Source organism: Vipera ursinii (genome assembly GCF_947247035.1).
Source record: "Vipera ursinii genome assembly, chromosome: 4".
Taxonomy (NCBI): Eukaryota; Metazoa; Chordata; class Lepidosauria; order Squamata; family Viperidae; genus Vipera; species Vipera ursinii.
Genome location: NC_139514.1, coordinates 17,567,468 through 17,855,056, shown reverse-complemented (window position 1 = coordinate 17,855,056; position 287,589 = coordinate 17,567,468). Strand labels below are relative to the sequence as shown.

Sequence of the window (287,589 nt, the reverse complement as noted above, 5' to 3'; positions counted from 1 at the left end):
AACAATGGATCAACAATCAGGAGGATCTGCACTTGTGGGGAAAACACTAGGAAGGAAAATTAATATTATTTGTTGATTGCATATTTCAAAGATAACATTTAAATATCATATCTCTGTATGTACAACAGTTGTTAATTCATATAGTCTGTATCAGCTTTGCCCATCTGCAAACTACCAGATATCGTAGGTTACTGTGCCAGGTATTTTTGATCATTATTAGAATTCCCAGTTAGATGGTGTCTGAAACTTACAATGGTATCTTGATACTCATTATTAATTGGTTCTGGAAGTTGGGATGAATACCACATCACATTTTTCCCATAAGTAATAATGTAGTTAGTCAAAAGTCAGTCAACACCAACATGTTATAGCTTGTGTGTTGAGTACTAAACAAACAATGAGTACTGGGGACAAAAAAAATGTTGCATCAAAATGCATCAAGTACCAAATTTGATGAGTTTCAAAGCAGTTGAGTACCAAGGTATCACTTTATACCGCAATGTGTTCCATGCTATCAGACTGGGAATGACTGAGATATAGATATCCTGATAATTAATTCCCAGGCCCTCAGTGTCAGGGTTTAAAGGATACATTTAGGCTTGAATAAAGTCCCATGTCCCTTAGCTTTCCTCTAGGGGGAAATTGTAACTCTTAACTAATATAATAAAAGTCAATGCCATACTTCTGTTTCCATCTCTATCAAATGAAAATAAAACTTGCTTTTATGTGCAATATCTCGGTCCTTCATTTTCAAAAGCTTATTTTCTGTTAAATTTCTTGGCCATACTAGAATCCCATCTGTTGTAGCTCCCTGTTTGGGTAGGTAAGTGATTCTTGGGCCAATCTCCCTAAGCAAACATGGTGTAGAGGTCTGTGGAGATGGTCTTGAAGAAAGAATACAGTTACCATTGTGTAAACCTCAACTTAGCATGGGTAGACAGAATGAGGGAATGAAAAAGCTGAGTTCCCTGGCCTTCATTTTCTTTGATGTAAGAAGGGAGAAAGAGAGAATTTCAGCAGTTTTCAAGATTCAAGGACACCTAAGAATGGTTCAGGTGACTCAGTTTCTTGACTGAGTCTATGCTGAAGGATTGACATCTAGCCCCTTATCACTCTACCTCCTTCCCCATACCCACTCACTTGCCCTTGAAGTAGAAGATGAATGGAGTTCTCCGTGTTTCTTTCTTGTTTTTATGATTGCTTTCCTGTTAGGAGAGAGCCAATAGCAATCCAAGCTATTGGATTGTAACAGACAGATCCTTATAGGATTGCTGGCAATGAAAGATACTCAGCAATAGACATTTAGATGCAGAACCTAGAACCAATAACTTATTTAGAAATTGGATTGCATATAGATGTATAGCTAATGGGGTTGTCTTCTGTTCTGTTTTCACTTTGGTTAGTATGAATAACAGTACCACTTGTGAATTGTCTCTAATTGTATGTGCATTTGGATCTAAGTCCAATGATACCATACAGGTACGGTTGACTCACAACCATTCATTTAGCGACTGTTCAAAGTTACAATGGCACTGAAAAAAGTGATCTACAACAAGTCCTCACACTTAAAATCATTGCAGCATTCTTATTTGGCTGCTTGGCAACTGGCACATATTTCCAATCGTTGCAGCATCTAGGTGTCATGTGATCACCATTTGTGACCTTCTGAGATGGCTTCCGACAAGCAAAGACAATGAGGGAAGCCAGATTTCCCCAAGGATGATTCATTTAATAAATGCTGCGATTCATTTAACAAATGTGACTAAAAAGGTTGTAAAATAGGGCAATATTCACTTAACAGCTGCGTTCTTTAGCAATGGATAATTGGTCCCAATTGTGATCATAAGCCAAAGACTATGTGTATTGTTCATAATAAATTTCTAGAGTTATGAGTTTACTTGACGAATTACATTGTTTTATTTATGAACAAGAACAGATTTTGTTTCTGCATTTTGCTTTCCACATATATATTTAGTTTTCAGTAGACTACACAAAGTAAACTTGAGTACAACCTGAACTATATTATAATTCTACTTCTTGCTTGATTGCACAAAGGACATGATCATGTGAAATTAAAAAGAAATTGAACCTGAAATGAGATTTTATTGGGCAGGAACTTTAATCTCCAGATATTAATAAGGTATGAGTAGTAGTTATTTCCTTTATGCCCTTGGCACTATTTAATTTGTTGGGAAGAATTTCATTATAATTCAGCAATAAATAATCTTAAATAAATTAATTCTAAGTTGTTAACACAAAGAACAAAACCTATCATACAAGCCGGAATGTTTACAAATAGTTTTTGCTATTACATTTATAAATTTTTACTTAAATCAAAACATTTTTATTAATTATAAGGTTTTAAAGTAAAAGGAAGAGTAAATATAAAAGGAAATTGCAATTTCTTTTTTAGGCCTGGAAAAGAGATACTGTGTTTCCCTGAAAATAATACCCAGTCTTATATTATTTTTGCCTCCAAAAGAGGCATCAGGTCTTATTTTCAGGTGATGTCTTACCTTAGGACCATCATAGCCAGGCCTCCCATGCTGCGACACATGTTGCGCACCACTGCTTGACTTCTTCAGCGGCTCCTTGTCACCACTTGTGGCCCAACGCCATGGGCCACATAGCACCAGTGCTGCCACTCGTGGCAAGAGGCTGCATGGTTCAGGCTGGTGCCACTACTTGTGGCAGGAGCTTGTGTGGCGTGTGGCACACATGAGCCGCAGCACTATCCCAAAGCAGCATATGGCCTCCTGCCATGAGCAGCGGTACTGGCGCGAATGGTGCGACAAGCCATGCAGCTACAAGTAGCCACAGAAGAACTTGGGCAGCAGCGCAACAGGTGTCGCGGCTTGGAAGGCCTGGTTGCGGTGGTCCTACTGGTAAGGTAAGCAGGTGTGGGGCTCTTGGGTCAGCTCCACCCCCCACCCTGCCCTTGATTGATTTTTAGGCTTATGCCTTGCTCCAAAACTAGACATTATTTTGGGGGTAGAGCTTATATTAGGCCCACTCCCAAAAATCAAGTTAGGGCTTATTTTCAGAGTAGGTCTTATTTTCGGGGAAACACGGTACGTACTAACAGGTAGTTGCCTTTTAAAAAAAGCAATAATCTTAAAATTTTACTTCATTTCCCTATATACAACAAGATCCTCATAGAATTTTAGAATCAGAAGGACCATTTAGCTAATCAAATCTATTTTTCTGCTCAACACATACATCCAATTACATTTTGTATCACTAATAATAATAATAATAATAATAATAATAATAATAATAATAATAATAATAATAATAATAATAATAAGAAGAAGAAGAAGAAGAAGAAGAAGAAGAAGAAGAAGAAGAAGAAGAAGAAGAAGAAGAAGAAGAATGTTGCTTCTAGGTTGCTTTGGAGAATAGCTTGACTCCCTCTTCTTTGTGGCAGCCCCTGAGATATTGGAACACTGCTATCATGTCACCCCTCGCCCTTCTCTTCATTAAACTACACATACCCAATTCCAGCATTCCTTATATGTTTTAGCTTCCAGTCCCCTAATCATCTTTGTTGCTCTTCTCTGTACTCTTTCTAGAGTCTCAACATCTTTTTTACATCATGGTGACCAAAACTGGATGCAGTATTCCAAGTGTGGCCTTACCAAGGCATTATAAATTGGTATTAATACTTCACGTGATCTTGATTCTATCCCTCTGTTAATGCAGCCTAGCACTGTGTTGGCTTTTTTGGCAGCTGCAGCACACTGCTGGCTCATATTGAAGTGATTGTCTACTAGGACTCCAAAATCCCTCTCACAGTTACTACTATTGAGCAAGGTACCACCTATACTATACCTGTGCATTTGGTTTTTCCTGCCTAAATGTAGAACCTTACTTTTTTCAACATTGAATTTCATTTTCTTAGATAGTGCCCAGTGTTCCAGTTTGTTCAGATCCTCCTGTATATTAAGCCTATCTTCTGGAGTATTGGCTATTTCTGCCAGCTTGGTGTCATCTGCAAATTTGATGAGTTCCCCATCTATCCTCTCATCCAAATCGTTGATGAAGATATTGAAGAGCACTGGGCCCAGAACAGAGCCCTGGGGCACCCCACTACACATTTCCTTCCATGTAGATGCGGTTCCACTGAGGACCACATGCTAAGTACGGCTGGTCAGCCAGTTACGAATCCATCTGGTAGTAATGCTGTCTAACCCACATTTTCCTATCTTATCAAGTAGTAGATTGTGATCTACTTTATCAAATGCCTTACTGAAGTCTAAGTAAATTATATCTACAGCATTGCTCTGGTCCACTAATTTTGTCACTTGGTCAAAGAATACAATAAGATTTGTCTGGCATGATCTGTTTTTGACAAACCAATGATGGCTTTTAGTGATGACTTTGTTTTCATCAAGGTGTTCACTGATTTGTTGTTTGATTATCTTTTCCAGAATCTTCCCAGGTATTGAGGTCAGGCTGATAGGTCTGTAGTTTCCTGGATCTATTTTTTTTTCCTTTTTTGAAGATGGGAACTACATCAGCTCTCTTCCAGTCCTCTAGTAGTTCCCCAGTGCTCCAGGATCTTTGAAAATATAGTTCAGTGGTTCTGAGATCACATCTGCCAGTTCCTTGAGAACCTTGGGGTGTAATCCATCTGGTCCTGGTGATTTGAACTCATCTAGGCTGGACAGGTGCTCACTTACCATTTTCTTGCCTATCTTAACTTGAGTTTCTATTCTGTATTTTATGGCACTGTTTTGGGTAGGTTGGACTGTTTTTCCCCCTTTGTGTAAAGACAGATGCAAAAAACGAGTTAAATAGTTCTGCTTTCTCCCTGTTGCTTGTCACCTTCTTGCCACTTTCCCCCACTAATGGACCAATCATTTCCTTAACTTTTTTCTTGTTTTTTCATGTTGAAAGAAGCTTTTTTTTGTTATTTTTGACTTTGGTCGCAAGCCTTAGTTCATTTTGAGCCTTAGCTTTCCTCACTTCATCTTTGCAGGCACGGGCTATTTGCTGATATTCTGCCTTAGTTATGTGCCCCTCTTTCCACTTTTTATACCTGTCCTTTTCAACTTTCAGTTTATCAGAGAGTTCTTTATGCAGCCATTCTGGTTTCTTTTGGGAGCTGTTATTTTTCTTCTTTGTTGTATTGTGCTAGACTGGGCTTTTATTATCTCAATTTTCAAAATTTCCCAAGCTTCTTGAGTTGTTTTCCCCTTGAGGATTCTCATCTATGGAATTCTTCCCAAGCTCTCTATACATTTATTGAAATTAGCTCTTTTAAAGTCCAAGATTCTAGTTTATGTTCTATTGCTTGTGCTTCCAGAATGTTGAATTCCAATATTTCATGATCACTTCCACCCAAGATTCCTGTGGCTTCAACACGTTCTATCATTTTATTTCTTTTAGTGAGGATTAGATTCAATATGGCTAATCCCCTAGTTCCCTTCTCTACTTTTTGGGAGACAAAATTCTCTGCTAGGTTTGTCAGGAATCTGTTTGATCTTCCACTTGGTGCAGAGTTTGTCTCCCAGTTGATGTCAGGGTAATTAAAGTCCCCCATTACTATTGTGATGTGTTTCCTACATACCTTAGTTAGCTGACTAGCAAAAAGTTCATCTATTTCCTCTGTTTGGTTGGGCAGCCTATAGTATACACCTATGGCAATGTCATTCCCCCCCTTTTATATTGACCCAAATGCAGTCAAGTTTTTAAAGAACTCCTCCTCATCTTGAGGATCTTATGATACTTCACAGCCAGTGGATTTTGATATTGATTTCAGGGAAGATGATGACAAAACTGGAGAGCCTAGGGTTGCTTAAGGACACCTAGTGATCCTAATGGCCTAGTGAGAATTTACAATACTCCATTTCTTTACACTGATTCCCTACAATGAATCCACCCACTGCAAATATGAGGAATAATCAAAGTAGCATTGGTCTCCTCTTGAGAACACTTTATTCCAAATATATTCAAGTGTTTTCCTTGATACTATAAGAACTGATACACCCTTGGGTCAAAGCTCATGAAATGCAGCATTCCAAGTCAATCAGCAGCCAATCAGATACAGTCAATATTCCATAAACAGGGACAGGGTTATTTAACATATGTTGGCTCTATCAACAAAGTCATTAGTAGCCCGCAAGCCTGATCAATATATTTCTAACATTGTAAAATGGAGAAAAAAAATCTTTTGAATCACATTTTGTTCAGCATGAATGTTTCCAGCTCAACAATATCCTTTTTCAAGTGTGATTTGATGACCTGAACTGTGCACTTCATTCCAAATGCTATTTTATCATAGATTTGTATAAGGGCATTTCTCCCCTCTTTTATTTACAGATCACTTCCTAAAGTACCCAAGCATGGAATTTGTCTTTTTTTTGCACTAGTTGCATACTGCGCTGACATTTTCATTGAATTAGCTACCAAGTCAATGATGCCTTTCTTGAACAATTACAGGCAGCTCATAACATATATATGAAGCTTGAGAGAAGGAAGATTATGAAAATATACATCACTTTGGGCTAGACTTAACCTGAATTCCGATTGCCATTTTGATGTTCATTCACCCAGCTTAGAGAGCCCTTTTTGAAGGTCTTTACCATCATTTTTTTGGTTTTACTATTTTGAACAATGTGATATTGTTCCCCTTTTTTTGTGCATCCCTTATACCAGAGGTCTATGCAGATTCTCAGGCATCCAGGTCATGGTTGTCCTAAAGGTGCTTTTTCAAAGGCAGCTGGACTTTTTTTTATTCCTTAAAGACATTGTGCTTCTCATCCAAGAAGCTTCTACCACCCCTGATTCTTGCCTTGCTTCTTTTTAATCCTTGCCTTCAGTGGTGGGACACACCATGTTTGACTTTTCTCCCTTTTCAATTCATTGGGTTTCTCCTATATCTCCTTAAAGCTGACAACCTCCCTTGATCCTTTTTCTTGGCCCACAGTCTGCTGGTGGTTTTGTAAGACAGAGTTTCCTTTGGCAACAACATCAGAAGTCTCACATAAGCCTGACTGTGGGGGAGTTGTTGGCTGCTGCCCAATTTTTGTCCTCTCACATGAGCAGTTTATGATGATAGAAGTGACTTTTCAATTCTTAAAAAAAATAAGCCCCCAAGGAGAGGGAGAAAAGGAAATAAACCAATCGAGAGAAGCAGCTGGTAGTGATTTTTTTTCATTCTATGCATGACATTTCTATTCCATCCACTTTTCACAGCAGGTTGGTAGGAAGGCCTTCACAATTATTTACAGATAAAGCCCTCACATGGAGGGTGCAATATGTTGCCTGGCTCTTACTTGGACCCCTGCTTTCCCTTACGGTTAGCAGGCATAAGGATGTGGGTTGCTTTACAAACAAAGTTCATTCTTAACATTAGAATGGATGACACTGGAGGGATGAACTCATTTAAGAAATGAATGTTTCAAACTGAAAACATGACACCTGCTAGAATATGGATGGCCACTCATAGGAGTTTGAGTTTCCTATTTCTCTCTGTTTCCATCTATAGGTCTTTGGATTTTGCATTCTAGCTATTGTAATTCTAATTTTGAAAAATCTATTTTGAAAGGGAAGATGAATTGAAAAGCTAACCGTAGTTTTCCTTGGCATGTCCAGGGGAAAATGTCCAGGGCAAAAAAACAAGATGGTAGGAGAGGGATCTTCATAAGATCTCCTATAAAATATATATACGATATAAAGGATTTAAAGTGTTTGATGAACCAAACAAGCGTGTTGTTTACTGATCCCTTTTTGGTTGCATTGTATTGCTCTGAATTAAATGATAACATCTTGTACTTCTTTAAAATTAATGTGTAACTTTTCTTAAAGTCACTTTTCTGCTTTTGTAAATAGAAAAGTACATTCTGAAACAAGTAATTGGCTCACATCCTGAACAAATGAGATACAAAGAAAGTACTTAGTAATTCTTCCTCAAAATAGGAAGGTATTTAGAATGTGATATTAACATCATGTACTAGGGAAGTATTAGGTAATCCTTTCCTAAATCAGGAAAGTATTTAAAATGTGATACTATCTGCATTGCATTAAAATATACTTTATGTATATGTTTGTGCATAATTTTAATTCCCATCTATGCGTGTTTGTATTTTTATGAATAGTAAGAACACGTGAAAGACCTCCTTTTAATTGTTCAATATGAACCTGATATTCTACTTGCTTTATGTTAGTATACTATTTATATGCAATTTTGTTAGTTGCTCCGTTTTATTGGGAAGATACTATCTTAACAACATAAAAAGGTTAATAAAATACCGCTTCATTAAAAGCTTTCAAAACCATTTCTGCCATACTTTACAATATTTACCTGTCATCATCCTTTTTCCATGCTATTTATGTCTACTCCGGAAATGGAGTTTTACTTGAACAAATGCTATTGCAAAATCCCATATGGCTGAAGGAAAACAATTAAATAACTTCAGGTATGCAGGCTGTCTTTGTCAATAGTCAGTTAATTTATCAATCTGATTGTTGGATCTAATATAACCATGGAATATAGGTTATTAATTTACAACCAAATTGAGCCCAACATTTCTGTTGCTAAGTGAGATCGTTGTTAAGTGAATTTTGCTCCATTTTATGACCTTTTTTGCCATGGTTGTTGAAGGAAGGAAGGAAGGAAGGAAGGAAGGAAGGAAGGAAGGAAGGAAGGTAGGAAGGAAGGAAGGAAGGAAGGAAGGAAGGAAGGTAGGAAGGAAGGAAGGAAGAGCTCTAGTTGATTAGAATCGTGAGTAGAAGGATGATATTAACCTCATGTTCAATTTATTTGTACCTCTTTAGGCATCTGATTAATTACTATGGAAACAGAACATTGGCTCAAATACATTGGTCTAATCCAGCAGTCTTTTCTTATCTGCACTGCCTGCATTTCTACTACAGTGCTTATTATTCAAGGATTAGGTAACATGATGTGTGTGTGTGTGTAAAATTAATTTCCATTAATTTTATTAATGTTACCTAATTAGATGTTACCTAATGCTTGAGTAATAAGCACTGCATTAGCAATGCAGGCACTGCAGATAATTAAAATTAAATGAATGGCACTTGGAAGAAGCAGGCAATGTCAGGAAACAGTGGTGGCTAAAAGTTGCCTCACTGGTGCAAGGAGTAAAGGAAAGCATGAATGACCCCAAATTTTAAAATCAAATGTAAAATGGCCAGTTGAACTGGAGAGATCAGTTGCTTCCCATCATTAGCAGATAATTGTAATGTGCCATTTGAAATATGCCCAGACAAAATTCATGCCAGATAAGAAAGAAAATGGTAGAACATAAAGTTCTTGGGTCCTGCACTATGTTATTTAAAATTATTCAGCTTCATAAAGCATAACATTAAGATCATGTATTACAAGATGCGGTTTCTTAAATCTCAGTATGAGCCTTCTGAGTGACCAGCTAACTATTTCTAGAGATAACAATCCCAAAGTAAGAAAGTACCATTCAATCACCAATACTAACCTCCCTCCCATGAATTAAAGAGTCCTTAAATTTCAGAAAAGATTAAAAGGATTAAATGTGTTGAATTTCAGTAAAGTATAAATGTGTTTTGGACTTATGATGATAACATTAGTTCAGCACCAACATTGTGCCCATTACAGTATTTGGTTAAGAGTACTCCTTGATAGTGTCTGTTCAAAACGGACTAAACTGGACAAATATAATGAGGCGCAAAGAGGAAAAAGTAGCAATAAAGAAATATAAACATAAATTAGCAGTAGTAGAATTTAGAGTAAAAATGGGAAGTATTAAAAACAAGAGTGAAAAAAGAAGTTTCAGGCTTTTAACAGTATGTGCCGAAAACCTTAATCTATTCTTGTTTACAGAAGAAAAAAGGTGTCTATTTGGTTAACTGGCCATCTCCCAGTTTCATCAATACTTGGAAATCCTTCTGAGGTGTATAATTGTGTCTTTTGAATGGTACATAAGTGTGGTTTGTGTGTCTATTGATGACTGATTTGTCTGAACGCCAAGTTTATGAGAATTCTCCAGTGTTTTTGAATTTAGCTTGGTTTAGGATACTTATGGTTTCCTAGCTGAAACTATGTTTGAGTCATGTTGTGAGATTAAGGAGTTTTCATTCTCTCTTCTGACTGCTAGTTGAAGACTGCAAGACTTCAAGACTGCACACTACTTTTCTTCTGCCTGTCTGTCCTACATAGTGGTTGTTTGTCATAGATGATTCCTGTTTAATTCTTCTGGGCTACTGGTTTTTTGTATCACTTAGGAAGTTTTGGAGAATTTTTGTTGGTTTTTGGGCTACAGTGATAGTCTGTTGCTTGTGTCAGAGATGCTTTTGATGTATGATGGTGTTATCCTCGTTTGTGTTATTTGTGCTGATTGAATCGTCAGACACTTTTTGAAAAAGTTATGTGGATATTCATTTTGTTAGAAGATACTGTATAGTTCTGGATTTCTGCAGTGCATTGATGCAGAGCTTCTACATTTCATTTAGCTCTGACTTTTTTGTTAGAATTTCTAAAGATCCAACCATCTGTGTATCTGCTTTTGTAGTGCTAATGTTGGTCTAAGATACTATATAATTTTACAAAAAATGATTAATTGATTAAGAATGGATTGAACATGATGACCACTAAAAGCAGCTTGGTTTAATCTAGATGTAAACTAGATTGTTTACTGTTAAAATTGTGAGATATTGGGTGAAACTGAAAAATATCTAATTGACGAATAAGATATAACATACATATGCAAAATACTTTATTTCGATGAATTTTGAATAATAGGTTTACTATTCCCCCTCTTTCTTTTTTTGATAATAGTTGTTGAAGGTACAGATCTAGTGGCATTGATTCTTTAGGACTTCATGATTTAAAGACCACAAGGATGTAGGTTAATACAGGTAGTTATCAGGTTGCAACCACTAGTTCAGTGACTGTCAAAAGTTACAATGGCACTGAACCAGTGGTAGTTATGACCAATCATCAAGGTTCTGACCATTGCAGTCCCCTCTGCAGTCTCATGATCACAGTTTGAATGCTTGGCAACTGGATCATGCTTATGAGGCTTGAAGAATCCAACAGTCATGTGATCATCATTTGCAACCTTCCCACAAGCAAAGTCAATGAGGAAGCATGAGTTGTTCCTATAATTGGTCTAATTGGTCTTTCTCCCAAATAGCTCCATTGTGGAGTGTGAGTTGCTCGGGATTGTACTCTATAGCACCCCTTGCCTATCTACACACCATTTCACCCATAGCATCCACAGCACCCATAGCGTTCATAGCATAGCATCCTCTGCCAGCCTGCCTGTTGCCTTTGCTGATCCACCTGTCTGCATCTGTCTATGACCACCACCCCCTCTGTGTCACTTCACACACCCATATGCTCTGTAGTAGCTGCTTGTGAAATCTACCACCATCTGCAGCAAACTTCCTTGTGCTCCTTGCTTGGGGCTCCTGGCTGTTCTTGCTTAATGATCTGTTTGGTTGTGGGTTAGGACAACCAGAACTGCTGGGATTGCCATTGCTAAGTGATGAGGCCACATGACATTGAGTTTTATGACCACATCATTTAGCAATGGAAATTCCAGTCCCAACTGCCATCTTAACAAGAGGACTACTGTAATAGGATTTATTCTGTATGTTTTTCTGCAAAGATATTTGTTTGATCTTGTCAAGTAATCTGAGGTATCTCCCTGCTGCTTTTCATCAAAGGTAGGAGCACACAGAGCCTCTATTTTCAGGCCTCTTTCTAGTAGGATACAACTACTACTAATGCATTTACTATAAATATCTTTAATTTCCATTATTGTTACAAAACCTGTATCACTAACATTGCTCAAATTATACTCTTGTTCTCAGGAGCACACTCTATCTTACACATAGAATTCTTCAAACTGCAAACTATTGAAATACGCTGAATTTCTGAATGTCTATAAGGCTGCATTTCCTTCTTCTGATGTTTAATAAGATGAATGAGATTACTGTGTGAAGTCTTTAGTAGCAATAATAAGCATTATATTGTTTTTGGTCAATTGAATTATTATGCTACTTCATATTTCCAATTATCAAACCATTTTGTATGAAACTGAGCATTCAAATGTGCATATGGGGAATTCCATTCCTCATATGCATGAATATAATGAAAGAGCACTACAGCTCAATACTTTTTGATTAACTGCAGTGATTTCACAAAATACGTGAATAGCATATTGATCTAAAACCTGCCAATTGCAAATATGATTGGTATAGTACCACAAATCCTAATGGAAAACTGTGAGATGAGAGACACAAACAAAGGAAAGAGCATTTTAAGGCATATATAGGTAAACTAGCACCATCTAGATGTTTTGGATCATCCTTTGTTGTTGTTGAGTTGCTAAATCGTGTCCAACTCTTCGCGACCCCATGGATCATCTATACCTTGACAATTCCTTGCATCATACAACATAGAGCATAGAACAGCAGCTCCCAAACTTTTCTATATCCCGCACTCCTAGAATGCTTCTGATATATTCTCACACCCTTTGCAAAAGTTCAAAATAGCGAATTATACATATACACTATAATTTTGAAACTTCTAAACCCACATGGAATATTGCACCCCTTGGAATATTGTCTCACATCTCCAGGGGGTGCGAGCACCCCCAGGTTGGGAACCCCTGGCATAAAATAATAGAGTTGGAGGGACCTTGGAGGTCTTCTAGTCAAACTCTTTGCTCGAACAGAAGACCTTCTAGCATTTCAGCCAAATGGTTGTCTAGTCTCTTTTTGAAAACCTCCAGTGATGCAGCACTGACAACTTCTGAGTTGTTCCATTGGTTGATTGCTCTCACTGTTAGGAATTTTCTGTAATTGTTTGCATCTTTGTGGAGATTTGCAGGATTGTGTGGTTAATGGATCTTCATTGCATTTTCTCTTTCCCACATTTCTGGAAAAAAGAAGCCACTTTTTTGATTGAGGTCAAAAGACAAAAATAACCATTCTTTTTAATAACCTAAATCACAGTCTGACAGATATGGCTGAGTAATGCTTGAGTAAGAAAAAGGACAAAATCTTGACTGTTATGAAAATAATAATGCTGTGATGAATAATGCATGAGTACTTAATGGAATCATTGGATTCATGTGATAGGAAATATGCATATGCTTAGCATATGACGGGGTCTCTCTATATCTTTGTGTGCACATGAATAAGAAAGATAACTGGAGATAAACAATCCTAACTACATTTTTGGTATTCCTTATATGTTCAAATTTCATTTTTCAAATGGTGACTTTGGTTTTTAATTTGAAAAGTGCACAGTGATTGGCATCAATGTTTGTACTGATTTCAAATATGGCCTCTTAGAAGATGCTGTCAGTCGAATATGGTTCAGAACTAAATTTCAGTGCATGTCATCCATTTTGATTCTAAATTATCATTACTTCTGAACAACCAGGTTCACTTATTTTTTAAGTACTGGAAACAAATCCAAAATCAGATTATAAAGTCAAGATTCCCTTCAGATGAATTTGGAAATGGTTTGTCTTTGTCTTTGTGTGTGTGTGTGCTGGATGATTCAACTTTCCAATTTAGCCTGTATCCTTGGATTTCATTGTATATACCCATTCAATTTCCAACCAGAAATGCTCTGCTTAGGTTTTTTTTAAGAATCAGCCAAGCTAGAGCACTGAGGGCCAAGTAGATATACAGGTTGGACCACAGGAAGTGCTCCACAATAGGAATCAGGAGGTAAAAGCATTGTTACCAAAGTAGGTAACATCATTGTGAGCACTGTTGATGTTACCAAGTTGGGTAATGAAATACTTGCAGGAAAACAACCAAGCTCAGAAACTACCAATGACTCCATAGTTCAACCGTGAGCTACAGATATTTTCTTCTTTTGGAACAAATAGGAATGGTTGGTTGTGGCAACCTGGAAGCTTATCTCTGCCTGGCAGCTCATCTCTGCATCTCTGTGGGTCTCCTGGAAAGCAAAGAAGGAGAATTGGGTACTGTACTTGATAAGGAGTAGGAAAGGGTGCAAGAAAAAAAAAGCTAGTAAGATCTCTTTGCTTAAAGGCAAGAGGAAAATGAGAAAAAGAGAAAAGGAAAGAATGTCTCTGCTCAGGAAATAAAAGAAAAAGAAAAGCAGAGTTTGGACTGCTCCAAGTGGGATGTGTTTCCTATATTATAACATCCTAGATACAGTGGTGGGATTCAAATATGTGAACAACCGATTCTCTGTGTGGATGCCACTTCTGGAAGTCCATTCTGGGCCTGGGCAACAAAAAATTAGCTACCGGTTCTGCCGAAGTGGTGTGAACTGGTTGAATCCCACCACTGCCTAGATATGATCTGGAACAAAAAAATTTGTATCAGACCTGTAATAAAAATGGATAGAAAAGGCTTTTGCCAATCTGAATTGGCAGCAAGCCCATAATCAGCAGTGCCTAACGTTAGGTTAATGACAACTAAACAGTGAATTATTGCCTTCACTTTAGATTAATGAAGAAATTCAGCCAATTCCTACTTTTAAAAAATCTGGTATCTAGGATAGAACAGATGTTTATTTAAAGACAGTTAGTAGACTCAGATCTCCATTTCTCTTTTTCTGCCTGTGGAGAATATAGTTTACAATGGTGAACCACTGGGATTAAGGGAGCAAAAGTTATTCTTCCCAGAGATCTTGTGACTGAATTGTCTTTAAAGGGAATTTCTTATTCTCTCTCTCATTGACACACTTTTCTGTCTTCATTCAGTCATTGTCCATCTTCGCAGAGCATGGTTACAGTATATGATTGCCTATATTTTTTTAAATCTATTTGCATATTTTTCTCACATGCTTATCCAGCAATCAACCTATTACAGTAATAAAAAGTTTACCATGATTTTTACATAGCAACCAAAGGAACAACTACTCTTCAAAAAATAGAGGGGACCAGGACAAAATAGAAATGGTTAAATGAAATTTGACAACATTAAAATTACATTAAAAGAGTTACGAAGAGATAATATGACTAATTTACCTTATTGAAGAGTTCTTTGCTTTGTGTAGTTAAATATTACTAATTACTTGGAACTTACAGGGGGCCATGTGCAGTCTAAGGATTTCAGCTTGTATATCTTTGCATTAAAGGATATGTGACAATGAGAAATTAGACTGATGCTGAGAAGAACGATGCACAAGTAATTTTTTCAATAGGAATGCTAAGGGGAGGCAGGAAAATCCTGTCAAAATGCTAGCATGTTGAATGCCATTTAGTCTTTTAAAAGTAGCAATAGTTTCTCATGAGCTGTGCCACGTTCAATGAACCCTTTTGGGGCAAGATGGCAGCTGTCACAACATTGAAATATACTGAAACTGTGTATCTGGTTAAAAGCTTTATAAAGATTTCCTTTTCTTTTCTTTAAAATTTGGCCAGTACTATGTGACAAAGAGAAGGGAATTTCAGTTCTTGGCAGAAACCACTTCTAAGATGCTGAGCTACAGACCAGAAGTGCCCTCTTGAATGCTACTGAAGTCCATCTCAATAGTGACAAATAGATGTTCTTGGGTATCTATCTATCTATCTATCTATCTATCTATCTATCTATCTATCTATCTATCTATCTATCATCTATCTATCTATCTATCTATCTATCTATCTATCTATCTATCTATCTATCTATCTATCTATCTATCTATCTATTATAAATACAATATTATATACAACCTGAGAGCTACAGTGGCCATCTCCCACCTTAGAGGAAGTCTTGTTGTGCCCACTCCTTAAACTACTATAGGATCCTGGACAGTTTTCATCTAACCTGCAACCTTCCTTTTTAGGGAGGTGAGAAAATGGGCAATAACTTCAGAGGATCCTGAAGGAAGTGTTTCCAAATCTGTTCCAATCAGTTTTCAGGCCTGTTTCAGACACGATTCAGGCATTCTGGCTATGGAGCTTGGACTGAGAGTACTGTGTAATATTGGCTCTCCCCTTTCTATGATCAGTTCCAGTCAATGTCAACAGGATGGAAGAGCTGAACTCACAGTCGCCTCCATTGGAGACTCAATGCTTTCACTCTTCTATTTACCATCTAGATGAAATTATGGAGGGAGGCCATTTAGTGATGAAGATGCAATATTCTGATGATATCCTAGAGACAGACTTGGACCCAGCCCTAATAAGACCAAATAGCCACTTGATCCAGGGGCAATTTAATCTCTAGTCTAGAATGGTCATGAAATGACTGGAAACCTGATTATTCTCCCAGTAGTTGGAATAAATGAGTGTCGAGCCCTTGTAGGATCTTTTTACTTGTCATGGATTGTTTTCCCCCCCAGACATCTATGATTTATGTTTTTTTCATTATTGCTTCTAGCTTTTAATATTGTAAGCCACCTAGAGTCTGGTGAAATTGTTTAGCCTTTAAATTAAATTCAATGACAGAAGGATCATTTTGGTTCATGCTTAGCATGAAAAATTCTTATCAAATGCATATCAGTCCTTGCCTTGACACCTCCTACCTTACCTTTAGAGACAGAAGCAAAACACTTAGTTTCTTATTAATTGTAAGTTCCTCCAAAATAATAACCAATGTCTGAGCTACCAGAAGCTGTTATTTAAACACAACACATTTAATGTTTTTAGGATTTTTACTTACCTTATCTGAGAAAAAGGGGAAGAAAAAGCTATATTGCTTCTCAACTTTTAAGAAATTACTTCCTAAATTATCTGGTATAAAGATATGCATTTGTATGTTGCTATTCATCCACTATTTCAAGACAAGTGCTTTAAAGTGCTATTTTGCACTGCTTTTTGTTAAATCTCACCTTTTTTCATTTCTTTTGTTCTACTCAGAAAAGCATCCATTTGAATGACAACCTGACAACTGATCCACCATTTCAATTGTCTTTCCTGTGCAATCCTCAACATGTGAATACTTTCTGTTCAAAAGTGTTATCTCTCAAATTGAACTGCACTCTAAGTAATTCAAGGGTTTTGCTCTGAGCCTTGAAGGCCTGAAACAAATTACTACTTTATTTTGTGGTCAAGCTTTCTGATGAATTTTGGCTTGGCTACTTCAGCTAGGAATTGATTGTTGTGGTTCCTTTTTTTGAAGGGTGACATTCCAGAGATCAGATACAAGGTGTCCTGAGGAGGTTCAATGTTCCTGTGTGGATTTGGGGCATTGTTGCTTCTGATATTAGAAGTGTATCAATTTATTACCCTGAAACAGCACATCCCTTGCTGCTTCCTAGGGATATGTCCTAAGCGCTGCTAATTACCAGTAAGGATGAATGCTTGCTTCCTGCTGAGTGAACAGGAGCTGTAAGAGGAATATAAGGCAACCTGATCCCTGGAAGAAAAGTCACTGAGTGAACATATGGGGAAAGCTGACCAGAGTTTCCCAAGAGATGTTTGGTGGGAGAGGAGCTTTTAAGGGTGTATGCCAACCACTTTTTCCTCCTAGTCAAGATTTTGTACTTAGCTAATGTGAGAAAGGGACGCGGTGGCTCAGTGGGTTAGGACTCTGAGCTTATCAATCAGAAGATCGGCAGTTTTGTGGGTCGAATCCCGAGTGCCGCGTAGCAGAGTGAGCGCCTGTTACTCGTCCCAGCTTCTGCCAACCTAGCAGTTCAAAAGCATGTAAAAATGCAAGTAGAAAAATAGGGACCACTATGGTGGGAAGGTAACACTGTTCTGTGCGCCTTTGGCATCTAGTCATGCCAGCCACATGACCACAGAGACGTCCTTGGACAAGTGCTGGCTCTTCGGCTTTGAAACGGAGATGAGCACCGGCCCCTAGAGTCGAAAACGACTAGCACGCATGTGCGGGGGAACCTTTACCTTTACCTTTAATGTGAGAAATGGAGAAAAGAACAAAGCCTTCTACTAGTTTTTTCCTTGAAAATATTTTGCTTCTCATCCAAGAAACCTCTTCAGTTATGAACTGAAGAAGTTTCTTATATGAGAAGTGAAACAGTTGCGAGGAAAAAAAAACCAAGAAAGTCCAGTTGCCTTTTCAAAAAGCACCTTTGGGACAGCCATGACCTTGATGATAGAGAATCTCCATAGACCTTCTAATAATGGCAGCATAAGAAAAAAAATGAATAGGACTCTGCAGTTGTCTTCTATAATATTTGTGGCTGTGTTTTCTTTATAGTGGGTAGTGTAGCAGCAATGCAAGGTATGGATTTCTCCAGCCATAGTCTGTCTTATCTAACTCTTAAGTAAATTAGGCAGGACAGAACCACTTTCTGGGTTTGTTAACCTGTTAATGAAATAAGATGTGGGAAAAGCATAAATTTAGGGGACAATAAGTTAAATGAGCTGCCTGGTTTTGTGTTTTTTACTTTGCCTTCATGTACCGTGAAGTAAAAAAGTGAGCAAAATTATCCTAATCCATACAAGGAAAAGAATAGGAGAATAGGTTGGAGAATAGGTTGATCTCTTCTTTGCAGCAGCCACTTAGATACTTTCGGCATCTTCTTTTCAGATTAGTTATTAAATTCTTGGCTCCAAATACCAGTGGCACAATATCTGCCTTATACAGATTATGTATGAAAGAATTCAGCCATGATTTTTGAAAACTATTTTTTCTACACCTTCATACATACCTAATGCCATACTTTGATTGGGATCTGGACTAGTGTACTAAGCACAGAATCTAGAGTGTGACAATTAAAACCGTCCTACTAACTCTTTATGGTTCCTCTCTGTTTGTAGCAAGTGACCTCTTTGAGTCCAAAGGGTGCAGAAGAATAATGAGTAATAATGCTCAATTTGGGTATCTCTTCAGATTTTTTTAAAGCTGAGATTGGATAAAGCTAACAAGGCTATAAGACAAAGACTATAAAATATGGACCTGCCAAATAATTTTGCAGCTGTACAAGGGTGTATTGACTATAAGGCAACAAAGGAACTGCAACCTACAAAAAGTTCCCTTGTTACCTCATTCCATGTATCTCTGTGAAGTCTTCTCTAGACTAGGCTTCAATGTCATTCCCTCTAGACTCATGGATGGTAGATATAATCAGACCCTCTTTTCACTCAGAAGATGCCCTTGTGCCTCTGATGAACTCAAAACATGTTTTAGAACACGTCTTCCTGACATGCAGATTCCATAAGGAATTGCACTCCCAATTAATTCAATCTTTAATAGGTGGACTTTAGAATTTTTTTTAAAAAAAGATAATCACTCTGAAATCACCTTCATAATTGTTAAATTCTGTGCCCCAGCCATAAATCTTCACTATGTTCTGGCCAGACCAATGGTGAATGATTTATTTAATTAATGAGATGATATTTTTATTCTCAAATACTATTTGGTTGGCTTAAGTTTTACGGTTATGCTATTGGACTGTAATAAAAATTTTATTTGCCTGGAAGTGAAGTTAGGGAACACTGACAGTATTTTAGAGGTTTGTACAGCAATGATAGTGATTTGCTGAAAGAAATGAAAATGGCTGCATTGAAGAGTGTGCTTCAACCCACTCAGGTGGAAGTGACAGTTTGGTATGTCAAGAAAAACATATTGTAAATTGAATAGCATGGATGTGTATGATAAAAGAAGAGATTAGGTCAAGAATGGATGAGTACTGAGTGAATACAAAAGGGAGTGACCAATATGAAAGAAATATACTGAAGTGATTTGCTCATATAGAGAAATTGAATAAAGACTGAATTGCAAAATACCGGTAGATAGAGGAAGGAATAGTGAATAGGTTGATAATAAATAGAAGACTGAAAAAGCTGTGGACTTGACATAATCCTCAAAATAGAGATTTAAGAAAACTAAGCAGTAAAAGGCAATTATGAAATTATATATGGGTATGCTGAAACAAAGATAGTTTGCAAGGATAGTAAAATATGGAGAGAGACATTTAAACTAGTTCCAGCTGTGGTTTCAGCTAGTTTTAGCTATGCTTCCTTTTCTCAATCTTGCTAGCTCTGCATATTTTTGCTTAGCCTTAAAGTGGTAAGTGTGCAAAATATTGATTTAGTTATATAGCCTTTGTTTCATTCACTAATGATTATTATTTACTCCTCTTAAATTTAAAATTGTTATATTCCCTTTTTATGGTTCTAACCAGATTGGCCCATGCATATCAACAACTATTGCTCTTATTTCTGTTCAGTGAATACAAGAATAGTCCTCCTTCAGATGCTCAAGGTAGAAGAATGAGTGAAAAGTAGGAGAAAGTGAGGACTGGGGGAATAAGATACCGTAGGTGGAAAATGATAACATGGATCATGATCAAGGCCTGCCATCCCCAGAAGAGAAACAGGAGTCATCTACAATATACAGTGTAAGGACTGCAATAGCTCCTATGTGGGACAAACAGGCAGAAGACTGGCAGGCTGCATCCATGAACACCAACTAGCAGTCAGATGACTTGATGAGAACTCTTCAACATACGGAAAGACTTAATCATAGTTTTAACTGGAAAACTGTAAGTATCCTAGACCAAATAAGTCCAAAAATGCCTGGCACTCAGATAAATCAGCCACCAACAGGCATATAGACATAAATAAATCTACATACCATGCAAAAGGGACGCAGTGGCTCAGTGGGCTAGGATGCTGAGCTTGTCGATCAGATGGTCGGCAGTTTGGAGGGTTGAATCCTGAGTGCTGCGTAACAGAGTGAGTGCCTGTTACTCGTGCCAGCTTCTGCCAGCCTAGCAGTTCGAAAGCACGCAAAAATGCAAGTAGAAAAATAGGGACCACTACGGTGGGAAGGTAACAGCATTCTGTGTGCCTTTGGCATCTAGTAATGCCGGCCACATGACCGTAGAGACGTCCTTGGACAAGCGCTGGCTCTTTGGTTTTGAAACGGAGATGAGCACCGGTCCCTAGAGTTGGAAATGACTAGCACGCGTGTGCGGGGGAACCTTTACCTTTTACCTATAAAAAAGCACAATCAAAAAGCCCAAAAGAAAACAAAAAGATGAAAATATGAGCAGCAATTAACACCAAGATTAACATTAGTCCAACAAGCAAGAAGCCAACAATACCCCAATCACGGAACTGCCAAACAAGCTAACAGTAAAAAAACCAACAACAGCCCAACCAAGGAACTGCCAAGACCAATCCCACCAACACTGACAGGGAAAGCCACTAGAATATTAAATGAGAGCAAACCCCACTATCCACTAGCACAGATGATATCATCCATCTTAGTAATGAAATGTCTGCAAGAAAACAACCACATTCAAAGAGCACCAAGGACCTCACATCATGATGTTCATTCATTCATTCAGGCACTCAAACACATTAATAAGATTGCTGTTACTATGTTAAATCAAAATAGGGCACTTTTATGTTCAGTGGTCTCTATGGGACAAGATATTGAAAAGCCAAGATGACAGTTGCTATATGGGTTGAATGCTTCAATATGTTTGTGAAGTCATATGTATGTACAATGAATGGGGGTTTTTTTGACAATTCCCCCATGGCCCCTGTTTTGGTGGATAGATAGACAGAAACAATTATTTGGAGGGAGGTGAAGGAGTGCATTATGACACATGGTAGGCAAGCCTAAAATGCATGGATGGATAAGGGATGGTTTGCTTTCTTCTAAGTTTTGGAGATAGAGTTTTGGAGCGCACAACTTGGGGGTCCTTCTAGATTCACAGCTCTCTTTAGAAGAACATATCGGAGCTGTGACTAGGGGGGCCTTTGCCCAGGTTCGCCTGGTGCGCCAGTTGCGACCCTATCTAGACCGGGATGCCTTGCGTACAGTCACTCATGCGCTCGTGACTTCTCGTCTAGACTACTGTAATGCTCTCTACATGGGGCTGCCCTTGAAGTCCACTCGGAGGCTCCAACTGGTGCAAAATGCAGCCGCGCGAGTTGTGCTGGGAGTCTCCCGATACTCCCATGCTACACCTTTGCTCCGCGAGCTGCATTGGCTGCCGGTTGCCCTCCGGGTGAGATTCAAGGTGTTAGTAATGACTTATAAAGCCCTATATGGCATGGGTCCGGATTACCTACGGCAACACCTGCGGCCGGCGTCAACTTCCCTCTGTCCAGTGCGCTCCCACAGAGAGGGCCTCCTCAGGGTGCCTCCGATCAAATAATGCCGATTGGTGGCCCCCAGGGGGAGAGCGTTCTCTGTGGGTGCGCCAGACCTATGGAACCGCTTGCCGGTTGAGCTCCGGACAGCCCCCGACCTCCGCTCCTTCCGGCGCGACTTAAAAACATATCTATTCGAGCAGTTCTGACCTGGTCTGATGGGTTAGGGTTGGGGTTTTAATATGTTTTAATATTGTTTTAAACTGGGCTAAATATTTAATCGTTTTTTAACTTTTGTATTCCGCTTTTTATATTTATTGCCCTGTACACCGCCCTGAGTCCTTCGGGAGAAGGGCGGTATAAAAATATAATTAAATAAATAAATAAATAAATCTTTCTGTTTCTAAATATCTGAAATCTATTTTAGAATTTATGCTACAGATTGAAATATTTGTTGTTGTTGTTGTTAGTTGCAAAGTCATGTATGACAGCTGGAATACTGTCACCTCCACTAGCTTTGTTGTTGCTCATCTTTTCTAAGGCCCACTTCACTTCACATTCTAGGATGTCTGGCTCGAGGTCAGTGACCACCTCATTGTGATTATCAGGGACATTAAGCTCATTCTTGTATAGTTCTTGTATAGTTCTTCTGTGTAATTTTGACACCTCTTCTTAATATCTTCTGCCTCTGTTAGGTCCCTGCCATTTTGGTCCTTTATCATGCCCATTTTTGCATGAAACGTTCCCTTCATCTCTCCAATTTTCTTGAAAAGATCTCTGGTCCTCCCTATTCTATTCTTTTCTTCTATTTCTTTGCACTGTTCATTTAAGAAGGCATTCTTATCTCTTCTAGCTATTCTCTGGAATTCTGCATTTAATTGGGCATATCTTTCTTTTTCTCCCTTGCCTTTCACTTCCCTCCTGTCCTCAGCTATTTGCAAAGCTTCCTCAGACAGCCATTTTGCTTTCTTGCATTTCTTTTTCTTTGGGATGGTTTTAGTTGCTACCTGTTGTACAATGTTGCGAACCTCTGTCCATAGTTCTTCAGGCGCTCTGTCTATCAGATCTAATTCCTTAAATCTATTTGTCACCTCTACTGTATATTCAACAGGGATATGATTTAATTCATACCTGAGTGGCCTAGTGCTTTTCCCTACTTTCTTCAGTTTAAGCCTAAACTTTGCAATGAGAAGCTCATGGTCTGAGCCACAGTCAGCTCCTGGTCTTGTTTTTACTGACTGTATAGAGCTTCTCCAACTTTGGCTGCAGAGCACATAGTCAATCTGATTTCTGTGTTGACCGTCTGGTGATGTCCATGTGTAGATCCATCTCTTGGGTTGTTGGAAAAGAGTGTTTGCTATGACCATCGTATTCTCTTGACAAAATTCTATCAGCCTGTGCCCTGCTTCATTTTGTACTCCAAGGCCAAACTTGCCTGTTATTCCGGTTATCTTTTGGCTTCCTACTTTAGCATTCCAATCCCCCATGATGATAAGGACATCATTTTTTGGTGTTAGTTCTATAAGGTGCTGTAGGGCTTCATAGAACCGGTCAATTTCATCCTCTTCAGCACCGGTGGTTGGGGCATAGACTTGGACTACTGTGATATTGAATGGTTTGCCTTGGATTCGAACTGAGATCATTCTGTCATTTTGAGGATTTTATCCCAGTATTGCTTTTCCTACTCTTTTATTGACAATGAAGGCTACTCCATTTCTTCTGAGGGATTCTTGCCCGCAATAGTATACCTGATGGTCATCTGAATTAAATTCACCCATTCCTGTCCATTTTAGTTCGCTGATACCTAAGATGTCGATGTTCAGTCTTGCCATCTCTTGTTTAACCACATCCAGCTTTCCTTGATTCATGGATCTGACATTCCAGGTTCCTATGGAGAAAAAATCTTTACAGCATCGGACTTTCCTTTCACCACCAGACACATCCACAGCTGAGCGTCCTTTCGGCTTTGGCCCAGTCGCTTCATTCTTTCTGGCATTACTAGTACTAGCCCTGTGCTCTTCCCTAGTAGCATATTGGACGCCTTCCGACCTGAGGGGCTCATCTTCCAGCATCATATCATTTTGCCTTTTGGTACTGTCCATAGGATTTTCATGGCAAAGATACTGGAGTGGGTTGCCATTTCCTTCTCCAGTGGATCACGTTTTGTCAGAACTCTCTGCTATGACCTTTCCATCTTGGGTGGCCCTGCACGGCATAGCTCATAGCTTCATTGAATTATGCAAGCCCCTTCACCACGACAAGGCAGTAATCCATGAAGGGGATTGAAATAGTAGAAATATACAAAAACTCTTGGCTTTTGGTGATTCTGTAAACACAACCATGTAGCTTTCTTAGCACCAATGAAAGAATAATTGCCTTTTTTGAGAATGTTGTATTCTACCTATAACCCTAGGACAGGGGTCAGCAACCTGAAACAGTGAAAGAGCCACTAGGAACTGGTTCCCTCACAAAAGGAAAAACTGGGAGCCACAAAAAATGTGTGCGCATGCACATACATGCGCGCATGCGCAGAACAGGGTTTGACTGAAGAGTGGAGCCAAGGCGAGATATGCACCTACCCTGCATATTTGAATTGATTGGCTGAACTTTTTTAGTCCCACTTTTTTTTTTGGACTGCACATGGCAGAGGACTGGGAGCCATGGGTTGCAGACCTGTGCCCTAGGATTTCTTAGACGTCTCCTATCCATATACTAACCAAGACTGCTTGGTTTCTTTAAAATAGTTAGGTCAAATTTAACAAGCTATGTTGCTAACATCTAGCTTGTTAGCCCTCATTATACCGACAACAATATTTTTGTGAACATTAATTTTGTTTCTAAGCTCTACAATGACTGCCACTGTCTATAAGGCATTTAATTTTTAAAAATACCATTTTGTGAGGAGGAAAAAAACCCTGATTCTTCAAGAATCATATTTTCCAACCTTTGCCTCTCCCTTTCTGGAACTCTACATTATTCTCCCAACATGCTAACTATTGTGGCAATAACCTCCCTTCATTAAAATTAATTAAGGGCATAGAGTTTCTCAGTTGTAACCTTTCAGTGAAGATATGAAGGTGGGAAACTAATTATCTTCCCATCCTTGAATTCTTGCATATATTTGCAGTCTCAAGGCAGCGTGTCTGATACATTCAAAAATGACATATTTGGGAGGTGCTTCACCTCCCCAGAGTGACTGTGTCACACTTACTTCTGTTAAACAGACATCACACACACACACACACACACACACACACACACGTACCCAGAGAAAGGGAGTGGTTTCTATGGAAACATAACTAAATCATGCTTCTGACATAATTCTGAAGATCTGTGCAGAACTGGGGAAGAGATTGTCAAACCATTTTTATCCTTTCACCAAGAGCATCACCACACCTGTTACTTAATAATTTTTGCCACACAGGATGACGTACGCAATGCAATCTATCTAAAATGGTAGCTTCTAAAATTGTACTTGCAACCGTTCTTTGGTCGCCAGGCATATCACATAACATATGTACAACTTTGAATAAATCACACCTATTAATTTACCAGAAAGGGAGTGTTACATCCCAAAGGAAAAATCAAGTGATTAAATGACAACCCTGAAACAATTTCGGCACTCCTCTGTGGGTAAAAACAGTCCCACAGCTATTAAAGATATATCCTTATTCTGGAATCTTATAGTTAGACAGGACACCAAAGTGATAGCAAATAATGTGAAGTACTATGTTTGTGCATGGTGGGAAATGTAATAATGTGTAGGAAAAGTAAAAGCCAACTAAAATGTCATTGAAGATGCTATAGCAGAAGTCCTAAGATCATTAGACATTAGAGTACCTAAATATATTCTAATCCAAGGCTCTCCAACCTTGGCAACTTTAATACTTGTGAACTTCAACTTGTGGCTGAGGAATTCTGGGAGTTGAAGTTCACAAGTATTAAAGTTGCCAAGGTTGAAGACCCTTGCCCTAATTAATTTGGACTATATTAGAAACTCTGTCTGTCAAACTAAATACATTATATGAAGCAGTGTAAATAATTAAAAACCATTGGAAAACTTGACAGAATAGGAATAGATCATTGTGGAGAAAATTCATGTGGTTACTAGAAATTGACATGATGACTCATAATCAATCAAACAAACAAACAATTAGAAAACAAATGATTATTTAACAAACTATAGAAGCTTGACCTGTGATTTATTTAAAATACAAAAACAAATTGGGAAGGCAAAGAAAGGGATTCCTTTTTAATGAAATAACTGTATTGATTTTGTGAGGTACTATACTGAGGTACTGATGCAGTGGGAAAGAGGTTTCCTTCTTTTCTATACCAGCACCAGTTCCATAGATTGTCTGAGATCCATTAGAGGTAGTCTTCAACTTACAACCATTCATTTAATGATGATTTGAAGTTACAATGGCAAGAAAAGAGTGATTTATGACCATTTTCCACCTAAACAGCCATTGCAGCATCCTCATTGTCACATGATCAAAATTCAGATACTTGGCACCTGAGATGATTATAACAGTTGTAGTCCTGGGGTCATGTGACCCCCTTTTGCAACCTGACAAGCAAAGTCAATGGGGAACCAGATTTCCCTTAACAACTGTGCTACTTACCTAAAGACAACAGCGAATTAACCACTATGACAAGAAAGGTTTTAAAATGGGCCAAAACTCACCTGACAAGTTCTGCTTAGCAGCAGAAATGTTGGGCTCAATTGTGATTGTAAGTCGAGGACAACCTCTAACGTGGCTGGCTGTTTCTTCACATATGCAATTGGCAGCACATTTTTCTCTCCCAAAGAAGGTTGTTCTCTTGCCTTGTTACTCTGGCAACTCTAATATTTTCCAAATATGCTTAACTTCAAGTTTACATGAAGGGTTTGCCCCTTCTTTGAAGATTATAACTTATTCCCTGAGTTGCTTAGGCTATGAATATTTCTTTTTCTTCTCTGCCTATTGGCACCTGCTGTGTACTTACAGGATTGTGATTAGAGGCTCTTGAGCCTCTGCTACTTAAATTTCACCTGCCATTCCCCTCTTTCAGATTATGTTATTTATTTCCTAGCTAATTAAGCAGGAAACTGAGTGAGTATCCCTTCCACCTGACGCCATCATTGGAATATAATTTGGAGTACTTGGACTGCTGGGAAAACACAGTATAAATCCTAAGTGTTACCGTATTTCAAAATTATTTTTTCCATCCAAATGATCAAGGGGTTGAAATACTTTCCAGATGGCAGAAAGCCTATGCATCAGGAATTTTCAAGGGGAGGGGGAGCCATAATGGTGGTGGTTGGGGCACTACATAATGGCATTTCATAAAACAATGTCCAATGTGAAGAAAGTTTAAAAAATGGCTCTCTTTTTCTCATAACATTAGAATTCCAATTGTCTCATATCATTAATGTGGCTCAGTTAGGCAGCATCATTATCATTAACTTTGGAATATATTCATTAAGTGTATAGCTCACCTTTCTGTTTGAAAAGAACACTCAAGATCTATACATAAAGATAAAACCAAAATACTTGCAATTTTGTCTCAAGAAAACTGCAAACTGATTTTTCCCCATCTCTATCATAGAGCTTTTAGTCATGATAATCAAATACAGTTTCTGTATTCCAGGACTGGGCAAGTCATAGACTGAAACCTTGATGTCAGGATAGCATTAACAGTTGTCCAGGACCCTCATTTGTTTTCACACCCAGATTCTAGGCCAAATGAAATGGGATACTCACTTGCTCTAAATAAGCGGCCCCCAACCTTTTGGATAACAGGGACCAGTTCCGTGGAGAGAGATTTTTCCGCTGACCAGATGGGGCATGGTTTCGCATGCTGCCTGCTTCCTGTGGAAGGGGCTTTGTTTATGTATGTGTCCCGGTTGCTGGCATGCCACGGACTGGTGCCGTGGCATGCCAGCAACTGGGTCCACAGACCAGGGGTTAGAGAACCCAGCTCTAAACCTTTTAATTCTACTGATATTGTTTTTGGAGTTAGTGTATCAGAATATCGGTATCCCATCTTTTCTGCCAAAGCTATATGATTTTTAGATCATTTGGTTGCATAAATCTTACATCATTAGTTTTATTCACTACCTTGGCAATAAGCTTTTTTTAAATCTAGGATGGTAATGATATCCCTCACCCCCTTCCCAAGCTGGGTGCCTATTTCTGAATAATTATTCTGGTTAATGTTTGTATATCAGTTGGAATCTGCAAATGCTTTTGTCAGAATTTTTAAGTGCCCACACTTACTTGCTTACATAGAACACACACGCACATATATTCCTGAATCATTCAGATTAAATCAACCCATTTATCTTATTAACTTTTACAAGCCTCTTTTTAACATTGCAAGAATTTGAAAGGGGTTACTTTCACCAAAGAGAATATTATCATGAAGATATCTACAAGAGAGGAATTAGCGAAGCAAACAATGCCTGGCCAATAAATGTATATCTTTTAATGAAGGATAAGCAAATCTTTAAAAAATGTAAAATGATCACAGCAGTGGATGTGTACAGAGCAAGTGATATTCACAAATTAGAATACCGGTAATCCTCGACTTACGACCACAACTGAATCCAAAATTCCTGTTGGTAAGCGAGTCAGTTCTTAAGTGAGTTTTGCCCTATTTTACAACCTTTTTGCCACAGTCGTTAAGTGAATACTGCAGTTGTTAAGTTAGTAACATGATTGTTAAGTGAATTATGACCTGGGACTCTACAAGTGTCATAAATAGGAATCAGTTGCCAAGAGTCTGAATTGATCACATGATCAAGAAGATGCTACAACAGTCTGTTGAAGGAAAAGTCTTCATCATGGTTCAGTCCAAGCTGGGGATAAACAACATGGCGGCTGCTTTAGAAAGAAGGTTGCAGTTTATTGAAGAGGAGAGCCTGACAGAAAGATGGCTCTGGAAAAAAGAGTGAGCACATGTAGGGAGTGAGTTTTTATTTACCCTCTGGGGCTCTTGAGGTTGTTTCCTGTTCCTGTTTGAGGCTTTTGATTTCCTGTGTCATGTATTTTGACCTGAGTTTGGGTGTGCCCTTCTGGTAGTCTGATGGTGGTGGGTTAATCCTATTATGTCCCAAGCGTCATATCCTGCTTCTCTGGGCTGTGGCTGATGACTCTTAGATTTTTGGTGTTGATTCTAGGGATCTTTCTTCCTAATCCCAGTTTCCTGACTTTCCCAGTCTTTCTGACAAGATTAACACATCTGTATTTCTGCAGACTTGCTTTCTGTTTGGGACAGAGAGTGGGGGAGGGGGGTTGGTTTCTGCCTTTAAATCATTTCAGGAAATATATTCTGTCTTTTAAATATTTCCAAAAATATTTCTTTCTCTTTGGGGGGGGCTGACTTCCCTCAAGTCATAAGTGTGAAAAACAATCATACGTCACTCTTCAGTGCTGTTGTAACTTGAAGCAGTCACTAAATGAACTGTAGTAAGTTGAGAACTATTTATACCTCCAAATGTCTTTAATGTTGATCCAGTTTACCATTCTGTTATTAGTTTTTACAGTAACAAAACTTACTATTAAAAACAGTACAATGAGGCAGTCTTACCTATATGTCAATGCAGACTCAATCATTCAGGCCAAAGGTATTTAAAAGCTTGAATCTTGGCCACTGGACCAAAAACTGTTAATCTAAGATGTTTTGCTTCCCATCCGGGAAGCTTCATCAGTCAAAATAAAAAATTCTATTCTATTCTATTCTATTCTATTCTATTCTATTCTATTCTATTCTATTCTATTCTATTCTATTCGGGTATAAGACACTTTGACGTCTGGATCTACAATTCCAAACCTGGATGCTGCAATTTAAAATAGATCACTTGAGAAAGTGAATTAAATAGCTTTGACATCTTAATGCAAGAGATATGGAAAAAACAAAAGAATCCTAATGTGAACCAGATTGCAATACAACTTTTTCCCAATCATGAAGGCCATGGGAAATTATTCCGATCTGGTACATCCTTCCAAGGGGAAATTAGCAGCAATAGTTAACATTCCAATTTAATGCCTGAGTTTGTTATTATTTGTCTGATTGACTAAGTGCCATCAAATCATGTTTTACTCCTAATGACCAGAAGATATTTTTCCATGACAATCTATCTCTAATCTGTCTTTCAGGTTTTCCAATGGCATGGAAATGGTGTAGGTTTTCTCCTGTAATTGAGTCCATATAACTTGATGCTTGCTGTCCTCTTCTTCTCTCTCGATCCATTTTCCCCAGCGTTAAAACCTTCTCCAAAGAGCTTGGTCTTCACACAATGTGTCTGAAGTAAAATAATTTGATCCTAAACATTTGTGCCTCAAGTGAAAACCCTGGGTGGTTTTGTTCAATGATCCATTAGTTTGTTTTCTTGATTGTCCACAGTATTGTCAGTAATCTTCTCCCACACCAAAGTTGGAAAGGTATCAATATTTTTCCTATCCTACTTCTTCAGAGTCCAACTTACAATTCTTAGAGTGCCACAGGGAATACCTTGGCTTGGTTAGCTTTAATCTTGGTAAATATTTGTATCTTAATGCAAAGGTCATTGCACAAACTGCATTCCATTGCAGTTTATGGTGCAATGTATTATACTATCTTCCCCTCCCTCCCCCCCAGGTATTTCAAAGTCCTGGTTTAGGAAGTTGTACAATTTGAGTTTCTATGTAGCACTGAAATGCAAATATGTGAAAATTTTGGATATTAAATCTGAGCGTAAACTGGAGTAGCCCATGAACTAAAAAAAAACCCCAAATAAAGCATAAATAAATTACGGAAACAATTACATAAATGCCAATGTGATAGCATTGCCATTATAGCTAAATTAAGTTCTCAGTTTAATGCATTTGAAGGGCAGGAAGGCCTAAGGAACAAAAGAAAGAAGCATATATGGCAATATGAGTGTGAGTGTGTGTAGCTTGAAAGTAAAATACAATCCCTGCCCACAAAGTTTCCCTGGTTGAATTTCCAACATCTTCCAAGAGGGTTTATAAAACCTCAGAAAATATCAGTCATACAGAAGTAGTTAAATCAATGGTTTGACTTGGAGTATGGCAGCTTGGCATGTTAAGTTACCTTGCACCTGAGGGCCTCCTGTAGGAACTACATATGGCTTTATGAAAGGTGATTCTGAAAAATAAACCCTCTTGCATGAATTAGATGCATTAACTTGTTTAGAGAAGTAGTATCATCCAACACACCAATATTTCACAGTTATAACATTAGTTTCATTGTTTTTGGACTAACAACACAAATCAGTCCTAGAAAAAGACTCATGATTATGTTAAGTAAACATTTTCTTCTTCACGTTAATGTCTTGGTGACAACATCATGGATACACACACATAGGCTTTCTATAACAATACAACAGTGCCTTCTACACTCTTTTTAAACTTCTTAATTTAACATAAAGTCCTAAGATTTCCAGTGGTGTCCTATTAAATTATGTATTAAAGGTAAAGTTTCCCCTGCACATGCGTGCTAGTCATTTCCAACTCTAGGGGCCGGTGCTCATCTCCGTTTCAAAGCCGAAGAGCCAGCGCTTGTCTGAGGACGTCTCCATGGTCATGTGGCCGGCATGACTAGACACGAAAGGCGCATGGAACGCTGTTACCTTCCCACCTTAGTGGTCCCTATTTTTCTACTTGCATTTTTATGTGCTTTCAAACTGCTAGGTTGGCAGAAGCTGGGACAAGTAACAGGCGCTCACTCTGTTACGCGGCACTTGGGATTCGACCCTCCAAACTGCCGACCTTCTGATCGACAAGCTCAGCGTCCTAACCCACTGAGCCACCGCGTCCCAAAATTATGTATTACAGTACATCTAACCCTTTTTTCCCCCTTGTGGAATAGTGAAGGATTGCTATTTGTTTCTACCTGCTGTTGAATGTATGCATTTTGGAACAGCAATTTCTGCTGATTCCAATACGCATTTATAAAAAGAAACCCCAAAAAATCACTTGGGTTTAGAAGATACACTAAGAAAAAACATATTTGCCTGACCACATCTCACAATAAGCGTCACTATCTGTAGCATGAGGAATGACATGTGCTCATAAACATGTGCATTAGATACCTCATTCATCTTCCTTCTACTACTACTCTGCTAGAGACTGTCAGAAAGCAAACAGGTTGCAAACACGTCTAGCAGTTCATGATAACTAAGCACCAGCAGGTAGCACAGTTAAGAAAATAGCAATATTCCAGCAGGGGCCAATACTGTATGCTAGTAATGAGATCCCCTCTGTACCAACCAATCACTTTTTATTTAAGTGGAATCAAAACAAATTATCTCTGTGGAATTGCAAAGACAGATGCACAGCCTTTTCTTTCAGGCTTATTATGCTAATGGTCAGTGTGAGAAGGTAAGATCTACCAATGGTACCCAACAGAGCAAATTACTATATACAGACAGAGAAAAAACCCTACACTCTTTAGCACCGATGATGTTACCTAGTCAGGTAATTAAACATCTGTAAACAAATTGCCAAATTCAGAGACCCCCCCCTCCCCAAGGATTCCACAGTTCAATCCTGAGCTACAAAGTTTCCCTTTTGTTGGTAACAAACATTATGCATTTCTTTAAAGTAAGTCTCCTTTGCATTACGCTTACATTGATGCATCACCTTGTACTTTGGGACAGTACTTCAGAAATGGGTCACTACTGATTGGTAAGACTGGCAAGAATGATAAATTATTAGCATAATAAACTACTATCAAGAGAAATCTGCAGACTGTCTTGGTGTCTACTAGGGTTTTGGAATTACAAATCTCAGAATTTCCAGAGTCTGGACCAAGGTGGATGAACATTTTGGACCATACCATCAAACCTTTCTGGCAGATTTACTTTCTACTTAAGGAAAGTTGTAGATAGGTTTAAGGAAAGTAGGATGCATTTAAGACGTTCATAAATATTTGCTGGACAATGTCTTATTGATTGGTGGTGGTCTATACACTTAAACCAACTATGGCTGAAAACTTAAAATCCCAAGGAGTAAGATACTCAGATGTTTTCTGAAAACAGACAGTGCTCAGTTCCAAAATATATTATTAGTTTAACTTATTTTTTCAGTTCAAGCCAATAAGAATTGTGTCTGCTACAAATTTTCACTTCGGTGATTTGATATATTTTCTTGTTCTACAAGAGGGTATAGAAAGGATCAATTTTCGGCCGGCGAATGAAATTAAAATTCACTTTTGTAAGTGGGGCTATTTGTTGAAGGCAAAAAGGAGAGAAACTTCGTTAGAGAGATAAAAGCTCTACATGGTTTTCATTCTCCTTTTCTTTCATTGTAAAATCATTGCACTTATTTATCTAGGTTAGATAAGAAAGCTACTTTCCACATACAAGGCTCATGATGCTTAATAGCACACAAAAAACATAACAACCTTATTGAGATTTATGATGGAATTTTAAATGAAAGTCTTATTATAAAATAGATTGAAATTATTATTTTCAAGTAGATGCTGAATTGGTTTAAAAGTGCTCTGAAATTGAGTCAATTTAATCCTTGGGGGAAAAAAAATACTTTGGCAATGTATTGATGCTCTGCTATGTTTTCCTGGCCTAGTTTTCTCCAGATGTGTCAAAATTCTAATTGTCCAGATTCTCAGCCAGAATGCTAGAATTCCAGTAATCATAATTCTAACCTCACCTGGATAGTACCAAGCAAAGGAAGGCTGGCAGCTGAAAAACAAATATATACCGTATATTTGTTTATATATTCAGTATGAAATATGAAGAGGTTGTAAATATCTAAAACTGGGTAGTTCAAAGCATAAATTTGTTTTATACTAAACAATCTGACATTTCCTTATCTAAACAGAAAACTAGAATGACCATGTGTGGGCAAAAAAACCCAACACTAGGAGTGGAAGTGATTTCCTTCCTTCCTTCCTTCCTTCCTTCCTTCCTTCCTTCCTTCCTTCCTTCCTTCCTTCCTTCCTTCCTTCCTTCTTTCCTTCCTTCCTTCCTTCCTTCCTTCCTTCCTTCCTTCCTTCCTTCCTTCCTTCCTTCCTTCCTTCCTTCCTTCCTTCCTTCCTGAAGTTGGGTGGGGGCATGTGTCAGGGAAGAAACACAATATGCAATACGAATCAGGAAGAGTGCACAGGGTGCAAGGGGGCGTGGGGCACATTGTGAGTGCACGGAGATACACGAGCATTTGGTTGTTGTCCTATGATGCACCATTTCGCCCATCTGAAGGTTACAAACATTTTATTACTATATAGATGAACAAAATATCAGGTGGTTAAAAAGCATATGAGATAGATAAATATATGATTAGACAAGGCAACTGTATCTTTAAGAAAGCCTGGGTTGAGTAGCAAGCAAATTCAAAATGAAAATAAAACCTATATTATTTTATTAGAATAGGGAGTAGTTCTGTCAGTATTACATGCTTAAATAATGTTGGCTACATTTCTTCAACATTTCTGTTTTTTACCATTATTCTTTCCGTTGTATTATCTCACTGGTACCTCTTGTGAAGATTGAGACAATTGAATGTTTTAAGAATGCTAATATAAACCAAAAATGCCCAATAAATTCACTTGTAAAATCAGTTTTTAAGAAAGTCTCCATTTCATGGTCAAATAAAGTTTCTTGGAAAACTCCCCCCCCCAAACTCAAGATAAATAGTGGATCTGAGCCCATGTTTGCCTTTAATCTTACTTGATTAATGTGTCCTTTGTATGATCATCTCTATGGCTTATCCAAAGCCATGAGAGTCTTAGTTAGTGCAGTGGATCCTTAGAGCTCAGCAAATGCACCAGGAACATCATTTTCAAGCTGTTTCACTTGTGATAGCCAAATAAAAGGAGGATTATTAATTAAATGCATTGTTTTCAAAGGAGGATTTAACAGTAAAGAGGCCAAATGAGCTGCTGTGGAGCATTCATACTGCAAAGGTATGACTATTGAATTACTGCAACAAAGCTCTGGAATGCCCTGATGAATGAACATCTGTGTGACATTATTCAGTTGGGTATTGTTTCAGCTCATTCCACAATCAGTGCTAGCAGCAAATGCTTCAAAAGCTCTGAGAAGACAAAACACTCACAGAATCTTCTCTTAATTCAAGAGTGCTCCCTACCAGCCTCTCTTGCCCCCATTGTCCAAGCCACGGAAAACCTGGAAAAGAGGCACATGCTGTACGTATACTCAGTGTGGTATATTGAATAAACCACTATTGGTTGGATTTGTTTTGTCTTTGGCCAAGACAAAACAAATTGTCCCATGGCCTAGTGAAACAGATAAATAAAATGATTGTGTTTGCAGATTGCTCCAAGTCACGATTTGTTTTACTGAACATCCTACAATTGATGATTTCACCAATGCCTCAACTGGAATCCATGGCTTATTTGCCACAATGGCTGAATTCACATAAATCACTGAGCCAAAGTCATACAAATCACATAATGCATCATGTGAAACTAACCAATGAGCAGATGGAAGATGACTTCAACTTTTCCTCCTCTGATTTCTCAGCATTATCTGAGTGCCACTTTTTGGTCATCCATGATTATTTCTTTCAGAGAAGAGAGCTGCTTGACCCCAGTAGTGGGTTGAGGATCCCAGGGCTTCATTCTGTTGAGTACATGATCCCCATCCATTAAATTGTTTCCTTCATGATGCAGAACTGAGATCACTTGGTGTCCTACTTTCCATCACTTTTCTGCGACTGTTACATACAGGGCTTTTTTTTCTCATAGAACGCTCAGAACGGAGTTCCGGCACCTTTTTTGGATGGAACCTTGTAGGTTAGGCAAGGCGGGTTGTATGACATGTGTGAGTTCCGGCACCTTTTTCTTTTACAAAAAAAGCACTGGTTACATATATATCAAAGGGGTAAAGCTGGAAGAATGAAGTCTCTTTGAAACCCTCCAAGCTAATTTCTCATAATATTGTTCCCAACAGCTCTGGAAAATTTGGTGCCATTGATTGACAGGTAATGTTGATTATTGCTATTAACTCTTCTGCCCTTTCGTCTCTTGTTTGTTGTTCACATCTCTTTCTCTCTCCCTACATGCTCTGCTTTTTGTTCCATTTTTGCCAGTTAACTGTTTTGGATGTTTGCTAAATAAATATCAAGCTATGTTTTTTCTGGCAGAACTAAGCAGTGTGCATGCTTGCTTGACCTGAATTTAGGGACTTGCTGGAAGCATGCTGGGTACAAACTAAACTTGAAATTACTCTTAGTAATTCTTGAATATAGGAAGGGGGAGTTTTCTGCCTATTGGCAGAGAAAAGAAGATCCTGATTTGCCAGGCTTCCTGGCACAGAGAGCTATACAGAACAATAGAAGTGTCCCTTTTATCTTTGAATTTCTGTTGTCCCACTTTGTTCCAGAGCAGGAGCGCCTGCTGAGTCAAAATAGCAGCTTTGGTAGCTTAGTTGTGACTTATTGTGACTTCCTTTTTTAAAAAGCTATCCTTCTTCCACACTTGTGATGACCCTAGCCTTGAATACTATGGAAGCTGGTAGCCCTTCGGGTATTTCTGCTGTCATAATTAAAGCAGCTTATAAGAGATTTGGACGTCACCTGCCTTGATATGTGTTTTTATAGTATGCTTTTAAATCTGCTTGCTTGTGCTAATAATATGGCTTAATATATCCCTTTGTACACAGGTGTTCATTGTCTCTGAATCCAAAAGAACCAATTGCCTGGGCACCTAAGCACTGCCCTGACACTTGGCAAACCAGCCTCAAGTGACCCTCCTCTTCCCCTCTGTCAAAATAGATGCAAAAAAGCAAAACAAAAAAAAACCCAGTTTGAAAAAAAAACACAAAACCCAGTTCCTAGTTCTTTAAGGTTTGGGAAAGCTTGTATCACACATTTTGAAAAAAGTGGGGGAGAACTTGACTAGATGATATTTTACAATCGGCACACTGAGTGTTAGACAACCAACCCTTCTATTTGCTTTTTAATGTTCCTGAGTTTATCTGCCCTCTCAGCTAGAGAATGGAACAATTCCAATAATTACAGAGAGAGACTGGATTTTGTTCCTTTACAGAGTGGAATAGAACAGAATGTCATATTACCAATCTGGGACATTTACTTTTACTTTATCTCTGCATTCATCTCAAGGCAAAATTACCACAATTATTTTCTCTCTTTTTTTTTTTAAAGGAATACTGCCCAATTGAGGAATGAAAGTTTTCCTCCTTCTCTTGCCAAAGACCCCTGGATACTCTTTAAAAGGTCTGCAGAAATCTTCAGTGCATAGGTGCTTTGAGGAAAGGAGCAGAATCATATTTAAGATGTATATTTAAACAAATAAGCCACTTTCTGCTGGGATTAGTGATTGCGGACCAAATTAAGTTTTCTGTGCTTGGAATTCTCTTCTTATTATCTGCACTACTGTAATTGTGATAGGCTCCTTGTATTGCCTCAAAGATGCTTTTTTACGAGGTAACTGGACTTTTGCCTTTTGGTGCTGTCCATAGTACTTTGGCCACCTAATGAGAAGGAAGGACTCACTGGAGAAGAGCCTAATGCTGGGAAAGGTTGAGGGTCAGAGAAGAAAGGAATGACAGAGAATGAGGTGGCTGGGTGGAGTCACTGAAGTAGTAGGCGTGAGCTTAAATGGACCCCAGAAGATAGTTGAGGACAGGAAGGCCTGGAGGAATGTTGTCCATAGGGTCGCGATGGGTCGGACACGACTTCGCAGCTAACAACAACAACAACAAACTGCACTTTCTTGTTTTTCTATGAAGATGTTTTGCGTCTCATCCAAGAATCTTCTTCAGCTCTGACTGGATGGTGGGGCATAGAAGGATTTATACTCCTTGCAGATAGCTGGAAAAGCAAAGGAAGTCCAGTTGCCTTGTGAAAAAGCATCTTTGGGATAACTATGACCTGGATGACTGAGAATCTCCATAGACACTCCCTGCTCTACATTTCAATTGTTGTTGTTGTTAGTTGCAAAGTCGTGTCCGACCCATCATGACCCCATGGACAACATTCCTCCAGGTCTTCCTGTCCTCTATCATCTTCTGGAGTCCATTTAAGCTCATGCCTACTGCTTCAGTGACTCTATCCAGCCACCTCATTCTCTGTCATTATGTTTCAATAGCAAAGGAATTTTATAATAAACATTAGTTTATGTAATAACAAGCACTCAATCTTGATGGTTGTTGAATAATCCTGCCCCCACCATGTTGAACTAACTTTTTATATCTAGTTCACATAGCCAAAATGTCTAGATTCACATGAACAAGGTGTGACAACTTCTAAATTGACTCCATTCTTAGAGGCATAAATAAATGGAATTTGCCCTTTGTTTCTAAAAAAGCCTTTCCCATTTAATCACATTTATACAACAGTAAAGCTAATACAAAATAAACTGCACTTTTATAATACACCAAGTTGATTAGGCCACCTAATGAGAAGGAAGGTTCTCATTAGGTACTTTGGCCACCTAATGAGAAGGAAGGACTCACTGGAGAAGAGCCTAATGCTGGGAAAGGTTGAGGGCAAGAGAAGAAAGGGACAACAGAGAATGAGGTGGCTAGATGGAGTCACTGAAGCAGTAGGCGTTAGCTTAAATGGACTCCAGAAGATGGTAGAGGACAGGAAGGCCTGGAGGAACGTTGTCCATGAGGTCACTATGGGTCGGACACGACCGCAGCTAACAACAACAAAGTTGATTAGGAAGGTTTATAATATAATTTTGAATTTTCTGGCTAGACTAGAACATATAGGCAAGTAAGTTCCCCAAAAGGCTGGCTTCCCCTTATCTTTTCTATTTTTAAAAAAATTGAGTGCAGCACTTAAAAAAAAAGATTGATTGATTGTTTTTAATTTATTAACGTTTGCATCCTGTAAGGTAATAATAATAATAATAATAAGTTGGAAGGGACCTTGGAGGTCATCTAGTCCAACCCCCTGCTAAGGCAGGAAACCCTATACCATTTCAGACAAATGGCTGTCCAGTCTCTTCTTAAAAACCTCCAGTGTTGGAGCATTCACCACTTCTGGAGGCAGGTTGTTCCACTGGTTAGTTGTTCTAACTGTCAGGAAGTTTCTCCTTAGTTCTAGGTTGCTTCTCTCCTTGACTAGTTTCCATCCATTGCTTCTTGTTCTGCTTTCAGGTGCTTTGGAGAATAGCTTGACTCCCTCTTCTTTGTGGAAGCCCCTGAGATATTGGAACACTGCTATCATGTCACCCCTCACCCTTCTCTTCATTAAACTACACATACCCAATTCCAGCAACCGTTCCCTATATGTTTTAGCCTCCAGTCCCCCAATCATCTTTGTTGCTCTTTCTAGAGTCTCGACATCTTTATTACATCGTGGTGACCAAAACTGGATGCAGTATTCCAGGTGTGGCCTTACCAAAGCATTGTAAAGTGGTATTAGTACTTCACGTATATCAATATGCATTTATTTGCTATTTATCAGTTACACAATAAAATAATTAAGTGACAGCAAGTCAGTGTCAGCTCTTAGTGACCACGTAGACTTTCTCTGGGAAATCTTAACTTTGATTACAGTCTCTTGCTACTGTAATTCAATCCATCCATTTTTCGTTATTCTCTTCTCTTTCATTCCATTTTCCCAGCACTATGGACTTCTCATGGGAGCTTAGTCTCTGCATAATGGGGCCAAGATATGATAGTTTCATATTTCTATGTTTTTACAGAAAGTTCTTTTCTCAGATTTTGTCTTTGTTGGCTTCGCTTCTCTTCTATTCTTGGCAATTTCCAGTTTGTTCTCACATCCAGTTTGCTTTCTTCATTTTTGGCAGTCTGTTTTTACATTCATGTTTAATGACTTCTTTAATCTCATTCCATAATTCCTCCGGTTCTCTATCTGTGAGGCTCAGGATTTCAAAGCAATTCCTGAAGTTCTCCTTGAAAATGTTAGGTGAATCTCCTCTTTGTCTGCACTAGTAGTAGGAGCATCAACATATATGAGGGTCATATTAAGGGGATGTCCACAAAGTTTAATTAATATTATTCATTGATTGTATTGTAGCCAATACTGTTCTTGCTATACCCTTCCTAACTACAAAATAAACACAATTTCTTTCCTATTTTTCTACATCCTGAGTAATAAACAGTGTTAGCTTCTAACTGAAAGTGTCCCATTTCATTCCGTCTCAATTTGCTGATGCCTAAGACATCAACGTGTAGTTGCTTCATTTCATCTTTCACTGAATTTTCCTGTGTTTATATTTCTAATATCTGCATTCCTACTATAATACCATCTTTGCAGCTTCAAAATTTCTTTTTCTGCATGGCAACATCAGCAATTTGCTGTCCCAAAGTTTCTAATCTAGCCATATCATAAATACCATTAATAGCCCTAAAGATCCTAATTTCTTCCTTAGTAGCACGTTGAGTGTCATCTGACCTGAGGAGCCCATCACTTGGTACTATATCATCAGTTGTGTCATGTTTTATACCATGCGGGTTTCTTGGTAAAAATACAGGGGTAGTTAACCATTGCCTTCTCCTGCACAGTGAATTGATGCCCATTCCATTGTTTCAAAGATGATCAGCTGCCTCCAGCATCTTCATATATTGCTGCCGCCGATATGGGTAGCTGTTTGTTTTAATTAGGCAACTGGAATGACCCTCACACCTTGGGTGACTCTGTTGGGACTATATATTCTGGTTATACACTTCCGACATTCTTCATTTATCTCTCCAAAGAACGCCACCATCATCCCTACCTTGATGAGGACTTAGCCTATTCCTTTTGGACTGAGATGTTAAACTGTGTTTGACTTGGGTTGGATGAGATACCACCAGGGTAGATGGAGAAACTGAACTGAAAAACATCCCAGAAGATAATAATAGTAAATCATTTCCATAATATTTACTAAGAAAATACCAGGTTATATCCAGTCATGACACATTGAACTATATGATGCATTTTTGCAGTGGTGGGATTCAGCCGGTTCGCACTACTTCGGCAGAACCGATAGCTATTTTTTTGTTGCCCAGGCCCAGAATGGATTTCCAGAAGTGGCATCCACACAGAGAACTAGTTGTTCACATATTTGAATCCCACCACTGCATCTTTGTTTCTACAGGATAATTTATAATGCAGAATTAGCTTGACTTTCAAATAGACATAGCTCACTGACTGAATGTAAGTTACCGTGTGGTATAATAATAATAATAATAATAATAATAATAATAATAATAATAATAATAATAATAATAATAATAATAATAATAATAATAATAATAATTTTATTTATATACCGCCCTTCTCCCGAAGGACTCAGGGCGGTGAACAGGGCAAACAATAATGATTCACCTAACAATAATAACAATAATGTTATTATTCTATTCTATTCTATTCTATTCTATTCTATTCTATTCTATTCTATTCTATTCTATTCTATTCTATTCTATTCTATTCTATTCATATGGTCTTGCTTAATGGTTGAATTCACATTTAGTTATGTTAAACATTGTTTTGTTTATTATATAAAAAAGCTTGTCTTTGGCTTAATACAATATGTAAATCTAGCAATTATCCAGTTTACATACTTTCAAACCTATTGTACAAATTTATATTTTAAAAACATATAAACAGCCAGTTTGGTGTAATTGTTAAGGTGCTGGCCTAGAAGCCAGGAGAATGTGAGTTCTAGTTCCACCTCTGGCACATAAGTTGGTTGGATAACTTTGGACAAGTCACTCTTTCAGCCCAACCCATCTTTTTAAGAGGAGGAAGGAGTATTGGTATGTTTCCACCTTGAATTGTATGTGAAAAAGAAGATATGATAAAAATCTAAACAAAAAATGTCCAGTTTTATACCATGGCTTATATCATATAACTAGTAATTCTGGTTTATTGAATAATCCAAGTTTAGTCCAATGTTTGAAAAAAACCAGCTGCATATTTCAGCCCATAATAAGCCCATATAAAGTGGAAGATTCAAATGAAATTCCATTTTCTTCTTGTGAAGACACAAGTCCAAGCTTGAAACAGGCAAGGTGACAGGTATACAAAATTCTAACTCATTCAACAAGACTGATTTTTTATTGCAATATATTCATTATTTTCCCCCCATTTCTCCAATTGCATGGAGGCATGACAGAAGCACTGATAATATTAGCAATGACAAACCTGGCAAGTTATTTTTCCTGTAAGAATCTACAGATGTTTTTCTTCACAGTGGGCAGCATTTATGCCGTGATCATGCAAAAAAGTTTGTAATTATCTTTATCTATTCATTGTCTTCCAATTTGGCATACCTAGATAACAATGATATCCCATGCTAATATTTTTTTAGTTTTTATAGGTCATATTCCAGGGAAGATGTACATGCAAACAGCATTTGAAACAATGGCCAGATCAAGTGTAGGATATTAATTATATTTTTTTTAAAAAAAGAGAAGTTGACTCTATTATCTTATGAGTTGAAGATCCTTGTGATCTTTGGACATAAGCTGATGTTCTGTCTAGAGAAATGTGGGGTTCTCTCTCTCTCTCTCTCTCTCTCTCTCTCTCTCTCTCTCTCTCTCTCTCTCTCTCTCTCTCTCTCTCTCTCTCTCTTGATTTATACAGGCAAAATTCTGGCCTATTAAAAAAGAAAAATATACAGATATAAAAGAAAAAGGTGCTATATTTCTTGTAACACCCTTAGATCATTCTCACTTTCTGAAGTCATAGCTAATCCTCAAGCTGTCCTGCCCTGAGACTAAAAACTTTCAGCAACATATTCTGGATGCAATCAAAAAGTGACAAGCTGTCATTTCTTATTATTTTTGTGTTAATATCCAGGGAAATTGCTCTCTCTATTTTTTGGTTCATATGTCAAAAATATATAAGGACAACTCTCCATAAGCGCTACTTTATTTAAAAAGGGTATCAAAATTGACAGCACTCATTTTATTAATTAAAACAACTATTCAGCGTATTTATGGCAAACAGAACTTAGGGCAATAAGCTCTGTCTTCAAAATCATAAATTAGTGATACATTCATATTCATGTGGACTAAAGCTTCATGAACTATTTCATGCACTAAATTATATAAATTGGCAGGTAAATATTCTTAAAACTAGATTCTGTACCTCTATCTCTATCGTGCTTTCAAGTTAATGTTGACTCCTGTTGATGGCTTCATCTAGTCACTGTGTTTTTCTTTACAAGATTTCAACAGTGGTTTGCCATTGCCTTCTTCCCAGGGCTGAGAGAGACTGACTGGCCCAAGGTCATTCATCTAGTCTCATGCCTAAAGTGGGACTGGAACTCACAATCACCCAGTTTCTAGCCAAATGTCTTAAACACCATACAAACTGTCTCTCTAATTTCCCATGTACCAATAAAAACATTAATGGAATTTAATGGAAACCAAGGTAAGTGTAATGTTTGAAATACTGACAAACATGAACACTACTCAAATTTAACACAAAGAATGGATCCAGTCACTGAAAAATCTGTGCCTAGGGCTCATAAAAAGTGTAAAACATTTTACCAAAAACATTAATATGTTCAGAATTGCAAATAATATAAAATATTATCCTGGACTAGGAAAAGTCTTTGGAGTCTTATCCTAAGCAGTGGCTATTGGTAATCTGGGATCAGTTCTCTATACTCCTACTGAGCAGAAATGTCATGCTTATATATTCTGCCTATTTGGTTTCTCTTTGTGAGTGTATTAGTAGGAGAAAGAGAGGAAAAGTAAAGTTTGTTCCTGAAAAGTGAATAATTGGAATAATCAATTAAGCTAAGCCTTATCTGGCTATGATTCTTCCCTGTTCTAAATCCAGCAGCGTGTGAATCATCATCTCATCTGGAGAATGGGGGAGGATGGGGCACCTTGAAGAAAGCTCTTTTCATTTTTTTAAAGGAACAATTAATCAGTGGAATGACTTGCCTCCAGAAGTTGTGGATGCTCCAATACTAGATGTCTTTAAGAAGATATTCGGGTAGGAAATATAGGAGTATAGCCAGCCTCACCAACAGGCTGAAAAACAGCTTCTATCCGTGGGCTGTTAGGCTTTTGAATGAGAAATAACTTTTGTGAATCTGATGCAGAATTGACTTGGGAGGCCGGTGTATGTTGTAGTTGGTTCACATGGTGTAGTAAGATGGAGGGTTTGTTGTCACTGTGTGTTGGGGGGTGGGAGCACAAAGAGAGGCTCAGCTAATCTCAATGTACACATAGTTGTACTTTGACAATAAAGGTTCATTTCATTTCACAACTGTTTGTCTGAAATGGTATAGGATTTCTTGCCTGAGCAGGGAGTTGGACTAGAAGAGCTGCAAAGTCTGTTCCGTTCCATTCCATTCCCTTCTTTTCAACTGATATCAACAAACCCATTATCTCCCCTCTGTCTTAACTCTTCCAGAAGTCCCCCTTCAACCTCTTATTTAATTCTCACCTCTTTCAATCATTAAATTCCTAAATTATCATTTTGTTTTGTTTGGGAGAAAGTTCCAGTGCTAGTTAAATGTTAGTCGGGGGAAACTCCAGTATTTCTGCCATTTCCAGAGCTGGGATAAGGAACACATTTCTATGCTGGTGCAGTAGGGATTTCAGCTAACCTTTCCTTTGCTCTAGGGCCTGACGGTAAGAGTTTGACTGAGACACGTGGACACGTTCACTGTACCAGGAAATAGCATACCGCTAGAGGGAACACACATCAGATGAGATGTCACACTTCTCAAAGAAGAGCAGAAGCATTAAGACAAGCCAAATCCTTGGCTGCTTAAATTTTCCTTCCCCAATCAGAGTAAGGCAGATTGGAGCAGAATGCGTAAAATGGCCAGGGGCTTAACAGGCACCTGTGGAGAAATGGGAAAGAGATGGAGTAAACCATGAAACCTAATTATTGTCATTTTAAATAATGTACCATGGCAAAATGGTAAATAAGACATGGGGGGGGAAGTGATTCTATTGTAACACAAGTATTCAAAAATCCATTTATTTCAAATATATATATATATATTCTAAAAGATCAACAGCAGCTAAAAAGTGGCATTAGTAAATATTTCAAGACTACCATTTTTAATCCAGTATGAGTTAAGTATTATTGAGTCTGGTAGGATTTATTTGCAAACCCAAGGTGAGCAATGCATTACAAAGGGGAAAAAAGAAACAAAAACGAAAGGAAAAAAGAACAAAAAGAAGTCTAAGACATAGCTACTCATTCAAAATATTGTGATGTTATGACTTGAAAATTCATTTTCTGGTCTGTAATTGCTTGATTTAGTCAATTAAAACATATACAATATTGTTAAAAACAATAAAATATTTTTATTATCTTGTGGGGCCACAGTCCAGGGCTGTGAGTTGGGCACGCCTAAATTAAAGCAAGCTCACAACTATCCCTGGGAGAGATATTTGGAATTACTCGTAGCAAAATGTCTTGAATATTGATATTACAAATTAAGATAATGAAGTTTGGAGAGAGGTTGTTCACTGCATACTTCAGTAGCAGCATGCCAAAGATACACAGGGTTGAAGGGTTTCTGTTTCTTTTTGTTTAAATGGAATCTCAACATTCACCAACAAGAAACAAATTTAAAGGGCAAACAATTACAGTTAAAGAATTGTACATTTGCTTTAAGAATGAGAATCAAACAGAAGATACAATTATCTTTTCCCAGATGCTTAAGCATGCTCATTGCGACAGTATGACTTTATTTTGTTGCGCTATTGTCTAAGAATTGGACATCAGAAAAACTTGCTCATTTAGTGCAAATTGGCCTGCCACAGTCAAGGCACACTCAAAACAAGCAGCCAATAATTAGATTAAAATTGCAAATAGGAATGCACAGAAGGAGTCAGAATTGGGCCAAAATTCATATATGAGATTCAAAGTAACAAATTAGATTCCAAACACCAGCACATTATTCCATACAGACAAAGAAATCAGCAACACAGCAATTTCAATAACTGATAGTAATAGATACTATTGATATATAAAGTCAGAACTGCTAAGATTCCCAGCCGATCGTGGTTTTTGAAGAATATCTTACTGTATTTATGAATAGGTTATTCCTCTTGTGAAGGAAACTGACTTTTTTTAAATGCAGACTCTGTTTTTGTCCCTGAATGTGTAAAGTATGAGAGCACTCTAAGAACTGGAAAGATTCCATCACTTTCTCAGATTCAGTTGAGGAATTTGGGCTGGTTTGGGCATTTCTTTTTCCAGCAATCTCATTCTATTGTGGCAGGGCTCTTAATACATTCAGTTGATCATCCTTGACTTCCAGAGGGTTTCTTCAGCAAAGACTTGAAACACACTTAGCTACAATGAGTGGGATCTTCTGCCTGACTTTCTAACTGTGACTGTTGCTATAAATCAGAGATGACCAACCTTGAGCCCAAGGCCACATGATGTGGCTACCAGACTGCTTCCAATTTATCAAATGAAACCTATCAGGAATAATTCTACTAGTTGTGTTTAATTAATTAAATTTAAGGTTTAATTTGGTATTTATTCTGGTGTGACACCCCCCAAATGTGGTACTTAGAGGTTTAAAAAAGCAAAGGTTAATTGGCACATGATTATACTCCATTACCCTATTTCTACCCACAAAGCATAATTCCTTTTAACACAAACTCTACAGTATTGATTGCTTGCAAGTACCATTGAAATTTATGAGCACTGCAAGCAAGCAGGTGATCAGACTTTTATGGGAGAATCATCCTGATGAAAAGATTTCCATTTCAGTGTTCCTGTTACCTTAGGGGTTTGATGGGGAATTGAATGTGGAAATGGCTGCAATGGGAATCTGAAACTACCCAAAGAATACAGTTCTACATAAAACACACAAATACACAATGAGGTGGAGGGCAAGATTACAAAACCATGCTAGCTATTTAAACAACCAAGAACCTTTCTCAAGTGAACATTTGCTTAAAAAATTAGGGCAATACCAGAATCACATTTTATTTTGGATAATCCTATGCTAAACATATCAGAGTTTTTCAAAGTTAGCATTGCAGTATTGCACATCTCACTAAGGATCTAATGACTGAGATAGATTCCTGAATTGACATCAACATAGATATCAGGCTTTTTACTCCCAGGAAACCCAGACAACTGGCCAATAAGGGAATCTGATTTCCAGAACACATAACAGACCATACATTTTCTAATCTGTTAATAGATAAAGTGTTATTGACTAGTTCATAAGCAATTTGTCTTTTGCTAAAGTCTAATGTTCATTATACATTCCAGATAGTTAATCCTAGTGTACAAAAGTGAGTCCTATCTATGTGCACTTTTGTTTAAGTTCAGTGTGTTCTACAACCTCAAAAATTGGGTTAGTTTGTTATACAAATAGTTTCCTATTTTCTTATTAGAAAAACCAGTCAACACGTTTTAATTACTTTGAAAAAATATTGGTAGTAGAAGAACAGCAGTCTAATTACAACTTGTTGCTAGGAGCCAAGGGCAAAAGAAAGCATACAGATGAGCAATTTGGAGATCTAACTTGCTGCTACCACTAAATTCCTCATGTCAAAATGTGAGACATATAAAAAAACCATGTAATCAAGAAACAGATTTGAGAAGTTGGCACAAGTTCATACAATGGAGGGAAGGCATCTCACAGGAATAAATTGAGACCAAAACATGAGTTCACAGAGGTTACAATAAGTGTGATGACTCCCCTGGATGCTTCCTCAGATACCTTTCCAGATGTTAGCTTGGAGGAGAATGAGCCAGTTCGGGGCACATCTGGAGGGGAGCTGGTCAATGGCTCCAAGCAGCTGTCTGAGAAGGATTTGGCTGAAGCACAGTAGCAGCAGGCAAGCTGGCTGAGGTATTCTGGGAGTTGAAGTCCACAAGTCATAAAAAGATCAAGTCTTCAAGACCCCTGGAATAATGTGTTCATTTCCTAGCTGTGTGTTTCCTGGTTGTTGGGATTCCTGCTTTGCTTTGGACTGACACCATGCCCTGACTTGGATCATGCCTTATGAACTCTGAACTTTTCTTGTCTCATGAACCCTCTTATATTGTGCATTTTATTTTTCCTACTGGGTTTCTACAGTGACTTGCATTTACCATGTCCAAAGTAAAAGAGTGGGTGTGTGAATTGGCAGTTATATATTTATTTATTTAATTAATTTAATTTAATTTGTATACCGCCCTTCTCCCAAAGGACTCAGGGCAGTGAACAGGGCCATAAATACCAAAATAACCAAAATACAAAATTAAAAACAAATTAAACCTATTGGGAAGAATTGCAGCAGTGAAAACGAATGTTTTGCCAAAATTTTTATTTTTATTTCAAATGATACCTATACTTAAAAAGGATTCAAACTTGGAGGAATGGCAAAAGGGTATTAATAAATTTGTCTGGGCAGGGAAAAGGCCACGAGTTAAATTTAAGATTATGCAGGATACGCGTGAGAGAGGTGGTCTTAAAATGCCTAATCTTAAACTATATTATGAAGCTGCTGCTTTGTCAGCGATAAGTGATTGGATTAATTTAACACAAGTGAGATTATTAAATCTTGAAGGCCATGATTTGTTATTTGGTTGGCATGCATATTTATTGTATGATAAGAAGGTGGATAATGTGTTCAAGGTACATATTTTAAGACATGCTCTGTTGCGAGTTTGGAAAAAGTATAGACATAAGTTAAATTACAAGATACCTATATGGGCAATACCGAAACATGCAATAGAAAATATAAGTGTTGGGTTTAAACATGGTGTGACTATATATAAGGAAATTTTAAGTTTGGAAAGGAATGTATGGCATTTAAAGCCGTATAATATTTTAAGAGAAGAAAAGATTGTACAAACTTGGTTTTAGTATGGGCACTTACAGGCCAGGTGGAAAGAAGACCAGAAAATGGGTTTTTCAATGACTGATGAAAATCTGGTAAAGCAAATTAGAGATCAAGGTCAAGCACATATTAAAAGGATATATCTTGCATTGATAGAAATTGATTCAGAGACAGAACTTGTTAAAGACTGTATGATAAAGTGGGCTCAGAATTTTCAAAAAGTCATTACAATGGATACTTGGGAAAAGAATTGGGTGAGAAATGTAAAATTTATGCAAGCTCAAAACTTAAGAGAGAACTTTTATAAAATGTTTTATAGGTGGCACTTAGATCCTAAAAAATTAGCAAGTATGTATCCAAACTGTCAGCCCAAATGTTGGAGGTGTGGTGGTGAAGATGCAACATATTTTCATATATGGTGGACCTGTAAAAAGGTTAAAGCTTTTTGGATTAAAATTTGGTGGAACATGCAAAAGATATTTAAGAAAAGGATAAAGTTTTGTCCGCAACTGTTTTTACTGGGCATTATTACTGATACTACTGTTGTGGACACTAAGCTGATGTTGAATTTAATTACGGCAGCGAGACTTTTAGTAGGGCAATATTGGAAGAAGGAAGAACTGCCGACTATAGAAGAATGGACTTTAAAAGTTTCCAACCTGGCGGAAATGGCAAAGATCTCAGCGTACTTGAAAGACCAGTCGCAGCAGAGATATATTGTGGAGTGGAGAAGATGGATTGATTATATCCAGAATAAATATGGGACTAAAAAGTTTCATCTAGCATTTGAATAAGTATTGATGTGATATTTATATTGCTTGTAGTTATTTTATAAGAGTTAAAGTGCGATAGATTTAATAGTTTATTGTTGTTTGCATAAGGTAGACTATGATTGCTTGTATTTTTATACCCTGTATTGAGCTCTGGGAAGTCAGGGAGGGGGAAGGGGGAAGGGAGGGAGGTGTTGGGGAGGGTTGGGGAGGGGGTTGGGAGGGGTTTTGTTTGGTTAAAAAAATGTATTGTAAAACTTTTCAATAAAAAAAACAAATTAAACCTTAGTGCCCAAATGTAAAAATAAATTATATTAAAACAATAATTAAAACCCAAACCCATCAGACCAGGCCGGCTTGTTCAAACAAATAGGTTTTTAGATCACATCGGAAGGAGCGAAGGTCGGGAGCCATCCGGAGCTCAACTGGTAAATGGTTCCAAAGGTCAGGCGCACCCACAGAGAACTTGCTGATGTGTGATACACTCTGCTTGTTCATTATATTTTAAAGTCATGCAATAAAGCCCTCTGAGCAACATATCAATTAAAAATCCTAAGTATAAAACAACTATACATATGTAGTTTTGCTTTTATTGCACTGAAAAATTTAGTGACCTAACCCAGAGAGCTTAGTCCTAACATCTTGATTCAGGTGGTAACTATCTTTGTGAATATAGTAGAATTGCATTAATGAAGTGAATATGTAGTTGCTTTCTGGCTCTTCCACTTCCATTGAGGGTGCTTGTTAAAAAGGTGTTTTTTTTAAAAAAAATTCAAAGAACTAGAAGGCAGTCCTTTATAAATTGTTGCCATGTGCCAATGCTCAGTGAATGTGGAAGGTATGCACAAGCAACAGAAAGGCAGAAGGCTTCACATAAACTGGATGTGATCAAGAGAAGACTTTTATCTTCCATGCTACAAGGTCAGAGGTGGCTACAGCAGAAGGCTGTCACTCAAGCAATATTGAGAATGTGTTCTTTCCATTTCTCACCCCAAAATATTACTATGAAGATGTGCCATCATCTATTGTTTTATCTCCTTCCTGGGTTGTAGTTTAGATATGATGAACAACTTCCTGGGCTAAAACTTTCTGCACCATTTTCATCACTTGTTCAGAGGAGGAGAATATCTGAAATTTAAAATTCATATTCATGAATTCATATTCATATTTTAAAGAGTGACATGCTGGGTTCTTGTACTAATCACAATCAAAATTTGGCCAGTAACAAAAGTAAAACTCTTGTTTCATATTGGCATGAATTTTCCAGCAGTCTGCACCTTTTGAGCATCCTATGTGTCAATTAGATCTTGAAAGAAGGCATGCAAGGGACTCATGGGGCTGTTTCAGATAGAGATGCTAGGGCAACCAGAATGATGAAAAGCTTGAGGAACAGAAATAAGCCAAAACCCCCAACTGCTGCTCTACTGATTTACAACAAAATAAGCACATCACATTTTTCTTTGAAAATGTGCTGAAAACCACTACGGAAATGTATACCATGTGAAAAAGGCCATCCAATGGTCAACTTGACTGAGGATTAATGTGGAAGGTGTGCATAAGGAACAGCAAAGCACAAGGCTTCAAATAAATTGAATGTGGTCAAGATTCATTCACCATGCTTTAAGGAGAGGGCTGTCTGAAGCAGAAGGCTGTCACTCAAGCCCATACCGTGGTGAAAAAGACAGCCTTTCATTAATTGAAGCTGTTCCGAGCAGCAGGGCAAAAACATTTATAATTTTTCTACTCATTACAGCTTACAGCTGCAACTGCTGGCAATGTTTCATGGTGCATGCTCACCTGCCTTCTGAATACTGCCAAATACTCTGGTGTTTGGAGAGGGAGCCACCAAGTGGATTGCCTGTGCAATTCCTGTATCTTCATTTATGGTACTATCTATGATTGCAGAGTTGCAAGTGTGAGGTTACAGAAACGTTTCCCACAAATGAGACTGCCTCTGAGTCGCCTACATTATGTTTTCAAAGCTTTATCCAAGGAAGGCCAGGGCACGCCACCTAGATTTTGGGGAAACACTTCTTTAGGGAAAGCAGAGTGATAGAGAAGCGTGTTTCCTGATACCATAAAATGTCACTGTTTAGGTGACAAGTCCCTGTCACATTCTGTCCATCTCTTTGTAAAAAAAACCTCTCCAAAAATTCAATAAAAAGAGACCAAAGGTGATGTTGGGGAAGGTGTCAGCAAAAGCCAGTTTGAAAATGAGAACGTACACCCCATCCTGGTTTCCCAGTGTTCGCTTGCACACAGTCATATGTTCACTGCTGACAAAGAAGCCTATAGAAGCCAGGAATGCTATCCCTACAATGTTTTTCTTGCATGATTAGGAATATTTGGTAATTTAAATGCCTTGCAGTGAATATAATAAAATCATTTCTTCAGTAGATGCTATGTTTGTTACATATCTACATTAGCTTTTAGAATGTTGTTGTTAGTTGCGAAGTCATGTCCCACCCATCATGACCACATGGACAATGTTTCTTCAGGCCTTCTTCTCCTCTACCATCTTCTGGAGTCCATTTAAGCTCATGCCTACTGCTTCAGTGACTCCATCCAGCCACCTCATTCTCTGTCATCCCCCTCTTCTCTTGCCCTTAATCTTTCCCAGCATTAGGCTCTTCTCCAGTGAGTCCTTCCTTCTCTTTAGGTGGCCAAAGTATTTGAGTTTCAACTTCAGGATCTGGCCTTCTAAAGAGCAGTCAGGGTTGTTCTCCTCTAGGATTGACCAGTTTGATCGCCTTGCAGTCCAGGGGACTCGCAGGAGTCTTCTCCAGCACCAGAGTTCAAAGGCCTCAATTTTTTGGCGTTCAGCCCTTCTTATGGTCCAACTTTCACTGCCATACATTTCAACTGGGAAAACCATGACCTTGACTATACGCACTTTTGTTGGCAGGGTGACATCTCTGCTTTTTAGTATGCTGTCTGCATTTGCCATAGCTTTTAGAATAGGTGTAGGCAATTCCACATGCCATTTTATTTGTAAACCCAGCACCAGATTGGTCATTTCACTTGGGAGTGAACTTAAGTCACAATTGCTTTTCCTTTGATTTAATCTGGAACTTTTCCCCCATGTTACATGGGAAACTTGAATTCAAATAATTTGCCTTCCACAGTCTTCCAATTCCATTCCTGCTAAATGTCTGTCTCTCTGTTTCTCCATCTATCTCTATCTATCTAGCCAAATATATTTAGATCATGCCTTTAATGATGTCACCAAGTCATTGGATATTTTTCATATTTTTAACTGGCTGACCAACTACACTTAACATGTAGTCCTCAATGAAACTGCATCTACATGGAGGAAAATATGCAGTGGGGTACTCCAAGGCTCTGTTTTAGGCCCAGTACTCTTCAACATCTTCACCACTGATTTGGTTGAGGTGATAAGATGGGGAACTCATCAAATTTGCAGATGACACCAAGCTGGCAGGAATAGCCAATGCTACAGAAGATAGGCTTAAGATACAGAAGGATCTTGACAGATCCTTGAACATTGGGTATGATCTAACAAAATAAAATTCAATGGGGAAAAAAGTGAGGTTCTACATTTAGACAAGAAAAACCAAATGCACAGGTACAGTATAGGTGTACCTCACTCAATAGTAGTAACTGCAAGAGGGATCTTGGAATCCTAGTAGACAATCACTTAAATATGAGCCAACAGTGTGCTGCAGTTGCCAAAAAAGCCAACACAGTGCTAGTGTCAGGACCCACCCCAATCCACGTCTTAGGAAAACAAAAAACTCTTTGAGTCAGTTCTAGTCCAAAAGCAATTTTTACTAGGACATGCTTGGTTGTGGAAATACAAGACAGGATTTGGTATTGTTTTACAGATTGAAACTTTATAAACAGTTCCTGGTTCAACCTCCCTTCCCTCAACCCCATTAGGTCAGCCCCCCCATCATTTTACTTCCTGTCATCCCTTTCGTGGGAAAAAGGGAACTTCAAATCTTTATGGTTATTGCCTTCTTCCTTTACAGATTCAAATGGAGACACAGGCCAGATGCCTTCTTCCCTAACCCTCCCCTTTGTTCCCCCAGTTCAAAAGGTTTCCCTTGGTCTTTGAAATAACCTAAGGCAGGCTGAATCCACATGTGCTCCTCCTTCCTCGGGAGATGGCAGAATCCATGGGGGGATAATGTTTTAAGCATACATTTATGAATGTGATATAAATGGATTCTGACAGCTAGGCTGCATTAACAGAGAGATAGAATCAAGATCACATGAAGTGTTAATGCCAATTTATAATGCCTTGGTAAGGCCACACTTGGAATATTGCATCCAGTTTTGGTCACCACAATGTACAAAAGATGTTGAGACTCTGGAAAGAGTGTAGAGAAGAGCAACAGAGATGATGAGGGGACTGGAGGCTAAAACATATAAAGAGCGGTTGCTAGAATTGGGCATGTCTAGTTTAATGAAAAGAAGGATTAGGAGTGATAGCAGTGTTCCAATATCTCAGGGGTTGCCACAAAGAAGAGGGAGTCAAGCTATTCTCAAAAACACTTGAAGGCAGGACAAAAGCAATGAATGGAAACTAATCAAGGAGAGAAGCAACCTAGAACAAAGAAGAAATTTCCTGACAGTTGGAACAACTTGCCTCCAGAAGTTGTGAATGCTCCAACACTGGAAGTTTTTAAGAAGAGACTGGATAACCTTTTGCTTAAAATGATACATGGTTTCCTGCCTGAGTGGGGGGTTGGACTAGAAGACCTCCAAGATGCTGTATTCCATTCCATTCCATTGTATTTTTCTGTGCTTTTGATAGGATAAGAAACTCAATTGTGGCCTCCAACTCCCAAGTACACCAACTTCCGCTTTAAGTTATTTTTTAAAAATGGAACTAATGTAGCAACTCTAGACATGGTTTGTAAGGTCCTCCAAGGAACTTTGAAGATGTCAATGTTGTTCTCTCAGATCCCTAAACATCTCAGGCAGAATCTCAAAATCTTGCAGGACATCAGCAGAGAACACCAAAACCTCAAGAGAATTTGGACAGGATAGCTCCAAAGTTTTGATTTGATCAAAAGATTTCAGAGAAAAACACACTAGGATCATGAAAATTTCAACCACTTGAAATTATTATTTTGGTGCTTGAACTATTACACAATCACACAATAATATAATGGCTACTATTATAGATTGTACCACAATTAAGGGCTCAAAATTACACCTACAATAAGCACTACCTATCCAGCGTTAAGCACTATTTTTTATATCAGTTTCTTTAAAAAAAATATCAAGCCCAGCTGTCTCTCAATACAACTATAACATGCTCAACTTTGACTTGATCATGTTTAGTATATATTAATTAGAAGGAATGAGTGAGTGAGTTAGTGAGTAATGTGCTAAACAGCTAAGAATATGTTTGACTAATTTTGAATTGCAGTTTTGGACATCATACTATTATATATTTTTTGTCCACCAAATTACTAAGACATCTCAGAAGTAAAACTTAGCAGATGTTCCAACTCTTTTCAGTCTACATTCATTGTTGTGCATAGTTTCAAGATGTGCATACTAAGTGTCTTATGCATATTAATCTGTTCATCCAGTCATAAATCTCCACAGTCTTCTTGTTATTACGCACTGTGAATATTTTGGCAAGTTTCATTAATGGCAGGTTCCAGAACTCTTTTCCTTACTAGCTAGACCATGTTATCTAAATAAAGGATAGATCAAAACGTACATGGATCCATTTTTGATTCTTTTTGGCTTGATTATTTAACAAATGCACTGAATTTTAAATTGAAGCTGTCTTCTTTATGTACCAGAATACAAGATATGCATGATTAATCAGAAGATTAAACAAACAAATATGTGAAAAGGTATATAGGTGAAATCCTTAAGTATCAATTTTCCTATATTGAGACTGGAACATATTAATTTTTATCAATTGCAAGTGAAACATATTTTACTTCTGGAATATAAAGCATAGGGGATCTGGCAACTTGTCCCTCTTCAAAGTATTGTGGGTACAGATGTGCTGGTTGCCTTACAGGCAGATTAAACACAAGGAGGACAATGTGCTCACAATTAAATCAGGAATGAAGAATGAGAAGTAATTGCAGATTGATCAAAGAATTTCATACAGTCTCAGCCATATAGGCATGACAGGAAGAAAATGGAGAATGGAATAGAAGGAAGAAATGGAGATGGTGATAAAGTGGGAATCCCATCTGCCATGTATGATGAAAATCTTTTGAAGCAAGAAAGAAAGAAGCAAGTTTTCATGAAGAGTGTATAGGATTGTTTTCCTATGTCAGGGGTCTTCAAACTTGGCCCTTTTATGACTTGTGGACTTCAAGTCCCAGAATTCTCCAGCCAGGCATGCTGACTGACAAATTCTGGGAGTTGAAGTCCACAAGTAATAAAAGGGTCAAGTTTGAAGACCCCTGTCCTATGTATTCCATCCATGAAATACACTATATCTAGGAAGGGATTTTATAAACTATTCTGCCTTACCAATTATCTTAGTATACAATAAGTATTTTGTTAAACATTAAAAAGTGACTTCCAATCTTTCTCATAATAAGTATAAACAAATTTGCTAGATCTTCATCCCTATAAAGTTACAAACAGATATAACTTCTTTCCAGAACCCATCCGTTATCTATAAGCAAAATCCATAAGACATCAACCCTTCAATCCTAGTGTCAGCACAAATTCTATAAAGGATTGGTAGACTTTCATTAAAACCTGTCTAATTTTAATCTTCATTTCATTTCATTTCATTTATTATATTTGTATACCGCCCTTCTCCCGAAGGACTCAGGGCGGTGAACAGGGCACATAAAAAATACAGAATGGGGGGAATGGGGGGGAGGGATAGGGAGGGTTAGGTAGGGGTGAGGGGAGGGGGGGATGGTTAAAGTTAAAATGTACTGTAAAACTTTTCAATAAAAAAAATACAGAATACAAAAATTTAAAAAAGAATTAAATAAGAGCCCGAGCTAAAAACAGTAGAATAATATAAAAATCCCCAATAAAAACTCCAGCACATCCCCCATCAGGCCAGGCCGGCTTGCTCAAATAGGTAGGTCTTCAGACCGCGTCGGAAGGAGCGAAGGTCAGGTGCCATCCGGAGCTCAACCGGCAGCTGATTCCATAAAGCCGGGGCGCTCACAGAGAAGGCCCTCCCCCTGGGGGCCACCAGCCGACATTCTCTGACCGGTGGCACCCGGAGGAGGCCCTCTCTGTGAGAACGCACAGGGCGGAGGGAAGTTGACGCCGGCAGCAGGTGATCCCTGAGGTACTCCGGACCCATGCCATGTAGGGCCTTAAAAACCATTACCAAGACCTTGAACCTCACCCGGAAGACAACTGCTAGCCAATGCAGCTCGCGGAGCAAAGGTGTAACATGGGAGTACCCGGAAACTCCCAAGACAACTCTCGCGGCTGCATTCTGTACCAGCTGGAGCCTCCGAGTGGTCTTCAAGGGAAGCCCCATGTAGAGAGTGTTGCAGTAGTCCAGACGAGAGGTCACGAGCGCATGAGTGACCATACACAGGGCATCCCGGTCTAGATACGGCCGCAACTGGCGCACCAGGCGAACCTCGGCGAAAGCCCCCCTAGTCACAGCCACTATATGATCTTCCAGAGTAAGCCGCGAATCTAGGAGGACTCCCATGTTGTGAGCCCTATCTACGGGGGGGGGGGGTAAAAACTCACCCCCCATGGAAAGAGGTGGAATATTCTGAATATCCCGGGATGCCGGTATGCACAGCCACTCAGTCTTGTCGGGGTTGAGTTGAAGTCTGTTCCTCCCCATCCAGACCCGAACCGCCTCCAGGCAACGGGACAATCAAATGATCAAATGAACCAATTTTATATTTCTTCTGTCTATCTTTGAAATTCTTAAGTGTTTAGTTCATTAAAATATTGCCATATGATTTATTTATTTCTTTAATTTTCATTTGTCCCATCACATTGACTTCTGTAAATCCAATTAAAAGATATTATCTAGGTCATTCTCTTGGATTATTATTTGCACTCCCCCCTTAATAATTAAACTTCAGTCAAGCTTCTTTCCTATATCCATATTCTTGACCTGTCATTTGTATTTCTACTTTAAATATTTTCTTGGTCTTGTAATCTACGCTAAATCCAATATTTTTAATTCCATTATTTCTGCATCAAGCAAGATTTGTTTCACTTCTGTTATTTCTTTATTAACAGCCTTTAAACATATTCTACTCATAGAAGTAAACATTGTTACTGTTATTATTGATATTGTGGGTACTATTTTTTGGCCTCATTCTTTGAAGATTTTCTTTAATGTTTCAAGTATTATAAAGTATTGTGTTATTTTAACAGAATAACAGAATTGGTAGGGACCTTGGAGATCTTCTAGTCCACCCTACACCTTCAAGCAGAAGACCCTATACCTTTTCAGACAAACGGCTGTCCAGTCTCTTCTTAAAAGCCTCCAGTGATGGAGTACCCACAATTTCTGAAGGAAAGCCATTCCACTGGTTTATCAAGAAATTTCTCCTTAGTTCTAGGTTGCTTCCCTTCTTGATTATTTTCTATCAATTGGTTCTTGTCTTGCCTTCTGGTCCTTTGGAAAATAGGTTGACCACCTCTTTGTGGTGGCCCTCCAAATATTGGAATACTGCTATCATGTTGCCCATAGTCACTAGACTACACATATCTAATCTCTGCAACCATTCTTCATGTTTTTGCCTCCAACCCCCTAATCATTTTCACGTTACTCTTCTCTACACTCTTTCCAGAGTATCAACATCGTTTTTATATGGTGATAACCAAAACTGGATGAAATCCTAATCCTAAACAAAACTAAATGCAGTTATTGTTGTGGGGTTTTTTTTTTGGGGGGGGAAGAGACTGGAGTGATTAGTCCTTTATAGTAAAAGGTAAAGGTTCCCCCGCACATACGTGCTAGTCGTTTCCAACTCTAGGGGCTGGTGCTCATCTCCGTTTCAAAGCCGAAGAGCCAGCGTTTGTCCGAGGACGTCTCCGTGGTCATGTGGCCAGCATGACTAGACGCCAAAGGTGCATGGAACACTGTTACCTTCCCACCGTAGTGGTCCCTATTTTTCTACTTGCATTTTTACGTGCTTTCAAACTGCTAGGTTGGCAGAAGCTGGGACAAGTAACAGGTGCTCACTCTGCTACGTGGCACTCGGGATTCGACCCGCCAAACTGCCGATCTTCTGATCGACAAGCTCAGCATCCTAACCCACTAAGCCACCACGTCCCTTCTTTCCTTTATAGAGTCCAACTTAAATAATGGCTCTAATATCTGTTATGACTTACAGTACAGGAAATAATTCTGGTTCCAACAAAAAGCTGTTATTTTATACAGTTTTTTCCTAAATCTTACAGTAAAAGTTTTAATGTTCCAGATTTGTCTGGATCTTTAATTTTTTTTATAACTTTCTTGTTTCAAAATCTTATTTAGCTTTTTGTTGTTTATTTCACATTCTTTAACTTCTTATAGTTTCTTTTGTACAGACTCAGCAGGTGGCTTTTCAAACTTCTCAGTCCATCTCATACCTTTAAGTTGGTTAGATAAGTGATTTCTAAAAGTGATTAGAAGTGAGGCTGCACTGTTGCTTTGAGCTGTATGATTGATTCCTTTGTCCTACAATCTCCTCACAAGCAAGAGGTGCCCAGAGCACACGTGGACAATCTCCTGTCCTCTCCTTGTCCAGAAAAGTTCTGAAAAACTGTTTCACTCACTAGTTCTTTGATCTTTGCTATAGCTGTCACCTCTGCTCTCCATGGATACATGTTCTGCTTCCCAAGACTTCACCAGAAGTCTCTAATTTGGCTTAACTTGAAAAAATGGCTTGCATATAAGAAGAGCACCAAGCTGAGATTCCTGATCACTGATGCAGGAAGATATTATCTAAGAGATAGTTCTGAGACTAAGAAAAAATCAGGAGCTATGATGTAAACAGATTTGTTATTTTGAAAAGGAAATAAAATCTCCTCCACTGTAATGTATATAAAATCAGTTGGTTCTCAATGAGAAATACTGTAGTTTTGTTGCTGGATTTCTTTAACTCTATTCTTTCCAATAACTCCTGCTAAAGAGACTCACTGAGAATTGTGGTTGGAGAGAATCACTTTACATTTTTTTGCAGCTGTCAAAGAGCGTGACAACTTCTCTATGTTTTCCTTTAAGTATGCAACTACACCACCTAATTTTACTTGCAATGTATGATCAACAAAGAATAAAAGTGAATGCCACATCTATTTAGATATTAGATACCTCTCTAAGCAGCAACAGCAGTTACAACCATCCTTCTTTCTACCCCCACTCTCCATCATAACTATCACTCTGCTTTATTACTTGCATTCATCTTGCTGAGTGTAGGATGAAAATGTGCCCTTGAGACGATAAACATGCAACGAAGTTTAACAGCCACCTGCTGACTAAACTATGGAGCTTTTTGTTGAGCTTTTCAAGCAGAGCTTGCTTAATAAAGCATTTAACAGCTAGCTCATATCTACCATAGGCTTCCAGTTGAGCATCACATGTTTCCTGCATTGTTACATAAATTGCAGGCTGACAATCTATGGGTGTTAAAAACTGATGTAAACAACCTCATCAATGTTAGCTGCCCCCTTGCAAATAACTTTCCCAAGCAAAATGGAAATTTTAAGGATGTTTACATAAGACAGGTCTAACTGACATGAAATCTGCAAGATGTACACATTAGTTAAGATTCCGAGGAGCTCTGCTGGGTATTAGTGATGCCCTGAATTTGAAATGTTTGAACTTGAAGTTCAGTGTTTTTTTTTTTTTTTTTTTTTATTGAAAAGTTTTACAATACAATTTTCCATTAAAAACCCCCATCCCCCTCCACCCTCCCCTCCCTACCTCCCCCCTACCTCTTCCCTCCCCCCTTCCCTCCCCCCTTCCCCCCTCCCTCTTCCCTCCCCTCCCTCCCCCCCACCCCCCTCCCCCCCCCCGGACTTCCCAGAGCTAAATACAAGGTATATATATATAAAAGCAATCATAAGCAACCATATACTAACAACCATAAATTCTAAAATCCATCACTCTCTAACTTATATAAGAACAAACAAAACTTAACATTATTAAATATATATAAAAAAAATAGGAAAAGAAAAGAAAAAACTCGAAAGAAGACTTATTCGAATGCTAAATAAAACTTCTTAACCCTATACTTATTCTGGATAAACTCAATCCACTTTCTCCATTCCAAAATATAACGTTCTTGCGAGTAATCTTTCAAATAAGCCGATATCTTCGCCATCTCTGCCAGGTCGGAAACCTTTAAAGTCCATTCTTCTATAGTCGGCAGCTCCTCTTTCTTCCAATATTGTCCTATCAAAAGTCTTGCTGCCGTGACTAAATTCAGCATCAACTTGGAGTCCACCACTGTAGCATCAACAATTATTCCCAACAAAAAAAATTGCGGACAAAACTTTATCCTCCTTTTAAAGATCTTCTGTATATTCCACCAAATTTTAATCCAAAAGGCCTTAACCTTTTTACATGTCCACCATATGTGAAAATATGTTGCATCTTCAGCCCCGCACCTCCAACACTTAGGCTGATAATTCGGGTACATACTTGCAAGCTTTTTAGGATCTAGATGCCATCTATAAAACATCTTATAAAAATTCTCTCTTAAATTTTGAGCTTGAGTAAATTTCACATTCCTCACCCAAATCTTCTCCCACATGTCCATTGTAATAACTTCCTGGATATTTTGGGCCCATTTTATCATACAGTCCTTAACAAGCTCTGTTTCTGAATCAATCTCTATCAATGCAAGATATATCCGTTTAATGTGTGCAGGTCCCTGATTTCTAATTTGCTTTATCAGATTTTCATCAATCGTTGCAAATCCAATTTTCTGGTCTTCTTTCCACCTGGCCCGTAACTGAGTATATTGAAACCATGTTTGAACAACCTTCTCTTCTCGCAAGAAGCTATATGATTTCAAGCACCAAACATTCCTTTCCAAACTTAAAATTTCCTTATAGGTAGTCTCATCGTGTTTGAAACCAGCATGTATATTTTCTATTGCGTGTTTTGGAATTGCCCACAATGGTATCTTACAACTTAGCTTATGTCTATACTTCTTCCAAACTCTCAGCAATGCCTGTCTTAAAATATGCGTCCTAAACACAGTACCTACCTTCTTATCATACAACAAATATGCATGCCAGCCAAACAACAAATCATGGCCCTCAAGATTTAATAACCTCGATTGCGTCAAATTGATCCAATCACTTATTCCTACTAATGCAGCAGCTTCATAATATAATTTAAAATTAGGCAATTTAAGGCCACCTCTCTCACGAATATCCTGCATAATCTTAAGTTTAACTCGTGGCTTTTTCCCTGCCCACACAAATTTATTGATACCACGCTGCCATTCCTCCAAATTAGAGTCTTTCTTAAGAATCGGTATCATTTGGAATAAAAATAAAAATTTGGGCAGGACATTCATTTTCACTGCTGCAATCCGTCCCAACAAAGTCAATTGCAATTTTTGCCAACTCTCCAATTCTTTTTGAATTTTCCCCCACAATTTTTCATAATTATTTTTGTATAGCTTTGTATTCGAGGGCGACAAAATTACCCCCAAATATTTAACCCTTTTAACAATCTCAAATCCAGTTAATCCTTCCAAGAAGGCCTTCTGTGAAACTGTCATGTTTCTAGCCAAAATTTTAGTTTTCTGTATGTTTACTTTAAATCCAGAAACCTTCCCATATTGTGTTATTATCTCTATCAGGTCCACAACAGAGTTCTCTGGCTGGGTCACTGTAACAACCAGATCATCTGCAAATGCTCTCAATCTATAGTCCTGGTCTCCAACTTGTATCCCCTTAATTTTTTCCGAATTCCGAATCTTGTTCAATAATATCTCTAAAGTTAATACAAATAACAAGGGCGATAACGGACATCCTTGCCTTGTGCCCTTCTCAATATTACATACTGCCGTCAGACTATTGTTAACTATGATTCGGGCAGTTTGCTTTTGATATAATGCCCTAATCGGCTGTAAGAAATTTTCCCCAAAATCCATTTTATCTAACATTCTCAACAGAAATTGCCAATTCAATTGATCAAAAGCCTTTTCAGCATCTAAAAAGATTAGCGCTGCAGAGATCTGGTTGTGCCTTTCCAAATACTCTAACACATCAACTATATGTCTAACATTATTTTTCATTTGCCTACCACTAATAAACCCCGTTTGATCCCCATGAATCACCTGTTGCAGAACCCTCATCAGTCTATTAGCCAAAACCTTAGCAAATATCTTATAATCTGTATTTAAAAGCGAAATCGGTCTATAATTTTTAACTTGAGTAGCATCCTGATCTTCCTTCGGAATCAATGAGATAAAAGCTGTTCTCCAAGACGGTGGCACCTTTCCCCCCCTCTGGATTGTCTGGAACAGTTCCTTTAACGGTTTTATCATCTCAAATTGTAAATTTTTATAAAAAGCCACAGACAAGCCATCTGTACCGGGCGCCTTATCAACCTTCAAATCCTTAATTGCTGTAAGGATTTCTTCTTCTGTGATCAGTTGATTAATCCCCTCTCTTTGTGCTTGCGTAAGGACCGGAATATTAGCATTCTCCAAATATTTATCAATGTCTTTTACCTCAATTTCCTCTTTGGTATATAATTTCGAGTAAAAATCCACAAAAGCATCCTTAATAAGATTCTGTTGAAACACGACCCTTCCTTTATATTCAATCTTGTCTATATTAGAGGCCCTTTGTTTCTTCCTCAGTCTATAGGCTAACCATCTGCCTGGTTTATTAGCGTTGCAAAAAGTATTATGCCTAGCAAACCGCAGATTGGTTGCCACTTGGTCTGCCATTAATTTAGTTCAGTGTTGAATCCATCTCAGTTTGCAGCAACTCTTCTGACCTTACCAGAATGACTACTCGTCCAATCATTTTGGAAGAGCATGAAAAAGCCCTGCCTTGAGCGTAACACACCTGTTTCAAACTCATGATAGGCTCTTAAAATGTTACAGGAACAGTCAGGACTGTATAAGAATAACTCCAATAAACTTAAAACAAGTTGCTGAGAGCCCTAGCATTATGACTCCCTACTGTGATATGTGAGGAGAGAGAAGATCTACCAGTATTAATGAAGCTGGAAAAACTAAGTAAGCAGTAAGTTGGATAGGATTTTTTTTCTCTGCTAAAATTTGTGCTGTGTCTAGGCTTCTAAAATTCCATTTTCTCATTAAATTGAAGCAAACTGTATACATCAAAATCCCCAGTCAGTCACTCTTGCCACTTAACAGCTAACATCTTGATTGTTTTAACCCCCTCTGGATATCCCTTTTGCTCAAGAAGGAAGAGAAAGAGGATCAATTCAAGTGGTCTTAAATAAAGGTGGTTCAATTCTCTTTACTTCCTCATTTATTCACTTGAATGTGTTAATGTTCAAAAGGCATGAAGAGGCTTACAAATAAGGATTTAAACTTGACACCTACATTCAAATAAGCAAACAAGCAAACAGTGTTATAAAATACAGCATAAGAGAAATGCCTGCTAGTGTCAAAGAACCCTGACAACCCGTTTAAAAACAAACAGAGAGAAGATGTTCTGCCACCATAAATTAAACACTGCTATTGCTGTATATCTATCAGATCATGCATGTCTCTCCTTGCCTTCCAGTATTTTTCATGTACTAACCATGCTGAAGTACTTGCCCCAAACCAAAATCTCTTGCTGCCCAATATGCTACATAGCATGAAAGGATCTAATGCTAATGCTGATACTAACCAGGATTAGAGATTTATGTTAGCTGATGTCAAGTGCCAGGAAAATCAGATGATCCAGGTGGTTCAAACGGGCATAAAGATTTATTGCAAGCTTAAGCTTTCTACAAGAATCCAAACTACTAACAATAAAGCAAATTGGTGGCAGATAAGAGTCAAAGGAATTCAAAGGGGACTGGACTTAGATCTCTTGTAGGCATAAAGGTACTCAGGACTGATGACCCATTTGACCCCTGCCTCAGGCTCAGCCTGGTCATCTCCTACAGCTGGTGATTTTTCTCTCCCCTCCCCTCCTACCTCATCAGTGAGCTTCCCAAACAGACCATCATTTTGTAACATCACAACAGAAATACCCAGATATCTTTTGATTTTCTTACATAATTTACACCTAGTCATAGCAGATGGCAGACTCCACTGACCTTAGCTGATCTTTAAAAAGTTAATCAGGGTTGAGATAGGTTATCCCTTTCATGACTAAAGACTAAATTGGAAAGGTGAATAAAACATCCTGGAAAAAGACAATGCCAAATAAGGTTTGCTTTGTTGTCTATTAAATTGATAGACTCCCCAGGAGTCGAGCTTGCCTGGAGGGGCTTTCTGTCTATTTCCCCAAGCTCCAGTTAGAGGAAAAGGTCTTTCAAGAATGGATCATTTTTGTCCATATTCCCTAAAAGATTTAGACAGAAGGTTCAGAAGCAAAAGCCCAAGATGTGGATGTACCATATTATTTGTGAAGGGTAGTGGCTTTGATAAAGAAGAAAGATGTGGATGGTTATAGATGTACTGTTTTCCCCTTAAATTGTTCACTTTGCCTCTATTTGTTACAAAACTGCTAATCTCAAGATCTTTTGCTGCCTTTGTTCTCATATATTTACTTAAGTACATGTAATTACTTAACCTGTTTCATCAATCCTTGCTCAAGCTACATTCATGTTGTTAGAAATGATCTTGGTTACATAAATTCTCATTCTCTAACACTATCTCCTTCTTCTCCAAGACTGTTTTGACTTCCTGGACAAGTTTCTGCAGCTTTCTTGGCAACAGTTTTGGAAATGGCTTGTTCTTGTCTTCTTCCTAGGCTTGAGACAAGTGATTGGACCAATGCCACCCTGCTGGCTGCATATCCAAGGCCAGAATAAAACTTAAGAGTCTCCTGTTTTCTGGCCCAGTGCTTTTAACCACTGCAGCAGTGTGCCTCTTTTGCAAAAATAAGTTAAGAGGTTGTATTTCATTTCACTTCTTAGACTGGACAAGGGTTCCAAACAGCCTCACTGAAGTGGCTGGAACAGACCACTCGAAGACAGCTGGTAACTTCAACAGATTTATTAAGACAGAGCGAACAATAACAGGAGCCTTTCGGCTTTTTATAGTCTGGCGCCGGTCGTCTGGTCCAATCGCCGGCCGGTCTTTTCCCCGCTTTGCTTCTGCTCCAATCAGCTCCGCGGAACGCCTGACAGTTCGGTTCCTCGTGCTGGCGGCATGTGTTGCTTTGACAGCTGAAAGCTGTCAACTAGTGCGCCTGCGTAAGTCGGGAGTTTTGACAGCTGTCAAAACTCCCTCGTGTTCGGCTGTCAAACACTTTACCTCATGTTCGGCTGTCAAACGTTTTTCCTTATGTTGCGAACCAATTGCGTTAACACATTAAATGAACTATATACATATAATACACCCCTTACCCTTCCCCTGGATCGTTTCCACCCCCGTGTGTTTGTTTGTTGCTCCCTGCCCATTCATAGTCCTGTAAGTAAGTCGGTGGTTTTCTCGATCGGCTGGACCGTCGTGGGGCAGCCTCATCTCCGAGTTCTCCTTCCTCCTGCGGTTGTTGTGGCTGTGCCTCTTCGGATGGCAGAATACTAGGTATGAAGGGGGTTAAAAGAGGTTGTTGAGATGGTAGGGGTGTGTTTTGTGGCTTGCGGATTCGTATTTGGTCTAGGTGTCGCCGTAGTTGGCCTTGTGTGTCAGAGTGGATTAAGTATGAGACAGGTCCGGTTTGCTTTATTATGACCCCTTGAATCCATTTTTGGTTGCCAGTGTAATTTCTTGCCCAGATAGTTTGGCCAGGGAAAAAGGTTCGTGGTGCGGATGTTGGAAGTTCTTGGTCATTAGGAGTTCTATCTGGGTGCAGTCTGTCTAATCTTGTTATTAGCCTCCTGCCCCATCGAAGCTCAGCTGGTGATTTTCCGGTGGTGGTGCCGGGTGTCGTGTGTTGGGCTAGGAGGAATTGGCTGAGGCGTCGGTGCCAGTTCCCTTTTATGAATTTATTAAGTGCCTCTTTTGTTGACCTCACCATTATTTCTGCCATGCCATTAGTCGACGGGTGGAAGGGTGCGGACGTCACCAGTCTAATACAGTTCCTCGAAGCGAACATCTGAAATTCACGAGAGGTGAATTGTGGGCCGTTATCCGAAACTATGACGTCTGGGAGGCCATGTGTTGCGAAAACTTTCCTAAGTGCTTGTATAGTGGAGTATGTTGTTATTTTATTTAGGGGTATCACCTCGAGCCATTTAGAAAAGCTATCAACAATTATTAAGAAATTCTGCCCTCGTATTGGTCCCGCAAAATCTAGGTGGATACGGGACCATGGGTTTTTTGTTGTTTCCCATTTATGGACTGGGGCATGGGGTGGTTCGCTTCTTGTTAGTTGGCAAGTATAACATCCCCCTACATGTTGTTCTATGTCCTTATCAATTCCTGGCCACCATGCATAACTCCTTGCAAGTAGCTTCATTTTTACCATCCCCGGGTGCCCTTCGTGTAAGGTTTTTAATGTTTGTTGTATATTTGTGTGTGGTATCACCACTCTATTTCCCCATAGTAGACAGCCTAAATGAGAGGTTAGTTCTGCTTGTCTGGTAAAAAAGGGGCGAAATGTTTCTGCTGGGCATTTGTGTGGCCATCCTGTCGTGACCCATTGCAGAACCCTGCTGAGAGTTGTATCCCTAGCGGTGTTGTCAGCAATGATTTTTGCTGTGAGGGGAAATTCTGGTAATTCATCGATAGCCAATATGTTGCCCGCGGGGGCTGGGTCTGGGTCGTGGCGACGTATGGGAAGTCTGCTTAGGCAGTCTGCATGCCCTAGTTCCCTGCCTGGCTTGTATACCAATTTGTAGGAGTATGCTGATAGAAAGGTTGACCAGCGTAGGATTCTAGGGGACAATATTTGTGGGGTCGTTTTGTCCCAGGTAAATATGCCTAATAGGGGTTTGTGGTCTGTGAAGATAGTGAAAGGTCTGCCATACAGATAGTCATGAAATTTTTTAACCCCGGCGACGATGGCCAGGGCCTCCCTGTCAATTTGAGCGTAATTTCTTTCTGTTTTAGTCAGAGTTCGAGAATAAAATGCAATGGGTCTTTGGGTGTCGTCCTGGTCCAGGTGACTCAAGACTGCCCCTATCCCGTATGGGGACGCATCGCAAGCGATGCAGACGGGGGTATCCTCCTGGAATAGGGTGATAGTGGAGCTTTTACAAATGATGCTCTTGAGTGACTGGAAACTATTTTCATGCACTCTTGTCCAGGTCCAGGGGTTGCCCTTGTCTAATAGCCTATGAAGTGGCTCTGCAATTGTAGCCTTGTGGGGGAGGAAGGCGTGGTAAAAATTTAATAGTCCCAAAAACGCCTGAAGTTCCTGTTTGTTTTTGGGGCTGGGGGCTGCTTGGATGGCTTTTAGTTTGTCATTTGTAGGGTGAATGCCCTGGGCATCAATCTTGTACCCGAGGAATTCCGTAGAGGGAACTCCTATAGAGCACTTTTCTCTTTTTAGTTTAAATCCGGCCGTTCGGAATCGCTCTAGCACAGCTGACAGCCTGTCAGCCAGAATGGCTTCTGTTTCTCCGGCGATAAGTACATCGTCGAAATAAGGGGAGACTCCGGGGATTCCTTTTAATGTTTTTTCCATAATGCTTTGGAAAATGCCTGGGGCGGTCGAAATGCCAAATTGTAGTCTTGTCACTTTAAATGCTCCGCGGTGTGTGACAATTGTCTGAGCGACCGCGGTGTCATCGGTCACAGGCAATTGCAAATACGCCTGCGTGAGATCTAATTTCGCAAAAATGGCGCCGGAGCGAATAGAAGCCAGGACGTCCCTTACTGCTGGAATGGGGTAAGAGTGGGCATTGAGTGCTAAGTTTAGCGTCCCCTTATAGTCTGCGCATATTCTAATTTGGCCATTAGGTTTCACAGGTGTTACGATGGGGGTTTCCCAACTGCCCCCGTCAGTAGGTTCTAAAACTCCTAGTTTGACAAGGCGTTCCAGTTCGTCCTCAATTTTTTGTTTGAGGGTGAAGGGGACCCGCCTGGCCCTGATTTTGATAGGTTGTATGGCGGGGTTTAAATTAAGGGTGATGGGAGGGCCTGTGTATTTGCCTAAGGAACCATCGAAGACGTCTGCATACTTTCTGCAGACGGTCTCAAGGTTTGACGTTTGTATGGCGTTGACGCCTGTAAGGGCAATTCCTAAGGGGCTAAACCAGTTTAACCCTATTAGATTAGTGTGATCCCCCTGGGTGACTATTACTTCTAGAGGTCCCTTGAACTTTTTGTACTCCACCCAGACCTTAGCCTTGCCCTTGAGTTGAATCGGTGTTTTCTGGTAGTCAGCTAATTGAACTTGTGGGCTTTCTAACGGTATTGTTTTTTTACTGCGCCTACAGATTTCCCTATACGTCTTTGACGAAATTAGGGTTACAGCAGAACCTGAATCCACCTCCATGTCGCAATAGACTCCCTGTAGTTTAGTTTTAATTTTTACCTTAGGGCTCAAACTGTGTACCCCCACCACTGTCTTCACTAACCCCTCTGAGGGCTTTCCCTTACTGGCTCGGTGGGTGATCGTACCTGGGGGGGTAGCCTCCACTTCATGCAGGTTGTCGCGGGGACGGCCTCGGCAGACGGGTTTAATGTGGCCGGTCTTGCCACAATTATGACATTTAGCGCTCCGGAAACGGCAATTTGCCCGGGCATGGTTGCCTCCGCAGCTGGCACAGGCGTTTCGTTGTTCTCTTTGGGCTGAGGTGAAGTTTCTTGGGTTGGGACGGTCGTTGTTGTCACTCCGTCTATTTTGCCTCCTCTCCATTCGGCGTTGTATCGCGTCGGTGTCTGTTAGATCGATGGACTCTTCGTCGCTGAGAGACGCTTCGTCCTGATGGACGCTGCTTTGGGGTTCCATTGCTGTTCGCTTGAGGGGCTTCTTGTGGTTATCTTCATACGCCAAAATCTCCCGGGAGACCTGGGCGAGTGTCATCTCGGGTTTTGACGTGATTTTTTTCTTGAGGCGTTCGTCTCTCAGCCCGATGACCACCTGGTCCCGAATCCGGTCTTCTAAGTCGGGGAAGTTGCAGCTCCGCGCAGCGTGCCGGACTCCCGCGATGAAGTCGTTTGCAGGTTCATCCGGCCACTGTCTTCGCTGGGCGAACTGTACCCGCCAGTACAGTTCTGAGCGGGCCGGCATGTAGTGCTTGCTGAGCCGGTCAATGAGTTCTGAATATGGAACCTCTGTGATTGGCACGGGGCTGAATAGTCCGACAGCAGCATCATAGACGGGTGGACCGCTGATGTAAAGAAGTGCTGCTGCCTTGGCTCTGTCATCTGTTATTTTGCTGACGAGGAGGAACCCCTCTACCTGCCCCAGATGCGACTCCCATCGCTCGGGGTGGCGAGTATCGAACTCCCTCACTCGTCCGAAATTTGCCATGCTGTCAGGGCTCGGTGGTCCGCTTCGCTGTGGGAGTTAAAACTCCCAGTGACTAGCTCTGCCGGCCGAGGACTCTTCCTGGCCGTGACTTCAGCTCTGGAAGCGGATCCCACCTTCGTCGCCAGTGAAGTGGCTGGAACAGACCACTCGAAGACAGCTGGTAACTTCAACAGATTTATTAAGACAGAGCGAACAATAACAGGAGCCTTTCGGCTTTTTATAGTCTGGCGCCGGTCGTCTGGTCCAATCGCCGGCCGGTCTTTTTCCCGCTTTGCTTCTGCTCCAATCAGCTCCGCGGAACGCCTGACAGTTCGGTTCCTCGTGCTGGCGGCATGTGTTGCTTTGACAGCTGAAAGCTGTCAACTAGTGCGCCTGCGTAAGTCGGGAGTTTTGACAGCTGTCAAAACTCCCTCGTGTTCGGCTGTCAAACACTTTACCTCATGTTCGGCTGTCAAACGTTTTTCCTTATGTTGCGAACCAATTGCGTTAACACATTAAATGAACTATATACATATAATACACTCACTACTAATAACAACCACAATAACAATAATGGGCTTTGTTTGTAGGAGTATTCATCTAACCAGAAAAGGACTCCCCTCCCATGTCATAATTCAAGATACCCTAAAACTGTACTAAATTCAAGTCAGCTAAAAGGATGGCAAGTGAGAGGTAAATTTATGCTTTGAGACTCACTTTGCCGTCTAGGAATCTGCTGAGTGAGAATAATGCAATATGCTCTCAGAATACGCTCAAAATGTTTAGGTTCTCTGGTTTATCACCAGGACAAGAAAACCTATATCTGGTTAAAATGCAAAAAAAGTGACCCTGTCTGGAGAATATCTTTTTTTTCAATAGGTCTGGCTGGTAAACCTGTTTTTTGTCTTGGTTTTTTCTAATACTGGATTATAGAACCTGTAGCTTGAAATCCCAGATATGCTTTTTCAAAAGGCAACTGGACTTTCTTTGCTTTTCATGAAGACATTTCATTTCTTGGTGGCGCAGTGGGCTAATGCCTCCATAAGTAACACCAGCTGCCTGCAATTAGAGCAGGTTCGCATCCCACCAGGCTCAAGGTTGACTCAGCCTTCCATCCTTCCGAGGTAGGTGAAATGAGGACCCAGATTGTTGGGGGCAATAAGCTGACTTTGTAATAATGCCACTTGGGGGGGGCCCAAAAGCCCTAATAAGCAGGCATATACATAGAATGAAGGCTATTGCTAAGCACATTTGATTTGTGCTTAAATTGTAAGCCGCCCTGAGTCTTCGGAGAAGGGCGGGATATAAATGGGATTAAAATTAAAAAAAATTAAAATTTCTCATCCAAGAAGCTTCTTCAGTTCTGACTCATAAGAAGCTTCTTGAATGAGAAGTGAAATGTCTTCAAGGAAAAACAAAGTCCAGTTGCCTTTTGAAAAAACACCTTTGGGACAACTATGACCTGGATGACTGAGAATCTCCCTAGAGTCTAGACATATAGCTTGAGATGTCATATCAAGCGATAGATAGATAGATAGATAGATAGATAGATAGATAGATAGATAGATGATAGATAGATGATAGATAGATAGATAAATAGATAGATAGACAGAGACATACACATATACTTACACACACATTAAAAAAGTACCAGAGAATCTATTTATGTGCACATGTATGAAAAGTATTTTTATTTTATCAAAAAAAAATTTCTTTCATCCTATACTGTATAGATTGTTGATTTTGGTCACTTTCACTTTGGTCCTAATGGATCTTAACTGTCAACCAAGTCTGAGTTAGAGGAGCTAAGTTGGGTCCGGCCAGCAGAGAATCCTAGGGCGGTATAGGCTAGAAGAGAAGTGAAAAAAGTAGCAATGAGCCACTTCTACAATGTTACACTAAGTGATCCTAATGTATCAGGAATGTAGAAACATTTGTAAAGTATGAAATGGATACCTGGGGATAGGGGTAGAGGAAGAGAGGGTGTTGGCTGTCTATTTTCTGGGCATCGATATTTAAAGTTCCATTCATCTTAGGTCCTAGCAATTGGAAAATAAAACTATTGTGTTATTGTGATAGAATAGAGTCCCTGAGGCTATGAAAAAATGGAATGGAATGGAATGGAATGGAATGGAATAGAATAGAATAGAATAGAATAGAATAGAATAGAATAGAATAGAATAGAATAGAATAGAATAGAATAGAATAGAATAGAATAGAATAGAATAGAATAGAATTCTTTATTGGCCAAGTGTGGAAATTTGTCTCTGGTGCATATGCTTTCAGTGTATACAAGCAACAAGTGATAAATCATGATCATAATCATAAAATTCAATAAATAAGATACACACTCAGTTATAGTCATAGGATATAATACGTAATCAACATACATCATAATAGGATATTAAATAAAAGCAATCAACATAAATTATAAGATACAAACAACAAAGTTATAATCATAAGAAGCTAAGGAAATAGGTAACAGGAAAAATGAAAAGTTTAATAATAATACAGCCCTAGTAGGTGGTTTGACATCCCAGGGCATAAGACAGTGTTGTGGGAATTAGTTGTTTAGCAGAGTGATGGCATGGGAAAAAAAATTGTCCTTCTGTCTAGCTGCTTTGGCGTGCAATGTCCTATGCATATATGCATATTTATATTGCATATAAAGTATGGCATATGAACATTTATGTCCCCAGAGCAATTCTCTTACTGCACCTCAGTAAGACTAATAGACTTCTTTGTAAGGATGGACCATGGTTACCTGCTGCTGATGCTCTCTGATCAGCAACAAGCAGGGAATCAATTCTTCTTCTCTACTTCCTGTTTTTCTCACAACCCAGTATGGCCCTTTGTGAATCTTCCTTTACCTTCATGCTTGAGATGGAGCTGGAGATGAGAAATAAACTCCATTGGGAACTTCTGGTAAAAGATAAATGGGCTGCCTCAGAGCTGGAGCAGACCCAGCTTTTTCTTTCCACCCCGAACCAACCGAGTGATGCCCTCGACGTGATGTCCCATTGCCTGGAAGCGGTCCGGGTTTGGATGGGGAGAAACAGGCTTTGTCTCAATCCTGCCAAGACTGAGTGGCTGTGTATAGCGGCATCTCAGACTAACCAATCTTTTCCATCCTTAACTATGGGGGGGTGAGGTGTTATCCCCCGTTGATAGGGCCCGCAACTTGGGTGTCCTCCTGGATTCACGGCTCAGTTTGGAAGATCATATAGGAGCCGTGGCCAGGGGAGCTTTTGCCCAGGTTCGCCTGGTGCGCCAGTTACGGCCCTATATGGACCGAGATGCCCTACGCACAGTCACCCATGCGCTCGTGACCTCCTGGCTAAACTACTGCAATGCTCTCTACATGGGGCTGCCCCTGAGGACCACTCGGAGGCTTCAACTGGTGCAGAATGCAGCTGCACGAGTTGTAATGGGAGTCTCCCGATACTCCCATGTAACACCTCTTCTCCGCGAGCTGCATTGGCTTCCAGTTGCCCTCCAGGTGAGATTCAAGGTGCTGGTGATGACCTATAAAGCCCTAAATGGCATGGGCCCGGATTATCTAAGGGAGCACCTGCTGCCAGCATCAATTTCCCATCGTCCTGTGTGCTCCCACAGGGAGGGCCTCCTCAGGGTACCGCCGGTCAAGGATTGCCGACGGGCGATCCACAGGGGGAGGGCGTTCTCTGTGGGTGCACCTGCCCTATGGAATCAACTGCCAACAGAACTCCGGACTGCCCCTGACCTTCATTCATTTCACCGGGACCTAAAAACCTGGCTCTTTGAGCTATCTGGTCTAGACTGAGGGGTTTAATGTTTTTAAATTGTGATTTAATTTTTGTGGCTAGACTTAATTTAATTTATTTTAATTTATTTTAATTTTATATTGGATTGTTTTTAAATTTTGCCTTGTAAACCGCCCTGAGTCCTTTGGGAGTAGGGCGGTATATAAACCGAATAAATAAATAAATAAATAAATAAATAAATAAATAAATAAATAATCACAGACTCATTAACAATGCATTATACTTTAAAGTGTTGTTTCTCAACCTCAGCAACTTTAAGATGTGTGGACTTCAACTCCTAGAATTCCCCAGTCAGCATTGGAAATTCTTCTATAGAAAAAGCCATTTATTTGGTGATGCAAAGTTTGCAATTACAAAACATGTTGCATACTCCAAAATTAGATTTCAAGCTAGTGGAGGCCTTGGGGGGTACTTGGTGCTCTCTGAGCTTGGTTGTTTTGTTGTAGACGTTTCATTACCCAAATTAGGTAACATCCTCAGTGCATGTAGTTTTTATTTCCTGATCAATATTTTCTTGTACGTTTACATCCTTTGAAGTACATCATCTTGAGACATAGGTTAGATGTTTAATATTTTTCTATATTCTATATATTATTATGCTATTACTGTATATATATATTACATAATGGCAAGATTTTAGTGCAAAGATGATCTTGTCCATCAAAGAGTTGCAAAGGAAAGGTTATAAAATAATAATCTAAGTAATCTAAGCTATATGTACAGAGGAGTAGCTTGGCTACTAGCGACCATAACTGATACACTAACTAAACTGGTAAAATAGATGGTTCTGTCAAGATATTTGGACCTTCAGAGACAATTGAAATTATGTGTGTCTTTCAGTACACAATGCAATCCCAATTTAAAATATAGTTTCACCAACTTTTATACCTGAGAACACTTGTCCATAATGTATCTTTTTATCAAGTTCTATCTGCTTATTGGCTCTCACCCATCCTCATCTGTATATCTCAACATTGGGATCAGAATATGCAGATATGAATATGCAGATTCAGATGTTACAGAGAAGTAATGCTGAGGATCACCAGCATAATGATGCCATCTTGTTCCTAAATTCTTGAGGGGCATTTCAGTCAGCTTCCACAAAAATTACTTTCTCAGACTGCGTAGGAATAAGACAGATGATCATGATGGGGATATACAAACAACATGTAGATGGATAAATATATCCTAAGTCCACAGCAGAGTAACAATATTGGGAAGAACCTCAGACAGACACCTTTCTAATTCACAGAAGTATTGTAGCCAATCTCAAGAAAATATTTTTAGCTTTTCTGTGGGATTGACAGACCATCCCTGCAAGTAGGAGTGGAACCGCTGTTTCCATAAACCCAAGTCACTAAGGTGATCCAGCAGACTATAGTATTCAATTAGCAAAAACTGTTGAGGGATTGAAGAGGATCCCTCTGTCTGTTTTCCAGTGCACATCATCCATCCGCATAACTAAGGCTGATTTGCTTCCCAAACCATGCCTGAATGCCAACTGAAAATGGCTTAGATATACTATTGACCAAGAACATTTATCATAAAAATGGTGCAATTCCCTGTGAAGTCAGAGGAATTCAGTCCATTCAGATGGATTGCTGAGAACAATATGAAATAATAATCCAGGAAAATTCAGCCAGAAAGAAAAAGACAAAATATAACTGGAAATAGGACTGAACAGTTAGGATCTATGCTAGCAAGAACTTTACATAACAACTGTGAGATGATAGATCTGTGTGATAATGTAGTACAAAAGGGAAAAAGGAGGTTTCAACTAGATACTGGTGTTTTAAATCATTTTATCTGGAAAATATAATTATAGCAAAGCATATAATTTGTCATAGTTGTTAATTATTGTTTTTGTTTATATGTTTGTTTATTTGTTTATATGTTTTATATAGTGATGTATGGCCACCATAAAGAAACCAATTTGCACTGAAAAGATTCAGTAACTTATGTTAGAAATGGAGATTGTATTACGATAATATCTGAATCTTACTCCATCCCCCAATTCTGCTTAGCAGTATAGGTGAACCATGCCACATTTATAACTAGGCCACTTTTTAAAAAAAGAGAATCTGTCTTAACATGATGTATGAATCCCATCAATATGAAGATACCATACGCAAAAAGACGGAGGAAGAACAGCTATAGTTAGGAACAGAATTAGCCTTTACAACTGAAGCTAGCAACCACAGATGGAATCCACTGTGAAAGCAGCTGTTTCTAGTGTCACAAAACTCACACTATGCTTCATAATTAACTGTGTGTTAGGTTTTGGTACATGATTATTTGTAATATACATTTTTCAGTTGTTTGCTGCTATGCTGCATTACAGTGTTGCTGAGCTATGAATTATATGGTCATTGAAATTCCATCTTCTAATTAGATGCTTTCAATATCTTTAATTCATTTCAGAATGGGTGCCAATTTTCTCTTTCCTCTTACAGAGTAATAGTTGCACTCAAACTCAAAAAGTTTGTTGCCTGCCAATTGGAATAGGCAAAAATGACTCAGGGCTCTGAATCAACAGTAAGGCTACAGTATTAACTCTGATAACCCCCAAATCAGGATTCTAAATGCATTTCTGTTGGTGGGACAATTGTTAAGTGAGTTTTGCCCCCTTTTACGATCTTTTTTGCCACAGTTGTTAAGTGAATCACTGCAGTTGTTAAGTTAGTAACATGGTTGTTAAGAGAATCTGGCTTCATCATTGACTTTGCTTGTCAGAAGTTTGCAAAAGGGGATCACATGACCCCAGGACACTGCAACTATCATAAATATGAACCAGTTGCTAAGCATCTGAATTTTGATTATGTGATCATGGGGGTGCTGTAACAGTTGTAAATATGAGAAACAGTCATAAATCACTTTTTTCCCAGTGCAATTGTAACTTTGAACAGTCTTTAAAAGAATGGTTGTAAGTTTGTTTTTTTTAAATTCCATTTATATCCCGCCCTTCTCCGAAGACTCAGGGCGGCTTACAAGTTTAGCAGTAGCCTTCATTCTATGTATATGCCTGCTTATTAGGGCTTTCACACACACACCCCAAGTGGCATTATTACAAAGTCAGCTTAATTGCCCCCAACAATCTGGGTCCTCATTTTACCTACCTCGGAAGGATGGAAGGCTGAGTCAACCTTGAGCCTGGTGGGACTCGAACCTGCACTAATTGCAGGCAGCTGGTGTTACTTGAGGACTACCTGTAATTTTCATACGTTGCTAGGCTCCAAACAAGTCATGTTCTCTGCCTTATACATTTCCACTCTGGAGAAAAATAAATCTGCTTTATTTAATTCATGGTTTGACATTAGGGAAATCTGTTGGGTGGCACCATTCTGTAGAATCTTTGGGGTTGATACTATAGCTGTAGACCACTAAGCAGAAACTGTGTGAGAATTTAACAGCAATCTTCTTTCTTTTTTTCCAGTTCAAGTATTTTTTATTAGTTTATCAAAATATAAAATACAGAATTATAAAGAAAAATCTTTCAACGGAAATGTAGCTAGAACAGCATTACAACCAGGGCCACTAACAAATGCTTATACAGTATAGTATTCAGTGAAGATTTTCCAATAGCAACATTATTTATCACTAGCAAAATGATGCCATTCGTTGTCATGGCTGGACTTAGTCCTGAGAGAAATCTGAAATACTTAAGATATAACCTAGCCTTCTCACAGAATGGAGTTTCAAGGTCTTCTGGTGCAAGCTTCTCCTCATGTTTATTTATTAAATTTCTATCACACCTTCCCTCCAGGAGTTTAAGGAAGATCTTTTATTTTTTAATTTTATCCACATAACAATGATTTTGTGAGAGAGGTAGGATCTAGACTTACGTCTAGGCGAGATGGGTGTGTTACATAAATCTAATAAATAAATAAGATAACAAGGAACTGATCCAAAAACTTTGCAGAGAAGAGCAGCAAAGATGATTAGGGGACTGGAGGCTAAAACATATGAGGAACGGTTGCTGGAATTGGGTATGTCTAGTTTAATAAAGAGTAGGATGAGCAATGTTCCAATATTTCATGGGCTGCCACAAAGAAGAAGAAGTCAAGCTATTCTCCAAAGCGCCTGAAGGCAGGACAAGAAGCAATGGATGGAAACTAACCAAAGAGAGAAGCAACCTAGAACTAAGGAGAAATTTCCTGACAGTTAGAACAATTAATCAGTGGAACAACCTGCCTCCAGAAGTTGTGAATGCTCCAACACTGGAAGTTTTTAAGAAGAGACTGGACAGCCATTTGTCTGAAATGGTATAGGGTTTCCTGCCTGAGCAGGGGGTTGGACTAGATGACCTCCAAGGTCCCTTCCAACTTATTATTATTACTTATAATAATAACAATAATAATAATAATTTTATTTGTATACCGCCCTTCTCCCGAAGGACTCAGGACGGTGAACAGGGCAAACATATAAAAGTACAAGAATACAAAAATTAAAAGAATTAAACAAAATGCCCAAGTTACAACAGTAGATTAAAATACATTTAAAACGACAATAAAACCCAAACCCATCCCCCATCAGGCCAGGCCGGCTTGTTCAAACAAATAAGTCTTCAGATCGCGTCGGAAGGAGTGAAGGTCGGGCGCCATCCGGAGCTCAACCGGCAAATGATTCCATAAATCCGGGGCACCCACAGAGAAGGACCTCCCCCTGGGGGCCACCAGACGACATTCTCTGACTGGTGGCACCCTGAGGAGGCCCTCTCTGTGGGAACGCACAAGGCGGAGGGAAGTTGACGCCGGCAGCAGGTGATCCCTAAGGTACTCTGGACCCATGCCATGTAGGGCTTTGAAAACCATTACCAGAACCTTGAATCTCACCCGGAAGACAACTGGGAGCCAATGCAGCTCACGGAGCAGAGGTGTAACATGGGAGTATCGGGAGACTCCCAACACAACTCTCATGTTTCTCTAGTCTCAGTTTAAGATTTATATTATACTGTACTTCATGGGCTCTGTGTAGTATATGTACTATTTTTATGTAATATAGAATGACCCAAAAGATATAGGAATTACTGTATCCTAGGTGTCTAGATATACTTCAGTGTGTGCTTCCAATGCAGTATTTGAAACAGACAGAGAACTGCAACATGTAAGAGAGAAAGAAATGATAACTGTTCTAGTTTTTGTTAATGCAACTTAAGAGTGCATAAACTTGTAAGAGCTACAGAGCAATTTATGTTCAATTTTTGATAAACTAAGATGCTGAGATTCTGTACACATGTTCTGTTGCTAAAAGAGGCCTCATTTATTTGGCCCATGCCATTTATTATATCTGTATACATTTACAGGAGCAGAAATGCAACCAAAGGGAGGGAAGGCAAAAGGAGTCCCTGCCGATTTTACTGCCAACTATAGGGGGTGGTGCTCATTTCCATTTCATGGCCGTTGAGCCAGCGCTGTTCAAAATCATTTCCGCACTCATGTAGCCAGCATGACATCTACTATTTATCTACTTGTATTTGCATGCTTTCAAACTGCTAGGTTGGAAGGAGCTTGGGTGAGGATGAAAGCTCACCCCGTCATGTGTGCTCAGGGTCTCATACCTTTCCTGCCAACAAGCCCAGCATCTTAACCAGCATGCGCCTCCCCCAAAGGAAGATTAAAGATACTTTATTTAAATATTATCATTAATATTTATTTATTATGACTTATGGATTTCTTGGCTTGGCTAACAGATCTGGGCTGGGAACAACTGGATTGTCACTAGGTCAAAAAAAGAGGACTTTTATAACTTCTTGCTGGCATCTAATGGTCATCCAGATGTTTGCAGCTCAGACCTAGTAGCTGTATCCTGGCAGGATCATTACAGAGAAACGTGCACAGCATTACTTGGAATAGAGGATAGTTCCATAGAAAAGAAGTAGCAAAAAAAAAAAATTGTATGCATAGAACGTGGGTTCATTGGTAGCACAGCCCTCATGGAAGCCCAAGAGACACTCATGATGGATCACATTCATTAACAGCAGTAGATGAACAACCTATGAATAATCTTTTCAACACACCCTGCTTAAAATTTTGTTAGTGAGTGCCTGCTGAATTATAATTTTATCAACTTCTATGTGGACTCTTTAAACCACAGTTACAGTTTTCCTTGCAATGTAGTTAGTCCCCAAACAATAGTAAGTTGTGTGCTGTACTTTAGCTTAGTTGCATGTTAAAGCATCCTATTCATCTTGAAATGCATTCCAAGATACGTTGGGTCTGCAGCTTCAGTTAACCTTGACTAAAAAGCAGTGCATGGTGAAGGTGGGGGTAAATTGACACTGCATTTGCTTGCTACAGGATTTCTCTGTTACAAGCAGTGCTTTTTTTCTAAAAAAAAAAATAGGTGCTGGAACTCAGAGGTGCTGTCACTGGGAGCGATGCTGGTGTCTTGCTACGGTGTCACCGCCCATCCTTTGCACCCTTGCCCCTGCGGCTCGGAGCCACATGCCGTGAGGATTCCCCTCCCCACAGCCGCCGTGGGGATTCCCCTCCCTGCAGTTGCCATGCCACGGCCCATGCTGAACCCCCACCCGGAGCTGCTCCAAACCCCGACCCAGAGCTGTGTTCCTCGTGGCAGTGGTCTCTGGCGCCAAACAGCCTCTTTCCAACCACATCCAGAAAAATTTGTAACAAACATTGCAATTCTCAAGGCCATGTTTGGTATTTCCCAGCAATCTGTTACTGGAAGAAAAAAGCAATTCCTGCTGCATTACAGATTCCAGAGAAGCATTTGCATGTATGCAGGTATGCAGGTAGAGGACAGGAAAGCCTGGAGGAACATTGTCCATAGGGTCGCGATGGGTCGGACACGACTTTGCAACTAACAACAACAACAACAAGGTATCCTTAGGGTGCCATAGTTATGGATGAGAAATATTGGTTGCAAAGTTGGCATTTCTGGATGTAATACGTATATTTTAGACTTATTTTTGTTTTTTTGCATGTTTGATATTTTTAAAAAGGCATATGCTACTGACTACACTTATGCACATATGTAACATCTTTTGCTAGGATACATGACCACTGCTTGTCCAGAATGTGAAAAGTGAAAGATTGTGACTAAATAAAATTTTAATGTACAGATAATACCACCAGAAATTATTTTAGCTTTTTTAATAAATGTTGTTATTGATGTTAAGCTCACCATGGAAAACACCATATATTGTTATGTATATACTAGGTTAATTATTTAAAGACTAAAGTGCAACATAACTTAAATAATCTATTTTTCAAAACACACAACACTCCAAACAGTAAAAGTAAAGTCCAAATTAAGAATATTTCATTCTTAAGAATTGTTTAATTTAAAGTGGTTTAGTTGTAATAGATGGTTATATCAAAATAGTTTTCAAGACTGTACAAAAGATACTATTTTTTCTAGCATCAGCTAAATTAGACATATTACATTGAGAAAAATGTTTCTCATTTCTTTCCTGTTACTTTTGATTTCATTGCAGAGATATTAACATAGGAAATAGATTATTTTGTTATCTAATTTTACCTTCCAAAAGACAGAGACAGATGAAAAATGTGAGGTTCTTTCCTATTGGCTTTTCTGAATTAGCTGTTTTAGATTCTAAAAGTTTAGTTCCTAAAGAAGTAACCTTGTAAATAATTTTAGTGTCCTCCTCTAGTGCAGGGTAGGCAACCTTGGCTCTTTTATGACTCAAGGACTTCAACTCCCAGAATTCCTGAGCCAGCATGGCTCAGCTTGGAAACCTCTCTCTTTCCCCTCAGCGTGGCTGGCTCAGGATTTCTGGGAGTTGAAGTCTACGAGTCATAAAAAAGAGCCAAGATTGCCTACTCCTAAAGCCAATAAAGGTAAAGGTAAAGGTTCCCCTGCACATGTGTGCTAGTCGTTTCCAACTCTAGGGGCCGGTGCTCATCTCCGTTTCAAAGCCGAAGAGCCAGCGCTTGTCCGAGGATGTCTCTGTGGTCATGTGGCCGGCATGACTAGATGCCAAAGGCACACGGAATGCTGTTACCTTCCCACCGTAGTGGTCCCTATTTTTCTACTTGCATTTTTATGTGCTTTCGAACTGCTAGGTTGGCAGAAGCTGGGATGAGTAACAGGCGCTCACTCTGTTACATGGCACTCAGGATTCAACCCACCAAACTGCCGACCTTCTGATCGACAAGCTCAACGTCCTAACCCACTGAGCCACCGTGTTAATAGAGGGAGCCCTTTTTTGCAAATAAAAAGGTGCTGGAACGCCATTCTGAGCGTTCTATGAGAAAAAAAGCCCTGGTTACAAGCATTTATATATTGACTTATCCCTAGACTTTAAGTGGACAGTAGTCATAGATTGTAGATGAGACTTCTATGTGAACATAGCTAGTGTGTTTACCTTCAGGACAACATGATAAAGAATCATAAACAAGGGAAAAGGTAACGATTGGGGAAAAGGAGCAATTTAATGGAGAAAAATCTCCTTTCTTTCTTTGTTCTCACTAGAATTCTCATTGCAGGTTGCTCCAGCTTTTAAGATTTTTTCAGTTTGAAAGAGTTCCTGGTAACCAATAGATTCTTTCTCTTAATATCTTCTTTTAAGAATAACCGTAAGAATAATAAATAGTTTCAACATTATCCCATATAATGCTCTGGGCAGAGTTATTCATAGAATAGCCAGCAGGAAATGGATTGATACAACATTATGAAGTTTGTTGTAGTGGCCAAGATACCAAGCTAGAAACTGGGAGACAGTGAGTTCTAGTCCAGCTCTAAGAATAAAGCCAGCTGGGTGACCTTGGGCCAGTCTCTCCCAAACCAGGAAGAGGGAAAGGCAAATTGATTCTGGAATCATGTTAAGAAAATTGCATACACTTGTCCAGGCAATTGCCAGGAAACAAGACTAGTGTGTGTGTGTGGGGGGGGGGGAACCAAGAAGAAAAAAAAAGGAAGGTTTGAGATATACTGTAGTGATAGCTGATAAATGAGTTTCATAAGGTTGAAGTGAACTACTTCACCCTTCATCAATAAAATTTTGATTTGCATGTATGCAAATACCCAATACATTAATATTTATTCTAATCTAAATAGCATTTTGCATTACTTAGGAAAATTAGCAACACTAGAGATCAAAAAACAGAAGAGTCATGCTGTTTTTTTCCAGAAATATCAAAGGTAGTTACTGAAATTGGTTGTACTAATAAGACAGTACAGAAATGGCCAGAGGCCACTTAATCTCTCAATAATAATAATAATAATAATAATAATAATAATAATAATAATAATAATAATAATAATAATAATAATAAGAAGAAGAAGAAGAAGAAGAAGAAGAAGAAGAAGAAGAAGAAGAAGAAGAAGAAGAAGAAGAAGAAGTTGGAAGGGACCCTGGAGGTCATCTAGTCCAACCCCCTGCTCAGGCAGGAAACCCTATACCATTTCAGGCAAATGGCTGTCCAGTCTCTTCTTAAAAACCTCCAGTGTTGGAGCATTCACCACCTCTGGAGGCAGGTTGTTCCACTGGTTAATTGTTCTAACTCTCTCTCTCTCTGTGTCTCCCTCTCTCTCTGTCTCTGTCTCTGTCTCTGTCTCTCTCTCTCTCTCTCTCTCTCTCTCTCTCACACACACACACACACACACACACACACACACACAAATAATTTATTCCAATGTAATAGGTGTCTGATGCTATAATAGTTAGGAGAGAAAGGACAGTTGGAAAGTTTTATATTTATATTTATTTTATTATAAAAGAAGACAAGGCTACTGTTTTCACTGGACAGACATGAACATGTAATTGCTTTGTTTTGAATTTCAAAAGACTATTCTTCAAACAGAAATGAAAAATAGGGAAGAAATATGAATTTATTTAGATTTCATCAGAATTTCATCTACATATTTGAATTTTTAATTGCCTTTTTTACCTCAGGAATATTTTACTTGTTTAAAATTTTTAAAATACTTTCCACACTTAAAATATTATAATATTTTCTTTTGATTACAAAATAGAAACCAGCCACTTACACTAGGAATTGGCCCCATAATACACATAAAATTTTAAACATGTTTGTCTGTGAGGAGGTGAATATCACAGAGATCAGCTATATTCAAAGAGGGAAAAAATTATTTTAAGAATGAAAAAATACTTCGTTAATTAACAATCCTTTTAATTTCTTTGGTCTACAATTCTTTTCTGGGAATTAGTAACAGATTGTAGGAGGTAGCCATAAAGTTCCATGGGTGTCTGTGAGACAATTTAAAATGAGAAACATTGCTTACTTTGTATTTAGGAACATAACTAGAAATTATGGAAGTATTCTGTTCTTTTAAACTTCTTAGTTCATTTTTTAAAAGCACTATCACCTTAACACCAGCATTTTCCTTCATAATGCAACTTTTTGTTCATTCACATGTAGTTTTCAGAAGCAACTTTTTTGGCCTACAATCTTTTCAGTCAATGAAAGTTATTTTTATATAATTTTAGTATATATATAATGGCACCTTAGCCATTCATGAATTATTTTCTAGATACTTCATGTTTTTTGCAATCCATTCCAATTTGCTAACAATGTCTTTGAAGTGTTTTGCCCAGAAATGAACATAGATATTGTTTTGACTGCATCATACAGAAATATAATGTCTGAGATTATTCTACTTAACTTCACAGATGCTAAATAAGAAAATTAAAATGTCACAATACAATACATTTTGTAGCACACAAGTAATTATGTTTTAGTGTTGGTTAGAGCTTTTTTCAATTCTGATGTTATATTTCTACTTCAGTTTTTGATAATATAATAATATTTAGTTACCATCAAACAACAATATCTACTTATCCCAGGTTCTTGGAAGGGACCTGATAGGTGGATAAGCATTTGGTTGACTGTGTGACCAACAACAACAATAATAATAATAATAATGCTATGGCATATAAAACCAGTAGAACATTTTAGTACTTTGCCTAAGATAAATATATAAAATGATTTATGTTTTAAATTTACTTTTGTGATGGCTTTATATGTTTGTTCTTGACATAAAAATTTCTTTGCTTAAGAATCTAATTATTACAGGATATTTGTTCTGGTTGTTTATTCATGTCTGTGCTAAAAGATAGATTTCTATCAATTGGCATTAAGGTCTGAGCAACTGCTTCAAACTACATGAAAACATTCTGTTTGACCATCTCATGGAGATTATTTTACTTCTTTAACTTTACTAATAGTGAGCAGGAGAAAGTATTTCATGCACTGCTTTCATGTTATAGGAAAAAGGCTCTATTTTTGTTGTTGTTATTTCTGGGCTGAATTTAAAAAGTTTGGCAAACTACCTTCCCTTATAGTATACGATAGTTAGGGGACTGGAGGTTAAAACATATGAAGAATGGTTGCAGAAATAGGATATGTCTAGTTTAATGAAAAGAAAGACTAGGGGTGATATAACAGCAGTGCTTCAATATCTAAAGGGCTTCCACAAAGAAGAGGGGGTCAGCCTATTCTCCAAAGCACCTGAAGGCAGGACAAGAAGCAACGGATGGAAGCTAATCAAGGAAAGAACCAACGTAGAACTAAGGAGAAATTTCCTGACAGTTAGGACAATTAATCGGTGGAGCAACTTACTTCCAGAAGTTGTGGCTGCTCCAAAACTGGAGGTTTTTAAGAAGAGATTGGGCAACAATTTGTCTGAAATGGTATAGGGCTTCCTGCTTGAGCAGAAGATTGGACTAGAAGACCTCCAAGAACCTCCAAGGACCCTTCTAACTCTGTTCTTCTGTATGTGCAAAGTCATCCTTACGAACAGATAGAATAAAATCTATTGCAAGTGTTAGATGAAGAAAAAAATAGCAAATTGTTTAAAATAAAATTGTAACATATTTCAACAACAACAACAACAACAATAATTTGGAAGGGACCTTGGAGATCATCTAGTCCAATCCCCTGCTCAGGCAGGAAACCTTATACCATTACAGACAAATGGCTGTCCAGTCTATTCTTAAAATTTTCCAGTGTTGGAGCATTCACAGCTTCTGGAGGCAGGTTGTTCCACTGATTAATTGTTCTAACTGTCAGGAAGTTTCTCCTTAGTTCTAGGTTGCTTTTCTCCTTGGTTAGTTTCCATCCGTTGCTTCTTGTCCTCCCTTCAGGCGCTTTGGAGAATAGCTTGACTCCCTCTTCTTTGTGGCAGCCCCTGAGATATTGGAACACTGCTATCATGTCACCCCTCACCCTTCTCTTCATTAAACTAAAGGTAAAGGTAAAGGTTCCCCTGCACATGCGTGCTAGTCATTTCCAACTCTAGGGGCCGGTGTTCATCTCCGTTTCAAAGCCAAAGAGCCAGCGCTTGTCCGAGGACGTCTCCGTGGTCATGTGGCCATTAAACTAGACATGCCCAATTCCAGCAGCTGTTCCTTATATGTTTTAGCCTCCAGTCCCCTAATCACCTTTGTTGCTCTTCTCTGTACTCTTTCCAGAGTCTCAACATCTTTTTTACATTGTGGTGACCAAAACTGGATGCAGTATTCCAAGTGTGGCCTTACCAAGTGTGGCATTGTAAAGTGGTATTAACACTTCATGCAATCTTGATTCTATCCCTCTGTTAATGCAGCCTAGCACTGTGTTGGCTTCTTTGGCAGCTGCAGCACACCGCTGGCTCATATTTAAGTGATTGTCTACTAGGACTCCAAGATCCCTCTCACAGTTGCTACTATACCTGTGCATTTGGTTTTTCTTGCCTAAATGTAGAACCTTACTTTTTCACTATTGAACTTTATTTTGTTAGTTAGCGCCCAATGTTCAAGTCTGTTAAGATCCTCCTCTATCTTAAGCCTATCTTCTGGAGCATTGGCTATTCCTGCCAGCTTGGTATCATTTTCAAATTTGATGAGTTCCCCATCTATCCCTTCATCCAAATTGTTGATGAAGAGGTTGAAGAGCACTGGACCCAGAACAGAGCCCTGGGTCACCCCACTACACAGATGAAAATGAAAAAATAAGGCTGAGTCAATCTTGAGTTGCTCAGAATCAAACTCCTGGAGTGAGCAGTGAGCTAGCCTGCAGTACTGCATTCTAACCACTGTGCCACATGCTACACTAAGGTAGTGTTTGACTTACAGCCATTTGTTTAGTGACCATTCGAAATTACAATGCACTGAAAAAGTTGACTTAAAACTAGTTCTCACACTTACATTGCATTGCAGCAAACCTTCGGTCATGTGATCAAAATTTGGGCATTTGGCTACCGTAATGTATTTATGATGGTTGCAGAATCCTGAGGTCATGTGATCACCATTTGTGATCATCCTCCTTCCAACAAGCAAAGCCAATGGAGAAAGCTGGATTTAACAACCGCATGATTCATTTAACAACTGCTTAACATCTGTGGCAAAAAAGGTCATAAAATTGGCATGAGTCATTTAACTGTCTTGCTTAGCAATGGAAATTCTGGCCCCAAATCTAGTCACAAGTCAAGAACTACCTATACTGCACTAAGCAATTGTTTGTTTACCTATTTTTTCTTTTTATGACCCTGTAATCTTAATTCAGGGTAGAGTTGCGATGGGTCTATGGCAATTCGCCATGACCAACTCGCCATGGCCAACTCACCACAGCCAACTCGCCATGGCCTATTCGTCAAGGCCAACTCACTGCGGGACAATTCGCCACAATCAACTTGCCACAGGACAACTCATTACTGGACAAAAGTTACACTAATAACAAAGAAATTGTGGAGTAGAATCATTAAAGAAAGGATGCAAAAGGAGGGACAGAATGAAATCTGAATGGCCAAAATTAAAATAACTTTTTATTTATTTTAAATAATTAAATAGAATTCTCAAATTGTTCTGCAGTGAGTTGTCCCATGGCAAGTTGGCTGTGCCACGTTGTCCCGTGGCAAGTTGGCCGTGGCGAGTTGTCCCATGGCAAGTTGGCTGCAGTGATTTGGCTGTGGCAAGTTGTCCCATTCCCATTGGGATAACTGAATGGAGCTGAGTGTTTGTCAGACGGATGCCCTTCCTGACACCTATGTGGAGTACACAGCAAATATTTTCTCTTTGTGCCGAGAGAAAAACATCTGCTGTTACCTCGAATTGAACTTTCAACTTTCCGAGTGGGAGGTGAGCATCTTCACCGCTAGGCTACCATACCGCTCTAATTGTTTCTTTACCCATGTTGGTTAAATATTTGTAACAGGCATGATTCAGATTCATGCAAAGCAATAGGCACATTTTAAGATCTCCAAGACTACAGAATCCCCCCTGAAACCTGCCATTTTTTCTAGATTTTTCTCCTTGAAGTCTGGAAACAGCTAATCAAAATAACAAGAATCCAAGAGCTTAATAATATTTACACTAGAATTCCAGCTGGTAGCCTGGTTTCAAATATATAGGCAGTGAAGGCAAGGAAACACTTATTCATTTTCTCCTGTTTTTTTTCTGTACAGGGGGCAAAATGCTTGTCTATTCTATGAAAGCTGGGCAATCTGTTTCAGCCATTGCAATCAGAGTGCAAAGAAACTCTTACAGCACTGAATTGTAATTATTATATAGAAAGGTAAAATTATTTTAAAACACATCTGACACAATATTTTGAAGTGAGTTAAACTGAGCTAAAATGTAATGTAATTTAGTTGTTCTCCTGGCTCCACCTACTTCTTCATCTTAACTCAACCTACTATCTGAGAAGCAATCTCTGACTCTCCTCCTTTCCAAAGTTCAACTGTGATCTTAGCCTAAAGGACTTTGTGCACTCCGTCTGTGGATAGTCTTGGTGAATTATACAGCCTCCAAAACTACTCTAGATCTATTCTATTTCCTTCTTGGTCGATCTCTTTCTTCAATTAAGGCTCATAGAGAAAGTTATCCTTGGAGAAACTCAGCACAGAACCTTTATGGAATGAAGTATTGTGGACTCACAAGTTTTGGGCAGAGTAACAAAAAGCAGGGTATACAGATAAAATGGGCTACCATTTTATCATCATGTTTTGCTTTGTCCCTCACCACAGCCCATCTTTAAATGCCTCAAACTGCTTCCAGGGACATTGCTAAGTGTGATGAAGAGCCCTGCTTATCACGTTGTTGTGTATAGTGGCAGAAAGCTTTGTTTCTCCTTGGCCCATTTCTTCCCTGGAAAAGCAAACAGGATCATTTAAATGTGCCACGTTGAACTGCTTTCTCCTTAATAGCAAGCATTCATCAAGCTTATCTCATTAGCAGCTTTGTTTAACCTAAGGATGGCTTTTTTCCCCTGAAAAAAAATAAACAGAAAGAATAGAATGGGAAGAACAAATAGAGCAGGGAACTACAAAGGGGAGAAAAAAAAGCTGCATCTACCAAGTCCAGACTTTAATTAGGATTCATTTTCAGCTTCTGGAATCTTATTCGGGGTTTTTTCAACGGCTCCAGGCAAAATCTAGATCAATCTGTTTTAGGTGTCTGTTTCATTGCTGTTGTTTGGCAGTCTAACATCAATGCAAGGACATCTGATTCTTGGGGAGGGACCGCACACCAGCTGTAAGATTTGTAATTCAGCCTCAGCGGATGGTGACACCACAGATGAGGAACACTAATAGAAGCATAATATATTCCTTGATCAATTGCACACCATTAACTCATTGCCTAGAGAAAGGACGGGAGTGGAGAAGGACGTTTCAACTTGGGCTTAATTTTGATGTTAATGTTTGTTACTCACAACAGGCTGGAATATTAGGAGAGAAAAGAGTGGAGACGAATCTTTTATTTTCTTCTTTTCCCTATGCCGATGCTTAAGAGTGGAACTCAACTTTCTCACAGAGCTTGAATCACGGTATGTGGGAATAAGTGCGAGACACGGAGCTGGTGGGGGGAAGAGCTGGAGTCAGGGCAATGATTGAATAACAGACAGATGACCATGCAGAAGGAATGGGGGGAATGGCAAACACTTGAGAAAGGACCCTCCCTACTTTCTTGGGCAGTAAAGGGGAGAAATGTACTTTCAGACTTGCGAGATTTTGTTAGTATAACTTTACAATAAAGTACAGTTAGTATTTCCAGGGCTCTTTCTTGCTTGGACTGCCTTGCATGACCGACATCAATCTTTGCTGTGCCCACATGGCATGGGGTAAGCCAGGTCTTTTCAACTTTTCACCCATTGTACCACTTTTAGGATATGGCAACATCCGAGTACCACCAGTCTGTTCTGTACCAGCCTGCTACCGGCCCTGCAGCAAAAGCAGGGACAACCCCTTTACAAACGGCAAGAGGCTGGAATAAAGCCTGCCATATTTATTCACATAAAACAGAGCAAGACAAGACACCAACCATAAAACACGAGCTAAGAAGCAGGAACAATCCAAGCGGTTGCCTTCAGCAAACCAGCCCTCCCACACATTCCCCTTAAATACAGTTAAGGGCATGGCCTCTCTGTGCCTCCTTCCGAGGTGCCCCATTGCCTTCCTCTGTTTACTCCTGACTGACTGCCTCCTGCGTCGGGCATCCTTGAACAGGGCCAGCTGTGGGTCATCTCCATCCACGCTGTCAGGCTCACACAGCTAGGTCTGCATCGTGACCAGATGAGAGGGGCCTGGCTGGGGGCTCTCATCAAGTTGTCCAATCCCCTCAGCAAGCTCTTCAACACCCCCCTCCTCCTCCTCTGAGTCGTCCGACCCAACTGCCGAACCCACAGGCTGACCCTGAATCACAACACAGTCGCCTAGCAAGGTGTCAAAAACTTGATGACCAAAAAAAAGGGAAAAAGTGATGAAGTACAGGTAGTCCTCGACTTACAACAGTTTGCTTAGTGACTGTTCTAAGTTACAATGGCACTGAAAAAAGTGCCCTCCAAGCCACAGCCAAGCAAAACACCTGCCTGCCCGCCCGGCAGTGCTCTTCCTCCTGTCTGAAGTTTTCATTGTTGTGAGCATTTCTGTTGAGGATTGGCAGCGGGGGTGGGGTGGGGTGAGTTTGGTTTTTATTCCCTCCCCATCTGCTGGGTGGTTGCAGCAGGTTTTGGTCACTTCACATGACCCTGGGACACTGTGACCATCATAAATATGAATCAGTTGCCGAGCATCTGAATGTAAATCACAAGACCCTGGAGATGCTGCAACATTCCAGCTGATCGGTGCTTCTTCTGGTCTCAGAAGCACCAGGATCAGCGCCGAGGTCCAACTGGAGCCTGGCGCTGATCCTGGTGCTTCCGCTGAGCCCTGACAGCCCTGCAGCTCCAGCCATCTCTCGCTCAGGCTTGTGCAGCACTGCCACTGGTTCAGCTCATTCCCCTCCCCCGCTACCACTTTTCTAGGTGCCAATGTACCACAGGTGTCACAATACATCACGTGACATCATGTGTTGTCGCGAGTTTGACATGCCTAGTCTATGACTACATTTTCAATAATTGCAATAGTATAAATAGATCTTGAGAATTCATCCATCCATCCATCCATCCATCCATCCATCCATCCATCCATCCATCCATGTATTCATTTTGTATGATCACCCTTCTCAGCAAGTGACTCTGGACAGTAAACAATCTTAAAATAAAGACAAATTGCCATTATCAATACAAAAATTAAAAGTATACAGCAGGCAAGGAGTGTGTCATAAGCAATGGCTGTTAAGACAACCAGGAGATGGAACCCTACACACACTCAGGGTCTCAGACCTGGCACATACCCGATCTTTAGGCACCAAGGCACAGAGCCTTGGTGGAGCAGTGGGCTAATGCCTCCTTAAGTAACACCAGCTGCCTGCAATTAGTGCAGGTTTGCATCCCACCAGGCTCAAGGTTGACTCAGCCTTCCATCCTTCCGAGGTAGGTAAAATGAGGACCCAGATTGTTGGGGGCAATAAGCTGACTTTGTAATAATGCCGCTTGGCGGGGGCCGAAAGCCCTAATAAGCAGGCATATACATAGAATGAAGGCTATTGCTAAGCACATTGGTTTGTGCTTAAATTGTAAGCCGCCCTGAGTCTTCGGAGAAGGGCGGGATATAAATGGGATTAAAATAAATAAATAAATAAATAAATAAATAAATAAATAAATAAATAAATAAATAAATTCAAAAGAAAAGCAGGGGCAATTCTTATCTCTGGAGTGAGAATGTTCCAGAGGACAGGTGCTATGACACACATCTTTGGCCCCACCAACTGGCATTCCTTGGCTGATGGGACCTGCAATTTCAAAGAATTGCTTTGACAGGCCTTCAAGATTCTGTTACATTACCCTACTAGCAACAAAGATCATTCCAGAAATCCAAGTCGTTTTAGTTCCTGAATTGATTGTGCTCGGTTTTCCGTCTCTTCTACCTCATACATTTTTTTGTCACTCAATTTCCCCTCTCTTCTACCTCATTTTGTCATTTCTTTCTTTCCCAGTCTTCCTCTGCCCACTTTCTTTTCCTCTTTCTCTGCCAACGAGACATCAGAGCCCCACTTTCATTGCTTCTTTTAAACTTTTTCTTAAAAAAAAATATGGGTATACTGCCTGCAGCGCTTTTCATTTCTGTAGCGTCCACAGGGTGCCAAAATACAATTCAATATTAAATTATTATTTCTAAGTGGCATCAATCTTGCACATCTCCTGGGTTCAGTTGACAAGATTGCTGCAATATTGTGACACTTGGTAATTTTAACTACAGGGGATTGTGAAGGAAGGGAGAATAATGGTAAAGATGGCCATGAGAAGCTACGGTGGGGGTTGGGGTGAGCTGTTCCAGGAAAACAGAGATTGGAAATCTATTACCAATTCCTACACCAAACACACCAATCTCTCCTTCTGAGGCTGGCATCCATATTCCTAGATGCCAATCTCAGCCTGATATAGCTAGGTCTGTCTGTAGCAAATCTAATCTCATCCATTATGATATTGTGGATAAGGGTGTAGACATGGCCTGTATCACCAAATCCTGCCTGAAATGGGAAGGCAGAATATCCCTCAATGAGATCTTTTCACCTGGGTTACAGGTAAGACCAAATGGCATGTAAGTTGTACATTGGGAGACGCTGACAGTAGCAAGGAGCAATGATTCACAATGGTAGGAAATGAGGTTGGACCACAAGAATGAGCTGTGGGTTCTGTTTTTGTGCTAACTTCCTATCTGCATAGCAGATCCTTTTCTGAGCTAGTTGCTCTCCTTGTGAGAACTGTTACAGATTCACCCAGATTATTCATCATTTTCATCTCCTCTTCCAGTAGTTCCATGACCTTTTCTCCAGGATCAGCAAGAGCCTGAAGTACATAATGGCCACACCTGGTGCCTAGAGGCAGGTGAGATATGTTCTGATTTTGGACCACATTTCCACCAGTTCCTTCTAATGGACAGATTGCTTCCTCATGACTATAGGGTTAATTGGTGTCAGCCCATTCTGGTTGTCTGCTCCAAACTCATCTCCCACTTGACAAATGGCCATTTGTTGAGAAACCTACTGTTCTGTCCCCCCCCCCGGGGTACAAACAGACAGACAAGCAGGCACAACTAGCAAGGGTTAATTCCTCAGGCTTTAGTAATTGCCTTCTGATAAGGCCTTGGCAGCAAAATACAAACAGTCAGCCAAACAATTACTCAAAATGAGTCCAAGCAAACAAGCAAACAGTCCAGAAACAAAAGTACAGAAGCATTGTCAAGAATTCAGGCTAGGGTTTCAAACAGGTAGTAAATCTAACAGAATTCCAAAGATGTGACCAGAAGTTGATTAAATTATTGTTCATCACAAAGTCCTGAGAGCAGCCACACCCCACTTTGTACCTTGTGGGGTGTGGCTCAGTGACTCAGCTAATCCCTGACCATCCTACTCTTCCTACACTGCTGTAAATGCTTGGCTCTGCGCCATTCTCGGGGATCTAGTCATGATTCATCTCCGCTACTCTCCATCTGCTGCAGCTGCTCTGGCTCACTCCCAGCCTGGCTAATCACAGGCTGCTCCTGTCGGCCTTCAGATGGAGACGGAGGCCTTGCCAGAGGGGAGGGTCCCGGAGAGGGAGGCCTTGCCCATTCCTCCCCATCATCCTCAGAGTCCTCTTCCTCAGGTAGGACAGGCTTGGGGGTCGGGGCCCCAACGCCTACTGTTTCTGGAATTGTACTACAGTACTTTGTCTCTTAATGGGGTAGCATGCCCCATAAACAACAGGACCACAATTTGATGTTCTTTGATGTTGAAGCAACTTATAAACCTCATAAATAAATACGATTTGACCATTTTTCTGATTGCATCCTTACCATCGTATGATGGTGTTCTGTCTGCCTCTACAAAGGTTCCCAAGAGTGTTCTTGAAAACTGGGGACAAGGAAAGATTACTGAATTAAAATAAAACATGACTTTGCTACCATCTAGTGGTTATTTTGATTTTTACAGTCCAGAAATGATCGTTCTAATCAAAATAGCCCTGAATTTCAGAGCCTCTTAGCAATGTAGAATGAACCTAGAATTATACAAAAGCTTCTGAGCCAATTATTTTTATTTATTGTAAGCATACTTCTATTTTTAGTAATCTGATCTGTAATGAAAATTATTAGAAAAATTTCTATAAGATCGTTTCACAACATCCCGAGTTACTATGTAGGGATTCTGGAAAATACCAGTTTGCTGTAGGCAATGCAGGAGTTGACCTTACAACGCTGACAGCATGTTTTTCCTGTCCTTTTCACAATTTTTTGCTGCATTTTTAACATATACCTAGCAAAACTGCATTAAAAATATTTTTCTGCTTTTTATCTTAATTTTTTATTGAAAAGTTTTTCAATACATTTTATCTTTAACAATCCCTCCCCCCCACCCCCCACCCAACCCTTCCTAACCCTCCCTAACCCTCCCCCCTCCCCTTCCCCCCTCCCCCTCCCCGACTTCCCAGAGCTAAATACAAGGTATAAAAGTAAAAACAATCATAAACAACCATATGCTAACAACAATAAGCTATTAAGTCTATCGCACTCTAGCTCATATAAAATGACTACAAGCAATACTAATATCACATCAAAACTTATACAAATGCTAAATGAAACTTTTTGGTCCCATATTTGTTCTGGATGTAATCAATCCACTTTTTCCACTCCATAATATAACGTTGTTGCGAATGGTCTTTCAAATAAGCCGATATCTTTGCCATTTCCGCCAGGTCAGAAACTTTTAAAGTCCATTCTTCTATAGTCGGCAGTTCCTCCTTCTTCCAATATTGACCTACTAAAAGTCTTGCTGCCGTAATTAAGTTCAACATCAACTTAGTGTCCACAACAGTAGTATCTGTAATTATGCCCAATAAGAACAATTGCGGACAAAACTTTATCCTTTGCTTAAATATCTTCTGCATATTCCACCAGATTTTAATCCAAAAAGCTTTAACCTTTTTACAGGTCCACCATATATGAAAGTACGTTGCGTCTTCGCCACCACACCTCCAACATTTAGGTTGATAGTTCGGATACATACTTGCAAGCTTTTTAGGATCTAAATACCACCTATAAAACATTTTATAAAAGTTCTCTCTTAAATTTTGGGCTTGCGTAAATTTTACGTTCCTCACCCAGATCTTTTCCCAAGTATCCATTGTGATAACTTCTTGGATATTCTGAGCCCACTTTATCATTTTCTGCTTTTTATCTTGACTCATAAAATACAATCTGCTGTTGTCACTTGAAGGGAAAATATGAATGTATCTTTAACAAAAACAACAAAAAGGCTAGTGAGAGAATTGAAAACTGTAGGGGTTTTGAGATTATATATCACAAATAAATTGAGATAACAGAGTCCCCAATTTATAACTCAAATGGAATACTTTATAGGATGGATGCTGTGTATAACATAGTGATAGCTGACAAAAGTAGTTCACCATATTTCAAACTTTTCCACCAGGCAACTTTGCTTGGTTTCCTACCTCCACTTTCCCACACAGTTTTGATATATGTTGTGACCGCTTTATCTAACTGCAGAGAACACACAAGTCAGAGTGCAGGTTGACAATGAGACCATTGAAATGGTAAAGGAGTTCATCTTCCTGGGTTCTGAAATGAATAGCACTTGGAAGAACTACAATGTCTGGCATGAATAACATCTTGAAGAGTAAAGACATCAGTCTCACAACAAAATGCAAATTACTTAATGCAACAATTTTTCCAATTACTACTTACAAAAATTGCACTCTGAAAATAGGAGAAGGGTGGACACCTCTGAACTGTGGTTCTGGAGGTGACCGTTACGCATCCCATGGACTGCAAAAATAACAAACAAAGAAGTCCTAGACTGAACCTCACTAAAATATCACTTTAAAAGAGAAATGAGCACACTTTGATTCCCACAATGGATGAATGGCTGCAAAAGTTGATGGAGTTAGCAGAGATGGCTAAATTGACTGCTTTGATTAAAGAAAAAAAGCCACAATTGCTTTTGTTTCTACTTGGAAACCGCTTCTGGGTTTTATGGTTGAGGTGGAAAAAAAATGAAACTTTGATTTTGGGTTTTACCAGTTAGATAGGTTTGATGTTATAGAAATGGCTAGTTTATATTACCATGTAAAAGTAAAAAGTTGAGGTTTGATTCTACTGCACAAAAGGGCATTGGAAGTCAACACCTTTTCTTTCTTTTTTCTTTTTGTCTTAGATTTTTCCCTTCCCTTTTCCCTCCTTTACTTTACCACTATTTTGTTTTGTATTTTATGTTATCAACTAATACAAAAATAAATAAAAGAGGAATGAGCAACAGAGATGTGCAGAGCATTTGAAACATCATTTTACAAAGTTGTGTTCAGTCTTCTCCTTGTGGCACTGTTGCAGCTCTACTTTCTGTTGCTTCATTGCTCCAAATACTTTCCCGAGTTATCTCTTCTGGTGGGCTCATGCAATGCCAGTTTACTGACCATCCCAGTGGAAATCTGTATACATGCATTTGCAGACATCTTGGGGAAACCATTGAAGAGGCTGCAGGGAACGTGTTAGCTTTCACTCTTCAAGAAATGCCATTTAATCTGCAGCAGAGTTCTCCATATGAATGTCCTATCTTTCACATTTTGAAGTGTTTTGAAGTGGGGGTTGGCATGTATGTTGCATCTACCAGTACCTCTTGGAAAAGGTCTTTTCCTAGCATACATGATAGGTGTGCGATCCCAGGAAAATATCCTTTAACTTAAGGGGTGTCAACAGCTCACTGTTACTCACACTGGATCCTCTTTTCAATTTCAGATCCTTAAACCTTTGTAAAATAACCTATCAAATGGCTTGCAGAACCTATATAACTTCCAAAATAATATTTTGGACTTGTTTGTATGTTTTGAATGGGTGATGAGGAAAAACATCAGTTTTTCCAGTAAAGAAATTGATCTTTTCAATTTTTTATGGAAAAATCACAAATTTCATATATTATTTGATTTATTTAAAAACAATGGGGTGGATACCATCTGGGTCAACTGATTTATTTTCTGCTTCTCAATAAACTCTACTATTTGTTATGACTATTTACTTCTGGTTCCTGCCTGAAAATGTGAATTCTGATGCTATCTGACCAAAATCATCTGCAGTAGAGCCCGACATCAGAAATCACTCCTTGTTTCTGACATCTTATCTTCCTTTCTCACTTTTTTGATCCCCTTATCACATAACTGTTGATCTGACTCCTTCTTTCCTTTCCAGCTTCTGATGCAGTTAAATAATTTCTGTGTGTATTATAGATGAATATGATCAAATAGGAAACAGTTCTCACATGGTGTCTATTCTGAGTAATATTATTCCTCTACAGAAAAAGCATAGTACAATATGCACCAACCATATTTACTAATTTTTAGTACTAATTACTGTTTTTTCTAGCATGTATTGAAAGCAACTTCATTTTGGCATTTGATCTGTGACCAATAACCACCACTGTTATTGCCTATGATATATTAATTATAGATACTTCAATTAATCAGTGGATTTGCCTCCAGAGGTTGTTGCTGCTCCAACATTGGAGATTTTTAAGAAGAGATTGGACAACCATTTGTCAGAAATGGTATAGGGCAGGGGTGTCAAACTCAATTTCATTGAGGGCCACATCAGCATTGCGGTTGCCCTCAAGGGGCCAGGTGGGTATGGCCAGGGTGGGCGTGGCCTACTGTGTGGGTGTGGCTAGAGTGCGTATGGCCTACTGGGTGGGCGTGGCCAGCTCTACATCATTCGCATCAAGGGTGCCTATGGGGGCCTGGGCAGGAGTGGGACAGATCTGAGGGTCTCTGGCAGAAGGAGGGTCTCTGGGCCAGGGCCAAGGCAGTGGGGGCCGCTCCCTCACTGTTTCCAGGATGGCTTCATGGGCCACATGAAACCACTTCGCGGGCTGGATCCGGCCCCCGGGCCTTGTGTTTGGCATGTCTGGTATAGGGTTTCCTGTCTGAGCAGGAGGTTGGACTAGAGGACCTCCAAGGTCCCTCTGTTATTCAGTTATTCAATGTCATCTACACACATAGAACTGCAGAACACCACAGCTAATATATACAGTGCTTATACTGAAATAAAATGAATAAATAAATAAGCAAACATTTAATAAATAAATCACACAACTGCAGTAATAATTTCTCCTTGCTATATAAAGTAGTTAGGAAACTGTTGTCTTTACTGCACATGAAAACAAACACTGCAGATAATTATGGAAAGCCTCTGTCAGCGTGAACTCAAGCTGCCAGCGTTTGGTTGGATTACTTTCCCATTGTCATTAAAAGCAACACTGCCCTGGAGTGTAAACTATAATGCTGACTAGTGAGTATGTAAAACCCTCAAGGAAAAACACCCACGGTTTGTAGTCTATTTTACACATTAACTTGATTCAGTTATGGGAGGATGACCTCAAAGAGTATTAAAGTAGAAGCATCAGGTCACTCTCCACTTTAATATAAAAAGAAAAAGAGAGAGTCCGAAAGTATGCTGTGAAAAGGTATAGTGAGGAGCAATTACACCTTCTAGGATTGTACGGAATGGAAAACAATTTTCTGTATAGTGATGGATTAGAGATAAAAATGGGTTATCACCTAAATAGGTTTCATTTATGAAAATATACGGTTTAAGCACAGAGATGACACATAAAATTAGACCACCTATTTTTTTTCTAATTACATCTACTTCTATACAGTGCTGACAGTGTGTGTGTGTGTGTGTGTGTGTGTGTGTGTGTGTGTGTGTATTGGCATGGAGAAAAAAAGCAGAGGGTTAGAAGTAGAATTTGTCACTCGACAGTGAAATGCCAGCATATGAATAAAATAAATAAATTTGGGAAGACAGCAGGGAAATTCTTTTGCTCATCTTGTATCTCACAGATTATCAGTACAAGGGACTGTAACAGTTACATGAGCATAGTACATAATTACTTTTACCAACCTGTTGATCTCCAAACCTCTGAAGATGTAACGTTCCCTCCTGCTTGCTTTATCTCTCTTTAAATCATACATTAGTTCAACCACTCCATGCATCCAATGAAATCAGCTACAATTTTGGACTTCCGGTGGCTGCGCGGCGCCGAAGACAGCCTCTCCGGGTTGCCCGCGGCTCAGCTGAGTTATTTTCGCCCGAAACAGCGCCGATCAGCTGTTTGGGCGAATTTGAAGCCCCCTCCTCAGGAGAAGAGGAGGGGGTGAGCTCCCAGGTAGGGGTAGAGTTCTCCAGGGCCGCCTGAGCTTATGGCTTGGGCGGCTGAAGGATTGAACTCCCCCGTAGCCTGGGCTGCTCCCAGCTGGCCAGCGCCTCTGCTCCTGATTTCTTGGAGCAGAGCCAGGCGTCTGCGACCACCCCTGCCTGAAGGAATGACTATGGATTAAAGGAGCAGGCAGAGCGATACAAGAGGAAAAGGTGAAGAGGATTATTATATTTTACTCTCCAGCTTGATGGACTTTTTTGGATTATAAATCTGAAGTGAAAGTGCGTCACAATTGGTAAAAGATGGCGGCTAAACCACCCCCTAAAACTCTTCGGAGTGCTGGAACTTCTCCGGTGCAACAATCATTACTGCAGGCGCTGCATCCTTCTGATGTATTGACATCAAAGGACTTACAAGATGCTCTTGAAAAACACACCCAGGTAATTTTGGAATCAATTAATGATAGATTTGCACAGATGGAGGAGAAATTGGAGAAATTGGAGGAGAGAATGGAGGAGAGGATGGAACAGAAGTTCAGAGTGATGAAGGTAGACATCTTGTCTTCAGTGTGTAAAGTGGCTCGTTGTGTGGAAGAATTGGAGGAAAAGCTAGAAGATTTGACTCAAAAGAATGCTATATTAGAAGCAAAAGTAATGGAGAATGAAGACAAAATGGAAAAGGAACTGAGTCTTGCTCAATATTACCAGATGCAGTTTGCTATTAGAATTAGAGGCTTAAAGGAGAATATTAAGGAAGATCTAAAGCAGCTGGTTTCTGAGGCTTTTGAAGTAGTATTGAAACAGCCAGCATCTGAAATAAAAGGAGGCATGGATAAAGTGTTTCGTGTGAATTCATGGATTGCTGGACAGAGAAAGTTGCCTAGAGATGTGGTGGTATATTTTGCAAAAAGGGAAACTAGAGATGAAGTTATACGAGCTGCTTATGATACTAAAGTTGTGATTGCTAATCAAGAAGTTTTGGTCTTAAAAGAAATTCCTCCAAAGATTCTAAGGAGAAGGAAAGATTTTACATTTCTAGTGCAAGAACTCAAGCAACGAGATATAAGGTTCAGATGGGAGATCCCAGTTGGGTTGATGGTGACGCACGAAGGTAAAAGGTACCGTCTGGTTACTGTGATGCAAGCGCGTGATTTCTACAATAATGTTTTAAATGCAACGCCATTAACACTTCTGGAAGCTGAAAAGGGATCTGGAGAAGGAGTGCATCAAGAGGCCGAAGATGGTCAGATAGAAGACAACGGTGTTGGAGGAGATCAAGATATAACTTCGTCGGATGATTCTATAGAACAGAGGGTGACGCGTGCTGCTGCAAAACGATCTAAGAAGAGAAAATAGCAGGATTTGCAGAAGTCTATGGAATTTCTACGACGTATTTATAGTCAAGTATGGGAGGTGGGAAAAGGTTTGGGTGTAGACGCAATATATTTTTATATGTGGTGGTTTTGTGGAAAGGGTGAGCTTTTTTGGATTAAAGTTTGGTGGAATATACAGAAGATTCTTAAATGGAGGTTAAAGTTTTGTTCGCAACCTTTTTTTTTGTTTGGAATAATTATAGATGTGGCACTGGAAGAGGAACGACCGATTATAGAAGAGTTGACTTTAAAGTTTTCTGATTTGGTTGAGGTGGCGAAGATTTTGGTTAATTTGAAAGATTATCTGTAAGAACGTTATATCATGGAATGGACAAAATGGATGGAGTCTATTTAGGATAAGTATAGGGTGGAGAAGTATTATGTAGTATTTGAATAACTCTTTTTTCCTTTTTTTTCTTTTTCTTTTTCTCTTTCTATCTTGGGGTTTTTTTTCTTTCTTTTTGTTTTTAATATATATTTAATACTATTAAGGTTTGTTTTATCCTATATAAGTTAGAGAGTGTTTCTTTTTTTATTTTAGTTTTTTATATATATTTAATATTGCTAAGGTTTGTTTTATCCTATATAAGCTAGAGAGTGATGGATTTTAGAATTTATAGTTGTTAGTATATGGTTGTTTATGTTTGCTTTTTTATATATATATACCTTGTATTTAGCTCTGGGAAGTCGGGGGGGGGAGGGGGGGAGGGGGGGAGGGAGGGGGGGAGGAGGGAGGGGGGGAGGCAAGGGGGGGAGGAGGGAGGGGGAAGGGGGGGTTTTTAAAGGAGAATTGTATCTTAAAACTTTTCAATTAAAAAAAAATCAGCTACAATTTCCATAATCTTATGTCTTTTAATAACATTTGTTTGCCTGAAAAATTGTTCTCAACTCCTTCTGATTTTTGTCTACCATAGATCAAAATGGCTGTCAATTAATTGGCCAATGCCAAAATTAAGCAGCTTTTTAAAATCTTGCAATAGATTTCCATACTTCTGAGTGAAATATAGGCTCTTGCTCACAATCATCGGATGGAATGGCTGAAATAGTAATTTTAAAAGATTGTTAAATGCTGATGTAGTCTTTGATCCATAGATAAACCAAAGGGGAAGAGCGTATATTCTTTAGATGATATCAGGAAACTGCCAGCTAGCTGGAAGGTGGGGGGGGGAGTGTCAATCGAGGGCTTAGCTTAGAGTCCTTGAGTAGCTGCAAGACATATACACTTAAGCCCCTCAAGATAAAGATAAAGCTTTATATGGGCTTTCCCAGGGGAAACAGGCACTCTGGGGAGATTCCTGTAACATAGAGAGTAATAAAGTTGCCTACTTAAGCTATTTACCGTATGACTCTAGCTGCTGCACCTGACAGATGTATTTGTTTGAGGCCTTTGCAAATCTGATAACTATTGGAACATACTGCACATTTCAAGCCAGAGGGCATAGGAAGGATAATGTGTACCACTCTGTATATGTCCTATCAATTTTTTTTCCTGAGGGAAGCAATTATGGTTCCTCTTCTGGAGTTGCTGAAGGAACAAAGCTACCCCCTAAGCAACATGTTTGCTCGGGCACACATAAATTAATGGAGAACTGTTTCATGTCAGCCTCTGTTCATCTAAATATTGGGTGGGCCAAATGAAACACCTTCTGAGAAGGGAAAAAAGAATGAGAAGGGACACCTTAGCTCCAGTCAGCATTGAACTGTTTCTCTGGGTGTGTCTTCTCTCTCCACTGAATCTTTAAATCAGAAACCAGGAAACACTGGATCCAAATGAAAATGTCCTGAACAAATTTCTTTCTGATTTAGGTTTTTTATTTCCTGACTTCATTCCTGATTCTCTCAAATGCTCACAGCCGCCTTATCAAAAATAGGCAGAATAGCTTCTGATGAGGCAAGTTAACATGTTTCCAAAGGATCAGGGACTTTCCTGTACTGACTTCAGTGGCCAGGAAAAGATTCTGTGCAGGCAAACTTCTCCAGATACAGGAGAGATTGTCAGATCATCCACTTGTACTCCAGATAGCTGCTCCTCATTTATATATTTCTTTTCCTTTTCATTGCTATATTCTTATTTTTTTCTTTCTTTTCCATTTTCCTCCCAATTATTATATTTTCCTTTTTTCTATACTTTTTCTTTTTCTTTGTAGCTTAGTTTTAATGTTTAACTATAATGTTCAGTAAAATTATTATCAAATAATAGAGGAAGAATGATTTGTCTTCTGTTTTTCCCTAGCCAAGGAGCTTCCTGTTTCAGTTGGATGGAAACACTGTTGACTTGAACAGCTGAAAATGCAGAGACTTTACAAATATTTATTTGGGATATCCTTTCAGCAGCTTAGAAAGAACCCTCGTTACCTATCAGTACCTGGTAAGACTTAATTTACACATCTGAAAGCTTTCTATTATAACTTTATCTAACAATGTAAATTGCTTCACATATGACTCCAAGAGCATCCAGTAACTGAGAAATCCACTAACAGATTTGTCCCTGTGATGCCCTGGGACGACTACAAGTAGAGCAGCATTTCTGAACCTGAAGCCTGTATCCAAAACTTCAGTTCCCACAATTCCTTGCCGATAGGACCTTGGGCTATTGTCTGAAGTGATTTTCTGTCCCAGTATGGACAATACGTAGGTGGAAATGCAACATGAGAGGAAACCTTTTCCAAGAGGTTCCCTATTGTAAAGTAATAAGTTAGGAGCAGAACTTTGTCGTAGTGGTTCTTCATTTTGGGAATTCGTTTCCCCAAAGAGCTTGTTCTGGCGCCAAATGTGTTGACTTTTCAGTAGTAGGTGAGATGTTTATATTCTCCCAGGCATCTTAATCCATGCCTTGATTTATAGCAACTTGTGTTTAGAAACATTTCATTCTAGCAGCTGCTTTCATTATTTTAATGCTGCATGTTTAATTGCTTATTTTAATTATTTTGTAATGTTGTACAGCTTTAGTTTGCTATGAGCTTCTGGGATGTTCTGGGAAAAGAACATTTAAAAACTGGCAGTTTCTTCGGCAGATTATTCCCCCTACTCTTTATTTTCTGCTCATGCTGATGCACTTTTTTTTTAACCAAGCGTCTTCCCAAAATGATGCAAAGAATCCCAGGCTTTCAGACTTTTATTTTTATTCCTGCCATAAACAAAATGCTTCATCTTCTCCACCCGCCACCTCTTCCCCTATCTTCCTCTGGCAACGCTAATTAAAACATTATATTAGCCAAAGGCGTTTTTAGGCCTGTGGGGGCTTTGATGGAATATGTGATTTTGTTGTTAGCACGGCTTCTATGAACTGTCAAACAGTTTGAAAAGGAAAGCGTGGGTGCAGTTGAAAAAAGAGAAGGTTTGAAGTTTTGGAAAGCTTGCCTTTCATTGTTTTTAAAAGTGTCATCCTTCTTCAAAGCATAACCTAGCTTTTCTGTTCTTGAACGTAATATTTCTGCCACACTGTCTGCTTATGGCCCTTTCTATTCACACCCACCCCCATCCCACTTTCCTATAGTAACTCATCCTTGAGGAAGACATACGTGTGTATATATACTGAGAGCAGTCAGTTCCTCTGACACAACACATGTTTTAATTGTAAATGAGAGGTTGGTTTTGGCGGTTTGTTTTAAAGTTGTTATTTTTTTAAATATGTTTCAGATTTCTAAGTGACATTTAGCAATGACATCTTACTTAAGTAGCAAAAACTTGCAAGGTTGCTATATAGGAAGAGGAAATGATTTCTATAGAAGTGGAGGAAGTAGAAAAACAGGTTGATCTTGCTTTCCCAAAATAAATAAAAAGGAGCTGTCCAACATTGTTTAGTTAAAGAGCGTCTGAATAGCTCTATGGTTAAATACATGACCTTCTTTAAATAAATCCCCCCTCCACCTATGATGGATTAATGTCATAGTTTATTGGTTTAATAAGCTTCACTTCTTCCTCCCTACATCATGATGGGAGAAAACGCCTATGGATAAAGACAGCCTGACTTATTTATTCTGAGAGAGCAGTTTTGAACATTTCTGGCACTTTTATCTGCTATTATTATGGTGTACAATGCTTAGTGGAGGACTTTGGTTCTGGAAAGATTGGTTCAAAGCAGCCCTTTGAAGCAAATTGATGGAGAGAAGCTTTTAAATCATAGAGTGGCCATAGTGATCCACTTTTCTACCATAGAGAAGAGGAGAGAAGGTCAGTCATCCCACTCTGTGCTCTAAAGGAAGAGCAGAGTGGTCTTGCTCTTTCCTCAGGGCAGAATATATTGTTTTGGTGTTGGAATGCATCATGCCAAAACAAGCACCTCTGCTTTGCACATGCCCAGTTAAGATGACTGTAACGGTTGTTCATATGTACTAAATTCTGGGCCCAAGAACTGGAGTCAAATTGCCAAACAAAGTCTAAGAGGTCTCCCCCTTAAGAAGTGAATCAATCAAAGGATTCCTTGTATATCAACGGTGGAATATTGAGTATAAGGAAAAGAAAGGAAACTGGAGTAGAATGTCATAAAGAGTAATGTGGCTGCTCCAAACACTACACAAATGTAAACTGGAGATGAATGTACACTATACTTTCCTCACCTGTTTCCATTTGTGGTGGTGCTTACATTTAATTTGTATATTTGGCATGTTAAAAGCAGAGCCCATTTCACAATCAATTAAAAAGATCCAGGTCAAGGATGGCCCATGAACCAACCCTGCATTAAAGCACCATAACCATTCTGCACCTATTCCTGGGAAATACTCAGATCTTCATGGCTTCCCAGGTCAGCAAAGTTAGTATAGGCTATATTGGTTTAGTGCTTGCTTCATTCTACAAGAGAAATCCTTACATACAAGCTTGCAAAATAAGTCATTTGAGTTATTTGTGCTTTGCAGATGTGATCAGGGGACGAAAGGGAAGGCATTGAGGCAGAGGCTGCAGCTTGCTTAAAACTAGCTAGTGGGCCTGTGGAGAAGACACGCAATGAACGGGGAGATTTATGGTTCCACATTCAGTTTCTTAGTCATGGCAGTATTCTTGCTCTGCTAATTAACTGACATTATTTCACTATAAATAGTAAGCAAATGTCTGCAGCCATTACCAGTGCAGCCTCATGTGAAATTGATTATTTGATTATCACTTTGTATGAGCTATGTGGATAAACCCCACTGGCATTCTTTGAGAAGATAGTTGCAGAAGTTGGTGAATGGGCTGCCTCTGAGGAACAGAAATCACACGCATATACTTGGCTGCCATCTTGATTTTACCTTATAGATATCTCTGCTTTTAAGAGATGAACAAGAATGCAAGATGATCCTTCCTGGATCAGATATTTGATGTAATATTAAAGGGGTCAACCAGGTGCTTCTGTGTTTCATCTCCAACAGCTATGAGTCGGGATCATTTTGTCTTTGATCTGATGGCTGCATCTGACTATCAGCTCTGTTAGTAGCCGTGGATACAGTTGACTTCCATTAATGTGTTTTCGTCCCTTTTAAAGCTATCTGAGTTGTGATCATTTTGGGACACCATATTTTCTAAATCATTCATGTCTTTTTCAAGGGATGTCTTCAAATTTTAGGCCTGTGACAGAAAATCACTTTTGTGTCCATTTTCCATGTTTCATGGATCCTTTGCACAATTGTATATATCTTCACTCCTGTAGCATTTAGCAATGTGTGAACTAACTCCATTGCCCAAATTGATTTTTTTTCCTGATAGTGTGACAGCTTACTTGTGTGACTTAATGGGACTATCAAGCATGCCAAATGTGAAATGATTTGAAAGAACATCATTCAAATGCAGACTGCGTCCCTCATGAGGAGGAAAGATTGGATGGTAGTTGATAGAGCAAGATCTCAGCCTAGTCAGAGCTAATTTACTGTAAGTCCCAATATTGTACAAACATGGCTTATAGACAGTATGTTTACTTTGTGATTATATATATTCTAGATCTCAAGCAGGACTGAGTAAACTATGTTTGAGTAAACATGACTTTGCTGTTTGACAGTAAGGATGAAGAACATACAGGAGTTATAAATTTATATTACACAAGAGGGCAGGACTATAACAAGTGGATTAAAATTATAAGAAAGAGGTTCGGGTTACAGATTAGGAGGAACTGCAGGCTGCACATGAAATAATGAGTATTCATTTCCTTAAAGTTTTTAAACAGAAGCTGTCAGACATCCTCAAGTACTATAGCGAGTGGGAGGGACAGTTGGCTGCTTCCAACACTATGATTAGCATCTTCTGTAGACCACTGCGGAAAGTTCAAATTCAAACGCACTTTGCGTTGATTAGCATTTGCAAGATATACATTCTATAAACTGCATCTTGATGATCCCAAATCAGCTAGCTTCCAGATCTTTTCTGACAACAGATAAAGTGGTGGTACTTCTGTATAAAGCCCCATTTCCAGATACACAATCATCAGAAGCGTTAGATAAAAAAAACAACACAGAACCGGGCTGATCTTGAAATGCTAAGCAGAATCAGAAGCAGCGCCGCCGCCGCCACGTTCTTTTCCTTCAAATCGCGTCGGGACTATTCAGACGTGCAAAAGCCTCGCTTGAGGTTGAAGTCTCCCGGGCGCTCAACGCGTGAACTAGCTTGCAGCTGACTCTTTGGCTGTCCCACCCCCACCCCCACCCCCACCCCCCGAGCGCAGAGCATCACCTCGGCTTCGCCCTGCTGCGCAGCCCAATTCTTGGCAAAGCCAGGCCGCGGGAGCCGGAGGAGCGACACGGGTCCCAACGCTTCTCTTTTAAATTTGGCGACAGGCGAGGCGCACCTTCCCGCGCCGAGCACGTGACGGCCGCGGAGGCGCGGGGAGGCGGGGCGAGCGACCCGGAGAGGCAGGCGGCGGCGGCGGCGGCGGCGGCAGCGGCAGCAGGGCCGGAGGAGGGAAGAAAGGGAGGCAGCGCCGGGCAGAAGGAGGGCAGCGGACGGAGGCGTCGCCTTTAAATGCTCTCGGCCGGGCGGTGGCGCGAAGGCAGCGCGTGTGGAGCCTGCGGGCGAGGGAAAAAGAAAGCGCTCCGATGCGTCCTGGACCATGAGCAGCCCAGCAGGCTCCGTCGCCCTGCGGGACTCCCTCGCCTCTCTCTGAAGCCCCTAGCCGTCTGATGCTTCCTCCCCGCCAGCATGTCCCGGCGAAAGATCTCCTCGGAATCCTTCAGCTCGCTCGGCTCGGACTACCTGGAGACCAGCCCGGAGGAGGAGAGCGAGTGCCCCTTGGCCAGGCTTCTTTGGAACGGCAGCCGGAGCCCCGCTGCCCAGTCCGGGGCTACCACTCCGGTGGCTACCGCTCCTCCTCCTCCTCTTCCTCCTCCGCCGCCGCCGCCGGAGGCTTTGGCGGCTTTGGCGGGTCCCCCTGGCTCGGCCCCCGCGGGCTCCCGGAGGGTTCCCCGCAGAAGGCGGGTCAACCTCGACTCCCTGGGCGAGAGCATCAGCCGCCTCGCCGCCCCCACGGTAAATGCGCCTTTTCGGGCCGCCGCGATCGCTGTGCGGGCCAGCCAGGTAGGCAGGCAGGCAGGCAGGCAGGCAGGCAGGCAAGGCAGACAGGCAGGCAGGCAGGTAGGCGAACCGGTTGGCGGGATGCCTACGCGCCCATCAGGAAGAGGAGGATGACCAGGACGAAAGGGAGGTCGGATCTCTCCACCCGGCGGGCTGTTTTGGCGCTGGGCGCTGGACACGCGCGGGTTCAAGAAGCTCTGTCGCCGTCGGAATCTTCCAACCTGGGCTCGCTTGCGGAAAAGGAGAGCTCGACCCGCCATAGAAATTCCGTAGCACCCCGCCCCCCCCATCTTTGCCCACTCTTCACGTTGCGGACTTTCAAAGCGCGGCCACAGGTTGTCCCTGGAGCAGGTGTCGCCTTACCCGCTCCCTTCGCTGCCCCCCCCCCCGCACCGCTGCCGACCCTCCCGAATCAGTTGAAGGGCTTCCTCTGGTTCCAGATGTTTGTTTGGGCATTACTCTTTCTACAGATTCCCACCAAAGTGGTCCGAAACATCAGGAATTTCCAGACCCTTCTAAGCGGGTTCATTCAGAATTTAGAGTCATTTCGGAGGATTCCCTTCTCATTTAAGCCTCTTGGTTTCTTAACGGAATTTTCCAAAGGTTGCCCCCCCCTCCCCCCCATAACCTCCTCTTTTTTCTGTTGCGTTTTCTTTGTTTCCCTCTAAAAATGCACACCGAGTTCCTTGTGGGAGAGAAAAAAAAAAGAGAGGGAATAAATGTCACCTTTAACTGACACCTTTTAATTTGCAGCATTAAGTCCCTCCAGAAGACACAGAAGGCTTGGGGAATGCAATTCTGCCTCTGTTGTTGTTGTTAGCTGCGAAGTCGTGTCCGACCCATCGCGACCCTATGGACAACATTCCTCCAGGCCTTCCTGTCCTCTACCATCTTCTGGAGTCCATTTAAGCTCACGCCTACTGCTTCAGTGACTCCATCCATCCACCTCATTCTCTGTCGTCCCCTTCTTCTATTGCCCTCGATCTTCCCCAGCATTAGGCTCTTCTCCAGGGAGTCCTTCCTTCTCATTAGGTGGCCAAAGTACTTGAGTTTTAGCTTCAGGATCTGGCCTTCTAAAGAGCAGTCAGGATTGATCTCCTCTAGGACTGACCGGTTTGATCGCCTTGCAGTCCAAGGGACTCGCAGGAGTCTTCTCCAGCACCACAGTTCAAAGGCCTCAATTCTTTGGCGCTCAGCCTTTCTTATGGTCCAACTTTCACTACCATACATTGCAACTGGAAAGACCATAGCCTTGACTATACGCACTTTTGTTGACAGGGTGATGTCTCTGCTTTTTAGTGTGCTGTCTAGATTTGCCATGGCTTTCCTCCCCAGGAGCAAGCGTCTTTTAATTTCTTGGCTACAGTCCCCATCTGCAGTGATCTTGGAGCCCAGGAAAATAAAATCTGTCACTACCTCCATTTCTTCCCCATCTATTTGCCAGGAATTGAGAGGGCCAGATGCCATGATCTTGGTTTTCTTAATGTTAAGTTTCAACCCAAGTTTTGCACTCTGCCTCTGTACTTATTCCAAAATATTTGGTTCTTGTATTGCTCCCCTACCATCCTGGTGGAATTATTCTCTTGAGAAATCTCCCACACAAGCCCTACGGTAAAAGAACAGAAAGAAAAGAAAGCCTACAAGTTCAGACAAGAGTTTTTTTTTTTACTGAATACTTGTGGCACAGGGGTATTACTGTTTCATAGCCTCCACCCCCCCACCCACCCCCCACGCTTCTATTCTGCACAGCAGCTTTCCAGAGAAATCTAGGTAATGAAAAGCAGTCTACAGAGCTTTGCCTTGGTCCTCCTTTGCTATTTGCAAGACTTGCGATGGCCTGTGAATGGTATTCCAACATTCCGTTCTTCTCTGATTCTGCTGTGACACATATCATCTGACTCAGACATTTGTGTTTATTTTCTTACCAGTGTTCACAAGAACACTGAGAGAACATGGCTTAGATGTTTACTTCCCATGAATCATCTTCCAATAGAACGTAGTCCTTCTTTTCCTGTTTCCAAAGTTTATTTTCACTTCTTTGGTCAAAGGGCTTGTTCCAGTTTCCCATGCTTCTTGTCAAAGGTAACTTAGGAATTTTCTCTACCCAACTTCATTCTGTATCCCATAATTGCTAGTTTCTGCGCATTTTCCCTTTCTCTCCAGTCTTGGCTGCTGCTAATCCTTTCATTTATTGGTACATCCCTTTTCCAACAGAGATCTTGGAAGTACTCTAATTCAGCTTGATCCTTTCCAGCTGTGGAGTCTTGTTGGGATGCGCTGGCTTCTACTCCTGACTGGAATTATGGTTTTTGTTCCCCCCTCACCATTAAAAAGTTTAAAGATGGAAAAGTAATTTCTTTCCCTTTATCTCTTGGCTATTCCGTATTGTTTCTTCCAAGCTGCTTTGAGTTCTGAACTTGTTTGTTTTTCCTAGGAAAAGAAATCGCCAAGTACAGCTTGGTTACGTACTGCTTTGCTTTATGTAATGCCGTCAGTTTAGCCTGTACTCCCTAGAGATGTTCATTAGTCTCCTGAGGAAAGTCCCATGCGTAAGAAACTGCTCTTTGCTCTTTTAATTGCCATAGATGACACTTGTTCATTGCAACTCTAGTAATTTTGCTTAACAATATGTGAGGGTTCCCACCATTTTAGCCCAGCTATTGGTTATTCTTGTGGCTGCGAGACCATGTTATAAAAAGCCAGTATGATGACTCTTAGAAGATACTGCTAGGAATCTCATCAAGATAGTAAAGAACCATAGGAAAGATTCTAGTTTCTAAGTGAGGCATTATCAAGAATGCAAAAAAGGAAGAATCTAAGAAGGAGATAAGGAAAGTCCTGATCTTATATTCCTAAAACGTGGAACTGAGGGGAATTCTGGAAGGAGTCATTATTTGGAATTAGTAAATATTTATGCTCCTTCCAACCAAATGCTGGAGTAAAGTGCCAGCCAGTCTCCCGCCCCCCACTTTTTCATACTCTATTTAAACCTCTCTCTCTCTCCCCCCCTTCCAATCCCTTTTACCAAAAGTTAGGTGGTTTTCTGAGTCTGCTGAATATGTTTTAATTCTCATTGAGTTCCTGTGGGGTTCTTCCTTGTGCTCTGTGTTTGGGTGTGCGTAGAATATACATATGTGTGCGTGTATGTGCATGTACTATATACTATATGTACTATATACACATTGTGTTCGTGTGTGTGTGTGTGTGTGTGTATGTGTAAACCCATGCATGCATGCATCCATCCATATCCATCCATCCAGGAGGAGGGCAGTTCTGAGTAGGGAACTGGGAAATGTTTCTGCACCATTTCTCCTAATAAGGACTATCATAAGAGCTAAAAAATAAAATAGTTACAATTATACGGCACCTATACATAGTTCCAGAATCTGTTTTCAGTTATATAATTCAGCTCTGGGATATGCCACTGCCTTCTTAGTAAAAGCCATTCTATGATTATTGTAAAGAGGCAGAACAAATGATAAAACTATGTGGATTAGTTTAATGCTTGATGCCTGTAGTCATCTGGGCAGGGACCAGATTAGCCCCAGTCTAATGTCTCTCTCCACCCCATAGTTGCCATGCCCTTTAATGGTATATTACTGAGAAATCCGCCTTTACTTGTAGTTGAGGAATATTCAACAGTTATTTTGGTTTGATAGGAAACTTGAAACCAATCATATTAGACCAATGGTATATATTTTGATGCTGTGACAATGAAAATAAAAACCTTTTTAGATAACTGCGCAAAAAGACTGGTCATCTTGGATAGCGATCCATAGAGCATCCATCACCTTCCATTTTATTTTGCGAAGCTTATTGCATACTATTTTATGAAGTGTGCAACATGTTAAAAGTGAAATTAGTACATGTGAAAACTTTGAATCAATCTCCGTTAGGATTAAGGTCTTTTTTTTAAAAAAAAATATCTATGCAATATCGATACACGTTGATCAATTGTGTCCAGAAGTGCAGATGTGACTTTCCCCTGTTGTGTTTGGATTTTCACTTTATTGACCAATGAATGGTCTTTCCATGACCAACAGATCATAGATATTTACTTTAAGAGGATCATTGATATTTCATTCTGTTTTAGAATAATTCATTTTGGAGGCAGTAAAATCAGGAGGGTGTCGAAATTTTTCTTTTGAACATGTACAGAAGCCATTATATATGCCTGCATGGGTCAGACGCTAACAGTAACAAAGTTGGTAGCTTAATTCTACTTTCTGACTTCAGGCAGACGTATAGTAAATTAGATTACGTTTACTCCCTTCCCTTCAAATATAATGGCATTTACACTGACGTTTATTTTTAATTTTGACTTTTAATGAAATGTTTTAGATGAGCTTTTAAAAAAAACTAGGCCACAAGGAAATTTTCATGCAGTGAAATTTGGATAGTCCCATGTGGAGAGGGATTTGGCAAAAAGATATTAGAAATATTTTTAATGCCAGATATTAGAACTATTAGAACTAACTAAAGGTGGGTGGAATGGATCCATGCATGCTATTTTTGCTAGAGCTAAGAGATTGCTGTATAAAAACAAGCTTATATACTATGGCCCAATTTATTTCCTGTAAGTGATAGGAATCTATATGATTTGTCAACTGTAACCAACCTCCCGATATTTTGAAAAGATTTTTATCTGAGCTTAGTTGCGTTGTTAGCCTATCAAAGCAAAAGGTTCCATTTTGCTTTTGACATTTTCGTTCATGATGACAAGTTTATATTCAATAGGGTACATCAGGAAAGATAAGGAGAATTACCAATGGGTTGAAGAGAGAGAAGATTTTCTTTATACGCCTGTTAGATAGTTCAGTATAAATAGAATTTCATTAATTTGTTCCCCTCTTTCTGCATAGGCAGAGATCCATAGCTGAAGAATCCCAACTGACCTTTGTCATATTTTTGAAAAATAATTAAATTGCTTAACAAAACAATGGCATAATTTCAGTGATTTTTGAACAATATATTTAAAGAGATCTGAAGAAACTTATTGTATTATTTCAGGTTCTCTAGCACTTCCAGATTTAGCAATTATATTTTCATACTTTGGGGGATCCTTAAACTAATTGTAACATGATGATTTTAGAGATAGATGTAGTTTTTCATATTCTGGGGAATATTTGTATTTTACTGGTAATCTAAAAAAACAAGCACAGATTAAGTCAGGAGCATTCCATTACTAGTTGTGGTCTCTTAGTCTTTTTCTTGTTCTACTTCTCAGATTATAAATTGATTTTTCACATTGAGACTGAAACCACAGACTCTTATAGCCTTTCTTTACAAGCCACTAATGTAAAAGATTAGCTATTGCAGCTTTCTGTCACTAGAAAGACTTTTTACTACAGTTTTCATTACATTGAATAATGATTTTTTTAGTTCTTTCATGTCTTAAAATTGCTTTATATGCTTACTGTAGTTGTGACTGCATAAACTAAGCCATTTTTAGTATTATTTGCCACCAATGTTAAAATATAAAGCATCAACGTGCTAGTTGTGATCCTGCTTTAAAGTGCAAACCTTAGCCTATTATGGAAAATGATGGTTTATAACAAAGAGAAGGTGGCTAATTTTGGACGGTGTGAAATGATGGAGAAATAGGAAGGAAAATTCAACTTGAGTTTGTTCGTGGCTTGATGCTATGTAGCAATTAAGCTAATATGTTTGCAACAGAGGTGTGATTTGAACTGAGCACTTCTTAGTAATTCAATTGTTTAGTAAGTACGTAAGTCCTATTGTCATAGGTAATGTGAAATCCTGGCTGATTTATGCTATGCACTGAAACTTCCCCTTTGGGTTTAAAAGCTCAACTCAGTGGAAATAACTTGTAAATGAATGTACTGAGGACTACATTTAATAGCTTTGGGAGTTAAATATTGGTTGAAGAGGACAGTCGGAAGATTGAACTGCCTCCTAAATATGTTGATGTGGTGTAACCTCTAATGTGTTTAATGTAGATTATTTCCAGATAAGCAAAAATAGAACAACACATAATTCTGTTTATAAAAGGAAAGTCTTTTAAATTCAGAAGACAGCAGATCTACTGTGAAGTGGATTCTGTTAACCACAATAGGATTTTCTTTTGAGTACATGTGTTTAGGGCTGGGTTCAAAGCTGCCTTGATGTACTAAGGACAAATAGATATTTTGTGGGTCTGGAGAACTTGGGTGTTAAATTTTTTGCATGGCTAATTCTGCGGGGTAGAACTATGAGAAAATTGTCCTGGATCCACAAATAAAGGAGACACAACCAAAGTATATCTTCAGTATTTGAAGTGATCAGAGAGACAATTTTCATTCATAGCAGCAAAACCACTTTAACAAATATTATCTTGGGTTTCCTGTATCTCAGTTACTGGCCATTGACTTCAGTGAACAGAACAACAATAGAAAAAAATTCATACTTGACCAGGGTAAGAAAACAGGATAGACAGCTTAAACATTCTGCCGTTGCTGGGTCTTCCAGATATCTGCCTTGATATAGACACGTAATGGGAAAATATTTATTTATTTATTTATTTATTTATTTATTTATTTATTTATTTATTTATTTATTTGTTTGTTTGTTTGTTTTTATAAACCGCCCTTCTCCCGAGGGACTCGGGGCGGTGTACAGAGTAAGGTAGGTATACAGATTGAACAATAGTGAAAAACAATAGTAAAAACAAACTGGGACCCCAATTAGAGCTATCAGGCCAGGCCGGACTGCTGGAATAGGTAAGTCTTTAAGTCGCGCCGGAAGGTGCGGAGGTCGGGGGCCATCCGGATTTCAGTTGGCAAGCAGTTCCAGAGGGCTGGCGCACCCACTGAGAATGCCCTCCCCCTGGGGGCCACCAGCCGACATTCCTTGAGCGGTGGCACCCTGAGGAGGCCCTCTCTGTGGGAGCGCACAGGGCGGTGGGTTGTTGACATTGGCAGAAGGTGCTCCCGTAGGTAGTCCGGACCCATGCCATGTAGTCCTCAGTAAATTCATTTACAAGTTATTTCCACTGAGTTGAGCTTTTAAACCCAAAGGGGAAGTTTCAGTGCATATGTTGGTGTAATGATCTTTCTAAGCATCATATTGCTTCACGGTGAGATCCGATAACATAAGTGTGCACATTTGATGTGGAATATCCCAGTTCCTGTGAGGCTGTCCCAGGTGGCCAGCGGCAGCATGAACAACAGTACGCTATGTGAGTTGCAGGGCAGGAAGTAACCTCTGTTTACACTTCTCAATGCACATAAAATTGTATTGAGGTTGGAAAACTCTAGATGACAATAAAGGATAAATGAATTTCTTTGTAGCTCAGATATGGTAACCAGTTATATCTATGAAGGTGAAGGTTCGTTCTCCGAGCTTGTGGGTTGTATCCAAACTTTTTGTTACCAGGCTAGGTAACAACTTCAGCGGAGTTTAGGGGATGTCAGTGTCAGTGTTCTGTTTATAAGGACTTTGTGTTGTATCTATGCTAGTACAGGTAGTCCCCAACTTACAAGTTCGTTTAGTGACCATTCAAAATTATGGCACTCGAAAAAGCAACTTCTGACCATTTTTTCACACTTGTGAATGTTGCAGCACCCCCACGGTTATGTGATTTACATTCTGACTCACATTTATGATGGTTGCAGTGTCCCAGAGTCATGTGATCACCTTTTGCAACCTTCTGACAAGCAAAAGAGTCTTCGGAGAAGGGCGGGATATAAATGGAATTAAAATAAAAAATAAAAAATAAAGTCAGTGGGGAAGTCAGATTTGCTTAACAGTCGTTGATTTTACTAGTTTTACAACTTCAGTGATTCACTTAACAGATGTGGCAAGAAAAGTCATAAAATGGGACAAAGCTCACTTAGCACATTTCTCACTTAGCAGCATAAATTTGGGCTCATTTGTGGTCATAAGTTGAGGACTACCTATATCTGAGGTTAAAGATGGACCACAAATAAAAACACAAATTAACACAAGTTAATACGTTTTGCTTTCATTTGCCCACCTTCCTTACATTGCACCCTTCAGATAGAAAGCAATGAGTTGTGTTAGTTTCAATTTAAATCATTCACATCTGGAATGTATATAAGCTACATTCAGACTTGTTGAAGCTGAAAAGAAATCTCTACTGTGGTCTTTTTTAAGTTAAGATTTTGTTGCCTTTGTTTCTGATCACTGCTTACTTTGTGGCAGCGCAGTATTATGTGGCAACTTGCCATTGGACTTCTCATTTAGGGCTTATGCATCATTCCAAACAAAGATTTTCAAACAAGTTGAATCCTGGTTTCGGGTACAAAACAACTCATGAAAGATCAAGAGATGATTGATGGTATGTGTGAACCAGTTTGAAACTGGGGACCAGTGCTTTCTGCCAGTTATGGTGGCAGTGCTCATGGAAAAGATTTGTTCTTGGCTGAATTTAGATTCTTTAGATTTTTCCACCTGCCATTGTCACTTAATTTGATGGAAAAGATACAATCCTTTTCACAGGAGAAATTCTCATGAGTGAATATTGGGTTCTTGTGCTGGATATAAACTGATTTAAGAGGTCATCTGGACTATCTGGGTTTGATTATGCAATATCTGATGCAATTATTTGTATCCTTCTGGTACAATTATTTGTGTCCTCCCCCCCCCCAAATATAGAATATTATGGAAAGGATAGAAAGAAATAATGAACCAACTTTTCTGATAACAGAGTAGACCTAACTAAATGTTGTTTACATTTAGATTTAAATACTGTAAATCCAGCTGTTATACTTCTGTACATTTCCATCCTGGCAAATAGAACATTCTTCTATTGATTGTCTATTGTTCTGCAAATTTCCATGTCGCCTGTTCTTTGTTCTTAAACCTTTCACTCTTTACAGGATCTTATCAACTGCATCCAACCATGACTTTCTCAGTCTTTCTTTTCATCGCAGCTCACTCATTCTTTCTTCATGTATTTGTTTTGTGATGCATTTCTCATTCATACTTCCTCTATGACCAAACCAGCTCACTGTACTGTACTTGTTTGTACTGGCCATACACTTCTGCATTCAATCTCCATTAATTCATTTACAGCAGTGCTTCCTAATCTTGGCAAATTGAAGGCGAGTGGACTTCCACTCCCAGATTCTCAGCAACGGCTATGGTGGCCGTGGAATTCAGAGAGTTGAAATCCATATACCTGGAAATGGCCAAGATTGAGAAATCCTGGTATATAGGTAGTTCTTGACTTATAACCACAATTGGAACCAGAATTTCCATTTCTAAGCAAGGCTGTTGTTAAGTGAGCTTTTATGCCAAGGTTGTTAAGTGAACCACTGCAGTTGTTAAATAAGATGTATGGTTGTTAAGTCCAGTTTGTCCCATTCACTTTGCTTGTTGGAAGCTAATTGGGAAGGTTGCAAATTGCGATCACATGACTCGGGGATGTTGCCACCATCATATATGCATGCCAGTTGGCAAACACCTAAAATTTGATCATGTAACATAGGAATACTGTGATTGTTGTAAATGTGAGGAGTGGTCATAAGTCACTTTTTTCAGTGCCAGCGTAACTTCAAATGAATGGTTTACGTCAAGAACTACCTTTATTTCAGTGCCTCCCAACCTTTTTTATACCCTGCACCTCTAGAATGCTTCTGATATTTTCTTGCTCGCCTTACAAAAGTTCAAAATAATGGCAATGAATTATATACACACAGTATAATTTTGAAAAGACAAGTTTTCGCACCCCTGGAATATCGTCTCACACTCCCAAGGGGAGTGAGCAACCCTGGTTGGGAACCCCTTCTTTATTCCTTGTGACAGACTACATGTTATCTTTTCCCCAGCACTTTTCTATATTAAAATATCTGCATCTATTTCCTCTTCTTTAATAAAACATTCTATCACAAATTCATCTATTTTTACTCTAGCTTTCCCCATTTATAAATCACTTGCAATTATCCACTTCATTTGCTCTGTCAAATCCGACCACATTGGCTTTTAATACATCAGTTTTTTTATCATATTCCTCATTGCAGATGCAAAGTGTTTGATTTCTTAGCCCAAAATGTATATTCTCTAAATACAAAAGTACATGCACATATACATCCCAACTAGTCCACTTCTAACATAATTACAAGTATTACTCAGTATTCATATAAATATTAAACCAAGGGGCCAATACACCTTGTTTTACTCTCTGCTTAGTGTTCAGCTATTTCTTAAGCAATTCATTTATTCTTGCATATGCTTTGCTTTCTTTTTTTAAAAAAAACCCCAACACTCTTACCATCTTTCGATAACATATTCATGTAAAACATTCCATAAATCAAGCATACTGTAAGTACTTTATTAAATAGTTCCTGGAAACAAACAAAAATATAATAGCATTTGTTTTGTCAAGTTTATGTGTTTTTTCAGGTATTATTTGCACAATTTCTGTCCAGATTAAAGCTGCACCGCAGCATCCCAATTTTGCTGATTGTCACCCTTTATAATTTTTTGGTGACATCTTTCTGGGCACATTTTAAAAACCGGATCCCCTTGTATTTTCTGCAGTCACTCTTTCTAGCGTTCCCTTTCTGCCGTACAAGAAAAAAATGTCATTCTTCTAATCCTCTGGAAAGAAACCTTCTTCACAATAGGTTGGACAACTGACACAGCTACTTGATAAGGAAACAGCCTCTCTATATTAAGATTTCTCCTGTTACAATTATCTACTTTGGCAACTTTATCATTTTCAACATGCTCTGATCATTTATGACTTTTCTCATTGATTTTTTTTTGAGGGGGGGGACATCAAAATTTGTAACATTTGATTCAATCATACTGTTTGACATATCGCTATTGGAATATCTTCTCCCAGCATTTCCTCACTTCCATGATATCCCAAATAACTTCATCCCTTTTAATTTTTACTTCTATTCTCCCAGCTTGAGGTTCCTAGTTTAGCTCCAGTCACTCACTTCCAAAAACAATTTTTCCCATTTCCATCAAAATTAAGCCCCATTTTCTCTGCCTCTTTTAATATCAACTGTTCCATGGTCTCCTTGACTACACTGTTCACAACTGTGTCTACAGTCATTATGTAATACCTTTCTCCCATCTCTCTTTGCAGCAAACCATGTCTTGTATTAATTTTTTTTCTCAATCACTACTTCTTTCATTTCTTCATTTGATCAAGCGTCCCTTTTCATACTTCTTACATGCTTAAGTGGCACTTTGAAACATACAGTGATTATTTTCATTCTGTTCCATTTCTACATCTTCTTTTCTTACATCCACACTCTGTTCATTCTTGGGGAGGTGAATCTATCTTCCAAATCATTTTTATATTCATTTCATTTCTTTCCCTTTTTGTGACAGACTACAGTAAGACAACAGTGTCCCACGAAGGAGGGGGACGCATTCCAAGGAGGGGAGGGGTTGAGACAGCACAGTTAAGAACTAGATTACAGGAAGGGAGATAAATCTAGGGTAGTCACTCACTAGAATATCCCAGGGTATATTCATTACTTTGGGGCAGTACGTACAGGTTTATTTTTGCAAGATTCTGTCTATACAGTGTAAGCAAATAGAGCTGGACTTTGGTTGGCTTGTTTTGTGTTGCTGTTGGGCTAGCTTGACAATTTCTTACCTTTCCTTCAAGGATCATTTTTTCCACCCAAGATAGCTTCTTGATACTTTTACTAATTGTCTCTTCCACATTTAGAACATCCCATCCTCCTTCTATTATTCACTAATTCTCTTAGTCTTTTATCTTAATGTGATCAAATGGTGATATTTTTAGAGTTATATCCTGGGTTTTTTTTCAGGATAGAGCTGGAAGGAACCTTGGAGGTTTTCTGTCGCAACCCCCTGCTCAATCAGGAGACCCTATACCAGTCTCTAAAAGGTTTGATGGCAAACCTTTTAGAGACTGAGTGCCCAGACTGCAACCCAAATCCCACTTCTGTATCATTGGGTGCCAGGTGGGCATGTCCCATTGGGTGGGCGTGGCCCATTGGGTGGGCGTGGCTGCAGTGGTAACGGCATACTGGGTGGGACTAAAAAGTTCAATCAGTCAATTCCAACTTTGCGAGATCCTTTTTTTCCCCGCAAGAAGTTGAAATTGATTGATTGAACCTTTTTTTTTTGTACACGGCGGTGGAGGCCTAAGTGAAAAGGTTTTATAAAACTCATCTGAAGTCCTAGGACTGGAGTGATGGTGCACATGCCCACAGAGAGGACTCTGCGTGCCACCTGTGGCACGCGTGCCATAGGTTCGCCACCACGGCCCTATACCATTTCAGACAGGTGACTTTCCAGTCTCTTCTTAAAATGCTCCAGTGACGAAGCACCCACCACTTCTAAAGGCAAGCTGTTCCACTGGTTAATTGTCCTCACTGTTAGGGCAATTTCTCCTTAACTCCAGGTTGCTTCCCTCCTTGATTAGTTTCCATCCATTGTTTCTTATCCTGCCCTCTGGTGCTTTGGAAAATAAGTTGACCCGCTCTTCTTTGTGGTGGCCCCTCAAATTCTGGAGTATTGCTATCATGTCAGCCCTAGTCCTTCTTTTCTTTAGACTAGTCATACCCAATTCCTGCAATCGTTCTTCATATGTTTTAGTCTCCAGGCCTTTAATCATCTTAGTTGTGGATCTTTGTACTTTTTTCAAAGTCTCAACATTTTTTTGTAATGTGGCCAAACCTGGATGCAGTATTCCAGGTGTGGCCTTACTAAAGCTTTATAAAGCGGTACTAATACTTCATTTGATTTTGATTCTATGCCTCTGTTTATACAACCAAGGATTGTATTAGCTGTTTTGGCTGCTGCAACACACTGCTGGCTCATATTTAAGTGATCGTGCACTAGGACTCCAAGGTCCCTCTCACTGTTACTGTTTCTGAGCCAGGTTTCACCTTCTCTGTACGTGTACCTTTGGTTTTTCCTGCCTAAGTGTAAAACCTTGTGTTTCTCCACATTAAATTTCATTTTGTTGGATAGGGCCCATTGTTCAAGTCTGTCAAGATCTGTTTCGATCCTGAGCTTGTCTTCTGGGGTGTTGGCTATTCCTGCCATCTTAGTGTCATCTGCAAATTTGATGAGTTCCCCCTTTTATTCCCTTATCTAAGTCATTTATGAAGGTATTGAAGAGTACTGAACCTAAGGTGAAACCTTTTGATACCCCACTACTTACTTCCCTCCATGTAGATTGTGCTGCCACCACGTGGCTGGGTGGAGAAAACACAGTGTGGGCAGTCAGACCCTCCTACTATATGATGTATTTCCTTTCCCCTCCCCTTTCTGGGATGGACTTCCTCCTCCTTCTGCCCTAGTGAGCCATGCTTCATTAGCAGAAAACATGGGATCCCAATATGCAGACCCTGGGAACATTATCATCTTCTAACCTTGGAGACACCTCGGGAATATCTTGGAAATGCTGTACAACGTCATCTGAATTGCAATAAAGGTATTTCTATATAAAAGGTGTTTCTACGAGTTTAAACTATCTGGAGAGACCTGTTAAAGTTAATTATATCTGCTTACACAGACCATAGAAGTCTTACAAGAGATTAATTAAAGCACAACACGTCGTTCCAGAATATAGATATAGTACCATTAAGAATGCCTCTTTAAGTATGGTTTCTTTTCTTTTCTCATTCCTTTTCCTTATCTTCCTCGAGGGAAACTGTAGTTCCTCCAGCCATAAAAAAGATGGCTACACGCTCCCTCCTCAAGGGGCTGTTGTTAAACCCAATAAAATAGATCAGCCCTGAATGACGTTAATTTAGCATCCAGACTTTTTTTTAAGGAAATTTGTTGAGAAGATAGTTGGGTAGCAGTCTCCAAAGTTTTTGGAGAAAATGGACTGTCTGTTAGGATCCAGACCAAGTTAGGATCCAGACCAAGGCAGAGTAGCGCATGGAGTCAACATAAATTAAATTTGTTGATGATCTTTGGTGGACTTAGTATGTATGTGATCCAGAGTCCAGCTTTGATTCTGCATGTGTGGTGGGCCTCAGGGCTTGATGCTCTCACCCTTCCCTCTTACCGTCTACATGTCAGTTCAGGATGTGGTAAAATTGCTATGCTGTTCATACCTAACTGTATGTCACAACCTTGGACTGTCCAAGTGATGCTGATGATGTTCTATTCTAGTGTCTCAAAGCTCTGCAAAGCTGGATGAGAAAGAACAGACTCAGGCTCAATTCTGACAAGATCAAATGGCTGTGGCTATTTAAAGTTTTTGTACCTGAAGACTTTCTGTATCTAGACTTGTATGGAGAACCACCTCTGCATTTGAGAGTGTTATGTGGTCTATAGATTTTCTCAGACTGACCCCACTTCCTCAAAGAACAGATGGCATTGTAGGCCAAGAGGGCTTTTGCACCAAGTCTTTAGTCATTTGAAGCTATCACATCATAAGTTCTTATACTTTCACATAGAAGGATAGAAAAAATGGAGATTCCTGTGATCTTTCTCCACATGCAACATTCCCTTTAATAGTAAAACCAACACTGGTCCTTTTTGGTATATTTAACTACAAACATAATAAAACCCCATTTCCCCCCCAAAAAAATTTATTCGATGCCAGCTAAAATATCTGCCTTCATTGCAATCAATATTCTGTTACCTGTGCTTCATCAGTTTGAACAAAATAGAATAACAGAATTGGAAGGGATCTTGGTGGACTGGAAAGTAATTCTAAATTACTGAGTGATTGATGAAGAAAAGCAGATATCTCTTTCATTATGGGAAGGGGGGAGCAAGCTTACTGGAAATTAGAAATCATATTTCACATTATTACTTTTGAGCAATGAAATTCACTATTTGTGAAAACCTGTAAATCACATGACTAAGCAGACAATTCTGCAAAGACAAGTATTAATTGGCAGTGAAAAATGGACTCTGCGCAAGTTGTGCCTTTACCATTACAAGTCCAAAATGGGTGAGAAGAATTCATCCCAAGTAGTAAAAAAAAGAAAAGAAAGAAAAAAGGATTGATCTTTTTAAAAAAAATTACACTGCGTGGACATTATTTAATTTGAATATCAACCAGAATCTGTAATGTAAACAAATAATTTGAATGCAAAATAGATTCAATCACAAAGATGCCATTTAACGTTAAAATCACAGTAAAAAAATTGCAAGGTGATTTTGCACAACCAACATGAACTTGTTTCTGATTATGGTCCGTAAATAATGCTAATTCATAGTGATGACATACAGTTTTGTTTGATTCACATTTCTAAATGCTTTGACTTAATGTGATGAAAAATGTGAATAGCACATTTCTCCAAATCATGGCATATACATGGAATTCAGATCCATACAAATCTGCAGATTTTAGAGAAAGGTTCAGTAGAGAAGTCTGTATATTAGAAAAGTTTGGATCTAAAACATCTTGGGAAGTATTGACTCTGCCTGCCTGCCTGCCTGCCTACTTATCTATCTATCTATCTATCTATCTATCTATCTATCTATCTATCTATCTATCTATCTATCTATCTATCTATCTATCTATCTATCATCTATCTTCCCTCCTTTATTATTTTTTACAAATAACGCAAAGTGATGAACATATCCAACTCACCTTTCTGCTCTTATTTTTCCCACAGCAGCAACCATGTGAGGTGGGTTGGACTGGGAGTGAGTGAGAGGGAGTGACCCGCCAAGGTCACCCCGATAGGTTTCATGACTAAGGAGGAATTAGAACTCATGGTCTCTTGCACTCTAGCCTGGTGTCTTAAGCACTAGAGCAAACTGGCTCTATTTATGAGTCTTTGAATTTATTGCAGGAGTTTTTATTTTGAAAGACTCATGTATTAAAGAGAATAAGTTTTGCTAGATATGTATGAAACTAAAATAGAATGGAAATAAATGAAGTCATCAGTCTCTACTAATTCATTATAAGAGCTGCTTTTAAAGTATCTTTTTAGTGTAGAAAATAAAATTTGAGTTGAAAAATAAACCTCAGCTTTGAACTGAAACTAAAGATTGATCATCTTGCATTAACATCTAATTAAATAACTGATTCTTTCATTATTCACGATGACTGGTCACTTCTGCATGTACTTCTTTGGTTTACATTATACAGAAAGCAGAAAACTGTGGTTACTAGGGAAAAAATTGTGAGCTCAGCCTACTTAGTTTTAGCAGTATACATCATATAATCTGAATTGTGTGTGTCACAATACATTTATCTTCCTGCAGGAAATTATTTCCCTTCCAACTACTTGTTTCACTAATTTTACCTTTGTCCTTTTGGTTATATTAGCCAAATTTAATTAAATTCTTGATTCCAGTATAAATCATGATGACAGCTCAGTGTTTGAAATTTACTTCTCTCTCTCTCTCTCTTATACACACCCACCCACCCACCCACCCACACCAAAATAGACAGATTTTTGAAATAAAGAAACCTGATACCTGGAATAGAGTGAAGATCAGTAAAAATCAAGAGTGGATCCAGAGATTGGTGTAATAATTTTGAACATACAGCTCATGATGGGAACAGCTTACTGGCCTGATCTTTTTTTTGAAAAAAATAACAACATTTAGGACCTAACCCTAAATGTGAACAGACCAACATATTCAACCTGCCAGATTTATTCAGCATTATTCATTCATTCTGTTTATCTCTATTTATGATATCATCAGTGAGCCTTTGACATAGAACATGTAGTAGTTTGATCAAGCCCCTTTGATGTAGGCTTGTTCAAGCTACTACAAGTCCTTTCAGAATGATTTTGTTTAGTTAACTCAAAATCCCTGCCATACAAAACTTGCTTTTAGGGCTGTGAGAATGCATTTGGAATTGTGATCATGTTGTGTACTGGGTTTTTTGCAGCAAGCAGGAGACGAGGCGAGAGAGTTCAGGCAGGAACATGCTTTATTGAATGCAGGAACTGAACTGTTAACCAAGGCTTCTACACAGCTATTTATACTGCTGGACAGTAGGCGGCAGGCAAGAGGTTTTATTGCTGCCCTAGAGCCAAGTAATGGTGGTCCTGGAGACTGCTTGTCTGAGGAGCCAGCAACTGTTACCCAACTCCCTAATTAAGCAATCTCAACCGCATACAAAACCACGTGGTACAGTTCAAGTAAAACAGGACCAATACATTACAGATCATATTGGTTTTTATTTTAAAAAAGGCATTGTATCTGTGGGCTGCCATGCCTAGATACTTTAAGACAATGTCAGAGATCTCCTCTCTCCTTTTATATTAACAATTTTTCTAGGAAGTAAGTCAAGGTGGAAGAGTAATTTGTTAACTCAACATTTATAGGTGAAAACCCTAGGGGTAGCATTAGCACATCTGACTAAGCTTGGTCAGGCGGCCATGATATTGTTAAAGTATTCTGTGCCTTGCAATATTGTGCAGGCTCACCTTATGTTTCAGGGCATTTTCCAAATCCAGAAAATGGGTTAATTCTGTAACCAGGTCTTGCAGTTATTAGCACAACATGCAGTTTTGAACAAGCATTTACCTGGGTAGAAAAATAATATTTTAACCATTACTGTATTGCAATCATATCCTTGATAGATTCTGGATTGTTAAAAATTGTTATACCTTCATCATTAATATAATAATATAATACAATATATAGTATAGTATAGTATAGTATAGTATAGTATAGTATAGTATAGTATAGTATAGTATAGTATATATAGTATAGTATAGTATAGTTAGTATAGTATAGTAATAATATAATATAATATAATATAATATAATATAATATAATATAATATAATATAATATAATATAATAATATAATATAATATAATATAATATAATATAATATAATATAATATAATAATATAATATAATATAATAAACATATATTATTTATGAAGTTATGGCAAAAATACACACCTTCCTTCTCCAATTTTCCCCACAACAGCTACTCTTTGAGCTGATATCAACTGAAAGAGAATGTCTGGCCCAAAGTTATAATAAAAATATAAGGAAAATCATGCTCTCTCTACTTTTCGGTAATGTATCATAATGAAAATAGCTGGATGAGGACAGAAATTTTTGGCAGGAAAGTGTCCCAAGTGGTTTTGTTCAGAAGAAGTTTTAACATGTTTTCAGAGTTTTGGTGCAAAGTATTGTGTTGACACCAATCATATAGTAGCTACTTTTTCTGCACAAAGTGAATTTTTAGATGAAAATTATCAAATCTATAAAAGTGAATTCACATAAATAATATTTACATAATACATAATATCTATGCATTTCATATACAGTGCATATTAATGCAGGCAATCCTCAGTTTATAACCATTTGCTTAGTGACTGCTCAAAGGTATAGTGACACTGAAAAAAGTGATTTATGACTGGTCCTCATAATTATGACTGTTTCTGTATTCCCATGGTCACATGATCAAAATTTGTCTGCTTGGCAACCAGGATGCATTTACAACGGGTTCTGAGGTTATGCGATTGTCATTTGTGACTTCCCAGCTGGCTTCCAAACATCAATGGGGGAAAGCCATTTTTGCTAAACAACTGTGTGATTCACTTAACAACTGCAGTGATATACTTAATAAGTAGGTCATAAAATCTGGCACGACTCACTGAACAACTGCTTAGCAATGGAAATTTTGGTCTCAGTTGTGGCCATATATCAAGGACTACCTGAATTGGGCACTCACTTGGTAGAATGTGTATGTTGCTTTGCTGTTTTAGAGCCAATTTGTGGGTTCGGGAGGTTGACCAGCTTCTATGAAAACTTGTTTTGATTAACTATATTTTAATCTTCTTGTCCTGTTTCCATTGGAGGCCCCATTTAAGGCAGAGGTCTCCAACCATTTGGGCATCAGGGACCGGTTCCGTGTGGAAAGGTTTTTCTGTGGACCCAAGAGTGTGTGGTTTTGTGTGCTGCCTGCATCCCACGGATGGGGCTTTGCTTGTTTGTGTGGCCTGGTTGCTGGCATGCTGCGGCCTGGTACAGGTCCACGGACTGGGGGTTGGGGACCCCTGATTTAAGGCACTATTTGGTTGAAATGATTAGCCAATGACATCACTGTTGCCTGGGGGACGCTGTGAGGGTTCCTTTCATGTCCCTGTCAGAGAGTTGGAACGAATGACAGCAGATCACCCCACCCCGCAGCAGCTCTTGGGTCTTGAACATGGGCTTGCTAACTTCCAACCGTGTCCTAACTGCATGAGCCACTCTGCTCCATTTTAAGCTTTATATCATGCTTTGTTTCTATCATGGAACTCAAGCAGTTTCATACAAAATGTCTCTTGTAGTCCCTCATTCCGGGCTGGTCTATTTTATTTCAGCAGAGGAATTCCTTCCTGTATCATGAGAACACCTGGTTCTCTGGAATTTGAAGTCCAACCAATGTTCTCCAAATCTCTTGGTGTGGATAGCCACAGATATGAGATTGGAGAAACTATGGGGCGACAGTTACAAGAATAGGTTTTAAGCCTGGGATGGAGGTAACATAGTAAGAAACTCTTTTAAGAGTCTGTTTCCTGACCTGGTCCACCTTGAAGGACTGATATTTGTACTACATTGGTGTAGCTATCAACTATGTTGGCATAACTGGGCTGATGATACTTGAATTTTAGAACATTCTGTATTTCTGCTCTGATCAGCTCAACCAGCATAACAAATAGTAAAACTAAAGAGCAGTTTGATTTTCCTCTTTTTAAAATGTCTTCTCTCATAATCCCAATGATGGTAGCAAAAAGTAACCTTTGTAGATGGCATTGCTAGGATCTTCAGTAATTCAACAGCTGGGGTGTCCTAAGTGCATGCCTGGACTAGACGCCAAAGGCGCATGGAACGCTGTTACCTTCCCACCGTAGTGGTCCCTATTTTTCTACTTGCATTTTTACGTGCTTTCGAACTGCTAGGTTGGCAGAAGCTGGGACGAGTAACAGGCGCTCACTCTGTTACGCGGCACTCGGGATTCTACCCGCCAAACTGCCGACCTTCTGATCAACAAGCTCAGCGTCCTAACCCACTGAGCCACCGCGTCCCTGAGCCACTTTAGCCTAATGACCATGTAATTTGGTGCATCAAACACAGCCACGTATCTTTTCAGACCTTGGGTCATGCAGGAAAACATCCAAGGCTAATTTATATAGTGGCAAAAAGGTTTTGTTTTATCTGTGCCCAGGATGAAGGGAAGCCATTTTGAAAACTATTTGCAGGTGGGCCTAATGGAAAAGTTTGAGGAAAGAGAGACTATTACTCTTTGTGATATAAAGGCAGGAGATGGGAACAGATAAGACATGTTAGGTCTTTTGTCTTTGTAGGTACTGATTTTTACCATTACTGGGATTAACTGCATCTGCTATTCTGTTCATGGCTTATTCTTGGCTCCTGTGAAAGCTGCAGTCTGAGGGATGAAAGTCTTTATTGCAGAGACTTGGGTGATTACCTGACATTTGTAATTCTGTGCTAGGCCTAAATGTCTCCCTCATAAAAATGAAGGAAACATACACTTTAGCTTTTTTCAGCCTGGCCCTCCAAGTCTATTTTACTCACATCTCTATAATCTCAGGCAAGCCTGATGAGGCCAAATCTGGTGCCTCCTAGATGTCAAATGCCCCAGTTTCATGATGTCTATAAATTACATTTGTATCTTATGGAAACTGAAGACCAATTAATTGGGAGAGCAGCACATTGGGGAAGTCTCTGTTAATCAAACAGGCAAAAAAATGTGGATAGTTTGATACCTTAAATATAGAAATCACGATTACATCCAAGCAGAAATAAAATTTCACTTTAGCTTCTGCCCATTACAGCCTTCTGCTTTTTATAATTGCAAAAATCTATGACTGGGAACCTGAAAATTCAGGGAATCCAAAAAGTAGATGGATGTAGATTAAAAAAAGTTATAGTGCTGGAAAGCAGGTAAAACACAGTCAGTGATTAAGGAAGAATTGTTTGTATTTTGTGGTGGTTAAATGAATGTTGCTTTTAAATCTTTTATTCTGATGGTGCAGAAGCTGGCAGCTGGTCAAACTGACCCTAGTTTTCAAGATGAAAGGCAGTTTATTGGTGGTTTAAATTTTAGAGATGAACTTCATGTTCTTTATCCATTCCTTTCTTCACAGTATGAATCAGCCTGTTGTGTTGCCACGAAATTGTCTTTTCTTTTAGCTGCATCCAAGGAGAATTTCTACCCTGTCAGGTCCTTTCGATTTAAACACCTGCCTCTCCAAATGGGAAAGTGTGGTTTCCTTGTGTGTGGCCTTATTTGGATGGAGCTTTTGTTAATTTCTTTTGTGAGAGCACATTGGATTCTTTTTAAAGATTTCCTGAGAGGGTAAATTTGGCTGCTACTGAGAGCAGGCGTAATTGCTTGATGCAGAATTTAAAAATGCAGCTTTTAAAAAGGCTTAAATCTATTTTCTCCCTTTATTTTTCAAGTGTAGCTAAACTGCCCATCACAATACAGGTAAATTGCTAACGTTGGCTTCTACTAATTGTGGACTCAGCGTAGGGATGATATCTGTCAGGCCCAAAAACCGAGATGACATGTGATTCTGCCAAGTTGAGTTCTTTTTGTTTCCTCACCTATAGACAGAATCTTGACAGACTGAGGACTCTATTATCTGTTTGTACCATATTCACTGGAAATTATTAAGTAGGGACTGTGTTCACCCTCTTCTCTCTCACAAAGTATCTGGACTGAGTTGCCTTTTACTCCTCTGGATGGCATACCCTCCCTTCTTGGAATTTATCTCCTTTCTACATTCCATCACATGTTGAGAAATCGTATGGATTGTCTGCTGTTGTTGAAGATAAATTGTGGTTGATCAATCCTGGGAGTTGAAGACCACACTGCTAATCATTACCATGGTTAAGAAACAGTATACCGTAATAGTAGAATACTGTAACAGACAGATTATAAAATGTCAGCAAATAGTCTGTGACTCTGGTGGTGGTGATGGCTCATCTAAATTTGCTTTTTGAAACTGGGTGTGTATTTTTTGTTTACTCAAGACTGATATGATCTTCAGGCACCAAGAAGGAAGAGAAGCAATCTTTACCTCTCCAAGTGCAGGAGTTGTTTTTCTTGTAATTTCCTTCTAAATATGCCTCTTCTTTAGAAGCAATGGAATGACAGCGGTATAGTGTTTCCATCCAACAACAATCATAGACATGCCTTCTGAATAGGGACTTGTGTCCTTTCGTTTCACTCACGTTCAAATCTATAGTGGATGAGGATTTATGTTTTGGAAATAGAGTGGTAATGCAAACTAATGAGGTTGTTTTGTGCAGATGAATAGGGTCTGGACCCCCCCTCCTCCTAAGATTTGTACTAGAGGTTTTGTGAATTTATTTCTCCAAAGCTATAAATTTCAGCAACTGTGCTGAAAAGAGGTTCCATTTGTCTCTGCAGACCCTGTGTTAGGAAGTTTCTGATGCTGGATAGGCAGATCATCTGTTGCTGGGAGAGTGACTAGTTTGCCTCATCGCAATAGTGCCTCAAGTCCCAACATTATACAATTTTGCTAAAGAAATGGTGGTTATTTACTGCTGGGGAGAAAACAAAGGGTTGTATTCGATTGGCATGACAAAATAACTTGCTTTTGTTGCCAAATTATTCCACGTTGAAAACTATTGAGATGGATTCCAATTTGTGTCTTATGAAGTTATCTGGGAGCTTCTATCTTACAGCGAGCATCCAGCCATACTTGGTTGACCTCAGAAGAAAAGCAGGGTTGGAGCGAGTTAGAAATTAGATAGAGACCTGCAGGAAATTTCATAGCTGAGCCTGGTTTAAAAAGCCATTTAAGAAGACAGTGGCAAACCATTTTATACTGTTGCCAATAAAATTACATGGACTTTCCTGAGAAATCAGCAGGAGTCAAGCTTGACTTGAGGGAATCTTTATCTTTTACATGAATGAATGAATGAACCTTTATTGTCAAAGTACAACCATGTATACATTGAGATTGGCTGAGCCTCCCTTCGTGCCCCTCCCCACAACTTACAGTGACAACAAACCCTCCATCGTATTACACCATGTGAACTAATTGCACAACACACCGGCCTCGCAAGTCAATCATACATAAAGTTTATAAAATTATTTCCCGTTCAAGAGCCTAACAGCCCATGGATAAAAGCTGTTCTTCAGCCTGTTGGTACGGCTGGCTATATTCCTATATCTCCTACCCGATGGTAGGAGAGTAAAGAGATACCGACCAGGGTGTGAGTCATCCCTGAGAATTTGGATAAGGTTATAATCTAAAAACCACAAGAAATGCTGCATGCAGATTTTCTTGTGAAAGAGGCTTCTAGATCTCTGTTTCATGTTAGGATTGTTTGGAATTTCTTTAGAATTCCTTTTTGATTTCAAGTGTTTGAGCTTACATAAGCAAAGACTCCTGGGGTCTCCATCATTTTTCACATCTTTCCTCATCGCCTCTGCTTCTGACTTGGATAGAAGTTCTCTTCTAAGAGGGTTTAACGGAAGCAAGGGTTAACCTTCCTTTCTGGGCAGATGGACATATTTGGAATTATGAGAGGATATTATGGACATTCACGCCAAATGGCCACCATTGCTGCCAGAGACAAGGTCATTATTACAACCTTCCAACTCCTTTCCCAGATGCTCAATTTCATCCCATCGTTTCCTTTTTTTCTGGGCAGGTTGGTAACACTTAAAAAGGCAAGAAGATTGGGCTGCAATCACCCTCGGTTTTTATTTTATTTTATTTATTGATATTATTTATTTGGAATGGTTGATGCAGAATTCCAAAAAAAAAAACAGTTTTATAAATGGAAGACTGCGATAGATACACTTTTCAGCACAGTAGATCTCGTTTCATTTATGCTTTAAACAAAAGAACCTTTGTAAAACAATTCAGATGCCAAAGGGAGCCCAGCAGGAAACCTTTGAGTTGAGTTCCACTGTCACCAAGTTGCCCACCTGTGAGTTGAAATGTGAAAAGTTACTGATTTTGCCAGTAAGAACATGGCAACCTTCCACCACTGTAAAACAATAGAAAGAAAAAAAACACGGTATAAGGTCACTGAAAATAATGCAGAAGAAACTTTCAGCACTGGGACTAGTCTTGAGAGACTTAGTTGAGAGCAAACCTGTGGTGAGATGTATAAGCTTGGCCCCAAGTGACTAGCATACTGTTCTGTACACATCATGTTTTCCTTTTGCAGCTTTTTGTATTTAGTTTAGTTTTAGTTTAGTTTTATTAAATTTTTATACCGCCCTTCTCCCAAGGGACTCAGGGCGGTGAACAGGGCATATGATAAAAATACAAAACTACAAAAGTTAAAATAGAATTAAATTAATGCCCACAATAAAACAATAAAATATAGCAATATTTAAAACCCAAATTAACTCCCCATCAGGCCAGGCCAGCTTGTTCAAATAGGTGGGTCTTTAACCCGCGCCGGAAGGAGCGGAGATCCGGTGCCATCCGGAGCTCCACCGGCAGCTGATTCCACAAAGCCGGGGCGCCCACAGAGAAGGCCCTCCCCCTGGGGGCCACCAGCCGGCATTCTCTGACCGGAGGCACCCTGAGGAGGCCCTCTCTGTGGGAACGCACTGGGCGGAGGGGAGTTGACGCCGGCAGCAGGTGATCCCCGAGGTATTCCGGACCCATGCCATGTAAGGACTTAAAAACCATCACTGGTTTTTGGTTACACTGATGCTAAAGAAACTGATTTAAGGGAGGACTAAAATATGAGGAAGAGTCTTGAAATATTGATGTGTTTGTTGAACAAAAACAGCTTGCTACTTCTGGGCAGCTTTCTTCACATTTCTCTGGAGGAGGCACAGCAGATGTGCAAGGGGAGGAAAAAATATGTAATTGGAAAAATATACATTAGATTAAGCAATAATATCAGTAGTCACCTCTGTTCAGACACCATGCTGAGAGCTAGGCTGACTGACAAACTGCTGATAATATTTTTATTATTATTTCTTTGTTTATTCTGTAGCCACAGACCATAAGGCAGACTCTCCAGAGGACGCTACAACATTATGAGCATCAAGTTATTGGGTAAGTAGAACCGATTTCTTCAAAACTCCAAAAGGAGTGTAGAGATAGATCAGTGAGTGGGTGGCAATAAAAAACTAATTGCTGATTGCCAAGATATTGCCTTATGGTAGCTTTACCAACCAGGTGCCCTTAAATTGAATTAGGAGTAGGAAATCTGCCAATTCAATTTAAAAAAAAAATCTGAATGAATTTCTGATTGGAGGAAGGTATAAATGAGATACGTTCATACAATGTACTTAAGAACCTACTGACTATTGCACAGGTTGTCAGGCTTGCCTGGTGATAACCCTTTTGAATTTTTTTGAGAGATGTAAATCCATCCAATTTAGTCAATTTATGGTTGAAACCATTTACATATCCAAAATGGATTCATACAGGAACCAAAGTTTGTGAGGCAAAGACAGTCATGATGTCCTAAGATGCAACACGTGAGTCATTTCACTGAAAGTTGTTGGTGCAAAAACAATATTTTGTTTATGTAGATTTTATTTATTTCAATAGCATGTGGGAAGTACATTTTTAATGTATCATTAACACATATTTCACTGACAATTTTTGTAATATCTTTCTTCAGTTCCAAATAGATCTGTCATACTCTTTTCCTATTCTCTGTTTTATAATTTTGTAGGGAAATAGGGAAAATATCTGAAACTAAGCAATTAAACTGTCTTAAACAATTAAAACCTGACCTTTTCCTTGATGCAATAAAACAAACATTTAAGGAGACTGCTGCCAACATACCTCATCTTCGTTTTTTGTTCCATTTTGTGCTCCTTTATAGTTCTTCTCTATGCAAGGAACTGTGCACTAAGACATCATGCCAAAAAGTTTGTACCACTTAGGTTCAAAATGCTTCAGGGAGGCTCATACAATGCCCTTTAAATACTTTTGTGAGTTGGATTTCATATATTATTCTAAACTTTCCCTTCAATCTTGCTGGAATTGTTGGACAGCAGTGGCTAGTAGAAAAATGAAGTAAAATGTCACACACATTTTCCTTTCTCATTCCAGGCCACAAGCAATGGGAGGGAATAATATTCACATTAAAGTAATCTTTGAAGAAAATTATCTTTCCTAGAACCTATTTACAATCTAGTTTAGGGGAAATTATCACCTGCTCTATTTTTTTTACAGTAACTTGCCAGGATTCTTCAATAAATGAACAACCAAAAAAGTTGCAGTAATACAGTATATTCAATAATTACAACTCATTCAATGGATACCTTGCCATAAATACTACTTTAACGAATATTACTATGAATAGAAATAACAATATTGACCCTTGGATAGTCCTATTGAGTCATGGGGTCAATATTAACCACTTCAGAGAACCCTATTTTAATTAAATGCAAATACCAATTAAGTGCAAATACCAATAGCTTCTTTAACAATATCCAGAATCAGTAATAAATTGGCAAGAAGTTGGATTTACTGTGGAAGTTTCTACTATTATATTTCACATCTCTACTGCAAAGATCACTGTAACAGTGTCCTATGATATCATCCAGCATTCTTTTGAGTCTGTGGAGTCTGAAGAGGTAGACCGGGTAGTGTGAGACAAGCAGCAGAGGCTGGATTCCCCACCTCTCTGACTTATTTGAGTTGCCCAGGAAAGAATAGATATTTGGATTCAAGGGATGGGGAATACTTCTTTAGAGGAGGAAGTTGCACTGACTGTCTTAAAGGCTATGTGCTCCCTCTGAAGATATCCTCCATTTAGAGGTTCTACAAACTCCCACCTGGTCTCTAACCTTCTGATCTGCAGGAGGGTTGTTGAAAAAGTGGTTTGGATTTGTCCATAGAAGAACTTGGAAGATGCAGATTAATTCCAATCCTTCCAGTTGATTTTCAGTCTTCAATCTTTAGTCTTCAGTTCCATTAGTTGCTTTGTAGATAAGCTGCACAGGACTTAAAAAGAAAAGACGGCAATCCTTATAGTCCTTCTAGTTCTCTAGCGGGACCAGAGCACATCTAGTAGAACTGGAGAGCATCCAGTACCATTAGATCATAGTATCCTGATCCAAATGGGAACGATTGGAGTGAGATTAAATTTTCCTCAGATGGAATAACTGCTGTCTAGACAGTGCTTAGACACAATAAAACTCCATTTTTAGTTCTTGGTAAGGTCTAGAATTTTTTTTCCTCCCATTGGACTTACAACTTTTACTGGAACAGCAGTTGTATATAACAGAGAAAGAGAGTCTTCAACTTGTATGCTAGAAGGTGCCATTTTTGCAACAGGAGTTTTGGCAAAGTCACTCATGCATTGCTTCTTGGTGGGTTGGCTGGGCTTTAGAACAACCTTCAAAGACTACCCAGAAATCACAGCTCACCTAAAACACAAATGTCCAATTGCTGACAAACCTGCCCCAGTTCAACAGAATCACACTCATCTTGTGATTCTGGTAGTAGGTTTCTGGATACAAATCAAAGTACTGGTTTATATAGCCCTTCTAGGTTAACAGTCCTCAGATTTTCAGGACAATCTCCTTAAGCAGAATCTTCCCATCCCATGATGCTATAAAGCATGATCTGTTGGTGAACTTGTCATCAATACACAGAGATTTTTTTTTGATCTTTTAGAATTTTAATTCTTTGGAATTTTGTTATAGAATTCCATTATTTTCTGTGTTTTTAAAATGAGGATACCTTCTTGCTGTTCTAAAAGCAGGTAAAAGACCATCATCTTTTACTGAACATCTAGAGCAGGGGTAGGCAACCTTGGCTCTTTTATGACTCATGGACTTCAACTCCCAGAATTCCTGAGCCAGCCATGCTGAGGGGAAAGGGAGAGGTTTACAAGCTGAGCCATGCTGGCTGAGGAATTCTGGGTGTTGAAGTCCAGGAGTCATGAAGGGGCCATAGTTCTTCTATGCTGGCTCAGGAATTCTGGGAGTTGAAGTCCATGAGTCATAAAAGAGCCTACCCCTGATCTAGAGGATAGGTTTAAAGGAATACTGACTGATAGTTTTCCCTGGAGGTGACAGTTTTATGGTTTTAGATGTTAAGTGACCACAGGATAAGTGAGCACATTTATGAATATTTTGTTGTTAGGAGATGTTAATGAAGCTTTGTTGATGGCATACAAATGATCCCCTCTCCCGTTAGTGCAGGAGGCACCATTTAAGGTGTTTCTGGGTTGAAGGATTAACCGGTGATATCACTGCTGCCTGGGGGATACCCATGAAGGCTCCTTTCATGTCCCCGTCAAAAGAGCTGGAGCAAATGAGGGCAGCTCATCCCACCATGCAGCAGCACTCGGGTCTTGAACACGGGCTTGCTAACCTCCAACCCAGCATCCTAACCACATGACCCACCGTGCTCTATACAAATGATAATAAATAATAAAATAAAATAAAGTGAAATAAAATAACCCTGAACTCCCAAGTGGGCTAAGGGCCTTGTTTCCTGGTTATGTTAATATCTATGGATTATACTTTTCTTACCTGCGCTAGAGAGAAAGAGAGAGATTGTGTTGTACCTGTAATCTGGCTTTATATGATTTTATGAATATATACATATGTCTTTTGATGCACTGTGTCGATCCAAATTGAGAAAGAGCCTGTGCCCTAGAGGTTAAAACAACTGCCTAATGTGCAAGCAGCCCAGGTTCCAATCTCAGAAGGATGTGGCTGGCTAAGCAGCTTGAAATAGCTATACCAGTCTCCCTTTAATTCTTTGTTAGCAATCCAAATTTTTACACACACACACACACACACACACACACACACACGAATGATTTGAGATGAGTGGCTAAATAAATTGGATAAGTAAAATAAAAATAAACAATATTAAACCAGTGTGTTGCAATTTTCTCTTTCCTATCTGTTTTGCAGTATATTTCCCACAGTTTTTTTTCTCTTGGCCATAGTCCTTGGGGCTATTATTTCCAAGATATCTATAGGGCAACAGATGGAGGTAGGCTACTAAATACTATAAACAGTTGCCTAATAAGGCACCAGGAGAATGGCTAAATGTGTCCAGTTATGTCCAAATAAGTTGTGACTAAAAACAGAAATGGGTCTTCTTTCATTACTGGCTGCTACCTAATCTTTCATTAATTAGAAATATAGGAATTGAACTTTGAATTTTGTGCATTGGGAGCCTTTGACGTAGTTATGAATTTGCTGAGTTGTGTCTTTATTTTGTTTTACAAGCAAAACTCAAGGCAGCATGGCATGGTGGTTAAGGTGTTGGAGTATAACTGGGGACACCCAGGTTCAAGTCACCTTTGCCATAGAAATTCACTGACTTTCAAACAAAGTCATAAAAGATTGATCACTCATATCAATATTTAGATTCAACTGAGTAACAGGCAGCTTCAATTTATATGATAAAGCAACAGATGCTTCATAAAACTAATTGGCACCATCTCACTGTATCTATTTTTGTGTTCCCTAGTCTGCATTGACTATTATTTGTTACTATTTTGCTCCCCAACTGAAGGTGCATGATAGGCGTGCTTGCCAAATTACTTTGTCTCACGAGGCAGAAAATTTCAGAGTACCAATCTCCATATACTACAGTATACTCACAATAATAATAAATCCTTGTTCTGAAAGATAACCAAACATCTGCAGCTGGAGGTGATTATTCCATTGCTTAATGGTAGAATTGGATCTAACAGCTACTGCTGGCTCTCATTGCAATATTGTATGGATGAGACACCTGCCAGAGCTGTATTGATTAAGCTGTGGAGTTATATTGATTAAGCAAATAATGCTTGTTGTTTCCAATTATGCCCTTGATTCTTTGGCATACTATTCAGGTTAGGTTACAAGCATGTGTTAAAATTCAGCACAAGCTTCTGAGGTTTCCCAAGTTTTAGATATTTATCCTTGTGGGCTTTTAGTCAAGCTATCCTTTCAACTCTTCTTAGTTAACAATTCAGACACGTCAGGAAAGTACCTCAGGCTACAATAGCAGAAGAAGCTGCTGCTTAGGGAATCACCTTTCAAACTTGCTCATAGTTTGATGCCAAGTATAGCACAGATATGGAAGAAAAGCAGTGGAAACTAGAGCAAAGTGTCCATTCTTCTTTTGAAATTCACATTCCTAGACCTCAAGGGTTAAGATGATACCTGTGTGTCTATTCCCTGTTTAGTTTTGTTTCTCCTTCTTTACTTTCTTCAGAATATCAACGAGGGCTATAAGCTTCCCTGTTAGATAACCTGCAAGCAAGTACTTGGAAACTACAGAGTTTTTTCTGTTTTAGGAAGGAGAAATATGTTATACATTTGTGGACAAATATGGATCTTCAGATTCCACTTTCTTGCTTGTTGCATTTGATTGCTGGTTCATTTCCATAAAAAAAGATGGAAGATCAGTCTTTCTCAGCCTTTGCAGCTTGAAGATATGTGGACTTCAACACTCTAGGAGTTGCTGATCACACATCTTCAAGCTGCCAAGGTTAAAAAATTGTGTATTAGATTATGTTTTCAAAAAGAATGATCTTTCTTCCTCAGAAAGACTTGTTTCAAATATTCAGATGGTCTTTGTTTTGCTACCATATACCATCAATTGTATGTTTCTTTCTAGTTATAGGGATGCTGAAAAGAATTTCCACAATATTTCCAACCGATGCTCCTACGCAGACCATTCTGGCAATGATGAAACTGAAGATGTCTCAGGAATTCTCCAACGTACCGCAAATATTCTTGGTACTCTATTGTTATTTTCCACTTTGACTTTTGTTTGGAAATGAATGTGTATCTAAGCAGAAGGTTGTTTCCATTCAGGTTAAGCAACTCAAGTGTAGGAATTCTGATTAGCAGGCTGTGTAAATTTGGGTTGGATGGACTTGCAACTAGGTGGCTACATAGCAGACTCAGAGATTGTACTTAATTCTTAACAAGTCCTCTTCAAATAAACTTAAAGACTATCAGTTGTGTGCTTGGTACTCTTTATTTTAATGATGACTTGGATGAGGAGGTGGAGACAAATACTTAATAAATTTGAAGATGACTGAAAAGTGTATAGCACGGATGAAAAGGATTCTGGATTGGTAAATAATGACAAATTGAACATGAATTTGCTATAAGCCACCCACAGTCTCTTCAAAATGAGATGGGCAGCATATAAATTTAATAAATAAAAAATAAACATACAAACCAATAAATAAATAATTTGTGGAATGACATGCCTGCAAAAAAGAAAAGTCAAGTAAATGGAATTTTAGGCTACAATAATAAAAGTATAGTTTCTAAAGATTCTTAATTCTAAGATCCACTTTACATTCTATGCTTAGTTCTGGGCACCATGTTTTGAAAAAGAGTGACAGAAATAACTCAAAATAACTAGAAACTAAATGATACAAAATATGTTAGACTTAAGAAAAGTTTGTTATTTATCAATCACATTTTTGACCCATCTCTCTGAGTTGGCTGGGAGAGGATCTGATGCATTTCTTAAATCAGTAGAATTCCATAACCAGTTCTTTATCATCCCAGAATTCAGGAAGTGGACATTTATTTTGAGTTTATAGGAAGGTAGATTCTTTTTGAATTGTCAGAGAAGGTTCAATAAGATGATAGCTGTTGAGAGTGAAATGCATAAAGGAGTGCTAAGATCTTTATTGTAAGGTTGCTTAATAGGGTTACTGTCCTATAAAGATAATTATTCTAGCTATCAATGTTCGTAAACTGATCTTCATCTTAACCTGAGATTGTGCAGTTGCTCTAAATACTCAAAGATCGTGTAGAAAGAAAAATCTTTTTTTCGAATCAGAGTTTTGACACCTTTCAATCCTTAGAGTAGGTATTTCTCTTTTTCCATCTTAAGAGGGAAGAGCATGCTCTCTTAAGCCCTGTGTGTTTCTCTTTTATAATAATTGAACCTCTTACTATAATCCTTTTTTCTTCCAAATGGCTTATTCTTCTGCCTTAGATTTCCTGTATTAGTATGAGCGATGTTTCCTTCAGACTTGCTTCCATATCAATTGGCAAATGTATGACAAATGATTCTTTTATGACAATAAAAGCAATACCACCAGAGCTTTACAAATGCTCATACTTTTGTAAGTCTTGATTTATGTCCTCTAGGTTGTTCATGTCATGCTTTCCTAGACATTTGCAAGTCACTAGAACATCAACAAGTAAACTGCTTTGTACTTTGTATACTTCATCTTTTTTTGAAATCTGTCCAAGGAAATTCTCATTGTCTGCAAACATTCTAGGAGCTTATTTGCCTCCTGCATTTGCATTTTGAAGTGAGTGAATTTTTGATCAAATAAGCTTTTCCCCCAGTAATGTTGCAAAGGAAATTGAATATTTCACTGATCAACTTAGTTTTTCTAGCCTCAGGAGTTGCACAAGCCCTGTTATAAATATGGGTAGAACTTTCATGTGTGAATAATTTCAAATTTTGCTGAAAAAGATTAGATTAGGTGCATTTGTGTGATGATATTGGATAAATCTTCCAGAACACACACACACACACACACACACACACACACTGAGGACTCTAGCAAACTTTATAAATTTATGAATCTTTACCTTACTAAAGCTTACTAAGGGACTGTACGATCTATATGTAGATGAAATACAGTTTAAAGGAAGCTATTTAGTATGTTAAATAGTAAAGTTAATAAACACCATGCTATTACCACTGGCCTGGTACATGTATCAAATCTTTTATTTGCAAAGGGGTTAATTTGTAGCTTGTAATTCAGAAACTGACCCCATAAAGCTCAATGTTGTTAACTATCATTTAATTTCATGTAGTTGCCAACATAAATTCTGTGGACATATACTAGATTGCTCTGTTAATGTGATGTTAATAATAATACAGTTTAGACTATATTTAGCCATAGTCTAAATTATGTACTGAAATGTATCTACTGGAATACTTGTGCATGGGAACTCAATGCCATATGCTTTTTAGCATTATTTTGATGGTGAGAAAAATGTTTACATTTCCCATTTTGAACATCTGGAGAACATGCATTTGGGATTTACCATTACCTCTAAGGTCTCTAATCTGCAATGGTCAAATTCATCTAACATTAGCTTTATTCATTATGTTAATAATTAATTTGTAATGTTTGTGTTTGTCTTAATGTTGATTTCTGCTTCTTGTCATTGAATATATCAGAGATAAGACTTTTTTAAGCTGCACATGATTGCTATCCATACTTTTTGCTATCTTCCACTCACAATAATTGCCTGCTTACCCTATTTTATTTATTCTGTGAGCTAGTGCCATCCAACCACACCTGTTTGGCGATTACAGGTCTTGTAATGGTTCTGGGTTCTGACTCATTTTAAGTGTCCCATTCTTTGATAAATTTCTCTACAGCTAGACTCTCCTCCCAAATGTCTATCACTAACTTACCAGGTTGATCTCTTTTCCCAAACGTTTGTCTCTCCTAGGATCATTATTTCCACTGTGATTTCATACTGACCTATGTCTATTCCAGGTTTAAAGTTTGAGGAGCTACAAGAGAAATTTGGGGCTGAATTCTTCAATATCTGCTTCAATGAGAATGAGAGAGTTCTTCGAGCTGTGGGTGGCACCTTGCAAGATTTTTTTAATGGCTTTGATGCTTTGCTGGAGCACATAAGGACTTCGTTTGGGAGGCAGGTCACTTCAGAATCCCCTTCTTTCCTATGCAAAGAGCTCCCTGAAGGCAACCTTATGCTTCACTACTTCCATCCCCATCAGATTGTTGGCTTTGCCATGATGGGCATGGTGAAGGCAGCAGCAAGGAAGATCTACCAACTGGATGTTGAAGTGGAACAGATTGTAAACGATAAAATATGTTCTGAGGACCTAAACCCAGGCAACTGCAGCTGTCTCACTTTTATTATCAAAGAGCGTGAACATGCAAATATCACAAAAGCGCTTCCTCTAGGGACATCCCAGTCCCCCTCAGATCTGAGGATAAGCATTAACACCTTCTGCCGTGCTTTTCCTTTCCATCTGATGTTTGATCCCAGCATGTTGGTACTACAGCTGGGTGAAGGACTCAGGAAGCAGCTCAAGTGTGAGGTTCATAAGACATTGAAATTCCAGGACTGCTTTGACATTGTTTCTCCAAAGATTGCAGCCATGTTTGAACGTGTCCTTCTGAGACTCTCCACCCCTTTTGTGATCCGAACCAAACTTGAAGCCTCTGGCTCTGAAAATAAAGACAAGGTAAGAATGCTGTTTTCTTCTTGGAGGAATATTGTTTTGGTAAATTGCAAAAAGGTCTAACAGTTTTAAAAATGATAACGGTGGAGTAAGAGCTAATAGTAAGATAAAGGATGAATGGAGTCTGGTCACAATGCCGAAGGTAGAGGGTGAATAGATTCTTTGTGCTGTCTTCTGAGTGCAACATTCACAGATTTGCAAATAGCAATAGCACTTAGACTTCCATATTGCCCCATAGTGCTTTAAAGCACCCTCTGAGCAGTTTGCAATATCAGCATATTGCCCCCAACAATCTGGGTCTTCATTTTACTGACCTCAGAAGGATGGAAGGCTGAGTCAACCTTGAACCCCATCAGGACTGAACTCCAGGCTATGGCCACCAGAGCACATCTCGGGACATGCTAGTTTCATCTTTAGAAAAATAAGAACCCAGGATATCTGCATATTTTATTGTAAGCTATAAACAGGAAGTGAAGACTGGGACACATACCTTTTCCTGCTTTCAAGACTGCTGATGCAACCACTGATCCAATCTGATTTTATACCGCTTTCAAGCTTGTTTTAGATAAATATTAAGCCCTATCTATGGGCCTATTTTGTGATTTTTTTTGTGCGTAGCTTCCTTCTTCATTGCTAGATATTAGATAATGAAATCCTAGTAGATGTGATCCTAAGGCAGTTTCATTTAGCCTCCAACTGATCAGTCATTGTGAGACTGTCAGACTTGAATAAAAAAGTGATTCTTTCCAAACACAAATCTCCTAAAATTCTCTTTAGCAAGCTTTATTTAGATGAAAGCATTATTGATATAAGGATTACGGCAAGTGAGTTATTTTCAATTTAGAATCAGTATTTCTGTGTTTGCATAAGGGGACAGACTTTCTAGTTATTCTTTTTCTCCTAGCTTTACAGGGGAGTTCTGCAACTGTAAATTCTTTACCCATAATTACTTGTTATCAGGCCAAGAAAAAAAACTCTTTCAATGAGTAGCATGATCAGATAGATTAAAAGCTGGTGAAACATACAGAAAATCAATAAGGCTGAATTTGCTCTCTTCTCCTTTGAGCATGATCAAATGCTTTTGCTGCTAAAACCAGGGTAGAGAGCAGGAGTAGATTTCCCATATTCAGAATCTGACATTATGGAGATCCAAGCTAACCATTTCCTTTTTTTGGGGGGGAAATTGTAAAACTGCTGGAAGGAAGGAAAGAAGGCTAGCTCTAGCTGCAAGAAGAGACAATAATTGTTTTGCAACAAAATAAAAAATCTGTTTCACCATATCTTACCTGTTATTCAACTGTGATATTTATAATGTTTTTTTTTTAAAAATCTTTCTTTAGATCAGGGCTTTTCAACCAGTGGTACGGGTACCACCTGTGGTACATTGGCACCTGGCAGGTGGTATGCGGCCATCCTATAGAGCCTTGGTGGAGCAGTGGGCTAATGCCTCCTTAGGTAACACCAGCTGCCTGCAATTAGTGCAGGTTCGAGTCCCACCAGGCTCAAGGTTGACTCAGCCTTCCATCCTTCCGAGGTAGGTAAAATGAGGACCCAGATTGTTGGGGGCAATTAAGCTGACTTTGTAATAATGCCGCTTGGGGGTGTGTGAAAGCCCTAATAAGCAGGCATATACATAGAAAGAAGGCTACTACTAAGCTTGTAAGCCGCCCTGAGTCTTCGGAGAAGGGCGGGATATAAATGGAATTAAAATAAAAAATAAATAAATCCTACAAAAGTGGTAGCAGGGGAGGGGAATGAGCTGAACTGGTGGCAGCACCGCACAAGCCTGAGCGAGAGATGGCTGGAGCTGCAGGGCTGCCAGGGCTCAGCAGAAGCGCCAGGATCAGTGCTGCTTTCCAGCTGATTAGTGCTTCTTCCGGGCTGTCAGGGCTCAGCGGAAGTGCCAGGATCAGCGCCAGGCTCCAGCTGGAGCTTGGTGCTGATCCCGGCGCTTCTGCTGAGCCCAGAAGAAGCACCGATCAGCTGGATTGTTGCAGCATCTCCAGGGTCTTGTGATTTACATTCAAATGCTTGGCAACTGATTCATATTTATGATGGTCACAGTGTCCCAGGGCCATGTGAAGTGACCAAAACCTGCAACCACCCAGCAGATGGGGGGGGGAATAAAAACCAAACACCCCCCACCCCACCCCCACTGCCAATCCTCATGCTCACAACAATGAAAACCTCGGACAGGAGGAAGAGCTCCACCAGGTGGGCAGGCAGGTATCTTTCTCGGCTGTGGCTTGGGGGGCACTTTTTTCAGTGCCATTGTAACTTCGAACAGTCACTAAGCAAACTGTTGTAAGTCGAGGACTACCTGTACTTTATCACTTTTTTCCTTTTTTTAATTTTATTTTTGGTCATGAAGTTTATGACACCTTGCTAGGCGACTGGTGGTTCTCGGATGTTGTCATATCCTAAAAGTGGTACAATGGGTGAAAAGGTTGAAAAGTCCTGCTGTAGATATACCTTTTCCAACTAAATCAGGCTGCAGATCCAGAACCTCAAAGTTTCCATTTGTTTTGTTTCCTTCATCTTTTTGCAGAAAGTCAAGCTTCTTTCTATTTTACCACCAAGCCCAGATTATGGTGTAAGAAAGCAGGATTTAGCTCTGGGATGTTCTGTCAATGATCTCTGCTTTCTGATGAGGATGTTTGAAGGAGTACCATCTCCCCACTTTACTTCCTCTCCCTCCCTTGCTCCATCTCTCTCTTTCTGTCTCTGTGTATATTCATATTCCTTCCCCAATGCATGAAATATGAAGAAAACTTTGTATTGACTTTACTATGCTCAAAAGCTTTATTTTTAATTTTTTTGTATTATTTATTTTATTTATTTTTATTTATTTTAATCCCATTTATATCCCGCCCTTCTCCGAAGACTCAGGGCGGCTTACAATTTAAAGCACAAACCAATGTGCTTAGCAATAGCCTTCATTCTATGTATATGCCTGCTTATTAAGGCTTTCGCCCCCCCCAAGCAGCATTATTACAAAGTCAGCTTATTGCCCCCAACAATCTGGGTCCTCATTTTACCTACCTCGGAAGGATGGAAGGCTGAGTCAACCTTGAGCCTGGTGGGACTCGAACCTGCACTAATTGCAGGCAGCTGGTGTTACTTAAGGAGGCATTAGCCCACTGCTCCACCAAGGCTCTTCAGGAAAGCTACAAGTGTGACCCTGCCAATTTTCTTTAAATACTTCAGTTCATTTTTACTGACCATTTTTTTTTGCTAGGGGTTGTCTTTCCTTAATTTCCTTTTAAAATTCAAGTGGAATTACTAAGGATGGGAGCTAAAAAAAAGTTCTGCTTCTTTTGTGAGTATAGTCTCACAAGGGTGAAAAAGCCCAGCAGAATCACATTTTTTCAGGTTTGTTCCATTCTTCTGTTAGTATTCCTCACTTTTGCTTGTCAGAATGTGTTAGGCTCTAATGATTTTCAAAACGAATTACATTGCTAATTTGACAGCTGGCAGTGGTTGTGAATGGAATAATGTAAAACAATAGATGACAATGTAGCTTAAAAATAGATCCTCTACCATGCTAATAGTTATGCTTCACTAAAGTTTAAAACTTTTTAGATAGCCGTATAACATTTTTAATTTAGGGATGTGCCAAGGCCTAATTTTAAAGACTATATGTTTTTGCCATAATGAAATCTCATAATGAAATGATTTTTTAAACGGTTTGCAAATCAGTGTGCATCCTAGCAGAATCTTTATTATCCTGGATGCCCTTGAGATAGGCAGGCCTATTTTTCAGCAATTTCTGAGAGTTTGGATGGCATACAAGGTGTGGGATGCTTATCCTAGTCTAAGATATTTATTCTCCATGCAGAGTGTAGATTGACCTTGTTTAGTTAATGTAGTTCAGACATGTCAAACACAAGGCCTGGGGGCCAGATCCGACCCGCGAAGTGGTTTCATGCGGCCTGCGAAGCCATGCTGGAAACAGTGAGGGAACGGCCCCCACTGCCTTGGCCCTGGCCCAGAGACCCTCCTCCTGCCAGAGACCCTCAGATCTGTCCCACTCCTGCCCAGGTCCCCATAGGCACCCTTGATGCGAACGATGTAGAGCTGGCCATGCCCACCCAGTAGGCCATACACACTTTAGCCATGCCCACACAGTAGGCCACGCCCACCCAGGCCACACCCACTCGGCCCCCTGAGGGCAACCACAATGCTGATGCAGCCCTCAATGAAATTGAGTTTGACACCCCCGATGTAGTTCTTCCATCATATCAAAAGGATTTTTCCAGGCTTTTATACCAGCGATTATTCAGTATCAAATCGTTGCATATCCTTTCCATTTTATATATTTAGAAAAAATCTGTTAAATACCTAGTGCAAATAAAGCATATTTTGGGGATTAGATCCAATAATTATACTAGTTTTTTTTAAAAAACAAAACAAAACCTGGCACCTATAATGAAGGATATGAATAATGATTAAAATAACATCTATTGAACAGACCAATCAGCTTGCCTACAGTACAACAGTGGTGAATATGGAAGAACTGAGTACTGAAATTAGAAAATCAAAATCAAAATCATATTCAATCCCTAGTGGAAGAGCAGATTGGAGGCCACAATAAAGAAATTAAGATCAGAAGCAAGTAATTTAAAAAATATGAAAGAGCAAAAATCGAAAAATGAAAGGATCAGGACAAGCCTAATAAAAAAATATTGGCTTAGCATCAGAAAATATAAAGAAGATTTGGAAATCGAAAACCAACAAGTACAAGCAATAGTTGGCAAAATCAAATGCTATGAGGAATGAATCATTAGTTTTAAGCAAAAGCAGCTATTTCATATAGACCAGAGGTAATTCTACCACAGTATAAATGATAGTAGAAATTCTGAAAATGGAATATCAAACAAAAAGGAAACAATCCAGTTTTGAAAAGATTTGTGGGAAACTCAAAAATACTATAATAAAAATACTGGGTGGATAAATGTCTATGGAGATTCTCAGTCATCCAGGTCATGGTTGTCCCAAAGGTGCTTTTTCAAGAAGCAACTGGACTTTCTTGTTTTTCTTTGAAAATGTTTTGCTTCTCACTGAAGAAGCTTCTTCAGCCCAGAGCTGAAGAATAATAACTTTAACATATATAAACGTCTCAACTCTTTAACTGTAGGCAAATCCACATTTAAAGTGACCTCAATATCCTAGTGATATTATGAACAAGTCTGAAATTTAATTTGACAAAAAGGGAGAATTTCTCCCTTAAAGAAAACACGTTCACAAATAACTCTTACTTTAAGTAGAAAGACAATTAAATACAACAATTAAATACAAGTTAAATGCTATCATCAGATTAGAATTAGAAGCTTGTACTTTGAAAAGCAGACACAGGCACAGATACACAATATTTTCTTGTGAGTATTTTAGACATTTTTCTTGCAATGAGTTTTGTATTAGGGAAATAGCCGTAACATTGCCAGTCAATCAACAATAAACAGTGAATCCATTGCTGTTTACTGTTGGTTAATCAACAGAAGCATGACAGGTAGTACCGTTTAATAGATAAGCGTGTTTAGTTAAGCACATGTTACTACACGGATAATTTATTATTGACAGGCTAGCTTTTTCTATAAGTGTGAAACAAACAAATAGGAATGTGATTAATGTCATTTTCCCAAACTGATAGTGTAAAAATATAACTAGAGATGGAAGTTTATGCCACTTAGACAGAAGTACGTATTGATTAAATTACTTAGGGATTTTTTTTTTAATGTCAGCATGATTTAGGGTCAAGATGTACGTTCAGGTGAGAAAACAAATTTGAGGTTTAGATGCAAAACAAACGAAAATACCCCAAAAGATCAATATGAAAGAGATTACATCTGGAGTTTCTTGACTGAAAAAATATGAACTATATCACATACATTGTTGTTATTTCATATAAAGAGAATGAATATAGAACTTAAGGTCTCCCCCAACAATAAAAAAAATACAGTAGATTGTAACACCTGAGGACCTCAAAACTTGGCCACTGAATGGAAATTTAATATGACAGAAAGGTTGATACACAGTAGGTAATACTGTTAACTGTATTTAACTCAAATCAAATTAAAGTTACTCTTAAACAAAAGTTTCTGCTCACTTGTTTTTCAAAAGATGCATTTAATAATTAATTAAGTAAGCATAAACCTTAGAGTTTTTATTTATTTAGTGTATGACTGCTCTTTAGAAGGCCAGATCCTGAAGTTGAAACTCAAATACTTTGGCCACCTAATGAGAAGGAAGGACTCACTGGAGAAGAGCCTAATGCTGGGAAAGGTTGAGGGCAAGAGAAGAAAGGGACGACACAGAATGAGGTGGCTGGATGGAGTCACTGAAGCAGTAGGCCTGAGCCTAAACAGACTCTAGAAGATGGTAAAGGACAGGAAGGCCTGGAGGAACATTGTCCATGGGGTCACGATTTGTCGGACACAACTTTGCAACTAACAACAACAACAATGGCATACAATGTCAGGGAAATCTACACATGCTAGACACAATGCAGTCCTGACAGCCTAGATTGCTAGTTCATTCTGTTTGATGCTTGTGCATCTATCCTTGGTGCACCATAGGGGGGAAACTAGCTTTACACAAATTAGCTAGCAGCGCTCGGAATTGCTGTCTCTTCCAGGTTCCTCCACTGGTTTCACCTCTTCTCGTGTTGCGAAGCCTCACATCCAACCAGATCCAGCCATACACAAAAGCAGCTGAGTTTTTCCAACCAAAGTTGTACCCCACTTATCTACTCACAATATTGCTTGCTTTCGAACTGTTTGGATGGACAGAAGCTAGGGATCGAGCGACAGGAGTTCACACCGTCTCATGGAGCTGGGCTTGAACTACTGGAGTGAAGACCATTTCTGAATGGCAGTTCCAGTGTCATTAAGCCACTGCACCACTGCATCACCTCCCTTAGACTGAAAGGGTCTATATGGAGATTTGTTAGTATTTCTTCATCATGGATTCTTCTCTGTAAATCATATCCTCCAAAACCAAATAATCAAGCATCAGCAAGTTGTTTGAACCCCATCAAGGGTTCCCTACCCTAAATTTAGTGTTGTTTTAAAATAAATATGGAATTTGGAACCTCTTTAGGCCTAATAATATTAATTTTACCAAAAGAGAATCAGCACTGGAGTCTAGCTCCAGTAACTTAATTGTATATGAGGTTGTTTTGTAATGAGGTGATTTATTGCTCATCAATGCTTGATACTTCTAATGAGTTGTTTTAATGAGGAAATTTAAAAACATTGCCTACTGCCTTGTATTCCTGAAGTTATAAATTCTGGAGGTAAGATGCAGTCTAATGGAGATGAGAGTTACTTCATCATGGATAACGTGAACAAGGGCTGAATAAAATTAGGTGTAAATCAGGGAGAAGTAATTACAATTAAAGCATCACAATTAAGAGTAGTTCTCTGACCTGAAACCATGATCCCATCTGCCTTATGCTCATGGAGGGATTAAAAAAAGATTGTTTTAACAATATCAGAAAATAGATATTGTATTTTTAGGTATGTTGAATTCTCTGTGTCATCATTTGGACCACCATTATTATTATTATTTTTTAAAAAAATCAGAGAGTGAAAAATGAGGCTTGTGTTAGGAAGAAGACTTAGAAAATCATACACTAATAACATGTCTGTAATAATTCAGTTGCAGTAAAAATTTGATGAGCAGGGATTACTTTTAATTTTTTGGGAGTGGGCTAAGAAATATAGGAGTAAGGCAAGGAAGCTGATAGCAGATTAGAATTTTCAATTTTTAAGGCTTTCACATTGTTATTTCAGTATATTTATTTTCAAATCCCAAATGACAAAAAAGTGAATATGGCAGATACAAAAGTTTGCACATTATTCCAGTACATTTATTTTATTTATTACAGTTATTTTTAACTGTAAAAGGATTGTTGCTAGGCCTATACCTTAGTCAGGCCAAGACAGCTCCACAGATGGACAAATACTAAGCTTCTTACAACAAGGACTGATTATTGTTCTGTTATCTTTGTACGACAGCAGTGAATGAAAGGCTATATGGGCAGAAGAAAGAAAGAAGGCATATCATACCCTAAAAGCTAATGTCCCACCAACAGTGGGGGAAAAAAGTGAAAATGCTTGCTGCATATTTCAGCAAGATAGGAAACTGAACCATAACTTCATACCAACCATGGGATATTTCAAGAAAGATAAAGGTTTTGGAATGGGCTTCAGGCTCTCCAGACTTGATGAAAATTCATTGGGAGATATGAAATAGGCATTGCATGCAGAGAAATCTGTTGAGAACTATTTTTGAGTTAGAAGAGAAAAAAGTAAAAAAAAAAGTTGAAAACAATGCCAAAAGCAAGAATAGAAAGGTTCTTAGCTGGTTACAGGAAACATTTGTTATTTCTGTCAAAGTGTTGCAAAGTACTGTCTAGAAGTTTGTCCAAACTTTTGCACTTGCTATGTTCATTATTTTATTTATTTTGATTCAGTAAGTGCAACTAGTAAATATGTATTCCAATTTTCTAAAATATTTTATGTTTTAACTTTGTACCATGTAGAGATTGAGTCAGCTTCTATTTAGGAATTAACTGGAACAAACAATTTGATTGGGGTGCCTAATTTTTTACATACAACTGCACAGATGTACTTTCCTGTTCTTTTATTCTAAACCTTCTGCAAATCTGATTTACTAGTGAACTATTTCTGTCAGTACACGATGTTGTTGAGGAAAATCAAACTATCATTGATTTGGCCCACATATTCAGTATCTCTGACAAAAACAATATTGCCTTGAGATGGAGTTGTTGGATAAATAAAAGACACGATCAAATATATTGTGGCAAGCTCGGGCTTCAGTACAAGATAATATTTCCATGATCAAAGCCATAAATGGATGTTTCTCAGTAACTCTGGTCCTCAGAGATTTTGTACCATATTCAAATCCAGTGAATGCCTTTGGAATGAAGTTTTCTTAGGATATCTTTTTCTACAGGGAAGCTAAACAAATAAAATTTATTTTTAAAAAGGCCAGAACTGAGTGCCTGAATACAGCAAATCTAAATCTGGGAGAAAGCACTTGGCTATTTACATGGAAGGTAGGAAATACAGTATGATTGAAGGTCATTTATATTAACATTAGTTTGCAAAAGGATATTTAGAAATTGGAGTGGCAAAGCCTGATGGAGCATGATTACTTTTATTGGAATAGAATCTTGCAAGTCTGAATGTGCTCCACTTCCTACTTTATCTTTGTATGAACCAGGGAGTGGCCTGCGATATTTACCTAAATTAGTTTCTTGGAACAGGCTCAAGTCCTCTTTTCTGACCATTGCCTTGATATTGGTTCTTATTGTTGTCCTTCAAGGCCATTGCCTATTCCCTCTGCACCAAGATAACCATCTTGGATTGTATCCAGGAGCCACTTCAACTGGTGAAACAATGGCTCAATCCCCAAATATCTAGATCAGACATGTCAAACACAAGGCCCGGGGGCCAGATCCGGCCCGCGAAGTGGTTTCATGTGGCCCGCGAAGCCATCCTGGAAACAGTGAGGGAATGGCCCCCACTGCCTTGGCCCTGGCCTAGAGACCCTCCGATCTGTCCCACACCTGCCCAGGCCCCCATAGGCACCCTTGATGCGAATGATGTAGAGCTGGCCATGCCCACCCAGTAGGCCATACGCACTCTAGCCACGCCCACCCAGTAGGCCACGCCCACCCTAGCCATACCCACCCGGCCCCCTGAGGGCAACCGCAATGCTGATGCGGCCCTCAATGAAATTGAGTTTGACACCCCTGATCTAGATCATTGTATTCTGGATTGGATATAGTTTCTGAGTTGTAGGCAAACAAAGCAGTGGTTGAAACAGGAGGTGATCAAGGCTTGAGTAACCATGAATCAGATCTCTCAATCCAAGAATGGTTACAGTTGGCACCCAAGATGGATTTCTGCAAATCACAGCCTTTCTGTGGTCCTTGAGCAGGAACTAATAGTCAAGAAGGATTCTCAAAATGCGCACATGTTCTGTCTAGGAAAGTGGTACCCCCAATCAGAATTCATTATGCAAAAATGCAGTCTAGGGCAGGAGTGTGAAACTGCCAGCCCGTGGGCTGGTTGCATCATACAGAGTCCGCGCCCACCCCAGCTCCAGCAATGCAAAAAAAGTTGTGATACGTCGCGACATGTCACTGACACAATGAGTTTGACACCCGTGGTCTAGGGGTTCCTAAAACATAGGCAGACTTGCAAGATTCTGCTACTGTAGTCTATCTTAATAAACTGTTCTAAAATTCAATGAAGAGTCATGGTGGTGCAGTGGTTAGAATGCAGTACTGCAGGCTAACTCACTGCTCACTCCAGGAATTCAATTCTGAACGGCTCAAGGTTGACCCATCCTTCCATCCTTCCAAGGTCGGTAAAGTGAAGACCCAAATTGTTGGAGGCAATATGCTGACTCTGTAAACCGCATAAAAAGGCTGTAAAGCACTATGAAATGGCATATAAGTCTATTGCTATTGCTATTCCTGTGAAGTCAGTTTTCTGATCTGGTCTACCTCCTATAGAGGTAGCATAAATATTTCAATTCTGCCTATGTTTTCATTTTCCTCCCTTCAGCCAGTCTCAGTCGGTCTGAATTTTTTTCTACTACTCCCCACCTGGGCTTAAAACATGGCCTATGGTATCTCCATGGCTCTGTATAAAACTCATTTATTAAAGAGGCAGCATTGACAGTACTTGCCAGAGCCAGGAGTGGGATGGTGCCCCTTTTGGATCTCTCAGAGTTTTTTGATATCATCAGTTGTAGTGTCTATCCCTTTAACATTTATCCAGTGCCGCCTTCTTGGTGGCACAAATCTAGGAGGCCAACTGCAATGATTTGCTTTAAACCGCTGTGGCAAAAAAGGTTGCAAAGCAGAGCAAAACTCACATAATAGCTGCCTTGCTTAGCAATGCAAATTTTGGGTTCAATTGTGATCATAAGTCGAGGACTACCTATACTAATCATGGATAGCATCACAACATAGATCTTTTCTTGCTCTGTGATACGGACCCCTTATGAAGGCAGTGACATGATCCCACTGCTCTGGCATGAGAATAGAGCATATCAACATATTGTGTGAATGTTTACTGAGTTGCTCACAATTATCTAAGGCAGACATGTCAAACACAAGGCCCGGGGTCCAGATCCGGCCCGCAAAGTGGTTTCATGTGGCCCGCGAAGCCATCCTGGAAACAGTGAGGGAACGGCCCCCACTGCCTTGGCCCTGGCCCAGAGATCCTCCTTCTGCCAGAGACCCTCAGATCTGTCCCACTCCTGCCGAGGCCCCCATAGACACCCTTGATGCGAACAATGTAGAGCTGGCCATGCCCACCCAGTAGGCCATACACACTTTAGCCACGCCCACCCAGTAGGCCACACCCACCCAGACCATACCCACCTGGCCCCCTGAGGGCAACCGCAATGCTGATGCGGCCCTCAATGAAATTGAGTTTGACACCTCTGATCTAAGGAGACATTGTAATTCATAGTCTGAAAACCACTAATTTAATATATTGTCCAATCTACCAGCTTGGTGTCATCTGCAGATTTGGTAAGCTTGCTTTCTGTTCTGCATTCTAGTCATGTATAATGGTGTTGAATAGTATTAGGCATGGGGTACTTCATTTGAAATCCCTACCATAGTATAATGCAAAAATCACTTTTTTGGTTTGTTATTCAAAGTTATTCAAGTAATTGCAAACCCAATCCACAAGATATCATGCTGTACTAGAATCAAATGCTAGGCTAAGATTTAAGTAAACTATGACCACAGCATTCATGTGGGCTACTAAAGCAATCATTATATTATAAAAAGAGACGAGGTTAGTTTGGCAAAGCTTGTTTTTGACATTCCTGTGTTGGCTTGTAATAATGATAGCATACAAGGAAATGCTGTTTGACAATATGTGCTTGTATCCTGCCAAGTACAGAACTGACCAGAAATTGGTCTGTATTTTATGTGATTCATCCCTTCCCCTTTTTTTTGTATTAGAACCATGTTTGCCAGATCTCGGGCAGTTTCAGAGATTACACTCATTTACGATGAGTTCACTTTGCTATAGCCAGCTTTGCTATACCTTAACATTCAGCTGGTCTTGGAGACTTGAAATCATTTAGGTTACCTAGGAGAGTGCTTTCTATGCCTTTATGAATACTAAGTTGGGTTTCCCCCTTTCATCAGTAATGATACAACAGGCTCACTCTCTTTTCAGAAAGAATTTCAGTACTATCACCTTCTGCCCTTTTCTCCTTTATGATTGTGTCATCTTTCTCTACAACAGAACAGCAACCATCTTAATATTTCTTTTCGCCACCTTCTTAAAATAGTTTAACATCCCCTTGGCAGCTTTATCTCATAATACTTTTTAGGATTCCTACCAGCTCCTGTTCCCCTCTTGTTATCAGCACCTCCTTGCACTTCTTATATAACTTCTTACTTGAGGGTGAGAGACAGGTATCTTGGTCTATATACCAAACGAATGACCCATTGGGATCCCCATATCAAAATAACTTACCTTATGTCTGGCCAGAATTTGAAAATAACATTTAACGTAGCACAGTACTTAAACAAAATGATCCGGTTGAGATCTGCATATGTGGGATTGATTGGGGTAGATTGCAAGGGCGACTCCGAAGTATAATGTTATCATATTTTATCTATATCTTAAATTACTGTACATTATTACAATTTCATTTTAGATTGTATTTTATTACTATTTCATCTTAAATTGTATTTTATTTTAAATCCATTTTAAATTGTATTTTATCAAATTCCATTTTAAATTGCCTATATCAAATTTTAGTAACAATTTGTTGCTGGAACTTTGCACTTTGATATGGCCCAAGGGCTAATCAATAAAGACTTATATAACTTCTTACTTCTGCATTTCAGCTTCCTCTTGAGTTGCTATTCATGCACGAGCCTCTTAAAGCTTTTTCCATTTTTTAATCTTCTAATGGGGATTGATTCTGCCTGGCTTTCCAATCACTTTCTTTTCAGATCTTCCCTCTTTGACTTGCTTGTTGGAAAGCTGCCTTTACCATCAGGCCTGCCTGATCAGATTAGAACAGGCTAGGGTTATAAAGCTGGTCTGCTACCCAAATCCACAGTTAGAAGAGTAAGGCCAATAAAATGGAAGATGCATCTCCATTTCTGGTACTTGAGAAATTCAAGGGCATTGTCAATGATAGCTAGTCCAGCTGATATTTTAAAGCAAACATCCATTTACCAATCTATACTAGGTTAACCTGGTAGATTATGATCCATAATCTGCAGTAGATTGATTCAGGCTAATACATAAATTATGATAATAGTAGTAATAATAATAATTTCTATTGAAATCAACCTTAAATAATCTAGTAATAATAGGATGTGTTTCTGTATATGTGTATGTATGGTTATGTGTATCAGGTCATTTATAAAACACATATTGCATGAAAATAATAAATACTTAGCGAGCTTTTCCTTTAACAATATAATTAACAAACATTTTTCACCAATCTTGTTTTAGAAAATATGATTGATGAAAAACATTCATGAATTATGTTGTTAACGGAAAGGTTCACTAAGTTATTTATTATTTTCATGCAATATGTGCTTGATAATTGACCTGATTAGCTCTGGAAAGTTTGCATTAAATTACAAGGGAATTTCTTATAGTTGATTTTAGACTTTTACTAGCTTACAGCCTAAAATTAATACCGTAATATAAAAATTACTAAAGTAGTTTTAAAAGTTATTTCCAGCAAGGATGGTGATAGGTAACTGTCAAGATGTTGTCAAACTTTAATTCCCATACACTTTAGCCAGTCAGTGGTGTTCTGCTAATTATTCATCACTAGCTTAGATAAGTTCAGCTAGTTCTAAGCAAAGAGTGTTTTTATGTAGCTTTAACCTGTTTGTGGATGGATTTATATTGTGAACCATTGACAGTTTGTAAGTGGTGAGCAGTCAGCATAAATGTGCTCAAGGTAAAAGACAGAAATTGTCTTCTATCTGGAGTCATGGAAGCTTCAACTGATGCAGAGTATATTACTTTTTTTGTCAGTGATTGTAATCAAAAAAACTTCCATTGCTTAGGTTATTCATGATGGATGACATTACAAAGAAGAAACAGGATGCATTAGTATTGTTGTGGGGATGAGCAAGCCAAAAATAACAGGTTGATTTTACTGTTTTTTGGATGCATTTATCAAATATTTTGTTTTATGTCACACCAACTATGGGTGCTTTAAACCCATCGAATAACTTAAGAAGTAAGTAAATAAAACCTGATTATATTTTCCTAGCATCCAATTATGCAAAGCAAAAATATAACCAATAAATAGGTCAAATCCCTGATGGGTGAAAATCCTAATTTCATTCTAGTTGTTTTTTAAAAGACATTTTGGAAAAGAATGAGTACAATTCAGTTAAAATTAGGCCACAGATTCACAAATACATTTTTACTTGCTGATTTCATTTGGTTTATATTTCTGTTCTAATGTTCTACAGCAGGGGTGTCAAACTGTGTGTGTGTATATATATATATATATATATATATATATATATATATATATATATACACACACACACACACACACACACACACACACACACATATGTATATGCATATGCATATGTATATGCATATATATATGTAAGGGACGCGGTGGCTCAGTGGGTTAGGACGCTGAGCTTGTCGATCAGAAGGTTGGCAGTTTGGCAGGCCGAATGCCGAGTGCCGCGTAGCAGAGTGAGCGCCTGATACTCGTCCCAGCTTCTGCCAACCTAGCAATTCGAAAGCACGTAAAAATGCAAGTAGAAAAATAGGTACCACTACAGTGGGAAGGTAACAGCATTACATGTGCCTTTGGCGTCTAGTCATGCCAGCCACATGACCACAGACCCAGAAGAAGGAAGCTAAAGCCACCAGCCTGATGATGACGGATGGGATTCCGTCGAAACGTTGCGCCTACACCTTTAGTTCTACGCGGGGAAAAACCCGAATAACCAAAGATCCATATATATGTGTATATGTGTATATATATATATATATATATATATATATATATATATATATATATATATATATATATATATATATATATATATATATATATTTCAAATGTTAACTATTTAGATTACCTTGCTAGGCCCCAAACATGGGGCAAATCTTTATTTCCTGTTTTCAGCCTATCTTGAAGGCTATCGAACAGGCAGTAGTCACACCGGACAATTCATATATTTGTGTAAATTACTAACAAAGAATTAAAGGGAAACTGAGATGCATTTCTGACTTGTTAGTCGTCATCAGCCAGCTATACCCATCTGAGATTCGAACCAGGGCTGATTGCATATGAGGCAGTGTTATTTGCCTCTAAGCCTCAAGGTCTCTCTCGCTCTGTTAGCTTTTTTTCTGCAAGGGAAGATATGTTTCAAATGTTAACTATTTAGATTACCTTGCTAGGCCCCAAACATGGGGCAAATCTTTATTTCCTGTTTTCAGCTAGGCTGAAAACAGGAAATAAAGATTTGCCCCATGTTTGGGGCCTAGCAAGGTAATCTAAATAGTTAACATTTGAAACATATCTTCCCTTGCAGAAAAAAAGCTAACAGAGCGAGAGAGACCTTGTGGCTTAGAGGCAAATAACACTGCCTCATATGCAATCAGCCCTGGTTCGAATCTCAGATGGGTATAGCTGGCTGATGACGACTAACAAGTCAGAAATGCATCTCAGTTTCCCTTTAATTCTTTGTTAGTAATTTACACAAATATATATATATATATATATATATATATATATATATATATATATATATATATATATATATATATATATATGTATGTATGTATGTATGTATCAATCACACCTTAAGAGTCTTAGACTTCACCAATGGACATGTAAACCTGATCAGGCGTATTCATCTTTACCTTCTTAACTCCACACTCATCGAAAGAATATTAAAAGGATTGTGTGTGTTATATTAAATCAAATTCTGCCTTGCCTTTCTCATTTTTCCCCATCCTCGGCAAACAAGAACTTTGACTTTCTTATTTACTTTCACTATGTTTGAGGATTTCTTTTGCATTTTTGCATGGTATTTTTGGGCTGTCTTTATTGTTGTCAGTGAAAGTGATAATATTTGTGTAAGCATTGTACATCTTTGTTTATCTCTAAGAATGAAAACTGCCTACACTTCTTAGTTAGAGAAAGCCCAGAGTGATTTAATGGAAATATGGATGCAGACCACATGGTTAAAAACAGTACAAAGAAAGACAAACATTCATATGCATTTCTTGACCACTTTTAGTTATTTAAGTGTAAGAACACCATACTCCATCTTTGAGAATTTCACTGAAATTCTTTTGTACTTTGAAATAAATTATAAACAAATTCTCTTTAATGAAACTTGAATGAGAACTGTTAGAAAAAAAATGGATTGGATCATGCCACAATGGTTTTAACCTTTAAAATAAATATAAAGTTATATTCATTTCATTGACTGTAAAACATTCTGTTTTGCAATCTCTTTAATTATAAAGCTTCCAAAGAACACATTTTGGGAGGATTCCATCCTTTATGAAGTATACAGAGATTAACTCGCTTCCCATTTATAAAAATCTGATTGGAAACGAACTTAGGAAAAATATTATTTTTAGAAACCATATATCACCCTGTGTATCTAAAATGAAAACAAGGCTATTCAATAGGAGCCTAGTGCAGCTATATTAACTAATATTTCATATTCTTCTTCAATATCCAGGCCTCTTTGTAAGATTACATGTATTTTAATTCTGCTTTTCCAGGCAGGTTTACTAATTCCTTTATTTCAGCTAATGAGGAAAACCTCACCTGTATCAGGCTGTGCATGGCAAGCAGACCATGCTTAGCTAGACAGGGTCCTTTAGTTTATTAATAGCACAATTTGCTACCAACATTAATGAAAACCTGGCATGCATGTGCAAATAACCTGTATAATAATTCTCTTTATAGAAAAGAATTAAGTAAAGAAGATTAATTCATTAGTAGTTGACCTTGTTTATTGATATTTGTGGAGTGTGTGTTGAGAATAGTTTATGTAGGTGTTTGCTCAGGCCAACTGAAAACCTGTTTAATTAAAAAAGTTTAATCAAGGCAAAATATTTGCCAGATGCTTCAAATTCCAAAGGTGAATGACAATGATACTGTATTTTCTGGCGTATAAGACTACTTTTTAACCCATGAAAATCTTCTCAAAAGTCAGGGGTCGTCTTATACGCCGGGTGCTGAAAATTTAGGGACAGGGCTGGCTGGAAAACCTGGAGCGGATCTCCCATTTAGTCTGCGCAGGGAAAGCAGGACCAATTGGAGAAGAAGCTGCAGTCTTTGATTTTTTACAGGGTTTATAGGGTTTCCTGCCTTAGCAGGGGGTTGGACTAGATGACCTCCAAGGTCCCCTCCAACTTCTTCTTCTTCTTCTTCTTCTTCTTCTTCTTCTTCTTCTTCTTCTTATTATTATTATTATTATTGTTGTTGTTGTTGTTGTTGTTGTTGTTGTTCTTGTTCTTGTTGTTGTTGTTGTTGTTGTTGTTTAATCCACTTGCACTGTTTTATGTTTACATGTTTGATGACAAACAGCCTTATGTTTATAAGTGACAGTTTTCCTACTAAGCACCTGCATGTCATAAGCATTTGAATTAAAATTACCATATTAAAATCAAATCTGATGTTTTTTAATTTTTATTTAGTGTGCGTTGGAAGAGGGGTAGTCTTATACGGCGAGTATAGCCCAAACCCTATAATTTAACAGGAAATGTAGGGGGTCGTCTTATACGCCCAGTCGTCTTATATGCCGGAAAATACGGTAGTTAAAATTTTCTCTCTTTTATGTTCCACAGCAAATGGATCTCAGTCTATTATAGCAATGCTTCTTATCATATACTTTGGTCCTTGGATTTTGGAATTTGCACTTATCTCATTTTGATTAAAAATGGCATCTGGGCCACGTTAGACTAGAATTGCTTTCCACACATATGAAATATGCTCAGGGATGTTCTTTCTTGTTGTCTTGGCTCCTTTGCCTTTTTCTTCATTGGAGAACTCTTTCACGAACCTTTCATGTAATTGAAATAGACTAAACTAACAATAAAAAACCCTTATGAATAGATCATATATCCTCTATTAAGCAGAAGAGGAAAGGAATATAGTAATAGAAAAGAGCAGTAAAACTTATTAAATATTCTCCAGATTCATATTCTTTACAAATTAGATGACATCCTGTTTAAGATATTTCCTCTTTCAAGGGTAGGGACCAAAATGCAGCATTAAATGTTATATGTAAATATTACCTTTTGAATCCTCCCCAACTACCAGAGGAAGCAGCATTGCATTAGATGAACTAATGGCTCGATCCAAAACAAAAAAAGGTTGGTTCATATATTCACATGCACATATAATTATTTTATTAGCAAAACTGTCATTTCCGCAATGTATTTTGGTTTATATAATGATAAACGTGCTCTGCTCCCATCTGTATCAGTAAGTACTGTTTAGGAGAACAGTTGAATAGATGGATTAGAAGTTAACACAACCCTTTTACTTATAGAAGTGGTTGCAAGTGATGGATGCTGATTTGAAATTGTGTGTTCTGATATTGTTTTGGTTTATTATTTACCTCTCACAGTAGCATATTCAAGAATTATTCACTAACTGCCTTATTCAGCAAAAGATAGTAAATAGACATTTTGGGCATTTAACATTGTTGCATTGATTGCTTTATTATTCAGAATGATGCGGCTTCCTACTTTTGAAATGCTTTCTGTTTTGAAATTAGTTAAATATGATGCTTCAGAATTTACAAAGAACAGTAATTTAGTATTCGATTTAAGTTTTAAGACTTAGAAATTGCAACCGAGTTGGTGAGTGTTACAGTTTGTAAAGCAGCCAATAAAAAATTATAATGTCTGTGGGTCGGCATTATCCTCACCGACTCTGTAGTCAGGTTTCTGTTCGGCTGTAAGAACATTTCAACCAGGTTACAGGATAGATTATTTCTTTGCAAAGATTCTTGCAAATGGGTTGGGATGCTGGTACTGGCTAAAAGCACTTTAATCATATGCCACATCAAATTATCTGAGCTCTAACAAAGTAAACGGTTGGCCTTTTAATATAATTATTGCTCCATGACTTGTTCTGATCCATCCTGTTGACACTAATAATATAATACAGCGCATCACATGGCTGTAAGCAGTAATATTCAGATGCACTATACTTGGCCCTTGTGTGCTTTCCTGGAATTAAAACATCCAGGTATATACCTGAGCTGTCCTTGCACGTGTAAGGAAAAATCCTTGAGTAAAAAGTATCATTAAGAACATTACTCCTGGTTTTTTGTCTCTTCCCATTTGATGCAGCAATGAGAATGGAAGCATTTGTTCCCAGCTAACTATGGATTCTCATTTCTCTTTTTATTCGAACAAGCCAGAAGAGGATGCTTAGATTTGATCTTTGCTAGTTCAGACAAACTATACAAAAGCTGGGCAAGCTATAACTTATAGACCTGATATGGATTTTTTTTACATAAAATTTGATTGTAAATAAATATTAGAGGCAAGACTTCTACTGATTTCTGAAAGAAAACAAAAATATGTCAAATGGAAATGGTACTAGTGACTTATGCATTTGATGACAGAAAGTGTAAAATGTGGCATTAAGGAATTATAATGTAATCTAGGGAGGACAGATAATTAATTTGTAATTGCTATAAATGAATGAACCTTTATTAACAAAGTACAACATGTGTACAGTGAGATTGGCTGAGTCTCCCTTCGTGCCCCCCCACAATTTACAGTGACAACAAACCCACCAGCTTGTTACACCATGTGAGCTAATTGCACAACACACCAGCCTCGCAAGTCAATCATACATAGAGTTATTTCCCGTTCAGGAGCCTGACAGCCCATGGACAGAAGCTGTTCTTCAGCCTGTTGGTACGGCTGGCTCTACTTCTGTATCTTCTACCCGATGGTAGGAGAGTAAAGAGATATCGACCAGGGTGTGAGTCGTCCCTGAGAATTTTCCTCACTCTTCCAAGGCAGTGAGCCCTGGCGATGTTATCCAGTGGTGTCAGGGGACAGCCCACGATGTTTTGTGCTGTGCTCACCAGCCTCTGTAAAATCTTCCTATCCGTGGCTGTCAGGCCAGCATACCAAACCACAATACAGTGCGAGAGGATGCTCTGTAGTAGACCAGTAAAATAAGGTCATTAGTCATTGTTCTACCCTGTTCTTCCGCAAGACCCTGAGGAAATAGAGTCTCTGTTGGGCCTTTCTGGCCACCTGGGTTGTATTACCTTTCTAGGTAAAATCTTTACAGAGGTAGACTGCCAGAAATTTAAAGGAGGAGACTCTCTCCACACAGACCCCCCGATGTAAAGTGGGGCAGATTCCTCTCTTTTCCTCCGAAAGTCTAGCACCATCTCCTTTTCTTGCCAATGTTCAGGTGCAAGTTGTTCTCTAAACACCATAAGGATAGTTTGTGTACCTCTCCCCTGTATGCTGTTTCATCTTCACCTATAATAAGACCCACTATGGTGGTATCATCTGTGAACTTAATAATCGCGGTGGATGGGTCAGATGATACACAATCGTATGTGTACAGTGAGTACAGGTAGGGGCTAAGCACGCAGCCCTGAGGCTAGCCCATGCAAAGCTTCAGGGGGGTGGATGAAACAGACCTGTCCCTCACTGTTTTGTAGCCGGTCCCTCAGAAAGTCTAATCCAATCACAGATGGAGGGGGGAAAATTCAAGTCGGTTAGCTTTTCAATAAGGATGCTTGGATGAAATAACTGACATAACTTTCTGGTTTCTCCAGATGGCTTGCTACAGAATGTAAGGCAGTAGCTATGGCATCGTCTGTCGACCTATTCCCTCTGTAGGCAAACTGATGTTTGTCGAAATATGGTGGGAGGCATGTTCTAAGATGTTGGAGAACCAGTCTTTTGAAGCATTTCATCACTACAGACTTTAATGCAATAGGTCTGTAGTCATTTAGGCACTCGATCGCTATTTTCTTCAGGACTGGGACAATGGTGGCTGCTTTCAAGCATGAAGGTACACAGGCTGTTTGCAAGGAGATGTTAAAGATCCTTGTCAGGACCCCTGCTAATTGATCGTCACAATTCTTAACCACTATCCCCAGCATCCCATCTGGGCCTGCAGCTTTCCTGGGATCCACAGTGTTCAGTACAGCTTTCACTTGATGTTCATACAGAGTGAGTGGCTGAGAATCAGGCCAGCCAGCAGAGGCTAAGGGGTCTGGTCTTTTCACCTCGTAGCGAGTGAAAAAGATATTCAGCTCCTCTGCCAACGAAGCATCGGTATTAACCGTGTTCCTCATGTTTCCCTTATGGTTGGTTAGGTGCTGCAGTCCCTGCCACACTTGCTTTGGATTGTTGTCTGCTAGTGGTTCTCCACCTTAAGTTTATATTGTTGTTTCACCATCCTAATGCCTCTTCTGAGATTTGCCCTGGCTTCTCTACGTGTGTCCCTGTCCCCTGCCTTAAAGGCAGAATCCCGGGCTCTCAGGAGAGTTCATACCTCTGCAGTCATCCAGGGTTTGCAATAAAGACAATTGGAAGCCAATTCTTTATTCCTTTCCTCCTTTCCTTTCCTTTCCTTTCCTTTCCTTTCCTTTCCTTTCCTTTCCTTTCCTTTCCTTTCCTTTCCTTTCCTTTCCTTTCCTTTCCTTTCCTTTCCTTTCCTTTCCTTTCCTTTCCTTTCCTTTCCTTATTTTTGTATTTACTTTCTGTTTTTTCACTTGTTCTATATTTCTTTATTCCTTTCCTTCAATTTCTATGTTTGTTATCATTACTGGATAAAATACTTTTATAATAAAAAAGAACAAAATATATCTTCACTATTAGGATAAACGCAGTGCATCTGAAACAGGAATTCTTAATCTGGGCCTCCATTATGCAGAGTCTCTAAACTTTCACCTATTCCAAGATCATTCTGTGAAAAAGCAAAGGGGGGAAAGAACTTAGGAATTATAATTATTTGTTCACATAAACATCTTGAGCTATTTTGAGAAGCAAAATATCGTATGTTACTTTTGGTGTGCTTTGAGAGAGCTTATGGAAAGCCCATTAATGTTTTTATTAGCTTTTTTTTTAAAAAAATCCTTCATTTCCCCCCCCCCCCCCGTCACTCATTCTTTATCTTGTAAAAAAACTAAATGTTTCTGCTGAGTTGTGTTTTTTGGTGTTATGCCAAAGCAACAATCTTTCAAAATTAACTTTTGTGCACTTTCATATTTTCTAATGGGGGAAGAGCATTGTTTTGTGTGGTTTAAAGAAGTTCCAGTGTTCCAATGACCGATGTTCCAATGAGGTGTTCAACTATGCATCCCTGATGAAGAAATGTGATTTTGAGTTGGAAGGGGGAAAAAGAACAGCCTTTAATGCAGGGGTCTTCAAACTTGGCCCTTTTATGACTTGTGGACGTCAACTCCCAGAATTCCTCAGCCAGCGTGCCTGGCTAAGGAATTCTGGGAGTTGACGTCCACAAGTCATAAAAGGGCCAAGTTTGAAGACCTCTACTTTATCGAGTACTAATAATTACTATTGGGGCTACACTGCGTTTATTATTGCTAGCATTGTGCTAGGTGCTGTATAAAACAAATGGTAAATGATGTTTGCTTGAAGGATTTTGCTTTTAATAGCCAGCAGTTGCTGGATTATAATCCTGTTTCTGTCCTTCATTTGGCTCAGATCATAAAGGACACGGTGGCTCAGTGGGTTAGGACGCTGAGCTTGTCGATCAGAAGATCGGCAGTTTGGCGGGTCGAATCCCGAGTGCCGCGTAGCAGAGTGAGCACCTGTTACTCGTCCCAGCTTCTGCCAACCTAGCAGTTTGAAAGCACGTAAAAATGCAAGTAGAAAAATAGGGACCACTACAGTGGGAAGGTAACAGCATTCCATGCGCTTTTGGCGTCTAGTCATGCCGGCCACATGACCATGGAGACGTCCTTGGACAAGCGCTGGCTCTTCGGCTTTGAAACGGAGATGAGCACCAGCCGCTAGAGTTGGAAAGGACTAGCACGCATGTGCGGGGGAACCTTTACCTTTACCTTTATAAAGGAGCTAAGTAGTAATTTATGAAACTTTCTGATACTTCTTTCAAGCTTGGTGGATAATAAGATTGAGTCTACTCATGCTTGGCTTTTCGAGACCCAGCTGGGTGGTTAAGAGTCTGCTTCCAACAAAGGTCAATAGGCATATCAATCGGGAACTGTCAATTGAATATTTAATTCTGAAAAAAAATGTATTTTCTTTGATGCTTCCACTGATATGTTCAAGACTAGTCTTCACTGGAAGCCTAATTTACAAAGGAGAAAAAATGAGCAGGGCAGAAGAAGAGAGGAATAAGGGTTAAATCAATGTGATTGACATAACAACTGATGCAAATGAACAAGGGAGAAATGGAATGGTTGCATGATAAGAATTAGCTACCATGGGCCTAGGGTTTCTGGGTATTTCTAGGAAATGGGAAGAGAAGACATAGTTTGTTAAACTGAAAGCAGAAATTGAAAGTACCACTGTGGAAGGCAGGAAATCACTTCTAAGTTGCACTTTTGAGAAGCGCATGTTAAAAACTCTGAGATATTTATTTTTATTTGCAGGTACTTCATATTCCTCCATCTTCCACATTTATCTTCTTGGCTATTATTACTAATTAGTAGCACAAATGGAAGACTGATCAGAGCTAATTTTCTTAGGGGCCCAGTGTTGCTGAAGGATGTGCCTCCCAACCATGCTGATAATCCTACTTGCATACTTTGAGTTAGTTTTTAGCCTTAAAAGAGCTTCTAACCGAAATTCCTAAATGGAACATCTTATTAAATTTGGGGTTTTTTAAATTCAGCTTTAATTTTATTTCTCGGATCAACCCAGAAGCTAAGACTTCATTCTGCCAATTAGACTAGATGCTGCTATTTGCACTAACTCTTTGGTGTGTTTTGCGGGTGACTTGCACAAAATTTTCATTTTGAGAATATTAATGATGATGAGAGAGGTGCTCAAAGATACCTGTAAGTATTTTGCAGTGTTCCAAAACTATTTGGTGATTTGATTCAATCCCTTTCCCATAATCCTGAAAATATATGTCTTTTCTCATGGCCTAAAGCACGGGTAGGCAACCTTGGCTCTTTTATGACTCATGGTCTTCAACTCCCTGAATTCCTGAGTCAGCTGACTCAGGAATTCTGGGAGTTGAGGTCCATGAGTCATAAAAGAGCCAAGGTTGCCTACCCCTGGCCTAAAGCTAGATTCTGTTGCCTGCTGCCAAAAAAGAGGTCCCAAGAATCTAATAAATTTTATCTATCCCTTCTAAAGGAATATAATACCCAATATTTGTCTCTCCAACTCTATTTTAGAAGTCAAATACAAAAAATATTTTAAAATGCATGCTTTATAATTTATAGAACAACTAAGCATGTTAGATCAGATTACAAACTTAGCCAAATGTCTTAACATACACTGAAATTCAATCTTCCCTGCAAAATATTGCATTTTTTCCCCAGAAGATACCAGGACTTAAGTCTCCAGGGATAGAAAATTCTATGTCAGCTGTGAAGGATACCCAAAACGTGATCTTGCATATTGTAAGCTTCTTTGTTAAATGCATCAAAATTTTATTTATTTATTTATTTAATAATATTTCTATACCGCCCTTCTCCCGAAGGACTCAGGGCGGTGAACAGGGCAAGAATAAAAATACAGAATTACAAAAATTAAAAAAGGATTAAATACATGCCCACTAAAAACAGTCAATACAATATTAAAACCCCAATAAAACAATAGTAAAAAACCCCACCAATCCCCCATCAGGCCAGGCCGGCTGGTACTTCATATTCCTCCAATAATGTGGCCTAAAGCATGTTCATGGACATTTTGATTAATCTAAGTATAGGTTAATAGAAAATGTTTTGGGAGTTGTAGAAAAAGCTCCAGGAGTTAGGAACTGAGAAATTTTAGCCCTTCGTGTGTCTGCTTGTTTGGAAATTAGCAATAGCAATACCCTTTAGACTTATATAGTATTCCATACTGCTTTATAGTACTCTCTGAGTGGTTTACAGTGTGTCAGCATATTCGCCCCTTCCCCCAACAATCTGGGTCCTCATTTTACAGATCTTAGAAGAATAGAACGCTGAGTCAACCTTGAGTTGGACAGGATCAAACTCCCGGTGGTGGGCATTAATGCTGCATTATAACCATTGCGCCACTAGGGGTCAAATTCTCACAGGGTCAGCTTTAAACATGTTTTGGGCAGAAAAGTGCTGTCTGCTGATGTTATACTTTGATTGGATAAGCTATTATCTTATCTGAGCAATAGATTCTCCTTGGATGTAGTGTGCCATGTGTTTCTTACTTTTGTTTGACTCAATTCCTGCTTCCTAATTTTTATGTTTGACAATTGCAGTACTTGTAATACCTTTGCTTGGGAGCTGATGTGTTTCTCATGTGCTATTTGCTTGTGCTTCACTTTGGATAAATTGTATTATTCAGAATGGGAAGAAATTATCAGCCAGATCAGATAGACATTTTGGCTGCAAATGGGCCATCCCAGTTTTAAATAATGTACTACTATAATGAAGTACAGGGGAAGAACAATGTTTTAATTAGAGTAATATGTTCATATCCTTTTCAAATTCTCTACCAGGTCTGTGGGCAGAGAGTAGAAACACAATTTTTCTGAGGGAAAGGAGAATTTTTTACACTCTCCAGGAAAGAACTTTCTCCTAGTGGTAATAACAGTGAGGGTCGGGTCTGCTTTGTCCACCCCCCTGAAGCTTTGCACCGGCATGCCACAGGGCTGTGTGCTTAGCCCCTACCTGTACTCTTTATACACTTATGATTGTGTATCATCTAACCCATCCACTGCAATAATCAAGTTCGCAGATGATACAACTGTGATGGGTCTTATTACAGGTGGGGATGAGACAGCATATAGAGCGGAGGTACAAAAACTATCCATATGGTGTAGTAACAACAACTTGCACCTAAACATCAGCAAGACGAAAGAGATGGTGTTAGACTTCCGGAGGAAAAAGGAGGAACCTGCCCCACTTTACATTGGGGAGGACTGTGTAGAGAGAGTTTCCTCCTTTAAATTTCTGGGAGTCTACCTCTGTGAAGATCTGACGTGGAAAGTTAACACAACCCAGGTGGCTAGAAAGGCCCAACAGAGGCTTCACTTTCTTAGGGTCTTGCGGAAAAACAGGATAGAACAACAGCTAATGACCCTCTTAGTGTCCTCTCGTATGGTATTGTGGTTTGGTATGCTGGTCTGATAGCCGCGGACAGGAAAGTATTACAGAGGGTAGTGAGCACAGCACAAGACATTGTGGGCTGTTCCCTGACACCACTGGATGACATTGCCAGGGCTCGTTGCCTTGGAAGAGTGAGGAAGATTCTCAGGGATGACTCACACCCTGGACGGTATCTCTTTACTTTCCTACCATCCGGTAGGAGATATAGGAATATAGCCAGCCGTACCAACAGGCTGAAAAATAGCTTTTATCCGTGGGCTGTTAGGCTTTTAAATGGGACATAATCTTATGCAGAATTGACTTGGGAGGCCGGTGTGTGGTGTAGTTGGTTCACATGGTGTGGTAGGATGGAGGGTTTGTTGTCACTGTGTGTTGGGGGGAGAGAGCACGGGGGGGGGGAGGCTCAGCTAATCTCAATGTACACATGTTGTACTTTGACAATAAAGTTTTTTTATTATTATTATTATTATTATTATTATTATTATTATTATTATTATTATTATTATTATTACATCAATAGTAACACTGAAAAAGGCCAGAGCAAGGAATTCCTTTGTGATGTCTGTACTATGGGTTTAATTAAAGTATCCACATACTTTAATACAGACTGTGGAAGAGATAACTGTACAGTGAGAGAGAGGCAATTCCCCTAAAAACCTGTCTAAAATTAAATAAATAAGGAACTAGTCGAACTTAATTTATAAACATTTCTACAATTTAAAGCTACCACAAAGAAATACTTCATGTTTCCATTCTTTTAGCCTCTGTTGTTGGTGGAACGGAGAGAAGACTCTCATATGAAGATATTATCAAGATCATGTGAAATATTGGTAGCACTTTATGTTGCACTGGTAAAAGCATTCTTGGAATGTTGCATCTACTTTTGGTCACCGCAATACAAAAAAGAAGTTCAGACTAAATATGGAGAAGAGCAATAAAGATAAGGGGTCTGGAGGCTAAACTATATGATAAACAGTTGTCAGAACTTTGTATGTCTAGTCTAATAAAGAGAAGGAGTAGAGGTGACATGATAGTAGTCTTCCAATATTTGAGGGGCTGTCACAGAGACGGAAGGCTAAACCTATTCTCCAAAGCACCTGAGGTCAGGACAAGGAGAAATGGGTGGAAGCTTGTTAAAGATAGATTCAACGTGGAACTGAGGATAAATTTCCTGTCAGTGAGAACAATCAGTGGAATGGCTTACCTCCGGAAGTTGTGGGTGCTCTTTAAGAAGAGATTGGACAGCCATTTGTGTATATAGTTTGCTTAGAGGAGGTTGGACTTAAAAGACCTCTGTAGTCCCTTCCAAGTCTGTTATTCTGTGTTCTGTATTCTATAAAGCAATTTCATTTTCAAGATTCTATTACTATACCTATTACAGTAAATGTAGTCCTGCTGACCCATATGGCATTGTTTTCTTAGTCTGGTTTACCTAGTACAGCTGATGGTAACTGGGAACTCTCCTTTGATACCTAGAACTTATCAACGGTGCTTACTTTAAACAGCGTTGCTGGACAACTTTCATGTAGAAGGAAAGTGACAATTGTCAAATAGAGTGTAATTAGTATTTGCTTCCATTTATTCTGAACAATGTGCTGTTTATGAAAATATTTTACTCTTGTTTTTTCTCTGACCTAAATCTGTCAGAATCGTAGCCAAATGGGAATTATAACCTGCATCTCCTTAGTCGTAGTTTGCTAATCTTTCAAGATTAATTCTTCACCCTAGACTAGCAATGCAGATACCTGACTAAAATCTTTGCAGTTTCCTAGATCTTGTTCAGTTGCATAGGATTGACACGAGTTTCAGAAATTCTAGGAGAAATTTCCCACCCTCATTTATGGAGTGTTAATTAAGTTCCTTTTCAGATGTTTCACTTTCCCTACCTGGCCTAAGTTGCCATTTATGAGATATGCTATCGTGTTTCCCCGAAAATAAGACCCAGTTTGTATTTTACTATTTTCCTCCGAAAGAGGCACCAGGTCTTATTTTCAGGGGGTGTCTTTTTCACTCATCTCGTGGTAGCAGCACCAACAGCCCCACTCAGCCAGCCCACTGCTTTTGCAGCCAAAGGAGTAGCTTCATTCTGCAGCTGAGAACAGACCTCCGGCCTGCATTTTGCAGTTAGAGGCCTTTCCGGAAGGCCTCTGCAGCCGAGAACCGAGCTACGGATTGAACCCATAGCTTGGTTCTCGGTTGCAGAGGCCTTCCAGAAAGGTCTGTGACTGCAAAATGCAGTCTGGAGCTCCGTTCTCAGCTGCAGAATGAAGCTGCTCCTTTGGCCGCAGAAGAAATGGGGCGGCAAGGCGAGGCAACTATTGATTCATGGGAGGCCTGGCTGCAATGGTAAGCTCCACCCCTCCGTAGCTTGATTTTTAGGCATGCGCCTCACCCCAAAACTAGGGGTTATTTTGGGAGTAGAGCTTATATTAGGCCCACCCCCCCCCCAAAATCAAGCTAAGGCTTGTTTTGGGGGTAGGTCTTACTTTCGGGGAAACATGGTGACAGCTGACTTGTTCTTTATCTCTTGATAGTTTACAGCTATTCCATTTCTTTCTGAGCTTTCCCCAGCAATAATTCAAAATTATTGTTAGCATCTTACTGACAAGAGCAAGTTCCTTTAAGGACTAAACTTTATATTAAAAGAATCACTCACCTTCATGACTCAGAGCACCTTTATGCCAATTTGTTTATGTTTATTTAAATAATGTTTCTCATCCTGAGATGAAAATGTTTTATTGAGATGTAATGAGTGCTGAGACTCCTGAATTTGCAGCCCCGATAAACACTCCACAGAGGAGCACTGGGAACATTAGATCTCTTTGTAATATTTAATTCACAAATGCCAAAGTGCCATTGCTCTACAAAAGTTCCTTCAGCTAATTTGGTTATAAAATTGAAAATGCACAAAATCTCTCTGCCTGAATATAAAGACGTAAATGTGCAAAAATTGGCTTTGTCATTTTGCTCATCTTTTTTAAACCTAATTATGTCTCAGAGTTGCATGTCACAAGCTGCTATGGTAAATAACTGAAATATATCCTTTCTGCTATTTTTCCTCATTGCCTCACTATTTAATGCTGGTTAATTCCATGATTTGTTCTTTCAATTTCATCTGCAGTGTTCTTCAGTCCTATATTGCTTGAAGATCCTCTTTCTAAAGATATGCCATATACTTATCACAATTTTAATGAGGCTCAAGTAGGATTGTTGTTTGTCGTAACTGACTTTTTCTAATGCAGTGGACATCATTTTGCCAGGATGTCCCAAACAAACTTTCTTTGTTTTTCCTTGAAGACATTTTGCTTCTTATGCAAGAAGTTTGTTCAGTTCTCATCAGCTTCAGCTTCTTGGAGGAGAAGAGAAACGTCCTCAGGAAAAAAAAAACAAAGTAGAGTTGCCTTTTGAAAAAGCCATGCCCTGGATGACTGAGAATCTTCATAGATGTTTTGCAAGGATTCTTTATCAATAACTTTTTTCTAAGCTCATAGTATCTACTCTTGACTTGTTTCAACCTCTTCGTTGATTGTCTTTAATATAACAGGTGCCCACGTCTTAACCAGTGACTTCCCTTCACATAATCTCTCTAAAATATTTAAACTTTAGCTTCATTTTAGTGCCACCAATGACGAGTGTGCCTTTATTTAATCTAGTAGCAAATGGTTAATTCGTCTTGCAAATCAAAACATTCTCAACAGTCTTTTTCACAATTCAGAGGTATCAACATTTTCTTCTTTCAGTCTTTATGCTGATTCAACTTTTACCACAATATATTAAAACTGGAAAAATCATGGGCTTGTCAGTATATAATTTTATTGTCAGTGTGATATCTCTGCACTTTAATATCTTGTCTAGATCTCTCCTAGACTTTTTTCCAAATAGCAAATATCTTTTTATTTACAGTCGTAGTTACTGTCCCAATGAATTTGTAAATCTGGAAAGATTAAGTCTGTTAAAATAAGAAAGTTACAGATCCTTATTTGGCCTGCAGCTGGGAACATTTTTTTTGAAGTTCCTGTAACCTCTTCCAATAGCATATTTAAACATTAGTGCCAGAATTGCCAATATTGAAACTGTCTCCCGCCAGAGCACATAAAGAAAGGTAAGTTTAAATCCTAGTAACTACATGGATATGTTCAGTGAAATTTTCTTGGCAATTTTCTGGCATATTTCTACAAGTTTCTTTTCTTACCTGTAATCCTGTGATTTCTACAGGGTCTCTCTTCCAAGTAGGAAACAAGTCTGATTCTGGTTAGTTTTTTTTTCCTGAGATAAACCAAGATCAGCTAGATGCTGCCACCTAGCTGGACAAAAGCACAAAACTATTATTTAAATTATAAGGTTATACAGTTTTTAAAACTGTATTTTTAAACTTTAAACTTCAAATAGAACTTTTTCAAATTCAACTCTTCTGTGAAGCTCTTATGCAAAATTCGGAAAAGCCACTCTAAATAGCTGTCTTCTATCTAAAGAACATTAAGTGAGCCATGACGTACTTATGGAGTTTCATACTTCATACTAAGTAAAAATTACATTCAAAGACTTAGAATTTGTAAACTAGGCCATAGTGAATTTTATGTAATCATATTGTTGTCATCATATAGAAACAGATTTTCCATGCAACAGTGGTATTGTCCAGTGTTATTTGTCATTGCATTGTTGGTATCACATAATGAGTTTAAAACTAACTCAACATATGCTGGCAACAATCCACAACATGAGATGTGTTAAGAATTACATCTATACACAGAGAAGCTACCACGTAAAATTTGCTTTTTTGGCTTTTATAATAGTATGATAGTTGGTTTAGCCTTTGGATTTTATTATAGGTAATCCTTGACTTACAACCATTTGTTTAGTGACCATTAGAATGACACTGAAAAAAGTGACTTACAACTATTTTCATGTGATCAACATTTGGATGCTTGGCAACTGGTTTATGTTTATGATGGTTATAGTGTCCTGGGATGATGTGACCATCTTTTGCAACCTTTTGATAAGCAAAATCAATGGGGAAACCAGATCCACTTAACAACCAGGTTACTAAACAATTGCAGTGATTCACTTAACAACTGTGGCAAGAGAGGTCATAAAATGGGGCAAAATTCACCTGTCTCTCTTAGCAACAGAAATGTTGGGCTCAATTGTCATAAATCAAGGACTGTAGTCACAGTTGGGCCATAGATTTATGATGTTTCAGGGCGTCTCTCACTACTGAGTACTTGAATCCTATACACTTGTTCTTGGGAATGAACACCATGTGAAGTTTATGGATATTACTTCTGGAAAAAGGAAATATAAATAGATGATTGCACTGTGAATGCCTTTTGTTTAGCCTATATGGAAAACCTAGCACCTGTAGATCCTGTATATAGAAACCCTGCCCATTTCTGCTGACATTGTCAAGAGTAAGTAAGTATAGTCATCAACAAAGTTGTCCATTTATACTTGTGATCTTTATAATAACTTTAAAAATGAGGTAGTGTAACAGTAGTATAAAAAACACAAGATAATACAGAATCATACCTCAGTGGTACAAAAACAGTAGCAAAAAGTACAAAATATTAAGAATGATGCAATAGTATTGGAAAGAAATAATGGAGACAGTAGAAATAGGTCATAGCTGGAATCCTGTATTTGCTACCATTGGTTGGAATGTGCTCTAAGAACAGTCCATTGAAGAAGTTGAGAGGGCCCTGATGCCCTCTGACTTTGCTTGTTTTCTTGCAGATATTTCATTACCCAAACTAGGCAACACTGATGATATTGTCTAGTTTGGGGAATAAAATGTTTGCAAAAAAACAAGCAAGCTCAGAAGTAACAAGGACCCCTCATTTCAATCCTAAGCTACAAATATTCTCCTTTGTTGGTGAAAGAAGTAGAAGATAATTTTTACTGATTTTATTTCTCCCTCTAAAATCCTGTGCAACTCTCAGATTTTTAATTTGGAGCAGATGTGTAGCTTCAGGTATAAAGATGGATTGTTGAAAATTTTATCTTCTCTTGCCAGAAGTGAGATCTTCTCCTGCATCCCATCCAAGATCCAAATGGGCAAATGTTCTTTTATAATCCTTATTAGTCTACAGGTTATCCTCCCTGTCCTCATTCCTGCCAAATTCTATTATAGAGTCTGGTGCACTTGGCAGTTAGATAAACTTAAGCTCATTAAGAAAATACAGACCTGTTTTTCCCCCATTTCATTTGAAGATAGCAAGTTAAGTTAGAGAGGGAAGAGTCCCTTATATGGTACACATAAAAAAAACTGTTCCCCCCTTGCAGCTGGGGATAATTGACAATAATTATCAGATGTGCAGATGACAGAAGGTGGGGAGCGGGAGAGAGTTACTAACACAAAGAAAATAGGCTTAAGTTTCAAAAGAGTCTTGGGAGGTTGCAATATTTGATCCCAGGAAGACGGGCAGTTGGTATTCCAAGATGAATCTGAGTGAAAGGCCTCCTGGCCTTCTCTTTGAGCTGGACATCAGTTTTGCTTGGGGAAGAGCAGTTCCATCTTCCAGCTAAAGATGAACATCCATGTGTCAGCCCTCCTGGGTAAATCAGACAGGGAACATGACTAAATGAAGAAAATCTATTTTATTGTAAGCAGCTTACAATAGGAGCTTGCAAGTCAGAAGATACAAACTTTCCCCCACCTCTTTTAACTGTCTGATCAATTAGGGCAGTTCCTTCCTAAGTTTTTTCCCCCTCTGACCATTAATCCACTGGGGACTCCTACCTGTCTGATGTCTGATCATTTCCTAGGTAGCATCTCTTTCCCTTGTCCCTCAAGGTTACCATCTTATCACAAAGCTAGGAACAGATAGATAGTCTCTGAGTGTTGTCAGCATTGAGTGTAACCCTGTTCCTCCACATCTAAACCCTGATAGTCTTTAGATACGGAGACATGAATGAATGGACAGTGGCAAACTGAAAATCTATGTCTTTAGGCATGGAAACAGAAACAGTATTAGCACTTTTAAATTAAATCTCCATCCTCTACAAGTTACTGAGTAATCTCTTTCATCCAAAAGTGTCTTTCTTTGAATATAGGATGGAAAATTTTCAGAGACCTTCTATGCATTAGTACAGTCCAGCACCAGTCTTCATTCCTTTCAAGAAGATTTCTCTTGACTGTGTCTCTCAAACGATGCTGAGGGGCAACCTTACTAACCTAGTATCCTCCATATGTTGGCTGTACAATTCCTAACCAAGTGGCTGATGGATACGTTGATTGAGAATTCTGGGGATTGTAGTTCCAACACATTTAGAGCACTGGTTAAGAGTATTGTAGAGCTTGAGATACTTTAAACTAGTTTTCTCAATTTTCAGCTTTCCATTCTGTTCTCGTTTCCACATGAACAATTTATTTTCTCTTCCTCAGAAGAATCTTTCTTTCTTTCTTTCTTTCTTTCTTTCTTTCTTTCTTTCTTTCTTTCTTTCTTTCTTTCTTTCCTTCCTTCCTTCCTTCCTTCCTTCCTTCCTTCCTTCCTTCCTTCCTTCCTTCCTTTCTTTAATTTATAAAAACTTCCCTTTTTGATTTTCTGGAGGAACAGTGACACTTGAAGAGTGAATTACAATAAAAATAGGTCTACCACTGAAAATGACAGCACCATTTTTTATATGTACCCGATACTGAATGATGAAGAGAGGCAAGACTTGTGGCTAGCTGTTGTAATCTTCAGCTTTAATTATTTTGAAATTTTCTTGTTAAATAATTCATAAGAAACTGGAAAGGCTTTGATGCCAGCTGGGTCTGATTTAATCATGAGTAAAAATAGAATGGTTTGCCAGATCAAAATCACAGATCCCAGCTTCAGCAAGTTAGGCATGAATTTCTTCTACCAATGTATTTCTGATATTTATTGTGCCCTCCCCATAAAAAAACTGCTTACAAAGTGCTCATTAATCTTTTGTGAAATTTTGTTTAGAGACGTTTGAGATTTTATGCTTCCCTTGATGTAAATATTGATGATATATTATAAGGGAGATGCCAGGATATAGTCTCTGAAGCTTTAAATGAAATATTCTGCCGCACGAAAAACCTGCTAATTTAATAGCTTGAAGCCACTTAGCATAATGACACCTCTTGTTTAGTAGATGGACAATTTGTGGAACAGGAGATGTTTCCCCATTTAATTCAACTCTCAAAAGCTTAGATAGGTGGGCAGTGATTGCTGTCCATTTAATGGAAAAGGCCATTCAACCTCCTGAAATGAAGAAAAATCTCTGTCCGCTTGCTGCATTTTCCATCACAAAATAGTGGTTGCCGGGAGTTGGAGTTAATAATATCTCACAACTTGTGCAACATTCTGTGCTAGTGAATAAACCCAGCATGCCTCTGCCGCTCTGAACATGGGAGGCTGCTTTGTCTATCCATTTTCACCATCTTTCTCAGGCATACTTCCATTTCTCCTCCTTTCCACCCCCATCACTCCGGGGTCCCTCCTCTCTGCCACTGTACGGTGCAACCCATGGAAAAACAGTGTCAGGCATAAGCAACTAGAACTACTCATGAATAGGCCCAAGAAGATGTTTTATTATTGATCACCTATATTAGTGGTGGCGAACCTATGGCACGTGTGCCACAGGCGGCACTCAGAGCACTCTCTGTGGGCACGCATGCCGCCATTGCCAGCAGCTTCTGCAGGTCCATTAGGCCACCGCTACTGCCCAGAGCGGCAGTCCCACCCAGCACAAAGGAGGCGAAGCTGCCAGCTAGCAAGCTCAAGTAGAGGTGGTAGAGCACGCCCACACCCAGCAAGCCAAAGGCCACCCCGAGCAGGGAAAGTCGGATCCCCATTGGTGCCATGGCCCTCCAGTCGCAGCTAGGATTGCGTGCCTCCACCCACCAGAGACCCCCCTGGATCTCCCCAACCCTACCCGGCCCCCACAGGCATCCCCCCCATGAACAACATCGAGGTGGCCGTGACAACCACAGCCATGCCCACCCAGTATGCCATGACAACCGCAGCTATGCCCACTCAGAGGGCCACACCCCCATACCCCCCCTGAGGGCACCACTGCTGATGCAGCCCTGGCACTTGCGATAAATAAGTAGGTTTTGGGTTGTGGTTTGGGCACTCAGTCTCTAAAAGGTTCGCCATCACTGACCTATATTATAAAAATCTTGTCTTCCTTCCCTTGGGAAATGGCAGATATAGACCTTAAGTTTGAGTCAGACTTTTGCTTCCCTGAACCAACTCTAAGCTGGAATGTCTCTTTATTCCCCCTAGAGTGGCTTCCTGTCCTTCAGCTGGTGATTCAAGCACGTAGCTTAAAAAAAAATGCAGACCCTTTCCCCTGCCATCTGAGCCTTTCTCCCACTGTCGGCATGGATTTATTTTATCGTATGGCTCATTCACATCATATTTCAGTACAAAAGGAACACGGGTTGAATAATAAAGAGGTGTGGGAGGTGGAGGAATGGGAGGAGATCTGTAGTTTTGGAATTTCGCAGAGACTAAGAGGAACGGAGTAAGTAGACAAGTAAATGTAAGTAGATAAGTAGAGCAGCAAAAGGAAGAAGGTGCTTTTCTTTCAGGGGGAGTAGACGGACGAAACAAAAAAGAAGAAATGGAGGCCCTGCAAGGATATGGAATGGTGCTTAAACCTAAACATGCTGGCCATTAGCAAAGAAGAAAAAAAATAGAAGAAAACCAAGAGAGTCAAAAACACAGAACAGGCTTTGTAAGAAGCAAGCATTGATATGTAATCTTGCTATGAAATCAGTAAATGCCTTTTTTTTTTTTTGCAAAACTGCTGTGAAAAGTGATCACATGAAGGTGGGATACTACAAATGGTTGTAAGTTTGTCTCGGTTGCTAAGCACTCGACATGCAGTCGCATGACCTCAGGGCAGACATCTGAACTTTGAGTAAGGTTTGTAAGTATCTCCCCAGGGAGGTCCATTGTAACTTGGGTCGCTAAGCAGCTAGTCATAATTCGAGGATTACCTATATACAGTTACTAAGGTCATTTTTTGTTCAGGATATACTATATACAGTAAATAGTTTATTTGAACTCTAGAGAAATGGATCAATAGTAGGAAATACGCTATGGATACGTAGAACTTTAAAGTCGTGAAGGTACAATTTTGAGTGCAGATTTCCATATGGGTGATGACGGTGTTTCAAAATTCATTGAAAACAAAAGTGCAAAACAGAAGAGGCAATTGGGCAGGATTCACCATAACCTCAAATAGTTATATGAATCCATACTGAATCTCATTCAAGAGAGGGGACAAAATGATCTTTGTGTAATAATGCTAAACTTCAAACTAGGAAAACGAGACATTTGAATCCTCCTGGGACTTTTTGGAAGCTGAGGCAAAGTAGAAGACTCCAGGTCAGCTATTTTGATTAGCTTCATTTGTGCAACATTCCTTTTATTTGGCAGCAAATGACCACAATACTTCTGACTATATAAATCTCTTTTCTCTATTAGTTCCAGTGCTGGCAACATTAATTTTCCTAGGATCCTTTCCCAAAGCTTAAAAAAAAACCTGAATAGCAGGTGGTTTTGCAGGATCTTTTTTTTGACGCCCATCATTTTGTTTGTTAATTGTGGATACTGAAACTTGAACCATTTTCATAAAAATTGTGTAATTTATCATTTTGCTCTGTGCCTTCCCCCTTTTTAAAGTTGATCACTATTGTTTATTATTTTGGACATTCGTCTTGTTTTAACATCTGCATTTTGGAGCCACGTTTTGTGACATCATTCACAAACTTGAGGTTTAAGGATGCTGCCATTGCACACACAAGAAAGAATACACTAATTTAACGATTAGATTTTTAACTCACCTTGATTATGTGCAACTCAAAACAGAGGATATTGTTATTGTACCCCATCTTTATTTTTTGTGCGTGGCAAGCCGTGTAACATAAGACTTCCACCTACTTTCCCATAGTAACAATACTTTGTGAGTTCACTTGATAGAGAACAATTGACTCTAAAATCACACCACCAGAGGCATATTATATTATGGATCATTTAATCAATTTGTTAATGATTGATATCAGTTTTAATTTTAATATCAATTATTAGAATTGTTATAATATTTGGTGCCCATTTTTGTTACAAAATCTTTACAATGCATTGACTTCTAAATTAATCATGTTTATCCCTATATTTTTGATATTTTTTTTTCTAACGCAAGTAAGTTCAAAGTCTACTCACCTATTAAGTTCAAGGTAAGGTAAAAATCAATTCATGGTTTTTATAGGTTTTTCCCCTATCCTTAATATATATTTATTTAACAAAAAACTTTTAAAACAACATTTCTGTAGTCATGGACCACTAAATTATTTGGATAACATATCAGTCATTCAGCTAAACAACCACCTGCTCTATTCTGCTTACATTTTGTCTTCTACAGAATAAGGGTTTCATGCTTTTAGACAAATAAAATAATCACATTTGCATATGCCACTTTAAAAGGTGCTTTAAAACTAATGTTTTTATCAGATATATTGTCCATAATTAAATATGAGGGGTTCCTTGATGCTCTCTGAGCTTGGTTGTTTTCTCGTAGACATTTCACTACCTAAGCTAGGTAATATCATCAACCCTGAGCTACAAATATTCTCATTTATTGATAATTATACATATTCCATTTGATTTCTTTTCATAAATCCCATATTACTTTAATTCTTAGGCTCTGAATGTTATCCAGGATAAATCTAATACGTACTAAATTGATAATGGTGAGTGGATCTCCAATCCAATGAAATTCTATTTTTAGATATTGATTGTCCTATTTTCAGTTCATTACTTTTGTTACTGCATGTGCAAGATCATAACTGTCTGGGCCTAGCAGGGAATATTGAATGGTTATGGTGCAGCACCCCTGTTGGTTTAGAATCAGAGTTTGAGAGTAATAGTTTGAGAAAAATTATCCAGTGATTAATGGATATTGTTTATTGAATATTTTAAAATTTCCAAATCATGTGCCATGATTTTAGCCATGGTTTAGCCCTTGTTGGTTTTCATTAACTACAATTTAAACAAACCATTCTTAGAGCTTAAAGGGCACAATTAAGTTTATAGCTGCTTATGTAAGTAATAAGAAACAATTTTGTTCCTTAGGTCTCAACTAAATCAGACATTTGGTCGGTTATGGATAAAATAAGAACACAATTGTATACTTTCAAAATGTTTTTACATCAGTTATCATTGGCTAGTCCTACAGATACAGGTAGTCCTCGATTTCCATTAGCAACCATTCAAAGTTATAACAGGACTGAAATGCCGCTTAACAAATGGCATGCATTTATGATGGTTAAGGTGTCCTGGGATCATGTGATCACCATGTGAGACTTTCCCAGCCAGCTTCTGACAAAGTCAATGGGGGAAACATAATTCCCTTAATGACTGCATGATTCATTTAACCACTGCAGTGATTCGCCGAATGACCGTGGTCAAAAAAGGTCGTAAAATCAGGCACAACTCATTTTAACAACCATCTTGCTTAGAAATAGAAATTCTGACCCCAATTTTGGTCATACAATCATTATTGCCTGTATTGTAACCTTTCTACCACTTCACACTGCACAATTCATTTTCTACAGTACCCTGACTTGACCTGGTTTCCCATAACAGCATGATTATTAATGGATGTTAACGGATTCCCTTGTCTTATGAAACCCAAGAAATGTTTACTTTGATGTTGGTATTACTACGGAGAGTCAAGAAACCTTCTTGCATAGTTGGTTGTGGGATATACAAGGGAAAGTACGCCTGGATTTTTGTGCTCTTGTGCAGTCATTTATACTGCTTGTGAGCCAGATACACTCTGTCAGGAGAGGAGTTGAATTAAAGCCCTTTTCCCTAATTTTGTTACCTGCTTGCCAAACAGTCTTCAGCTCCCTAAAGTCTCCTGCCTCTTCTCTGACACCATCATCAAGCAGAAGCTGGCTACAGAGGATTGCACCAGCCTTTTGGTGCCTAACAGGGCAGTTGGCTTGAGGCAAGTGAGACCAGACTGGGCAACAGTATGTATCAGTGCATGTGAAAAGGATTTCAGTGTCTTGGGGAAATCACAAGCTGAAACCTGAGCCAACATTGTGATGCAGTTGCAGAAGGAATAGAAAGGAATCTTAGTTTACAGCATTGGAAGTTTGTTGTCAAGATCTGCTTTCCTAGAACATAGAATGAGAGAGTTGAAAGGGAGCTTGGAGGTCTTCTAGTCTAACCACCTGCTCGAGCAGGATAGCATTTTAGAGAAATGATTGTCCAGCCTCTTTCTGAAAGCCTTCAGTGATGCAGCACTCACAGCTTCTGAATGCAAGTTTTTCCATTGGTTGATTGATCTCACAGTTAAAAAACTTCTTAGTTATAGTTTGCTTCTTTCCTTGGTTAGCTTCCATCCATTGTTTTTCTCGTCTTTGGTGCTTTTTGGGGGCACTGCATTTTGGGAAGGATGTGGACAGACGTGAGCATATGCTTAGGAGAGAGATGACTAGAGATATGAAAGAAAACTAGTTGAAGGCACTCCCTATGTTGAGCCTGAAAAAGAGAAGGCTTCAAGAAGTCAGGCTTTTGCGTTCTCTACATCAGCCTTGTACAGTCTGGTTCCTTTGGATGTGTTGGATAAAACCTCCACAGTCCTTAGCCAATCTGACCTGGGAATCCTGCAAGTTGCTATCCATCTGAATGGCCTCTGATTAGAAAAGCCTGAATTATCCAGATCACTAGCAATCTCCAGGGTTTCAGATGGCAACTCTTGTCAGAAAATGAAACCTTTTACATGTCAACCATATGCAGAGTCAGTATACAAGTATACTCTCAATTTAATAGACTAGTGCAGGGGTAGGCAACCTCGGCTCTTTTATGACTCATGGACTTCTGGGAGTTGAAGTCCATGAGTCATAAAAGAGCCGAGGTTGCCTACCCCTGAACTAGTGGGATGAAACAGAATGCCCATCAAATCCAAATGGGGTGATTAATGTATTTTACCCATTTATACATATATAAAATTGGAATGGTATTTTACAAGGACATATTTTACACATGCATAAGATAGCAACCAGACCTTATGAATGTGCAGATGCATGTAGTATGGATAGCTTTTTTCCATTTGGTCCTATTATTATTATTATTATTACAGATGGTACTTGTTTTAGGACCCTAATTCAGCCTGTAAGTTGTGACAGTCATTAAGCAGGTCATAATGTGACCATGATTATGATCTTTTTTTGCAGTTGCTAATCAATGCTGTGCTCGTTACACGAACCCATTGTTTGTTGCCAAGAACCAGAAGTAAATGTTGGTTTCTGACAAAAAACATCACAAATTGTGGTCACATGACCATAGGATCCTGCAAACAGTTATAAATGCAGGTTCATGAGGGCCACGATTTGTTGTTTGGCTGGCATGCATATTTGTTGTATGATAAGAAGGTAGATAATGTGTTTAGAGTGCATATTTTAAGACAGGCATTGCTGAGAGTTTGGAAGAAGTATAGACATAAGTTAGACTGTAAGATACCTTTGTGGGCAATTCCAAAACACGCAATAGAAAATATAAATGTTGGTTTTAAACATGATGTGACTACGTATAAGGAGATTTTAAGCTTGGAAAGAAATGTCTGGTGTCTGAAACCATACAGCCTCTTGCGAGATGAGAAGATTGTTCAAACTTGGTTTCAATATATTCAGCTACGGGCCAGGTGGAAAGAAGACCAGAAAACTGGTTTTACAATGACTGATGAAAATCTGATAAAGCAAATTAGAAATCAGGGACTAGCACATATTAAACGGATATATCTTGCATTGATAGAGATTGACTCAGAAACAGAACTTGTTAAGGATTGTATGATAAAATGGGCCCAAAACATCCAAGAAGTTATTACAATGGACACGTGGGAAAAGATTTGGGTGAGGAACGTAAAATTTACACAAGCTCAAAATTTAAGAGAGAACTTTTATAAAATGTTTTATAGATGGCATCTAGATCCTAAAAAGCTTGCAAGTATGTACCCGAATTATCAGCCAAAATGCTGGAGGTGTGGCGATGAAGATGCAACATATTTTCACATATGGTGGACTTGCAAAAAGGTTAAGGCCTTTTGGATAAAAATTTGGTGGAATATTCAGAAGATTTTCAAGCAAAGGATAAAGTTTTGTCCGCAACTTTTTTTGTTGGGAATAATTACAGATGCTACGGTTGTGGACACTAAGTTGATGTTGAATTTAATTACGGCAGCAAGACTCTTAATAGGTCAGTATTGGAAGAAGGAGGAACTGCCGACCATAGAAGAATGGACTTTAAAGGTTTCTGACCTGGCAGAGATGGCAAAGATTTCGGCTTATTTGAAAGATCACTCGCAAGAACGCTATATTATGGAATGGAGAAAATGGATTGAGTATATCCAGAACAAATATAGGACTAAAAAGTTTCATGTAGCATTTGAATAAGTCTTCCTTTTCTTTTTCTTTTTTCCCTTTTTTTTCTATATATATTTAATATTAATAGTGTTTGTATTATCCTATATGAGCCAGAGAGTGATAGATTTTAGAGTTTATGGTTGTTAGCATATGGATGTTTATGATCGTTTTTTTGTTTTTGTTTTTATACCTTGTACTTAGCTCTGGGAAGTCGGGGGGGAGGGGGAGAGGGCTAGGGAGGGAGGGAGAAGGGAGGGGGAGGGGGGACTGTTAAAGATAAAATGTATGTTAAAACTTTTCAATAAAAATAAAAAATAAAAAAAATAAATGCAGGTTCATAGTTCAGCATATGAAATGCAGTCACATAACACTGGGTGGGGGGTGGGAGGGGGATACCCAACCTTTGGACTTCAAATCCAGGTCGTAAGTATCTTTTAGGGAATCCACTGTAATTTTGAACTAAGTGAGTCGAGGACAACCTGTATGTGTAATATTAAATGTAATATAATATATAATAATATATTAGAGAGCCAGAATAACATAATATAATAGAGAGCCAGAATAAAGCAGTGGCTCTGCTGTTTAACTGAGAGAACCTCAGGTTTCCAATTAGCCACAGAGTTTGCTGAGTGATTTTCAGTCTATCATTTTCTCTCAGACCAGCCTAAAACTTGGATATAAATGCAATAATTCATACCTAAATTATATATTAATGCTGATTATGCATAAGAAGAAAAATCTGCAAGAAATCTTTCTTCAGTCAGACAAGGCTTTAAAAGGCACAGCAATGTAAAATAATGGTTTTAGCCTAATGTGAGATATTGGTTCAATAGAATAGGAGAGCAGGAGCATCCAGGAACACAGGCGGTGTGTGGGTTAAGCCACATGGAGCATAAGCCACCAGGGATTCTTTTAAAAAACAAAATGTAAAAATTCCAGGAAGTGGTTTTTCCCCCGTTTCAATTGATGGCTAGGGAGGAATGAATTGTTTAAAATAGCAATAGCACTTAGACTTATATACCGCTTCATAGTGCTTTACAACCCTCTCTAAGCAGTTTATAGATTGCCCCCAACAATCTTAGTCCCCATTTTACCGACCTTGGAAGGAAGTAAGGCTGAGTCAACCTTGAACCGGTGAGAATCGAACTGCTGGCAGTGAGCAGAGTTAGCTTGCAATACTGCATTCTAACCATTCTAACCATTGTGCCAACATGGCTCAAAAATCAGCTGTAATCAGAGGTGGGTGAGCTATCTCATTGTCCTTTCAATCTAAGGGCCAATATATACATGTTAGCTTTCTGCCTAGAATTTTATGTTTACCGTTTGTGTATTAGGAATGAATTGTAAAAACACATCTGGACAGAAAGCGCTCTTAAAAAACAGCTTCAAAAGGCTAATGTAAACTGACTTTAAAAAACTCTGCTAGCATTCTGCCTTACTTATTACTTGCTGATGACTTACTGCATATTACATCTTATTACCATATGCTGCCATTATGTTATTGCAATGGTGGTCCTTGACCTACGGTTGTAATTGAGCCTGGAATTATGTAATAAATCACCTTGGTGATTAAGTGGGACACTATGTGACTGCACCCAATTTTATGATCTTTTTGCAGTGGTTGTTATGTGAATGCCATTGTTGTTAAGCTGACCTGTTTTCCCTAATGGACATTTTTTTGCCAGAAACTGGAAATAAACACCAGAAACTGACAAAAAAATGCAAAAAATCATGGTCACATAGTTGCGGGACTTTGCAAATGACCTTAAGCAGGGTTGGGGGGGGGGCTGGTCTAATCCCAGGACTGGGAGCAGAGCCAGTTTTAAAACATCTTTTAAAAAGTCCTATGATGAGAACCATGTAGATCTCCAGGGGTGTATCATTCCAGAGGGCAGACATGATAGGGAAACTTTAAAATATCTCTTGGATTTGGTTTATTTATTGAAAAATTTAAAAAACAAGAATAAGACTAATAAAAACTAGAATAGAGCCAAAAAGAAAAAGGAAAAAAGGAAAGGAAAAAACTAAGGGTGCAAACAGAAAGTTTAGCTAGCAGAAAACTAGAAAGAAAAATGATGTAAAATGGCTTCTGATCTTTACAGAAGTCATAAGTACGATTATAAGTTAACAGCACTCTCTATAGTTACCTCGTGGCTACTCTTTCTGTATTTTTATCCTACCCAATAATCAAAACCATAAATCACATGTACATTTTTTTCTGTTTTATGCAAAAATTCCAAAGGGGTTTTCAGTTCATACTCCTTTTTATGACCCTGTAGTCCCTTAATTTGGGATACAGTCGGGGCAACTGGATGGAGCTGAGTGCTTTCTGCCCGGATGCCCTTCCTGACGCCATGTGGAATTTGCAGCAGATATTTTTTCTTTGCGCCCTAAGAGAGAGAAACATCTGCCCCTACTTAGGATTGAACTCTCAACGTTCCAGGGAGAGAGGCTTCAACACTAGGCCACCACACCAGTCCCTTTTTCAGTCACCAATAAATATAGATATTATCTTCTGTCTAATCAAACAAGGCCATTTTGATGAGTTCTGTCAGCTTCATTCATCATTCTTCTATTGTAGGTATGGGCAAGCCTTTCCATCTTTTGTACAGTAGATAAAAGAATTTATGATATTTAACATGGTAAGACTGATTTTGAAAGAGAATTATGTACAGGTAATGGACATGCTATTGCTAAAATGTATAAACTTTTATTGAAATTTGAAACAAATAGTTAAGGAATGTATGATAACATGGGCTAAAAGTTTTGGTTATAATATACAGATGGAGAAATAGAAAAATATGCAGTTGAAAGGATTGAAATTTACACTATGTTGTAAACTCAAAGAGAATTTTTATGAAATGATGTATCATTGATATATGATACCAGAAAAAATGTCTAGAATATACAGTATAAAAGTACTTCAAATTTATGTTAGATGTGTGAACAACAAGAAAGGTCACTTTATTATGCTTGGTAGAAGTTCAAAAAAGCTAGAAAATGCTAGGTTCAAATATATACAGTATTTCAGAAGATTTTAAAGATTAATATTCAACTGAAACCAGTACTTTTCGTCTTGGGACTAAAATTACAGTTGGAAAAAAGTAAACTCTGCATTTCCAGAACCTGGTTATTTATTAAGGATTCTCACAAATGCTTCCTAGCTGATGCATCTTTTATTAAAGTCTTATTCTGTCCTCTGAATAATATGAGTCCTGTAGATTTTCAGCTCCTTTATATAAGCTGTTTTTCTGAAAGGCTGTGGTTGTGAGAATGTCATCTTTTTGGACCATTTGGACCTATAGCTTTTAAATGTGCTTGTCCTTTTATTTTCCAGATTTATTTTCTTTTCACAGCAAATTGGCTGACATTTATTGGTGCAAGACACTTCTACCATCTACCTTAATATGGTCCCTTGCATTTCTGACGTTTTATTCCTACAGCTTAAGGCATCACAAATCAATAGGGAAAAAAAAGGCTAAACCTGTTGTCTTGGGGTTTGGAGCTATTGTACATTATGTAACACCCTGGCATTGTCTATAAATAACCTGAATTGTAGCAGTAAGTCTGATGCTGTGAAGAACAATGTCTCTTGACAATTCGTTCTGGGGGAATTCAACTATAGAAGATTAGACAAAAAAGGTGCAATTCATGGAGAAAGAAATTTCTGAACCTATCCTTCTGACCTATTTAAATTTTCCATGCAGTTTTCTTTTAACAGGCAACCGCGTAGCTCTTTTTTTTTTTTAGCACATAAGTAATTATATGGAATGGGGTTGGAGATTTTCCACTTTAAGCCTATATCTTCTGTAGTCAGTCTACTAGTTTAATGAAAAGTGGTTGTGTGAAAGAGATCCATGCAGAAAACCAAACAGGATTTTGCATGGAGTGGTTGCATATGGGCCACTTGCACGGCCAGCCATCAGAAATGAGAGGAGATCTTCTTGTCTCTAGGGGCTGGCTGCAAACAATCTGTGCTGCAAATACTCTGTGCCAAAATCCTGCTTGGAATTCAGGACAAATCTTTTCCAGCCAGCCTCTTGAGAAAAAAAGTCCTGCTCCCTAGAGCAGGAGTCCCGAACCTGTGGGCCATGGCCAACTACTAGGCTGTGGTCTAACCGCCACCGGGGCATGTGAGTGGCCAGCTGGTGTGCGCACGTCTGCGCGAGCAGCATCATGAGTGTCAGGGGCGTTCGTGGCCCCACTCACGTAAATGTTGTTGGTTGTTCACGGCCTCACTCATGCGAGCATCATTGAGGGTGCTTGTGGTCCCACTCATGGTCATGTCGTCAAGGGTGATAACGGTCCCACTTACATTAGAGTCATTAAGGATGGACGTGGCCCCACTCACACGAGCCTCAATGCAGGTACTTGTGGTTCCACTTGCACAAGACTTGTGGGTGTTCATGGCCCCACTCACACGAGGATCGTCACGGGCATTTGTGGCCTCACTTGAGCACGTGTCATCATGGTCACTCACAGTCCCACTTGTGGGCGCTCACGGTCCCACTCGCAAGAGTGTCATTAAGGGCTGTCGCAGCCCCACTCGTTCAAGCCTCATTGTAGGTGCTTGCAGTCCCACTCACGTGAGCATCATCACAGGCATTTGCGTCCCACTCATGAGCCTCGTTGCGGGTGCTTTCAACCCCACTTGTGAGAGTGTTGCCCTGAACATTGCAGGTGTGCACACACACGCACACATGCACCTATTCCTCCCCAAACATCATTGCCTCTTTCCCCCTTCCTCCCTGCTCTGGGCCGCCAATCCGGAAAGGTTGGGGAACTCTATTTTAGAGGGATCCAGCCCCATGCAAGGCTGAGTCCCTCAGCCTTTCACTCAGTCTGCTTAATTACCCAGGAGATCACTTAACACCTACAACTAGGATTGTAGTTGTTGAATGAGGCAAACCAGTTCATGTAATGCCTGAGGATTGTACTCTCGATTGGGATCATAAATTGAAGACTAGCTGTATTTCCGTTCTGTCACACATTAAACTACAATTCCCTCAAAACTTTTAGATGGACTTTGGAGTTCACACAGAAGGACTTTCAAATTTTACAAAGCCTTAGAAGCTCAGTTGTACATCCTGGTCTTAAAGTGTAATCATATTTTTCAAACGATTGTAAGTCTTCAGGTGAAAAGAGTAAAAGCCTTTTGAAATGAACTTGTCCTTTTCTAAAGGAGTCAGCTTTGGAATGTATATAACTTGGATCATCGCCATTATGGCAGCAATTTTGCAGTTTATCTCCCTCCCCCCACCAAAAAAAGGAAACAAAAAGAGAAGCACTCGTTCAAAGGAATGGTCAAAATCATATTTAAAAAATCAAATACCCCTATCTTTACAATAATGGAGCAAAAAGGGAAATAGTTTAACATAATTTGATGTTGGGAAAGGGGAAAAATAATAGGATAATAACACAACATATCTAATTATATAGATATTTGGCTACCTGATATGTCAGTCTGAGTTAGCATCCTTTTAAAAATAATAAACATAACATTTATCTGTGTGGCCTTTGTATTTGGGAAAGATTGGGGTGATCAGAGGACATCATGGGGCATCATAGAAAAGATACCATACGAAGACATGAATAAGAATTTCTTCCTCCCTGGATCCACAGAGACAAAGTCTCTGCAAATGAGTCCCATGAAATTCAGTTTTATTGTCCTATTATTTTTCCCCTTTCCCAATAACAAATTGCTGTGTTAAGCTATTTCTCTTTTTATTATATTTTTTATTGTAAAGCTGGTTCAAAGTCTGTAATAAAGATATTTGATTTTAATCAGAGGAATGACCAATGTGCATAAACAATTTGGAAAGTTGGGTGAAATAATAGAGTTCTCTCAAAAATATGAAATCTTAATGCAATTATTAGTAATTGGATTTAGATTGCAACTTTGACATATAGCAATGGCAGAAATTCCTATTAAAGGTACGTACAGTTACATGGTTATGAATAACTGTTTGTTAAAAGTGGTTTTGAGTCACTTCCTTTTCTTTAAAATTCCAAACTGATTTGTAGTACTTACAAGGACAGAAAATAAAAACAGAATAGAAAAAATCCATAAGAAGAAAGATATTGAGCAAGTTAATACTACATAAGGCCAGCATTAAAAAGTTATATTTTTAAAAAGCATTTAACATGTGACACCATTCAGGAAGCCTTTTTAGTAGAAGTCATTCTAAACAGTAGTTGTCATCATAGGGGAAATTCATTCTATGAAGCCACCAAATGATAGTCTGCAAAGCATATCATGATGGGGGTGTCAACAAGCCATAAGACAGTTGAGGCAATGAGTGACCTCCAGAGATTGTTGTTGTTCAGTCACTAAGTCATGCCTGACTCTTCACGACCCCATGGACCACAGTTAGCCAGGCCCCCCTTTTCTCCACTGTCTCTCCAAATGTGCCCAAATTCATGTTCATTGCATCAAGACAGTATCTAACCATCTCATCCTCTGCTGTCCCCTTCTCCATTTGCCTTCCATCTTTTTCAACATCAGGGTTTTTTCCAGTGAGTCCTTCCTTGGCCAAAGTATTTGAGCTTCAGCTTCAGTATCTATCCTTCCAAAGGACAGCCAGGGTTGATTTCCTTTAGGATTGACTGATTTGATCTCCTTGCAGTCCAAGGGACTCTCAAGAATCTTCTCTAGCACCACAATTTGAAAGCATCAGTTCTTCGTCACTCATCCTTCCATATTATGGTCCCACTCTCACAGCCATACATTACTACTAGGAAAACCATAGCTTTGACTATACGGATCTTTGTCAGCAAGGTAATGCCTCTGTTTTTAATATGCTGAGATTGCCAAACTTTTAACTCTGGCATCCTGCAGCATTAGCCATTTTGGTTGAGGCTACTTGAAGATGTAGATCAGAAAACTGAATCTACCCTAAAGTGACAAACAAGATTGTTCATAATTTGGAAAGAATAGTGTAATGGTATATGGCAGTGATGGCGAACCTTTTAGAGACCGAGTGCCCAAACTGCAACCCAAAACCCACTTATGTATCATCGGGTGCTAGGTGGGCGTGGCCCATTGGGTGAATGTGGCCCATTGGGTGGGCGTGGCTGCGATGGTAACGACAGACTGGGTGGGACTAAAAAGTTCAATGAATCAATTCCAATTTTGTGAGATCTTTTTTTTCCCCCGCAAGAAGTTGAAATTGATTGATTGATTGATTGAACCTTTTGTTTTTGCACACAGTGGTGGAGGCCTAAAGCGAAAAGGTTTTACAAAACCCAGCTGAAAGCCTAGAACTGGGGTGATGGCACACGTGCCCACAGAGAGGGCTCTGCGTGCCACAGGTTCGCCACCATCGGTATATGGAAATGGCTTTGGGAGACAGAAAGAAGAGCTACAGACTAGGCAACAGCCAGATAAGAGACAACTGAGACCACAGAAGAAATAGGGGCATGGCAAAACATCTTAGAAGGGATCCTTCTTATTTTATTTGATATTAAAAGCAAGTGTGGGGGGAAGATATCTATTCAGACTTGCAGATTTTGCAATTGAAGGCTTACAATAAAGATAGAGCTGGTCTTCCATAGGCTAAGATAAGATAAGATAAGATAAGATAGGATAGGATAAGATAAGATAACCTTTATTGTCATTTTTTTTACTGTGGGCACAACGGCACACATCAAAAATGAAATTTAGTTGCCTGCTCTCAAAGTGAACACATACATCCCATATACAACATATGTATAGACCCACACCCCTACATATACATAACAAACCCTGTCCATCTTGAATATACAATGGAAGGAGGAAGCTTGAGAGTTCACAAGGTTAATGCTGTATGGAATGAAACTATGGCTGAATCTGGATGTTCTGCTTCAGATACCACAAAGCCTCCTCCCAGAAGGTAACAAGGAAAACAGGTCGTGAAGAGGATGTGTAGTGTCCCAGATAATCTTATGGACCCTACTCAATCAACGCTTCTGTGCTATGTCCTGGATGGGAGGGAGGGAAGCGCCAATGATCTTTTCAGCCACCCTCACCACTCTCTGCACCGCCTTCCTGTCTGAAGCAGTGGTGCTTCCAAACCGGACTGTGATGCTGTATGACAGGATGCTCTTGATCGTCCCTCTACAGAAAGTGGTAAGAACAGGGGAAGGAAGACATGCTTTTCTCATGCAACACAGAAAATACAAGCAATGCTGTGCCCGCTTCACCAGTGTCTCGCTGTTGAGTGACCAGTATTTGTTTGGACTAGTCCTAAGACTGACAAATAGATTGACAGATGTCACATTTTGGGTTGCATTCTCCTCTTATTTCCCCATATTATGGTCTCAGGGAAAGAAATGGGTAGCTATATCTAGATCCTGCCCACAGGTTTTCCACTGTTTTTTAGGCGTTCATGTGAATAACGTGGAGAATGAAAGGAATCCAAGAAGGTGTAGACTATAACATGTGCCTTCCGGCATAGGTAATTAGAAACAATATGATCCTAACAGTTTCAGAGCCTGATTTTGATTTGCTTTTCTGTTTGTGAATATACACCGTGACTGCCCAGAATGTAACTTTACAAAAAATAATTAGAAGCAATAATCGTAAAACAAACAGTTCAAAACAATACCAGATGAAAACCAAATCCAAAGCAGCAGGTTAAAACCAGCAGGCTGAATATTCAGACATTTACTAACAGCTCAAAAGTGGAAAACAAAATGCTGGCTATGTAATATATTCTTTTGCAGAAAAAAATATGGATGATGTGCTTGTTCTGCTGTTGATTTTATAATGCATGGAAACAAGCTGTTCTGGTACTTTTAATAGAAAACCAGGACATTATTGTTATTATTACATGCTGGGTCTTTATCAGTATACTCTCATTCCCTAGACTGTACTTCTCTTTTTAATTTTGAATATTAAACAAAACTTGTGATACAGGTTTGTGACACCATAAACATGCTACAGTAATCCATACTCATATTTATGATGCTATCAGTATTTATTAAAAACATAAGTAGCATAGGAAAAGAAAAATCAGCGCATATTTATTATTTCATATAGCATTACCCAGAAGACATTTTATTAAAAAGACAAAATTGGAAATGTTTAGCTTTGAGAAGGGGAGAACAAAGATGATGGCAATCTTAAAATACCTGATGATGTCACATTGAAAGTACTCAAAATCTGTACTCTTGTCTTTTTTTGAATACAGGGCATAAAATAACATGTTTAAGTTATAGGAAGATTGGCCCAGCTGATTAGGACCCTGGGTTGACAATTTGCAAGCCCATGTTTGAAACCCGAGTACTGGTGTGTGACAGGGTGAGCTCCAGTTCCTGCCAACCTAGCAGTTTGAAAACATGCAAATGCAAGTAGATAAATAGGTACCACTTCAATGGACTTATTAACAAGGACATGAAAGGAGTCCCCAACTTGGCATCCCCAGGAAGGTGTCACCGGTTACTCATTTCGCCACGGAACTCTTTGGTCTTCTGACATGGAAGTATAGCATAGGAAGGCTTTTATCATTTTTTAATCATTTTTTATATTTTGTTATTGTTTTGTAAGCTGCTTCCGTGTTTCCCTGAAAATAAAACCCAACTGGAAAATAAGCCTTAGCATGATTTTTCGGTATGCTTTTAATATAAGCCCTACCCCCAAAACAAGCCCTAGTTAAGATCGTCAGCAAACAGACACATTTAGTACCGTAACCTTCCCCGAAAATAAGACCTAACCAAGCGCTAAGATATTTCAGTTTGAATTCTTGGATTGAGTGAGAACAGGACTCAGTGGCCTAAGTAGCCCTTTCCTATTCTAGGATGTTATGATCCTGTGTCGCTGGCGACAACTGCAGTCCATCTTTGTGGAGGGGTCTTCTGATAGCTGAGCTTTGCAGTGGTGTGTATTTTAAAAGTAATAACTGTAACAGTAGATTTTGGGTAGCACATAGCAAAACGCAAACAGCAAGGGAGAGGCAGTCAAATTAAATTACAACTTTCTAGGCCAAAGTCTTTTCTAAAAAGCTATCTTCTCTATGGAGTTTGGTGCAGTGGTTAAGGCATTAGGCTTGAAACTGGGAGACCATGAGTTCTAATCCCAGTTTAAGCACAAAGCCATCAGGATGAGCTTGAGCCCATCATTTTCTCTCAGCTTTAGAAATCAGGCAATGGCAAACCACATCTTAGAAACCTTGCCAAGAAAACTTCAGGGACTTGTCCAGGCAGTGCCAGAGAATCGAATACAATTGAACGGAAGGAAAATCTCTGTCTGTCTGTCTATCAAACATCATCTGTCATCTGTTTGTCTCATATTTATGGGACTGGAATCATTTTTTAATCATTTTTAACCAATGTCCATAAACATTTGTTTTCTTGAATAAGAAACAGAAACCTCTTTTCTTTACATATTAAATATGAAGCAGTATGCTTATAAAAGGAACGCGGTGGCTCAGTGGGTTAGGACGCTGAGCTTGTCGATCAGAAGATCGGCAGTTTGGCGGGTCAAATGCCGAGTGCCGCATAACAGAGTGAGCGCCTGTTACTCGTCCCAGCTTCTCCCCACTTAGCAGTTCGAAAGCACGTAAAAATGCAAGTAGAAAAATAGGGAGCACTACGGTGGGAAGGTAACAGCGTTCCATGCGCCTTTGGCATCTAGTCATGCCGGCCACATGACCACGGAGACATCCTCAGAGAAGCGCTGGCTCTTCGACTTTGAAATGGAGATGAGCACCGGCCCCTAGAGTTGGAAACAACTAGCACGCATGTGCCGGGGAACCTTTACCTTTATGCTTATAAAAATGAGCTGATCATTTTAAACTTGCTACTCACTAAGTTTAATGCCATTCCCCTTCTTTGATGGGAACAAACAGCTAGATGGTATTCAAGGAGGCCTTTTAAGTTCCTTTACAGCTGTTATTTGAGGGGAAACAGCAGTAAGCAGACTTCAAGCATTGGTGTTAATTAACTACACAGTAAATCTTAATAAGCTCCATTAATAACAATAGCAATCCTTAACTGTTGGTAATATTCACATATAAAGTGCTGGCATTTTTCTAGGAATAATGCAAGAAAATAAAAGAAAGTAATGGAAAAGCTGCATGTTTCTGGCCAAACAAAGGGACCAAGTTTGTCTTGTTTTCATTATAACATTCTTCTTGGGGGAGGATAGAGGTTGAGCTTCATTGTGACTCCTTAGTTTTCTTTTCTCCTCAACTTAATCAGGACTGTGAATTACTCTTAATTAGCAGCAAGTTTAGAATTTCCTGGCTTGCAACTTATAAAATCAAGCAAATGATAGCAGTTGGCATGTATCTCTCCTTCTTTTCAAGTAAGTGTACATTTTAGAAAAGTTGTTGTAGAATGATAATAAAATGATAATAAAAGTACAACTTTTGATAAATCCATTGTTATATCAGCATCCCGGTGTCCATGGACTTTTTCATCCCACAATGTTAGAATAACCTCCATACTTTAAGTGTTCTGGTAATTTAAGACATCAGCTTGGAGATAAAGGAATATATTGCTTAGATGATTTCCATTTTTCCCATAGTTTTGATAATATCAATTTATTTAAATGTCAATTTTGCTGAGAAAATGCTACTTGGAATGCATTTAAGCTCTGAGTTTTACTTTCCTGCATCATGTGTACTGGGTACTTCTTTGCAAATGAACATATTTTCTGGTGCTTTGCCTAAATGTCAGGCTATTTGTGCATTGTTGGGTAATGACATAACAAATAAGTACCTAAAAGCTTCTCCAAAAAAAAAGCAATCTTAAGAGAAAAGAAAATTTTATATGCATTATAAATTTGGACATGGTTATATCAAATGTTACTCATGGACTCTTGGAATGATGTCTATATTTTACTCAAGGCTGTTCACTCATTATTATTGCAATAGAAATACAAGCACATTTAAGTCAATTTCTTTTGGTTTGGGCCAAAGAAGCAAAACAACAACCTTCAGAAATAAATATAGTTGGGGGAAAAATTAGGAATAGTTTGCCTGGATCCTCTCATGGCTGAAAAATAACCCCCTTGCTTAGTTGAAACTCTGAGCTTTATTTAACTTTCTTTAAATTGCTGTATATCACTATATTTGACAGCACATATTTTCTCTTAGCAGGCAAGGGCAGAAACTGCCAGATTAAGTGATTTAAACAAAATAAAGAGTTGCTGAGAAAATTTCTTTTTCCTAGCTCCTGAGCCAAGCCAGACGTCAAATAGCTTAGGCCTGGTTTACGGATGAAACAATGTGTGAAGCGTTCAGGGATTCCACTACTGTATCAATTAATTTACAGGCTTTGCTTGAAGAAGACACCTGTTGGCCTTTTTTCCTCTGTGGGCATAATTAATTTCTTGTCTCCCATGGTTATATACTTTTTGTATATTTATCAGCATTACATAGCAGGGGATTTATAAGCCATCCAGAGCCAGTCTGGATTTGAGCACACCAAAATAAAATCAGATCAAATATGAATGCATATATATATATATATATATATATATATATATATATATATATATATATATTCCAAAAAGGATGTATAATAAACAAATTATTTGAACAATCCAATTGATACACATATTGATGAAAAAAATATATGCAGAGAATGCACAGAAAATCATTTGTTAAAGCAAATGACTGCTGCTTTGATAGCTTTAAATGTTTACTTTAAGAGTCTAATTCTGCACTATTAAATGTCTCTTCATTCCAGGTCATGGAAATCAAAGGACAAATGATCCATGTCCCAGAATCAAACTGTATTTTGTTTTTGGGCTCACCATGTGTGGACAAGCTGGATGAACTGATGGGTCGAGGCCTCCACCTTTCAGACATACCAATTCACGATGCTACCCGTGATGTCATCCTTGTCGGGGAGCAGGCTAAAGCCCAGGATGGCTTGAAGAAGAGGATGGACAAGCTCAAAGCAACATTAGAACGAACGCACCAAGCTCTAGAAGAGGAGAAGAAGAAAACAGTGGATCTTCTTATCTCAATCTTCCCAGAAGAAGTGGCCCAGCAGCTCTGGCAGGGGCAGCAAGTTCAAGCCAGAAAATTTGATGATGTTACGATGCTCTTTTCAGACATTGTTGGCTTCACTGCTGTCTGTGCCCAGTGTACACCCATGCAAGTGATCAGTATGCTCAATGAGCTTTACACCAGATTTGACCACCAATGTGGATTCCTAGATATCTATAAGGTAACATCTTTCACCCTTCAAGTTTTACAGAAGTACGATATTGCTAACATACCTTTTTCTTCCTAACAGTGTTCTATTTTCTTACTAAAAGATTGATCTAAGTTACATGGTTGTTGCTAGAAATTTGACTGTAGGGAAAAAGTGAGCAATGGGGTGATCCACTCTAGACATGTGAATAGGCTAGAAGGCAAGGATCAGATTTTTAAAGTGATCTTATTTGTACTGTTGATATCTAATCAACAAATTAGAAGTGAGTTGAGTTGGAACCATGCTTCTTGATGTACCATATTCAAAATTGGCAGCTCTCTCACTCCTAGATTGAAATAACACAATTTTATTTTAACAATTTCAGATTTCTCCTGTTATCATTCAATTGTCTTTTAGTTCCAAGGCTGAAGAGTTTAATTATATTAGGTGAATAACTGGTACAAACGTGCCCCCTCCTCCACTTTCAAAAGTCAAATTTTGAACCATCGTGTATAAAAAGCAAAATCACATTACAGTTAGTCCTTGACTTACAGCCACAATTGAGCCCAAAGTATCTCTTGTTAAACAAGACAGTTGTTAAATGAGTTTTGCCCCATTTTATGACCTTCCTTGTCATAGTTTTTAAGTAAATCACTGCACCTGTTAAGTTAGTAACATGGTTGTTAAATGAATATGTCTTCCCCATTGACTTTGCTTATCAGAAGGTCACATAAGGTGATCACATGACCACGGGACACTGCGGCTGTCATAAATGTGACTCAGTTGCCAAGCATCTAAATTTTGATCATGTGACCATGGGGATGCTGCAAAGATCATAAATGTGAAAAGCAATCATAAGTCACTTTTTTCAGTGCTGTTGTAACTTTGAACAGTCACTAAACAAATGGTCGTAGCTTGGAACTACATTTAACTGGTCTAGAGTCTACTTATGTATCTAAATTCTAGAACATCCTGACAAAACTCATGTCTGGTGTATGGTTTCTTTATAGAGAGATATGTCCAACTGTCTTATTTCTTAGCTGCTGCTCTGGGCTGATTGCTGATTTTGCTTAGTTATATACTCAGTAGAGAGTATTGAATGATTTATTGCTTTCAAATGATGCCTGGGGTATCAGATTTTCTCCAAAACGTTATGAGATTTATTGGCTGTATATCTTGCTGGCCCTTAGTGAACTTTTGTGTGGACTTTCTTTGGTTTTTCTTAGGGATGCACGGTAATGGTGAGCAGTGTGTCTATTTGTGTATTTCTATTATCTTCAAATGTATTTCTCAAGCTAAGCATTTATGAATATGAGATGAACAGATCTCTTTGATACCTTTAAATTCCAAGGGGTGGATGCTAAGAAAAGTATTGGGGTTTTTTTCTCTTTCCAGAATCTGTTTTCCTCTTTGGAAGAAACTGCACCAGAAATTCACAGAATCTTTTGATAATAAGTTACCATATGTGCTGGGTGAGCAAATCATAATATAATTTAGGAGCAATTGCGTAAGCATTGCTAATTTTGCAGTTATATCAGCTCAGCCGTCTTGGATATCTAATTCCCAGCACAAGAAAATTAAATCATTTTTGCCTCACATTTCTGCTTTCTGAAAAAGACCATTCTTAAAAAATGCCCAATCAGATCAATAAGATGTTTTCTACCCTCCCACATGATACATAGCCCTTTTCTGTATTGTTTGACAGCTTGGGACATATGATTTTGTACTATAAATTATTATCCATCAATCTCCCATAAATTCTAGTAAGAGTTAAAAATGCCTTTTACTGGGCATAATTTAAAAAAATGTAATCAAATGGTCAAAGAAGATGAGTATGGCCATATGATGGAATGTAGTCCGAAGTTGCAGAAGCATAGTTTCCCATAGAGCAGGGGTCGGCAACCGGAAAAAGGAAAAGAGCCACTCAGAACCAGTTCCATCACACAAACAAAAAAGTGGGAGCCGCAAAAAGTGCGCGCGCGTGCGTCCACTCACGCGCATGCGCAAAATGGGAGGCACCTGCGCAGCGACAGGTCTCCCCTTTGGAGAGGTGCGCGCTGTCCCGTTCGGAGACCTGCCGCGTTCGTCAAACATGCACGAACGCGTCAGCTGTGCAAACAGTACGGCGGCGGTTTGGAGAGTGCATCTGCACCTCTCCCAAGCCGCCGCCGTCCCGTCCGGAGACCTGCCACATTCGTCAAACATGGACGAACGCGGCAACTGTGCAAACAGTACGGCAGCGGTTTGGAGAGTGCATGCGCACCTCTCCCAAGCCGCCGCCGTCCCGTCCGGAGACCTGCCGCATTCGTCAAACATGGACGAACGCAGCAGCTGTGCAAACGAGATGGCGGCGGTTTGGAGAGTGCGCGCGCACCTCTCCCAAGCCGCCACTGTCCCGTCCGGAGACCTGCCGCGTTCGTCAAACATGGACGAACGCGGCAGCTGTGCAAACGAGACGGCGGCGGTTTGGAGAATGCTCACGCACCTCTCCCAAGCCGCCACCGTCCCGTCCGGAGACCTGCCGTGTTCGTCAAACATGGACGAACGCGGCAGCTGTGCAAACGGGATGGCGGCGGTTTGGAGAGTGCGCGCGCACCTCTCCCAAGCTGCCACTGTCCCGTCCGGAGACCTGCCGCGTTCGTCAAACATGGACGAACGCGGCAGCTGTGCAAACGAGACGGCGGCGGTTTGGAGAATGCTCACGCACCTCTCCCAAGCCGCCACCGTCCCGTCCGGAGACCTGCCGTGTTCGTCAAACATGGACGAACGCGGCAGCTGTGCAAACGAGACGGCGGCGGTTTGGAGAGTGCGCGCGCACCTCTCCCAAGCCGCCACTGTCCCGTCTGGAGACCTGCCGCGTTCGTCAAACATGGACGAACGCGGCAGCTGTGCAAACGAGACGGCGGCGGTTTGGAGAATGCTCACGCACCTCTCCCAAGCCGCCACCGTCCCGTCCGGAGACCTGCCGTGTTCGTCAAACATGGACGAACGCGGCAGCTGTGCAAACGGGATGGCGGCGGTTTTGAGAGTGCGCACGCACCTCTCCCAAGCTGCTGCCGTCCCGTCCGGAGACCTGCCGCGTTCGTCAAACATGTTTGACGAACGCGGCAGGTCTCCGAACCACCATAAAAAAGCGATGCAATTTCTCCTCAAGAGATGCGCCTTTATTCCTTACACGACGTCCAGACTGTGGCTCCCTCCTTTCCAGCCTCGATCCACCGGGAGCGGGGGACGGTTGGGGGGGAGAAACGAGAGGGAAGATGCCGAAGGTCCGCCCCTGGCACCTCCTTGCTGCATTTCTTTTTTTTTACCAGGGAGGGAGGAGGGCTTACCTGCATGGCTCTGCCCAGCTGGTCCTTAGAGTGGGAGGCACAGCGAAATCATCCCCCCCCTCAAGAGAGAGAGAGAGCCTGAGAAGCCGGACCAGAGGCGGTGTCGGGTTTCTTCACCCCACCTCCCCGCACTCAAAGGTCGCCAAGCGCTTTAGCGGGCCCGTCGGTTTCTTCCGGCGAAGCTACGGCTAAAGCTGCTACCTCGCAAAGACTGCGGGCAAATCGCTCCCCTCTCCCCCCCTCCTCCTTCTCCGACTGGCCGGGCCGCCAACCTCTTTTTTGCTGGTTTCTAGGGGAACTGGGTAATGCTCAGCGCAGCCTGCCTGCGGGGACTATCGCCCCCCGCGCGCGCGCACGGACATCTGAGCCCCATCTAGGCCCGGGGAGGGGGGGAGAGCGCGCCAGGCGAACGCGACAGGTCTCCGAACCAGACGGCGGCAGTTTGGAGAGGTGCGTGCGCACCTCGGAATGGGCGGTGCCACTCTCCATTTGGAGAGGTGCGCGCGCACCACTGCCTGTTCGAAGAGGTGTGCGTGCACCGGGCGACTGGGAGCCACAGGAGACGGCTCAAAGAGCCGCATGCAGCTCCGGAGCCACGGGTTGCCGACCCGTGCCATAGAGCAAAGAGGTAGCAGAGTGTTTGGAATCTATGGTAGGCAGGAAGAGGTTTTTTTTAAGGTAAAGATTTCCAATCATGTTCGACTCTAAGGGGTGGTACTCATCTCCATTTCCTAGCCGAGAGAGCCAGCACTGTCTTTCTGTGGTCATGTGACCAGCACATCTATATGCTGAGGCGCACAAACTCTGTTCCTTTCCCACCAAAATTGCACCTATTTGTTTACTTGCATTTGCATGCTTTCGAACTCCTACCATAGTTTGGCATGAGCTGGGACAATGAATGGAAGCTCAGCTCATCATGCAGTGTTCGGGTCTTGAACCTAAACTATCAAGAAAGCAAAGGCAATCCCCCCTTGCAATTCGTAAAGGTAAAGGTTCCCCCGCACATGCATGCTAGTCATTTCCAACTCTAGGGGCCGGTGCTCATCTCCATTTCAAAGCCGAAGTGCCAGCGCTTGTCCGAGGACGTCTCCGTGGTATGTGGCCGGCATGACTAGACGCCAAAGACGTACGGAACGCTGTTACCTTCCCACCGTAGTGGTCCCTATTTTTCTACTTGCATTTTTATGTGCTTTTGAACTGCTAGGTTGGCAGAAGCTGGGACGAGTAACAGGCGCTCACTCTGTTACGCGGCACTTGGCATTCGACCCGCCAAACTGCCGACCTTCTGATCGACAAGCTCAGCGTCCTAACCCACTGAACCACCGCGTCCCTTGCAATTCATAGAGTATATTTATTATGAAGGAAGAATGACATATGGAGTTACTTCTGAGTAATTCTTTATTGCTGTTCTTGCCAGAAATTTATTGAAAAAAAGAACAAACTTTCATGCTGTAAGACTGCTAACAGGCAGTACCTTCTCCTTAGCATTTTTCTCTTTTTAAGGGATGGCTAGATTGACCCTAGCCAGACAAAACAGTTTGAAATATTCACTTGCACTATGCGTCGCTATCTGTAATCTTGCACACCAAACCATGCTATTCTTCAGATTCAGATTCTTCTTTAGAATGTGCTTCATGTATCATCATTAGAGCAATGGAACACTTAAATAATCTTCCCCACTCATGGTTGTATTCAAATGTCTTTTACTTCAAGAACACAGTTGGAAATGCTGGAGAATGTTAGGAAAAGTATTCCTTACTCTGTGTTGCTACCTGTCTGAGAGTACTTTTCCGTTCAAAACTGCAAGTAGCAGGTAGCGTCATCTTAAAGCCCCTAAGATTTAGGAATAGGGCTCAAATAAAACTGAGCCTTAGATTTTCAGAACGATATGTGATTATCTAGGATTCTACAATAAAACCAAGATACTTTTTAGTTGTATACACAGAATAATAGAGTTGGAGGGGACCTTGGAGGTCTTCTAGTCCAACCCCCTGCTCAAGCAGGAGACCCTATAACACTTCAGCACCCACAACTTCTGGATGCAAGCGGTTCCACTGAAATTTCTCAGTGTCAGGAAATTTCTCCTTAGTTCTAGGTTGCTTCTATTAGTTTCCATCCATTGTTTCTTGTCTTGCCTTCTGGAGAAACGTATGTATGTATGTATGTATGTATGTATGTATGTATGTATGTATGTATTTATTTATTTATTTATTTATTTAATTGGATTTGTATACCGCCCTTTCCCGAAGGACTCAGGGCGGTTAACAGGGTAATTAAAACAAGAAATACAAAAATTAAAAACAATTAAAAAGATTATAACAGTCCCTGGAAAAGTAAAAAACCCCAATTAAAATTAGAATTAAAATTCTTAGCCTGGGCCAGAGAGCTCGAAGAGCCAGGTCTTCAGGTCCCGGCGGAATGAACAAAGGTCAGGGGCAGTCCTAAGCTCCGCGGGCAGCTGGTTCCAAAGGGCAGGCGCACCCATTGAGAAGGCCCTACCCCTGGGTGTTACCCGCCGGCAATCTTTTACCGGCGGCACCCTGAGAACACCCTCCCTGTGGGAGCGCACTGGACGAAGGGAACTTGATGCTGGCAGCAGGTGTTCCCTCAGATATATATACTGTATACTGTGTCAAGAAAATGTGAATTGCTGGGGGGGGGAAAAGCAAAATGGAATGCTTGCATGTATTTTTTGCCTAAGAGAGATTAAAAATGCAAATCTGAAAGGTTAAATAAGCAGACATGTTAAAATTCTGATTTGTATGGTCTTAAAGTGATAACTGGCATGGAATGGCTTGCTTTTAGTTTCCTGCTGTTAAATTACACATTAAAAGATATCCAAAAATATACTTTTCTGATGCTACTTTTCTATACAAATAATTAGTGTAGTTGCTATAGAGATATTAGATGATCACAAAGGAGACAGCTCATGTTATACCAAAGAGGAGGAAAAATTATGTGACTTAATCTACTTTAAAAACAAAACAAAACTCAACCTCATATTAGCATGCGTATATTCATGCAGAGTCTGTATACTTAAAATGCCATCAGCAAAGGATTTTTCAAATTACAATTCTAGTTTTACCAAGCAATGCTGGGACATTATAGTAATTTGCTCAAGAACAAAGCTGAAATGGCTCCCATTTATTTTAACTAATGTTTCCAAAGTGAGAAAAAAGTCAGTTCTTCGGGCAGTTGTTTTCAACATTTTGAAAATAACAGCACTGCATATTTCTCTGTAATATTTAGAATTGTACCCTCTTGTGTGCTGCTTATAAACTGGGTTGGTTCATAAACGAAGCAAGATAGTCAAAGGAAGAAGCAGAGATGAGCAAGAGAGAATTAGTGTAGAGAAGATACAAAGCCAAGGAAAGGAGATGATTGTAAAAGGTGCACATTGGCCACATTTAACACATCTATAACAAAATCATAGAGGTCTTCTAATCCACCCCCTGCTCAAGCAGGAGACCCTATCCCATTCCAAAGAAGCTGCTGTCCAGTCTCTTCTTAAGAGCCACCAGTGATGGAGCACCCACAACTCCTGGCGGCAAGCTGTTTCACTAGTTAATTGTTCTCACTGTTAGGAAATTTCTGTATAGTTCTAGGTTGCTTTTCCATCCATTGTTTCTTGTTCTGCCTTCAGCTGCTTTGGAAAATAAGCGAACCCCCTCTTCTTTGTGGCAACCCCTCAAATATTGGAACACTGCTATCAGGTGACCCCTAGTCTTTCTTTTTTGGAATAAATTCTACCCAGGTAAAAAAAAATATGCATTATCCCTGAAATCTGAAGATTCAGTTGCAGGGAAACAAGTTCAAAACCTCACTCAGTCATGAAATCCACCCCAAAACCCAAATGATTTTGTTAACCACTCTTTCAGCTGACCACAGAATTATTTTGACAGTATATCATTGATAGCAGAGGTCTGCAACCTGTGGGCCGCCACACACTAACGGGCCATGGCCTATTTGCAACTGGGCCACTTGAGTGGCGGGCTGGCACACGTGCAGCCCCACTCATGCAAGCGGTGGGGTGCTGTCACTCAGAGCCCCACTTGCATGAGTGCCACCCCTAGCACAAAACCATTCCCTCCGCCCCCCTTTCCCCCTGCATCGGGTCACCAACTGAGAAAATTTGGGGAATGCTGATTTATAGGCAGAGCAGCCCAAGAGAAAGGGAAGCATAGAAGGTTTGTTAGTAGACACGTTTGATAGTACTTTATATTACTGAATTTTATTTTCAGACTGTGATTTCAGCAATTGGTGTGACTAGCAGAAATGTAACTGATGCGACAGCCATGAAACTGCAATAATAAAAAAGCTTTATTTGTTGACAGTTTGCTTATCAGAGTAACACCAGTATAATTTGCTATGGAGAACAATGGGGAACGTTTACACTATCCTGTGCGGTGTTTTGTCTTATGAGATGTTTTGAAAGAATATGAGGTATTAATGGTGATCTTTATTGAGAATACTTTATAAAACATACCTGTATATGCTCTGGGAAGTTTTAAAGAAATAATATCAACATAACATTAATATTCCCCAAACCCGTGTCTGGGCGTTTTATTTTCTATGATGTAGGCTTTATTAGCATTCTGCTGAAATTCTCATAACCATGACAGTATAAAAAATGAAATACAGATAGTCCTCGACTTAACGACTATTCCAGGTTACGAGAGCAATCCCTGGGGGTGCTTACAATACAGTTTTGAAATTCCAATGCCCCCCCTCTGATCATGTGACTGCCTGTAAGGTACTTGGTAACCAGCTTGCAATTATGACTGCTTGCAGCATCCCACGGTCATGTATCCATGGTTTACAACAGTTTCGCTGAAAACCAGTATTTACTTTTACTTTTTGTCAAAACCGATCTTCAGCGATGAATGAGTTTGCTTAACGACCCTGGCGTTTGCTTAACAACTGCCACAAAAAAGTTTGTAAAATCAGATCGGTCACATGGGTGATCCGATTTACAATTGTCATGACTTGCAACCATGATGGGCAGACTCCTTTACAGTTGCAAGTCGAGGACTACTTGTAAATAATAACTCCCATCCTCCCAAATCCTCACTAAACCAGACTCAGAATGGCTGCCCAGTCACACTGAACTAGTGATTTAATGTCTACTGAAAGATAAATGTTTTCAGGCATTTTTCAGAATGCCATGAGAAAGCAGGCGTAAAGTTGGGGCACCAGCACATGTGGCAACATTTCTACAGGCAATTTCCAGTTTTAGTTTGCCATCAGACCGCTCCCATTTGCTTCTTGTTCCCAGATCAGAGCAGTTTAGAACAACCACACATGCCACTCAAAGCAGCTAGGAGAAATATTTTGATGTTTATTATGAACGATCAGCAATCATCAAAATGAGAGGCATAAGAGGCAAAATGGTGCAAAAGACAAACAAAGTGCAGGAGAGGCATGAACTACAGAGAAAGATACAAAAAAGTCACATGTGTTATGTAGAAACAGGAGACTTAAGATTTCTACTTCTGTTTTAGGCACAGAGCCAACTGGATGATCTTAGGCCAGTCACTCTGCCAGCCCTAAGAAGGAAACAATGGCAGACATTGTTCCTTTGTATTGTGAGGTCTGGCAATAGTTTGTGCGGCCTCACAGCTTCCTTGTTCTGCAGAGCAGTGTTCAACCACTATAGAGGACAAGGCTACAGTGCTTTGTTTCTTGCTGTACCAGGCAATGAGTTACTCCCTCTGTCAAAATAAATCTATGGTCTGTAGTTGACCTCCTATCAGATTTATCTTCACCTCAGGCCAATTCTGTACATCCAGTAAGTTTTGGATCATTAGTTACAGAGTATTTTAAATAAATGACATAGCTCTTTTTAAGCATGTACTTAGAGTTTTTACTGCTGTCTGGTATTCCTGTATTGGTTAGGATTAGGATTGTAATTAACTATTAAATAATTATTAATTAATGAATAATTAACTATTAATTAGTTAACTATTGCTGCATATTATTTATTATATGTTGCTTTCCTTTGTCAGCTTCCTGGGTCCAAACAAGCATTGTTAATTAAAGTAAATATTGCAGCTCATCTGGGTTTACCCTTTTTCCCCTCAATAAAAGGAGCAACACTGCATCCCATACAGCAGGCATGTCAAACTCGCGACATGACAGGTCTTCTTCCTCATTGCCGGCAATGGGGTGTGCATTGTGTGTCATTGTGACGCATCCGGCCCATGCCATACAGTATTTTTAATTTTCTAGTTTTTAAATCTCAAACTCTGGAGCGTTTTGATCTTGCTAGATAGCCCAGTATTATTCCTAATTGGATTCTACAATTTAATTCTTTTTATTTTCTTCAGACATACATATGTTTTGCATTCGTATACCTTTAATTGTGACAAATTGAGTTTGCTTCCATTCTCCAACTCAGGGGATTTTATCTGCATATTTTGTGGGCAAACAATGTTGCAGGTAAGTATCTTAAGTGCTTCTCCCCAGAGATCAACTGACAAACCTCTATCAAACCAAAGGCATCTTCTCATATTTAGCAGGCTTTGTTATTTTTTCTTTCTGCAACCCCATTTTGTTCAAAACTGTAGCTTAACATTGTTTTTCATGTTTTACTCTTTTGTTCTTCAAATAGTTTTCAAATTCCTGGTTGCAATGTTCTCCCTGTTATGCTGTTTATTTTTATATTGAACTTGTTTTCAGCGTCAGCATAGAACACTTGGAATTTCTTAAACAGTTCACTCTTATTGGTTATGAGATACGTAGGTAGAGGTAGTCCTCAACTTATGACCACAATTGAGCGCAAAATTTCCACTGCTAAATGAAGCAATTGTTAAGTGACTTGTGCCTCATTTTATGATCTTTTTGCCACAATTGCTAGGCAAATCACTGCAGTTGTTAAGTGAATCATGCAGTCATTAAATGAATCTGACTTCTCCTATTGCCTTTGCTTGTTGGAAACTGGCTTAGAAGATTACTGTCAAGACTGATTCACTTTTTCACCCAGATTTTTACGTTCTCTCACATCTTTATAATGGAATGCAAAAGTGGGAGGAATGATATCTAGGCAACCGAGAGCTAAGGTCACTGATGCAGGCACTCAAAAGGAGAAGTGGACTGTTTCCATAACAGGAAGAAATATTACTATTGGACAATGTGAACACCTGGTGGGTGGGGTGAGGGAATTATTGTTTAACTAAGCAAGCCTTTGAACAGGAACACCAGAGCTGGTTTTTCTTCTTTGCCAATGTAAAGTTTCAGTAAAGTATTATACTCTTGATAATCATGTCCCAGGACATGATTTCTTTTTCTGGAAATGCCAATTGGACAGTTGACAGTTACAAATAGTGATCAGTTGGCCCCAGGATACTGCAAATCTCATAAATACATATCAGTTGCCAAGCGCCCAAATTTTGATCATGTGACCATCAGGTAGTTACAATGGTTGTAACTATGAAAAACAGCCATTAGTTACTTTTTTCAGTGCTGTTGTAACTTCAAGCGGTCATTAAAAATGATTAAGTTGAAGACTACCTATACATGTATATTTCATTCCTTAAAATATACAGGTACATCTATATTTTAAGGTTGCCAAGTAGCTTTTTTCACTCCTCATTTTTATTGGTATTTGATCACAAATGCCCAGGTTCCATCAGCTGGCTGGCTTATTTGAATTTCCATCTGCAAAAACTGTTTCTTTTACTTTTTATCTTTAGTTAGCAACCCTTTTGTATCTTGCAAGGGCAAACATTCATTCCAGTTGGTAAGTCCTCATCCTTTATTTCTTTAATATCAGACTTATTAGGATGACCAAAATTTCACAGTATTATTTTTATGCATGCATCCTGTTAATCTGTTTGCTTTAGGTTGAATAGACTTCAGCAAATTAGCTTCATTGTGCTTTCCTTTTAAAACCACTTGATGGTTCTTTGTAAGAGTGCAAAAATTGATTCTTAATCACAATGTCACAGTCACATTGCATAAAACAATATATGTAGAGAGCATACAAATATGCTTCTTGGAATATTATATCCCTGATTTCTTTATTTGTTAGACATTTCAGTTATAAAAATTATAAAATATTACAGGCTTCTTCACCAGGAAAGTGGGTATCTACTTCTTCAATACATTAGTGGATAATTAGTAAGAGGATCAAGAGTGCTTTATCTCCATGAACTTAGAGATAAACTTGGTGCTAAAGTATAGATAGCATGTTGTCAGGATTTCTGTAATCAAATGCCCTTTTGTGTAAAGAAAGAGTCAGTAAATATGACCAAGAAGAGTACTGCTGTTTTGCTACAAATATTTGATACGGATGTGACACTTGAGAGGACAGGATCATAAACAAGCCTTTCCTGATGACCTAACTGGATGGGCACATATATAATCTATACTTGATAAAACTGTAGTTTTAAAACATACACTGAGTTGTAGTCTAACAAAGGAATCCTAGATGCATCTATTCATAGTACTGCTATCATTACTACTACTAATATTCAGCGAGATTGAATCCCTTAAAAGTGCACAGGTATTCCTTGACTTATGACTGGTTACTTAGTGATAGTTCAGAGTTATGACAGACCATGAAAAAGCTACTCATAACCTGGATTTTAGGTTCCAACAATTGTCCCTCTCCCCATGGCCCCATAACTGCAATTTGGGTACTTGACATCTGGCTCACATTTATAGCCATTTGCAGTGCCCCATGGTCATATGACTGACATTTACAACATTTTTGTTGGAAACTGGTTTTTACATCGGGGTTCTGACAAAAACCCCATAGGGAACAATGGATTCACTTAACAACCATACACTTACTTAACAATGACCTCAGAAAAGGCTGTAAAATTGGGTGTGGACATGTGGTGACCCATTTAATCACCATCATGACTCATGACCAAAATTGCGAGCTCAGTTATGATTGTAAGTTAAGGAATAAGTGTACAGCATTAGGACTTAAGAATATCTATTGTATGTGGATCTGCCCAGGCATATTCACGTTGAACATTATTGCTTTATTTCTGTCTAAAGATTCTTTTCATTTTTCCTGTGCATTTTCAAAAAAGGCTCACCCCTTCTTTATATAGCCAAAAAGGATGAACGACTCATGGAGTAAAATATTATTTTTCTTTAACAAAAAAAAACCTTCCCTAAAAAAATAATAATGGCAAAATGTCATTTAATATCAGTTAGAGAGACTACATGGTGAGAATTGATTGCTGCTTTCCATTCCCTTGAAAGCAGCTGTCTATGGTTCAGTACATTGTTCATGTCAGATTTTCCCTTCATCCTTAGTTCTCAAAGGATTCCTGCTTTGACTACTAAATAGGAACTATAGTGTGAAGTTAGAAGGAGAGCTTTCCTTGCTTGCCAGGTGGGCTATCATTAAATCTTGGCTGTCTGTATGTGTTGTTGTTGTTGGTTTTTTAATGACCGTAAGCCTGATAACACCAATTACTTCATAATTAGACTCTTGAGAAAGAAAAGCAAGCTAGATGAACACACTTTAAACAGATGGTGGAATTTCCACTTGGAGTCTCTTTGCCCTCTCCTTCCCTCTGTCTCTCCAAAAGTACTGATCATCCAGGGCTGATTTTCAAAAGCAAACTGCTGTGCAGATGCAGCAGTCTTATTTATTTATTAAACAATCAAATTTATATAGCTGCCCATTTCGTGAGAAGTGTTACTCTTTCAGAAGGAGATTGAGGTGTATGCTCTATCTTGAGAAGGACAGGGACGTGTTTTTCTTTAAAAAAAAATAGAAATGTTTTTTAAAAAAGAAACATAGAGCCTGTTTGAAGATCTTCTTTGTTTGCATCTTGGTATTTTAACAGGCAAAGAAAGGTTTATAACAATCAGTCCCAGTCCAAATCACTTCTCTGCTATTAGACCTAGGAGACGAACTTTCTGTTGGCTTCTAGCTTCCACTGGGGATAGTTTGCTTGCATTTTTGGGAAAAAAGATTGAGCCTGGGTTTCTCATTTATTTGCCCATTTATTTATGCAAGTTCTAAAGCACCCATCTCAGTAAGCAGCTCCAGTTGGCTTATAATTCAGTTGTTTTGAACCCACCCTGTCCTTCTCAGAAGCTGCTATTTAAACATAATCCATATATAGTGATTGTTTCCTATGTTCTGGTTTAAATATATATGAAAAGTATCCCATGCAAAGCATCTTCATCATCACGATGGCCTGGGGGAAAATAAGGCTTGAGCTCCATTATCCATACAAATAGCAAATCTTTGCAGAGGAATCACATATTTTAAGTGATTGAATCTGCATAGATTTGCATATTATTAAACAAAGTTCTGTAGCAATTCAATTTTTAGAAAATTCTCACGTGGCCCAGTACAATCTAGCTGATTTATCAAAAGTGTTTCCCCAGACTATTTTATAGATTAATTTTAAAAGAAAGATAATCACAATCCCCAAGTTTATATTATAAAAGACTAGCATAGATAGAAAAAGACAAGGAAACAAGAAAGATCAGGCATCAATTCTTAGTGCTATATCCTTTTTTTCAAGAATATTTTAATAAATGTGCTTAGAAATCTAATTTCAGGTTTGCTTTAGAAATGTTTAAAGACACCTTATGTACTATATTGCCCTCGTGCTTATTTCATGAAAGGAAAAAGGACTATTCACATGTGTCTAGACTTCCACTACATATTTTATTTATTTATTTCTCACCTTTATTATTTTTACAACTAGCTCAAGCTGATGAAGATATCCAGCTCGCTTTCTCCTCTTATTTTCCCCACAACAACAACCCATTGAGTTGAGTTGAGTTGAGTTGAGCTGAGCTGAGCTGAGAGAGAATGACTGGCTCCAAATCACCCAGTTGGTTTCCATGGCTAAGATGGGACTAAAATTCATGGTTTCCTACTTTCTAGTCTCATCCCTTAAACCAAGGGTCTTCAAACTCGGCCCTTTTATGACTCGTGGACTTCAACTCCCAGAATTCCTCAGCCAGGCACGCTGGCTGAGGAATTCTGGTAATTGAAGTCCATGAGTCATAAAAGGGCCGAGTTTGAAGACCCCTGCCTTAAACAGTAGACCAAGCTGGCTCTCAATTTTCTTGTTTCCCTTTCCCTTTTCACTTAAGCCTCAAGGCATTGCCCTCCTTCCCTTTTTTAAAATTGGCAAGTATGGTCCGTTGGGAAGAAGACATGTTAACAAAAAAAAACCACTACCTCAAAACAATATCTGCCAATGGCAATAAAATGGTAAGTGGAAAATGACAACAAAGAAAAAAAAATTGGGATAACGATGCTTTTGAAAAACTGCATAGCAGATTTTGGAAAGCAGCAAATATTAATGTTATGAGATTGTTATACCATTTTTTAAAGGAATATGGGGAAAGATCTAAGAAATTATGGACTAGTCAGCTGAAAATTGATCTTGGGCAAATTAGTGGAAATGACAATGAAAAGGAAAGGTCATAGGCAAACAAGTCTTGCTGAAGGAAACTACCATGGACTATGGAAAGGTGATGCCTAACTACTTTTTTTCATTTTTATATGTGTGTATTTATATGTCAGCAAGTTTGTGGATGAGATGAGCCTGCTGGCATTCTATGCTTGGACTTTCAAAAAAAAACAACACAAAAACTTTGGCAAAATTCTTCCAAAAGGTTCTTGACTAAAGGTAGTGATCATGGGAAAATTGTCCTTGACAACTAGTTAAAAACGGGAAAATATAGAACAGGAAAATGGGAAATGTTCTCAATGGAGGGAAATAAGAGGAAATCCTCAAGGATCCGTGATGCATCCAATATTTTTAGGCTTGTTCATAAATAATCATGATTTAGGGATGACTTGGCAAGATTCTGTTTAAATTAGGATGGTGCTTCCCAAGCCTGGATAAATTACCAAAAATTTGGTAAAAGTAGGCTTTTTTTGGGGTAACACAAAAATCCCTTTTTCTATGAACAGGTACACTTAAATCGGCTTAATGTGTTTTACCTATATTGGGTAAAAATAACTTTATGATCAGTGGTTTGGGGTAATTGTGGTGGAATGTAATCAGAATTTCCAGGAGGGAGGGAGTCACTCCAGAGGAGCAAAAGACAGTGAAAAGAAAAGAGGTAGAACATATAGAGGGTCTCCTGCTGGAGTGGGGGGGGGTTGGGTCAGAACATCTCCAAGGTCCCCTCCAACTCTTGTTGTTCTGTTATCTGTTACATCTTCTTCCCGGGAGGTCTCAGAGTATTGTTTTAGTTTGTCAATATTTCTTTCTATAGATGTGGAACATCTATAGAATGAGGACCCAGATTGTTGGGGGCAATTAAGCTGACTTTGTAATAATGCCGCTGGGGTGTGTGTGTGAAAGCCCTAATAAGCAGGCATATACATAGAATGAAGGCTACTGCTAAGCTTGTAAGCCGCCCTGAGTCTTCGGAGAAGGGCGGGATATAAATGGAATTAAAATAAAATAAAATAAATAAATAAACAATAAAGGAAATTGTTTAGAAGAACCTCAGCTTATCTTTCTTGGGTTTTGGAGCCGGATAGTAATGAAGGAAAAACACTGAACTAGGGTAAAACCTGAGTGAACCCTTTCTCCTCCCTCCCTTTTATACGCTGATGGAGTCTGGAGAAACATCTTGACTATCTCAGCAAAGATGTCAACTAAGTACATGGTGTTCATTAGGGATGGGTTGACAATAAAACTGCTTACCTTGGAATGTTCCACACCTGAAATATTGTGTACAGTTTTACTTGCCAAGGGATATGTGATGGGAGAGCAATCCCTCCCGTCCCACTCATAAAATAAGCAATACCTGGAAATGGCAGTTCCTCCTCACTGGAATTGTTTCTTCTAATCATATCTACTGTAAGAGACGCATTTACTCCTTATATAAAAAAAATGGGGAGAATGGCTCTTAAAGTTGTACCCACAAGAAGCTGTATTAAGAATAATTCCTTTTAACCATTAATAAAATTAATAGCTACCTTATTTGATTAAATATAACAGTCCTTTTTTAAGCAAAATATTTTATGTTTGAGAGATTAATCCATTGAGTACTGTAACCCTACTTCATAGAAATAATAAAGCAGAAGCCTCCAGCTGCAGTTATTTATTATTTTTATGTTTGATTCTAATAGTTGTTATGACTTTGTGGTATTTGTTCTTAGTCCTTGTAGGAGAATATTTCATAGAGGAATAATTGCTTTTCTATAAAATATTTTCTATACTTATAAAGTTCTGATTTCTGTCACAGAATACTCACTCAGTTTGGCAATCTTATATATACTTGGCAAATAGTCTGCCTTGTGTAAATCAGTTGATTCAACAATTCAGACACAATAGCTTACACCTGTAAAATTGAATTAGATCTACCTTCCCCAAGCTGCTACTGTGTTGGTAGGTCTGATTGCAGCTACTGTCACTCAGTAACTAGCATGGCCGATGGCTGTCTAGCTGTAACAAGAATCAAGTTTGAAGACCCCCAGAGGGAATAGCTGAATTAGACTCTAACTTTCCTAATTCACTAGAGATAGCCAAAGCCATTTGACACAGAATGTAATAATGAACTGATACACATTTGCAGGTGAACATTCATATGACAGTGAGCTGTTGCTGATCCTGGCTCCCTAGTAAATGCTGCAGTGTAATACAATATTCTAACAATGAAAGTGTGCAGTATGATTTGACAATGTCAGGAAAAATGTGCCTGTCTAGTTATACGTACTAGATTTTACAATAGGAAATGATCTTTTTCCCTTTCCAAATAATTATGGGTGGGGGTTTATAGAGACAGATGTAAATACATATGCATATGTACCTATGTGTTTGACACATACATTCATTGGATGTGTATGTTGGTGGGAACATAATATCTGCAAGATTGATAGCAGTTAGAGTTTGCAAGTCTGGTTGATAGATTTGAGAAGTTGGGTACTGAGAATTTTTCTCTGTTTTATCATGTTTTGGTTGATTGGTTCGTCGTACATTGTTCAGAGCTGATTATCTTAAATCTAGGGTTATCTCCATTTTGAGGAAATATGATATATCTGTAGCCAAATCTGGATCAATTTCCTATTAATATGCAGGGGGGAAAAATGTATGTAGGTTTCTATTAGAGTAATTGCATATGAATATTTATATGCTTTCCTGGCTTTGCTCATTGTTAAAAGTAGAAGTAACTGGCAGTGAATTAAATTAGAAATGACTGTGCTGACAAATATTAAACATAATTGAGAATGAATGGCTATAATGAGAAATAGTTTCTATGCATTTAAGAAATTGGGACAGGTTTGGAAAAGTAAGGGATAAACTGCTAAAATTATTTTCTTTTAATGCATCTTTTTCACTTGTGTGGTCTACGACATACTTGTTGAAATAGTGCTCTGATATAATTAATCTTTTATATCACACCCACCCTTTGGTCAGATCATTTTAATGCCATTTTTAAACATTGTCGCAGCTTCTGCACACAAGTATTTCAAATATTGACTCTGTTCAGCAGCCAAAAATCTTTTTTGCAAGACAGTCTCCTGAACTCTTTTGGCACACATGGGTTAGATTCATGGGCTAAGCTGTGATTTCTTCAAACTATATTTTGTTAAGCACTCATAGTAGCCCATTTATGTATAATGCTATACCATAAACTATGGTTTGCTTTTTTCATGCCATATTAAGCTGAAATCAAATCAGTCACTTATATAGCGTTCGCATCAGTGCTGAAAGCTGCTATACCGGTTTGCCACGTTATATAAATACACATAGTTGTACATAAGAATAGAAGCATAACACCAGTGCAAAGCATTATTTTTAAAACATAGAATGGATTCTGTAGGATCAGTAATGCTTGCAAATGTATTGTCATCAAATTGTCTTTCATTATATCTTTTGACAGCTCTCCAAGCCAAATTCTTTTCTTCTGTTATTTATAAGCATCCCTGAATCCTGAAATTCCTACTCTGCTGACTGTCAATTCATCTGAGAATTTTTAGGGTTTGCAAGAATCAGGTTACATTCACATATGCCACAATTTCAGGCAGATGTTGGTGTGAATCTCATAATCCTGTCTCAGAATACACTATTTGATTCTGAGATACAACAGATGATTTTCTAACTAGACCTTTGTAAAAAAATTTTCCCCCAAAATACAGCATTTCAACAATGCTTCAAATAAAGCACTGCTATAAATCTGTTTAATGATGTAAGATAATAAAGGAAGACTTTTCCTTCTTTCCATAAAGGAAAACAAAAGTAGCATATTGCTTTGTATTGCTTTTGAGGCTCTCAAGCCCAAAACTGAGAATGACATGTGGTGATTCTTCCTAGTTGAGTTCTTGTTGTCACACCTACAGACAATATTATGCCAGACTGTGGACTCTATTGTGGAAACTATTAGACAAGGCTGCCTTCATTCCCTTTTTCTCAGACATAACATCCAGACTGAGTTGCCTCTTACTCCTCCAGAATGCACCCCCTCCTCCTGGGGATCCACCTCCTTACTACATTCTATCACAGAAGCCTCACTCAGCTAATGTCCACATTTTTAACAGCTAATTGGACATGCTGGTGGTTGCACCATGGTGGTGCAGTAGTTTGAATGCAGCATTCTGCTGACTGCCAACTGCCAGCAGTTCGGCAGTTCGATTCTTACCGGCTCAAGGTTGACTCAGCCTTCCATCCTTCCAAGGTCAATAAAATGAGGACCCAGATTGCTGGGGGCAATAGGCTGACTCTGTAAACTGCTTTAGACAGGGCTGTAAAGCACTGTGAAGCGGTATATAAGTCTAAGTGCTATTGCTGTGTTTAGTAGAAATTTCAGAAGCATCACAAGAAGCTTTGATGAAGTGAATTGCTATGCTTCGTTGAGATGAATGGTACCAATGCTGCAGTGTGAAGCATTTTATCTACCTCTTCACCCAAGTCTGGTACTAACCTTTTTTTATAATTGTTTGACTTGATGGCTTTGGCTTTTGTCCTATCTTTGTTCTGTGGTATTGATTTAGCTACAGATCAACCATGTTGTAAATAAGGAAGTGATACTCCATCACCCTTATCCTCATATGAAGTGTTTTCAGTGCAGAAAGGTTGTGTTTCTCCACCTTTTGATTGGGTCCTTGGTTGCCTTTTTAAAATATGGCATATGAAATATGACTCCTTACAGTTAGTTTGCCTATTTATTCATCTATATTGTGAAGTTGTAGACTTTGCTTTTTGCTTTTTGATAACTGGTTTGGGCAACCCTATAAAACAAATCCTTATTTATTTAATCTCATTTATTACAGTCACAACACTAGCACTAGACAAACCATTATATATAAAAAGATCAATAGCAAATATACAGTACTTATCTCCCCTCCACACACTGACTCTGATTGAGCTAAACCAATCAATGATTATTAAGATTAGAACTATAGGCCAGGTTAGTGTAAAAGTTGCTTGAGTTTTAGTTCTCTATCCCAAATGTACAAACTATTTATATTTTTGTATTCCAGAGTTGGATTTTTTTTTCAACTGGAAAATTAGAAATCTTATTTTTAGTTGGAGCTACATGTTATAATAGTGGGAGATGGAGGTGGTATATTCATGACTTCAATGATCAAGGAAACACTTACCCTGCCACTACCAGTAAGTTATTAAATGCTTTTTTTAAAAAAAAACATCATAAGATGTTTTTAACTAACTGATATGGGAAAATGGGCGGCATATTTAATAATAAATAAATAAATAAATAAAATCTTCAGCAATCTTTATAAAGAGCAGAATCTGTTAAGATGTAGAACAGAGAGAGAGAGAGAGAAAGGAAAGAAGGAAGGAAAGAAAGAAAGAAAGGGAGGGAGGGAGGGGAAGAAGAAAGGCAGGAAAAATATTGATTTCAAAATCTTTATCATTTGCTTCTCAAAATCATTCTAAATATACTGCTCAAAAAAATAAAGGGAACACTTAAACAACACAATGTACTGTATTTAATAGTAGGATGTCTTATCTTGTGTTCCCTTTATTTTTTGAGCAGTATATATATCTTTCATATATATTCCTTTTCTTCTGTGAGAATAAGCTGGGCAAGGAGGATATGGAATTGAACAGAAAATGCTCTTCCTATCCTACCATTCCTTTACTGTTGCAGCACCACTTCTTTAAGGAAGAAGTTGAAAAACTTCATGCTTTTCCAGTGTTTAATTTGGCCTTTTATAACCAGCACTATACCTATTCAAACTTTGGCTTTAGTATTATAATGGAGTTGAAGCCTACTAAGTAAATTTGTCATTGAAAATAAATTATGACAAGACTAATGAGGCAAACATCTGTCTAACGTTAAAGGAATTTTAATGGTATGCCTACAGAGGATAAAATTAAATTAATTGGATTTAAAGTTAGCCGAAGTAAGAAAAAAAGTTAAGGAACCAATACAACACTACTGCTAATGTCTATTGCCTGCTTAACCAAGAAAAGATTTGAAAGCAAATTGTAAATCTTTGAGAGACCTATAGTAGCAGTGATGAATCATCCCAACAATCGTTAGTAGACAGACTCTTCCAGGGAGTTCCTGGCCATCCTTGGTGGCAGCCTTTTCTTACTTAAAGTGGTAGAGCAAACATAGGTGAGGAAGAAGTAGTAGCAGAAGCTTGGGAGAAAAGTGATAATATAATGCAGGATTCTTTATTTGAAGCAAAACTAAAGTTGAATGTATTCAAAGATACTGACTTAAAGAAAATGGGTTTTAATTAACTCAGAACAAAAATAATTCTGAGTAAAGGTGTTCGGCACAGGATACATGATAGTAAAACACAACTGCAAACAATTCCAGCAGGAAAGTAAACAAATCAGGAAAAGAAGTCATTGTTGTATCACAAAAAACTTAGAAAGACAAAACAAAACAAAAACCCTATCTGCTAACTGGAAAGAAGGATACGTCACCAAGAAAGAGCAAGATATCATGGAATTACAGAAAAATGTTACAAAGAATAAAGGTCTGAAGTTGGCAACGGCTTTCTTCAAATCCAATAAATCAACAGATGTGTTCAAAATTTAAAAAAAAGATTCAGTATACCAAGTGCTCACTTAAGATTGCAACATTCCAACAATCAAGAAAAAATGATAAAACTATTCAACACTTACTTTGAATTCAGCTTCTCCAACAAGGAGGTATACTAGGCAAATGTGAAGAAAACGATGGAGAAGTAGGATGGGAAGTTTCAGACTGATGACAATATGGATAAGATTTTAAATCTCATGCGTTCATTTTACTTGATTTCTACTTTTACCAGTCTTAAGTTCTCTCTGTTCATTTCTGATTTGTTAAAAGAAATAAGTGTCTACAAGAATATCAACATGAAATTCAGTTTGTTGGGGAAATATGAATTCCATGAATCTGCATTTCTTAACTCAGATCCATACCTTCTCAGTGATGTTTTTGGAGTTCCTTCCATGTGCCTGAATATTTGTATACAGATTCATCATTCACATTCTTTGTTTCCTTGGGATGATTTTAATGTCTATGTACATTGGTAGGGAAAATGTCCCCTATGCTGCCATGCTGCATTTCATTCAAAGGTATTGAACAGGGTTTCTCAACCTTGGCAATTTTATGATATGTGTACTTCAACTTCCAGAATTCCCCAGCTACTATGGCAGGCTGGGGAATTCTGGGATTTGAACTACACATATCTTAAATGTGCCTAAACTAGTGAAGAGTAATCAGTGCATCCTTCTAGGTGATTTTATTTTTCAGAGATATTTCAGATTCTCTCTGAAAACAGTGATGGAAAGACTAGAACTAATTAATCTCTGCCTGATCAACTTCTAAGTATAGCTGTATCTCCACTGTGGTGAACAAAAGTAGTTGAATAATCTAGACCAGGGGTGTCAAACTGCCGGCCCACGGGCTAGACGTGTCATCCCAAAACCGTGCCCACCCCATTGCCAGCAATGAGGAAAAAGCTCCGATACATTGCACAATGTCACATGATGTCGCGAGTTTGACATGTCTGGACTAGACTAAAAAAATAATTTCCCAAGGAATGACTGATGGCTGCAGCAATGTAAGGCAAACATCTCTCCTGCCTGCTTTAAGTCAATTCACCCTTTGCGCAGCCCCTTCCACCTGCTCTTGAAGGGAAATAAAGGGAAATAAAATAAAATAAATAAAATAAATGTAATAAAATAAAGAAACACATGAAAGGAATACAGCAAGGCGAAAGGAATGGAGGTGGGTAATTTTATTGGCAGTCTCCTGCAAAGACAAAAGAACAGTGGTGGTGAACCTATGGCACGCGTGCCAGAGGCAGCACTCAGAGGGCACGCCCGCCACCACTGCCAGCAGCTTGTGCAGGTCCATTAGGCTGCCACTGCCACCTGGAGCGGCAGCCCCACCCAGCACGAGGTGAAGTAGCCAGCTAGCAAGCTCGAGTAGAGGTGGTAGAACACGCCCACACCCAGCAAGCCAAAGGCCACCCCGAGCAGGGAAAGCCGGATCCCCATCGGTGCCATGGCCCCCCAGCTCCAGCTAGGATTGCGTGCCTCCCCCCATTCTATGCTGGGCCTCCTTCCCACCGCCCCACCTGCCAGAGACTCCCCCAACCCTGCCCAGCCCCCTTAGGTGTCCCCCCATGAGCAAAATAAAGGTGGCCATGCCCACCCCAGCCACGCCCACCCAGTCTGCTGTGACAACTGTAGCCATACCCATCCAGTGGGCCATGCTCCCATGCCCCCCCAAGGGCACCACAATGCTGATGCAGGCCTGGCACTTTGCAATAAGTAAGTGGGTTTTGGGTTGTGGTTTGGGCACTCGGTCTCTAAAAGGTTCACCATCACTGCAAAAGAACATCCTGTGATATTATTCTTTGATTGTTGGGAAAAGAGAGGTAGTGGCATCAAAGAATGGTAACCTCCATAAAGCCGCTGGGGACCAATATCATCTTGATACAGATCCAACATATAGATATTTTTTTCTGTGAAGACATGTTCTACTTTGTTCATTTTCCCCTCTACAAATAATTTTCTATATTGCCACCTGTTAAATGTTGCTATCATTTCAGTGTCATTCCTAAATTATCTCCCCCTTCAGTGTCTTTAACTTCTACAAGATGAATGGTTTAGAGATTTGTTTTGCTCCATTTGAAAGATAAATTACAAGCCATGTCAGTTATGGACAATGTAGAAAACAAAGAATAAATTAAAAAAAAGAAAGAAACAGATTTTTTTTAAAAAAGGGGTCTAGTTCAGCAAGGCAAATTGAAACTCTTCTATGGGCATCAAAAGATGAACATGCAGTTTCTGCATGGAGAGATGACAGATCCATGTAGTCTTCTACTTATGACCACAGTTGGGACCAGATTTTCCATCAAATGAATCACACCTAATTTTACCACCTTTTTTGCCATCATTGTTCAACACTGTAGTTGTTAAGTAAATCAAGAAAATTCAGCTTCCTTCACAGATTTTGCTTGTTAGAAGCCGACTGGTAAGGTTGCAAATAACAATCACACAATCCCAGATGCTGCAACTATTGTAAATACATACCAGTTATCAAGGACCTGGATTTTGATCATGTGATCATGAGGATACTTAAATGGTTGTAAGTCAAGGCTACCTATATGTTGGAGTTCTTCAATACCTCTCTGCACCATATAATGTGGCCACGGTATCCCAATATTTCCCCAAAACATGGGAATCAACTGCATGCAAATAGATGATAGATAGACAGACAGACAGACAGACAGACCAATATCGCAATCAGTCCAACATTTGATTGTAAAATTAAGTGAATGTTAATATGTATGTTGATAACAATGTATGTGGGTGGATGAGTACTGTATAAAGACAACCTATTATTTAGACCACCATTTCTCAGTGTCAGTACTTTAAGACTGTAGACTTGGTAGACATTGTCCACACACCTTAAAGTTGCTGTGACTGAGAAACATTGATCTAGTCTATATTATTGATTAGCTGGAAAGCAACACATATACGCATTAACCCACTGAAGCAACTCTAATGTTGGTTGCTTTAATCTGATTTGGGAAGGTGGTAATAGTATGGCTCTAAGAGTTGATTCTGATGGAAGCAGACTATAACCCTTATAACATAATTAAAATAATAAATAAATACCTTGAGAATGGGCTTCAGTCTAAACAAAAACATGAACCATGGTTGCAAAGCATGTAGACACTTTTTTTTACTGGTATTACATATTCAGTAATCCATGTAATGATATTTCAAAGAATCTACTTTCTTTTGCTATAAGCTCCTATTACTCACTTTGTAGAACAAGTTGTCTTGAGTGCAATGGTTGTCTTGATCACTATGGAAAATAACTGCAGCGAAGTGTCAAGATTTGATGGTGCCTGTTTACAAACTTGGAGGATAATTATACTCCCTTTTCTAATAGCTTCTCTTATTGATGCTGTGCTGACATGTTTTTAAACAGTATTTGGTGATTGTAAATACTTAATGGCACCGATTCCCTACTCATTATCATATGTTTGCATATGATTTTCCTGATTGCTGCAGGTGGAAACAATAGGCGATGCATACTGTGTGGCGGCCGGGCTCCACAGGCAGAACCTGAATCATGCAAAGCCAATTGCCCTGATGGCCCTGAAGATGATGGAGCTGTCAGAGGAGGTGCTCACACCCGATGGAAGACCAATTAAGGTATCTTCTTTTCTATATATTTGCAGCAGTTTAATGAATGAAAAGAGCAGCTAACATAGTGCACAATGTGTCTAAAATTGCAGTCTTGGTAGAAGAGGTGAGTGGTAGACTAGAGGCAGAGTGTGATTGTCCAAAGTAATATCCCACAATTAGTTACTCAGGCATTGGTAAGGCATTGTAGGCTTCTGATTGTTTGCTGTGGAACTAGCTGGAGTCCATCATACTGTCTTAACTTCCTAGACCCATCATTCTTAGGCAACACGTAGCTTCTCAGTTATTTTTTGTTTGGTAATTAGACTCCTCTGAGATTCAGATCTTCAGAAGCAGATAAACAGGACCCTGATTTTCCCACTGTGTGTACATTTATGGAGTAGTAACGACCCCGGGCTAGAAACCAGGACACTGTGAGTTCTAGTCCCACCTTAGGCATGAAAGTCACCTGGGTGACTTTGGGCTAATCACACTCTCTCAGCCCAACTCATCTCACAGGGTTGATGTTGTGGAGAAAATAGGAAAAGGAAGCAGTATTAGGTATGTTTGTTGCCTTGAGTTATCTATAAAAATAATAAGGGCAGGATAAAAAAAATTGAAAGAGGGCATCAAGCCTGCAGTAAACTTAATGCACTTTGCACCTCAAAAATGGAAGAGAAATTACCAAAATTCTAGCAAGCTTTAGGACTGATGTCTCTGGTTAAAGATCTGTTGCTTCATATGTAATCTTACATGAGAAATGAGTACTTCAAATTTATGTTAGAAACATAAACAGCATGAAGGGTTCTTTTGGCATACTTAGTGGATTTGTAAAAAACAAAAAATGTCTGGGTTGAGATACATGTAATGATACAAAGAATTTTAAAGATCAATATTTTAACTCAAATCAGAATTTTTCTTGCTGGGATTAATGGGAAGTCTATTAGAAAAGAGACATGGAAGTGTATTTTTTAAATACATGATTACAATGAAGAATGGTTGGTGAAGTTGACAGAACTAGCAGAAATGGCAAAGATGAACCTGTTTGATTAGAGAAAGATCACAGCTATATTTATTAATGACTGAAAACCCCTTGTATTTTTTTTGCTGGGAAAAAAAAAGAAAAATGGACTTGTGATTTATGAGTTTGAAGATTTAAAAGGGTGGCTTATGGAAAGAAGGAAATTATGATGTAACCATATAGAGAAAGGGCAAAGTAAAAATTTATAACTGCTGTCACAAAGATCAGAAGCTGATTCTTTATAATGTTACTTTTTATTTTTCTTTCTTCTTTTCTATTTCCTTTTCTGTTTTATTTTTTCCATAGTTTACTATTCTTTCCTTTTATTTATTTCTCTTAGTTTTTACTTTGTTAAAATTTCTTTAATACAAATTATAACAAAAAAAATATAAACAACTGGCCCACATTTATGGCTGTTTGCAACATCCCATAGTCAAGTGACTATGATTTACAGCCGCATTTATTTCCAATTTTTGAAAAAAAATGCCCCATAGTGAACAATGGGTTCACTTAATGACTGCTACAAAAAAAGTAGTAAAAACAGGTCTGGTCATGTCATGACCTGCTTTATGACCATCATGAGTTATGACTGCAATGAGCAGGCTCCATTAAGGTTGTAAATTGAGGACTGACTATAGTTGAAAATTGTTTAATGGCATTTTTTTTATTAGATTGCAGTGTTTGATTTCAAAAGTATTGGCGTTTTTGTCTTGCAGGAAATGTCTTTTTTAAGTGTTTATAAACACATAGAAAGGTTTTCAAACATATAATTTCCTTCCCACATAAACAGTCTTTCTAGCATTCTTCACAGATAAGGGAAAGCTGCTGTTTAGTGCTCATTCAAATGCATCTCCTAAAAAGGTTTGTAATAAAGATAAAAACTGAACATGCAGTTGTTTACCTCTTTTCCCCAAGCTTTTGATATTTTGGTTTTTAGCAACAGTGGCAATAACAAAGATATGGAATTCCAATATGTATATACACATAGTTTCACAGTGTGTGATTATTGATGCTAAAAACATCCTCATCCATATTTAGTTAACAGTTTGCTCATGATGACTCTCCTTATCAGTGAAACTATGTGCACAGATTTATATCACCATTAGCTGCACACACAGACAAGGTTACTTTTACACATGGGTGATCTCCTTTGCTAGTTGTCTTTAGGGACCTAATTTTTCAGAACTGCATAAGGGGAAATTGCTTGCCTCTGACATCTAGAAATAAACTTCTGTGTTGTACTGCAAAAATAATTTGATTGTTAAGATCCCATTGTTTGCTGATTTTTGTCAGGGAATTGTCTAAAACATTAAAATGTCTTTTAGTTGTTCTTATCTATAACACTAGCATAAATTATGATGCTAGTATTACTATTAGTTCAAGAGGGTTGGTAGTGTTATTTGAGAAGATTTCAAGAGCTGACTCTTACTTTTTTTTTAAATTCAATTTATGTGTTCTTTTATGCCAGTCTCATTTAATGTTAAGTTTTCAGCTGACATTACATTTCCTTTAGTGTTGCTCAACAATGCATCAAGATGCTATTTGGGCTACACAACCTTTAAAATTCCCACTAAAAATGTTGAGGTAAATTTTAATGGGTGATATGACAGATGCTTACACTTTGGCTGTTTTCTTTGTTCTGTAGAAAATATGGAATACTGAAAGGCAGAGTTAATGCTGCAGTAGGAATTCCCTAAACATTGGCCTTCATTTATTATATTCTCCGGAATTAAAGGTATTTTGGGCTGCTCTTTTCTAACCTGCTTAAAAGATGGCATCAAGAATTAATATTAGCATATGGCCTTTGCCTATGTAGAAGCTATCCCCTACCACTTTCAGGTCACACAGAAATTTTCCCTGGCCACTTACAGTGATGCTATAGCAAAAGGTATTTACACTCTGAGTTTCTGTGAACTGTATTTCAGACAGGTCATTATGTGAGAACCCATCTGGAGAGTATAAACTGTCAATATCTACCGCTCTATCGTTGCTATTGGGGGGGGGCGATGGCTCAACAGTTAAAGACACCGAGCTTGTCAGCTGGGTTTGAGACCCGAATACCACATGACGGGGTGAGCTCCTGTTATTTGCCCCAGCTCCTGCCAACCTCGCAGTTCGAAAGCATGCAAATGCAAGTACATAAATACATTTCACTTCGGTGGGAATATTGTCATGCCACATGACCTGGGAAATGTCTTTGGACAACCCTGGCTCCCTTGGCTAAGAAACGGAATTGAGCACCACTCCCTAGACTCAGACACAATTGGTTCAGGGAAACATTTAACTTTTATTGTGGCTATCAGTATGGTGGAAATGTTATAAGTGAACTTCGGCACAGGCAGATACAGCATCAGAATTAGAGTATGTCACATCCTATTTGACTGTTGTCTGTATAAGAGGGTGAGAGACAGATATCTTGGTCCATATACCAAACCAATGACCCATTGGGATCCCCACATCAAAATAACTTACCTTATGTCCGGCCAGAACTTGAAAATAACATTTAACGCAGCACAGTACTTAAACAAAATGGTCCAGTTGAGATCTGCATATGTGGGACTGATTGGGGTAGATTGCAAGGGCGACTCCGAAATATAATGTTATCATATTTTATCTATATCTTAAATTATTGTACATTATCACAATTTCATTTTAGATTGTATTTTATTACTATTTCATCTTAAATTGTATTTTATTTTAATTCCATTTCAAATTGTATTTTATCAAATTCCATTTTAAATTGTATTTCATCAATTTCCATTTTAAATTGCCTTTATTGAATTTTGGTAACAATTTGTTGCTAGAACTTTGCACTTTGATATGGCCCAAGGACTAATCAATAAAGACTTATATAATTAGTGTATGTGGGGTTTTTTAATCGTAGAAGTGTTAAAGAGGAAAAGAGAAGGAGAGATCTTGGTTTGAGTTTAGGGAAGGATACTTGATAGCCAGGAAATTTCCTAAGGAAACCTTGAAACAAGACTTTTCCTCTTCTATCTTATGATATTGATTTCCTGAGAAAAGTAGTTCCCTGTGCAGCTTATGGAAGCTTTCTCTTTTCAGTTTGCCAAGAGAGGGAATTGGATACGAAGCTACAAGGTAACTTCAGTTTATGATAAATTCAAGCCTAAAGGTGAAAATATAAGTCAATTTTTTTTATAAAGCATTGTAGTGGGGAAAAAAGGAGCCAATTTGATGTAGCGGTTAAGAAACTGGGAGATGGTGAGTTCTAGTCCAGCCTTTTCCCTCAGCTCTAGGAAGCAGGCAATAGCAAAAAGCACTTCTGCAATCTTGCCAAGAATTCTGGAGGGACCGGTCCAGCCAGTTGCCCAGAAAAAGAAAAACAACAACAACAACAATGTTTGCATTAAGGTTCCTGACTATTCCAGTGGTCGGTATGTATCATAAATAAAAGCAAGAGGTGGCCTTTCAGGTGTGCCATTCCAATTTTCTGGAACATTGTCTCAGTCCAATCATTTATGAGGCACTCCTTGCCTTCATCAGTAATGACTCTTTGAAATTAAACGGAGACCTTTTTATTGGAGGCTGGAGGATCAGCTCTAGGCTTTTGACTTTTTGACAGTACATAGGCTGGGCTTCAAATTACGAGTCTTCCAATATAGCAAGGGAAAAAAAATATTTGAAAATTTGGAGAGAAAGAAGTTTTTCTCCTCCTCTCACAGTTTTGAAAGTTGCCACACTATTCACTTAAATTAGGAGGATTCAGGAGTGGCAGATTTAAATAGCTTTGTAAAATGAAACTGAAGCATTCTTGCTAGCCAGTTGCAAGAATGGGGGTCCGTTTGAATGGCTTTCAGGGGAGGCTCTGTTCACAGAGCATCAAATTTTCAGTGGCTGCTTGTACTACTGTAATGGCTGTCTACTGGCCCCTGAATAATAGGCAGCATGATATGTTTACTGGGAAGGGAGAGTGGAAAGAGACAGGCTGGGCGTGTGAGCTTCTCAAATCCATTCAATTGGCTACTGTGCCTAGATGACCTTTGGCTTGATCCAGCCTAGGGGCGGTTCTTAAATTCTTCTCACATAGCACTTCCAAACCACTTACGATTCATGTCTACTAAATTGCTGTAGCTGTCTTGATTCCCGATATGAGTGAATTCTCTGTACAGGGTGCATTCCAAAGCTCTGACCTTAGCAGTTGTTATCATTCACGCTCCAAATCTTGGGCACTGTGTCAATGTCTCTTGCTAATGTTTGTGCTGGTTAGAGAGAATGTAGACCAAATATCTAGCAGGACAAACAGTTTCTCTTGTCTTCTATTACCAGGGAAGGCAGAAGAGAAGGAGCTGTAGGATATCCAGTGCAGCTTTTTTTCAATACAGAAATACAGTTCCCAGCATCTTTGGATAGGGGAGTGACATTGCACATACTTTTCCCACCAACGAAAGAGGTTCCCAGGGGAATTGCACTCAGAGCATCCTAACATGACACTCCAAATAAGAGCGCTGTTTACATTTTAAGGTTGCAGTTGGATAGCTATGGCTTTGCTTTGACCTTTGAATGTAAACAAACAAATGACTGCTGAATTCATTACATCCATCCTAATGTGGTCATCTGACATTCTGCTTATAAATAAAACTGTGTGCTCATAACAAGGGTTCAGAAATAAATCTTGCATCAAAAGATTTTTTAAAAATCTGATAACATAAAAATTTGATGCTGCAATCCTATATGCAGTTGAGAAAATAAGAATCTCTCAAGCAAAGCTCAGCTCCTAGTAGCCCTAAAGACACATGATTTTTTAGAACATATCCTTTTAATTTTGGAGAAAATAAAAGTGGTTTGCCAACGTATTCTACCAGGATGTTCTCACTTTGCAGTCTAGATTAGATCTTGGGCATTTCTTGGACAATTCCCACCTAATCAGACCCAACCTTTCTTAGTTTCTCAAGGTCGACCAAGGTATTAGATCTAAAAGTAAAGTTTTTCTTATTTAAGAATACCTCTTACTGATCTCAGAGTGGTTTGCTTCTGAGTAGAACATATAGGCAAACCTGTAAATTTGAAAACTATATCTGGTCAGAAATTCCAAACGCATGATAATATTTTATATAAAAATAGATTCCAATGTTTAATATTTCTATACTGCCTTCTTCAAAGACTCATATGTACATCCATTTTGAGAAACCTTTCAGGTGGCAAGCATCACTGCAAGTTTTCATATCTTACGTGAGACCTCAACATCGAAAATAATGGGTTTGGGACATTTTTACTTCAGATTGACATATTTTAGATGAATATTATTTAGTAGCTTTATTATGGGTACTAGGAGCCAGGATTCTACTCTGCCGATCCCTCAGCTTTTCTTGAAACTAATTCATCATTTTGGATAGTTATTGAAAACGGTGTGCCCATTAAAATGAAGTCCACCCAGAAGGTATTTTGCACCAACAGCACTGCAGCTTGCATCTCTTCCTTCTCTTAAAAACTGAAGTTTGGAAGGAGACTATTGACTTCCAGTATGAATTTATTTATTTATTATTTATTTATTAATGGGATTTATATCCCGCCCTATCTCCCGAGGGACTCAGGGCGGCTAACAACAACAAAACTTAAAGGTCTCTGTACAGGTCTCTGAATTTGGTAGGGTGGCTGACAAATGCCTTTCTCATTTTTGTTTTGGGGCTTGCTTTATAAGCATTTTAAAAAGATTTCAAAAATATTACATCTTTTCCAGGAATATTGAAATTGCCTGTTACGCTTCTTAAAATTTTGGCAAGTTTTCTGATATTCCTTTGAATTTTACACTAGGCAAAACTTTGGTGGCAAATCTCTCTAGCCTTATGTAACCGTTGAATACCATAGGTTGTTGTCTACTTGTTTACATGTACAATGTAAAATGAGAAGATACAGATTCATTTTTTTATCTTGTTTATTACCTTGAAGTTCATACATTGGGTATTTGTTCCAGCTGCAGAAGTTAGCAGCTTAAATCACTTGAGCTGTGTACAATTTAGTTAAACAAATTCTATTCCAGAAATGCAGGACTCATGTTTTCTGTTGATAATTCCTTCCCTGGTATTTGGAAATCTTTTTTTGATAGCACCATTGTATCCTAGCAACTTCTGCCCCCCCCCCTTCTTTTTTCCCAGTCTCTCCCCTCCTTTCTAATATCTAAATTATTCTCTAAAAGCTACCAGGAAAAAAAGGCCTGTTTCAGAAAGACTAGTTTTAAATGAAGAATTATTTGTCTTTTCATGGACTAACATTGCAAATAAAAAAGTACACAGTTGTTCAAAGAACACTATTTATATTGTTAATGCCTAAACGATGTACTTATATAATGGGATTTTTTTTGCTCTTTTTTCCTGTATGTAACTAGATTGAATATGGCTGGTAATGTTCATTTCATAGAAACAAAGCAAGAGACATTAGTGTTCAGATCAATCAGCTTAAAAAGGCGAGAATTTTGATTACATAGAATTCTTTTGCAATGGTAGGAAAGCAGTAGTTTAGTGCTCCTTCCCCCTATATTCCCACTTAAAGCCACAGGATAAATCCTACATAAGTGTAATTTGTTTGTAATTAGCATAATTTCTTCTTTTAGGAAACATTTTCCTTGTGACTTGCCTTTTGAGATAAAAACAGCTTTTGAATGCTATTCATCTTTTCATGTTGATATTAAAAAATATGATTAGAGGAGATGCAAAGCACAAACATCTGCCTACTTGATCCAAAAAATGTGTGACTTTCTAGGTCATCCTTCCACTTCTTCAGTTCTAGACTGAGATGACCAACATGTCTCATACTAAAACACAATAGCACATAATAAAATAATACAAAATAAAAACATAATGAAACATGTCTCTGCTAAACACCTAATTATCACAGCACTGTTTTATGACTAAGGATATTTTCCCACATAGTAGGGCTGTATTATTGTTATTTTTCTCATCTTTTCTATTACCTTCTCCTATTTGTATCTTATTATTTATAACCTTGTTGTTTGTATGTACGCTGAGAGCTTATGCACCAGAGACAAATTCCATGTGTGTCCAACAGTTGACCAGTAAAGAATAAAGAAAGAATACATCTTCAGTCATTTTCTCTTCTTTGTTGGAGAAGGAAATAACAGTATATAAGAGTTACAATCAGCTGCCTGACTTTATACATATTGTGTGTGTGTGTGTGTGTGTGTGTGTGTGTGTGTGTGTGTGAAGTATTTGTTAAGTATTTTAGAATACCTTGCAGGACCCAAATACGGGCCAAATCTTATTGCCTGTATCAGCCTAACCCAAGGCCATCAACAAGCTGTAGTCACAACTGTGACAACTCATTATTTGTGTAATTTTTTTGGGGGGGATTGCTAACAAACAATTAAACAAAAAAATTTTTACATATACATATACATATACATACATACATACATACATACATACATACATACATACGATCATCAGGTTTGAGGAAATCTCAGATATATTTCTAAGCAGCTTGGAATGGTAAAATGTGTTTACACAGCATTATCTTGATCCTTTGGTAAAGAATTCTTGTCAGGCCTTCTACACTTTGAAAATCAGTAGATCAAACAAAACAGCCTTGCCAGTCCTGGGGTGGCAGCATTGGGACAACTTGGGATTCTCTCTCTCCATCTGTCTTATCAGTCAAGCACAATAAACTCTCCCAAAAGTATATAGAACAAAACCAAATTGGGGAAGAGAAGAAGAGGTCATCCAAAGAAGATGATGTTTGCAAATAGGATAGATCAGTTACAGAAAAGATATCTCTGAGATTTTTATAGGAGAAGCAATTCTGAAGCCCCTCAAAATGTTGGTGACTTCTCATTCTAAGCTGCTTTACCTCCCATTCATGTGATCCAGACCACTCATACATTCAAACATAGATGCAACATGTGAGAAAAACTAGGGGGGGGACATACAAAGAGAATAACAGAACAATAGAATAACAGAGTTGGAAGGGACCTTGGAGGTCTTCTAGTCCAATCCCTGCTCAAGCAGGAGACCCTATATCATTTCAGACAAATTGCTGTCCAATCTCTTTTTAAATGCCTTCAGTGATGGAGCACCCAGAACTTCTGAAGGCAAGGGGTTCTACTGGTTAATTGTTCTCTCTATTAGGAAATTTCTCCTTAGTTCTAGGTTGGTTCTATCCTTGATTAGTTTCCATCCATTACTTCTTGTTTTGCCTTCTGGTGCTTTGGAAAATAGGTTTACCCCCTCTTCTTTGTAGCAGACACTCAAATATTGGAACACTGCTCTCATGTCACACTTAGTCCTTCTTTTTAATAGACTAAACATTCCCAATTCATGCAACGGTTCTTCATATGTTTTAGCCTCCAGGCTAATAATAATGATGATGATAATAATAATAATAATAATAATAATAATAATAATAATAATAATAATAATAATAATAATAATCTTTGTTGCTCTTCTCTGCACTCTTTCCAGAGTCTCAACATCTTTTTTCATACTGTGGTGAACAAAACTGATACACACACAAAGAGCACATTGCTTCTATACACAGAAAAATATAAATGACTGCTATTGCTGGGGATGATAATAGGGTTGAAAAAATGCCATAAGCCACATTCTGGATCTTTCCCCAGCTTATTTATACAACAGCTGCCTTGTATTCCCACTACTGCAGAAAGAGAATTTGCCTTAAAGTTAAAATATTTGCTTGATGCCTCTGTCATTTGATTTGGTTTTTATTTACAAACGACCTTCTAAACCTAAAGGCTCTCTTGAGTAGCATGAGTATTGAAAGAAGAAACTCCATGATTGTCTTTGGAATTTTATAAGAGAAATAGGGCACAGATTAAAATACATAACAGCCTGTCTGCCATGGAAAAAAAGCATTTATTTACTCAGGGTCAGAGATGCTAATAAATCACAATATTGTGTTGGAGGAGGTCCTGAAATGTACAGTCCCTACAGAAGGACAAGATGATGTATTAGCTTTAGAGCCAAAAAGCACACTTCCTTCATCTTTCTTTAACAATTGCAATACACATTTGCTATTGCAACTAGAGGTAGGTGCCCTTTATTTGTATTTTATGTATTCATCAAATATGTTTTTAGCTGACTTTAGACGTTGCAGTCTTCCCAAAAGTTCTTAAAATAAATAACATCCATATCATAAACATTATGCATGTGTTAATTTAATAAGAGTCGTTATCAAAAGAAATTAAAATATAAAAAACAACTGAAAATTTATAGTAACCAAATAGAATATGCAATTTTAAAAGTAGCCTATTTTCAAACAACCACTTGGTTTAATATTTTGAAAAGAACAATAAATTGATGATTTATTTATTTATTTGGTTGGAGGAGTAATTCCATAGGTTGCCACTGAGAAAACTGCTCCAGCACCTTACAGTGTTGCAGGTTAGGACAACCAAGAAAGAACAGCCTCTGTTTAGGAACAACACTTTACGATTTGGGTTATCTTTTCAAAATTATTTTCAAGGTGGAAGGGCTGCTGAATGCTGTGAGTGAATGTCGGTTTCACCAAGCAGGGAAATAAATATTGGTTCCTTAGAAACACCTTATACCAGACATGTCAAACACAAGGCCCGGGAGCCAGATCTGGCCCGTGAAGTGGTTTCATGCGGCCCGCGAAGCCATCCTGGAAACAGTGAGGGAACGGCCCCCACTGCCTTGGCCCTGGCCCAGAGACCCTCCTTCTGCCAGAGACCCTCAGATCTGTCCCACTCCTGCCCAGGCCCCCTTAGGCACCCTTGATGCGAACGATGTGGAACTGGCCACGCCCATCCAGTAGGCCATACGCACTATAGTCACACCCACCCAGTAGGCAACGCCCACCCTGGCCATACCCACCTGGCCCCCTGAGGGCAACCGCAATGCTGATGCGGCCCTCAATGAAATTGAGTTGGACACCCCTGCCTTATACTGTGCCTTAGAAAGAACCTTTTCCCTTAAGCCACCACATCTCACTCTATTTTCTCCATCCTCTCCCCCTTTGAACAGTGTCAGATGCATCTTCTCTTTCACTCCAACCAGGGAGCCTCAATAGCATTGGACACCTCCTTCCATTTCTTCATTAGCTGGAGAGGACAAGGTCTCTCTTCACTTCACATCCCCGTATCCCTCCCTTCTTCCTAGACATCTCAAAGGCGGAGAGAATTTCCATTTCTTTAGCTGAAGTTGGGGAGATATCCCACATACAAATTGTCCTACCTCCCATTATATTCTGCCTCCCATACCAGGGCTGTGGTGGTGCAGTGGTAAGAATGCAGTACTGCAGGCTAACTCTGCTCACGTTGCCAGGAGTTCAGTTCCTTCAATCCTGACCGGCTCAACGTTGACTCAGCCTTCCGTCCTTCCGAGTTTGGTAAAATGAGGACCCAGACTGTTGAGGGCAATATGCTGACTCTGTAAACTGCTTAGAGAGGGCTGTAAAGCACAGTGAAGTGGTATATAAGTCTAAGTGCTGTTGCTGTTTCTGACACCAAACTGCAAGAAGTAGGCAGCGGAAAATTCTTTTGTCTTTTCATCAGGGATTCCATCATTGCAGATTTCTCCTTCAGTACTGGGTGGGACAGCCTCTTCTCCAGTAGTTATAAAAATCTCTCTCTCCCTCTCTTTCTCCAAACCAATCCTCCATTCCCATAAGAGTCAAAAATTAACAGGCACCAGACCCAGTATGTATGGCCAGTCAGAGGTCTGGTCCTGTTGAGAGTGATACAGATGGCTTCACTGAAGGAGGCAAGAGGTTGTACACTATCTTAGTTTGCCATGGTTAATATGGATAGGTCTTCCAATAAACCAGATATTCTACTCTATTGTTTCTGAAGCAGGAGTCTAAAATAGTGTACATTCCACCTTGAAATCTTCCTCCAACACCCAATTAGGAAAGGAAATCTGAGATGTACAGTGGACATGGAACCTTGTCTAATCTAGTGGAACATTTAAGGCACATTTAGCGTGACTAGAACTTGCAGATGAAGACTCCAAGATTTATCCCTGTGAGTGTAGAAAATGATACCAAAAATATAGCATTTAGTTTTTTTGATAGTTCTGTGAAGAGAACAAAGTTATAGAAAGCCAGATCTTTTGTTCCACAATAACGAGGGGCAACATCGTGGAAATTGTGGTCAGTACACTTTTTTTTGAGGCTTTGTCTTGCTGTTTAACAAAGTCCTGAAAGGCTGCAATTCCTGAAGAAAGCAGGAGGTCTCCAGAATAGGGGAAGGCTGAGAAACATTTGGCAATATATTCATTTGTTGATAGATAGCCTGAAATAGCACACTTGAACAGAAGACAAGCTTATTTTAAGCAAAGGGATCCAAGAATACAGATTATCTGTAACCCTGCCATAATTGTGGCTCTGGTGAATGACCTTCATCAAAACATGTATGAGGAAAATGCATCTCTTTTGATTCTATTAAAGACAGTTAATACCTTTGGTTGTGACATCCTTCAGGACCACCTACAAGGGCTGGGAATTAGGAACTCCATTTTACCATGGTTTTGCTTCTAGTTGAGTGGGTGGTTTAAATTAAACCTCTGAGAGAGTTTATCCTTCAGTTTGGAGTAAGATGTCATTAGCATTCTGACAGTGCCAAATTACAGTATATATTATCACCCCAGATGAAGCTTTGAAAGTCTTAATCTGATAAATAAAGTCTGTAGAGATCTGGATGGGGCAAAATAAGAGAAGCTTAAATCCTATGAAGAGTTATCCAGGCAAGCCAATGGCACCAGTCCCAACAGTTACTCTGTATGGAGTGTTTCCTCAAAATAATTAGTCCATGATTTAGGCTTTCTCCTGGAGCCTACTCAGTTGTAGGCAGAAGCCAGAGTCAGAGAGGCCTGTCTTTGTAGGCAAGTCATAGACCTACCCAAACCAGAATGCTCTGATTCCGTAACTCTCATCTTGAACATAATCCAGTTAAACGACTGCAATGATCTCTGTGTGAGGTTTCCTTTGGAGATGATCGAGAAGCTGCAATTTACACAAAGTCTTCTAGAATAGTAAAAGATTGCTTGAGTTCTGATTAATTGTGCTTATTAGAAGAGGGATACAAGTTACAATGTAAAACTTCTATTGAGTACTTTTGGAAAGACATTTTGGAAAGGTAATTTTAGGCCAGCAAACACCCTAACATTTTCTTCTACTCAGTCTGTGCAGAAGAGTAGATTCTTGCCTCTTTCTTGAAGAAGGGTCTGTTCACTGTTATATCATACACTGCTCTCTATCAGTGTGAGAAGTAACTCTCACAGTGATGGACCTCATAGCTGAAGATCACTTGTTTAACTTCATCAAAGTTAGGGGGTATCACAAAATTGGCGTGCTTATCTAAATCCAGGCTATTCTGCTTCAGAAGGGCGATTCCCCATTTTGCAGTTCCTTCTCTCAATTATAAATTGAGGCCAATTATAAATCCTGCATAGGATCAGTCTGTGGGAAAAACCTTGAGCATAGAGTCAGATATAATTCACCCAGAATAAAGAAGGGAAGCAATTTGTCAGGATTTACAAGGCTATTTGCCAGGCGGCAACAGCTGCAAGATCTTAGACTAGGACTGTTATGACAGCCCATGATAGTGGCAGATGATGTCCTGTTTGCTATCTAGTTGATTCATCTGTGTTTAACTGATCCTAGTGGATTGCAGCTTGGTTATTATATTAGAGCAAGGCATGATAACCAGATCCATAATCAGTGAAACTGCAAGAGATCTGCATTTTTTAATCTTAGAGTCATTGGGTAGACACTTCTACAGGTAGTCCTCAACTTACAATAGTTTTTTTTAGTGGCTGTTCAATGTTACAACAGGACTGAAAAAAGTGACTTATGACTGTGCTTCACATTTATGATCTTTGCATCATCTCCAAGGTCAAGGTCAAAATTCAGACATTTGGCAACTGACTCATTTTTATGACTGTTGCAGTGTCCCAGGATCATATGATCACCTTTTGCGACCTTCTCACAAGCAAAGTTAATGGGGAAGCCAGATTCATTACTATACTATACTAAACCATATTACTAATTTAACTTGTGCAGCGATTCGCTTAACAGCTGTGGAAAAAAGGTCATAAAATGGGACAAAATTCACCTAAATGTTTCACTTAGCAACAGAAAGTTTGGGCTCAATTGTGATCATAAATCAAAGACTACCTGTACTATGTTATCGAGAAGAGACTGTTTTTGCTGTCAGTTTTCACCGGGCAATAGACATCAACTCTCCCAAAATGCAGCCCTTCTTTCAGTGATGGTAGAAGCTTCACAGATTTGACACAAGTAAATAAAAGTTGCTTTACTGCTGAAAAAGAAATACGTCAGTGCTTAATGTAGAATGTAATGTAGAAAATATTCAAGCAAAAGTTTTCCAGCAATATTCAGTCAGTCCTAGGTGGTTTTTCCCACCATTTTGAATCAGCTGATTTCTGGCAATTCTCTTCCTGCCCTTGAGAGTGGGAACCATCTGCTCAGTGTTTATATAACAGTTCGGTCTGGCCTGAGAATCACCCCTTACATTTTTTTTAAAAAAAATGTTGTCTCACATCACCATTTTCTCACTGAATGAGGGAGCAACCTGAACCAATCTTGGATAGTCTCAAGCCGAAGCTTTATTGTTTGTCTCCTATGTTAGCAGAATCTCACCAGACCAACTGTATTCCCTTGGAAATAGTCAGATGAGGGGTTTCTGGGGAGAGGTGAGGCCTGTGCTTCTTTCTGCAATGCAAGGACTCTAAGCTTGGCCCATTCTGACCACCTCCCTCCAGTTTACCTAGAGATTCCACCACAAGTCTGCCCACGTTTTATGAAGACAATATTTCAAATAGCTGAAAGAACCTGAACTTGAATTATTTAAAGTTATAAAGCCAAAAGAGTAATCTTGATGTGAACTCAGAAGAACACACTGATGATTTGAACAACTGATACTGGTATAATATAATATTCCTCTCCAGCTACAACAACAAAAACCAACAACAACAGTAAACAAAATTCTTCATCAGCTGATGTTTCAAGTAACCAGGAGTGTTTTCAAGTGAACGCCCCCCCCATAGTTTGCTTTACAGAACTAGTACGTCAGTCTAATTCAACTTTCCCTAGATAAAGTTGCAGCTGATATATTAAGTGAAGTTAAGTTACAATAAGATAAGATAGGCATTCTTGGCTATCTGTATTACCTGTATTTCTGCAGGTACTGTTGAGTGCTCCAATGCCTATCCAAATTAGCAAATTCTGCCACCACCTAATTTCTTTTTCCCGGATTAAACTTCATTCTTATTCATTGTGTGAGTATGACTCAGAATTCAGTTTATAGTGTTATACAACCCACCTGACAATTTATGGTTTCAGATTCCACCTGAATGAAGTCATTTTACATGAAAACCTTCTTTCACTCAGAGAGAGTGGCATGTGGGAATGACTCTGAGGGACAAGGGGAAGAGATGCTGCCTAGAGAATGATCAGACAAGAGAAGGAGCCCCCAGTAGCTTAACAATCAGAGAATGAAACTTAGGAGATACCCGCCTTAGTTGGTAAAGCTATGAAAAGTGACTGTGGGAGAATTGTACCTTCAGACTTCTAAGATTTTGTTACTGTAGCCTTACAATAAAGTAGAATTAGCTCATCTGGTCTGTTCCGTGTCTGATTTACCTGAGAGGGTTGACATCAGTCTTGCAAGTCTGAAGGTACAAATCTCCTTGCTGTGACTTTAAACAGCCTGATCAACTAGGGTGGGTCCTACTGTAAGTTTCTTTCTCTGATTGTTAAGCTACTGTGGGCTCTTCCTTCTCTTGTCTAATCATTCCTTAGAGCAGCAGCCCACCCAACTTTTTGGGTACGAGGGACGGGGTCCATGGAGAAAGATTTTTCCACCGACTGGAGAGGGCGTTGTTTTGCGTGCTGCCTGCCTCCCATGGATGGGGTTTCACATGTTTGTGTGGACCGATTGCTGGCATGCCACGGACCAGTGCCGATCCATGGACTAGGGGTTGGGGACCTCTGCCTTAGAGAGCATCTTTTTCCCATTCCTCTCAAGTTCATTTTCACAAACTCTTCCATCAATCCTTTAGCCAAATTAGTCTTGTTAGCCTGTGATGTAGTTTAAACTAAGGCTTCCAGAAGGTGGTCTTCATTGCTTTATTACCTGGTTAGATTTTATTAATTTGACTTTGGTTGCTGTCTGAGCCTAAACACTTTTAGCTGATTTAAAATTGGCTATTCTCATTATTGTTGATCAGCTTTTTAAAGGATAATTTCTAGAGTCCTTAGTTATCTGCTAAAAATAATATGGCGCCTTATCTTTCACACCAAGAGAGAGCAAATGTTTTTTGAATAAAGTATGAGAAATTAAATTTGCCCTTTTAAAAATTCAGGTCAGCAAGTTCTCAGAATTAGCTTGCAATTCAGCAAGTTTGGTAGACATCAGCCCTTGGCTTCGACAGGATGAAAAACAACTGCTTCAGAATGATTCAGTAACCTGAGGTTGAGTGTACTCCCCATTATAAATAAATGCATTGCTAGAATATTAAAATATTTCTATATCCTTGACAATGAAACTTGGAAGGTTTTGGACCAACAAAGAAACACATATATTGCCAAAGTAAGTTAATCAAGTAATTGCTGCATTGTGTTCAGATTTTTCTCTTAAAGAAGAGCAAAATAAATGTAATTAAGACAGAAATCCAATACATATTTCAATTAATTTCAAGCAGTAATGTTTGGCTGTCAGGTTCAAAAAATACTACAGACTTAATAATTTTTAACAGGTTAAATGAAAATGAGATACAATTGGGATGGATTTTCTTTCACGTAATTATGAATATAAATGTGAATGTTTGAAATTCTTTGAAGTTTTATTATGCTAAACTGCTAAGACTTGCTATTTTTGCCATTTGTAAACTCCTTGTTTGCTCTTACTCCATTTTTCATCCAATCCCTGTTTATATATATTTTGTGAAATGATTGATATATATATAGATATAAACTTGCTATTTTAGGATGAATGGCTGCTTTTTGTAAAACTGCCAGGAGGGGCAATCTAAAGCGATGTTTTTTTAAAAAAAAAGAGAGAGAGAGAAAGAATCTGTCTTTGCCTATCATGTGCCATGCATTGTTTATTCACTGAAAGCAGTTTTATCTCTCTTAGCCTGAAAGCTTCCAAGGACTGCTTATGGGGCAATAAAATCCAAACTGTCCCTCCTGTCAGGTTTAGAATCTAAAAAGACTTTTTTTTCATTGTTAATTGTTGATTTGAAATATTTATAGGATCTTGTGGTGAGTCACAACCCATAAAATAAACAAAACAATAAAATAACAGCTTAATTTAAAACTCACAGTAACACTAGTAACAACACTTAAAGGACAAAAGCCTGGTCGGACTATACACACTAAATCCCCAATGTGAGAGTAAATCTGTAGGTCACACAGAGAAACATGCCTCTGTTACTGACCTACCCCAAATCTCTGTATAGTTTCCACCCTAAGGACTTTCAGAAAGCTATTAAAAACTTGTTTCTTTTCCGAGGTCTTGAGATAGGAGTATTGTCCCTATGAATTTGGTTCTTTTGATATAGAGTTCACTTTCCAGTCAGTTGTATATTCTTCTGATACATGTTATTTTTACTCTTGTAAGCCAACCAGAGTCATTATGCAGTTGGGCAGCCTTAAAATAAAGAAATAAAGATAAATATATAAGGTCATACTTGCACAAGCATTGATGGGCATTCCAGAAGATAGTTCAACAGTGAAGAAGTGTTATTGCCCACCTTATTATTAAGAGAATAACCCACATTGGAAAGCTACATTTATGTCCCCAATTACTCTGCGTACTGAATACCCAACGTCACTTGGGACCTATGAATCATGTTTCCTGATTACAGTGAAACATGGAAATCTTTTCTTAGAACTGCTCTGAAAAAAATATATATCAGTATAGATGTGTATAAGAAGCCCTTTCATATATAATTCTTATTGTTGTATTGTTTCATTTCCTTTTCTTCTTCTTTAATTTCATTTTACTCTGCTTTTCTTCTGTTTCATTAAGCAAAATAAGCCATGTCCTTACACAATTTATCTCTTAGTCATGGGACACTGAGCATTACTGCCTCCGAAGATCTTAAAGTTTGGCAGATGTAGCCTTGGAGTAGTTTTTCCAGAAGAATAGACAGAGATCTCTATGGAGGGGCATCACATTGCACTTGTGGCAGAAGCACCAAGTGCTTCCGGGTTGAAAGGATTAGCCGGTGGCATCACCGTTGCCTGGGTGGGACACCCAGTTGGGGGCTCCTTTCATTTCCCGGAGCTGGAGCAAAGGTGGGAGCTGACCCACCCCATGGAAGCACTCAGGTCTCTAATGTGGGCTTGCTAACCTCCATCCCAGCATCCTAACCACATGAGCCACTGTGCTCCTTATGGAAAGGAGGTCAGTGATAAAGTAAGAATATCACAAGACAAGACAAGCTATCACAAGACAGGTTTGCCCCATTTCTATGAGTATTGTGACAGGTATAGGTACAAAGAAGGTGGAGCTTGTGTCATCACAATGCAGGAGTCATTTATCATTTTGACCAAGAAACCTCTGGGAATGAGGGAAGAGAAAAACAACATGAGTCAGATTCTAGTATGACTAAGCAATCTGTGACCTGTTTGGTCATAATTTCTGAGATATTTCCATAACACAACCACCAATGCTTTCAACAATGGCAGAATTGCTATGTCATAAAACAAGTTCTTAAAAATTCAAAAGGGATATTCAGAAATATATCTGCCTTGAAAATAGCCTGTGTTGAACTGTACAGTGCAGAGATGAAGAGTTGACCACAGGAAATGCATGCCATTTTGTATTATGTCCTAACAGGTTTTATAGTAATTTTTATGTCATTAAATGTTTTATAACATTTGCCAAATTTCAGTTCCAGAGGAATCATACTGTAGGTTCTGGATTATGGACACATTGTGTAAGTTAATCCAATTGTTGCCCTACAATTCACCGTTTAAATGTTACAGACACAAACGTTTTTGAAGTAATTACTGAATTACTACTAAACTAAGCTGCCCAGAGTTATCCTGTGGTAAGATGGACAGACAACAAATTGAATGAATGGATGAATAAGATAATACATAGCTAGTTGCTGAAGAATGTAAATTGAAGACACCCTTCCCTCTGTAGATGATACCCCACCCTTCCCAGAAGTGAGGAGATCCTTGTAAGAAAGGAGAATCCTTCAGCTTCACTAGTACTATATTAGCAAGGAAGGGAGTTACTTTTTCTGCTGTCTGCTATGGTGTCTCCTCCTCACAAGACGGATGATGCTCTTGGCCTCCAGATAGCTCATGGGTTATATTTATTCTTGCATTTAAAACATTTCTTTACCACTTCTTATGAGAGAGAATCCAGTGCTTGACAACATTGTAAAACATCTCAGAATAGAAACCATCGAAGGGAGAAAAGCAATCTATTGAAAGAGAAATGTTACACAGGGAGGCAGTTCTTGGGGAAGGCTAACATAAGAAGCAGATTTTAAATTATACCTAAAAGACATAAGCTTTGGGACTGAGGTACCATAGGTGAATTATACAGGTTATTTGCCACTATGGAGAAGGGTTGTTGCTGTGTCACCTCCAGATGGCAAAACACAAGTTATTCTAGTCTTAAGTTATATAGTACTCCAGTTCCTTGATTCTGACAATAGCAGACTGAAGCCATTTTAGCACAGATATAAAATGAGACAGGATCAAATATGTAAGGGACAGTGTTTGTGTCACAACACTGTAGCACATGTTTTATCATAAAGACACACACCACACCTATGATACCACCATTGTCAGGATCCTAGCTGCTACATTTAGGGAATGAATGTAGCTTTCTGACCAGTTCCAAGGACAAATTTCCATAAAACGTGTGACAATTAAGCCAATTTGATTTCTTATTTTTTTTTAATAATAGATTTAGTTCAGTTTTATACCATTAAGCTTACTGAATAAGTTGAATAATTGAAGAAATAGTTACCATCTAGCCACAATTTACCTAGAGGTTCTGTCTTTTGTTTCTAATCATTCATAGTTTACTAGCCAAAATAACTTTGAGCAGGTTTGTATACTAGCCAGTGTCTTCTAAAGAAACCCAGAATTTGAATCCTTCCTTAGCCATGAAAGCTGGCTGGATGACTTTGGGCCAGTCATTCTCTTAGTCCAATCCACTTCTCAGGGTTGTTGTGGGAAAAAGAGAAGTATTATGTATGTCATCTTGAGTTATACAGAATTAAAGGGAGATATGATCACCATATGATCACCCCTTCATGGATTACTGCCTTGTCGTGGCGAAGGGGCTTGCGTAATTCAATGAAGCTATGAGCTATGCCGTGCAGGGCCACCCAAGACGGAAAGGTCATAGCAGAGAGTTCTGACTAAACGTGATCCACTGGAGAAGGAAATGGCAAACCACTCCATTATCTTTGCCATGAAAACCCTATGGACAGTACCAAAAGGCAAAACGATATGACGCTGGAAGATGAGCCCCTCAGGTCGGAAGGCGTCCAATATGCTACTAGGGAAGAGCAGAGGGCTAGTACTAGTAGCGCCAGAAAGAATGAAGCGACTGGGCCAAAGCCGAAAGGACGCTCAGCTGTGGATATGTCTGGTTGTGAAAGGAAAGTCCGATGCTGTAAAGATTTTTTCTCCATAGGAACCTGGAATGTAAGATCCATGAATCAAGGCAAGCTGGATGTGGTCAAACAAGAGATGACAAGACTGAACATCGACATCTTAGGTATCAGCGAACTAAAATGGATAGGAATGGGTGAATTTAATTCAGATGACCATCAGGTATACTATTGCGAGTAAGAATCCCTCAGAAGGAATGGAGTAGCCTTCATAGTCAATAAAAGAGTAGGAAAAGCAATACTGGGATACAATCCTCAAAATGACAGAATGATCTCAGTTCGAATCCAAGACAAACCATTCAATATCACAGTAGTCCAAGTCTATGCCCCAACCACCGGTGCTGAAGAGGATGAAATTGACCGGTTCTATGAAGCCCTACAGCACCTTATAGAACTAACACCAAAAAATGATGTCCTGATCATCATGGGGGATTGGAATGCTAAAGTAGGAAGCCAAAAGATAACCGGAATAACAGGCAAGTTTGGCCTTGGAGTACAAAATGAAGCAGGGCACAGGCTGATAAAATTTTATCAAGAGAATACGATGGTCATAGCAAACACTCTTTTCCAACAACCCAAGAGACGGCTCTACACATGGACATCACCAGACGGTCAACACAGAAATCAGATTGACTATATGTTCTGCAGCCAAAGATGGAGAAGCTCTATACAGTCAGTAGAAACAAGACCAGGAGCTGACTGTGGCTCAGACCATGAGCTTCTCGTTGCAAAGTTTAGGCTTAAACTGAAGAAAGTAGGGAAAAGCACTAGGCCAGTCAGGTATGAATTAAATCATATCCCAGTTGAATATACAGTAGAAGTGACAAATAGATTTAAGGAATTAGATCTGATAGACAGAGTGCCTGAAGAACTATGGACAGAGGTTCGCAACATTGTACAACAGGTAGCAACCAAAACCATCCCAAAGAAAAAGAAATGCAAGAAAGCAAAATGGCTGTCTGAGGAAGCTTTGCAAATAGCTGAGGAAAGGAGGGAAGCGAAAGGCAAGGGAGAAAAAGAAATATATGCCCAATTAAATGCAGAATTCCAAAGAATAGCTAGAAGAGATAAGAATGCCTTCTTAAATGAACAATGCAAAGAAATAGAAGAAAACAATAGAATAGGGAGGACCAGAGATCTTTTCAAGAAAATTGGAGAGATGAAAGGAACGTTTCATGCAAAAATGGGCATGATACAGGAGCAAAATGGCAGGGACCTAACAGAGGCAGAAGAGATTAAGAAGAGGTGGCAAAATTACACAGAAGAACTATACAAGAATGAGCTTAATGTCCCTGATAATCACAATGAGGTGGTCACTGACCTTGAGCCAGACATCCTAGAATGTGAAGTGAAGTGGGCCTTAGAAAAGCTGAGCAACAACAAAGCTAGTGGAGGTGACAGTATTCCAGCTGAGCTATTCAAAATCTTAAAAGACAATGCAACTCTTTTTGTTGGGAATAATCACAGATGCTACGGCTGTGGACACTAAGTTGATGTTGAATTTAATTACGGCAGCAAGACTTTTAATAGGTCAGTATTGGAAGAAAGAGGAACTGCCGACCATAGAAGAATGGACTTTAAAGGTTTCCGACCTGACAGAGATGGCAAAGATCTCGGCTTATTTGAAAGATCACTCGCAAGAACGTTATATTATGGAATGGAGAAAATGGATTGAGTATATCCAGAACAAATATAGGGTTAAGAAGTTTCATGTAGCATTTGAATAAGTCTTCCTTCTCTTTCTTTTTCTTTATTTCTTCCTTTTTTTTTCTATATATATTTAATATCATTAAGGTTTGTGTTATCCTATATAAGCTAGAGAGTGATGGATTTTAGAGTTTATGGTTGTTAGTATATGGTTGTTTATGGTTGTTTTTTTTCTATTATACCTTGTATTTAGCTCTGGGAAGTCAGGGGGGGAGGGGGGAGGGGGGGAGGGAGGGAGAGGGGAGGGGGAGGGGGGATTGTTAAAGATAAACTGTATGTTAAAACTTTTCAATAATAAAAAAAATCTTAAAAGACGATGCAGTAAAAGTGCTACACTCAATTTGCCAGCAAATTTGGAAAACTCAACAGTGGCTACAGGATTGGAAAAGATCAGTTTACATTCCAATTCCAAAGAAAGGCAGTGCCAAAGAATGTTCAAACTATCGCACCATTGCACTAATTTCTCATGCTAGTAAAGTTATGCTTAAAATTCTACAAGCTAGACTCCAGCAGTATGCGGATCGAGAACTACCAGAAGTACAGGCAGGATTTTGAAGAGGCAGAGGAACTAGAGATCAAATTGCTAACATACGCTGGATCATGGAGAAAGCTAGAGAGTTCCAGAAAAACATCTACTTCTGCTTCATTGACTATGCTAAAGCCTTTGATTGTGTGGATCATAACAAACTGTGGCAAGTCCTTTAAGAGATGGGCATACCAGACCATCTTATTTGTCTCTTGAGAAACCTAAATGCGGGCCAAGAAGCAACAGTGAGAACTGGACACGGAACCACTGATTGGTTCAAAATTGGGAAAGGAGTCCGGCAAGGCTGTATACTGTCGCCCTGCCTATTTAACTTATATGCAGAGCACATCATGAGAAAGGCGGGGCTAGATGAATCAAAAGTTGGAATTAAGATTGCCGGAAGAAACATCAACAACCTAAGATATGCAGATGATACCACTCTAATAGCAGAAAGTGAAGAGGAACTAAAGAGCCTCTTGTTGCGAGTGAAGAAGGAGAGTGCAAAACATGGGTTGAAACTAAACATTAAGAAAACCAAGATCATGGCATCTGGCCCTCTCAATTTCTGGCAAATAGATGGGGAAGAAATGGAGGTAGTGACAGATTTTATTTTCCTGGGCTCCAAGATTACTGCAGATGGGGACTGTAGCCAAGAAATTAAAAGACGCTTGCTCCTTGAGAGGAAAGCCATGGCAAATCTAGACAGCACACTAAAAAGCGGAGACATCACCCTGTCAGCAAAAATCCGTATAGTCAAGGCTATGGTCTTCCCAGTTGCAATGTATGGCAGTGAAAGCTGGACCATAAGAAAGGCTGAGTGCCAAAGAATTGCAGCCTTTGAACTATGGTGCTGGAGAAGACTCCTGCGAGTCCCTTGGACTGCAAGGCGATCAAACCAGTCAGTCCTAAAGGAGATCAACCCTGACTGCTCTTTAGAAGGCCAGATCCTGAAGCTAAAACTCAAATACTTTGGCCACCTAATGAGAAGGAAGGACTCACTGGAGAAGAGCCTAATGCTGGGAAAGATTGAGGGCAATAGAAGAAGGGGACGACAGAGAATGAGGTGGCTGGATGGAGTCACTGAAGCAGTAGGCGTGAGCTTAAATGGACTCCAGAAGATGGTAGAGGACAGGAAGGCCTGGAGGAACATTGTCCATAGGGTCGCGATGGGTCGGACACGACTTCGCAACTAACAACAACAAATGATCACCATCCTCATCATCTAACCCAGTGGTTCTCAACCTTGGGAGGCTGCAATGTTGTCACAGGGGGTCTGCTTGAATAAATGTTATGATTGAAATCTTGAGTTAAGCCTTGGTCTGTGACCATAGTCCTTGGCCACAAAAGGTTTTTAAAGGGGGGGTGTAGTGAAGAAAAGGTTGAGAACCACTGAACTAACCCTTAACACAGTGGGGTCAAACCTGCCGCCTCATGTGACGTGTCACGCCGTATCACAACTTTTTTTTTCATTGCCGGAGCTGGGGTGGGTGTGGCCTCCATATGATGCAACTGGCCCACGGACCAGCCGTTTGACACCCCTGCCTTAATGGATTTTGGATTACTGTTTTGAATGAATCAGTGGTTGATTTACTAATAGCAAATCATTGATAACAGTCATCAAGATGTATTGAATGACAGCTATTTGGGTTTATTTAACAAACCATTATTAAAACAAACCAATGCATAACATGATGTGTGCAGCCAGTGTTCAGTGAAACCATGAATCATATTGCTGTTTAGTGTAGTTATTATATGTGTTAACATTAACAAGAAATAGAATAAGTCTATAGTGAATCTTGAGAATTGTTCTGCTCAATCAACCCAAAACTTGTCTTAGCATTTCATTTCTCACACTGTCTGACCAGATTCCCCTGGCACTCAGGAACACAAAAAAGAAATATACAAAGCTCAGAGAACACCAAGGATTCCACAGAAAACCTCTCTCACACTATTGTGACTCTGCAATTAGTATTTGGAAGCCTGTTACTTCCATCCAGAAGATAGCACTGAAACTTCAAGGCCAATAGCCCTTGACATGTCTGATGAATAGAGTAGAATACTTTATTGGCCAAGTGTGATTGGACACACAAGGAATGTTTCTGGTGCAAAAGCTTTCAGTGTACATACAAACAAAGTAATATAATCAGTGTCATTGAAACATACAAACAATATTACATTCAAACAAGAAGGTAATATATATTCATAAGATATCAGTAGGAGAAGGTAGTAGCAAAGATGAAAAGGATAATAATGTATTACTATACACTATATTTACTATATGGTAAATATCCTTAGGCATAAGAGTGCTGTGGGAATTAGATGTTTACCAGAGTGATGGCATGGGGAAAAAAAGTCTTTGTGTCTAGTTGTTTTGGCATGCAATTCTCTATAGCACAGGTGTCAAACTCACTGCATCACTTGACATGTTGTGACATATCACAACATTTTTTGCATTGCCAGAGGTGGAGTGGGCCTCTGCATGATGCAACCAGCCTGTGGGCCGGCAGTTTGATACCCCTGCTCTATAGCAACGTCCTGAGGGGAAGAGTTGACACATTTTACAGTATGTCCACGATGTGAGGGGTCTCTAGATATTTCTCAGCCCTCTTCTCTAGCTCAGGGCTTTTCAACCAGTGGTACGGGTACCACCTGTGGAACATTGGCACCTGGCAGGTGGTACACGACCATCCTAGAAAAGTGGTAGCAGGGGAGGGGAATGAGCTGAACTGGTGGCAGCATTGCACAAGTCTGAGCGAGAGATGGCTGGAGCTACAGGGCTGTCAGGGCTCAGCAGAAGCGCCAGGATCAGCGCCAGGCTCCAGCTGGAGTTCGGTGCTGATCCTGGCGCTTCTGAGCCCAGACGAAGAACTGATCAGCTGGAATGTTGCAGCATCTCCAGGGTCTTGTGATTTACATTCAGATGCCTGGCAACTGATTCATATTTATGACGGTCACAGTGTCTCAGGGTCATGTGAAGTGACCAAAACCTGCTACAACCACCCAGCAGAGAGGGGGAAATAAAAACCAAACACCCCCCACCCCACCCATTGCTGCCAATCCTCAACAGAAATGCTCACAACAATGAAAACCTCGGACAGGAGGAAGAACGTCGCCAAGCGGGCAGGCAGGTGTCTTGCTTGGCTGTGGCTTCGGGGGCACTTTTTTCAGTGCCACTGTAACTTCAAACAGTCACAAAGTGAACTGTTGTAAGTCGAGGACTACCTGTACTTCAACACTTTTTTCCTTTTCTTTTTTTTTTTGGTCAAGTTTTTGACACCTTGCTAGGCGACTGGTGGTACTCGGATGTTGCCATATCCTAAAAGTGGTACAATGGGTGAAAAAGTTGAAAAGCCCTGCTCTATCTAGCTCATGCACTATACAGGTCCGCAATGGAAGGCAGGTTGATTGCAGTTGTCTTTTCTGCAGTCCTAACTATCTGTTGAAGTATGTACCTGTCCTGTTCGATTGCTGTACCAAACCAAACCATTATAGAAGAACAAATGACAGACTCAATAATTTCTCTGTAGAACTATATCAAGTAACACTGTATAAAGACCACTGGAACTCCATTTTATTATTTCAGGTTCAAATAACAGAATCTTAAATGTCTGTCAGGGTTTGTTTGCTCCTTTTCTTATACCAAAGAGGATTGTGGTGAGGCTTCCTCGCCCACTCCTTCTTTCAGGACTACCCTGATGTTAATATAGCCACCCTTGCATTCCTTCTTCAAGGTTATTTTTGTACTCCTATGCACTATCCAAGTTAGTCGCCATTTGCATATCTTGTGGAACAAATTCCAAAGATTAATTGCGCACATTGTTGAACAAATGCTTTCTTTTGCCTGGTTCAAATCTTTCAAGCAGCTTTATTTGATGTCCCAGGTCCTGAAATTTGGAGAAATTTGGAGAGAAAAAAATATATCTTTGCCGGTTTCTTCCCTGCCATACATGATTTGAACCTCAGCTATGTTCTTCTTTGTAAGAGGTCTTAAAAAGCAGCCATGAATAAATCAATTCAGAACAAGGTGGGGTGAAGTGGTCCTTGTTTAAGAACCCACTTTTGACATCTATTAGCTGATGTCCAAGTTTAGGCAAGCTAAACCTTTAAATTTGAACATCTTTACTGTATTTTTGGAAGTTTCTTAGAGCTATTAAGGGAGTGGCAGATGCATACATTTTCTAAATAAAAAATACTGCTGAAAAAAATATGAACAGAAGATTATTTGCTTCAATATTCTGCTACAGCTTGGAATAAAAAGTTAAGTCACAAAAGTGATTATGTTCGCTGTGTTAGCTTGACTTAATTCTTTGTTCAAATCCCAAGTAATAATTGCCACTCACAGAAAATTAAGCAAAGGAACAAATCTCTCCCAAAAGATGAATTTTCAAAAATCCCTGGGTCCAATGGGCAAATACAAATCTTGGAGGAAAAAAGTTACAACTCTCAAAGCTTGCTAGAGCAAGATATAATGAGCTTCTAAACCCCAAGCAGCCAGTGAGGCTTTGTTACTAACTTAGATAACTCTCTTTTGCCTATGTTTTCATTATGCCTTTAGCTTCTAGGTTCCAGAGGAACCAACCCCCCTCAAAAAAAACCCTTCATTGATTTGATATATAATATAACTTACAACGCTAATAGGTTTTTAATCCAAATGAATCTAGTGTGATGCTTTTTAAAAATTATGGAAATGGAATATTCTTTTCCCAAGATTTCACTGATTTTTTTTAAACAAAATCAAACTCAGTGGAAACTCACAATCACTAGCTATAAAGGGAAGCTCTCTACAACAATGCATGTGCACAGTTTTTCTTGGATAACTATTAGTGTAGATTTAACTAAATTTAAAGGCAAATTCACACTGTTTTTAATGGAATTAAAGTTGGAAGGAAGGAAGGAAGGAAGGAAGGAAGGAAGGAAGGAAGATTTGAGTTCCTTTCAGTCAATATTAACTCCTGGTGACTGTCTGAATAAGTCCCTGCAATTTTCTTGGCAAGATTTTAGAAATAGTTTGCCATTGCCTTCTTCCTAGGGCTGAGAGAGAGTGACCAACTCAAAGTTGGCCAGCTTGCTTTGTGACCAAGACAGATACCAGAACTCATAGTCTTCTGGTTTCTAGTCAGATGCCCTAACCATTATGCCAAACTGGCTCAGTTCACCTCTATTAGCTGCTTCCTTATTTATACTCAAACCTATTTCAGTTACTAACTTGTCATACATAGACGTTGTACCAAAATAGCAAGAGAAATGAAATGTTGCCAAGGCATCAGATATATTGTCAGAAAAATGATGGCTTCCACTGTTATTGCTCTATAGCCATCCTTTAATGCCACCAATTTGGCAAAATTGCTACAGTAGTTTAAAGACTCACATGTCTCATTCTTTATTTGGATGTGCTACCAAAATTATTATCAAGAGTTTGGCTTGGCTTGGCTTGGCTTGACTTGACTTGACTTGACTTGTCTTGGGTTTTGGGGCTGAAATTTATTTGGAATAATACCTGCCAATTTTTCCTCCCTTCTTCTCTTCTTCTTGTATTTATATCACTATGGTAAAATGGACTTGAAACAGGTATTTTAACCTAAGAGAAAAATGAAAAATGAATCAGTATACTTTTGATTGTTGACATAGGAACAGATAGGAATTTCAGAGCCAACCACAAGTATACAACCTGAAGGAATGATATACAGTACAATCACTTTCATAGAGTGAGTTTCATTTCCTTGTCACGATAAAAGCAAATAAAGAAGGTGGTATGCAGATTTTCTACATACATAATTCTAATAAATAAGTAAATCCTCAGTAGGTATATTACAGTCTAAACCGTCTAGTTTTAACTTAATGTGCACGGGTGTCTCGTAACATCTTTCAGTTTCATTTAACATAGTACTAGAGCAGGGGTCGGCAACCTCGGCTCTTTTATGACTCGTGGACATAGCTGGCTCAGGAATTCTGGGAGTTGAAGTCCACGAGTCATAAAAGAGCCGAGGTTGCCAACCCCTGTACTAGAGTACTAGTCCCTGAAGAAGCTGTTGGAAGAAACAGAGTGAAGTTGCACCACTTTTGCATAAGTTCTGATGTTTGCTTTACAACGTGACGCTCCTGTGATCAGAAAATTTATACAGATAATCCTCAATTTATGACCACAATTGAGCGCAAAATTTCTGTTGCAAAGTGAGACCTTTGTGTGTTTTGCCCCATTTTGTTAAGTGAATCACTGCAGTTGTTGAGTTAATAACATGTTTGTTAAGTGAATCTGGCCTCCACATTGACTTTGCTTGTCAGAACATCACAAAAAGTGATCCTACTATGATCCTGGAACACTGCAACCGTTATAAATAGGAATCAGCTGCCAGGCGTCTGAATTGTGATCATGTGACCATGGAGATGCTGCATTGGTTATAAGTGTGAAAAATGGTCACAGCTCACTTTTCCAGTGTCGTCGTAACTTTGAACGGTCACTAAATGAACTGTTGTAAGTCGAGGATTACCTGTACTTACTGCTTTTTGCAATGAAAAGTGTTTTTTTTTTAAATGGCTGTGGCAGTCACCTCTGAGATGATCACTACAGGAAGAAATGATGAATTTATTTATTTATTTTATTTATTAATAGGACTTATATCCCGCCCTATCTCCCGAAGGACTCAGGGCGGCTAACAACAATAACATATAATAAATACAGAAATTAAGATAAAATTAAAATTAAAGGGCTCTGTACAATAAATTAAAAATTAAAATAAATTAAAATTAGAGTTAAAAATTGTAAACATAATTAAAATCCCTGTCAGTCCAGGTCAGCCAGGTGGAAAAGGAGTGTTTTGAGGCCGCGGCGAAAGGACTGGAGATCTTGGGCCATCCGAAGCTCAGGGGGGAGCTGGTTCCACAGGGCTGGCGCTCCCTGTGGAATTTCTTGATTTAGTTAAAGAGAAATGAGCATCTGAGATTTTTGTTCAGATTCCAGTTGGCCAGCAGCAGATACTTGTGATTCTTGGCAGGTTACAGAAAAACAAAAATAATGAGTACCTTTCAGATATTCAAACCAAAGCCCGGTATACTGCAAGTGTCCCTTGAACTTCAACTCAGGAGTGAACATTAGAAACAATTATATTTTACAGGAAGAACATGCCCCTAAGCTCCAAGCTTTAGGTTAAATCTCCTGTGGTTTAAGTCACCATTTAAAAGTAAAGTTTTACATGCTCCTTGGTGGAGCAGTGGGCTAATGCCTCCTTAAGTAACACCAGCTGCCTGCCATTAGTGCAGGTTCGCATCCCACCAGGCTCAAGGTTGACTCAGCCTTCCATCCTTCCGAGGTAGGTAAAATGAGGACCCAGATTGTTGGGGGCAATTAAGCTGACTTTGTAATAATGCTGCTTAGGGGGTGTGTGAAAGCCCTAATAAGCAGGCATATACATAGAATGAAGGCTACTGCTAAGCTTGTAAGCCGCCCTGAGTCTTCGGAGAAGGGCGGGATATAAATGGAATTAAAATAAAATAAAAAAAATATTAGGATTGTACTTTGCATTCAGATGAACCCTATTCAGATGACCTATTATCATCATCATCATCATCATCATTATTTTGGTGACTATAATGCCTTATCTAATTTTAACCCAAAGCAATGTGATGTTATCCATTCAGTTGAGTCCAACTGTTGGCAATTCTGTGGGCCAGGCCTCTCCACATCTTTTGATCTTGTGCTACTTCTTGTGATAAGTTCCAGCTGGAATCAGTATGATATTTACAAAAAATACCTCTTGGCCACCCGTTTACATAGAGTTCTTAGAAAGTAACAACAATGGGTCAATGCATCCTCATGCTTTGTTTGACAGTTTACCCCCCTGTCCACAAGACAGAAGTCATCTGGGGATCCTACTTGGAGATAATAAAAAAAATTCCTGTTTTGGGACCAACTGTGCCCAGAATAGCGGCCATTTTAAGAATTCCCCTATGGCAATCATTTTTGTTGACTCTTCCCATCAAGCATTCAGGATGTGCATGCATTTTGGGGAATGCTTGAACATGAATAAGAAGTGTGAACATAAATAAGAAGCTTTTGTGGAGTTTATTTGAATGGCTAGCTCAGATGGAACACATCAGAACTAGGACATAGCATTATTTCCCTAAATACCTTTCATGAACACAAATAAGGGGGAAATGCATGTATTATGCATGTATTATTTACCTTTGACCAGAATATTCTTGTGGTTCTTCCTGTAGTTTGAAATCAATAATTATGCATGCAGCTGAAATGTCTGCAGCAAAACCAAAAGATAAAACATTTGCTGTAGCAATAAAGGGTACAAATTGCAATAACAACAGGATCTTTTCCTGTTAGTTTAGTCATGACAAGTCCATTTAATCTCGTCTACCTTTCAGAATCTTGTCATTGGACCCTGACAGAACAGATAAGAATGTATCAGTCAAAAACATCCATTCTCCTAATACTCTATCCCATCTAAAAATATATTGCATGATAAATGCACTGCAAAAACGGCATGTTGAAATGGAAGATAACAATAAGAAGGCTTATTCCAGTTTACAAGCTAGAAAATGTTATTGGTTGCGAAGTCGTGTCCGACTCATTGTGACCCCATGGACAACGTTCCTCCAGGTCTTCCTGTCCTCTACCATCTTCTGGAGTCCATTTAAGCTCACGCCTACTGCTTCAGTGACTCCATCCAGCCACCTCATTCTCTGTTGTCCACTTCTTCTCTTGCCCTCAACCTTTCCCAGCATTAGGCTCTTCTCCAGTGAGTCCTTCCTTCTCATTAGGTGGCCAAAGTATTTGAGTTTCAACTTCAGGATCTGGCCTTCTAAAGAGCAGTCAGGGTTGATCTCCTCTAGGACTGACCAGTTTGAATGCCTTGCAGTCATATTTAATATAGAAAATATGTTGTGTTGCATGTGTTAGTGTTATCAAAGCACCAGAAGGCAGGACAAGAAGCAACAGATGGAAACTAACCAAAAAGAGAAGCAACCTAGAACTAAGGAGAAATTTTATGACAGTTAGAACAATTAATCAGTGGAATAACCTGCCTCCAGAAGGTGTGAATGCTCCAACACTCCAAGTTTTTAAGAAGAGACTGGACAGCCATTTGTCTGAAATGGTATAGGCCAGGGGTAGGCAACCTTGCCTCTTTTATAACTCGTGGACTTCAACTCCCAGAATTCCTGAGCCAGCCAGTCCACGAGTCATAAAAGAGCCAAGGTTGTCTACTGCTGGTATAGGCTTTCCTGCCTGAGCAGGGGGTTGGACTAGACAACCTCCAAGGTCACTTCCAACTTTATTATTATTACTACACAGAATCTACATATAGAATTACACACCTTGAAAATCAACTACTCCAATAAATGGAATTTCCACCTACAGCTGATATGTGCTGGAATCTGTTTTTGGTCTTATTTACATTTTAGAACCTTTTTTCAGTGATTGGGGTTTTCAGTACCATGTTCTGCTCATAATAGTCAGGTCTGTCATCCTTTGTGGCCTCTGATGATGAGGTGCAGTCATCCATGACCACAAAGCCATATTAATGTTTTCTCTTGGATGTCCTTCCATTCCCTTAAGCAGCAAATGAATAAGATACAAACCATATTTATGATTGATCTTTTCCATTTTCCACTGTGTCTTTTCTTATGTGTCTCCAAGATTCCAGGATTACTCCATTTCCATCATAATAGTCTTCGGATCTTGACAAATAATTAGCTAGCTTTGTGCTGAATTATTAATATCATACTGTCATTGGTTAATTTTATTTATGATGGGGGGAGATTCTGAGGGAGAAATCTGTACAATATGGACAATCCCAATTGATCCCTAGAGCCCTAGAATGAACACAGTCTCATATCCAGTGATCTGTGGGCCAGTGCCCCTGAAAGCTGTAAAAGATTCTCAAATACCAATCACCACATCCCTACCTTACCCTGAAGTCTAGGCTAACACCACCCCAAAACCTAACTAGGCATATTTCCAAATAGACAGCCCTCCCCTTCTGTTAGCTCTTAGTAATACATGTTAAATACTTGTTAAAAGAATAGAATCCAGTTGAGCCTTTACAGATGAGGAAGGCTTAACCCCTTTTTCTGACAGGGCAGGAAAGTCAGTCAGCATTGGATAATCAAGTAGAGAAGTGAAGAATCTCTTGGCTAGGGAGAAAAATGTTTAGAAGAGAAATAGAAAAGTTTTCTGCTCAATGGAGTTTTGATTTTAAAGAAATTTGACAAGGCTTAGGAAAGAAGATGTTCATCTCCTGGAGTTTTAGGAGAGCTGATCTAATCTTAAAAGAAAAAGATTGAGAGAAAGCTTGAGTGACAGAGGAATAAAGCAGTATGATTATAGTAACATTGTAAAGAAACCAAACAAAACTTTAGCATAAAGAATCTAAAGTTCTGACACACAAAGCTAAGAAAAGTTTTTTTAATTATATGAAGTTATTTGTCTTCACTTATATTACTTTTAATACATTGTGTTTGTTTTCAAAATCCTTTGTCATACAATTCTGGTTATTAAGTTCACACTTACTTCTTTTGCTACTAGAAGAAATAATAATATCCAATAAGCTAAGGGGGGGTGTCTGACTATAAACTGAGGTAGATAAACAGATCAATACTGGTGCTAAGTTGTGTGGTGGAATGCAGTCTGGATTCTCAGGAGGGAGGGGCTTCATTCCAGAGAGTAACAAGATAGCGAAGCATGGAATGCTTGGTGGGAGGAAAAAGATAAAAATGGCTCCCTCCCTAGCAATTTCTGAGTATACTGCATCTATAGTTATGCAAATAGTTGCTTTAATTTAGCAAGATTCATTCTATAGGTGAGGAACAATAAAGGAAAGGCCCAGTACTCGTCAATATCTTCATAAATGACTTAGATGAGGGAATAGAATGGGAACTCATCAAATTTGCAGATGACACTAAACTGGCAGGAATAGCCAACACCCCAGAAGACAAGCTCAGGATCCAAAAAGATCTTGACAGACTTGAACAATGGCCCTATCCAACAACATGAAATTTAATGTGGAGAAAAGCAAGGTTTTACACTTAGACAGGAAAAACCAAAGGTACGTGTACAGATTAGGTGAAACCTGGCTTAAAACAGTAACAGTGAGAGATAGCTTGGTGTCCTGGTGGATGATCACTTAAATATGAGCCAGCAATGTGTGGCCACAGCCAAAAAAGCTAATACAACCCTTGGTTGTATAAACAAAGGCATAGAATCAAAATCATGTGAAGTATAAGTACTGCTTTGTAAAGCCTTAGTAAGGCCACACCTGGAATACTGCATCCAGTTTTGGTCACCACATTACAAAAAAGTTGTTGAGACTTTGGAAAAAATACATAAAATAGCAACTAAGATTATTAAAGGCCTGCAGACTAAAACATATGAAGCACAATTGCAGGAATTGGGTATGGCTAATCTAGAGAAAAGAAGGACTAGGGTGGACATGATAGCAATATTCCAGTATTTGAACAGCTGCCACAAGGAGGAGGGGATCCATTTATTTTCCAAAGCACCAAAAGGCAAGAGAAGAAACAGTGGATGGGAACTAATCAAGGAGAAAAGCAACCTGGAATTAAGGAGACACTTCCTAACAGTGAGGACAATCAACCAGTGGAACAGTTGGCCTTCAACAGAGGTTTTTAAGAAGAGACTGGACAGCCACTTGTCTGAAATGATATAGGGTCTCCCACTTGAGCAGAGGGTAGACTAGAAGACCTCCAAGGTGTCCCTTCCAGCTCTATTCTTATTGAAATTACTCAGTAGTAACTTCGTGTGTCTTTCTTGTTTCTTGAGCGGGTGGACAGTGGTACTTTATAAGAAGCAAATGATTTTGAGGGGAGAGTACACCTTTTTTAAGTGGGAGAAATAACTTCATCTGACTTCTGAATTACCACATATTCAGGCCTCCTCAATGAAAAATGGGGGGGGGGGGTATCCAGTCCTATCCCTCTGGTAACATTGCTATCACTTCCCTGCCACCTGCAGCCCTTACAGAATAAAGAAAATGGTGGAGCATCCCTTGTAGACAAGGGATACAGTTGTGAGTGATGCACGTTTTTTTGTTGGAAGAATAGCACTGTGTAAACAAGACATTGGAAAGAAATGCTGTACTAAGCATGATCCAGGCACATTCCTTATCAAGAATGATAAAAGCTTTTATATGGGCCTGTAAATATGTTTACAGGGACGCAGTGGCTCAGTGGGTTAGGACTCTGAGCTTGTCGATCAGAAGGTCGGCAGTTTGGCAGGTCGAATCCCGAGTGCCGTGTAACAGAGTGAGCGCCTGTTACTTGTCCCAGCTTCTGCCAACCTAGCAGTTCGAAAGCACATAAAAATGCAAGTAGAAAAATAGGGACCACTACGGTGGGAAGGTAACAGCATTCCGTGCACCTTTGGCGTCTAGTCATGCTGGCCACATGACCATGGAGACGTCCTCGGACAAGCGCTGGCTCTTCGGCTTTGAAACGGAGATGGGCACCGGCCCCTAGAGTCGGAAACGACTAGCACGCATGTGCGGGGGAACCTTTACCTTTTTAAATATGTTTTGATATCTCTTTCCTTATTTTATTTTGGCCAATGATGTTTCCTTTTGGGCTTTACCTTTCTATGAACATCCTTATTTTTATTTTGGTGATGCATGTGTTTTTACTTGGGAGATAATTATAACATAAACAGATAATGAATAATAAGTGAAATATACTGTGCTTAACTTCCTTATATGGCATAGTCTATTAAAGATGGCTGTAGTATTAAACACAAAAATTTCTGCCTTGTATTCTGCTGTGAAAAAAATTCAAGTGTTCGGTTAATTAAGGAGCATCTTTAGTAGCAGCATAAGAATAATATTGTTTTCTGACAGGGACTCATCTAACCATTATCTGGAAGAAAACCTGCTTCAGTGTGAATTGCAGCCAGCTCTGCAGTGCACTTTCCTTTTTCACCTGATATAATGCTTATGGAAGTCAATAGGGCTCTTCAGTTTATTAGATCATTATATTGGGCCCTGGAGTAAGGATGGAACTCGGAATTGTACCTGAGACCTACATTTTCTCCCCTGCTTAAGAAATCACTCAGAAAATATTGAATTGTTTGTACATAACGTATTTGATGCTAAGGCAGCCTTTGGCTTCTAGCAAGTCTCTTTAACACAACTCACTATAAGAACCAGATATCTGTGGAAATTGTCAGTCATCCAGGTCACGGTTGTCCAAGGGTGCTTTTTCAAAAGGCAAGTAGACTTCCTTTGTTTTTCTTTGAAGACATTTCGCTTCTTATCCAAGAAGCTTCTTCAGTTCCTATTGAAGAAACTTCTTGGAAGAGAAACGAAACTTCTTCAAGCAAAAACAAAGAAAGTCCAGTTGCTTTTTAAAGAAGCACCTTTGGGATAAGAACCAAATAATGTTTGAAATTTTGAGCATGTTTTGATCAAATCTCTGACCCAGATTTTACTCAAGTGCGCAATTGGGTACTTTGCTCTCAGCCATTCCTCCACTCTCCCACCAACAAAGCTTTTCCACCAATCAAAATTGACCTTTATCTTCCAAATAATTAGGTATATCAGGCTGGCAGAGAAGTATATTTGGCCTGGGGATATGAAATGACATGGGCATGCATCAGGGTCGGTAAAGGAGGGCAAGCAATGAAACATGTATCATGTTGTAATGACATAAATATTGCAATGCACATACTTGCATCAGATGCAAGATGCAGGAGATTTGCATTATGAAATTTTTATGTGTTGGCTTTTTTGCATTGATGTGATTTGCTGTGCTCACACCTTTCAGTGATATGCAAATATGGGTAAACCATATATAGTTGAAGCAAACAGTTTATTATATATTATATTTGAGAAAGAAAAAAACCAGAAACTTGTCCTATAGACAATACAACTTTATGTAAGTGATGTCTTTTACTTGGTTAGTAAATTAAAATATTTCTTAGTTTGAAGAATACCATGAACGACAACGTACAATGTACGATGGACTAGGCTCTCACAATATACTAACCTGCACATTAACCAAGCTGTGTTGTGCAAATGCGGCTGCTTAGTCTTTACAGTCTGTTCCACCATCCCGTGACCCTTTTTAGCAATCCCCAGAGCTTTCCAAGCCATGGCAGCAAAATATGTTGGTATATCATTTTTGACAAGTATGATTTTTTTCAATGGTATTTGTACGGGAAAGGTTAAAACAAATGTTTTAAGTTTGGCATGACATAACGCACTTACTATGCATTAAAAATGTTCTGCTCAGGTTGACTTACAAAATTTAAAAAGCATAAAAATATATATTCTATGCAAGACAGGATATAATCAGCAGAATCACATGCTATATGTCTTTCTGCATTTTGCAGTTTCAGATTGTAAAGGACAGTCTCTTTTATCTGAAAGCTCTGTGTTGAGCTAGAGAAAGGGATAATGCTGGATTTATAATTCATTTATTAAAAAGATAGACTGCCTTGAAAGGCGTAATGATGCACCAGCACATGTGAAGAAAATTGAACCATGTGAATGAATCTAAATTACTAGTAATAAGGAACTAGTTTTATACCTATTGTGAAGAAAATAAAATAAACACATTTCAGATTAAAATCTCCTTCCCGGTTAGAGCAATTGATTGGATCCAAAATATACTATTTAGTTGTGCTTTGTCTAGAGAAATATGTTCTTTTATGTAAATGATTGGATTTTATATCTGGCAGTGATTAGTTATTTTTGCTTAAAAACAAGGGGATGCTCTCTTAGTAATGTAGAAGTTTTCCATAGTTTAAATTATAAATTTGAACTGAAATGTTGATAGCTGTTCTCCAAAAGTATGGGAAGGGAGAAGCCAGCATTTGTGTTCAGGTATGTTCATCTTTAAGCCTTATTTATGTATTAGATCATTTTACAGCAGTCCCCTGGGAGATTGCCGATTATTTGTGGCTAATCAAAATTCTCTTTTATTCTAACATAGAGATAACTGAATTCATACTATATCCTAGAAATGTTTTATATATTTCTATTCTATCCTGAAAGTCATAGGATGTTTTGTTCTCAATAAATGGATGAATCAATAAATAATCTTGTTCCTGCTAAATAGGAGAATCGTTGAAAACCTACCTCCTCTATCACTTCATTTGTCCTCTGTGTCCAGTCCAACAAAGCAAACCATGGTATCCTGCTGCGGCGTCTCAGGGGATTGGGAGTGGGAGGCACAGTTTTTCAGTGGTTTTCCTCCTATCTCCTGGGACGTTCGCAGTCGGTGTTGGCAGGGGGGCAGAGGTCAACCTCGAGTCCTCTCGCTTGTGGAGTTCCTCAGGGTTCGGTCCTCTCGCCTCTCCTGTTCAACATCTACATGAAACCGCTGGGTGAGGTCATTCGTGGTTTTGGAGTTGGGTATCATCAGTACGCTGATGACACCCAGCTTTTTATTTCGACCCCAAACCACCCCAGTGATGCCCTCGACGTGATGTCCCGCTGCCTGGAAGCGGTTCGGGTCTGGATGGGGATGAACAGACTTCAACTCAACCCCGACAAGACTGAGTGGCTGTGCATACCGGCATCCCAGGATATTCAGAATATTCCATCTCTTTCTATGGGGGGTGAGCTATTACCCCCCATAGATAGGGCTCGCAACTTGGGAGTCCTCCTAGATTCACGGCTTACTTTGGAAGATCACATAGTGGCTGTGACTAGGGGGGCCTTCGCCCAGGTTCGCCTGGTGCGCCAGTTGCGGCCCTATCTGGACCGGGATGCCCTGCGTACTTTCACTCATGCGCTCGTGACCTCTCGTTTAGACTACTGCAACGCTCTCTACATGGGGCTGCCCTTGAAGACCACTCGGAGGCTCCAACTGGTACAGAATGCAGCCACGAGAGTTGTGTTGGGAGTCTCCCGATACTCCCATGTTACACCTCTGCTCCGTGAGCTGCATTGGCTCCCAGTTGTCTTCCGGGTGAGGTTCAAGGTGCTGATATTGACCTACAAAGCCCTACATGGCATGGGTCCGGAATACCTTGGGGAGCACCTGTGGCCGGCATCAACTTTCCTCCACCCAGTACACTCCCACAGAGAGGGCCTCCTCAGGGTGCCACCGGTCAAAGAATGCCGACTGGTGGCCCACAGGGGGAGGGCGTTCTCTGTGGGCGCGCCGGATTTATGGAACCGTCTTCCGGTTGAGCTCCGGATGGCACCCGACCTGCGCTCCTTCCGGCGCGATCTAAAGACGTATCTCTTCGAACAAGCTGGCCTGGCCTGATGGGATGGGGTTGGGTTTTTATTATTTTTAATGTGTTTTAACCTATTGTAAGAGTTGTGGGCATTTTGTTTAATCTCTTTTAATTTTTGTATTTTGTCTTTTAACATGTATTGCCCTGTTCACTGCCCTGAGTCCTTCGGGAGAAGGGCGGTATACAAATAAAATTAATAATAATAATAATAATAATAATAATAATAATAATAATAATAATAATAATAATAATAATAATAATAATAATAATACAATAGTGCTTTGGGTTTGTTAATTTGACCAGAATTTTCATTAATATGTGATGTAATGAATGTCACATGATTGCATTAGTTAGCTATGGCAGTCCTCATTGCCAAGGACCATGGGTTGTTATATGAGGACCAAATGTTATCGTAACTCGTTAGTTCCTGCCAGCTTCCAACAAGAAACTCAATGGGGAAGCCATCAGAAAACCACCAGTTGGTCTCACAATAAGCTTTTCCTTCTTAGGTGGTTCACAAGCAGGCCAGCAGATGAGAACTGCAGCCTGGTGGGTAACTGCTGCAGAGTACAGGCAATTGTGCATGTGGGTACCGCATGTAGATACATGGATGGTCTTTGGATGGGGACAAATGCAGGTGGCCAGGTGGATGCTACAGGGACTGTGAGCAGGTGAATGGGTAAGTGTTACTGGCAGGAGCAATTGCAGGAGGATATGTGAGCAAATGCAAATATGGGCAGGTGCAAGTATGAGCAGGCAGGTAAGTGCTATAGGTGGGCATGTGGAAGCTAGTGGGTGATTAGGTGGGTTTTAGGGGCAGGCATGAGTGCAGGTTGGTGGGTTGATATGGTAGGCATGAGTATAGGTAGATGGATAGATCTCACAGGGGGACATGAGTACAGGTGGGTGCAAGTGTTACCAGATTTTACAGAGTGCAAGATGGGCTTGAGTGTAGGTAAGTGTTATGAGTGTAGACATACATGGGTACATGCACACTCTATAAAGTACGAGATCCATCTGCCACCCAGAGGGTCCTTGTGAGAAAAAGTGGCAAGAAAAAGCAACTTGCAGGAATAACTTGAAAGCCCCTGCTGCCTTCCCCATTGACTTGTCTTGTAAGCAAAGGTCACAAATGGCAATCACATAACTGTGGGATGCTTCAACCATTATTAGTATAAGCTGGTTGCCAAGCATCTGAATGACAGCCATATGACTTCAGGAACACTGCAATAACCACAACTTTGAGGGTGGGTCAGAAGTCCCCCTCGTTTAGCACCATCATAACTTTGAATGGTCTCTGAATAAGTGGATGTAACCAAAGGACTATCTGTAACCATCTGCACGGTTAAAATATACAGAGACTTAATATTTCTAAAGAGCCAAAAGTTGCCTTTTGAGTTTAAAACTTAATGAAAAAGTTCTTGAATTTTCTGTTTGGAGTCAGAAGCTGAAATAAACCTTGAATATTTTATTTTCCTGATTTTCACCGCAGTCTTGGGAACCACTAGAAAGTGCTTCAGGGTTATTCATGGGCTTCGGTTCACAGTTTTACTAAAATTGTTTTTATCTGATTTAATTATATTGCCTTCCTTTCCTGTACTTATTATAAAGCATCCTACTCTCCTTGTGACTTTCTAGAGTAAAACTGTTTTTCATCAGAAAAAATATTCTTCTTTCCTTTCTTTCTTGGTATAAATATAACCCCCATGATCTGGCAATTTCTAGCAATTAGATGACTCACATCTGATGTGGAAACTAATTGATTAGTGAGTTTAACTGTTGGGGAATCCTTTAGTAATGCTGGAACTCAACATATGTGCAGCCGCAGCTGCTTAGCCTGAGTGTTCAGGTGATTTAATTAAATATTTAAAAGGTTGGCTTTTTTTCTTAGCTTTGGTAATGATGCAAAGATAACTGTCATTATCTCTCGTAATGATGCAAGTTTTTGCAAAGAATTTTTATTAGGCTTGCTTTTGCCAAAATGGATTCAACATATTTCACTTCAACAGAGACATTTTCTATTGTAGGCTTGCAGTGGAATGGTGAAAGTTGCAATAGATTGGTGCAGATTCTCCACAGTACTATTGGAAAATAGAGTTTGCAGATTGCAAATTGGCCAGCTGTGGGAATGCTGTTTCCCTTGTGTAGTATTACATTTAACAGTCATTTTTGTTAAGTCTGCCTTTATCTGAAAGTGCTTTATGGAGGTTAATTGGTAAGGAAGTCCTAGTCTGGTTAGCAGAACCAGAATAAGCTACCTGACAATCTCATGTAATACCGTGTGTTGGTCTCCACCTTTAAAGCCCTTCATGCATGGGTCCATATTATCTGAAAAACCGGCGCATCCCAATGGGATTAGCCCACTCCACTCGTCTGGCAAAAGGGGCATGCTGAGGACTACAACGGCAAAAGAATTTTGGCTTTCAGGGTCCCTTTTCTGCCATGGCTCCTGCATTCTGGAACATCTTGCCCCCAGAGACAGATCCGCTCCCATCTCTCTGACTTTCTGAACGTCCTTGAAGATATGGCTGTGCCAACTAGTCTGAGTCCCTAATGGCAGTATGGCATTCTGGAGGTGGCTAATGGAATAGAGAACACTCCATTCCTCTCTGTGCGCACTTTGCTCCCTCCTTGTCCATCCTATTTAGTTTTATTTTAATTGAATTTTAAAATTTAAGATCTTTATTTATTGTTTTAATGTTTTATTCTGTATTGTATTCAATGTCAAGTTTCTGGATGAGCTCTTCAAAGAACTCTGAGGCATTGTTTACCTTAAAATTCTTTTAATAGACCAATATAACATCGGCAATGCTTGTGAGAAGCTGGAATCTGAATTCCCCTCCCCTAAGCATAATAATATTAAATCACAATTCCCTCCTTTCGGTTGCTGTCATTAATCACATTCTCCAATTAGTTTGAAGGGTTAGTTCTCCTTCCTTAGCGTAACCCCCCAGTTCTTTCCTATCCTCTCTTATTACATTCAACCTTGAAACTATTCCGCTACTGTTGTTTATGTCTAACTAATTTCTCATACATTCTTCCTTCCCCCTCCCTTCTTCAACTAACTTTAACTCTAAAAGTGATACACGAGTAGAAATATGAAATAGCTGCTTCTTCTTTTGTCAAACCAAGTACATCCGATGTTAGCAGCGTTGACATTCAGCATCTGTAAGATGCCTGGAGTCCTCTTTGTCAAGATGGGAAGCATACAAGTTTGATAAATAAATAAATGAAATGTTGACCTACGCTGAAGCAATATATGTGTTTATTTGTGTGAGAGAAGTGTGTAAATAACAATAGCACTTAGACTTATATACCACTTCATAGTGCTTTACAGCCCTCTCTGAGCAGTTTACAGAGTCAGCATATTGCCCCCAACAATCTGGGTACATATTGTACTGATTTCAGAAAGATGGAAGACTGAATCAACCTTGAGTTGGGTCAGGGTCAAACTCCTGGCTGTGGGCAGAGTTTGCCTGCAATACTGCATTCTAACCACTGCACCACCACAGCTAGATTAATGATGTGCAACTATGTTTTTCAGCAAATTTTACTTCTGCCTAACACTTTATTTTTTAATTAAACAAGAGTATATGGTAAAACAGAGGTGCCTATTAACACATTTTTAAATACACATGTCATAATTTAAAAGAAATTGCCCTGAGAATCTCAAGCAGAAATCAGTATGAGACTTGCCTTACTGCCCTGGGTCTAACTTTGATCCAGTGGGATATCATTCCATCATCTTTCTGCTTTAATAAAAATATTTAAAACAATGCTATCTTGTTTTAAAGGTTTTTTTTAAAGAGCTATGGTACTACAAGTAATGACTATGGCCTAGGCCCAAATATCCCTTTTTTGGATACATTATGTGAAGACCCAGCTCTCTGGAGTAGGCTGTAATGCTGGGAAAGATAGATGGAAAGAGAAGAGGACAAGCAGTAGCAAGAAGAGGGACTTAATTACAGTGGCAATAACTACCACTGTATAGGCATAGTGCTTCATGAAGAAAATCTGTGTGGTTGCTGGGAGTTAAAAATGACTTGATAGTGTGTAATCAATTGTGCTACAGTAATATGAGTCTGATCCTTGGTGTACTGATTCATATTTATGAGGCTCTTAGGCTTCTGTATCATGCTATAGTAATTGTTCAAGGAGGGCTAAGTTTGTACTTCTCACGAGAGATTCTCCATCCATTTTAATAGAAAAACTCTTATAGGAATTTTAGTGCAGGTAGAGCCAGCTGGAAGTAAAAGTCTACTATAGTGGACCTCTTTTCTGCAATTACCAGTGATTTTAAAAATCCTTTAAAAAGGAAATAAATATGTAGCAGCCTGACTAAGTTAGTATTAGCAACCTTTCACTTCAAGTATGGCTGCTTAAACAACTTCCCTGCTTATGTTGCACACGTTTAATAATGCAGAATATTTTTATTACCCGTATTTATTCTTTTAAATGGCAAAAAAAGAAAGAAAAGAATTTCCTGTCCAAGTCTAATGGATCTTTTAAATTAACCAGGACTCTGTATTATGTCTTTTGCATCCTATTAACATTTCCAATCTCACTCTTCTCCATTTGGTGCAGCTTTTCTCAAAATAAACAATATGTCCACTTTTTCATTGGAATGAAAGCACATTAACTGATTGCAACATAAATCATTTTTACAGTTTTTATTACTACATTGGAAATTCAGCTTTTCTCAGCCTCATTTAAAAAAGTAGATACTCCCGAATAGGAATCTGTTTTCTGATTTGATTTTCAAATTTTTCTTTTCATCTAAAGCAGAACCAATATAGCTTACTGTATTTTCGCTCTCAAAAAGGCTGACTGAAAAAGGTCCATCCTGAAATCCAAGCAGTATTTTGGCACAGAATATTTGTAGCACAGGGCATTTGCAACCAGTCCTCAGAAGCCAGAAGATGGCATCCTTCTGATTCAGGTGGTGTTAGCCTTGCGACCTTCCTTGACGGCTTCTCTATTGACTTTCTGGGGAAGCCAGCAGAGAAGATTGTGAATGGTGATCACATGATTGCAGGATATTTGGCAATCAGTTGTTTATTTTTTTAAAAAAATAAACATAATTTTAAACTACATTGTGCCTGTTCTGTTATAAATATTTGATTAAAAGCAGCTTAGAAACCAGTTAGCCATGTTCTTCACCCAAAGATATAAAGATGCTCAAGTTCATTGTGATTGAATAGCAGTCTAGTAATAAAGGCCTATTACTGAATTCTGGCTTCAAATTGGAGATTAAACAGACCCTTTGTTTACAGTTGATCTGATTTGGTTGTTGACTTTAATTTAATTGGCTTAGATATTAATTTGGTTTAAGGCGTAGGGTTTTTAATACTGATGCTGCTAATACTAATTAGCTGAGAAGTATTGTGTTAAAAGACATTTGGTTCAAGATGCAGTAATTTTTGACTGGTCTGAGGTAGTGTTGAAATAGTGATCTATTGAGTTTGGGGAGGGAAGGAGGAAGGGAGGAAGGAAGGAAGGAAAGAATGAAATGATACCATAGAATATTACCAAGTTATTTAATCTATGGCTACGAATGAAGGCAAATAGATGTGTCCTGGGATAAAATTGAATACACACATTCTGGTAGAGAGAAGGTCCCTAAGGATGGGCTCCAGCGTATCTGAAAGTTCAGAAGACTAAACCTCTGGTCCCAGTGACTGACCCAGATTGGATCCTGCAATTATGGCTACTTTGTAAAGCACAGAGAATTTGTACTCATTGACCCTTGTAACAGCTTCTCAGGCCATGTTTGATTTGGTCTGCAATAGATTTGTTCTATTGCACATCACATAAATCGCATACAGTAATTTATGACTTACCGTCTTGTTGTTTTATATACACAGAGAGCTTATGCACTGGAGGCAAATTCCTTGGGTGTCCAATCACACTTGGCAATAAAGAATATTGCTATTCCTAGTCTAGTTCACAGATGATTATTTCTGTTCCATCCAGAAAATTTGCACAGAAAATAAATGTTGTATGGATAACATCTTTTTGTGCAACACATTTTAAGAAAATAATTGCGATAGGCAAGAATTAGTTTCATTTCTTAACACGTTTTTCTCTCATTATTAAACCACTATTTTAACAGCGATATTAACTTTATAAATTTACATTCATTACATTCCAGCTTTTCCTATTTTAAAAATCATTGGAGCTGATTCCCTCTTTTGCTTTATTTTACTGGAATGACTCTGTCATAAAATGGACTACCCACTTCTGTATTAAGCTCCTCCCTGCTGTTTGTAGAAAGCTCCCTAGTTGTGAAATTTCAGCCTGCTTGTCAAAGATAAAGTTGTGAGTATGGCCAAAGCAGATGAAAATATTTTAACAGGAGAGACCAATGATTGGTCCAGAAGTCAGTAGTACTTTAAGCAAGAAAGAGATTTCCTATTCCCAAAGACTATGTCCTGTGCAAATAAACTATCGTTGTTGAAACATATACAAAACATAATTCTTCCTTATGCTGAAAAGATTTGAATGGTGTTCCAGTTTTCACAAGGCATGTAATACCCTTTTATGCCTGACAGTTACAAGATGCTCCAGGGTTCTTGTTTGAGTAACAGCTGCAAAAAGCTTAGCAATACGAGTAGTTCCTCTTTCAATGAGAATGGAATGGAGTAAAATAGCTTTTCCAATTTGATGATTTTGAAGTCGTGATACATTGCTGATGATGTGATATCCCAGTGGTAATTCAAGAAAATTAGGTTTTTCAAAAACGGTCCCAGTCCTGCTAGCAAGCCATGCTTGCAACCAGATTGACCATGTTTCAAATTGAATCAGTAATATGAATTACAATATGATGCATTCTCTCTCATTCATTATATCATTTTCATACTACAGTATTGCAGTCCCACATTCATGCAGCTGCAGCCCTTGAAATCAGCTGGCTGAAATTTCTTTTTAAAATCTGCTTGTTGTCGGTTTTTGTGAAAATATTAAGTGTTCCTTCAGATTGCTGGATTAAAAAGATTTCAGAAGCTTTCTTAAGGAAAGGGATTTTCTCTATTACTATCCTCTCTACCATGCACACAGATTGAGGAGGTTTACTCAATGATTTACTAATTACTTGCCTAAAAATCTCTAGACTACTCTTCCTGAATTATGTTACTGAACAAATATCTGTTGTATGTGTTTCTAGACACAAACATGTTTCCTCTGGTTATTTTTTTCCCCAAATCAATTTAATCATTTCAAATATAAGCACCCAGCTTTATTTGGGAGTCTGGCAGCCTTTAACTAAATAACTTTTTCATCAATTACAATTCAGTAAGTTTTTTTCACACGTGGCTATTGATCTTCGCTTAAATTAACTTACTCTTGGGTTATTCTGAATATTGTATTAGCTAAAGGGAGTATGAGTTCCAATGAAGGTATTGATGGAGACCCAATTCCACATTTAACCTTGAAACTAGCTATATGTAACTTTTTTCTATTATTTTCTGTCAGCCCACAGGATTTTTATTGTGAGGATAAAATGAAAGGTGATTGTTAAAAAAAGGTAGAAAATAAATGCAGGATTAAGTCATTAAGCAAAAAAAGATAAGTGATTAATGTGATTTATTTTATTATTTTTTTGTTTCTTAACAGATGAGAATAGGGATCCACTCAGGATCTGTTCTGGCTGGAGTTGTTGGGGTGAGAATGCCCAGATATTGTCTCTTTGGCAACAATGTCACCCTAGCAAGCAAGTTTGAGTCAGGAAGTCATCCACGCCGCATCAACGTCAGCCCAACGACGTATCAGTAAGTGTTCTTCAGCCTTTTTTAAAAAATATACTTCTTAAAGCTTTGGTACACAACATTTCTGACCATAAAACAAAATGATATATCACCCCAATGTGCTGTACATTTTCAATATAAAGTAAATCTAGGGGCATAAGACAATTTGTATCTAAGTAAGCTTTTAACTAGAAAAGGACTATATTGTCTGCATGTCTTCTATCAATCAATCAATCTCTTTAAGAATTAAGGACATAACTATTTAGGGCCTGATTTCAAAATAAAAGAGTTATATATTCAGCAAGAATGCTTGGAAGTTGTGCTTTCTTAACGTTCCCCATATTTTTAGTTGGGTGCTTTAGCATAAGAACTTGTAACTATAATTATTTTCCTTTGATGTGACCTTATGCAGCAAATAGTCAATATAAAAAACCCCTTCCTTTTTACCACCCTACAATCCCTTAATTCAGAGTAGGGTCGGGGCAACTGGATGGAGCTGAGCGTTTACTGGCCAGATGCCCTTCCTGACACCACTCAGAGTTCGCAGCAGATTTTTTTTTTCAATATACACATCCAAAAATCCATCACAAGCACTTTCAAAATTTCTTTCTTTCAGATATTCTGATTGTTCAAAGGCTGCCTTTATTAGTATTTTTGCAAAATACCAGTTAAAGCAATTTTAGTCATCTCTTTCAACAGTGCTTTAACTGTGCCCTATCAGATTGGGCTCAATAAAATATGGCATGAAACAATTGAGAAATCATGTAAGCCGCAGCCCCTAAAGAAAATATTATTGTGAGAAGCAGTTAGATGTGCCCCCAATGTTTTAATAATTTTCAAAGGCACGTTCAGAGTCTAAAAGTGAACTGGATTTCTGAACCTGTCCTACACATATGATTCCTTCTGACTAATTTAACTGTTTTGGAGTTAGCCTTTATGAACTCATTTTGTAGTTAGATTTTTTTTTCACTATTGTGGGTTTTGTAGTTTTCTTCCTGTAGTTTCAGCATTGTTTGCCTGTTTGTATGCTTTCCCTTTTTAATAATCTCAAGACTCTCTCTGTTTATGTTCGTTTGTGTAAACCTCTATTTAAATGAAAGCTTATATAATTGTCTTCACCCAAGATGTTCAGGGACTGATACAATTGAATATAAAATAGCTAGAGATTTGACGTTTTAAAAGCAATTAAAACTATTGCTCAAAATGAAGATTATACACTATAGATAAAAATCAGATAACTACTATACAGAGCAATTTGTGTGCTTCAACAAGGGGCAGACATGTTGAGCAGATTTTGATGGATGGATAATGGATGAAGAGAGGCAAAGCTGGAATATGGGAATACAAAGTAATTTGGGAACCAGTTGGCATAAAATAAATTCTTTTGTCCCAGATTGACCTAGTAACAAACAGTTATTAAAATTTCAGAGATTAGTGTTTGAAATCAGAGTCTAATTTCCCTGTACAATTCCGTCAGATTGTTTTGTTCTGATTTTTAATTCTTTTCTCGTGATGCTCAAATTTGATATGTGAATAGATACTCCGCAGCAGCTCCCCAGAAATTAAAATCTGATTTATACCTTGGAATGTGAATTTTGCACAATCAAGATAATCATTTGTGATATTTATTCCAAAGTCACACAAGATCGTTTGACTGAATTGCAGGGAACAATTCTTCAGTAATATGTATAAATATATATATTTATTTATATTTATATTTATTTGATTTATATACCGCGCTTCTCCCGAAGGGCTCAGGGCGGTGTACAGGGCAATAAATACAAGATACAAAAATTAAAAACAAATTAAATAATTGTGCCCGATACAATAAATTAGTTAAAATCAATGATTAAAACCCCAAACCCATCAGACCAGGCCGGCTTGTTCGAATAAATAAGTTTTTAGATCACGTCGGAAGGAGTGAAGGTTGGAAGCCATCCAGAGCTCAACCGGTAAACGGTTCCAAAGGTCTGGCGCGCCCACAGAGAACGCCCTCCCCCTGGGGGTCACCAGTCACCATAAATGTTGTATGTTCTGCTACCAAGCTACAGTCCCTGTTTCTGAAGCTTCCTATCTTACTCTGGCAATAGAGCAGGCGATGCTCAGCAAAGCAAGTCAACAACCAAGCAAGCGAGACTAGCAGCCAGAAAATTGTGCTCAGATGTTTTGTTCTAAACTCTATTACTCCTGCCTCATAGACCATCTGGCCTTTTCTCTTTTACACACTGAAAACTGGATGTTTGAACAAACTGTGCCTTGGACTCAGTTCTACAGCTGTTTTCGTGAAATCAATGAAAACCTATCCACTGATTGTAACTAAACTGATGGAGCAGTTTACATTCTACACCAATGTTTCTCAACCTTAGGAACTTTAAAAGTTGGGTGGACTTCATCTCCCAGAATTCATCAGCCACCTGGAGAATTCTGAGAATGAAGCCCACCCATCTTAAAGTTGAGAAACATTTTTTGTATATTAGGAGGCCATCAGGAATTGAGCTGTACTCAAATAAGGCTCCTACTTTCTGCATAATCAGATAAATGGATTCTGTTCCTTTAAAGTTTAAAATGATAGCTTCATTTTTAGTGCTTTAAAATATTTAAATAGTTAATGTCTGAAATAATACAGTTTTACAATTTCTCTGTAAAGAAAGCCTGCCATTGCTGTTCAAAGGTGAAAGTTGCTAAATGAGTGTAACTTGTGTATTAGATTTGGCATTCTCTCCCAAAGAAGCAACAATTTGGATATCATACTCTCTTCTTTCATATTTCCCTTAAAAAACCCGTTTCCTGATTTTTCTCCTTCTTAAACTCATATTTCCTAACCGCATGGTTGCCACCCTTTGTATTATATGCATGAACTGGTGAAAGGAATCACAGTTGTTGTTCCTTCCAGTCCAATGTTACTTGACCCACCCACCACCAATGTCCATTTGAAGCTAATTCTGCAAAAACCTGAGATTTCAAGATCAGCACTCTGTGTCTCAGGGTGAACTCTTCGTGCTCACATACTATTCCTCTGTGCCACTGTAAACAAGGTAGTCCTTCCTAAATTCCTTCTTGGATGAGAATCTCACAAATTTGTTCTTCTTTGCTGAAACAGAAAATGCTGTTTTAATTATAACAATGTACTAAATCCAATGCACAAGCTGCTTGTCCAGGATATAATAATTTTAATATATGCCCAAATGAATTTCAAAGCTAAAAAAAAACCCGTTGTCAGCAGTTACAGGTCTGCTAAAAGTGGTTGTTTCCTTGGATTATATATGATGCACTCTGCTTATTTAGAAAATTCCACTTCATTGGTTTATAGCCAGTGGCTCTAATCAAGATACCTTATACTCAGTAGGGAGCAGCAGGTGACACGGGTCTCTTATTGTACATCAGGGATTTTCACTCCATCTTTTTTTTATTATTACATTTATATCCCGCCCTTCTCCGAAGACTCAGGGCGGCTTACAAGCTTAGCAGTAGCCTTCATTCTATGTATATGCCTGCTTGTTAGGGCTTTCACACACACCCCAAGCAGCATTATTACAAAGTCAGCTTATTGCCCCCAACAATCTGGGTCCTCATTTTACCTACCTCGGAAGGATGGAAGGCTGAGTCAACCTTGAGCCTGGTGGGATGCGAACCTGCACTAATTGCAGGCAGCTGGTGTTACTTAAGGAGGCATCAGCCCACTGTTCCACCAAGGCTCTTTCTGAAAAGTGAACAGATTTATCCTGCGAATATCACTGAAAAACCTTTGAAAGGTGCACCACTTTCCATGTTTAATCTGTTACACAGGCAGAGCTTGTTTCTGTGCTTGGATTGTTCCTGTTAAATCAAATAACAATTTAAATGCCTAGTTTTACAGAAAACAGTGCCTTTCATTTGCAGGCCATTGTAAAACAAAGGGACCAGAACTTAGTTAATTTGGATATGGTAGAGAACGTATTTGTGAAATGCCAGCTCTTTGGTAAAATAGGTGCCATATGTGTGTAATTCTGTGTTACTTTGTAAACAGCCCGCCCTTTATTTTCTCCCCCTTTTTTAAAAAGAAAAGCCATAATACAATATTATATCTAAACATCCAACTGTGATTTTTTAATCTCAGTTATATTTTCACTGAATTTGAAAAATATTAAAGTAATAAATCTGATATAGATTAAAGGCTTTATTTTGTTCAGTACCCACAGTGATTGTTTGAAGGGGGATGTGTTGTGTAGAGGAACATAATGCTTAATTGCCATGACATTAGGAAAAGAGAAAGTTTTCTGCTTTCTAGTTTAGGGATCTTCAGATTATTTGAGGAGCTTTGTTTTGCTGTTGGTTGTAAGATATTTATTTCCCATTTTCTTCCAATTAATTTAGAATAGTGTTAACATTTCACCCTAAGTTTGTGAAGTTGATAAGGGTGTGAAATAGCTAGTCCACGGGTCCAAGTGCATGATTTGATCTTCTGTTGGATGACTTCAGAAAAGTGATTGTGCTTAAAAGTGTTAGATTGACAGTTGGTGTCATTAGAGTGTTGTCAGGAATCCTTGTTTCACGTTAAAAAAAAACACGATTTTCTTCAAATCCAGTAATGAATATAGTGCTCAGTCAGTGACTGTAATTGTTAAATAAAAATGTAAACCTGGATTTTTTCCAAGCAGTATTAACACTAGACAGTCAACAGTAAACAATATCCTACTCAAGGAACTACCAAGGGAAAATTACACTCCTACCAACATAGACAGGGCAAACTACCTTATATAAACAGACCCCACTCCCTTCCCACAATGAAGTTGTTACCTTATTTGATAAGAAAATATCTGCAAGCAAACAACTAGACTCAGACAGCACCAGGAACTGCACAGTTCATACAGATTTTCTCCTCTATTAATTGTGGATCTTGTCGAAATCAGGATTAAGTGTCACCACTATTCCAGGTGATTGACTGGCCTATAGCACTACTAGATGTACCTGGTCAATGAATGTCCATGGATAATTGGCAAAGGTGCAACATAAATTCAAGGATATTTTTTTATTCACATAACACTAGAATTTGATTATAATGAGTGATTATAATTACCGTATTTTTCGGACCATAAGACACACCTGACCATAAGACGCACCCAGTTTTTAGAGCAGGAAAACAAGAAAAAAAATATTCTGAACCAAATAGTACCGGTATACTAGGAAGGAAGGAGGGGAGAGAGAGAGAGAAGGAAGGAAGGAAGGAGGGAGGGAGGGAGGGTGGGAGGAAGGAAGAAAGAGAGAGATAGAGAAAAAGAAAGAAAGAAAGAAAGAAAGGAGAGAGAGAGAGAAAGAAGGAAGAAAGAAAGAAAGAAAGAAAGAAAGAAAGAAAGAAAGAAAGAAAGAAAGGAGGGAGGATGGAGGGAGCAAGGAAGAGAGAGAGAGAGAGAAAGAAGGAAGGAAGGAAGGGAGAAGGAAGGAAGAAAGAGAAGGAAGAAAGAAAGGAGGGAGGGAGGAAGAAAGAGAAAAAAAGAAAGAAAGGTACCGGTAGTTTCTTTTCCCTGAATAGGTTTTCTAAGAGCAATTTCAAACAATTAGCAGTATTATCTTGCAAATGGAAAATCACTTCCAATAAACTTCGCAGAGAAACCTGCAGGGACAACTCCTCACGGCTTTGCTGGGGCAAGTCGCCTATGAGGTTTAGTTTAGCAAAAACTATTTCTTTAGCAGCGAGGTAAAAGAAAGAAAATGTTTGCGCACAGGGAGGGGGAGGCAGTCAGAAGGCATGGCAGGCACCTCCGTATTTCCTCCCCTGCCGACCAATCACAGGGGCGGGGCGGAGAATTCCACGTCTTCATTCAATCACGTCTCTCCAATGGAGCTGATGGACTGCGTTGACTGAACGGGAGACAAGTGTTTTCGCTTACCTTCGGACCATAAGACGCACCTCGTTTTTCCACCCACTTTTGGGAGGGGAAAAGTGCATCTTATGGTCCGAAAAATACGGTAATTGATAATTCCAATTTTGCATTAACAATACATGTTGGCCATTAGTTTCCATGACTTTGACAAAGATTATATAATTTTATGGATAAATCTATGATGACTATATTTAATTTTCAGATTTATAGAAGCAACGCCATTAAATATCAACTGTTACCAAATAATTGGGGCATACTACAGCTAGAAAACTGATTACTGAAGGAAAAAGAATTGGGCACTGGAATAGACCAACCTTCATTCTGAAACTTTAAAATTCTCCTGATACTCTTTAACGATATATCATTATGCAATTCCAAGAAAATCATCCCATATTTATGCTGATTTGATATTTTTTGTCCTACCTGGAATCATTTAGATTAAATAAATGCATGGCAATTTGTAAGTGCAGTTGTTTTTCAGATAATAAATGTTACTGCACAGATAGACAAGGACACAGGTCCTATTTACCCCTACTTATATTTGACATTTTATTATGGGATCTCTGGATTTTCTTAAGAAGCTTTGGAGAGATTCTGTTGGTTTGCGTGCTACAGTGATCCCAGGAAGTTGTGTATTCTTTGGGCAATTGGAAATATTTGATTTACATGGCAGAGTTTTATTTTATATGTTGCGATGGTTATATTCCAGTAAGTCCTGTATTTATTACAGCGGACAATGCTGTACAGTTGTCTGTTTCTACCATTTGGAATTCTGGGTTACTTTTTCCCCCCTTTGAATAATGTTGCTATGCAGTTCCTTTTGTGGACAGACGTGTTGTTGCTTTGGTAGTGAAGTACTTGTTTATTGTGAGGTGCTTTTCAGATGAACCTTTTTTGCCATTGTTTCTTCTGCTGAAGAAGATATTGAGGAAGGTTGGGTTTTTTTGCTTTTTTTATCTCTGTCCCTTTTTTATCATGAAAAATTAATTGTCTACCTAATGTATTCATATTTTGGCTTAAATGTAGTGGACTTTCAGGTATAAATCCTGAGATGAGTAAATCCATAGGTGTTCTGATTTGTATCTATATTTGTCCATTGAACTGGAAGTTCAGTAAAGGTCTGTAAAGGCTCCTGGATGCTCTTGCACATCTAATGCACTTCATCTATTGTGACTGGAGGTATTCTGGTTAATTGCAAAATCAATGTTGTGATATCCCATGCAATCTTCAGATTGCACATTGACCATCCTTAATGCTGTGAGAGAGAAAACAAGAGTCCTCTGTTAGAAATGTTTGAAACAGTCTGAGATATTTGTCTCATTTTACCAAATAGCAACATCAGCGCTGGAGCAAATATGTTGTCTACCAGAACTTGAAGTCAACTAGCTGCAGTCAAGGACAGTAAAATACTAGGAGACAGATAAATGCAAAATGTTATGAGAATGTAGTACATCTTATCATTAATATACCAAATGCTACAGGTTTCATTTTTAGACATAATCTTCATTTGGTTATTGCAGCTTGAAGGGCCACTTTACCTGTAACTTCTCCTTTGTCAAAACTCATATTCTCTCAAACTTAACGCTTTTAAATGGTGATAGATTTCATAAGTACAGTACAGTCATTAAGCATGCATGCTATTAGTTTAATAGATTAAATTTTATTAAGAAAATTCTTAAACTAGGGAATGCAATGCAAAGGAAGCCATTTTGTTTTGTGAGCCTTGTCTTGTTTTAGCAGATGTAAGCATTCAAACCAGTGGTGGGATTCAAATATGTGAACAACTGGTTCTCTGTGTGGATGCCGCTGCCGGAAGTCCATTCTGGGCCTGGGCAACAAAAAAGTAGCTACTGGTTCAGCTGAAGTGGCGCAAACTGGGTGAATCCCACCACTGATTCAAACCTTGGATAAACTGCTCAGTGCCACAGAGGTTAAGATCCAGAAAAGCTTAGCAACATCACAACTGAATCAGTGAGACTTATATTCTGTCCCTTAAGAACCATTTGTAAAATATGTCAGATTTCTTGTCCTCTTAAGCTATATCCGATCTTAGACAATACAAAGTGCTACATAGTCCTAAGGAAAAGTAGGAAACAGAATAAATCTAGTCTTGCAGAGAAATCAAGCTAGGTTTTTGTTCAAATACGGCAATTAACAGCTAGCTATGATATCTATATTTTAACAAACCAGCCAGTAATTGCTTTATCATATTGCATTTTATATTCAACATTTATGCATTATTCAGGGGCAGTAGTGTATGAATTGTTCAGTTGCCTGAGAAATATAATGAGAGATAAAACTTTTAAAAATACATGAGCAATGATAATGGTTAGTTTATTATCATACTAATAACTTTTGCTGGTTGAGTTCATTACTACTTCCTAAATAAATCTAACTTTTGATTGAAATTATCTGCATAACAATAATGTGCATAACAAGCTTTGGCTTGCAACAAAATGCAGGTTTTGGGTCAGTTAATTCTACAAAAAGAAAATATGAGTATTTGCCGTTCTTGCTAGATAACAAACCATTCTAAATTCAGCCATTCTAAACATTTTTTGAGAGAAAAGGCAGATTTCATCAATGTCTGGAAATGAAAAGTCACTATTTGTCCATGGAGGAGAGATGAAGGAAGACTTTTATTTGTTTGCAAACATACCAAAGTATTTTTAATCCATCCATCCATATATATGTATATGTGTATGTATGTATGTATGTATGTATGTATGTATGTATGTATGTATGTATCTATATGAGAGAGGGGGTAGAGGTAGAGGTATATATAATTTGATGGTTTTTAATGCATGCATAGAAGTGATTCTGAGTGCTGGTTTCAGACCAAGTGTATCCTTTAGACTTGTGGAGAATTGGAAGTGAGAGTTTGCAAAAATTTGGCTCTGTCAAGATCTTGTGTGGTTACAAAGACCTTTCTTCTTACTGCACAAATATAGTCTACTTAGATACCTCTAGTTAGTATTATCAACAGATACCAGTGACCTCAGTATCATAAATCTGTTTTTGTTGTTTGGTTTGGTTTGATTATCCCCATATACTATTTGTGTTCTTTCGTTGTGAGCTGCCCAGAGTTTGGTTTAAGGTAGACAACCATGTAAAGGTTTTAAATAGATAAATGAATAATCACATACTTAATGTAGAATCTTTTTCAGAAGTCTAGTGAAGACCAATGTGGGTTCAACTAGGTTCAGTTCATTTTATTGATATTTCTCAGTTCTAATAGTATATCGGCGATTCAGTAGGTTTTGTACAATGTCTAAATCAGGGGTCTTCAAACTTGGCCCTTTTATGACTTGTGGACTTCAACTCCCAGAATTCCTCAGCCAGCAAAGCTGGCTGAGGAATTCTGGGAGTTGAAGTCCACAAGTCATAAAAGGGCCAAGTTTGAAGACCCCTGGTCTAAATGTTGTAACTTAAATCATCCTGAAGGGCACCATGTTGGGAAAGTCTCTCTGATACAATTGTATTCCTGCTTTGGGATTGTTTTAACAATGAAAAGGGAATGGCAATTGTAGAAATAACTTTCTTATTGTTTATTTACCTGACTCAAAACTACTGTAGTGTCCCAACTAGTTCCATGTCCTGTTTTTAACTGTCTCTCTAAAACAGTACTTTATGACCCTGGATTAAGTTCCCACAATTCAAACTGACTTGTATATGGATTTGTAATTTTCCTGGAGTTTTTTCTGGGATAATTTCAACTTCCAGGACTGATCTACAGCTGTGGAATTCCCTGGAGATCCCAGTATCATCCTGGATAGCTTCCTTGAGGTTACATACAAGTTAACTGACTGCTGATTACAATGTGTTAATACACATTAGTAGAAAAGAGACATTATTTTTCACAAAGGACAGATTTTTCTTTAGGGATTATCCGTAAAACTGGAGTTGTGCTCATCATTAGTGATGAATTGGATTAGAAATTTAAGGTGAGAGTATTGATTAAAAGTGATGAATTTTTTCCATTATTACAGTGATTTCCCACCAATTTTTTAAAATAGTAAAGAATCATAGAAATATCTAAATTATTTGCCAAAATATATGGGAAAGAACTGAGTCATATAAAAGTTGGAGTCATTTATTAATATGGATGTGCAATAATTAGTGAAAAGTATTCCTTTTTTCTAATGGTCATCCATAATTTAACTGAAAGTTATGGTAGATTTTTTTTTAAAAAAAAATCTAAACTATTTCCCATTTCAAAAGATCTTTGTGTATTGCATGGATTTGATCCCAGGCTAACTGAGTGAGTTTCCCACTAATTCTGCCATAATTTTTAACATACCAATTCTCCCTCCTCAAAAAAAATTAAAAAAAAATACTTTGTTTGTCTTGGTCAGGGAGGCAAGAACAGCATCCTATGACAGATACAAAAAAAGTCCTTACTGTTATCAGACCCATTTTTCTCAAAACAGGAAAAAAAGAGAAAATGAATTTGATTAGTATAAGACTATTTGATAAAAGATGCCCTATGTTATTTATTTATATGTCATCATTTGAAGTTATATGACTTGTGCAGAACACATTGAGAGATATGTAATAAGTTTTATACAGTTTTGACAGCTACAAGGTATAGTTTTGCTAACAAGCTGAGGGTCCATTCAATTTGCTCAAAAATAGCATCATGGTCTGAACTTTGTCATGAGCCAAGTAGCCTGCTAGTTTAAAAATAACTAATTCCCAAGTGTATCCTTGCTTATTTATCCCACACTGCTCTTTCTTAATACAGTATGTGCTTTCTATTTTGGGCAGTGTTTACATTAGTCTTGTTTAGATGGTCCATCCAGACATTATGCGGACAGACTTTATGTGTAGATAAATCCTCTACTGCACCCAATAGTCTAATAAAAAATACTATTTTCATTTATATGTTTCTAACTTTAGAAGTATTATTTTGAACATAGTAGTGCTTTGCCAACATGACAGTGGCAAAACAGATTATGTATAGAATAGTATGTTGAAAATATTGTGATTTATTTTTCTCACCAATATGATTAAAACACTCATGAGCTTATTTATCTTCTCTTTCTTTCCAACAAACCAAATACTAATTTATCTGGACATACACTATGACTTAATGCAATGTTTTTCAATCTCAGCAGCTTTGAGATGTGTGGATTTCAACTCCCAGAAGCCCACACATTTTAAAGTTACTGAGACTGAAAAACACTGACTTAGAGTGTATTGTGTCAGTCCCATCATTATTATGGGAGAAATGGTTCTGTACTATAGTAAGACTTTCATTTGTTTAATAAATTAGATTTGTGCCCTATCTTTTCTCTGAAGGTAATGCATTTTCCTCATTAGAGTCTCCCCTCATTATACTATGCCAGTTCTGTGAGAAAGAGTCAGCAAGCAAAATGGATCTTTCTGATTCCACTCAACAAGAGAACCAAGTTTCTGCCACACTGAATAGCAGAAATTAAGATAATATCTATGCATATTTCTCTATTTGTGCATATGTTTCTATTCCAATTTGATCAACAATTGAATCACATTATAAAACAGGCAATGAGAAAGTATTCTTCACTGCACCAGAGGCAGCTCAGTGTCCAAACCACATGATCCATGAACTTCCCCCTTGTTCATCCAACATCTGAATAGACTACCTCAAACTGCCTAATGTCATTAGCAATCATTTTCAGTTCATATGAATTTGACAGAGCTAATGACTAGACCTTTTGAACCAAGAACAAAAAATGTGGGATTAAATGATGCAGATATGGAATATATTCAGGCTCATTTATTTCCTGCTGTTTCTCCTCCTCCTCCTCCTTCTGTATTCAGAGGAGGAGATTAAAAACTTGTGATGCTCAGCTGCTTTTTCAGTTAGCGCTCTGGATTTTATCTTTCTCAGCTGGGTGTACATGGCTGATGGTTCATATCTCTCACTTATATGGTCTGAGGGACTTCATATTATAGCAGTTAACTACCCAGAGAAATATGCATATGTGAATGACAAATGACTTCCACATTATATCCCTTTAGAGCACGGGTGTCAAACTCAATTTCATTGAGGGCCGCATCAGCATTGCGGTTGCCCTCAGGGGGCTGGGTGGGTATGGTCTGGGTGGGCGTGGCCTACTGGGTGGGCGTGGCTAGAGTGTGTATGGCCTACTGGGTGGGCATGGCCTGCTCTACATCGGTCGCATCAAAGGTGCCTATGGGGGCCTGGGCAGGAGTGGGACAGATCTGAGGGTCTCTGGCAGGAGGAGGGTCTCTGGGCCAGGGCCAAGGCAGTGGGGCCATTCCTTCACTGTTTCCAGGATGGCTTCGCGGGCCGCATGAAACCACTTTGCGGGCCAGATCTGGCCCCCGGGCCTTGTGTTTGACATGTCTGCTTTAGAGTAAAAGTGTTGCATATCCCTTTGGATTTCGGACATGTGCTGGAGCCCATCTTCAGAGAACACTCCGCTAGATAGAAGTTCCTTGAAGATGGGCTCAGTGACAGACCCAGATTGGATCCAGTAGTTATGACTGTCATAGCACATTATTGTGATTTCCAACATTCCCTACCAGCTTCCCTCAAGCAGAGGAAGCTGGCCAAAAGTTGGAAGTGGCAATCATATGTGGTCCTGTTTAATGACCCCCACATGGTCCTTGTTTAATGGCAGCAACTGTGACTGTGGAACTGCAGTAACTAAGTGGTGCAGTCACATAAAGTTGTGCTTTACAACTACATCGCTTAGTTGTCATAAAAAGAGGACTACCTGTATACTATACTCCTAAGATATTTGTGTTCTTAAAATATGTAGCACCTTTTAAAAAAGAATAAACTTAAGGAAACAGATTCATTATCTAGTATTGGTATATTTCTCCAGTGTTGCTTCTTGTGTGACTTTAAAACATTTTTGAAATTCATGTAAACCCATGTATGGTAATAAATCCTCAAAGAATTTGTACACAGTATTTGAAGAATGAGCTGTGTTTACTCAGATACAACAGCTTAAAAAAATGCAGTTTAGCTATTAACTTGTCCTGAGTGAGCTGTAGCCCTTCCTATTAAAAGTTTTTATTAATATTACTTCATTTCAATAGCCCCCCCCCTTTGCTTCCTTTTGCTCACTCTGGTTTAATTGATATAACTGACAAAGGAATCATAGATAAAAGAGAGTAGGTAGATAGGCAAATAATACTTTGTGCAAGTCTTGATCTGTCATTCAGCTGGTAGCAAGATAAGAATTTATTCTAGAGGAGCACACAAATCTAAAATTGCAATCACTTGAAATAGCCACCTTATAAGTTCTTCCAGTCACACTGTTATTTCTGGAAAGGCAGGCAGTGTTGATGACAAAGTTGATTTATCAGCTCTCATTTCACCTGGTTGCAGCTGTTCTTGCTTTGGTTAGTCATGCTGGTTATCAAAGTTAGCCTACTGTAGTGAACTTTCATGTTGACATGAGTAAAACATCCAAACTATGAGTTCTGACATTTTACATCCTTGGCTGTCTATTTGTTTCTGAACTCAGGTTCATATTTTATGTTGCTCTATTGCTCCCTTAATATATAGAAAACAAAGTTCTGAAAAGGGCAAATTTCTAAACAGGACCAGGAGCCATGATATATGTGGACATTTCTCTTGGTGCGTACTATGATCTCAGCCCAATCTCTCTCTCTCTCTCTCTCTCTCTCTCTCTCTCTCTCTCTCTCTCTCTCTCTCTCTCTCTCTCTCTCTCTCTCTCTCTCTCTCTCTCTCTCTCTCTCTCTCTCTCTCTCTCTCTCACACACACACACACACACACACACAGAGAGAGAGAGAGAGAGAGAGAGAGAGAGAGAGAAAGAGAGAGAGAGACTGCAAGCAACAACACACCCACCAGACACCAATCTCCAACATCTTTATTTACAAGAATTCTCATAGGCTCAGAGGTATTGTTAGAAAATAAAAATAATTATTTGATTGGAAGTTGGTATAATCTTCCCACTACCAAAAAACCTTAAAAAAGTACTCTTTTTGTGTTGCAAAGCATCCACATATACTAACGTGAGTGGCATGAAGAAATATCTTCCATTTGCCCTCCGATAGATCAGTGTTACCTGTTGTGTAAGAAATTGCAGAGGATGCTCTCAAAATTCTATACCTGACCATTGGCCTAAAACCATGGCCTCTTTCTGGCCTACATCTAAAGAATCCCATTCGAACATTAAAACAAGCTATGAAAGTCTTTCTCCTATGCCCCATAAGAAAGAGGAAAAAGATTAATAGCTACATTATTTGCTAAGCTGTCTCATATTTTGTTTTATTTTTAATTTATTTAAGGAGGACCCTAGAAGTGTTTTGATTTCAAAATTCAGATGCAGAGTAGAAAGCAATAAGGAACAAGGACAAGGTTGTAAAACATTGAATGAGAAGGCTTTCTTCTCCATTCCTCAGAAGGTACCTCCCAACCCCAATTTCCTGCATAGCTATATCGGCAACTGTCCATATCATTCAACAGAATTCCCTAGTCCTCAAAGATATACAGTTAGTCCTCAAGTTACAACAGTTTGTTTAGTGACCGTTCGAAATTATAATGGCACTGGAAAAAGTGACCAGTGACCGTTGCAGCATCCCCATGGTCACATGATCAGAATTCAGATGCTTGGCTGGTTGCAGTGTCACAGGGTCATGTGATCACCTTTTGCAACCTTTTGACAAGCAAAATCAATGGGGAAGCCAGGTTCACTTAACAACTGTGTTACTAACTTTAACCATTGCAGTGATTCACTTAACAACTATGGCAAGAAAGGTTGTAAAATGAGACAAAAATCACCTAACAAATGTCTTGCTTAGCAACAGAAATGTTGGGCTCGAATGAGGTCAGAAGTCAAGAACTCCCTGTGTCCTTTAGCAACTAAAAGAGAAAAATGACCTTTTCCTTCTGTTGGAATCTTTATAAATATACCTAGTGAGAGATACATTTGATTGACATGTTTATTGCCACTGCAGCCAAGCAAATAAAAACGATAGATTTTGTATTATATGTGTACTGTTTTAAATTTGTTTTTGAGCTGCCTTATGTATTTTTACTAAATGAAAGTGCAGGTATGATTTTAAATAAATGTCAAATGGAAAACATATTTTTGCATCAGTCAGATCTGTTGAACTGCTAGCTTAACAGAGCACTTGTTTACTATCTCAAAAGCACCATTCTATGCATAGTGCACAAGAGAACAGCTACCTAATAATCCATTTCAATTTATGTGTAAACAAACAAATGGATAATTAAAACTCAATAAACCAAATGAACATTGTTAGCATTATTCATTGTTTCATTTTCCATCCACAGAACCCTCAGTGCATTTCTCAAAAACAGCACATAACTCCAGAGTTAAAAAGTAGATGTGAGATGTCACCATTTTCAACTATTTTTACTTAAAATGGTTCAAGATTCTAATCCTTTCAGTGTTTTTTAATTAGATGACTCAAGATATTTGTAATCTATGTGTTGATATCTCCAGTATATCTTCTAACAAAAATATTCAATATACATTTCTCTCTGCTGTACAGATGATTGTAACTTTGTACAATCTGCTATGCCAACATTAGCCTTTAAAGTCAGGTGCTGGCATTGCTCCATCAATTTATATAAAGTCTTCAGTCAGTTTTTCCTGCATTATTGACAACATTGTTTGAAGAGCCAAAGGCAACATCCTGAAAGATTCAAATACTACTAAGCTATAAAATAAGAACAAATAAAAGTTTGAACTGGAATAATTCATGTAGAAGATCAATGGAATGAAAAATGAGAAAATGCAAGGCCAGACCTCTGAGGAACCAGTTCAAAATATGTATACATGTAGTTATGTAACTCAGTCAAAGTATATGGCCATACAGACTCAAAAACTGCAACCCTGGGCAGTTAACACAGAATTGCAACTAGTACAAAAAGGAATATAGCAGACAACAACTTCAATGCAACAATCTCCTTCAGAGAATGACTACCTGAGCAGGAGTTCTAATCTAGTGAGTCTTAGCCTATCAGTGTACAGTAAATAATAGTAAGGTCTGAACATCTGTGGGAGGAAAATGATAGGCGTTTTAAATTCAAAGGCCAGTATAATAGAGCACAAAAAAAGACAGACATAATAAAACTAGCCCTAGTAGAATATGCTTGGCATGGTGGATTAACATGTGAGGTTTTTCTAGAGGAACATTCTCAACCCAAAAAAGAAAACTAAAGATCTTAATCTTTGAGAAGTTATGAACTGGCTTATATAAAAAAACTATATTATTTTTCATATCATTTTATGAATTTCTTAAGCAAATTTATCCTAAAGAGTTTTACATTCCTGCAGAACTAGATTCAAAATTTTCTCTCTTTCTCTCATCTGTTTGTCTGTCTGTCTGTCTATCTGTCTATCTATCGTCACATTTGTATGAAATTTTATATGAAGGGATAATGGTGTCAACTTTGTTAGTAAATGTGTTTTTTTTCTATCAACATGTGCTCATATTTACCACATGCTAGATTTATTTTCAGTAATACTAATTTATTTATTCTTTCATTAAACTTGTATGTCCCCTATCTTTCCTAGAGACAACTCTAGATGGCTTACAAACCATAAAAGGAGCAAAATAAACAATTAATTCCTAAACATTAACACTAAAATTAACATAAAAGTTAACCACGATGGTAAGGAAGGGAGCAAGACACACCCAGGGAGAAAGTCTCTTTGCTTGTGGAAGGGTCTTAAAACTTGGCTGTTCTGGTTGGCTTGGGCCTCGATGGGTGTGGTGGAGATGGTAGATGGTGTAAAAGAGGAAAAGTCCACCTCCATACATTCCTACACTTGATTTTAGTCTCTACTTCTAATTGTTTTTTATATTTCTATATAATATGCCCAGAGTCACTTAGACAGTGAGGTGAATGGCATATAAATTCATATAAATGAGATCTCAAACTCATGCTTTCAAGTGCCTGCTGCTTAGAGACACAAATATTGGGTTTTTCAGGTGAGTGGCAGATGCAAGGTATTCCTGGAAACTCCTTTTTTTCCCTGCTGTCACCCAGAGGTATTGGTGGTAGGAGATTGAGTAGTCCATGAAAGTAAAGTTTACCAGCAGAGTTTCTTTCCACATGTGCAAGAACCGAAGAACTGTGGCTTAAGATTGATCTGCTTGACTTGGTGACTCTGTTTATTTAAGACAAAAAACAATGACCAGTCAACTGGCTGAATCTCCAATCTTTAACTGTCTTTGTAACCAACCTAAAGCTGGAGTGCACTGTCTTTTGATAACTATTACTCAAAGTTGTCCCATTCTTGTCTTTTCCCTTATCTGCAGGCTTCTGGAAAAAGAAGAAAATTTTATCTTCATTCCTCGTTCCCGTGAAGAGCTTCCAGAAAACTTTCCAAAGGAAATTCCTGGGATTTGTTATTTCCTGGAGGTCAGAACTGGTCAGAAGCAGCCAAAGTCCTCTGTCACATCTGCCAGAGTGAGAAAGATATCCTACAACATTGGCACCATGTTCCTTCGGGAAACGAGCCTATGAAGCCTGTTGCAGATCAAAGACTCATCAAAAAAGCACAAGCCCAGAACTGGGTCATGACAAGAGAGAGGAGATTCTTTCTTTTTCACTGCATTGTTCCAAGAAAAGCAGTAAAAGCTCTGTGAAATGTCAGGCAATAATTCTTTTTAAAGGTGGGTGACTGCTGTCAGTAAAACAAACTGGAAAGTGGCAAACAAGGGAGCAGGGATTTTTTTTTTTTACAAAATTCAAATTAAAACAAAATATTTCTCTGTTGCCAGAGATTCTACTGGTCATAAATATCAGAATGGTGGGGTTTTATTTGGTTTTCTTTTAGAAAAGGAATCTAAATTAAACAACTGTGGAGATATCCCCATAAGTCAGAGGTAGCTTGTAGCTGCCTGGTTATCATTGGATGCTAACTCCCATCCACTAATATGGCCAGAGATAATGAGGGTCTTACCATATTAACATTAAGAGGGGCCCGGGTTGCTGACCATAACATCCGTTAAAATAGAGTACTTTGTGGGTTGTATTGTTTTCTTCTGAAATGGGCCATTGTTGTATGCAAGTGTTGAATCCTTGCTCTTATCCTCTTTTTATCTCAGTAGAATCAGGATTCTTCTGATTTTTTTAACCACGTGCACCTAAAGAATTTATACAAACGCTGTAAACAGTGTTAGCCAAAGTTCGACCAGAGATTGCTCAGATTATGATACATTCCTACTTTTGAGGGATTTATTGCTGAGGATGAGAACATTTCTGGTTGATTGCCATTCTTTAACCACTTCGTACAGCTACTGTAAAGATTATTTATAACCTTTTTAGAAGAAGAAATTTTAATTTGGGATATGATAATATTAAGGATTTTACCCTTTTTAAAAACCCACATTTCACTTTTAGGGCAATATTCTATAGGAACTATGAAGCTGGCTAGCTTGTTTATATTTGATAGGTATCCAATTTATGAAGTTAGATGATAATGATAATACAATTTTATTGCAGTCTGCAAAGAATGATATTTTAGTGATTTTCATTTTCTGCAATATGTTTCATCCATCCACACCCATGTTCACATTACTCATGCTGATAATAGGTGTCCAATTTTTGGATACTATAAAAAGATCATGTCTGTGGAGATTCTCAGTCATACAAGTGATAGCTGTCTCAAAGGTGCTTTTTTTTCTTCAAAAGGCAACTGAACTGCATTTTGCTGTCATCCAAGAAGCTCCATCAGTTCTGATGGCAGGGGATGAATCCATGGGGATGAAGCTTCTTGGATGAGAAGTGAAATGTCTTTTTTCTTCCATTTTCAGAAGCCTGAAGATTAAAAAAACCAAAACAGTCCAGTTGCCTTTTGAAGAAAAAAAGGCATCTTTGAGACCATGCTGATCATGTTTAGTAACTGGAACTAGACTATTCCAAAAAGGAATCCTCAGTTACCCTTGTAGAGTTTTAATCATTTACCCTGTTAATAAACTAGATTAGAAGGCTACTCAAATATGTGTGTTAAATTAAACCTAACTCTAATTAACGCTGTTTCTTTCATTAGTAGGTAATGAAACACACCTAAAAGTATGTGATTAGTACTTTATCCCCTGAACTTCTCCCACCCTGTTATGGTAT

The 287,589-nt window shown here is 39.0% G+C and overlaps 1 protein-coding gene and 1 long non-coding RNA gene across 2 annotated transcripts; both read left to right on the top strand.

Moving 5' to 3' along the window:
• Positions 1-107,512: 107,512 nt before the first annotated feature.
• GUCY1A2 (guanylate cyclase 1 soluble subunit alpha 2) lies at positions 107,513-287,173 on the top strand. Its single transcript, XM_083362412.1, has 8 exons — positions 107,513-107,988; positions 132,897-132,958; positions 138,497-138,618; positions 141,375-142,093; positions 196,468-196,953; positions 221,702-221,845; positions 268,507-268,661; positions 285,780-287,173. Exons 1-8 carry the CDS (start codon positions 107,662-107,664, stop codon positions 285,985-285,987), a joined length of 2,223 nt encoding a protein of 740 aa, XP_083218538.1. The 5' UTR covers positions 107,513-107,661; the 3' UTR covers positions 285,988-287,173.
• On the top strand, positions 273,691-273,995 carry LOC310639711. Its single transcript, XR_014492382.1, has 2 exons — positions 273,691-273,857; positions 273,889-273,995. It is a non-coding gene; the product is annotated as an uncharacterized lncRNA (long non-coding RNA).
• Positions 287,174-287,589: the final 416 nt, after the last annotated feature.

Coding starts and splice junctions, on each gene's coding strand:
- GUCY1A2 (XM_083362412.1), top strand. CDS start 107,662: ATGTCCCGGCGAAAGATCTCCTCGGAATCCTTCAGCTCGCTCGGCTCG. Junction 138,619..141,374: donor ACGTACCGCAAATATTCTTG/GTACTCTATTGT, acceptor TGTCTATTCCAG/GTTTAAAGTTTGAGGAGCTA. Junction 221,846..268,506: donor CCGATGGAAGACCAATTAAG/GTATCTTCTTTT, acceptor GTTTCTTAACAG/ATGAGAATAGGGATCCACTC.